The sequence below is a fragment of the Cyanistes caeruleus genome, chromosome 2, assembly GCF_971803275.1.
Source record: "Cyanistes caeruleus chromosome 2, bCyaCae1.hap1.1, whole genome shotgun sequence".
Taxonomy (NCBI): domain Eukaryota; kingdom Metazoa; phylum Chordata; class Aves; order Passeriformes; family Paridae; genus Cyanistes; species Cyanistes caeruleus.
The window spans coordinates 81,936,891-82,191,986 of record NC_141702.1 but is presented as its reverse complement, the minus strand read 5'-3'; the positions used below and the strand labels follow the sequence as shown (position 1 = coordinate 82,191,986).

The following is a 255,096-nucleotide window of genomic DNA, read 5'->3' as shown; positions in this document are numbered from 1 at the left end:
CAAAATACTCTTGCAGAACTATTGCACTGTCCTGGGAATCCATTGGGCTGACACTGATCACAAGTTATAGTGCTATCCATCACCTGCTTTTTTGTGTGGTGGGGACAAACATGCAGTTGGTTCTGACGCAGCAAAAAATGGATAAGGGTTATTCCTCCCCGATCTGTTGAATATGAAATCTGATTTTCCTTCAAATCATCTCAAAAGTTCAGACTGTCTCTGACTTTATAAACATTGAAGCTTTGAATCATTTTCCTGCCTGTAAGTCATCACTGCTAAGGATAGTAAAAGATAGTAAGGAAGAGAGGAAAGTACAGGGTTTTTCTCAATAAGAAAGGAAAGATACATGGCTGCTTGTCAGAAGAGGAGGAGACTGTGGATGAAAAACAGCTGAACAAACTTCAAGAACTGAAAAGTGAAGCCTTGAGCTATGCTGAGAATAAAAAGTAAGGAACTGGAGCCAACTGACGGTTTAACAGCAACAGAATGGATCAGGAGTGTCCCTACCTGATATAGTACAGACACTTTCCTCTGTCTTGGAGATTGTGCTAAATATGGAAAAAAGCTGGAAATACCTTGACTGCATACTGTTCAAAGGAAAGGGGTGTGGGTCTCTTGGCTTGTCCAGGACCAATGCCATTTTCTCCATTAGTGGGACCTGAGCTAGCTGTGTGCAGTCATGTGGATACACAGAGAGGAAGGGGTGAAAGTGCAGTGTGTGCCATGAGCTGGACTCCTCCACATGTCCTCCTACCTGCAGTAGGATTCTTGGTAACAACTCAGCAAGAAATTGGGCTAGTAGGTCAGGATGGGAACAGCTGTGCTGAGATACAGAGAAAATCTGCAGGATGACTGTCACAAGCCTCTGGAGATTCTCTTTGCCATAATCCTGGGCAGGCAACCCAAAAAAAGTGGTTATCCTGCCTTTCTCAGGAAAAGACAAGCACAAGAAGCCAAAGAGCTTTGTCATTTTGCGACATGAAATTTTCTATGTCTTTAAGGTTTGTTTCATGCTTTTCATCACTTCCCTAGTAGCATTTATCATACTGGCTGCTCTTGGCATAGGGGGCAGGTAGAGTTTACTGGGATAAAAAATACCAATGTGCTGATTACATTATGCTGCCCAGACATCAGTGGAGTTGCTGTGATACTTCTAACTGACAGCTGAACACACATGTCTGTCTTGGTTGTTTTCCAGGTACCCAGACGGGTGAGATGCAGCACTGTGACTTTGCACACACCATGCTGCCATGCAGTCAGTCAGACTACTGACAGCCTGAGCAGGAAAGTGCTGTTGAGAAATCCTGGGAAAGACAAAGCAGCACAGGGAGAAATTGTTATGTCAGTGTAGTTCTGACTGTAGTTAGGCTTCAGGAGGATTTAATGCATTGGTATATGTGTTTTCCACATTGGTATGGGTGTTATCCAGTCCATCATTTTAGTGTCTTGGCACTAGGATTTAATATATTCACAAATAATTCACAGGTTTTCAGACATCCTACAAGGATGGGCAGTGCATGAACAGTTGTTTTGGTGATTCCCTGGAAGCAACTTGCTGACAACTGTCCCTGGTCTTTATGGGTACAATTTTTAGGACTGACAGTCATCTCTAGAAGCTGCAGTTGCCACAGCAAAATGTAGAAGAACATGACTTAATATCATGCAGGGATCTGAATGATTTAGGCTTTTCAGAGCCTTGACCAACACTATACATCACAAAGTGGAATGAATCAGCAGCTGCCAGTAATCACAGTCTTGGTGTAACAAGGTTTAATCAGCCTGTCCTTGGAAGAGAACTCAATGAGTCTGAAGCTTTCAGGTGGCCCCAGGTAGAATCTGTCTAAAGTGTTTAAGCAAAAAACAATGAAGACTGGTGTGATGCCTGATGCATGTGGCAAGCTGATGATGCGATGGGTGTTTCTGGCCTAGCACCTGAGAGCCCAGAGCAAAAGCAAGGAAGTAGGGGAGCTCTGGCATCAGAACTATTGGTGGGGCAGATTTCATTAATTAAAGATAGGGTTTCCAGAAAATGTTCTTCTTGTAGTAAGCTTGGCTTTTATCCAGGCAGAGCTTGTTCCTGTTGAAGACATCTGCATGTCTCTCTGCCTGATAGTAAAAGACCACTGGCCTTTTCTCAGTGTCACTTTCTATAGAGATTGCCATTTTCAACAGTTTTCTTTCTTTCCTCAGAAAATACCTCCCAGTATGAAATTTCTACTTAGTTTAAGGCACCTGCTTAGGTCTTTTAACCTTTAAAAATGTGCAGGAGCCAGAGACCAGCTCAGGTGGGGTGTGTAGCTTCAGATAATTGTGCCCTCCAAGTATCAAACATCCAGAGGAGTGTTTGCATCCCCACCTTTGGGGCACTGACTCTTGCCAGAAAAGCTTAGCTGTCTCCTCACCATGCCTTTTGCCTTTGTGTGGATTCACTCTTCCACTTGCTGCTGAATTACTTTGGTTTAAAAACACAGCTGCATTGTGCTGACATTTGTATCTGGTTTCTGTTCCCAGCAATAGAGATGAGCCAGGTAAATTATATCAAAAAAGGGGAGGAAAAGAGGTTCTTTGCACAGCATCTTCTGCAGTCGGTTCCTCCACATGCATTGTGTGGCCCTCACCCAGGCAGCCTTGCAGCTGCACTAACAAAGGAGGGCTTTCCTCATTTTTACTGCAAGACTGAAAAATATGTTCTGTCTAATTCAGGAGAAAATGTTAGCCCTCAGAAATTTCCAGCTTTTCTTTCCTGCCTCATCTCATCTCTGGACAGATATTGAGGAAATCTGAGATGACCCAGGGGAGAGAGAGCAGCAGAGACCTCTGCCTAAACTGTTTGAATAGATAATTCCCTTTCCAAATGCTGGCACCTGGGAATCCTTTAATGACTTAGATGGTGCTTTGGGTAGACTGAATATCTCCTTTCAGAAACAGAGGCTTATTATTATTTATTTATCTGCCTTAAATCCTGCAAGTAGTTAGAAAGTAACCCTTTCTTATGTTACATTCCTACCACTGTGCTGAGTATCATGAGGCTGAAGTATGTCCTCATTTACTCTGATTCAACTACAAGTGTAAATCTATATTAGGGCAGATACTTTACATCAAATTTTCAAAGGGCAGAATTTTTCTCTATTCATTTAGTAATCTTAAACACACATTTTCCATTCATAAGGGAATTATATGTGAAAAAATCCAAATATTAAATGGATGTGTGCCTCCAACATAGCTATTATTGATAAGCTAAGCAATAATTTGTAACCGAGAGGATAGGTTGTCACTGAAAAAAGTAATAGATCACCCTGTAAAAAATATTTTGTCCTCTGCATTGGGAAATTGTTTTTACAACTGAACCTTTATTGATATTTCCTTATCGACAGAGCTCTGGTAGGAGTAATTTTTCCTTCTTGTCTACATAGAGGCTTCTACTTTGTCTAAAGAGAGAATGCAATGTTTGGTTTCATGTGTATGTATGAAGACTCTTCATAATTACCTAATCCAGAATACTAATCCCTTAAAATTTGTTTCTTACCTCTCTCCTTCTTGTCTTGATTTGTTTGCCATTGTCTGCATCACTCCCAAATAAAATCATAAAATCATCACTCCCTATAAAATCCTAATCTGTATGCCTGAGCTACATGCTTTTCAGACTTCCTTCCCGCCTTTCTTGGTTTCATCTATTTTCCAGTTCTTTGATCTTTAAACAATTCATACTAAAAACAAAAAGTGAACAAGTAAATGCTGCAGCTTTTGAGGTTTTCCTTTACCTGAGCCGCTTACAACTGTAAGGTTGGAGGGTCACTCTGGGTTTGTTCAGCACCTTGCAGGATGAATCCTGCTCCCAGTCTGGCCTAAGTGCCAGCTTGTTTTCCTGCAGTGTTACACTTGCCTTTGCTTCTACCAGCCTCCACCTCAGAATTTCCTGCAGCAGAGTGACCTTGTCCAGCAAGGTCTGGAGGCCATTGCAGATCTGAGCCACAGAAGTTTCCTTATGACAATAAGAGAAACCACATGCCCAAGTTCCCCCGTGTGTTTGTCAATGTAGCAGCACAGCAGTATGCCTATGAAAGATGTTGTGGGTCTCTCACAGCCAGTTATTTGGGTTTCATGGCCAGTCACAGGGCAATTTCCTGCTTAAAACAACTTGTGAGGCATAGAGGTGCATCTGAAATGTGAGGCCCGGAGCTATTTTCCAGCTTGGAGGCCCAGATGTGCGCTGCAGTCACATGCTGCTTGTTTGTCAGGATGCGGCCTGCGTGTGTAATTGTCTGCCCTCTCTTCTCTCACCTCCCTACCATGCTTCTGGCTTTCCATTGGAAAGAAAATGGATTGAGGGCAGGAGGGTGGGTGGCATGGTGGACTCCTGGTTTAGACTGCCTCAAAATTTCATACTGTTCACTCAAACGAATAGCAACACATTGCAAAGCTTGACCTGGTACAGTAGAATCACTGTGGGATGGGTTGTTGCCAACTTCTGAGCTCCTAAGACATGCAGACTGGGTCTGTGGTAGTGCTTTGGAACCAAATTTCCTTTCCCAGACAGCCACCACAAGGTGTCATCAAGCATTCTTTGTTTTACAGCTACCATTACCAGCAGGGATGACCTAAAGTATAATTGTTTTGGGAGAGGGCTGCTAGGGTCAATACTGACCAATGTGCCTAGTTCTAGGACTTCAGTGGGTCTCTGTGTGCAAATGCTTCACTGATTTTAAGATACAAAACCACCTAAAGTTTCCTTTTCATTTGACCACAGCTTTATTTTTGCCCCTGTAAATCCAGAATCACATCCTTTTAGCTTGAGTTAATTTGTCTTAGAAATTATGGACCACAGCACTATGAACTTGGCTGAGGGAAGGTAAATCCTACAGCCATTTTCTAAACATCATCTACTTGATGTAAAGAGAAATAGGAACTTGGGTATGCTGTTAGATGTATGCATTGCTGAGTGGTTGGAAGAATAGTGCTGTGAAAAAAAACACATAGGAATAGGTTAAAATACAGGTTTAACAACAGCCAGAGGCTCTTGGTTGAAGCCTAGGTCCAGCAGAAGTCAATGTCAAAGCTTTCATTGATTTTGCTGGATCAGGATCTCATCTGGAGAGTGCAAATGCAGAGTCAATGGAACTGCAGGTTCAGAAACAGCAGTAAAGCAGCTGTGGTCCATGTTTCATATGGAGAAACATAATTAAAAACCTACAGTAGGAACCTGATGAGAAAGTTGAAAGTGGTTTTGAGGTGTCTACCTGTTCTGAAGAGAATCTGTAAGATAACATCATGGGAGATTATTAAAGCATGGCCTGGGCTCTGGCCACTGGTATTCCTCTCTCCCAAAGAAAACTCACAGCTGTCTCACATTACTAACTAAAGCAGACTCCTAAGGGGAGAGATTCCTCACAAATTACTTGTAAGAGCACAACAGCATGGTTCAAACTCCCAGAAGACTTCTGGTTACAATTATATAACAATACTGAAGTCCATTGAACTGATTGCTTAAGCCAGAAGTAACCTCGGCTGATGATGAGCTCCCTTGTATGTTGTAGAAATCCTACGTGGTAAATATTCACAGGTTTTGCACCCACCAAAGCAGCTCCCTGCTCCCTCAATAGCAGGAACATCAGTCATTCCTACCCTAAAGGAAATGGTCTGGGAGAAGGCAGAATGAAAGAAATTTCTTTTTTTTTTTAGTTTAAAGAACACCTCCTTGAGTACTCTGAACAACTCATGAATAGCAAGTAACATTATTATTTCTCTTCCCCCCCACTGTTTTTAAGCAGAAAATTTAATGCTAATACAACCTGAAGGTAGCAAGGGAAGCTTTTGTTTGTTTAGTAAGTGTTTTTTAAAGATCCTTTTAAAATAATACTTTATAAAGATATTTTCTTTGCAAGGTTATGACTGGAAAAGACCTGGAATGGATACAAAATTATCTCTCTCCCTCAGGTACTGTGTTCAGAAACAAATGTGAATTGTGTTCTATGGGCAATCTGTTGACGTTTTTTATTGTTACAGTTGTTGGATCAAAAAAATAGCAGAGGTAGTGGAGCAGGCAAACAACAAATGGGAATTTCACTGAACTGATTTTGTACAGAAAAAGCTTGGTACACAGTGCCCTCTTTGTTCCACAGAGAAGAGTGCATCCCTCTAAACCTTGTTGCAAGAAGTAATTCTAGCTAAGAAGTTTGTTGAAGGGATGCCAGCCATTCAACTTGGCCTCCTCCTTAATCTTTGTGTATTTGGAAATGCTGTGCAAGTCAGGGCTCCTCCAGGCTAAAGTAGAGACTGCAACAAATATCTGAGCTTAGACATTTGTGTCCCTGCAGGGAGACCTATCAGACATGGATACACAAGCCTTTGCCAGCAGAAGAATGGTTTTGATTCTCTGTAGCAGCACCAAAGTTGTGTTTGCTTCAAATGCTCTTTCTGTTTGAAAGGGTCTTGGAGTTTGGAGCATTTGAGGGACCCAAATGCAAGGATCTAGTGAGATCCTTACTTGTTACATTCTCTGTACCTCTACTAGAGTTCAGCCAGGCTTGTCAGAGATTGGAAATGTCTCTCCTAATTTTCATAGCAACAAGAGGATGGGTCTTTTTGGAGAGCCTTCCTCACTGAAAGAAACACAAAATGCAGACATATTGGGACCTAAGACTTTTCACACTCCAGGAAAGCATGAAGTTTCTGAGTTAGAAACAAATCTGAAAGTAGCCTGTTGCCCAGTGGTGTGGAAATGCATGTGGTGGACAGACTGCACTCCGAATCTATGGATGCGACAGCTGCTGTGCCTGGCGCACACACAGGTGCTACTGAGGCCTCAGCTGCTCACAGTTCCAGGAATTGGAGGAAGAAGAAGCCAGAAGGAGAAAAGAAAACACAGATTGAATAATCAGGAAAAGAAGATAAACTGTGCTGAGTGGCAGCTGGTCTTTAGAAAACAGGCTGTGTAAATACCCTGAAGGCCTTGTGCATCATCCCTGGGAAGCTAGTCCCCAGAGGGGGACTCAGCTGGATCACCATACCACTCCACACTGGAGGTATGTTTACTTCTGCACAGTCTTCAGTGTTTCCTGTGAGAACATTCCCCTGCTCATAATCAGTATCTGCTGACCTTTCAACAAGCAGTGTTTCCCTTCTGTGTCTATACACATCTTTCTGTGCCAGAAAAAGCCTCCAAATAAATTGTTTACTGCTCATCTTCTTCCAAAGGCAAAGGTGCAGTCCAGTCCCACTTTTTACAGTGTTGAGTGGAGAGACCAGTGACCAAGTAACAGGATTGTGCATTTTGTCTTCAATGCATAGGTGACATACAGCATAGTTTCTATACCTGTGCATAATGGAAAAAGTTTGTAGGAAAAACTTGACTGGAATAATTTTCCACATTATATATACTGACAGCTGTACTGTTACTTTTGCAGTGGTAGGGATGGGTGGCTTTTAGAAGAGGAATGTAGCTTGCCAGCAGTGTTTCAGTGCCAGCTGTTAATGTTGCCTCTGGCTATAATTGTGCAAACCATCCTTCAATGAATATTCGACAAAAGGTATCACCAGTTTGTGCTTCTGTTAACCCATTTTCTATTATCCCATTTTGTGTCTGCGATATCCCTTTTTTTTTTCTGTTCATCCTTTGCTGTGTTTCTCTCTTCTTTCTCTGGCCTTCCCATGGTTCTCCAGAAATGTGCTTTGTAATGTTCATTCCCTGCAATTCATTTGTGCTGGTGGATTTGCCAGGCCTGGAGGCATACAGAAGTTTTGGCATGGGCTATGATGTGACCTTCAGTGATCTTGGCAAAAGAACTGACCCCAGCCTGGAGCTGTGGGTTTCCTTATAGGGCTCTGCAGAGGCCCCACAGAGCAGGGGTGACCAAAGGAGAGGGACAGCTGAAATGATTTTCTATCAAACAGTTTCTTTGTCTGAGCTGAGGTTTGGACCAGAAGACCAGTGTTGCCGAAGCAGCACTAAAGTGCCCTCTGGCCCTGCTTGGCACTTGGGCTGTAGCTATTGTAGCAGTGAGACATTCATCCTGCAGCATCCAAACCCTTGGTCTTGCACTGTCCCTAGGTTTCCACACACCTCTTCCATGCTTTAGGTACTTGGCATCACCCAACAACTGGTTCATCTAAGGAGCTATCTGGCAGAAAACTTTCTTTGACTGATTTATTCTAGGTAATTAATAAATGAGAAACTGTGCCTAGTGCAGTCCACACCTATGGATGCTAAATATGAGCAGAAGCAGGGAGCACAGTGCCTGTAGAAAAGCAGGCCACATCATTTTCTCAGTCTTGCCTGAGAAAGTGGGCTGGGAAATCATAATGAGGAATTAAAACAATCCTCAGAGATAGAAGACAGCCTTGCAGGTGTTTGTCAGTTTCTTGTTTTCTTGCAAGAGGAGGTCAAGGGGTGGTGTACACCACTGATGAATGATGGTGATGTGTTAGTTTACTGACCAGTCAGAGTTTTACCTTTCTGTACTTTGGCGTGTTGGTCTATAAAAGAAGATCTGAGGTAATAAACCTTAAGCTCTCCTGTTAACTCACAGGAGAGTCCATGTCGTACTGCCTCGCCATTCCCAATAGAGCGACACACACCAATGGCCTGTCAAGCATTTGGCAATTCTGTAGACATGCTGTGCTTGATGCCTCACATGACAACATCCCTGTTCTAAAAAATCGTCATCTTTATTTAGAAGAGATGTGTTCCATGGCAGAGATCTGCCCTCTCCCCAGAGCACACATGTTACCTGGAGTGTTTATTTTCATGCAGAGGAAAGGAGCTGGGGATTAGCTGTTGTCTTTACTCTGCAGGCAAGCAGCAAGCAGTAGGAACAAACCAGGGAGTGAAAAAATAATGTAAAGAATTAACTGGCACATTCATAAAAGCTGAAAGGAATTAAACACGTGGTGACTCCTGGAATCTACTTCTGAACTTACTGTTCCACTCCTTAGTCCTCTATCTAAGATCCATACAGCGTCAGTTAAGGATCTGCGTCATCCTTTTGTTTATTGGCTGTTCATGGTGCCCACAGACTCTAAATGAGAACAGATAATTATTTGCATTTACTGCAGCACTAAGGAACTTGTGCTGTGTTTCAGAATCTAATTGTTCTAGAAATACAAACAAACAGAAAACACAGAAGCACAGAGAAAAAAAGAAAAATTGCTTTCAGTGTAAGAAGATTTAAGAAAAAGAGCTGGAGAGAAGAAAGCATTATCACTTCCTTTTCATGTATGGGAAGTAGAGCATTAAGAGATCAAATAACTTGCTCAAAGTCATGGAGAAGGTGGGCCAGGAAATGAACCCAATCCATCACTAGCCATTGCTTGCAATCCCATATCTTCTTTAAATAAGGACTCTGCTCTACCTGTGCAGGGAATGTGGTCATATAGCACTAGGCCATAGTCTGAATGGGAGTATAAAACTCCCAGTTTAGAATGTAGGTTAAATTGTAGTTTTTATAAAGGGTAAGAACTAATGCTGCTAATGACTGGCTGTTCAGTTCCATAAATCCCTGAGAAGGACTCAGATCATACTCACTTGCACCTGTGACTTGCCTAAATCTGACAACATACAGACTGTGCAGTCATCTAAATACTAATGGCAGTATTTTAGGACAGAAAAGGAGGGGAACTAAAGACTTGGAGCAAAAATCTGTTTTGAGCTACCTATTTTTTAATGAAGACTCTCTTGAATATCCTTCTGAAGAAAGCCTGTCTGGAAGTTGCTGAGGGATGGAAAAGTTTGTTTTTCCAGAAGCTGAAGTGGTTGCAGCCACTTGTTGTATTGCAGGTGGGCAGTGGGCATGCAGCTGGTGGCTCCTGTGAGTCCATCAATTTGCCACTGTCATCACAGCTGCTGGAGATCCATTCCTTTATCCTGCCCTCTGTAAACAGCAGCTCATAACCACAAAGCATCAGGCGTCTCTGGTCCAGCATCAGCTCAGGGAGTCAGAGAGCTGCTTGCTGAAAGCTGCTCTCTGTTTGCTTGCAGACATGTCAATATTTACTGAGTGAGGCTCCACTTTTGCCCAGCTGGAGCATAACAGCTTTGCCACTCTTGCACTCAGTGGCCCTGTCTTCCAGCATTAACATCAGGAGGTGATGAGTGACTAGGCTGGCCTGATAAATGGGAAGAGATCTGCAAACAGAGAACAGCAAACACTTCCTTGGGGGCTCAGGACACCTGCTGAGAAAGATGTTCTTTTTTTCAAGGATCAGGTAGCTTCTGATGCTGTATCAGGAGAGACCCAGGTGTTGGAGGTGTTGGGTGCTGGGGAAGGCCAAGCTGTTTGCAGGGGTACACGGTGAGCTGTTATGGTGCTCACAAGGGGAAGGCGCAGTGCCACCTCAGATACGTAACTGTGTCACTGGGCTTTCAGCAGAGCCCTGTGAGTGCCATACTGGGGAGGAAATGGCAGTCCAAGAGGTGCACCAGCAAGGCTGACCCCCTCTCCTGTTTCTGATGGGAATAGGGAAGGCAGGATGCAGGACACACTTGTGGGGAAGATGCTGTTGAACTGGAAGGTGCTTAGTTCTCCTGCACAGTTACAGCTGCAGTTCCTCAGTTATCAGATGTGTTTGAGTGAGCCATTATATGCAAATAAAAATCAAGAGGCCAGTTTCTGACATTTGGTGTTCAAGCTTAATTCTCTGGGATTTCACAGCTATTTGTAGATGCTTTAGTGGTAGACTCATTACAGCTAATGGTTTGAATTTGGCCAGAGTTTACCAGCATGGTCTGCTCTGCATTAGGTGGACAATAGTTCCCAGTGGTGGGGACTGGCAGAAGGGAGGGATTAGTAAACAGTAGAAAAGGCTTAGAGACACTGAGGGAGAATATTCTGAAAAGGATAAGCTGTTCAGTTTGGGATTCTTCTAGGTTAGGGGTTTTTTTTTATTTTCCTTCTTCTCCATCAGGACCATAGGGAAACAAATTTAAATGACTGGAAACTGGGCCTTTTTTGTGCAGTATAAGTGACAGGATGGCACAAAAAGTTCTCCAGATTTGGCTGAGACACCTTCAAAAATCCCTCAGAGATGTCAGTTGGTGGCAACATCTCCCTGAGGATTTAGGAAACGAGAGGGTCAGCAAGGAGGATATGAGGACAGGGAGTCCAGACATTATATAGAATCATAGAATCATTTATGTTGGAAAAGACCTCTAAGATCATTGAGACCAACTATTAACCCAGCACTGAATGGAAACAGAAGAGTGCAGAACAAGGGAGGCAGCGATAGATCACGTATTGAAAGAAAAGCTATAAACAATGAAAGGAAGATAGGAAAAAATGGTACAAAAATGGGGAATAATATCGTTTCTGCACTAAGTGAGAAATAGGCAGCTGAACTGTGTATACAGCCAAGCAGTGTCAGTAGCATTTTCTCGCTTTTCTAATGCCAGGCTTTGCATCATGGCTGGTTTAACATGGTGTGGGACTAATGACCCAGAGCTTCAGATTTCCCTTCCTGTTATGGATTTGACATTTCACCTCAGTGGGACCCAGTGTCCCACAGTGATCATGGGGGATCATTTAAATGAATTTTCACAAAAAGGATATGAAACAAGCTGCCACACCAGAAAAGGGTACCAGCAGGTCCACACTCAGTACTATCATTCAAGGAGCAGCACAATGGTGCAAGGATCCTAGCCCTGCTACCTTAATCTAGCAGAGCCTGGGGCAGGCAGGAGCTGCACTGGGCTGCCTCCCAGGAGCAGGATGGACAAGAGCAGCCAACGTCTCTTCCCCTTTAATCTCTTGTTCCTTTATGTTTTGGTGTAGTGCTTTTGTGTGTAATAAGTTGCATGCTCTGGCACATCCCCAGCCACTGTCCTGGATGGTGGTTCCTCAGGCAGGCAGTGCTGCTGGAACTCCAAGGCTGGGATTTGTTAGGAGGTGGTGCAGGCTGCAGACTCCAACATGTTTCTGATGGCCTATCTCCTCCTGCCCTGCTGGACTTGGCAGGACCAGACCCCATTGGGAAGAAGATGAACCATGAAAGTTGGTTCCCCTTCATTGTCCCTGCTTTCAGTTGTTTTGGTTCAAGGGGTGCAAGTCAGGACAGTGTCTAGGGTTTCCTTTCATCCATACCCTGTTACGCAGTGTCTGCAAGGAGAGCATCTGCACCTGCAAGGTCCACTTGCCTGGAGCCACCGATGCTTTTCGTCTCATGCAGTTGCCACTGAATACACTCAGTTGCTTTAGAAGAAATTGAAAGGGAAACCTATTAACAGTCATCCACAAAGGCCTTATGCTTTCTCAGCTTCCACCATTGCTTCAGAAAGTTTACTAGGACCATGGTAAGGGAATTTAAGACAGTTCCTTGATGAGAAAAGTGGTCACAGATATTCTGTGGCATATTTCTCCATTTAACCCCCTGCTGAAGGAACTCTCAAAGTGGCATCCAGGGGAGCAGCCTGAAGGGTGACAGCTCCTTCTGAAACAAAGTTTAGACTTCAGGAGGGGAGGCTCCTTTTCTCTTCAAGCAGTGTATGAAATTCCAGATAATTTCCTTCTGCCTTGGTGTTTGATGGTGTGTGTGCAACTCCTCCAGGTTGGGAAGCACATAAGGATAATATTAATACGTAAGGATAATATTAATTGCCTTCCACTTCTGCGCCTATTGAAATATGAGGGCTGGGATCCTTACAAATGCTTGTCATCCAGGAAATCACCAGCAAGAGGAACATACACAGCACTGAACTTAGCTGAAGTAGTGAGGCACCAGCTTCTGCATGACTGCATGCTGCAGTCAGGAGTAGTAGTGATGGAAGTATCACACATGGAAGAGCAGTTCAGATGGTAAATGGATGTCAGAAATACACAGTGGGACAAATATTGGAGGGTAGTGAACCTAGAGCAGCTCCAAAGGATTGTGAAATGACCCTTCTCTATGTCCAGCTCTAAGACAAAGCTGGCTGGATCTATGGTCCCAAAACTCAGAGGAAAGGAGGCTGAATAAAGCATGAGGCCCTAAGCAGAGGGAGCTGCTGGCTTCCAAATTTTCCAAACCAACGTCACTCAGGCCAGCATGTCTGCTTGGGTAGAAGTGTTCTTCTCTTGAAGTCAGAAAGGGAAAGGGAGCAAGAGAAGACCTGGAAAGCCGAGCTGCTTGCCCTGCTGTGCTGGTTTTGGCAGGAATGGAGTTAATTTTCTTCATTTGTACGGGGCTGGTTTGGATTTGTGATGGAAATGGTATTGATAACACTGGGATGCTTTCTCTATAGCTGAGGGCTTGCACAGCATCAAGGTCCTTCCTGCTCTCAACCCCCTGCCACCAGCAAGGGGGCTGGGGGTGCACACAAGTTGGACAGGGACACAGCCAGGACAGCTGACCCCAGCTGACCAAAGGGACATTCCACAACATACATCTTTGTGCTCAGTATATAAAGCTGGGGGAGGAAGGAGGAAATGGGGACATTTGGAACTGCTGTGTTTTACATTCCCAATGCATCGTTACCCATGATGGATCCCTGCTTTCCTGGGCATGGCTGAGCATCTGCCTGCCTATGGGAAACAGTGAATGAATTCCTTGTTTTTCTTTGCTTGTGGGTGTGGCTTTTTCTTTCCCTATTAAACTGTCTTTATCTCAGCCCACAAGGTTTCTCACCTACTGAAGCTGAACCATGACACCTGCTCACATGTCCAAGAGGTGACATGCCAGTGGTAGCTGTGACCTGTTGGTGATGCACCAGTGGATATTTGGGCACCCTTTCCTTTCCTCATCTCTATGCTGGGGAGAGGATGCTGGACTTCCTCACACCTCCTCCCTTGGGGTCTTCGCAGCAGGGCAGGTTGTGATGGCTGGGGAGCACATACGGCTGTGGAAACTATTGCTGTTCCACGGGACGCTGTTCAAGGACTCAACCCTTTGGTTTTTCTTTCATGCTCGTGACAGCGTCATTTTCCAGAAGCTAGTGAAAACAGGATATGATGACATCAAATGAACATCTCTGATTGCTTCTCCCAGGAAAACAGCCTATGGGCAAGGACCCTACAAAGCCAGGAAGGAACTGCCAGGAAAAACAAAACAATCTCTTAGCAGTGACTTCCCCTCCAGCTAGGGAAACCTCTGCCATGTCTTCCATAACAGAATAGCTTTTATCTCCCTCTTCATGTCACTGCACAGTTCAGGTATTTGAATACCAGACACGCTTTGTATGTTGGTTTGCAAGAGTAGAATTTAAGGGTAGGAGAAATAAGCACAGAGTAATGAGCACTTTAATACTGGTTGTTTCTTTCTGCTTCTCATCGTCCACTGAGAGATAGCCAGTTTGGGAACCTGCAGAGGATGCTGATAAAGAACAGATAGGGCTTTAATTTACCAGAAAGGCCATGGGTTAGTACTCTCTATTAAAGGGAAAATCCCCTTGCCTTTTTTTTTTCCTAACAATTACTTGTAACTTTGCAGGTTAGGGACATGTCATATGGGCTTATTTGCTGAGCTGTAGCTCTTGTGCCATGGAGGCATGAAAGCCTTTTGGGCTTGCCCACACCAGCTATCCAAAGGACATAAAGAGAAATTGTCCTCTTTCCTGGGAATCAGTGGCTCTCAGAACAAGTGAACCCTCAGTTGCTTTTCTTTTGCTTAAACAGAGATACAGGCTTGAATCAGTATTAGAGTGAAAACAAAAGCTGTATGTTCTTTGATTATTAATCTTTAACAGAAACCTGTAAACAGTGGACTGTGGGGATAATGCTGTACTGGAGATGGTGCATTAGTGCCTCCAGGATCTGAGATACAGGCTGATGTATTTGAGTGTTGACTTCTCAGTCTCAGGGAAAAAATATTGCTGCAGACTGTAGGAAAGGTGTCTGGTTAGCTGCATTTGTAAATAATCTCTCTGAGAGGAGACAAAAGATCTCTTTTTTTCTTTTTTTTTCTTTTAAGACCATCATTTTTTCTTTCTGTCATCATTAATACATTTCAGGCCCATAATAGTACTGTTAGAAGAATTAGGATTTCCTTTCTTATATTTAAGATCTAAGAAGGGAAGGAAACATTGCTGTCTTTTATTGCTTTCTGTTTGGAGGAAATTTAGTTGCTTAAGCTTGTTTTGCTTCCCAGATTTTCAGGCTCTGTCACACACAGGACATGCGTACCCCAGTATCAGTGTTTAATTGCAGCATAGCAACTGCGTATAAACTCTAACAGGGATGAAGTAACAGCAAGACAGAAATCCATGGAGGCCTGTCAAGTTCAGTCAGGGGCCTGAGCAAGCTTGTTAGACCACACTGCTGCAGCTTGACTGCTGTTGATATACTCACTGCTTGGAGCTAGATGAGTCTGCCAGCGCACCATTCCCTTCTCCAGCTGCATTTTAAAAAGGAACATCTTGGGAATCTCTCTGCAAAGTCCTGGTATAATGTGCCATTCTTCACATTGGACAGGTTTTCCAGGCTCTCCAGCAGCCTCAGATCACCCTGAAGTTTTTATATCTCTACATTTTTTAAGATAATGAATCACAAATCCATGAAGGGAACTCAGCTCCCCTCCTCACCAGAAAAAATAATTCTCCAGAATCAGAGCAAATGGTGACCTGTCCCACGGACTGCCTCCAACCAAGGGCTCAAACACCAAGGGTACAGGAAAATGGCAAAGTAGCCCTTGCTTGAAATCAGTGTTGCTCTAGAACCAACCCCCTGAAATATGTCACAGACTGGCTTTACCCACTGGTCACCTCCTGACAGTCAAGTATACTATGAGCTGCTTTTCTTGACCAAGAATTTCTATTCCTGGCCCATACTATGCTTACTGTAACAGAGCCTTGATCTTTCATTAAAGAAGCAGAATATGAATACCTCCTGATCACAGCCCAATATCATACGTGAAGGAAAAATGCAACAGAAAAAACCACATATATTTTCATTGCATTGTTTCAACATGCAATTTGCTCAGTTCTCTCTTTATTGTGCTGAATAATTTCCTATCACTCCTCAAATACTTGCAGGCCAGGATTCCACTCCTAATCAAACTAGGCTTAGGCAAACTAGATTTTGTTTCTGCAATGTTTTTCTGCATAGTATCTCCAGCCTCCTAATCATCTTTGTTGCTGTTCTTTGATCTGCTTTTCATTTGTCATGATTTTTCTGGTAAATGGGATTCCTCGAAACGAGGCAATATTCCAACAAATGCAATATTCCAGACATAGGGGCCCTGCATGTCCCATTGTGTGTGTGATGTTGCCCTCAGGTGGTTACTCCAGAGAGAAGATGCAGCCTAAAAAAAAGCCTTTGATATTTCAGGGGAGATATGTAACAGCACAGGATCTGTGGAAAGGAAAACTCCCTGCTCTCAAGTGATGCCTTTGCAGCAGAAACCAGGACTACACTGGCTTTTTCTGACTGTTGATTCTCAGATCCAGTTCTCTGCATTTAAAGTGTATTTCCTAATGTGAATGTTGCTGTGCTTAGAGAGCAGCAGGAAGAAGCTCAGCTTTGGTGAGCTTCTACACAAAGCTGAAAGGGAATCCTAAGAGGCACAAGGATTGAGAGACTTTCACCATCAACAGCTTTATTAGTACTAATTTTATCACTACAGCTACTTGTCTTGGTCACACTTTCCAGTAATTCTTTTTGTTTCAAAACTGTCATCATCATAAAGTCAGATTTCCTTTTTGATTACACAACACCAGGTGTTGTGTAATTCCTAGATTATAATTCACATGAAATCATGGAAGGTACCAGGAGGTGACAAGAGACTTTGCTGAAGGTCTAATTAGAAATTAATCATACCATCTCTTCCCTGACTCAGCTCTTCACAAAGCTAAATCATAATTCTCACTCATTCTCTTCTATCACAGCCTCCACTGTCTCATTGATTATGATGCTATTTTCTTCCTAGCCTTTTCTATTCTTCTTGCCCCTCCGTTAGGGAAGTGATCACGCCTATCACTGATATCAACATAGAGATACAAAGCTGATTTGTTTAGAGATTCTTATGGTAGTATATACATTCCTGACCCATTTAATAGACAACAATCTATTCTGGTTTTATTGTGCTCTGCACTGAGCTTCCTCTCTCCACACTACACTGCTGTCCACAGAGGTGCCCAGAGCTTTTCCCGCACATCACCTCTAGCCCCAATTTTTTTCATTTAAATATTAGGTAACTGAATTACATTTTGCCAGTTTCCCTTAACTTATACTGGTAGAGATGTTCCATCTCCCATCACTTTGTCCCACTTACCTAACTTTTGGTTCATTCCTACTGAATGCAAGTGCCAAAACTCTCACTTGATTTAAAAGGAGTGGCCACCTCACTGAACACTTCATCCTCTGGATATGGCACAAAAGTAAGCTCTAATCTCCCTAATGGCACTGAAAATTTTGCCACTGACACCAAAGGAATTGGATCATTCTTGGCTACTGTGTCTCAGCCCTGATCATGGGAGTTGCCTTGCAAATCCCATCAATCCCTAAGTGCTAAGAAATAGATGCTGTCTTCTATATTTTCTTTCACAACCTCACTTCAGTTCCTTGCTTCCCACACAACCAATGCTTGTACAATTGCTTGGTGTGTCTATAGGTGTGTCCTCCTAGTAATGTCTTGGTCTGTTTGCCAATTTCAACAACTTCAGCAAGCAGAGATTTCAGAAATAGTTCTGAAAGGTGTTTCTACATGTTTCATGAAAACTGATGGTTTTGGGAGGTGCAGGGGGAATTTTATAATCACACCTAGAAAGAACAAAGTCTTAGAACAACTCAGAAAGTTTTTGTGTTTGTACTTGCAAAATACAGTCTTTGTGTTTGCAAATAGTAGCTGCATTTTGCAAATACATGTAGAAAATGAGGCTTCATTAGTTTTGCTGCTCGTGGAACTGATTATTAATCTTTGGCAAGGATTCATCCTGCAAGCTGCTGTTGCCAAGTTTTCTTAAGAGCCACTTGCAAAGGGCTTTATCCTTGTACATTTTTGGAAGGGCCAGTAAGTTATGTATGCTGGGATTTTACTTAACTAAGTCTTTGCAAGAATGCTGAAAAGATGAAGGGGGAAAAATATACTTACAGGTTTGTTGATAGAGTCTTGTTTACCATATTCAGACAGATATGTTAAAAAACAATTCCTGCCTATTTTACCAGCTGTATTTGTGAGTCCTCTTATAGGGCTCAGGGGCCATAGTGCTATTTTCTTTAGGTGATGTGTCTGCAGTGCTGTTATTACATTATACTCAAACATGCCTGCTTTCCAGACTAGCTGTTTTTAATGAAAAAGGAAAATCATATCCTTATGTTAGAAGTTCAGCTGATTCAGTCTTCATTTTCTTAATGCCTCTGGACCAGAAAAGCTTCTTCAGATTACTGTTGTTATACAATGTAGGCATAACAACTAATAATGGACAGCAGGGCTACCATAGAGAGAATAAATAATTACTCAGAAAGGAGACCATAAAAGCATTTCCAGATAGGTAGTGCACCTCACAAAAGGGGGGGAAATAATGCACAGAATCAGAGCAGGAAAGTCTTCAAAATTTCCATTGAAATGAACAGATCATGAGACCAACTTCTCAAAACACACATTTTCTCTTGTGCATTTCCTCAGGCCGGCAAAGGGAGCTCACGCTCCAGCAGCCCCTTGGCTGCCTCCCAAATGAATTGTGGGAGCCCTGTGGGTGCCTAATGCTCAGCTGATATCTCTGCAAAACCACACTTAAGTCTGGGCTTCTCATTTCCCTCTGAAGCCCTTCGTTATAAGGGCTAGTTTTGGGGTGCTGCCTATGCGGAGCTGTGGCATATCAGCAGGACAGAGAACCTGCCTCTCTCCTCCAATGCACCTATCCCTTGCATCCCACAAATCCCACTGATGCTCACCAAAAGCCACACCAGGAGTTTGCTAAGATCAGGATGGAGAAAAGGAACTTGGGATTTGGCCTGTGATAATAGTTAGTATTAAAGAATCCTCAGCTGCAGTAAATCCCATTGAGAAGTATCATTCTCTGCCACTTCTTTTTGCCTCAGCCAAATATGATAATTGCTTTTTTAGATTTTATTTTGTAAATTAGATAAATCATTGAGTATAGACCCCCTACACATACTGATTTATCAGCAACCTTTTGTTGAAGACACGGCCTTTGTTTCTGCCACCAATACCTCTGTCACTGCAATAATGAACAAAACACCCAGGATAACATCTTTTCATAAGACACTTATATCTATACTATTGCACAGATCTTGGGACTAGTCCTTCCTTCAAATGCATTTGACCAGTTGCATTATGTGTTTTTAATGATTTTTGCTTTCTTTGCAAGATGGTAATTTTACACAGCTTGGAGCAATGGTTGCAGGAGATACATAGTGCCCTACCAAGAAGGTAAGACAATAAAAATAGGAAAATTGACCAGGGTTTAGATTTGTTTCTCTACTGATTGGATGGAGTTTCCTTCTATATAAGCAATTTCTTGTGTCCAGGCTGCTGTGAACCTGGATTAGCTGGTGCACAAGCCCACAAGCCTCCGCCACACTTCCCAAAATGCCAGCAATGTGTACAGATCCAAGTGGGCTCTGCCTCATGTTACGCTCCAAGATTAGCACTCCTTGTGCAGAACAGCAGGACCCATGTCCCAGAGCACACAAAGGACCTGTACACCCGCCTTTCAGTGCTTGGCTGGGTGCACAAGCTGGCACCATCACGTTTTGCACACCCAGGCTCTGAGCCTGAGCTCCTGGTGCCTGCTGCCTGCTTCTCATCACCAATATTCCTGAGATTATCTCTGGGGTATCACTGACCTAAATACACTGGCTTGAACTTGAAAGTTGCCTTTGTTTTTAATGATGCCACGTCTCTAAATCCAGCACACGTAACAAACTGCCTGTTTCCCAACAGCTGTTGTGTAACTCAGCTCCCCACCCCCAGAGATGTTGCCTGCCATTCATTTAATGGGCTCGGTTTCACTGGGAAGTGCCTGGGGGAACCTCTTAGCTCCCTAATTAGCAACAGAAGGGGCCAGTCCTGGAGGTAGCAGTGAAACATTGTGACGTCTCGTGACAATAAGGGAGGCAGAGAAGGGGCCGTTTCCAGCTGGGAAAACATTAACCTTTATTCAGCTTGCAGTGCAGAACAGAGGACTGAAGAGAAACTGTTGGAGGGAAGATACTGGTAGAAATTATGAGGCATTCTAGGCAAGAAAAGAGCGGGGGAGGGGAGGAAATGAGAGATATTATCCAAGTTGTCCATTGCTCCTGCAGCCTGGCTTTTATATAAAACACCGTGGAGAAACAGAGGCCTCATGAGCTGGCTGCTGGTGGAGACAGGAGCTAGGCATTGCTGCGATCTGCTCTTAGATGTTTGAGCTGGCTCTTGTTAATAAGATTCAGGAATTAACAGCTTGAAAATGCTTAGGAGCTCAGTGTTTCCTCTGAGGATGTGATCACTGAGACTAAGGACAGAGCTTGCCATTCAGCACTGGAGTAGACTTTGGTGCAAAACAAGTCTCCCACCAGCCAGCTGAATGTCCTGTGACCTTACAAGGAAGGGAAGCGCCGTCCATTGACGGTATGGTGATGTGCTTGGGGCTATTCCTTAATCCTCAGGACACAGCAACATGTGGTAAGCTCTCTAGTTTTTCCCATGAAATTCCATGTCTGGGCAGAGCTTTTTTCATACTCAATTGAGAAGAGTTCTGGGAGTATGGACAGTCCCAGCTTGGATCCATTGGACCTTGGGGGCCATTTCCCTTTGGAAGTTATGCAAGGAAATACATTATTCAGTATCTCTGGACAGTGGGAACAAATATCCAGTGAAGCAAAGGAAAGCCTTGTCAGCCTTAGGGACCTTCCTTAAAAGCAAAAAAGAAGGTGAAATTTGCAGACAAAGTGAAATTGTGAGGCAAGCGGGGTTGCAGAAGCCTGGAGGAGCAGAAGGGAGATCTTAAACTTTCAGACATCACCTTGCCCTGCAACGTCACTGGCCAGCAGCTCACTGGCAGTGACCACTCCCCAGGTGAGCTTGTCCCTGCTATTTATAAAGATCCCTTGTTACTGAGCACCATCTGCTCTCTGGTTATGTTCTTAAGACAGTGAATCTGATTTTATGCATAAAAAGAAGAAAATTATGCAGCAAAGCATTCAAGCTGTAAGATGAAGAGCAGCACATTACAGCTGCGGCTATAACAGTGAGGGCATTGCAATGACTTCAGAGGTCAAAAATAATTTCAGAGTTGCAACAGCATCTCAGGTTATAAAAAAGCTGTGCTCAAAGCTTTCTTGGTCCACTCTAACCCGTGTTTTTGAGCTCATTTCATAATCAGAAATCATCAGCTTTTCTTCTTGTGTCTCAGGTTTGGGTATTAATAGTATTTATGGAACTTGGATTAAGTTTATATGCAATTGGAAATGAGAAAGAAGATAAGTAAAAAAGAAAGGTGCCTAAAAAAAAAAAAGAAGTGGAATTATGCATACTAGGAGCTCCTCCCTCCCACTATTGGGCACCCAGCATTTTGCAGAACTCCTGCTTGGCCTTTGAGTGCTTTTTCCAACAGCAGTGAATGGTCCTGGGAGAGCTGGCAGGTTATGTTGTGTTTGGCTCCACCTGCTCATATCCAGCTGCTAAACCAGCTGAAAAAATACTTTATGCAGTTCCATGTGCACATTTTTTGTCATTGCTGCAGAGGTGATCCTGCAGATCAGTGACAAGAGCAAGACAAAAACATAGGAAACAAGCCCTCTATTAGTATGTGATTTATACAATGGAAACATATGAAATCCTCTAGTAAAGTTATACCAGTGGGAAAGAGACCACAGGATGGTAACAACTGAAAGTTTAGATGGAGATGCAATGAGATACAGTATATAAAATATATAAAATATATATAATATATATAAAATATTATTCTCTCTCCTGATTATTTTGTTCTTTTTGTCACTGTTAGGGTCTTTCTTTCCATGCCAGAAGAGCAGCTATGCCATCAAAATCACAGCAATGTGACAGAGGCAGAAAACTTTCCAATAGTTCTCCAAGGAGGCTTTTTAAAAACACATTTGCTGAGACATATTTCACTAAGGGATCCTGCTCCAGTACAGGAAGATGCTCTGAGATATTTGTGAGGATCCTTTCCTTTGGGATTCCCCTTTCCACTTATGACACATGCATCAAATCCAGTGGAAGGCAGCCTTGCTGTCTCCAGCAAGTAGTTTCTGCCTGGATTTGTGCATTTTGCCCACTAGAAGTTGTGAGAGAGGGAAAAAAAATACTGCTTTCCACCAGACAATCTGCTGCAGCATCCCAGAGCAGGACTCTCTCTGTGAGTCTTTGATCTTTGTCCACCAGAGCTCACAGAAAACTCCTGTACATTCCTTGCATGTATGTAGATCCTGACATCTCATCTATTTTAGATTTATCAGTACCAGTTTGTTGCCTTTTAGGCCTAGGGCATTAATGTCACTAGTGTGATCCCTTAAATCTGAAGTAAAAGGTCTTCTGATTCTCAAAACCTTTTAGAGAGCAGCAACCTGTATCTTTTCTCTGCAGTATGAACTAGCTCTTTTGGCTCTTTTCACACATTCCTTGTATAGATAATTTCATTCTAAGATGTTCAAGCCAGACCCTCTTCCCCCAGCCTTTATGCAGTGCTGAATAAGAATTAGAATTTTGCTATGGTCTCCTGGAAACATCACAGCCTGTTGTACCTAAACTTGGCCCCTTACAGCTACCTTCCACATGGGCTGTAATTCTTTCCTCTAATTGCTAATAATTCTCCAGTCTTCTAATTATAGCCCCTTTGCAGTAAGGGATACCACCTTTCAAGGAGCCTTAAGAGAGATGACTTTTGTTTGGGAAACATAATGTTAAAGGTAAGTAATCCAAGGAGTAGACAGGATCAAAAATAGCTACGGGTGTAGAAATAAGTTGAACTTCAGATGATGGATTTGCAAGCTTTTCTTCCTAATGTCTCTTTTTGATGGCACGGTGGCTGCATATGAACTCAGAGCTCATCACAGAGCTCAATGGTGATGGGACTCCACTTCAAGCATTGCATACTGATAGGAATCGTGTCCTTTGTGGTAAAAGGTGGATATTCCTGGCGTCAAGCACAACAAAGACATTGCAACAATTTCATTCTCCTGGCTACAGTTTAACCCAGAATTTTGGGGACAGGATAATCAGCACGGTATTTTAAATCTTAAAAAAATATTTCACAATCTTAAACTAATTGTTTTTTCCAATATTTTTTATGCCAGCATTTTCAGCCTTATCGTGTCATTAAAAATGAATAATATCTTCAGTTCTAACTCTTTGTCATGCACAACAACCAGTAGACCAAGCTTATTTACCAGTAGTAGAAGAAACAAAGAGTTTCAATTCCAGAATTTTATGGATGGTAAATAGCAGCAAGCCACACTCATGATAAGTGTATTGTACATATTAATGTACAGCAGTGGCCTTGGTTGTGTCATTTCGTCAGTCCTTGAGTTTAAGAGACAGCACTTGTGTCATGGATCTCAAGCCCCTTAAACAAGTGTAAAATAAATTACTATATTCACATAATAAAAATATAATTAAAATAATGATAAATATCATTAAGTTATTGTTATTTATACACTCAAAAAAACCCTCCAAAACACTGTAAGAAATCCTTATTTCTCCTTCCACCTTAAAAGTCATTGACTGCAAAGCAGACTTAGGAAACAAGCAGCACTGATTTCCCTGTTACTTAGTGTTCATGGATAGAAATCTTTTCCATCTGAAGCAGCGTCACAATTTAATTTTTATGACTGGGGCTCACCATTGCCATATCTTTCTCCATAGATGGGGACAGCCAAATGTCCTAAGAGAACTCACCAGAATTACTAAAATTCATGTTTCAAGTTTCCTTGGTTTTGATACAAATGTATCATGCACATGCAATGGGTCCTTCTAGCCCAGTGGCTGCCTCCACCAGTGACCAAAAGGGGAGGTTCAAGAATAATTTGAGAACAGGCCATGGCCATGGTGGCAATTTCCTGGATATCCCCAGTCTCCAGCAGTGGAAAGCACAGGGCCCTCCCAAGCCAGCAAGGATTTCTTGGTGGATTTCCCGCTGGCACCAGGCCCTGCTGTGTAAGACCCCCTGCTTCCCTGGCAGTTTCCAGCCGTCAGTGGTAACCCACGGGGAAACGTAGGGCCAGAACCCCTCCTCAGGTCCACAGTTTGGGATCAAATCCCAGCCTCCCCAGCTGTTGTGGCCTCAGGGAATGGAAGAAAGCAGTGAGGTTTAGTTGCCATTGGAGCCAGAGCACAGGTGTCAGGCTGGAAACGCAGCCCTTGACTGCAGAAGCAATTGGTCAGGAGTGAGGACAAAACCAAGCCTTGTGGCAGAGGTGAGAAATGAAGCCTACACCGTGGGTATACCTGTGCTGGCCCCATGAGGCAAGGCAAAGGAATCTGGTAGGATTAAAGAATCATCCAGGTGGGTTCTAAACATCTCCAGAGAGGGAGATCCCCATGACCTCCCTTGGTTCAGTGCCCTGCCACCCCTCATAGTCTCTGTTGTGGAGTTGCCTCCATGGGGGTGCCTGGCCAGCTCTCTAGGGAGGCCCCTCTGAACCTGGCTGTCTATGTTGTAGCCATGGACTCCTGACCAGGGTCTGACAGCTGAGGAGGAATGGTTGTAATTCTGAAGAGCAGCACCTGCACCACCACACCATAACCATACACTGCTCCAAGTTTTACAGCTAAAAAGGACTGTAATGGTTTGCCCTTGGCTGGATGTCAGGTGTTCAAATTACGTACAAGTGTGTGGGCATTTAGGAGGGAGAAATGTATTGTGGGGCAAAATTATCTGTACATAATTCCTTCTCAAAGAAAAAGTAGCTTGTCCCTTCACTGTACCAGAACTTCTGTTACCTCTCAGCTGCTGCTTGTTCCTTTAAGTAGATACCTAATACTCTTCCTGTAGCATTGCCCCTTCTTACATCCTGAAACACTGGATTTTGACTTTTGGTGCTACTCAAAGCTCAGTCCAATTGGTCACATATCAGAAAGGGAGACATGTCAGGGAATTGTATGAAGATTTTTGAAAACCATACTGTTACAACCCTTGTAAGCTTGCTGCAACTCTCCTCACCTGCAGCACATGGTACCTGTCCCCTTGTAATCACTCATGACCTTATGACTTAGCAAAAAACTTGCTTTAAGGAGAAAGGAGAGGAAAGAAATATCACAGTTTTCTCTACTGAATTACAGTGACTGTCCTGGTAGGGAGGCTGCAAATTAGAAGGTTGTGTTTCTTACCTGCTTACAGCCTGGAAAGGGAAGAGAAGGCTTTATTATCTCTGCCATTTTAATATATTACAGCCTCTCTCTGTCTTTTACACATTGATTTGGGAACTTGCTAATCAGTTAGGAAATAGTTCAGTGACACAGCATGTCACAGACACTGAAGATGAAAAACATACCCAAACAACCTCAGTGAAAGAGCTTGCACAAGAAGAGCCAGCTCTATCTCAAAGCAGTAAACATTTTTTCTTAGTTTTTTTTTTTTTCAAGTTTAATTGCTGTTTCTCTGGGTTTCTGAGACTTTCTGTTTCTTAAGATACTGAGAAAATTTCTGGGTCAGAAGACCAGTCCTATATTTATCATATCACAATGCTAGATGTAGTAAAACCCCTTAAAACTGGAAGTTAAAAAAGAAAACAACCCTATTCATCAGATAAAGCAAAGGAAAATGTTGATTTACAATCTACTTCTACAGAAGGCCTCACTCCTACATGTACAATTATTCAAATAACTTGTTGACAATTTATATAATTATTTCTAATTATTCCTGATTAGAGTCCTTGAATTATGTGATTACATCTTGATGTATGCATCATAAATGCAGAAGGTACAGCCTAGATGATAAGGAAATACAATTTTATTTTTCAATTGATTTATTTTTACTACACAAAAGGACTCAGAAAGTTTAATTTTCCTAAACAGAGGCTCACTGAACTCATCTTTGCTACATTTCTTTTTGTAAGTTGAGTAGTAGAACCTCTTCAGTTATGGAAGCAAAATTCACTGTGCTTTTTAATATTTAGGAAGACTAAAAAACACAGTAGAGTTGTGTGATTAACATACAAGTAATGTGAGCATTTTCTTTCTACAAAATCAAGTCTGTAGTCCTAAGGTAAATGGGCTGTTCCTAGGAGAATATAACCATTAGAAAAGCAGCAGTTAATTCAAAGTTAATTTGTTAATTTCTCTCATAATTCAAATTTAAAATTCATGTTTCTTTCTACTGTAAATTCAACTATGTTCTTATGATTGTTTAGCATTTTACAATTACACTGGTGCTTAGAAGGTTTTAATATGTATCAGATAAGCATCTGAACTTGAGGCATTAATTCAGCTGGGCATACAACTGTGAGAGAGTGGAGGAGATTGCTGGCTCAAAACATCTTAGGTGAGTGGGTGTGAGGGGAAAGGGCAGGTGGGGCCTTGCTCTGGTGGCTGCCAATCCCTGGCACACTGCAGACAATGTTCCACACCTGCCTCTGGAGCCCCAGTCCAGCCCCAGAGTGGCCAGATGACAGCAAGTTCCACCTGGGGGAATGGCCCAGGAAAGCCAAAGGGCACTTAAACTGAGCCATGAGGTAAGCATATGTCTTGGCCCTACCTCCTCTTGGAAGTTCTATGAGCTGAACATTGTTGGAACTAGGAGTGGTAGCTATATTCATTCTTTTCTATATATTTTCTGTCTTTTTCTTCTTCTAATTCCTTCTTCTTGGAGTTTTCAGTAACTTAAAATCAGGTAGGCTTGTAGTTTGCTAAGTTGAATGGACTAAGTTAATACTTTGGGAAATATTTTATGTTGATTGAACGCTGCTCCAAACCGTTTGCTGAAATTCTCTGATTTTCTAAAGTTGCCAGTAAAGATTTTTGCCGTTTTGACCTCTCGAGAAGATCTTGTCAATATTTCTCCCCTGCATCTAACTCAGAGTCCATAAAAAACTGTAAGCCCTTTTAAGAGCCTCATTGTGCAAGCTTTCTGGGGCCTCACAGCAACCTAGCCAGGTACTAAGCAAAGCAGATGCAGAAGAAATTCTGCCTAGTGAGCCAGAATTAACTTGATCTCATTGCTTCTATGCATCTTCCACAGTTGATCAGATTGATTACAGTGAAATATCTTCCTTTTTAAATTATTCTGCCTATTCCCATCCTTAGCTGATGTCTTCTTCTCATTGATTTTACAGGCAGTAGGGAGCTCGATCCTTCATGGTCACTAGCTGTGTAACAAAGATTATATATAATTATATTATATATATTATATATTATATATATATTATATATTATATAATTCCCTCAGAATTATATCTCACAGTGGCAAACCCTTGTATCTTTGTATGGTCCTGAAAAACTGCTGGGTCACAGGAGTTATCACTAGGTTTTCATAACTGTAAGTCCAGCTTCTTGTGCTTGGGCACAACAGTTCAGCGTGACTCAGTAGCAGGCAAGAACGTGGACTGAGCTAAGGACTGCTGATGTAACCTCTGTAGCTTGAATCACAGCAGTGTTTTGCTCCATCTGCATGGTATGATTTCTAATCTTAGGAACAAAACCAGCCATTAAGAAGTCCTGAAGACAAAGAAGAGCTGGATCAGCAGGGAATTGGTAAAATGGAGGGAAGAGCAGATGAGGATGAACAGAGAGTAGCAGTGCTAGAAGTTACAACAGTTCTGAGGGGCTGCTCTACCTGCACCCTCAGCTCTCATTATTTAACAGCTCTGGAAAACCCCACTGCTTTAATTTGACATTCTGGATTATTTCTCTCTGAAATACAGACAACTGCATTCACATGTCTGTGCTTAAACCTTTTATGTCTCAATGGCATCTGACTTCAAAGTCATTTCAGCACTGAGTTTACTCTTGCTTAGCGACTGGCTCTTAGAAAAGACACTACAGAGTATCTAGAGAGACAACAGTTATTATCAGCCTGTTGTATACAACAGTGCTGACATCAAGATTATTCTGGCCTCAAAGGGTGCAAGGAGGTGAGGGATTTTGAAACAGAGCTGAAAGAATGAAGGTGAAAGTCACATAAAGCTTTCCTATCTCTCTCTGGCTTTGCTCCTCTGTATTTACATCCAGCTGAAATGTTGCAACTTGATGCTAGGCTTGGCAAAACAATAAGAGCAAGAAGAAGCTAGCGATATGCCCAATCAAAGAGACTTCCCCTCTGAACTTGTAGAGCAGAGGGGAAGGCAACTGGCACCAGGGTAATGTTTCCTTGTAACATAATGCCATCTTCTGGGCCTTGCTCTGTAAGAGAAGGCAGTGGAAATTAACTTGGGATACAAGTCCAACAGAGCTAGAAAACACATGCTGCCTCACAGCCATGTCAGCACAGACTAAATGAGATTACATTTGCAGTTAGCTACTATATATGGTTTAATAGATTCAGGTTTCAGAGATTTTTCATTCCTTACTGCCTCACACATTGCCATGGAGTTTGACAGTGTATATACATTCTGTGCTACATTCAGACTGGCTATTACTGCTGTAAGCTTTTCCCTCTGGGGTGAAAACCAAAGATGTGGTATCATTAAAGAGCAATTGAGAATTTCTGGGTTCACTGCTGTGTCACTTGTAAGTCCAGGGCACATGAAACAGTGCATTTGTCACTCTTGTGTCATTTCTGCTGTGGATAGACAGTGATAGGATAGACTTGTCCATGAAATTGATGTTCTGACTAGCAAGTGGGATTTTCTTCTCACCTCAATTCCCGAAGGTACAGTCCTGGAGGCATGTTTGTTTGTCATATGCATTTGCTGGATGAGTGGAGATCACTTATATGATTAGAAGTGCAAGATGCTAGTGCCAGATTTGTCTGAGCTCAAATCTTATCCTAACACACAACTGCCATGTAACATGAGGACGGATGAGGAACTGGGAACTTTTCCAAGCTGTTCATGTGAGAGGTTTCTTCATATATATTTTGTTTGATGACAACACACTTGGAAGAAATTCCCCTGAGTACAGATGTTGTATTTTTCTACTTTCTCTTTTTTTTACTGAGGAGACATGGTTTTAGGCAACCTGTTTCCTCGGCTGCCCGCATCTGTTAGGGAGGAATAGCTTAGGCATTACTGCACAGCTACAAACTTCTAAAAGTATGTACTCTTTCTCCTCAGAGGTCTGATCTAGAAAGGATTCTCAGATCCTCAGGGCCATGTGAACTCAGCTTCCTATGGAACAGCTCTTCTGCTGCTCCTGTTAACTGCTGGGAGGGTAATGCTGCATCTTCCCTCACACTGTAATTCATGCCCCTGATGTTCAGAGCATAAGCAGCAGAGATCTGGCTCTCATTCTTGCCCTTGTCTGCAAGGATTTAAATCACAGCTTCTGCCTCTCAGCTGTAGCAGGACTTCTGAGCTGATAAATGATAAATCAGCTTTCTGTTCATTATTTGCCAAGAAGGTAAGAGAGGCAATCCCCAGTAGTACACAGAGTTGACTTGCAATGAAAGCATTAAGGTGCAGTGTTTGCCCACCTTCAGCAGAAGCTTCCCGTGGCCATGGGACATGTAAGCGATTATAACTTGCATGCCATACATGCTTTAAGGGCTCTCCCTCCAGAGGTTCCAGCCATGGTGATTATATTGGATCTGAAATGGCACACAACATGCTTCCTTGGTATTACTGTGCCTGGCTGGAAATTCTCAATGTCAGCTTTTGAGGATTTTAATATTGTGCATTTCTACCTTCTTAGTAACAGACGTACCTGATACCGGTCACTAAGAGATATTTTACAAAAAAAAACAAGCTTTGATTGTAGTTCAGGTCTGATATGCAAATTGCTCAGATACAGGGTAGGTAGCTTTCCTTACCTGCAGTATATATGACTTTTGGCATTTATTTCCTGCAGTTAACTGTTAAACAGCAGCTGTCCCACTGTATGAATGCTAAAAAAAGTACAACAGCTCAGTATTTCTCTGTCCTGACAGGCCCATTTTAGAAGCCCTCACTTAGCAGCTTCTATGATTCATGGCAAATGGAACTAATTTCCGTGACTATTAAGGGTCATTTGCAGAGAGTTACACATAAGACAGCACAGGTTTGCAGTGAACACTCTCTGAGAGCTAATTTTTCTGCTGGCTATGGTCTGTGTCACAGCAGCACTGTGACCATCTGTGGGTCTTCCTGCATCTGTGTGAACAGAAGCACTGTATAAAACCAGAAAAGGTTAAGTGAAAAGATTTACTGACAAGGGAAATCTCTTAAATCTCGTGAACAGCTTTCTTCCTTTTAACGTGTTAACTCCAACCCAAAATCACATGATGGTAGGAGCCTTTGTTTTGCGTCTTGCAGGACATGTGTACATTCCAGATAGAAAAGCCATTTCAGATGCTTGAGGAGGATGAAATATAAGGCTGCTCAGTCAGTTTGAGTAATTTTGTTCTAAAATTTAAAAATGGCATGATCTGAAGTTTTTTTCTGAAAATACCCTAACACTTAGCTGTTTTCAAGGCAGGACAAAACATATACATGAAAGAAAAACTTTCAGGGCTTCTGGGCTTCCCTCCCTGGATAGCAAAGAGGGCATCTAGCTTTGTGCATAGGGTAGAGCTGTCACTGAGACCCTTATCCTCTAACTGTCCCCAGAGAGCTGCAGTGAATGCACAGAAAGGTTGCACCTACTTAATAGCAATGTGTGAGGATCTCTCATTTTTGCAGCCTTGTTCTTTGGTTTGAGGCATGCTCTGTGCAGGCTGAACTTCACCTAGAGGCAAGGCACTCTGTGCATTTAAATGATAAGCAAAACAAGTAAACACAGAAATAAGAAGGTGATTAGCATCATTAAAGGGATTTGCAAACTCGGTTTGAACTTTCTGCAATTACTTAATGAAACAAATTCACTACAGTTTCTGTTAAATCTTTTAGATTGTCTCAATCAGGACTGAGGGGTGTGAATAAGCAGAGATTAGTTGGGTCACTGTTGTGGTAAAAAAACCGGGTAGTGAGTGCTGACATGGCACATGTGAATTAAAGGGACTTCTAATCCTACAAAGGAGAAGAATGCCCTAGATAACCTATTGAATTGCCTTCCAGACTTAGTTTGATGTTATCCCCCGTGGCTTCAGGTCTGCACAGGCCACAGGTTTTTAAGGTCAAATGACATATGGTGTCAGCTTGGCCAGCAAAGGATTTTTTCCCTTCAGTATTTTTCCTGTGCTTTGTTCATGTTTGTTAAATTCCTCCAGAGCCTCCTGCTTGTTGTAACAGAACTCACCAGTGCCAGCTTTTCATTACATTCTTTTCAATAGACTAGTTTGTTGCCCAGAGCAATAGCCTGAGCAAGTCTGGAGACTGAAAAGACCTAAAATTAAAACCCTGCAGAGAAACTGTCTTTGTTCCTTCTCAGAGAAATGAAATATGAATATATCTTTGCCAGAAACTAAGGAACCTATCCCACAAAGAAATGACAGTGCTCTGTCCCTCTCCAAGAGGACCCAAGAGGACAGGATGCAGCTTCAGACTGTGAGAACCAGGAATGAAAAGCAAAGTGCCTGTGTCTTGCTCTCTGTTCTCTCACTGGCACTGAAGGGAGCGCAGGAGCTGTGTGACATCAAGCAGAAAGCACTGCTGCTGTTTGGAGATCAGCTTTACTTAGGTTTCTCCTTTCTTTACGTTTCAGATACCAAGCTTTCCCACAGCATGGATTTCTTTGTTACAATGATGTGTACCCAGGCCAGTGGACTGCACAAGCTGCTCTTCTGCACAGCAAATAACTGTGCTGTGAGAATCATTCATTTTCTGCCACGAAGGCCATTTTTCAGCAGCTTGGCAGAAGGAAAGGGCCTGCAGAAGAGTGGGATCAGCCTATTTTTTCATTTGGCTTTAGAACTATTTCTCAGAATACCTGCAATTTTTGAAAGAAAACTCACCTGCTCCCCTTTCAGCACCCACACATGGTGGGATGCCACCACGGGCTGTGACTTCTTGTGCATGGCCCCTCTTCTAAAGATGTATTTGGGTTTTAAATGCGTTTGAAGACAAATGAAATGGTAACACCCTTTCAGGGAGACACACAAAGGCTCAGGAGAATGATGCCACATGAACTGATTCCCAGACTTTTTTCATTTGTAGGCACATTCTGCCTGGTACCCTTATGTGGCAACTGTGATCAGAAAACATCTTGAGTCAGACCACACCTTTATTTCTTTATTGCTACTTTTCTTTGTCTCAGGACAGTTTTAAGAAGTTGAGGAACAGCAGAGTTCGTTTTGATGCTGGTCCTAGCCCTTAAGGCAGGCCTGTGGAGGCAGCTGGGATGTGAGCTGAAAAGTACTGTACAGCTCTGACAAATAGATGTTTTTCTTTGCTTAAGCTTGGACCTTGTGTAAAGCAAAGCAATATTAAAACATGTGGTGGCAGCTTAGTTGTGACATAATCCTTCTTAAATTGGCAGGTTCCTTTTTGTCAAACTCCCCATAGTTTTCCATTGTTGTTTTTTAAGGGAGGGGAAGCATCGGAGCAGGATAATGTGTGTTTGGAAACTAAAAGTGTCTTAGCAGATCTTGTAGGATTTGAATTGAAGCTCTGGTGAGAAGTGAGGTAGTTCTCTGCCCCAGAGCCAAGAAAAAGACCTGTTAAGAACTTCATGGTACATTAGGTCATTTATACTTCATAGATTTATTAGCTATGCACTTTTTCTGTTCATCACCCATGATGCTGTAGGTACAAAGCAATTCTGTAATTATCTGTAGGTTTGCTTATCTGGGAACACCAGCAAATTTGAGGAAAAGCTTTGCTACCTATGCATAACTCTAGAACACCTAGCAGAAAATTGATACCCTCTACTATGGCAAGTTGAGGAGAGATTGAAATGACATTAAACACTTTATCTAGTTCCAGGGCAAAGAAAAGTGCGTAAGAATATCTTTGTGCCATCTGGGAGCACTGAATACTTTAGAGAGCTGCTTGTATCAGCCATGACATCTTGGGAATTCTTTACACGCACTGCTGCTACAACAAAAGTTTATTTTTCTGATGATACCATTTTATAATTCCCCTTTCACAGGGTACAAGCATTTCTTTTTGTTATTTGAAAGAAGAAACAGTTTCTTGAAGTATTCTTGAGAGAGACTAAATAAGCAGTAAAAGCCTGCTCTCTGTTTCCCTCTGTCTAATTACAGTCAACTTTAATGACTGGTAGACTGAGATGTAGTAATTTTTTGTCTGGGATCTGATCTCATGCTTTTTATGGCCTACTGTAGTCCCGAACTGGCCCAGATAAATAAATTAAAGGATGTGCTGTGAATTTATTCAGACTTTTGTCACTGAGTACTCTTTGGATTGCAGACCAACATACAAATTCCTGATATGAACTGTTGCTCCTTTGAGCTGTGACAGAATTGATCTTTGGTAATCTCTCAAGTGTTACTCTTAAGAGCAAAGAATTTCTAATCCAGCAGGATGATATACAGTCTCACTGGGGCTTGCAGTTACTGTGCACATTGTTTAGATCATTGGGCAACGGGGACTTGAGTTTGATCAACAGGTGCTCGAAAGATCTTTGGCTTGACCTCAGAGCTGGGCTAAAATGTTAAAACAGTTTCTTTTGTTATAAATTTCTATCTATGACATCAGACAGGCCTAATTATGGCCACATTGCCACATTGCCTGTAAAATCAGGAAGCCTGTATGCAGTCTGGAGGAAAAATATCACTAATAATATAATAATTATAATAATAATCACTAATAATAATAAAGAGAGGAATATTATGTGGAATACATAAATTATTTCAAATTGTTACCAGACATCTTCGCTGCAGGAGGATGAGATTCTGCCTCTGGAAGAGGCCATTACTGACTGCATTTTCTGGCCTCTGCCTCTAAGGAAATGTGTCTGATGGGGCTCTGAGCATTTAACACCACAAACTGGTCTAATGGCTACTGGCCAGGCTGCAAACAGATCCCCTGGATCCCTTTGGCATCACCTGGGGACTCCTAAGCACCTATCCAAAACTGAACTGTGATACGTGACTCTGTCAAGTGAAACCTTTCTGGTCCTTGCAGAGATTTTCCTTTGTTGCTTGTAACCTTGTATGGGTCCTGTGGGAATGCTAACTTATGTCAGTCAGGATGAATCTGTACACTTCCTTCTTCGAGTCCTGGTTATGTTACAGAATCTGCTTTATTCTAAAGGAGACTTTTGTCTACGATAGGTGCAGAGTATCAGGTGAGCAGAAGACAAAGAGGGATCACTTGGGTAGTAGCTTAAATTAATGCTTCTCACTTCCAGGTTGGAGTTCCTGATTCTCTCATTAATTTCTTTGCCGTTAATATAATTCACGTTCTATTCCTGTATACATTCCAGAATCCATAATGATAGTAAACCCCTCTCCTACTTTACTAACCTAATGAAATGCAAAACAAGCTAACAAAACTTGGTGGAACTGCAAATAAGCCATTTCATATGATATATGAATAAAACTTGTGACAACTGAATTTTCTGTTTTGTCCTTATAGAAATGGCAATGGGACAAGTTCCAGTTTGTTTGAACTTCTGTCATTTATTATTAATGTGATGTGTCTGGCCACAGTGCGCCAAAGGCAGCAATGTGAATTCCTGGCAACGCAGATTTTAATTACTAAAGATCATAATTTTGTTCCTTGTTCTTTTATTTTTAGATTATTCTAATGTATTTTTTACCTAAGGTTCACAGGAAAAACAGGTAATTTGAAAACATTTTCCGGTAAATCATATTATTTAGCAGCTGTTCTGAACTTTTCATTTGCCTACTTAAAGGTACATAAGCCAAAATCTTCAAAGTGTTCCATCCTTATCAAAATTTTAAGTCTCTATCTTTTGTTGTATTGCACATAAGGTTACACTCAGAGTAGTTTTCTATTGTTGCCTATTTCTTACTTGTCTCATTCTACAGAATATAGTTAAAGAGCTTTCAGACTTGGAGACAGCTTAGGACTCCAAGCGTGTTGGGACTGAAACCTCATGGCAGAGTGAATGCGTAGAAGTGTTTTTCAACTTTTTCTCAGATTTTGTTTTATTTTTCCAGTTTCCTGTTTGTTATCCTTCCATCCCATTTGCACCAATGGTGAAGTGTAGAATTCAGCTTATTTTCTTGGATTACTCATTCATTAGAGTGTAATATGTTTCTTGCCCTGCAAGCTCCAGGATCTTTGCTTGTGTGAGTAACTTTTTTCAAGTCACCAGAAAGAAGGGTGCATGTCAAGTAGTTCCCTCTATCATACATATACCATAACCATTGTGGAGGCATTAATTCTGACAAGGCATTGTAACAGCAAAATATGTGAGGCCTTGAGATAAATTTCACCCTTCAGTGTGAAAACTGACTTTGAAGTACAGTTAATTTAATAAAATTTAATGTACACTTAGGTCCGAGTATAGATCAGTGATGAGGTACAGACTTTGACTCTTCTGCGCCATTTTCTTGCAAGCACTGATGTACCGACCTAAAGAGGTCAGGCTGCAGCACTCTATCTATTTTGAGTGTCCCATGATATGGGTGAATCCACTGTATTGAGTTAGAACAACTTTTTTCTTCAGGTCAGGTGATTGAAAACATGGTATTTTTGAAAGATTCTGCTGAGAGTTTGATACTTGAAGCTGGGGAGCAAGCTTTCCAGGATGGTAGTCACAGCTTGGGATGCTATTTTCATTGCTTATATGCTGGGTTTTTCTTCATTAAGCTGATGCCACAGCCTTACCCGTCTCTGTTTTCTCTGCTTGTAGATCAGATTTTTTTTTTTATTATTTATTTTTTTTTTTTTTTTTTAATTTTTTTTAATTGAAGGGGCTCAGGAGAGTATTCTTGGACTGAAAATCACTGGATGTAGACTTCCCTGCTTTGGTTGTCTGTAAAGTATTTGCTGCAGTTCTGATATAACCACAGTCCATTTTGAAAGGGCCATCCCTGAGGTTTTCAGTATTTGCAACTCTCTAAATTCTGTATCAATATGAACAGAAATAAATACACTGATCCTTTGGTTCTTCCTGAGATTATCCCATTGATGTAAATGGCACCTTTCATTAGAAACAGGTTTGTATGACCAGGTCCTTAACTTTTAATCTTGACCCTGCAGATACTCTTGAACTGTACTGTTATAATAGTTGTGCATGAGTTGAGATGCTTTAAACATTAATAAGCCTTTAAAACAGAGCTCACTGAGCTGGTTCTGCTATAGAAGACATGACCTTTCTGGGAGCTTGGAGATGTGTTGGCATGCTGAAGATAGTCTTTTGGAGTACTATGTTACACCAGCAGTAAAATCTACCTAAGGGCTTACTGCCATATTGGTTTATTAGTGGCTATATCCATAAAAAGAACACAGGGTAGGGATTGGAACATGACTCTTTGGTAACAAGCCATGATTTGTGCTATTATCTTTGTGTTATCTAGCATCATGAATGAGTTTTAAACTGCAGGCTGCAGAAGGCTGTGCAAAGCTTGAAGAAAGACATCCCTTTTCTGTCTCAAAATAGGACTTGGTTCAGAGGAAAAAAACAGAGACATGGGAGCCTGAAAAGTGGATCATTGCTGCTCAGTGATTGCTCTGCCCTCTGATTTCAGATTTCCCGTGCATCATTTTGATGGCACTGTTGCACCGTTGGTTGTGGGGCTGCAGGAATGAAGTGATTTGGAAGATATCTTGCAGTGAGCCAAACACCTGTTCTGAAAATTTTTCTTCTGTCCATAATACAGTTCCAAAACCTGGGTTACATGTAGCAGAATTCCTTAGGTGGGCTGGAGTTTTGTGCTGGGACAATAAGTTTAAGCTGTTCAGGAGCTATTTAAGCAGGGACAGTCTGTCTCAGGCCACTCTTAGTGTGTTATGCACTTCAGCTACTTTAAAGAGCATGCTTGTGCTGGTTGTGGCTGGGGTAGGGTTCATTTTCTTCCCAGGAACTATGTTTTGGATTTCTGCTGAACACAGGGCTGATAACACAGAGATGTTTTTGTTATTTTTGAGCAAGGCCTGCATAGACCTGAGGCCTTTTCTGCTCTCTGTACTGCCATGGCTGACAAGGAATTTGGGTGTGCATGGGATGTTGGGATGAGACACAGCTGGGACTGCTGACCCTAACTGACCAAAGGGATATTCCATATGTCATTCTCCTCAGGATATGAACTGGGGGGAAGGAGGAGGAAAGCAGGGGGATGTTTGCAGTAAATGTATTTGTCTTCCCAAAGACAAATACAGGGCACCTGTGATGGGGCCCTGTTCTCCTGGGGATGACTGAACACCTGCCTACCCATGGGAAGTGGTGGATTAATTCCTTGTATGGCTTTGCCTGTTTGCATAGTTTTTGCTTCCCCTATTAAACTCAATCTCAATCCACGAATTCTCCAACTTTTACCCTTCCAATTCTCTTCCTGGCCCCTCTGGTGAGGGGTGAGTGAGCGGCTGTGTGGGACCTGGCCCCTGGCTGAGGTTAAACCATGGCAGTGTTTTTAAGAAATCTGTACGTGAAAGAAAATGGTTTTTTTACTTTTTGTTTTGTTACTTGGCGCTAAAGGGGTTAGCAAAGTCCAAGAGCACAGCACAGCTGATTTGCTGTTGCTCTTACTGGGATACAGGTACTGTCACTTGCTGGGTTCTTTCAGTGCAGCTTTGCTTGAACACATGTGGCACTCTGTGAGAAATGAGTATTGGTACTCAAAAATTAGTCGGGGGTAACGGAGGGCTCCTTTTTTTAGGAAACTGTAAAATTCTTGGAGATGTCAACATTTTTGGGATCAGTGCCTTACTTTAACTGATGAAATGTATGTTCTGCCTTGGAGGTGGATATCAAGTCTGAGAAGGATGTATCCTATGAAAAACATTATAGCACTGTAAGGAAGCATCATCTGCTTTACTTGAAAGGTGGCCTTTCTAGTGCACGCGATCCCAAATGGAGAGGCGTGGAGTCCTAGAGGCCTCTTATCAAAATGCCTCAAACCTGGAGGGCCAGAGGCAGAAGGAGAGAGAGATGTTCCTCTAGAATAAAGTAAGAAAAGGCCTCCGTCCTGTGGGCCTTTTGCAGCCACAGGTGGTGTCTTTTTTGCTTGGTGCCGCTGCACCACTTTTCCCTGTCCCTATTGGACGTCAGCCCTCAGATCCACCCTTTTTGCCCCTCAGTTAACCCTGCGCCCTCAGCCCAAACCTTGGGTCTTGTTCCTGCACCTCTTTGAAGCTATGTTCAATAAACCAGTTGTTGAATTGTCAAACAAAAACCCATCCCTTTGTCTTAAATTGTCAGCATTTTCTACAGTATGCTCCGGGCTCAGAGAACGTGGCTCACTTTCTGGGATCTCCTTGCGGCACACGCTGTAACAAAGTGATGCCCTGAACAGGACCTTCTTGGAGAGAGGACAGATCCCTGAGAGCGACTCCAATGATGAATCGGCTGACCCATCGTTGCTGGATGTAAGACACATTCGGGTAAGCAGGACCTGAGTTTTATCGGGTGCCACAGGGAGAGCTGGCACCCTCCCAGGCGGCAGGAGGACTGGCTCTGCTGATGACGCCCACAAAACTGTTGCAGGACCTGCACCCAGATCCACCAGAGAGCCACCCAGGATCCAGGCTCCTTTTGTTTAAATCTTGTGGGTGGGCAACTCCTTTTCATCAAGGGTAGCCATGGGGAATGTGTTGTCCAAGGCTGAAAGGGAGGTATATGTGCGAGTTAGAGAAGTTCTGATCTTAGGGGGGAAACCGTTTAAGGGGAGTTTAAAATGTTTTGTTCATTGGCTGTTTAAGGAGTTTCCTAATGTTTCTAGTGACCCAGTTTATCAAATGGCATTTTGGGACTCTGTTGGGGAGAGGCTTTATTTTTTGCAAATGGAGGGGTATGTTAAGGGTTGCAAAGTTTTATCCCATTTTTTATTTGATTTATGGGGCTGTTTCTGTTTTCATAGTTCAGGTTTGCTTTCCCAGTTTGCACAGTTCTGCCTCCCCCCGCCCCTCCCAGCTCCTACTCCCACTACCCCTGAGAAGGGGATGGGAGATGGAACCTGCTTAGTATACAGGTGAGCTACCTGCCGTCTGTCATCTCCCCTCCCTCTCTGTCCCCTACACTGGTTGGTAGTGACCATGCCGCCCTGGATTGTATCCCAGCCCATGTTTGGTCTTCCCTCGGTCCCGTTCCCCCACCCGATTCAGTGCAGGGTGGCGCCCATTCCGTGAGGGGAGCCGCCATTTTGACTCGCTCCCGCTGCCCCGGCCCCACCACACGCCCGCCCGAAGCCCCAGCGAGCGGGCGTCTCTCCCCTTTTCCCTCTGTCCCTCCAAGGTTGAGGCATTTTGCTAACAGGCCTCCACAGAGAGGGGACCCACCCATCTCACCATGATCATCTCATTCCACAGGAGCACAAATCCTTTTTTGATCAAAGGCAGTGAATAGGATAAAATCCTTTCCTTCCCTGTGCATCAGTCCAGTGGCAGTGGCCTGCACTGTAGCTGTGACTCCGCAGCTGATTTCTTTCCAGCTACTGGGACTGAAATTTTTTTTGGTCTTCTTATGGAATGCATCTGAACGCTTTCAAGCTTATTTCCAGAGTAAATGCATATTTGGTTAGGAAATTTAACATGAAAATAGATGTCAGCAGCTGAATTTAAATTTTTGTATATTTTGCAGACTAATTGTAGTGATACAGTACACAGTAAACAATAATAGTTAATAATTTTCTGTAAACAGGACTAATATTTTGTTTTCTGCTTCGTATTATTTTTTTGAAGTTGCATACGTGAAAAGAATATTGTGTTCCTAAATGCATATTTTTCTTAAATGTATACTTAATTTTTTGTGAAAATGGACAATAAAATAATAATTGTTTTGCAAAAGGCATGCAAAATGTGAAAGTGCTCTGATATTGTCAAAAAAAATGGGGACATAAATAGTTTGGGAATTAAAGTAAAGCTTCTTTTCATGGGAATTGAGTCCTTCTCCTTGTTCTGCCCTCCTCACTCCTGCTGTACCTGAAATCTGTTCAGGTGTTGTATTTGAAATACTGCGGGTCACAGGGCAGCAGCTACTGCTTACCCCACTGGGATCTCTGCAGTCAAAAGCTGCCTTCCTGGTGCAGCATAAAACAGCTCTTACACAAGCACATGCTGCTGAGGCCACTGCTTATCTTGGGAAATTCAGCTTCCTCCCATCCCCTGTCAGTCTTCACCTTTTTGAGTATTATCTGCTGCTGAGTGTTCTCATTTACAAACTACTTGGAACATGAGTCTCCATAGAGCAAATTATTTAGAATTAGACCTGGTAGCAGCTTTTTAGATGCAAATCAGAGGGGAATTTATGTTCATTTGGTTAGGACTCCTATAGTCTTAACGAAATGTGACAGGAGTCCTGGCAACAGAAAAGCACAATGACTCTGTCAGTCTCCAGAGAAATGAGAAATCCAAGGTAGTGCCTGCTTTCCCAGATTCCAGCTAGAATTTTCATGCAAATCTACTAGGAAAGAGCATCACGTTGCAGAAGTCCCAGTGATCTGGCACCAGTGCCAGTGCCGCTCAGGCTCTGCAGAGCCCTAGATGGAGGCACCAGGTGGTCTGTCAGTGTTGCCTGGTGTGATTTTGGGGTATGTACAGAGGACTAGGTTAGCCAGGGTACTGGAGCTGGACAGGAAGGGCTAGTATCTGAGATTTCATGTTCATAGAAATAAACAGACCAGAGAGAATAAGAAAAACATTATGTACTGAAACAGGATTCTTTATTTCAGTGCAGTACAAAGAAATGAGAGTTACTTTGCTTTGAATAAAGTACCGAAACTAAAAAATGGAGCAGATAAAATACCTTTGTGTAGTACTAGGAATCCTTGGATATTAAAGCAGTGAAAAATGATCTCTATGATTCTGCAGCATTAAAATCAATATCTACATATCTTTAAATTAATACATTACCACCTTGATTTATGTTATATCATTGGTAACTTAGTTTCCAGAAGTATATTACCACTGACAATGCTGTCTTAGCCATCAGTCTTTCAGCCAGTGATTTCCTTACACTTCAAATGCATTGGTGGAGAAGCAACACCCTGTACCAAGCCGGCTTTCCAAAACATCAGCAAAATCAGTCTCTTCATTTTTCTTCCAAACAAATTAATTTGATCAATTTTTTTAATTGCATTGAACTTTGGTTATGAATAGTAATACTGTGAACAGTGGGCCCAGTTCATAATCAAATAACATAAACTCATTGTATTAAGGTCATAAGAATTGTTTAAAGAAATAAAAAAGATTGCTACATTGTCATCCTGCAGCACCAAACCCAATGGCTGCTCAGGATTGGGCTTTTTCAATTACAGCTTGCATCAGGACAGGTCATCTGTTTTCCTAGTAAATGCAGATTTACATTTTTAAAGATACCAAAGCATACCAACACAGTGGTTTGCAGCAGAGTCAATGGCCCCATTTACAGATTGAGGGACAGTGTTGTTTTTTTTTTTATAAAGAAACATTAAGTGCACAGGTATTGCTTGAACCAAGCCCATTGTCTAAAGGAAGCACATTTCTTGCCAAAATAAGTCTTTACGTATGAAAATGTTTTTATAATGCATTTGAATAGCTGCTGTGCAAGTTATTAAAATCATGTGTCTTGCAGCTTACACTTTGTACCAACACAGAGAAATGAATAAACATGCAGTAAAATGTAGCATTGTTTAGAAAATAATGTGTAAAAAAACATTCAGTATCTTATATTAAAGCATTTACACTGCATAGGCATTCATATAAGGATATAGTATAATAAAACTTATCAAATATACAAGCATGCAGCAGTTGCCTTATATTCACAGTTCTAGAAATGACCACACATCGATTTCCTCAAATATAAACTGGATTATCCAAAATAGATTTTGCAGCCACTCTCTGTTGCAGTGGCGAACTATGTTCTCATGTGCATTGCAGATACTGACCTATATAACAGGCCTAAGCTATGCTGCTGTATTGTACACATCTGTGATAAATACTGTGTTTTGGAATAGGAAGGATAATGAGAAGTGATCCGTACTTCTCATAGCCAAACTTGGAGACTACACAGTGCTTGAATTGAACAAAATATATACACATATTAATTGTATTCTCCTTAGAGAGTAATACTGTAACCTTGCCACATATCTAGCTACTGCATAAGCTGGCCATGCAGTTTTCAAAATAAGTTTAGACAGATTTTTCTATTTGATATTTATTCCATCAGAAGAGGTATAGTAGGAGACATATAGTACATACCCTTTTTGCTCTGCAAACTCTACACAGGATTCCTGATACTTTTAGATTGTGTTGGGAAATACAATGCAGTGCCAAAACCATACTCAGAGATTTAAAATGTGTTTGCAGATAGATCTTCTTTCTTCATTTGCTCTTTTGAAGGTGGTGGTGTTTTATATATGATGGTGAGCTTGGACCATCTTAACTATCACATGACGACAAGTACCCAGGTTAGACCCCCTCTGTGGCCAAATGCCACCCGGAGGATAAAGCTGAGGTCATGTGGCTTGAAGCTGTCTGTGGTTTTGACTCGCTTGTTATTGCCTAGCTTGGCAGGTTAACCAGGAGTGTGACTTCAGGCCAACAGCAAACAGAATACCTGGAGTCAAGGCTTGTGTTAGTTGTGCAAGGTTTGCAAAATTGAGCTCTAGACCCTGATACAGGTTTTGGGTGTGCCAAGGTGAAATGTGATTGAGGAGTATGTATTTAGACCCTTTCCCTGTCCAGGTATTTTTCCAGTAGTGCCTGCATTCTGCTTTTGCCCTGATTTCTCCTGTCTTCATACATAGTAATTTGTGTGTCTTTAAACATTGTGTGCATGCACTTTCTTCTTCTGAGCACTTCAGGTAAAGCTAGTGGAAGTAACCTTGTAGGATGTTACAGCACCAACAATGCAAGTTGCAGGGATTCATCCTTGTATACAAGGCAGCAGCAGGGGATTCAGAAACAGCATTCAGGAAACAGCTTGAAAGGGAAAAAGGCAGATGAGGCAGAGATGTTGGAAACATTTGCTAATTTGCAAAGTGGAGTATGGAAAGGGAAGAAAAGTGGGGCAGTGATTGCTGTTCTCTCTATGAAAAAAAAAAAAAAGTATAACCCTCTCTGGAATGTTTTATTCAGAGAGAAACACTGCCCTTAGATTTTTAAAAAGTGAGCTTTTGCACACATGCAGTGTAGGAATGATAAGGTGAGTAGATGGCTTTGGTGTGTCCTATCAGAAATGGTGACACTGATGTCCCTCTGTGCTGCAGCCAGGAGTCTTTGTGACTTTTGTCACTTTTGTCACTTTTGTCACTTTTGTCACTTTTGTCACTTTGTTTTTGAGACTTTGGTCACTCATTATTCTGAGTCTCTTTGTGTGCATATTTGCATTTTCTAGTAAAGGATATGTGTCCCTTTCCAGAAAGCTGTACTATTTCCTGTCAGCCTTATTTAGGAGTAGGACAGCAGTGGAACAAGTAATTGTGCTAGAGATGTTCCAAGCACTTCTGACAGATACTCCTTTTTCCTTTGAGGACGTGTCTCTGTGTTTATGTGTGTGAGGAGCCTGAAGTCTGTATTTGGAATCTGATACAAGGACATTTGGAATCTGAGCTGGATGGAGACATTTGAATGCTTTTATTGTATCAACTAGCACTTAGAGAACGGGCTTGCAGCTTTTTTTGGTTGTCTTACTTGCTGCCACAGATATTGCTTTTCTGCCTTTCTCCAGACATTTTTTTTCTCCCAGACAGTTCAGTAAGATCTCTGTGGTGACATCTGAAGACACAACTGCTGTGAGAAGTGACTGGTTTTCAATGATTATTTGGCAGCAAGATCTGTAGAAATATACACAAAATCCCATTTTTTAGCCTTCATTTTAAGCTGTATACATTGAGAAATGGACATAAGACTTTTAATGTTGAAATCAATACAGTTCTCTGATTCTTCTCAGTATGTATCTCTGCATACTAAAAGCAGCAGTTCAGATGTGGGGACTGTCCATTAAAGTAAGAGTTTTGGTTTATAAATTCCACTCTCATTAATCTGAGGTGCTGCATTAGCTTCTCATTTATATTCCCAAGTCTCATTTGTTGGCAAAAATGAGAATGCCTTGTAGTTTTGATCCTGATTTTTTATGTATTTTAATATTTGTACTAGGTTCTTTGGATTCCTCACTGGAGCTACCCTTTGTTTTTCCTCTTCACAGGGAAAATTCTTACAGTCTAGTTTAGAAATGTCTTTGAAGAATCTGGATATTGTTAAAAGCAGATGTCACAACTGTCTTGAGCATAGTGAGAAGGAGGAGAAGGAGCTCTCCTGAGAAGTCTGACAGTTTGCCACAAAGAAATTGGTACAAAAGCTGTGAGCCCCAAGTTCCCACAGAGATGCACCATCTTGTGAGAATTAATAGAAGTCAGATGCATAAGATCTTTGCTTCCTTTAGAAACCTTATCAGCTCTAGTTCTAGTAGCAACCTGGCCTTTTCCCTCAAAAGAGGAAGCAATGTTACTTGCTTCTTTCAGCTCTCTTACACAGCAAAGAAATCAGTTCAATTCATAAAGATGAGAGACATTTGACTTCTCACCTTTTCACACTGAAGTTAGCCACACATTTCAGTCATTGCAAATCTGGCTGAGTGGTAAAGAGTGGTTTATTCTAGAACAAAGGAAGTTCACTAGAAGAGGTATTTATATAATCAGAAGAACCTCTACCTCATTTAAGGCTTTTCCAAGTATTCACCCCACCCCTACCCTCAATCTCTTTTTCCAGATTTTGCATGTGTGTCTTTCCAGGTGAAGAATTACATGAGGCACCTGGAATTACGTGCTTGGCCTTCTTTATTATACTTTCAGTATCTCATTAGATGAGGGATCTCTCAGAGGGCAAGAACATGTTGAACAGCCAGCAGTTTTCAGAAACAGCAGGTGACTAAAAATACTTCATTTTCTTTGCTACTCAGGCAATGACTAATGTAAGCCTGGACTGGGTTGCTGAAGAAGTAGGAGACAATAAGAGGACAAGTTAGATGAGAGGAAGCCCTCTGACCTTTAGAAAGAAACAGCTATCATTTCCAGAAGCATCTTGCTTTTTGTCAAGTTTCAAGTAAAACACTGAATAGAGGTACAGTGTCACTTGAAGAAATACAAATAAGTAATACTTGCAGAGTAATTTAAGAGATTATTGTGAAGTAATTGAACATTGAATGAATCCAGTAGAAAATATTTGTTAGCAGGTCAGTCAATAAAATGTTGGTCTACAAACTTCTCATTTTACATTTCATATGCTGTTTTGCTTAGACACTATTTATAACAGTGCATGCCTTTAATCTTTAACAGAAAGATTTGTTCCCCATTAAAACCCTCATTAAGTCCCTCAAAGTTACATTTGAAAATAATTGTAGCTTCTAAGTGACTTATAAACTTTATACAGTTAGCTCTTCTGGAAGGATTCCTCTTCCTCATTTGGGTGTGTCAAGTTGGATTGCCTACTATTTGTGCTTCATTTTTACCAGTTTACCAGTAGTTCAGAATGGTATCTGTCTGATGACTGTATTTGTACATTGAGAGAACAAGCAAATCACATGCAAATGATGTGTGTGATGCAAAATTTGTATCAAAAAATATATGCTGTCAATTCTTGCTTATATTACACTAGAAACTTCTAATGTCCAAGGAGGAGTCCCATTTCAAATACTACTTTACTGCTTGGTACCTGCTAAACAGAAATCAATGGGCTTTTAGTCATGTTGATTTCTTTCTGTTAAGCATAGGTTCATAGTTGTTACAGATTCCTTCCTCATTCTGAAAAAAAAAGGGAGTTCACTTGCATAAAGATGAACACGGAGGATGCATAAGAGACACAGCATTTTGCAGAGAAAGGAGGAAAATAAAAATGCAGTCCAGAGCTTTTATGTCAGCATCCAGTCCATTAACTCAAGCTGATCCAAGTTAGCTTGCCTCTGGCTCTTTTTGCCCCCTCCTCCCTACCCTTAATACATTTTATGATGTTACAAGAGGGATGGATTTTACTGTATGAGATTCAGTGTCCACCATGTGTTCACACAACACTATTGCGAAACATGTAATTCACATTATTCATGTTTGTGGCCATGCAGCATAAAATAACACAAAATAATCCTCTGGAATGCTGCAGTTGCTAGCCATTTTATTATATTTTATGTTCTGTAGCCTGAATTGGCCATCAACCTTCTTTCTGTTCTTAAAGGGAGAATGAGCATGATTATTTTACAGCATTAAAAAGTTATTGAGTCTTCCTGTAAAATCACAGCGTAGAATTTGTTGTGAACGAAATAGAGCTGACTACATTACTGTAGCAGAATAATTTGCAGCCAGAATTTAATTATGGTCTTAAAATCTATTTTTAACAGTGTTTTCAGAAATAGGCTGCAGTAGCTTGATTTTTGTCCTACATGTTTTTGAACTGTAGGAAAAACCTGACATTAGCATGTTAATGCAGCTGTATCATATGGATACGGAATATAAATGTGTTTTCATGAAAACCCAGTTTAAGTTACTGTGTTGAACCACTCAGTACATCTGGATTCTTCATTTGGATTCTTTGTAAATTCCTGATTGCAAGGTTGTTCAAACAATTCTCACAGACTTTTTTTGGAAGTCTGTGCAAGGTTAATCTAAACAGGAGGTACAATAGAGAGCTCCACTTTATTATATAGGACTGGAGTTTATCCATTGACTTCAGCACCCTTCAGAGCGTAAAGCATATGAGTTCTTTTCTTGTCTAAACTATTTTGAATGAGGTCTCTTTTACATGCTAGTTTGGCAAGCTTCTAAGGCATTTGTGCAAAGTGATGATCCAAGAGCAACCTGATTCAATACTGAGAAATTCATAAATAACATCCAGCAGTAATTAAAGTGAAAAACAGCTAAGAAAAGCAATCTCCTACAGCATCAGTTGAGCTGCTATACTTTGCAGTGTTAGAAGTGGAGCATGTTCACTGGTTCCTTCAACTTGGGAGGCATCATTGTGAATTTTAAGCACACCAAGGATTCATTCTGGTTTCTTTACATAGATTGCATTGGAATAATGATGACTGAAAAACCATGAATATATAATAGCTGTAGATAGAGAAAGAGTGGAAGAAACACACAGCACCAGAAATTACCATCTGGAAACATACTAAACATTTAGTCAATATATTTGTACTAAAATGAAGAGTTAATTTCGAAGACCAGAAAGGTTTTAAGATAACTTAGTGCACTCTACAAGGCCATTCTCAGGAGTCAAGTGTATAATTATCTGAGACCAAGATATTTAGAACTTCAGACTGAAGAACTGGAATAGCCAGGTGATGTCTTTACCATCTTGATGAGAGTGCAATACACTCTTTCCAGTAAGTACACACTAAAGTTACAAAAAACCCTATAAATTTTCTGGATTTTTTCTTAGTTAGGCTTAACTGGCAGGTAACAGAATTTATTTGTTCAGTTTTTTACGTGTGCAAATCTCAACAAAGTAGTAGAATTTAGGTTGCTGGTAATCTAGCAAATAAAAATTTGGAGGCTTTTCTACTTGTTTCTCATGCTCTCTTCTGAACCACCAGCACAGCCTTGATTTACTAGGAGGAACACCTGGCCCTGTATTGGGAAAAATCTATCTGTTCCTGTTAGGGTACAGCTATAGCTAGCGTGCTGTAGAATATAATCCATGCCTTTCTGGTCTTCAAAGAAGAGGTGAGAATAGTTGTGGATACTAGTTCATGCTTCAGGCAGAAAAAGTAGCTGGCCCAAAACAACTTGAGACTTAATATGCAAGATCAGGAAAGTAGCCACTGTGTGATATTTGGACTTCAACCTCTGCTTACAGGAATTTCTGTGATTATGGTTTTGATTGCAGCCAGATGTTAGGGGAATTCAGATTTTATACCTTGGCAGGACAGAATAATTCAACTGTGTTGTAGATTATTTGATAATGAAGGCAAGAGTAAATTGTGAAATTTAGATCTTGAACTATGATTGGATAAAAATGCTCTAATTTAGATGTGCTTGTGGTTTGGCCCAACATATCTCAGTCAGTTTTTGTCTTTTTGTGACTCTAGTTTTAGGTACTAAACTGTAAACATCACAATGTCTTCTTAGGAAGTTTGCTCTATGCCTCACTATTAGATACAGGATCTTTAGCAGGATTTCATGTGAGGAACAGTTAAACAAAATCTTGTATGAATAAGGCACTAGTAAATGTTTGCAGCAAACAACAATTACAATCTATATTCTTTAAGAATAAAACTGTTCAGTTTAGGAAATTGCCTTTAATATGACAGAGTTACCAATGCCAGTAAGAAGGGCTAAGAGAAAGTGCATCTTTTGGGTTATGCCTGTGAGGTCTGTGAGAAACCCCTGAATGCAAATCGCTGTTAAATTAGGAAATAGCCTGTGCAGTGGTGATACCCAGGAGATTGGAAGCAGGAGGAAACTAGTTTAGATTCTGATCCCTGCTAAACTAGTGTGAAATCACTGTAATCGATTTGCTTCCAATTTATTACAGTGGTAGAAGGATCTGAAGCCAAAACTGAGGCTGTTTTAGCAAATCTAGTTAAACAGTAACAGCACTGGCCCAGGCCAAATAATTGGCAATAATCCCCTTAGACAGTTTCAAAAAATAATCTGGTATTTTAAATTTCCTATTTGCTGAAGTCCAAGGATGCACTTTGTCTCTTGGCTAATGTAATAGATCAAGACCTTATGTACTACTTTGGAGCTGATGCCATTCTAAACAGTTATTACAGTATTGATCCATACTTTATACCAAATGAAATTTGAGTCTGCCATTCCATTTATAGGTTGGCTGGACAGTATTGCACATTGCAAGTTGTTCAAAACCACCCAAATTCTTCCATTCATAAAACCAAAATATACTGCCACTTTTGAAAATACTTCTATGTATCTGTTCTTTGAGGGGGGGTCATTAAAAACCAAGAATCTGTTTATCTAGCCAATAAGGAAATATTTGCAAACTAACATATCTTGTTACTATTAATGATCTGCATTTTCCTAGGATTTGTCCAGTAAAACTGTTTTACCATTCATCTGTTATACTGAATCAGTCAACTGTCAGTCCCATTTCATCAATAAATCTTGCTTTGTAAACAGCTTAGCTTTATCGTCTGACAAATTTGTGTCCTACTCAGATATCCTCCATTATTTATACAAGATGTCATTTAAAAAACTTAACATGTTTGCAGTATCCATAATGCAAGCAGGGGAAAAAACCCCTACATTGATTGATTACTGTATATTATTGCCATTAGGTGCTACAGTTAACAACTCCAGACAGGGTTTTGGGGATTTTTTTTTGTTTGCATGAATTATTTTGTATTTTATATAAGGACATGGTATTATCTCAAACTTTAAGATTACCCATGGGGTGATCCTTGGGGACCTCAGAAACTGTACAACTATCTCAACCAGCTTTCAAAAATGTGGTGGCTTTTTGTTTGTTCATTTTGTGGGTTTTTGGCTCACAAAACTGAAGTTATTTGTGGTATAACTCAGCTGAAATTTTCACCAGAAATTAATCTGGACTAATACTTATTCTTAGAAAAACCAAAATCTCCACAGCAAGTAAGTTAAGTACTGATAATCTTTCTCCCATATATACTATACATACTCTAAATTAAATACAGAAGGAAGAAAATCCAGAAATTTCTCCTCACAAAGATCTTTCCTCATAGCAACTCAGGAAACCTTTTTCTTTTTAAATACGTGTTTCTTATCAGTATGTCAGATTATATGCTTTTCTATGTGTATGTGTGAGACTAATACATAGCATGTGTTTATCTGAATATCAGAAAATGTTATTGACTATTGGAGCTGTGCAAAACAGTTTCTGTAAAAGTTGGCAATCTTGAAAGTTTTTTTTGATTTATCATTATTTTTAGTAAGATGATGTAAATCTTTGCAATTGCAAAATAAACAAAGATTCTTTGTCAAAAGTGTGCCTTTGGGGGGGTCATATTTAGTCTTGTGGGGTACCTAGCTGTTAATTTATTAAAATTTCCTAAGCTGTGCTCACTGTAAAATAAATTTGAATTTATTTACCTTATAAGATATGTTTTGAAAGTCAAGGTGGGTTTATAATTTCTTTTTAAGATTAAACTAATCATTGGAATGTGGTTGGGTTTCTTTCTCTTTTTGCCCTCTGCTTTTGAAGTGCGCCTTCAGAAGATGAAAAGCCATCACTGTTGAAAAGGTTCTGTGAATATTTAACAAAACGCAGAATGCAGTTCGCTTTCATGGCTGTGTTTCTTCAATGGAAGCAGAGGCAAAATAGTGAAACATTTTTATTATGAAACTTATTTTTATTATGAAACTATGTTATTACATCTCTAACTGGAGAAAAATCTGTTGCCAAACATTTATGTGTATTTCTTCACAGAGCAAATTCACAATTTTATGGAACACTTGCTTCTTGGTGCAACTTAGTTGTGATTGTAGAGGCACACTTTTGACACCAACTAAAACTGTGGTTGAAAGGCATCACTTTTCTGTCCATGCAGGTGTATTTACCTATATGGATGACATTTTAACAAAAAAATGTCACTTAACAATTTTTATTTTTTTTAGAATGAAAGTTAGGAAAACAAATTCTTCAGGTGTAAAAATCAACAAAATTACTGTATTATCGCTTAACAGCAATTATTGCAAGATTTTGCATAACCCTTGGCCTTTCTAAAAAGCAGTATTTGATTTTGATATGTGCATTGGTTTAATAATGAGTCATCACATATCTGCTGACTCACATGTGATAAATATTTAACTTGGGGAAGAAATTTTCTTGGGATTACAAAAACATAAAAAAAATCTGTCCTAGGTTTTAGCTATTAACCCGGAGATTTTCACTGTTAGATGAAATGCATGTAATTGGAAATAACTATTCTGTTGAAAGGAATCCACAGTGCTTTTATAAAAAATCTCAGAGGCTTTAGGGAATACGACGAATTTGATGAGGCCAACCCCTCAAAAATTCTCATACTGTTAGGAGATGAATGAATTACCAGTTCTGTAACTCCAATGTATTTTAAGGCTAGTTAGAAGACATGGAATAGTGATACTCAAAGTAAATGCTCAAAACCAGGAAGTATTTTTATGACAGGATAGTTATTTAAAGGGAATTATTTATATGGGTGAAATTTTGCTCATTCCTTTACATTTTCTAGTACAGTAAACCTACCATCTATTTGTATGTCAATAATAACTGATCTTAGAATGCCATTTCATAGCTTGAATCTTCATTTTGCCTCAAGGTTTGTTCTAACCAGGTTGGCAATCGGGGAAAGTCCTAAAACAGAAACATTGACACATGCTGATAAATTCAAATGTGGAACATTAAAATTCACATGGAAGTGGAAATGACATTCAGTGTTAGAAGTAATAAGTTTGAAAGTCTTAAATAATTCATATAGAGAATATAGGTTAGACAGATTTAATATAAGTGTGCTTTTTCCTAAAAACATCCCCCCCAAACCAAACTTTTTTTTTCTTTTTTTCTTTAAGTCTTTTGTCTGTAAATATGAAAGAAGGCTACACCCCAACATGATTCTTCATTGCCATACTAAACGGTAAAATAAGTCTTTCTAATTCACATTGCTCATGGCAGTCTTATTTGAAGTTCCTTTATTGAGTTTGTGGTTAAAGCAGTTTGGGATTTTTGTTGGTTGTAAACTTTTGGCATAATGTGAATACCAGTCCCTTTCAAAAACAGCCTTGAGTTGCTTAATGATGCTTGTGCTGTTCCCCGCGTCTGCTTGGTTGATAACAAGGCCAGCTCCAGCATTCTGCGTAAAAGCATTTCCTACCCAATCAAAATTACCTGCAAGCAAAGGCAGGAATAAACAGTGAGTTTCTAACATTAAAAAAACCAAAAACAAATAGAAAACTGATCTCCCTAAAGGCAATCCAGAATGAAACACTACCATTTTCCCCAGTGCCAAGATGGAAATAATTTTTTTTTCTAATACCAGCAGAAAAAAAAAAAAAAAAAAAGCTCTAATACATACCATTCATAGTGAAGATTGTTTCTGGAAGTTTTAACAGTGCTAAGCCTTCAGAAGTGAAAACAGATTCTTCTGTTTATTCAAAACTAACTTGCTCTTCTTTTTACATCTATTACGTTATTACTCCATTTACTTTCTTCACTGGCCTTTTCAGTGCTAAGAATGACTTTTTTTTTTTCCTGTATGAACAATTCAAAGTTCCAAAGCAGTAGATCTTTTACAACTTACCTGTTGACAGACACTATTTGTGGAAAGAAAAATAGATTTTACTGGTTTATGCCAGTTATTACACTCTTTGTTGAAATCTAAGGTAACAAATAAGCACTTTGAATCCTGGGGATTGGAGGGCAAAAAGGATAATTGAACTAATGGAAATCAGGGATATCAAGTGCTTTGGTTACTTTTTTAAAATTTCACTAAAACTCTAAATATTTTAAATTCTACACTTAAAATACATGCAGTATTTTTTACAAACTTCAGCAGGAAGTATTAAGAATTCTGAAGTTGTCAAGGGTGGTAAATTGAAACCTCATCACAAGGGACTATTTTTCCTGTGCTTTCAAGTAAAAGATGTATCTGGTCCTTAGCATCCATTTTTATTACTATAACAGATCATTGATAATTTCTTTCTTTTATTTATACATAGCTAAGGATGCAAGGACAATGGGAAAGAAAAAACCCAACTTGGTTAAGAATCTAGCTGTGTAGATGAGTTCCAAGGGACTGAGATTTGATCCAGCTATGTGAAATAATTTAAAATGGAGTAGAAAAAACAATCTGAGAGAGGGGCAGGTGGGTATCATAAAACCTTCTGGAAATGAGGGGAGGTATGAGCTGCAGTATTGGATGTAAAAAATAAGAATTGGATAGATTATGAGGGGTGTGTTTTGAGCACATCAAGGTGGGCTTTTCAGAGAAGATTTCAGTTGTGTCTCTACAACTTGGGATGTCCCACTGTTGATGTGTGTGGGCTTTGTTTTGGATTGCAGCCTTTGCCCTCCCTCACTGCCTCTGCTGTCACGGGTGGTAAGCCCTCAGCACTGCATCAGTAAGATCCCTAAACCATCCAGCTGCAGCACATCAGATGGCTTTTTAAAATGTCAGGAGTTGCTTTTGAACTCGGTAGTGGTTTTCTGATCCTGTAAGCTTATGCACAACTCAGATTTTTCAAGAGATAGTTTTCAGCCTGCATTCAGTGGGCATTTGATTGGTAATGAACTTTTGTGAGGTGCAACACAGCAATTTTACTTAAATACACCTTTAATCCAAAATACCGGTTAGATACGTACCTAATGTTAGGAGGGTGTCGGAAATGTCTGGAATGGAATAAGTAAATGGAATAAGGCTTTGGATGATGAGGATGAACAGCATCTGTACAGTATTTGCCAGGACTGACCATAGCTTTAGTAATAACATGGGGAAAGGAGAACACTCCATCTTTATTGGATTGCAGAACAAGAGAACATGATGATAATAATTATACCTGCTTCATAAATTGTGTCATATTTGTGTTTTTAGTCTGTTTTAAGATACTGAAAGTAGAATTTTGGTCTTGAGAAACTGATTCAGAGGGGACGAAAAGGTTTTAAATGAGAAGAGTCTCTAAGTTCAAGCATCATCCTGGTTCCCAAGGAGATGAACTGTTGTCTTCACTTAAAAGAAAGTATCATCTGTAGATTGCTCATCTACAAAAGGTTGTTATTTCAGGCTTTTGGATACAAACTAGAATTTCTTGAGATGTGGTTACTTACCAATATACGCAGCTCCGTCGGTCACCATGTATTTGTTACGATTCAGTTTGGGAAGTGAAGTGTTCTTCTGTTCTTTAAGAAAGCAGGCACTCTCTTCCTCAAGGTCAAAGAATTTCTGCCATAAAATAGAAGGAAGCACAGGTTAATGAGAATTGCTCTATAAGACAGAAAAAATACAGTCTGTTCCCCAATCTTTATTGAAAATGAGTTAGTGCTACAGAACAGCTTGAGTTTTTATTGCCAAGCATTAACTTTAATAAAATTTTGCACATTATATTTCTAATTAAATTCTCATAGCTTGTGATACTCCTGCCTTGGCATTCTGAACTATACAAAGTATATGGCTAATGCATGCTAAAAGCAATACACTGCCAGGTAGTAAAGACTATAAAATGTAAAAAAAAACCAAACCAAAACATCTTTCTGCTCTCCATGGTAGCAGCCAGGAACTTTAACTCATTTCTTCATTTTTCAAGGGACATTGGGGTTTGAAGTCTGCTTCAGGATGGGGATTGGCAGACACAGCAACAGTTGAATTAATACCTCTGCAATCACACATTACATAGTTTCCAACAGGAAACTTGACATTTCAGAAACTTAGAAGCTTCTCAGGATTAAATTTAGTATGAAGAGATCAAATCATCCAGGCAACAAAAGGAAAATGTTTTACCCTGGAGCGTGAAGTATGAGCAATATTTATTTGTTTATTTATTTATTTATAACTTTAGAGCGATATGCACTCCTTTTCTGATCAGTACCAGACAAAAATGAGCAAGAATACACCTGCACAACTCAAAAATAGATTCATGTGGAGGCAAAAGAATAACTTGGCTGTATATAAATGTCTGTTCCATGCCACTCCTTTGTGTTTACCAGTTGTCTACAGACAATTTTGTTCTAGGTCATGACTTCTGTTGGCCCTTTGAAAGCACACACCCTTCTCTGTTCAACACTGCACCCAACAGAGCTGAACACTTCCTGCTGCTCCTTTTAGAGTCAGATCAGACATCTGTGCACACAGGATGCATTTACAGGGTCAAGTACACAAAACTTAGAGAATATGGGAATTAAGGTCCCAAGAAGCACAATGGTGAGCTCTTCACCTTGAGTCTGCTCTTCCTGATTGAAGCTTTAATTTCATGACCACATGTGCATAGGACAGAGCTCCCTGCTTCAGCAGCAGTTTGATGTGCAGGTTACTCCTTGCCCTTTGGCTGTGCACTTATAGCACTTAGTTAGTCCTCAAACAAAGCTTTCTAGGTGAAAGTTCTTCCAGTGATCATTTTCTTCAGAATATTTTTATTGAGTTTGCATTCTCAAAACAGTTTCAGTTGAATCCAGTAATTATTAATGCTTATGTGAAGGGGACTCTGAGATGCTGAAAATGCCAGGTGTAACAGGGTTGCAGTGCCCTGACTCTATAATTACAGTTAGGCAATACCAAAACTTGCATTAGCCTGGTCAGAGACCAGGAGAAATGAGGAGATTTTTCATCTAACACAGTAATTACATCTGCATCTCCTTCTCCAGGATGACCACTGGCAAACCAGTATACCCTGCAGCTGCAGCAAGCCATTGGCACTCACTGGAAACTTTCAAGCCAAACTGGTCTTTCCATAGGGATAAGAAAAAAAAGGAAAACAATCAAGAAAAGGCATATCACAAGGATCAAGAGCTAAATTAAAAATAAGAAGTTACTGAGTATGCTTTGTAGGATATATTATCCCCAAAAGAACAGAATAGGGGGATAGGAAGTCATGTGCAGGTGTGTGTGCCATTTTGGTCAGAACCGTACAGAGGTATTGCAGCAGCCTAGCAATTTGAAGTGTAATTTCAATCAGAACTTGTAACAGGTTTCTCTTAAAATTTCAGTGGTTTTGTATATAAACACACACAGTACATGTCTGCAAGACAGTATTTTTTGTACTGAGGTTAGTTTATGTTTTCTCATAGCCAAAGCATAACCAAGAGAGAAAAGGAGTGTTTTCAATAGTTCAAAAGGTAATTTAGTTTATACTTGTTAACCTATTCTTTCTCCTCCATACAAACACATAGTTTTGTTTTACTTTGATCCTGGCTATAACAGGGGAATACAAAAGAAATGCAGCTTTAAAAAGCAGTTGTTCATCTGACATGCTTTCTGAATTAAAAGAGTATTGAGATGGAGCCTATAGCACAGTTTTCAGCCAAAATCAAATTGATACCAGCAAACTCTGACCCCTGGACTATTACTCATACAAAGGTTTATTTAAGGCAGTGGCTCACTCAGACTGGGAAACTTGATGCACAGCACAGAGGTAACTGACTCAGTGCTGTACCTTTACAGCTCTCTACAGCTGACTTTTTGATTGGAAGTTGTTTTTGTATTTTCTAACAGCAGAGACTCTAGCTGGACTATTTATCTAGAATAGATGTCTAGAAGTATATTTTTTTTCTTTCATCATTTAGTTCTTGACAAGATAAATCCTGTACAAAATATTTTACCTGCTGTAGATAGATGGCAATGGATATAACTATTAGGTACCACATACAAAAAAAAATTTGAGTACATAAATAGAATTTTAATGATAAATATGGAACAAGCTAGAAGCTACTTAAAATTGAAGTGGCTTAAACAGAGTCAGCTACATATGGGGTTTTTTGACTTAAAACCACACTTTATGCTGCTTTTTTACTGAGGAAACTTAGAATAACAATATACATTATGACAAAAAAACCTATTTCTAGATATGCATAATATCACTTATTTTGTGTATAAGAAATAGTACTTCCTTTTTAGAATTGCAGTGAATTTTCAAAAAGCCAGAAAAATACACAGGACTATCAATTTAGGAAATCAAAATAATTCAGCAGATTATTTAGAACCCCAAGATCCAAGGTGGCTGATTTCCAGTGTGCCTCAATTTCATAAAAGTGAACTGTACTGCACTAGAAATAGCATTTAACATACATTCTGTTCTGTAATACATTTGTATGGTATTTCTCACTTTCCTGTACTGCATGTCTAATGTGACACCAGGGTTGGTGTTTCTGGTCTTCACAATTTTGAGTTTGTAGTCTGAATTTAATGTAAAATCTTTAGTATTTTTTCTTGTACTCTGCAGTTGACTGAAGCAAAGGTAGATGCTCACACAGCTCAACAGCAAGATTACGTGAATGCAGACAAAAATCATATTTTTGTGCTGTCAGATTCACTCATCTCACAGTATAAATACAACCAGTTGCTACAGTTCACTCTGTTAGCTTTGCTGTGAAAGATCACATGTGATGTTTTGCACAGGCTATCCATCACACCAATTGACTTTTGGCACCAATACTTTCTGTCTTAATTTTGAATTCTGTTACTACTAGGAGTAAGTTATGTTCAATATTTTACATTTCCCAGTATTTAATTAAAGACTTTGATAATAACAGAAAAAAAAAAATTCAGTTGTTATGTTTTCTTCATTCCTTTTTTTAGGGGGGGTGCAATATCTTATATTTTAAAACAATATGGATATACTTACAACTTTCAAACTACAGCTTGGAACTTCCGTGCAAATCGCTTTCAGAGATGAAACAAAGTTAAAAGTAAGGGGATCTGTGTCTCTTGAGAAACTTATGAGAAGTCGTACTTTAATACTTCGTAAAACTAATGCTTCTCTTATCTTCCCATCTAAATATGGCCAGTACCTATGGAGAAAGAAGAAAATACTTGCAGAGAACATTGAAAACTTTAAAAAATTTGGGAGAGCCGCTCCCGTGCCTGAGAGCCGCCGCCAGAGGGCGCTGCTGGCCAGCCCAGACGCAGGATTTTCCCAGGTGTCACAGGTCAGGGAACCGGAACACCGGATCTCCCCGACTGACATCCCTTGTTTAACCCCTATGCATTGGGACCGTGCAGGCTGGGGACTGGAACGCCTTCTGTAATTTCCTCCTTGGCAAACAGAGCTGCTGTGCAGGGTGCCTGCATCTTTCAGGAGCAGCAGATGAGATGGGTCACTTAAGGAGGATGTTATGTTTTTTCCTGATGGGAATTGCAGAAATTCTGCCAGGAATCGGATGGTGGCTTCCATGATGCTATTCTCACAACTGGCAATTAGCTTTGACATTTGGTGGGAGCAGGGCAGGGCAGGGAGAATTAAACAAAGAAAAATGTATGTTTCCTACATTCCAGCAGCATCAAAACATCTGGGCTAATGAAATCTGAGCTCTATCATGCCAGAAAATAATTTACAAGCACGAACTGGGAGCTGGCAGGGAAAAGAAGCTGGGGCAGTGCCTCAAACACAAAGCCATGATGAAGGAAAAACGTTGAAGAATTCACAGGGTGGCTTCCCTGGATCTCCCTAATCCAGTAGATTTCTGAATTCTTCCACCACGAGAATAAAGTAAGGAGTATAGGAGATAACATAAACTGCAACACTGTAGTGCTTCTACATATTAAGATGTTCTCCAACATAAAGGAGAATAGGAGGGACACATACGAAACTGAGGTTCTTACAGTACTGTCCATGATTCTTTCCCTGTGACGGACACTGTACATAATGAGTTTACTGGAAAAACTCTCTCACAGCCTTAAAACAGTTTATGCTTGGTATCAGTCATATTGTAATTATTTTTTAAAAAATTTGAACAGAACAGCTCTAAATAGAAAAGCGTACAAAACCACATGCTTGGTTTGGCTTAACTGTGATCAAATGAAATGCATAGATGAAATAGCAGGCTTTCCTAGATTCTAAATTCATTGTGAGCATTATCAAGAGTAGGAGGGACCAGTGGATACTTGCCTCCTGAGCTGGATGGTTTTGATACACTCTGGCCCCAGTGCTGGGCCCATGAGTGCTTTTCAATGGTCCATAAAAACTGGCTGTTTGAAAATTATGTTGTTTTGTTTGGTTTCAGCACCTCTCAGTTAACCAAACTGCGATATCATTCAAATGTAATCTATTCTGAATCGGGAATTTTCATTTATATGTGTATGCCAGTAAGATAATGAGATTTCCCACACTGTATACAAGTCACAACACATGATTTCTCTCTTAACACACACACACGCACACTGTCATGCTGACTATCTGCACAATACTCATAATATGCCAGTAGTTGTGGTCTCAGAATAGTGTTAGAAATAAGATTCATGTATAAGCAGACTGTTACATTCCTGGGTCCCAGGCATGTGCAGACTAGACAACTTCTGATACCCTTTAACAAGAAGATCGAAAGCTTAGGACCCAGAACTGGAAATGTCCTCTTAGGTCCCAATTCTGCTCCCATTTAAGTCAATGGCAGGACTCTCACTGATTTCAATAAGAGCAGAATTGGGCCCCAAGAAACTGGTGCACAGTAGTAGCTAATCTCCTGTGGGTTCATTTTCTTCAGCAGACCCTACTGGCATTATGGTAACCAGCTGGGCCTGGACTTGGACACTCACCGTTTAGCATTGGTGTCGATAACAATGGGCAAGTAGTCCATGACAGCAATGTACACAAACTGTTTGGCATCATCAATAACACTGTAGATAGCTTCAATATCCAGGACTCTGTCCTTGGGGCAGAAGAGTTTAGGTGAGTTCTGTGAAAGGAAAAGTGCAAATACAGCATTAAAAATAATTGGTTTATTTTCTCTCTCCCTCAGTCTTCTTGAGATGCTAAGTAGCATCCATTATTTTTAGCAGAGATTATTACCTAATACCTTCAGCCATCCTGCTAGAATACTCAAAGCTACAAAGGTGTGCTACTTGCTTATTTAGCCCTCAAAAGCTTCACCATTTAGATGTAACTGTGGGTAAAATGCAGAAGACACAGACTTCAAAACATCTGCTGTCATCAAAGAAGCTGTAATTGAAGTTACATTTCAGAGGATTTTGTTCCAAAGAACTCCAGGACTGGTTTCTATTAGATGGAGTGTTCATATGCTCTTGCCACATGAGCCTGATCCTTCACTTGTGAGCAGGAATTAAATGTTTTATGTCAGTTGCAGTGAGACGCTGCAGTTTTGCAAGAAACTTATCTTTAAAATAAAGCTTCAGGTAACAAATTACCAGTACAGAGCTGGTAACTGGCAAGGCCAGACTGCAGCTTTTCTGCCTTCTATCTGAGGATGTCAAAGGCAAGTGGAAATTGCTCGTCTGTGGCAGATGTGCCCAGGACTTTCTACTTGGCTGCACAAGCAGGGGGAGAAAAGTGAACCCCATTTTCAAGTTGCTTGCAGGCAGCAACTTCATTCCTGGGACAGAGGTTATGGAAGGCACTTTAACCCAGCTGCAACAGGTGTTTTCCTGCCACTGTATCATCTCCATTACTTGCTTGGGTTGCAGATGACATCCAGATGGGTATCTTTCCTTTCGGGACAGATCCCAGGGGTTTTATTATTCGTCCTTAATTTCCTTGATTTCAGACTGTCACTGTGATTTCTTATCACTGACTGGTGTTCTTAAGGATTTACTACAACTAAGTACAGAAAATACTACAAAATTAACCATAGTAAGATTTCAAGACTCCAACACCAGATCCATTCCTGAACACTAAAAAATCAGAACCTCTGACACTTTATCAGCCAGTCTGGAAGATGCGTTTGTTGCTAAGCAACACTAAGCCATGATTCCCAAGTATAACAAAAAAATTCAATGATTGTGTATTATGCTTGTTTTATATAGCACAAACACTGAAATATGTTTTCAAGGAAAGAATTTCAACTCAAGAGAAAAGTGTAAAGTGATTTAAATATAGTTAAATAATTAAATATACTTTATTTCAATTATCTGAAACTTTTTGGAGGTAATTGCACCAAGATGTTATTCTTAACACTTGTATTATTTTCTTGAACTTTTAGGTTCTAGAACAGCTGAAGAAAGAAATTCTTATGCACTTGTCTTTTTCGGATGCATTTGGTATCAATATCAGAAAATGAAAGACTTCTTGAAGATAATTAGAAGAAAAAATCTCAGTAAAAACTCTCACTGTAGCACTGTGCTTTGGCATTCCATTTCTTACTCTGTGGCACAGCTGATCCCTGCCCCACAGCCATGAACTGTTTTAAGACTTGACTCCGTGTTGTGCAGCACTTGCTGTTCTGATCAAGTACCTACTTGCTCCTCCTCTTCACCTACCAGGAACAGGCCTTTATTCTGGCTGGGAACAGCACCTTTCCATGCCACTGCTCAGGGGTATGCCATCCTGAATCCACAGGGAGGCAGCAGTCTGTCTCTGCCCCAGACAGGACTGCCACAGGAGCAAGGGAGCTGCCTGGCTCCTGGGAACTTCTTTCTGATCACTAACTCAGGAAAACACAGCAACATTAACACTCAGTCCACCAAGTCAGTCCCAAGCATCTCCAGGACTTGAGAGGGTCATGCTGGCAAACACTGACACTTTTCTAGTGGGTGAGAAATTTATTGAAGAGCCTGTTTTAAGTAAGGAAGAACGAGCCCAAGTGGCTATGGATACAAATTCAGGTAGCTCTTCGAGTTGGACCTCAGTGATCTGAGCTTCTGAGTACCACTGAGTCCTTCCTTTTGTTTTCTGAAGTGAAATACCAAGAGAAAAGGCTTCCTTGCCCACAGGAAAGGAAAAAATCACAGAGAGGAAGGGAACACTCTGCCAACTGAAAAATAAAATGTAGAGTCTCTCTCCATCTGCCTTTGTCTAGGATCCCAGATTCCTTAACTGGGCCTTAATCAGCTTTCCATTTTGTATTCCTGTCCAGGATCGACTTTCAGCAGGATTTCTCCATTTCTTACAGATTTCTTAGAAAGGAGTAGGATTTCATTTCACAGTGCATTAGCAAAAGTCTGTCTCTTATTTAAGCGAGTCCTTAAGATTCTCCAGAATCAATGGAAGTGTCCATTTTTTAAACCCACTGTTAATTCTGGCTGCCTTAGGCACTCCCACATTTTCACTCCAAAATAGTTCTGTCTGTCCACTGATTGTAGGAGTATGAAAAATCTTGGACAGCAGAACATTTCCTGGCACCCAGCACGTGAAAGAGAACCCTGCCCTGTATAACCACTCACCTGCACTGTCTGATGCCAGTGGCTGTACAACTTTATAGTGTGTTACGTGTGTTGTATTGTTTTAGACATTACAATGACTATAAAGCAATGGGGGTTTTGCCCTTGTTTTATAGAGAATGGAAAATTACTCTCAGCAATTTTATTTATATTCCTGATTTTGAAGGGGTGGTTTACACTCATGTAATTACTCCCAGAATGAATGACACTCCACATCTTCCATCATCTCTATCTCACTGGGTACTTTTTTCCTGTTTTGCTACATCACTGATGAGATGGAGGACTCCATTTCTTTCCATTAAAAAAACATGCACAGACAGTGCTTCCATGGTCAGTGATTGAATTTTAGAAGTTTTAAAATGTCATTTAAAAATAAAGCTGAAGTAGATGATCTTGTACAGAAGTATGAATGCTTTGCAATAGGGTGAATCCTTAGAAATATTACATTGTTAAAAATGCAAGCTCTGATACCAACCTTATTCTGTATCATTTTCTATGTCTGATTAATGGTTCATTTACTCCCAAGTCATTCGTGTTCTACCTATTAGTGCAAATAAAAGAATTTAATTTGAAGGGTCTCTGTATCATTTTCTTAACATGAGTGGTAAAGTGTTGAATGTTACAGAGAAGGGGGAATTGAATAATGCCCAAATGAAATCCTGCAGCACCTTGAGTGTGATGAAGTCCCAGCAAACTGCATTTTATAGAAACCAGAATTAAAAAAAATAAATTGTGATATTTCAAATTTCCAGATCTTCCAAAGATCTTGTGGGTTAAGTAAATTTCTTCCCTTCCCCCCCCCCCCCCCCCCCTCCCCCGAGGATGGAACTTATTTTGTAACTTACCGACACAAAAGCTTCAGATTTTGTCTCATTCAGCTGCAGTGTCAGTTTATTTTGAGTATCATACACTCCATAGAGTCTCTTAGACCAACTCGGAGGTATTTTATTCTTGTACCTTAATGAGCTATACAGGGCAAATATCCTTTGCAAATCCAGGACCAGGCAGCTACAGTTGTATACAATGACACCAAGCTCCTTCATCTGTGAAATTAAAAGTTGGATCATTAGTGATTTTTTTGCTGATGGATCTGTGGAGGTATGCAGCAAGAACACAACAACCTCACCTTAGGTACCCCAGTTTTCTGGGTGTCAGTTTCTTCTCATGTTAAAAGGAAGATAACGATACCTTTCTCTCACAGAAAGTACTCTGTAAGCATCAACATTCTCACATATGAATTATGAGGAAAAATAGTCCAAGTAAATACAGACAGCAGAGTACAATTAAATTCTTTAGCCTTCACATGAGTGGGCACAGTCCCACTTTTCATTTAGGTAAAGGCACATCTCCCGATCATCATAAATCTTGTTTTGCAGTTTTCATTAACTGTACACCCCTAGTACCTAGGGGTTTCATATACCCAGAATTTCATGCTGAATGTATTGTCTGGCTTTTGTAATCATAGCATAACCACATGCTCACTCTCTTCCCTTCCTTTGCTTTAGAACAGCTCAAGAAAGGGCCGGTGTGGGTCTGGATGCTATTGACCTCTCATTACGTGTATTTAACAATAGTTCAGCCATCTTCTAAAATAAAGCAAGAAGAAAATCTGCATGTATCTGTTGGAAAACCATATGTCAGATAAATATTTAAAGGATTCATGCTGGTTTTCTGCAGGCAAACTCTCTCAATACCATGCCTGCAAAGTCTGCCTAGCATGATGAAGAAAATAAGGGTAATATGAACTCTCCAGCATGCTTACCCTTTCACTCCAAAATATTCCCACTGGTATTATTCCCTCAGATGAGATCTCCACAGTCACACAGACTAGTTTCTGGTAAAAGCGAATCTTTCTGTAAAGCCTGTGAGAACTCTAAACCCACATTGATATCTCAGAGCTTGTTCCAGTGCAATTCTCTCTGACTGCAGATGAGAACCACTCTGCAGGAGTGGGCAGAGGGAAAGTGAAGGATAGAATTGAACCTTGACTCCTTCTGTGGTAGGTGAGCAGAAACAACAAACACCAATACTCCAGTGAGAAGGAAATTTGATAGGTGACACATTCTTCAAGTCCCCATCCTGGAAATACCACATATCTAAGAATACACAACACTGAGCTATCTTGTTCCTAAATATTTGCCAAATAGTTGCAACCACAGGAACAAGACCTAATATTATTACTACCTAAATCAGAATATTTCTGAAAGCTTCTTTAATCTGTTAGCCTGCACAACCTGAAATTTGCGGAGAGCTGGAAAAAACAGACATACTGCACTGCAGCCTTTCATTTCTGGATAAGCCAGTAAATTAATTTTGATGCTAAATATAAATATGACCAACATCCTAGCTTAATAATCTAGTTGGAATATCATCTTTAATTTTTCCCCTGGGTTCTGGTATCTTTGAGGATGCTCTTGTATTCAGCTCTAGGCTGTCCCCGTAGTCTGGGCTCTATTTGTCTCCAAATATTTTTAACTATACATTATCACTGTTTTCACCGTGTGCTGCCAATACAGCTCTCTTAATTGCCAAGCATGCCAGTGCAGAGGACTTGCAAATAGTACTCTGCTACATCTATCTGCATAATGTGGTTTAATCAGCTTTTCATGGCTGTTAGTTGATTCTGACATAATTATGTGGTTACAGTTTTCCTTTCATTTATCAGTCCCATTATTACTATTCACTTTATCCCTTCTATTAAAAGTAAAGATGAAAGGGTCCTCACTGCACACCAGAAGCTGCCAGGATTGCATCTGCATTGAGCGAGTGTCCTCACAACAGGAGTGCCTACAGTGTGTCCCCTCCCTGTGAATTAAGAGATTGCCTTTAGGCCTACGCAGTTTCTCATGCAGAGATAGGGAGGAAGCCTGGGGCACTAATGGCTTTTGTTAAATGCCACTCTTTCAGAGATCACCACCTAGCTGGAAAGCCAAACGAAGCATTAGGCACTCCAGCCTCTCCCCATGACCAGGAGCACAGAGTGGGGAACGCAGGGACCTGGCTGTGCGCGGAGCCGGCTCCTGCAGGTGCTGCCCGGCTGAGGCCCGCAGGGAACCGTGAAGGACGGGCTGCAATGAAGCCATCCACAGATGTGTCTACAGCGCAGTAATGAACCCTGCCTTCCCAAGGTGTTTCGTCTTGCAGTTGGCTTCTCAGAGCACTGATCAAAGCCTTTCCTGCTTCTGAAGATGTTGTAAGAGCTTTCCCCCATGGGGATTCCCTAATACACGATAGAGCAGGGGTCCTCCTTTCCCTCGCTGGGAAAACACAGAAATCCTCTGCTGCCTGTTTTCATTAAGCTTTTATAAATTTAAGTTCAATTTTGACTCAACCTGAACTGTAGATTCAAAGCTATAGCAAGAGGGCAGACAGTGACTCTATGATGCTTGTTGTGCAAACTCAATTATCTAAGAAACCTGTTTAAATGTCAGCCTGTCACTTTGTCATCCTCTCAGCTTAGGCGTGATACATCCCCTTGAAATGCATATACCTATGTAGTAAAACCCCACCTGTCTCCTTTCTTGTATAACAGCCCCAATAAGTTTGGAGACAAAAAAAAAACTGTTTCAGAAGCACCTTCTACACTGAGCCTGGTTTTACTGCCATACTCTGAGGAGAAACTGCTCTTCTTCCTATTAATCATTAAGCCTATAATCCTTCATAGGAGGCATAAGGGGCAGCAAAGATGTGGTAGTGACAGATTTAGTATGAAGTGGTGTGACATCTAGATAAGGGAAAAGACTTTCTCTTCCGTTTGAGAGCTGCTGTCATTAGAGACTTTTTTTTTTTTTTTTTTTTTTGAGTAGTCTCAGAGGAGAAGCAGAAAAAAAACATCTACATTGTAAGAATCAAAATCTGAGTGTTGCTCTCTGGCTTGTCATCATGGAAACCTTCAGCTAAGCATCATTTGAGGTATCTGTTAAGGTAAAACCCTTCAGGGCAGGAGCTCTTAAGGCAAAGGAAGCATTTCTTCATCCTGCGTTTTAAAGAGCAATTAATGCAGTAATGAAAATGTCAGTGAAAAATTTAAGTGAAGAAGATCTCAAAAAAATCAAAACCTTAATGAAACTAAGGAAGATGAATGTGAAATGAAAATATAGAGTCATAAATTTGATTACCTCAAAATGGAACAAAAGTTTTTGGATGGTAATGTGGCACAGTTGCTTGTGAGTGACATTTCCAGGGCATGTGCCAGGGTCTGGGGAAAGGAACGGTTATCTGCATAGAGAATTTTATGTCCTGTCTTAAGGAGGTTTCTGCTCCTCTTTGTTAAGAACTACCATGCATGCTCTAACCAAAGAATGAAAAATATGGGAGCCGATTTTCCTTGTTTTTCCCCATGCCATTTACATTTGTGTAGAGCAACCATTAAAGACTACCAAATTACCATTTGACTTTCTTGACAATAAGGGGTTTTTTTAAAGCACCAGAAAAGTGAATAATTATACTTGGCTTAAGAAATGTAGCTTCCTCCCACTTACAATGATACTCTAACTGCAGGACTCATTTAGCTATGAAAAATAATAAATACGGCCTAGATATATAGTAATTTTTATGACAAGAGGAGGAACTTCTTGATAAATTGGATGAAAAGCAGCATTTCACAAACAGGAATTTTTGCTTTTTCTTCTTCCATGTACATTCATAGGCATCCTACGCAAAAGGAAGAAAAAACATGGGAAACGAACCTTAACAATCCAGGCTGTGAACACAGAGCACTTGTTACACTGAGAAGTTTTTCAGGTATGTTTGGGTCACAGGCCAGAAGGGGTGTATGATGCGTCCTTACCCTGCACTGTGCAGACGAGACAGCTCATTTTATGTTTACCTTGAGCTACACTCTGAGAGACAACCCTACTGTGTAGGCAAGCTACTATTTGACCTACATAGGAGTCACACAATCTGGTTCACAGCTTGCAGTATCTGAGTTGTGGCAAATGTAGCAGGAAGCTTTAGAAAACCCCTTGTTTAAAGCAAAAGTTTTTAGTAGTTGTTCACACCTGAACATGAACCTGTAAACAACAGGCAGCTCTCCTCAGGCATGAACTGCCACTTGCCCAGAAAGTCTGGCCAGTGGCAGATGCCAGCAATCCACTGCCTGTGCTATAGAAACTCTGGATTAACTACAGGTAGCCTATTGCACACAAAATTTACTGAAGTAGACTTTTGATATATGGGGTAGTGTATGCATCTGTTATTTTGCCTGTGCTTGAAAAATATTTAACTGTGCATTTGAGCCTCTGATTTTTTTAATGATGACTTTCTAAATGAATGACTGAGCAAATATAGAATCACAACAGGCGCTGTGAGTAATGGATAACAAAAAGCATTCCATACTGATAAATAAGTTACTAAAGCCTAAGATTTAAGTAGCTTCTAAAGAAAAGTAATATATAATGTATTCGTTATCAGCTTAAGACAAATCACAGATATTTACAGTGGTACACTAATCTTTCCATAAAGTATGCTCTAATTATCCAGTTACCTGGCACTCCAAACATACTTTCTTTTTCAGTATCAGGCTTGCTTACCTGATCCCTACTGCTGACCTCCCTTACATTTTCATGTGGCATCCTTTAATAGTGAATGAGTATTTCCCAATACCACCACTAAAGGGCTGCCTCTGTGCAGCTATTCTTTACCTCTCTTTACCAAAACCTGCTGAGCAGATATGCATGCCCATCCCATGCCAGGCACAGGTGACAGCCGAGGCAGCAATGGAGGCAGCAATGGAGGAGGAGAAGGGCATTCAGATGGGAGTGACCATCAATAGCAAGAGAGTCAGAGATTTGAGAAAGGTGGAAGTGTTTCTTTGTGCAGAGTTGCTCACTGTGACTGTTGTAGCACACTTTGCTGGAAGAGGCTGACAGGAGTAGTGCTAATCACAAATGTACTCAGTGTAATGACCCCATTCAAGCAGCCCTCGTTTTGATGTAAACCAAACGTGCAACCTGATGCTGAACAGGCTGAGAAGGCTGTAGCCTGGCCCCTCTCTCACAAAACCTCTGCAGGTATTACAGCTCACCACAACAGCAAAAGGACGTGCCTCAGCTAACACTTCACTAGAAACTGCAACTTACCCTTACATTCCTGAGACAAAAATCCTTCTTCTATGCTTTGCTAGTAATATAGTACAGAGACTGCACACTTTGTTATGTTAAAATCAAAAGTAGATCAGTGAAATCCAAATCCAGCACAGTCCTGCTTCTACTCCAAGTTCCATTTTTTCTCTTCCTGTTTGCTTTTACCTGTTGCTGGGAAAATGGGAACTACATTGATATTGGGAAATACTGAACAGAAAACATTAATACAAATGGGAAAGCACTGTTTTCTCAGGAAGTTAATATAACTCTGTCTAGCTTAAACTATCGGAAAGTGAATAAATCTAAATTAACAGCATCTTTCAATGTCAGAAATCATCTAGGGCACAATAAATGTTCTTACTTGAATTCACTGCCATTTTGACAACCACAAATTGCTTTTGACTATTACTTACAGAATTCAAACAGATTAATTTTTGAGATTGTTTCATTGTTTAATTGTGCAACTTTGCTGTTTTCTATAGACACTTTTATTGACTCAGTGGTATTTTTAAAATCCTACATTCAGCTTTCAACCATTCTCAAATTAATCACTTTCTGAGTCTTGCATTTGGATCTCTCTTGTGCCTGGCCCATGTCCTACAGTTTTGTAGGTTTTACATTTCTGTCATCTAAGGCTAAAGGTTAATTTTCTATCATGTTGGTTTTAAGTAATTTGAAAATAATTGCCAGGTAGAATTTCTAATGAACTAGGAAAAAAGCCCTTCCATTTGACAAAAGAATGAAATTTCAACCTGAGCCAGGAACTCAGTCTCATCACTGAAAATGGAAAACTGTCACTCAAGCCACTGTGCTGGAAATAAATCTTATCATGTGACCAAGAAAAGGTGATGCATTTGATGGAGAGTGCACCCAGCATTGACACTATCACTATAAAACCATGACATGTTTTCACCAAAGGAAAGGAAGTGATATAACTGGACTGACTGTACCACTGAAGCTGATAAATTTGAATTGTCAGCCACCAGCAGTCCACTGGTCTTTAATTCTCACGTTTAGAAAGTACATTTGATAGATTTGGAGCTGTAGTTCATGCAGAATTTAAGTCCCAAGAAGTTACAACTTCATATGTTATTTTTACTAATACAACTTAATGATAAAACCTAATCATAAAAAGATGCCATGACAAGCCAGAGATCTTTGAGAAGCTGCTAATTTTTGTATTCCCTTATTTTTTTCAGTGATCCACAGGCAAAGAAAACAAAACTGCACAGTGATGCTCTACTAATTTCCACTTCACTTCAGCCACATCATTGTTTTTCAATGCACCCTGATCTTAAGAAAATCATGCTGAGAAAAAAAGTCTTAGCATTTCATTTCTGCTGAAAAGTTCTGCTGCTGACATGAAAGCAAGTTAGACATCCAGGCAGAAGGGGGGCTTCTTTTAAAATGCTGTGGTTTAAAAAGAATTTTGTGATGAAGAGGTAGCAATGCATCTTCAAAGCAGAAAACCAGAAATCCCCTGTGTCCTCATCACATTAGAAAGACGCCCCATCATGATTTTTCTTATTCAGCCATCTGTTCTACTGATACAAAAAACTCAGCAAAAATAAATTTGTTTGTAGAAAAAATTCAGTCGTATTTTTGTTTAAACCGTGGACCACTCTGTGATGATGTTTACATAGATCCTACCACAGAATTGTGAGTGCAAGTTTGGGTTTTTTACTGCTGTTGTTCAAGCTCACTAACAAACCAAGCCTGACACATGGCTAATTGTCAGAGCAAGCCAGAAGGCATAACTGAATTAGTTAAAAATTTGTTGCCATATATTCTATCAGCATAATTAATATCACTTGGCATAATCACAGCCTAATTTATAATTTTCAAATGAATTTTCAGTTTATAGTTTCATTACCCCCTCAAAGCAAGCACAAGTGTCTTCTTCAGGGGAAATGGAAGCTTACAACTACAAGAAAACATTTTTCCAGGATCATGTTTGATTTATTTCTTGTTTTACTGCAGGAAATCTAATTAATATGAATTCTAATTTGATTCTGTCTATCTTTTGAATAGTTTTGTTCTTTTTGTCAAAGAAAAGTGCAAACTGGGAAAAAAAGGATCAGATTGTGTTGGCCACCCATCTTACTGCTGGCAAGCTGCACCACATTTCAGTCTTGGTGTCATTCACATGACATTAAAAAATTCGCTTCTCCAGCAGAACCATAAGAAAATTAACAAGTGAAGTAAAGACCCTGCTAGCTTCTGAAAAGGACTGGACTCTCCTTCACCATGTATATGCGTATACCTCCCTGAAGCCTCTTTCCATCTTCCATGCACCACAGCCTGTCCTGTCAGCCCTTACCTTGCAGTCTCTTCACGCAGCTAGAAATCACAGCACGAGCCCTTAGCATTTGTTCTCATCCTATGCAATGCTGCAAAGGGCAGCCTTCATACATCTTCTGCTGTGCAACAGAGAGAGGAGAGTGCAAAGGGCTTATCTCAGAGTAAGGGCAATATTTATGTCTAAACAGTTTCTTTGGGGCTTTCAGATCCATGGCCTTCAGGGAAGTGGAACAGCATGTAGTTGACTAATTGGATGCATTATTTATAACATTACTGACACACACAGTGAGTTTTCCTTTTGCAAACTGAATAGAAATTGGTAGTAGGCATGCTGGGGACACAAACTGGGACAACGACATTGCATATGAATTATTGCTATAACTGTTAAGTTTTGCCAGACAACCTGATCAGAATTAGAAACATGTTTTCTTGGTGTAAGCAGAGGGCCAAAGTCGTTAATTAATTTTTGACTGAGCCTTGATTAAATTCAGTGTACAGGACCTTGAGGTAAGCTAGAAATCCAAGCAGTTTAGATATGTAAGGTAATTTAGCCAAATTTAGCCAAACAGACATCCCCAGAACAATGGCTACTCAATATGAAAATTTATTTTAGAAATCCATTGTGTTCTCTTGTCCTTTTCTCCTGAGTAACGATCTTAGATATTTGTGAGGTTTCTGGCTGCTTCAACATGGAAGCAATGCCTCATGTAAAGATACGATCTTGGTATAGGGCCCTAGGAAGAAAACTTTTCTTTTTCTTTTATACATTTAAATGTAATTAAATTAATACATCATATTTCTGTGTCTTGACTCTTAACAGTAAAATTTGGAACACAGAACCACAGACTGTGTAAGGCTGGAAGGATCCACTGGAGGTCATCTAGTCTAGCCTCCCTACTACCAGGGTCATCCTAGATGACCCTGCATTATAATGTCATAGATGACATTGCACAGGATGGCACCCAGACAGTTCTTGAGTATCTCCAGTGATGGAGACTCCATAACCTCTCCAGACAATCTGCTGCACTGCACAGACACCCACACAGTAAAGTTCTCCCTCATATTCAGGTGGAACTTCCTGTGCATTAGAGCCATTGCCTCTTGTCCTATTGCTTGCCACCATACAGAACCTGGCTCCATCCTCAACATCCTCCCTTGAGATACTTACAGACGTTGATAAAATCCCCTTTTAACCATCTCTTCTTCAGGCTAAACAGGGTGAGTTTCCTCAGCTATTTCTTGTGAGGTGCTCTAGCATGACATTTGAAAGAAATGCCTAGTAAGTCATCACACTGATTAGAAAAAGTTGCTTGTCCAGTATCACTATTTCTATGATTTCTACAGTTCTCTGGAGACACACTTAACAATTCTGTTTGCAGGCGCTGCCTGCCCAATACACCTCCCTCATGCATTAACAGTTTTAATTAACAGTTTCCCACTGAGCAGCTCCAGTGAAATGTCAATGACTTCACTGTTTTGATGGCTGCTGTTTACTTAGAAAAGTTAAGAGAGGTGACTGCATGGTGACTTCTAAACCTTGATGCTTATGATGGCAGTATCAAAATCTGAAAAGGTTAGTGATGACATGAATGCTGCACATTCATATGGAAGGAATGCTTTGTCAGAATCTATTTTGTTCTGCTTAATGACTTATGGGTATAGAAAGATGAGATTTTATTCTGAACTGCAGAATCATTTCTCTTTTATAAAATGACTGAAATAATTGTCCTTCCTTACCCTGACTCATGGAGATTTATGCCATGGTATTTCAGCCTGATTTACTGTGTGCCTTCTTCACAGGACAATACCAAATCCAGTTTTCCATGAAAGGATTCAAACTTTCATGCAGGAGGTGACTGGGCTCCATCTGGGAACCTTTTGGAGTTGAGGCATTTTTGAATGACGATGTTTTTCTAGTGAGGAACTGTCATCTGTGCAATATCAAAGTTTGTGTGCATGGGTGGAATCACATATTTGGAATACACTTTCATGATTATTATAATGTTGTGATTTTAATTGTTTAGTTGAACAAGATTGATCTGATGGGGTATGCTAATAACTAAATCCCTCTGAGAGGAATCTGCCTCCATTTGTTAACATCGCTGACCAAGATTAGTTGCCAGCAAATTCTTGTGGAAGATGACAGAATAGACTGTGGTGCATAAGCTCCCCCATCAGAGATTGAGCTGGGATTTAATGAACAAATTTTCTTTCAGCATAACATAAATCAGATTTTCGGGAAAGTGATGGATTTACTGGGTTTTTTTAATATCCATTTAAGTTTACTGGTAATTTCAGACCACCCATGGGTAGATTGCTGCAAACAGACTTTACAGACATGTGCCTAGAAACAATTTTCATCTCTGTGACCACTTTTTCTATTTTTTTTTTTTTTAAAGGCAAGACAACTTCCAGGTGAGCTATTTGTGATGCAGTTTCTGGGAGATCCTCCCAAATAGTTTTTATAAATTTCAACAGCTTAACTTTTAGGCTACTGAGTCTGATCCCTAGGCCATGGACTTGTGCAAGCACACCTCACCAGTGCTGTCTATTCACCTCAGTATTTGCTTTGATATAGCAGAAGAGGTCTTAAAAGCTGTCTCCTTTTTTTGCACACACTTTTATGGATGATTTTCTGTGTGCAGTAATGTACAGTTTGTGTTCTGGCAGTGAATTCCTGCATGCCTCCGGTTCCCTAAACACTTTCAGAACCCATCCAAAATTCTCAAATCTGACAATGCTAGTAAATTGATATTACCTGTCAAGTATCTGAGGGACCAGTAAAAAACCAGAACCAATCACACTCTCTTTGCAATATCTATGACTCTGAATTAAGACAGAGTGATGGTATGGCAAGTATTAAAAAGCAAGCAGATGATTATGAGGTTAGTTTTACTGGAGAAAAAACCTTCTATTTTCCTTTGGGTTTTGGAGATACAACTACCTGAATATGCCATGCTGCTATGGAAAGAAGTCAGTTTATCCATTCAAAATGGATATTGCCTAATTTTGCTCTGCAGGCTTATTATTTATTGATTTACAATCTATTCTTGATTACTCCAACAGCAGGTAAACCTGTCCACAGGACTTCCACAGCAAATAAAAAAAAAATGATGGCAAGAAAATAGTATCATAGAGTGGTTTGGATTGAAAATGTCCATAAAGATCATCTAGTTCCAAACCCCCTGCTATAGGCACGGATGCCATCCACTAGACCATCCAACCTGTCCTTGAATGTTTTCCAGGGATGGAGCATCTACAGTTTCTCTGGGTCAACCCATTCCAGTGCCTCACTATCCTGACAATATCCAATCTAAACCTATTCACATTAGGCCTGGCATTCAGAAATATTCAGGTATCCAGCTACCTGAATATGCCATGCTGCTTTAGAAAGAAGTCTGTTTATCTGTTCGAACCAAATATTCCACAATTTTGCTCTGCAGGTTTATGACTTACTTATTTACAATTTATTATTAATTATTCCAACAGTAGATAAACCTGTTTCACAGAACAACTGAAAAAATCAACAAAAAATCAAAAAGAAAAGATCTGTCATTTCAGAGGTCAGAAACAGAGTGATAAGCATATTCCTACTGTCAACAGAAATAAAATAAAAATGTGCAGCAAGCTGTTGATATATTTTGCCCTCTCCTACACTGCAGACGTAACAATGCAGATGATGCATTCATTGGTGCATGTGGGAATGGAACGCAACAATGGGAGAAATATGACAAACAGGAATACCTTCTGAGTTTCTCAGAGCAGGGAATCAGCACTGCACCTAGAGAAACTAGCCAAGCTGAGAGGACTTTCTGGCTCCAACTGCAAGGTGAATCTATAGATCTCATGCTGTTTTCAGCTGGTAAATCACAAAACCAGAAGCCCACAGGAGTAAGGAGGAATCAAGGGCACACACAAGTGGAGCAGCCACATTACCAACATTCCTGTTCAGCTTTAACCAGCCTTCTGTGAGCAATGCACAGCAATGGGAAGCAAGAGAAAAACAGCCTTTTTGCTTCACTGATATTTATTTGTAAATAGTGGATGCATAGGTAAAAAATTTCAAGCAGAGTAGACATAACAGGCAACATTGACTGTCCTGATTTACTGGATGTAACAGAGGAAAAGCAGTCTGTCTCAGTTAAAGAATCAAACAAAATATTGTATTTCCAAAAATGCAAACTTTACACCCTTTACACTTTTATACAAACTTCACACTTTACACTTTTGATGCATGTTGTGAGATATGAACATTTACAAGCGCAATACAGCCCAGTGACACAGCCCCCTAACTTTTTTGGGAAAAAGAAAAGGGAAAGAAAATAGAAAAGCTGTAATTTTGGAGATACGTATCAGCCACTAAAGTGCTCTAGATTTGGTCAAAGATAAAAACCCCAGCCAAAAGCTCTTTGTGAAAATAATAAAAGTATTTTCAACTTGTCCTTTGAAGGACAACCTGTATTAGCATCATAGCAAAGTTCTGACAACAAAACTAGATTTCTGTGCAGCAGGAAATAGATAAAAGTAATAAACAGTCTTAGTAATAAATTACTAAAAAAGGTAATTGTCAATACAGCTCTGTATTATCTCCTTATACTTGCTTTCTTCACATATTGCCTCATTCACCTATGCTTGAAGATCTGGGTTGCACTTTTCTGTTATCTTTAAAATATTGGCTAGCTTGGGAAATGATCCCATAGACATTAAAAAACCCATTAAGGTTTTTTTTTTGAGGATGGATCACATGGATAACAGCGTATCAAAACTTTTTTGGAGATACTCTCTGTCTTAGGTAAGAGAGATTTATTAACACAGAAATATGAATTTAGATAGAATGCACCAGTATTATGTCACCTGTACTTTCAGTCTAGTATTTAGCCGAGTTTGATTGAACCTCAGTGGACAACAAAGTTGAAAGAGCCTTGTTTCATGTTATAGGACATTTGAGACAGTGTTCAGTTTACTAATAGCAATATGATACTGAATACCACTGGGATAGTAAGAAAATTAAGCAAATTATAAGAAGAAGATGGGAAAAACTGACGAAGTGCACATTAGGGACAAATGTCTAATTCACACTAGCACAACATTGTATCAAATGGAAACTCTCAATATAACTTTTGCTTGATTGAAAGGATGGAATTCTACTGTCAGACAAAATATCTTATCTTAAAAGGACCAGATGCACCATTACATAACTTCAAGAGACTCAGATAAAAGTTCAGAGAAACGACTGACTGATTATAGTCTGCTTTTGCTCTGTAAGTTCTGTAAAGATCATCAACAGAAAATACAAATGTGCAGATCTTGGTCTCAGTGATCAGTTTTGGGAGGAGGCTCTGCTATAGTAAGATTTTGGGGAAGCTGGAAACAAATAACATCATCATGTTGTATTTTGAGATATATTGAAATCCAGTATTTATTACATATTGGTTTTATTGAAGGACAATTTTTTTCCCCACAGATAAATAGGAAATACAATGTTCGATGATATAATTTGAGGAAATTATCATTCCCCTTTCCCTGGGACAGCTACCTAAAAGAAAGTTTGCATTTGCTCCTGGCAGCATTCCAGAGATTCTTCAATTTTGGGAAACTTTTTATCAGAATCTATATCCCCAGAAATGAAGACCAAGAGAAGGGACAGTTCTGAGGTGAGTTTTTAGTCCCTCATAAGTGTGGCCTTTGAGCTATATAATACTCCTTATCAGCATCATCAATATAATTGGAATGTGAGTTTTGAGTTAAGACCTATGTGGATTGCTTCCAATTGATTTTACCCACCACAACCAAAGAAAGGGTTGCTCCTCTAATATTCCCAGAAACATAAATTGCCCCAAACCTGTCCCTTCAGATGCAGTTCTTAATATCTGAAATACCATCCTTTACCAACTTTTGTCATTTCAGAGTAGGATGGGAAAGAGTTTGGGCCTTATCAGTCTTTTTGTCACAAAAGATTAGAGGAGAAGATGGTACAGATTAATTCAGCCTGCTGCTTTTGTCTCTTTTTTAATATGTTTCAGGAAGAACAGCCTGAACAACTCAACTGAGACCCCCATTATTTCTCAAACCAGTTCTGTCCTGTCTGGTGATAACAGGCAAGACAAGCAGACATATTCCAAGCACTCTTGGAGACATCCTGCAGCAAGCCTACCTATAGCTTAGTTCAAAAAACAGACTCGTACTAACGAATCAAATATTAACTCATCAGTTTTTACTTAAAATGGACACACACAACAAGTCTTATCTTTTGACTAACTGAAATTTTGGGGGTTTCCTCCCTCCATTTTTCCTCCTGTCTTTTTGTTTGTTTCTTTGTTTTCCTAATGAGTACAGGCTTCCCGATTTCACAAATTTCAGAATCTAATATACTTTTACTGTAAGTATGCACTTGATTATTCATATTTATCGTAAAAGACAAAGCTTACTTTATCTACTGTATCTACAGATGCTTGATAGATCTTTTTTTTTAATAACTTTCATAGCTCTTCATCTCTGTTAATTTGACTGTTGATTCAACTGAATTATTAACAGAATAAATGAACTGGGCAACTTATTCCTGATCCTTCAAATGTAACCGAAAAAATCATAATTGCTACAACTTTCATGTGCTGTAGGACTCAATACTTATGAGACAAGTATGTTTTAAATACTAATAATCATAAGGAAAAAATAGTTCACTGAGATTTTCTCATTCACACGCTGTCATATCTCACCTTCTACAGTACTTTAGCCCTCTTGGGTATTTATTTAACATCTTAGGTGTATCAAATAAAAACTTAACTCCTCAGATTAAACAGGTATTTCTTTCCAACCTGACAAAAACTGTTGGGACAGTTTATCTAATTTTCCAGTTACCTTAAATTATGCAGATAAAATTAACAGTTTGCAATTTATAACAACAAGAGGGTAAGATGAGGATGGAGAGGAAACTGACTGACAAGGAAATCCTGATAGATTTTTAAGATGAAGAGAAATCAAATGCCTTTCTGAAGTCTTACTTTACCTTGGTGAAACAGATCACAAAAAGAATCCAACAGAGACATGAAATTAATGCAAAAATGAGAAAAAGATCACATGATTATTTTTTTGGCCTTATAGAAGTATGTTTCCCAGTCTGGTTGGTTTTTTTATCCTTAAAAAAACCCATGATTTTGACAGACTGGTTGTTTTCTGTACTTAAAAAAATTAAATCTTGCAGCCATTCAGCTTAAATTTATCTAAATTTAAAATGATCAGAAGAATGAACACTCCAGAAAATACATGGGACTTCAGAGACATCTTTGAAAGAAAAGTCCTCTGCTAGTAGTTTTTACACAGCTAAGAGAAAAAAAATCATGCTTAGGAACTTTGCCTCAACATCAACCTTGCCAAAATTTAAGCAGGAGTTTTTGAGATAATGCTTTTAAGATGTGCCAGGCAAGAGAGAGCAAATGACTACCTGAGGTGGATCTAGATATTGGAATTTGTTTAAGAACCAACAAGATGGGAGCTTTTACAACTACTTGATTTTATTTCACACTTTCCATCCATTCCATCCATAGCCCCAGTTCCTGCAGGGAAGGGGCTGCTGTCCCCAGATGCTGAGCAGGAAATCAAGTCCTTCCCTGCTGTATGGCTGCTCACCTGTCTCAGGCATCACCTGCCAGTAGTTTTGGTACATCCCCTGGCTTCCATCTTACCCACAGCTCTCTAATCTCCAGGATCTCTCCCATTTTAAGGACTTCTCCAGTCAGGAGCTTTACCTTTTTCCCCTTTTTTGGGTCCCCCTCCTTTGTTTCAAGACCTCCTGAAGCCCCAGACAAGTCACTTCCCTTCAGTCCAGATGTTCACAGTCAGACTCTACAACTCCAGGGAGCAAACAGCAAGTTTACACTTGAGACCCTGAAGATTTGAAGTTGATCACTAACCTTCACACATACACTCAACTACTGGGTACTGTTAGTATTCATGACTTAAGCTATTTTTTTTGCCAAGAAGACTAGCTAATATTAGCCTGATTTCACTTCCAGTGAAGACAATTGGATTAATTTTACTTGTTTCAGGAATTTTCAGTAATAGTATTTTCCAAGAGCTGATTATTTGTTGCACATAAATGCATTTTTCTGAAGTGGTTCAACTAATTCATTACAGTTGTTTGCCCACTGGATTCAATTATTCATGTGGGAATAAAACTTTTCCAAAAATGTTGCTAGTATAAAAAGCTCCAGTAATGTTCATATATATTACAAACCTCATGCTCTGTAACAGAATTAAGGAGATAAATGCATTTTCAAGCTTTTCTGGAACTATTGGAGGGAGTCATGGAACAAAAGAAATATATGATATATTTTGTTAGCTTATGGATTATAACAATTATATAACCAATATAACAGTTACATAACCAATTTATTTAAAAAAGTAATAACATGCTACTGGGTCAAGGAACTAAAAACTAGAATACAGTACCATGGTCATCCTGGTTGCTATTAATTCAAGTCACAGGAAAAAATTAATCAGTATAGGTATACAATTTTAGGCATGTCTGAGTGACTCATTTTTTAGTTGCTTATCAGTATATATAAATTTACCAGCAAGAAACAAGATGATTTCACTGGTAAAATCTTGCAGAGCTTACTGTATGTAAGAAAGTGGCAAAACTCTGCTTGTTCATAATCCTCAGTTTTCAATGGGTTATGTAATTGGGTAATATTTGGATATATTGACAACAATAGAAAAAGATGCACAAAATCTAGACCTGTATAAAGAAAAATTCAAAATATTCCACTATGAACAATAAAACATCCTATTTTCGTAAAATCCTGTTTCAGGAGCTCTAAGCAATACTTTAACATTTCCCTGTGGGGTTTGATTTCAGACTGAATCAGACAGCTGGCATAGATGATTTCAGCCAGAATTACTACAGTTTTGACAAACTTTCAATTTAACTGAAACACAGTTTTACTTGAAAAGTAGTAATGTGCTCTTAGCCTTGCTCATAATTTCAAATCTGAGACTCTGGCAAGTATTAAAACTCTGCCAGCAGAGGCACATGATATGTATAACTTTAAAGACTATTCTTAAGTAATATCTGCAGCATATGAAAATTTCTCCTTGATGCAGAAAATTTGCTTTTAAGAAATTACTCATATTGCTTCTTGTCAGTGCTGGCAAGTCAAGAGAATGGCAACAAAACTAAATAAGCTTCATATGTGATTGATTTCCAGTATCCCGCTTATAAACATAAAGAATTCTCCACAAATATTGGAAACCCAAAGCACTTAACTCTTGATGATGTTTTCCAAGGAGCTGTTAAATTTAAATGATTGTTTCAGCTTTAGATTTAGCCTCCTAAGAGACAAATTATGCTAAACAGACTTGGTTGTTTTATTTTTAGTATCAGGCAAAGGGACAAAAGAGGAGAGGGAAAGGGAGAGGGAGAAGGAGAGGGAGCTGATCCCTCAATTGAAGATATACTGGGACTCTGGTAATAAGAATCTGTGGGAGATGTATTTCCCCAGCGAGGGCTCAGCTCACCGTGGGTTTTAAGATTAGGCCCCACACATGTGCAAGTCATTTTGCTTGAGGAAAGGACTCAGAATAAAATGACAGAGTTTTGTGCTTATTTTGCGTCTTATATGAAAAGGAAAGTTCAAGACAGATTATTATTTTAGGTCAGCATATCAGATCTCTTTGAAAGTTGTTCTGATTTATTAACCTGCATCTCTGGGGAAAGGGAACCGAATACTCATATCCAACGTCAACAGAAGCCAAGCATCTAATTTCCTTTGGCTCTTCTGAAGCCCCAGCATACATTTCTCAATCAACTGAAAGCAGGTTCTCTTTTACCGTAATGCAGAGAAATTTCTTTTTGCATTGTACAAATACTCTCCAGCATTTCATCTTATAACTACATATAAAAGTATACTGTTAAATGACAGTAAGATTAAAACAAGTCCAAATGCATGCACAGAAGAGTGATAAAATTGACATTGACATTGACATTGACATTCACTTTTGAAACACTGGCCTACAAGTAACTGGCATCAAAGTTTAACACAGGTACGTTACAAGATTTAAGATGTACTTCAGCATGAGAAGGTCAAACCTATATGGAATTGTATCATCTGTGATGAAGATCATAAATACAAAAGCTATATATAAATAATATAATAATCTGTGTGGTAAATGTGCTTCTTTTCCCCATATTTATTATTTTCAGTGGTACTCAGAACTCCAAATAGAAGAGGCTTCAAAGATAAACTATTTAAAAGCTAAATAGATCCTATGAAAAACTGTGTTGTTGTGACAGAAGACTTTAGCTCATGAGGCACAGATAATGTAAAAACATTTTCTGAACTGTCCAAAAGACCGAACTGTATGTTCTTACATTGATTGAAAATACAATATCCTCTTTTCCAAGACTTTCTCTAACAATATTGTTTTATCAACACTGTTCCAGATTCCTTTGTAAACATAACCTTTTAAGTAAATTAATATCATAGGAAGAGCAAAAATGTGTTTATTCACTTTCTTTACTAAACTGGCTAATTTGTTTTTAGTCAGACTTCCCAGTCTCTTAGCTGAAAAAAAACCTTAGGAAGTACAGCACAACCAAGACACACTTTCTTCTTTACAAAATCATTAGAACCTATGTTCAAAATTATTCCTGTGTTTCTGAGATTCTGCTCATATTTAGAAAGTAAGCTTTTTATAGCAACTAATATCTACCTAGGACTGCTGCTTTTCCCTCTCTGCTGTGCATTTCAGTTACTGAGATCTCAAGGTACAGGTTTCACTTCCTAAGTGTGGCTGAGAGCAGCCTCACACAATCTGTGGTATATAGCAGAAATGAACATGACAGCCACTAATGATCCTGAATGTGCTGCAGAAATAAAAAACGGCACACATACCTACAAAAAGGCAAATAAGCTGTGTTACTGACAAATTCTTCAAAATAGTCACAGACTACACAGAGTTCTTCGTACTAGTTGTTGCTACAACTCCCATGTTTATCAGAAATAAAAATGTGGAATTCTCTCTAATACATGCAGCCTTCAAAAGCATTATGCTATTTAACATTCTGTACCCATTAATCTGACCCTCCCCAAAGGTAGTGAGTATTCCACTACAATACCCACTATCCATCTGGAAGTCTTACCTAATCTGGGGTTTGCTTTTCTAAATGGCAGATCAGAGGGACTAGGTTTTACCCATGATATTACTATGGAGTTTTCATAATAGTTTGTTTACCAATTGGTTTGCTCACTTTTTTTTTTTTTTTTTTATTTTTTTAATGAGAAAAATGGAACATACAATGACCATCACAGAAATCAGTAAAAACAATCAAATATTTAAAACTTAAGCATAACCATGGAAGATTCCTGTTATAATGAAAAGAAACAAAATTTATAGTAGTACATTCTTGGCAACACAGAGGAGTCATCAAAACTATGGCACTACAGTTTTTGATGCTAGCACTTTTGCCAGTAAATTATCAGAAAATAGAGCTATCCAAGTGTCCTCAAAACGTTAGTTTTTTTACTCATTGTACACTCAAAAGGTATAGGATTAGTTTTTCTATTAAATTACCTGTCCCAGTGATCTCCAGTCTAGACTGGCACTTCCAATGTATACATGCTGTTTGTCAACAATCCAGAATGATGACTGAAGCCGACCTTCATTATATGCTGACATGTTCATATACAACACTTCAGCACCTAGAGATTTAAGGATAAAATAATAAGTGGCATTACTTAATATAATTTACATTATTAAAAGCAGAAATGTTCACATTTCATGGCCTCAATTTCCAAAATTAATGAGTGGTATAATGAAACATATCATTAAGGTTCAAAAGCAATGATAAACATTGTTAGTGTCCCAATATTTTAATTAAAATATATTCCAGTTATATGAAGAAGTACTTACTTAATGCATGTCCCAGGTACAGAGAGCATTCCCATACATTATAATGTTTACCTAATTTCCTTCCATTTAAGAATCAAATAATTGATTTTTTTTTTCCAGCACTGTATATTCCTAAAAATAGTTCATCTCTAAATTTCTATTCTGTAGCACTAACCAGCTACATATTGCAATAATGACCTTTAAAATATGAATGCAATTAAAATCCCTGCCTAAAAAGCAGACTGCTCTGCTCCTTCTGCCCTGTGCAATGGTTTGAGCAGGTAGTTGCAGTGGCTGTGGCACAGAACAGATCCTGATAAGAGAAACATGGGTGGAGAATTAAGGAAGTAAGCAAGGCTTAAACAAATTATGTTGAAACTGCTCTTAATCGTACTAATCTGTGATATTCAACCAACCACTCTGAATGTCACAGTTTTATTAATGACGATAGGCCACTGAAATCAAAGGAGCGCCTTATTGGCTCCATTGCATCACTAGGAATGTCTGAATTGATTCCATCTGTATGTTTGCAGAACTGAATCCAGAATATACTTAATATTAGGTAAGTTTAGGGAATTTCTCACACCACTACTGCTCTTTCAGTGCTCCAGTGTTTGCAAAATTAGGTGCCTAATCTGAATTAATCATTGTTGAAGGCATTTTACAGTAACCCACCCATCTTCACGTTTCAGTCATGACTAACCAGGGGAGAGAACTGACAGTAAACAGCAGCCTGGGGGACAGTGATTGTACCAGCCATTTCCTACTAAACATTCATGGGACCTCCAGTACCATGAATTCCAGTAATGGTTGATTATGACTCACAATTTTAAAAGAATTCCAGGATACACAGAGAACTAAAATGTATTTCTTTTTATCAAATTTCTTATTTTTGATCTCCTAATAAACATTTGACTTGCAATTTTAGGCAACAGTTACCAGTGCTAAATATTTCTTTATTATTATGGAAATAGTAACTTTCCTTGAAAAAAATATTCTAAATGTTCAGATATCAAGAAAAGAAGAACAATCAGGTAAGGTGCCACTTACCAAGATGCACCAAACATGCAAAATAACATTTTGAGCACATCACAGAGTTTGGTTCATTAGTCAACTGCATTGGTGCAACCCAGCTACCTTTCCAATTTTTTGTACGTTTCACTCACCCACACTCACGCATGCTTAGAAACAAAGATTTTTCCCACTTCCTTGAAACGTATTGCTGCTACTTTCAACTCATGCATTAATGAGTAGAACTGTGCTAATTATTGAGAAAATGAGTGTGAAATGGAAAAGAAATCAGAAAACACTATAGCAGCTGTTAAATGGTTTAAATTGTTTCCTGGTGAATAAACAAAACAAAAGCAACTGCTCTTAGCTAAGGACAAACATTCTGTAAGGCACCAAACTTCTAGCTAGTGACCTGAAAACTATGTTTAAAATCCAGTTTAACAAAGAAGTTTGATGCTTGATGATGTTTTCTTTCCATGCACCCAATTTGCAGCATTAAATAGCAGTATGAATTTAACACCCACAACACACCTACACTAAACAGGTTATAAATGAACTGTTAAGATTTTTGCATAGTAAAGATAAAAAATTAGGAAGCAACAATGAGCTTCCTTCTCAAAAGGGAGAGCCTAAAATAAACACAATTTAAAAACATTTTTGATGCATCTAATGACAAACAAAAATGCTGACTGCCAAAGCTATAACAGGAGACTATACAACCAGTAATAATAACTTTAAAAATAGCAAACTTCATCAGTAACTTGACACAAAATTCAAAAGTTGTAAAACACCTGAATTTGTTGGTGTGGGTTGTTCAGATATGGGCAAAAGCAGTGGGTTGGGACTATTACTCTAAAATACAATCTAGGTTTCAATTATCAAAATAGTGAATATAGCAGTGCAGAAGATACTGCTATCACATATACCAGTAAAATCAAAGCCTGGAACCAAATTCCTTTTCCTTTTGGAAACATCCAACTGGTAAGTGAACAAGTGAGGAAACACTACCTCCCAGTTAATAAAAAAAAAAAAAAAACAAAGAAAAACCAAAAAAGTCATTTGTTGCAAGCAGCAGCTGTTGTGCAACCTATTAATGAGCCCTTACCTTTTGATGAAAGGAAACATGTATCAATATTGATAATTGCCTCTGTTCCACAAGCCCTTGAGATGCTTTGTTAAAATAGGTTTATCAAGCCTTCAACACGATCCACCATCCCTAGCATGGTTCAGGTCTCATGAGGAAATTAAATTGGACTGATCAATATGTGAAGCCATAACAGAACTCTCTGTCATGCTGCAGTCTCAATTACACGAAGTTGTGAGTCTACTGAGTTTCTCCAAAAGAGAATATTTGTAGGCTTGATTGCTAATAAACATGCCAAATAAATCTAACTATTTTGTTTCACTGGAGATTAAAATCCAGGATGAGAACTAAAGAGAAAACCAGTGCTGTCACTTAAAACTCAAGTGGATTTGTCTGTCCCTTAAAATTGTGCACTTTAAGGGCTGGGACAGATTACACATTTTCTGCAGAAAAAAAAAACACAAAAAAAGGGACTCTGTAGGGATCAAAGAATGTTGTAAGTAACAGACATTTATCTGAGTACTTTTTCTTCTTTTTCACACTGATTCAGTCTGGGATGCATAGAGGGGACCCTACCATTGAGAGCCTGGACCCTCTGTACATGATGTGAACTCAGCCCCTGGGAAGTACCAGACTGCAACTTAGCCTCTAGCTTTGTCTCATAACGGAGGAAGAAAACAGAAGGTATCAGTAGTATTACAAGAAAGACTGACTCTTCATCCATTAAAAAAAAATCCAGTTCCCAAAGTAATCCCAAAGAAGAGGGATGGGCCAAGCAAATGTCATTTACAGTTTCTAGCCTTGCAACATCCTGTTTGGTCCAGCTGTCAGCTCTCAGACACTTTGCTAACAATGTCTGAAAGCTACAGGGCAAGCTTGACTTCAAGAGTAGGAACTTGAACAGAATTGGGATTATTCAGCCTGGAGAGAACACTTCATGGTGACCTAATTGCGGCTTTCCAGCGCATGAAGGGAGCTTACAAGGACAGAGATGGTTTTTCCCAAGGGTATGTTGGAAAGAAGGAAGCATGAAGGGGAATGTATTCTAACTGAAAGAATAAATTTAAATTAGATATTAGGAGGAAACTCTACTGTGAGGGTGGTGAGGCACTGGAACAGGTTGCCCAGGGAAGTTTTGGATGTGCTGTCCCTGGAAGTGTTCAAGGCCAGGTTGGTTGGGGCTCTAAGCAAGCTGGTTTACTGAAAGCTGTGATCTTTAAGGTCCCTTCCTACCCAAGCCATTTTATGTTTCTATGAACCAAAAACTAGGACATTTTTTAAATATTTGAGGCAAAGCATTAAACTCTAAGTAGGGACCTTTGATCAAGAGCTCATCACATACACGCTGTCATGAAAACCTGTGTCAGACACATTCCAGTGTTGTGGCAGCTGTGTTGTGGCTGTGGATTTTAGTGCTGCTCAAGCAAGGTCACCAGACAGTTACACAAACTGGGAGATTGTTCCTCCTGGGAGACTGTAGGGGGTTAGAACTCACAGGGCTGCCACTTGGCTTCTATACATCAAGTTTACAAACATCAAGTTTGTGCAACAGTCTGGAGAAGGAGCACCTTCTTTGGAGGTCTTCACTTTCTTGAGGCTTTGGGTCCAACACCTGTGAGCTTCTTAGGATATTGTCCTACTGTACTGAGGCAACATCATTATGCCAAATTCTCTCACTGGTGGATGCAGTGATTAATTCTGGTAATGAAGACTCAGAAAGAGCAACTATTTAGGCTGCTATTATCACAGCTGCCTTGAAAGCAAACATGCAAATTCTGCTTGCCACAGTTTTCAGCAGTACCAGTTACAGGCTAAACTCCCTCTGGAGTTAGCAAACATAACGCCCAAGAAACAGAAGCTGCATTTGCTTGTACCATGCCTAAATTTGCCTTCTGTCTTCACAACTTTCTTACTTTTACTACAGTGCTTTTAAAACCAGAGAGAAAGAAAAATAAGGGGAAGAACTTTAGGAGTAAAAGGAGAACCACAGATATCTGGGAAATCTGTATAGATACAAATGTCTCTTTCCCTATATTTTGCAATATATACTTTCATTTCATTTATTTGCTTCCAATAATAACCTTTAGCACAAAGTACATCCATGAATAAACATAATTTTTATTCTGAGACAAAAATTCAGAGTTTTCAATACAAGCAGTCACAAGTGGTGGAGTAGCTGTCTCTTTTGGAATAGACACAAGAGACCCAGGTGGAGGATCACCTCCCCATGAGTTTTCAGGGTTTTTTGTCAACTGATTGCAAAAAGTATGGTCTTCTTCCAGAAGCCCCATTAGTGTGACCTGCCACCACTCAGAAAAGGACAAGTACAAAAGCAGAGGAATGCACAACTTGAAAATAAAGTTATTTTTACTAAGTCTCTGAATGATTAAAAGACAAACTAGACTATTTCCTATTCCTGTGCTCCTTATGGCATATTGGATTTGAAATTAAATTTGAAAGTCTGCCTGGCCCAGAAAGAGAAATGATTCAGATTTATTTTAAAGAGAGAACACTCAAGGACTTTTAGGGAAATCTCTGATGGTAATACCCTAACTTTGAATCAGCTCTTTTGTTTACATTGCCCTCTGCTTTTCTCTCTTTCTCATGCATATCCCCCTGTCCTTTTTAAAAACTAGAGGGACTGAATCCTGTCACTCTGGGATTATGTGCTGTTCATCAGTCTAAAGCCACAGTAACTTAAAAAAGAAGCAGCCTAGAATCTAAACCTTGCTGCCTTTTCTTTAGCAGCTCTATATTCAACTGTCACACATGAAAAAATAAAATCATAATTACTCAAAGAAATTACATTCTAGCACAAGTCCAAGTAATCTCCAGAAAGCTTTCACAATAATATTTACATTTATGCCATCCTGGACCATCTTAGACTCAAGACCTGTATGAGAAACACTCCCTATGTACAATCAAACATAAGCTCTGTGCACATGCAGCTTCTCAAAAGTGCCTTTAGGATAACTGGGCTGCTTCTGATGTACATATTTTTCACAAAAATTTACTGTAATGCTTACTATCTTGTTTTACAGCATCTGAGGTCACTAACAAAGATAATTTTGAGGAAATCAATAGCCAGGAGAGGAATCTGTGATCAAAGCTCCATGAGCCCCTCTGGTCTCTCTCTGGAAAGACAGAGGTGCCTGCAGCACCCACTGGAATTGCAATGGATGGGCTCACATGCTTGGGGCTGTGGCATGCACGGGTGGTTCAGGGACAATGTGCAGTCACTTTGCTCCCGAGTGTTGCTGCTGTTCATCTCCACTGGCATGCTCCCAGCCAGCTCTCGTGTCCCTGTGTGGCTGGACCTTGGAAGAAAGGCTGCTATAAGAGAACTCTCCTAAGCAGGCAGGCTGCAGTCAAGGATCTCCCCGTGGAGTTGAGGATTTGAGAAGAGAGGTCTCCATCACTGCCATCTGACTTCCCAGCCCCCCCTCCAGGCCCCACGCCAGCCTATTGCCTGGCTTCCTGCCCTCCCTAGCTGACTGCAACATGCTGTTGGGCTCTGCCCTGGATGATCAGGGGAGCAAATATCCTCTACACTCACCAATGTTTTTTCTCTTTGTTTTTTATTCAGTCAGTGGGTTAAACTAATTTCTGTGAGGTGGTACAGCCCCAGAAACTGCACTATCCACACAGCTGTGGAGGCCAAGAGCTGAGAATGTGGATGGGAAAGAGCAGGAAGAAAAAGGAATAGCGACGAATGAGCATTACAAAACCCAGTTCTCTGACTGAACCCAAAGAAATTACAGAATTACAACTGGCATGTTTAAAAAAAGGGAAAAAAACCCCAACCCCCTAAAACAACACAAATTACTGCCCAAAATAGTATGAACACATCTCGTCTTCAGCAACCCTTCTCCGTCCCTCCACCGCCTCCTCAGCTGTGCCAAAATAGCTTTTTCAGGGAATGAGTTGGAATGGAAAATGGATGCAGGTTAAGCATAAATACAAACAAGAAAGTTGTTTCAAATGTAGAACAATTCACTAATCCAGCTCACTGCATGGCAATAAACAACTTTTTCTAACACAGCTGAAGGCACAGCATAAGTGTGGGAATGAGTGGCTGGGTGCAACAAGATGCAGGAACTTGCACGTGGTGCCATTTAAAGGTACTCCCACATAGTTTCAGCCTCTGCTCCTCTCAAAATTAGGCCTCAGTAATTCCAGGTGGCAAGTTCCAGAATTTGTTTGCCTTTTATCTTGCATAATCATTTGTCTTGTGCAAAGTAGATAGGAAGGCAATGCTGGCATTTGTTTGGGTTTGCACTCCCCACATGCTTACACAGGGGTCCAGAGTGACACAGACCTACCAGGGAACCTCATGTGTGCAGAGTCTGCTCTCTGGATGCAGGATAGCAGATTTTAGAGAACAAAGAAAAGGTCAGAATTAATTTCTTGCAGTTTCTGATTTAACTTCATTGACATCTTGGGAGCTAGTTAGTTCCCAAAGTAACATTTATCTAAATATGCCCTTATACTGGCTTTGAAGATGTCAAATGTTGGCCTCTGTTGCTAGCCCAAGTAATAAAAACACTAATTTCTCAGCTAAGTATCCAGCTGTAGCTAGAGTTCAGCATGGGAGTGTTACAGCTGTCCCTCGTGTGAATGCATTTTGTAGTGCCTGCTGTGGCCTTTCGATTTACTCAGCAAAAAAAATCCCAGAAATATAACCGAAGTTTTTCCCATCCCATCTCATGAGAGAGACAAAAGAGAGGCCTGACAGTATTTCTTTGTAATACCTTCCCACCCAACTACACTTAACTTCAGATTCACCAGCAAATAGCCAGTGATCCATCACAAATATGAGAGCACAGAGATAGAGATTCCCCTTTTTACCTGCAGACACAGCAGGAGAACACCTGACCTTCCCTGTGAATGGAATCATACAATGGCTTGGGCTGGAAGACAGTTCAAAGGTCATCTAGTCCCAGCCCCCTGCCATGGGCAGGGACACCTTCCACCAGATGGAAGACCAGGTTGCTCAAAAGCTCCATCTAAACTGGTATTGAACAGATCCCATGACAGAGCAACAACTTCTTTGGACAGCCTGTTCCAATGCCTCGCCACCCTCACAGTTGATAAATCATGCATGGATGTGTTTAATTAACTTATACACAGAATTTTAGACTGCATCGAAGGAATAAGCTCATATAACTCCATTTGTCTGGTCTTTGCAATGATGGAAATCCAGGGCATCAGCATGTCCTTGAGAGGCATATGCTGCCACCCAGTAGAAAATGCAACCAGCCAACAGTATAGCTCACTACATAAAACAAGACAGGAAAGGACATGCTCAACTCCACAGTTTCCAAGCTAGATGTCGCCTCTGAAGCCAGTGATTTCTGTACTGTATTTGCTAAAGAATCTCTTACTGTTTGGGACAAAGTTTAGGGCCCAATTTTAGTCTGTCTTTTAAAAAATTAAATTGAGTCTGTGCACAAGTATTTAGTGTAATTTAAAAAGCTTCAAACAGCTTTTCCTTTCCTTCTAGTAATTTTATCGAAAGTAGCAAACATTTCTGCCTCTTTTAAGAAGTGTGGCTGCCTGATGTAGCAAACCTGAGAACAATTCCAATTTTTTACTCCTTGACTCTGATATCAGTATTTTAAAATCAATTTTTCTTTCTTTCTGAGCTACTTGAAATATTTCATATCAAGTCACAGAAAATTTTGAATAAAATTTTGAATAATGAGACATTGATGATCAGTTCAATTCTTTCCTCTTTGCAGAACTCAGCATTCCTTTAAATAGCATTTTCTTAGTACAAATCTGTTCTGAGAGTCTGATGATTCAGTAGAGTCTGTAAGAGAACTCATATGCAACAAAGTTTGCTAGAATATTAAAAAAAATTTGCACATTTTTTTTGCCCTTCATTATTGGAGAGTAGACTGCTCATTTACTAGACAAAGCTATAAAAGTGATTGCTTTGGAGATTGGGGAAAGTAATTTTCCTAGTTGATTCAGGCGACAAAGCATATTACCGCTTAAAGGAAGACTATAATCAATCAGTAAAAGCATTATTAAAGCTGGATTGTGGCTTTTTTTCTTTGCCTAAGTATAATTGTGTACATTTTTTACTATAAAAGAAAGCTATTTTAAATATAATACAGAGATTATTAAACTTGCACATGGCTTACCCCACTTCCTTTTGAAGACTACTTGGATTAGCATTATGAACCACTATATTTATTTATATACTTCTTGGATGAAACATCAAAGAATTCAGTGACATTTTTTCATCCTAACACATGAGAAATTAAGATCACAACCTTTTATGAATGAACAAGGCTGAATCTCTACCAAGAAAAATACAGTGACTATTTATCCCTATCTCTCTTTTTAACTTAGCAACATGATTTCATTCTGATATTTATATATTCTAAAATCATCAGTATTGGCAACAGTAACTTCTAAATATGCTGACTAGCAGTAACAACACTTGTGCATCATTCTCAAATTGTGCTCCTCAGACATCTGGAGCTCTGCTTTGGGTTCTGTTAGTTTTCTTCTCCTGAAGGAGAAAGAAATCTCAGTTCTGGAAGGTGTGATATTGCAGGACAGGCAAAGAGGTGAGGACAGACCTTGGGTGGCTACTGCTTTTACGTTTTACAATACCTTTATAACAGAATCTATTGTTTTTTTCCTGAGCCATCATGAGATGATTCTCTGAGCAGCCCTAAAGCCAAGAGCACCAGCTGACCTAGCTGTGGCCTTAAAGAAAAGCAGAGGCAAGCCAGAAGTAATCTGGGTCTACCAGTGGCACAGACATTTTTCTCTACTTCTCCCTTGTCTCTAAGCAATTTTCCCCACCTCTTTCCATTGATTCTATGTTGTTCCCTTGCCGAGTCAGCCTTTGACCATTCTACATTTTTTTCAGGTAATTCCTGTCCCAATGGCAATTATTTTTCTCTCCATTTGTCACAAGTTCACCAATAAAATGCTTCATCTTTTGACAACATTCTGTTCTAATCTTTTCCTAAATTAATAACTCAGTTTTCAGTTTTTGACCTTCAGTTTTATCTGATTCATTCCTCCCTCCTAATTAATTTTCCCCACTACTTTTCCCCAACATCATTCATCCTCCCTCTCCTTTGCTCTCTTCCACTTCATACTCAGTTCATAATTTCACTCTTGCCCTTGCTTACTCTTTGTTTCATTTATCATATATATTCATACAGTTATTCATTCAGTCCCTCTTGCTCCAGTTACTTGAGGAACATATTTTATTTTGTAACTACATATGCAGTATGGTATATTCTTCAAGCCTTTACAAATAAATCTGTATGTGGAAAGGAACAAATACATTTTCTTTAGAGTTCTAAGGTTAACCACAGCTTTGGGATACCCAGATTTGACTTAATTTTAATTTATTTACATGTGCTAGAACTTCTACAGGTATTAACTCATGATATACAGCCCCAAAATAAACATAGCCTTCTGATGGTTGTTTCAATTTAGGACTCTGGGAATTTCTTCTTGCTTTCTTAGTCCAAACAAAAACTGAAGCTGAGCTTTTTATTGCCATGAATTTAAGGTTCTTGAAAGAAGACACTTCTACAGCCTCTTCTTTTATCAAAGTAAGTATGTACAATGAACATTGCAGCTCTGCAGCAGCAGACTGAAGAATCTCACACTTGATTTACTATTCTTCTAACTAGTGTGTCAGATGCATTTCTGAGGGCTTCATTATTCTGGTTTGGTCATCCAGATACTTCATTAATTTAAATAGAGGTATTTTAAAGAGAAAAATGGGCATGACCCGATGTCAAAATCAGAAAAATCCAGACACTGGACTGAGAAAAAGCAAAAGGTGTGTGTGGGAAAAATGCTTTAATTTGAGGAAATACCTAGGGGATATAAATCAATAGTTTGTCAGTTAGCAGATTTTTAACATGGCTTGACTTTCACAGCCTACTTGAAATGTAGAAAGCAAAACAAAAGGAAGCCACAACTCCACAGATTCTATCTTGTCATCTGGATGAAGAACATGCACAATATACAGTCAATGAAATCACAGAGGATTTTAGCACCACAGAGGGACTAGACCACAAATATTGTTTCATTTCTTCAGTGTAAGTATGAGTACCTGCCTGTGAAGGACAGGAATATAGGTATATTACTTCCCTGTGACATTTTGAACTGGTGGATAACCAGGTCTGCAGGACTTGTTTGCTACTCCAAATCACACAGGACAAACAGAATTAGCTTGAGGACAATAAGAGACAGAGATGGACAAGTTCAGAGCCATTTGGGTTCACAGCAGAGTACAGGATAAGGGCTGCAGAACTGGACTGCCTGCAGTTGACTACTGGGATCTCTATGAAAGCAAGACCAGAAGGCAGCACAGGCACTTCAAGTCCCAATATCAAACCATGGACTTGGTTACAATCCCTTATGGCTGAGAACAGCCACTCTGTGGTCCTTTGCTTAGGAACTGTTATTTTTGAAGAGCTTCTCATTGCAATCATCACAATGTTCTTTCAAAGTGATTTTTAAGCTTAGTAGTTATTATGTAGTCCTATAACTGCTGTCACTTTTGTCCATCACTTTAATGCTAACAAGACTACTGAGATTAAAAGCTTCAAGAGTGGGGATCTGTTTTGCTTTGAGTCATTGAAATGACTCAATTTCTGTACTACATAATTACTAATACTTACACACTGCAGAAAGTTAGTATTTTGTCCAAAGGATGGAAAAAAGGCTGAAATCACTCTGTTCTCAAGAATAAACATTATAGCAGTTAGCTGTAATGTTAGTAGAAGCAATTACTCTGTAAGGACATGCACAGAGATGGAAAAGATTGAGAGTAACACAGAGATATCACTCTGAGAACTTCGCTTCCAGTTGAATAACTTTAGAAGTATCTTAATGTAATTTGTTTTCCAACAATTAGGCTGTGTAAAAAATCATAACACACCAAAGTGCTGTAGAAGTCAAAGGTTAATTTGGAAAATGCTACAGAAGATTACCAGAAAGATAAGTATTAGCATCATAGTGGTAAATCCTTGTTACAAAGATCACACTTGGTAATTAATATTGTATAAACCAGCAAGATTTGGTCACATGAGTTTACTTTATGCTACAGTTGTGCTGTACCCAATAACCCAAGCTGAGTCCGTTCCAAAGTGTTCATCAAATGAGAACCAAATGGTGTTGGTCAGAGTTACAGTTTGGTTTGGGCATTTATTAATGCTTCTTATATAACTTTGAGCACACAGTCTTTAATCAGGTTTGAAGCAGAAATGTTATACTGATTGAGCAAAGCAGTGAAGGAGCTAAAAGAACATTATACAACTGTGTCATGTGACTTCAGGTGATGGTCTTCTCAGAGCTGCCCAGGTTTGAAGTTATACTTCAGTCTAGATGAAGTACAAAACTCGAACAAGGTGAGAGACAAAACACTCAGCCCTGCTGAGAAGGCTGGAGCCTGCTTGCAAAACAGTAGCAATCAAAAATACACCAAATCATACTAGCAACACTGCTATGACTGACCAAGGTACAGTTCTACTGTTTTAAGAAAACAGTCAGGCTTCCAGTGAATATTAAGTATGTGAAAATCATGTGAATGGACAAACCAAAATTGACCAAAATTAAACTGTTTTCTTTGGACCCCTTTTAGGACCATTAGGATCATGTATTTGCAGGGTGAGATAACATTAGTGCTTTTGCATACAAGAGAAAGCACGGGATGCCAAAATTTCTGCAAAGGGAGCACAGTCTAATGAATGATTTCTAAGCTCAGATGGCCCTGGCAGCTCTTACCAGCTCTTTCAGTAGCTGTAGGTAGAAACTTGCATGCTATCTATATGTTTTAAAAATGTCACGACTAATTTCTGCTAATGCCATCCGTTACTGGTTTGTCTGTACTAAGAGTGTCACCAACTCAAAGCAGCTAGTGCCATACAGGAAGAATCATTTCAGCATGTAAACCACCAAGCAAGATTTGAAGATAATCCCTGAGGCACAAGCTGCTATGTTGGACCTGACTAGGTCCTACCTGACACTTTGACAAACCTGACAAAGAGCACTTTTTAAACACAAAAGTGTCCACCTGCTGCTAAATCCATGAATACAGATATACTTGAGTGCAGTATTTGCAAACTGAAATTATGTATCAAAATACTGACCAATATACCATGAAAGACCTTTTCAATTACAAATTTTAAAGCAGAAGAATTATGATATTGTTGCTACTAACCACCTAACATCTTAAATATGTCTCATAGTACATCTGTCCTTGATTAATGAAGAAAAGTAATTAAATGAATGTATTAATATTTACCTATGCATCTTTCAAACAGTGGCTACAGATACTGGAAAGCACAACCAGTATTTTATAGTGCAAAAGTACACATTACCAATGAGAGGACATTGTCTTTGGGCATTCACCCATTTCTCTCAGCAAAGGTACTCATTTCTGAGTCTGCAGACACAGAAGCTGTTGAGCTTAGAATCAGAATTTATTGCTTACACATCTGGCTCTAAAAGACACAGAATTCTTGGCTTAAGTGAACCTTTTTCCTCTTCCTCTTTGCAAAACAAGACAGGGCAACCCAAGGCCCTGGCTGCCTTCAGAATTTAAATTATTGTGAAGGTTGTTCTGGGGTTTTTTCTCCCTCTATTGCCCATGGATGTGACAGCCTCATACTGCTAATTCTCCCCTGCTAGAGAATTCCATAAGTCAGGCTATGCCTAAATCTTTTTAAAGTTAGCACACTTCAGGCTCACAAGAGAAAATAAGCTATTCACACTGTGAACGATTATGATGCCTAAAATGAGGATATTTGTGTATTGAAGGGAAATTCCATTCCCTGATTAGGCATCTAGCTTCCTGCAGAACCTATAATGAAAACTGAATTATTGCCACTTTATTGTATTTCTTGAGCTAAGAGACATCCAAACTAGGCAGCAGGCAATGCTGATGGAAAGAATGTTGTTTACTTCAGTTCCTCATCTGGAATTGCGCAGAAGGATGGATTGTCCAATGAAGTTTTCAAATTCTATCCTACAATCAGAACCTTAAAACAATTCTGTTACTATTAAAAGGGTAAGATATTTCTTTCAAAATATGAGGCAATAGAAGGAGCAGAAGCAGAGTAGGGCCTGGAAGCCAGGTTTCTTCCATCCCATATGAATATGTGACTACTACAGCCATCTTGAAAAATTCTTGTTTGAAATGCAAACACAGATGAAAAGATTTTCTGCAAACTCTTAGAACTTGATAAGGAAGGAGCAAGAGAGCACCATTACAAAATATCTTCTGCTTTTCCTAAACCTTTGTGATTGCAAGCTCAGTTTTAAGAAGTTTAAGATGTTCAATACTAGCTTAAATTATTTGCTTTCTGTCAAAAAAGAAAGGTAAGCTATCTGGAAAGGCAGAAAACTGTAAGATAAAAACTGGCAGTTTAGAAACTTTCAGACACAGCAAGATTTTCAACGTCATCTTCAGCAACTCAGACAGATGTTCTGTGTTGAAGACATTTGGTTATTGACACACATGTAACAAAAATACTCCCCACATGCTCTTGTCAGTCATGTTTCATAAGGTGTCTTACTTTACATTGCAGGATCCAGCTCCCCTAATGAAACAAATAAGAAACATTGCATATAAATTCTCATGGGATTTAGGCATAAAACCAGTGCTGAACATTCCCTTGCGATCAAGATGTTTGTGGATGTATGCACACCATGTAACATAAACTGAGGTAAGACAGTTTAGGTGCCTAAAAAGAAAGATTTTTCTCCAAAAACAAACATAGTTTCTGCATGTTAGTGTTGCCTAAATGTTAGGTATGAATGCTTGAATCTCTGATGCAAAACTAGTACTTGCTTCTTTCCTTTAAGATGGGTTACAGCTAGCTTTGGAAGCTCAGCTTGGTAATTCTCACTACATAGAACTCTGTCAAAGTTACTATGCATTCTAAGAGGCAAAGAACTTAGTGAGATCTTCCATCTTGGAATTGCTTAAAGTTTTTCAGAAAATATCAGGAAACATTCTCCAGCAGCAACTAATAAAAGCTATATCAAAGCATGCAATCTACTCTTTTGTGGTACCCAAGTTGTCTAAGTTAATAATAAAAACTGAACAAGGCCTGATTCATAATAAGTCAAAATATAAAAATAAATTTTAAAATCAGATGCCAAACATGGAATTTTCATTAGCCACTTTTTGTACACTCTCATATTTTCCAGTGCGACTTATAGTTTTAGAAAAATGTCAATATTTATGATTTAAAAGGAATGGAAGAGATTTCTCGCCCCCTGTTCACATGTACCTTTATTTAACTCTATGAAACTCAGATCCAAATTATATGCTTCCTTCATGAAGACTCACTCCTCAAAAACCCCTTATTTCTTCATGAAAAATCATAGGGAAAAAATTGTCTATTTTTGGTACTGCTGCAGGAATGTCCCCCATCTTAACATCCTTCCCTCACACACATTCATGGAAAATCCAGCCTAGGAAATGCATGAAGAAAGCAATTGAGCTACAGATCCATTAAATGTCTCATGTAAAACCATCCACTGAACATCAGCTGTCAAGAGCACTCTTTACACTCCAATGGAACACGCATCAGATAATATTATTCTTATGGTAAATTGTGCAAAAACTGGCCATCTGGACAGGCAGAAATCTCTTCAAGACCTACCTTTGGGATTACAACTTCCCATTGTATAAACGGGGTGTTTTAGTCTTTGCAGAGTATTTATATTGATTCCCAACATTATCTCCACATGAAGAGGAATTACAAACTTAATTAGAATTGGAAAATCCCAGTCAGAAGATCATCTGACCCAGTTTTTTGTGAAATAAGGGAGCCTATATAGGATTATCCAGCACACTGTCCAGTCACATCTTGGAAACCTCCAGTAATGGATACTCTACCATGTCCCTGAAGACGGTTGTTCCAGTGAATGATGGTTCTTACTGAAAAAAATCCTTCTTATCTTGAAATCAATGTCCTTAAGCACATAAGTTTATGTTCTCCTTCCAAATCATTACAGAACTATTAAACCCAGCTTTGAAATCAATCTAGACCTTTCCCATGCACCAGAGCTATGAGGCCATTCCTCACAGAGGCTTGTCTACTTTATTCTTAAAATTGTCAGTGATAGCTCTTGTCTAATCTCTTTAAAGACCACTGCCCCCATATTTTGAACATTTATAATCTGAAACCAATTATTCTGGCTTAATATAAATCTATGTTATCATGGTTTACCCTAGCAACGGCTGTCAAAAAACTTCAGTTGCCCAAACCCCAAATAGTTTTAGGTCCAAAGAAACTTATCAGGAAATGTTCCCTCTTAGTCTTATAGCTTTCTTTCCCAGAAAAAATGTCAGTTTCTCCAAAATGGTCAATTTCACATTCCTAGGGCTTGTAGGATACAAAGGCTCTAGTTCAAAAAAAGTGCCAAACTCACAGCTTATTTCATAAGAAGAAACTGCTTTGATATTCCCAGATGATCTCCATCTTTTCTATGACATAAAAAATGTCTTTTGATTCTTCTATGGTATTTAAAATTTATCTTCCCTTCATCCACAAGAAGACAGGGAAAGAGAACATGATTGTGGCCAACAGTAAAAACTCATGCCCCACAAGCATCCCAGCTCTAAAACTATGCAGCATCTTAAGTGTCAACAGAAGCAGAATATGGAGTTAAACACATTTCATCATTTATATAAACCATATTTATTATTGCTGTCCATTGTGCTACACTTATGTTAAGACTGTACAGGAAAGTACAGGAAAGCCTCAAACTTCTAAAAGCCCCTTGACATAACATAAACTTGAGCTTTCTGGTGCCATGGCAGATTGAGCCTCTTGCAACCAGGTTCCAGTGGTCCTTCCACCCTTGTCCACCACAGCTCCATCTTTCCTTTCTCTGTGTTGCCCCCACAACATCACACATCTCATGTTGTGAGATCACATGCTGAGCAATGCAGAAATCTAACACAAATGACAATTAAGCTAGCCCAAAAAAATAAAAAGCAGTCTGTAGCCAAATCAGCCCCCTGAATTGTCTCACCACATAATCACTGGTGCAAGGAAGAAGGCAGGGACAACATATGCTGGGGAGAGCAAAGAGGGAGCTGGGATTGTGCAGCTGCCCAGATATAACTTCATTTAACTAGTCATGGAATGGTATATTTTAGTATTTGTAATCTAAAGGGCACAACTCAATGCATACAAAATTTCTAGAGCTTTACTATCTACTCATTTATTTGTCACCCTACAACAATATAACTTTTTAGTTTCTCTGTTTTGGTTGCATCTGATTAGGAAAGACTGTAATCCTGGGCAAATATGCACAAACTGCTCAGTGAATAACAGCTGCACATGTGATCTGGTGATTGGAATCTCCCTTACCACAATGACTTCCTATTATTCTCTGGTTTCCTTGCTAATACACAAAAGTGACTTAAAGGTTATTTTTTCCTTAAATCACACTGTAACATGGGCAGGCTCTTATTTTCTTATCTGCCTCAGCCACCATTGACAAAAGACAAAATATTCCTTGCAAATATATGAAAAATGTTTAATGAAAAAGATGTACTGGGAAAAAAAAAGAAACAGAAAAGGAAGGAAGCCATGCAGGTTGAAGAAAGAAAATCCATTGGTATGTCTTAAAAACCATGAACACTATCAGCTAAAATAAGATAGCAATTAGTAAGGGATTTAGATTCTCTGCACGTGAGAAATAATACAACAACCTGCTAATTGGAGACAGTGCTATTCAAATTTTACTGATGAACAAAGACATACATAATTATGTGCAAGGAGGGGGAGGGTTATAAGAAATGTTTCAGTCTAGTAGACTGAGCCACAGCTGAGGAAAGGCTAAAATAATAACCATGAAAACAAGCATTAATAAGCTACTGTCACAGTACAAAGAGGATAAAGAACATGTTTGTTTACACAATGAGCCAAATTTTGTCTGAAGACAGACCTACCTTTCACAAGAGAGTCATAAACAGATATGCATAGTATGGATAGACATATGTCCTATAAAAATATCATCATAGTTTATAGACTGTTTAGAAATAATTTGGACAATGTGAGCTGGGAGAGCTTACATGTGGTTTTTTTTTTTTTAATTACTAATACACTTTTTAAAATTTTAATTGCGACTATAGAAAACAAATGCTTGGATCTGGCTTCTGGTGCCTGTGTTGCCATTAATAATCAGCAGTTATCCCCAAGAGACAGAAACAGCAAGAAACCTCACGTAACAGGGATGTTGTAAAAAGAAATTCATTAATACTGTATATGCAGAGCACTCAGATACCACAGCGAGAAACAGCACAGAAAAGTCTATGAGGAAATTAATCATTCTGCATTCAGTGGAGGATCTGGCAGATGTGCGATGAAGAAAGCCTAGAGACATACATTAAATATGAAGATAAATAAAGATTCTAGCCCTTACCAGTAGAAATAATATCCCCTGAATGAACATCAACTGCCTTAAGCATTAAATGTTTGATGTATTCTCATTCAATATAAAGGAAAACCCTCTGATTAATATGGTAAGATTACAACAAGTACCAGCCAGGCATTCTGTGCAAAATACAGAATCTGATAATGTAATTAAAGTCTATTGTAAATATAGGATATCTATCTATCTATAGATATAAATATAGGATATATACACTATGGATTAGTATTTCCTTATTTTGAATACTTAGTTTTGCAACTAAAAAAGACTCAGTCCAGCAACTATTGGCAAATGTACATTATCTCAGCAGTGAGAGAATCCTGTCACCGCAGCTGACACAGTGTGGTATCTGTTAACACAATAATTTCATCCATATTTCACACTGCAGCCACTGGACTCCCATAAACAAGCTCCCCTGCTTTACAGCTACTTCAACTAAGTCAGGATAGCATAGACAGGGCAAAAAAAAGTTACTGGAGTGATGACAAACCTGCAGGTTCAGAGCTAGCTCAGATATCTGCACTAGCATTGCAACTGTGAATCACTAATTTTATTTTACTCCATATCAGTTCAGTTCTGCTCTCCCGTCCGCATAAGTTATGTGTTCTGTTTTGTTTTGTTTTTTTAATCTTACCCCACCAGCCCACATTTAAAGTCAGATTTCAACCTTCTCTATTAATTGGTAGGGACAGCTGCTGCAGAGGAAGGACGTGTGGAGAGGACTCTAGGTAGGATGCACTGTTGTGTCTGAAAAGATATATAAAAACTGCTTTCTGCAGTTCTTCAGAAATGGGGAGAAGAGGCAAGGGGACTCAATGCAAGCCTGTCTAGAAAAAGGAAAGATGTGCTGGAATAATCTGGCAAAAATAATCTCAACACCAGTGTTGAGATGCAGCAGTGCAGGAGCCTACCATGGTTCTTTGTACAAAAAAGCCAAAACACTGCATGAAAACATATGGATGACCAAGTACTGGTCTTCAAGCAATCCCACGTGTTTAAACTGATTCCACTTTATCGAGGCTACTTAAAGCAGACAGGGCATGCTACCTGAAGATTCCCTTAAGGTCCCTGAGCAGTATATTAACAAGTACATCTGTGGCCAACAGCCAGATTATCCTTTGTCCTGGCCCCAGAACCAGTCTGCACCACATGAGGGCACAACACCGGGATTCTGATCACCCAGTCTGCTGAAAAGAAAGGCGAGACTCATCTACCCTCTTCATGCAACAGAAATTCTCTCTCATATTCAGTAGAACAGACTGGAGACAGTCTGATTCATGCATACAATCTGCCTTGCAAGGAGCCAAATCTATGCCCACCCAGCAAGATGAAGGCTGACTCAGAAAGGCATGGAATTCCCAGAGTCCCACTGTCTGTGTGCTTTCTGTCCATACTACTGCCCATGGCTCGGGTGCCAAGCACGTTTGCTGCTCAGAATCAATCAGAGTAGTTTATCAGGTGAGGGACCCAAGAGTAGTGCTTGGACTCTGCTGCCGCGTTCAGACCGACACCACAGGTGGGGACTTGGGTCTGCTCAGACAAATTTTCCATCCTGAGATGCTTCACAACTTGGCTGAGCTACTGATTTGCTTACTGCTTTCTTCACCAAGAGAGGAATGTATCTGTTACAAAGAGTGCATGGCATATTTTAAAGATAAATCTGACCGGTTGCAGGAAAAAAAAATTAGTTGTCTTCATGGATATAAGTCCAAGTGATAATGCACAGCTTCCTTCCAATGATCAGTTCTGACTGATTTCTGAGGATGCAGGTGGCCAGCTGCTCACAAGCAAAAAAATCAATAATTTTAGTTGATAGCTTTTCCAGGATACCAGAGCAAAGATTAATTAATTAAGGTATCTGTTTGTTTTTTTTTTTTTTAAGCTAGCCTCCCAGTTAGCTTCTATTTGACACAAAAAGGATATACCAAAAACTTCTCATTCAAGGTCTACTCATTTCAACATAAAATTAAGACAACTAAATCTGACTGAATTTAAGACTAATTTATTTGTTTTCAGGAATGCAAAACCAAAGAAAGATTTATTTAGCTTCCATGGAAATAAAAACCAAACAACAAACCTAAAGGATTGAAAGAATTGCAACAGAGCTGGCAATCACCTTGCCATAACCAAGACATTCTAATAAAAATATCAGTGTAGAAATTAGCCGACCAAAATACAGAATGAGAAAAAAATAATCATAGTGAGAAAATCTAGATATATTGATATAGTAATATTGAAGTTTGAGAAAGGCCAATAGTACACAATAATACATACAATTCCAGGGTTCAAAGATTATAACAAAACTCACAAGAATTACTAGCAACATTCCCCAATCCTTTGCAGCTCAGAGCACAAATATATCAATCATTTTATTTAAACACTGTAAGATTTCCTGCCTCAGAAATCTAAAAAAGGCATAAGGGAAACTGAAGAGAGTAAAATTGTAAAAGCCTGTGTTCTGGGGTTTTTTAAGCTTGCAGGTTAAATTAATTCCTACATAAATAGAAAGAAGTGTTAAACATTTCTCTCCCTCTAGCTAAAAAATTCTCCTAATCTTTTTTTGAAAGAGGATAATTTTTGGTACTGGGTATTTTTAATAAATGATACTTAAAATACCTGTTGCCAGTACATTGATATGAATATACAGGCCTACCTGTCCTATTATCTGACTCATAGGAATTTGGGGTATTAGAATCACAGGGAAAAGATACAACTTTTTTAAATATAATTTCACTGACATTGATGTTAAAATACCTATTTCTTTTTGAGCACATCAGAAAAACACTCCACATATATATATATGACTATTTGATATATTCTTATTGGTTATCAAAGGATCAATAACTCTTTTGGTTATGTAGCAGAAATCATCAAATCCTTGGAATAGGTAGTGTCATGAAATGATGCGGATCTATAGTTATTAATTTTTTAATTAAATTTAAGTTTATTAAATTTAAATAACATGTCAATCTTGATTAAAAGCCAGTCTCCCTCAGGGATAAGGACTTCCATTAGTAATATTCTTCTATTTGTGCAGTGAGTAGATTACAAGGAATTTAAACAAATAGAGATTGATTTTTGTGGGAAGAGGGTGCCCTTTATTCTTTACCATGAGCAGTCATGCTATGTTAGGGTGCTACGACACATAGCAACTCCTTTGCCTAACCAAATTTTTTAGTTTCCTTTGTGATCCATACATGTATCATTGTCAAAAATGATTACCATCAAAACACATACGTTCCTTTTGATCTTTGAAAAGTGTATCTTACACTTAAAATCATGCTTTTATCAGATATAGATAACTAAGAGGAGAAATGTGAATGAGATTTCAAGAACTCCTAAGAGAGACTAATTTCTTTCAGCAATTCTTAAATTCTCTTTACTATTTTTCCACATGTCTTGGGTTGCAATGTAACCAAATGTAACCAAAACTATGTATTCTATCTGTTAAAACCTGGTGGGACAATTTTCTTTATCTCTTTCATGACCCATCCCTCATAACCGTGTTAATGGGCCATCGAGTCTCACTGCATGACTGATAAAATTACATCATCCCACTGGGAGATGCTCCACACAGCGGGAGGAGCCAAGCATCTAAACCTGTGTATCTTTGGAGACTGGGAACACCACAGCAGCCTTTCTCTGCTGAATTCCCAAAAGAGAGAGACTGGACCCATCTACACCACCAGACATTCAGAGGAGAGCTACACCCTTCTATGGGATCATTACTTCAACAGAACCACATCTGTCACCTCAGGACTGCAGCCACCATTTAATTGGGCTGCTACCAACACCCCGACCAACAGGGTGTCAGGTTGTACCCTGACTCTGGCAGTGGGTTGGTTTTTGTTGGTTTTCTTTTTTGTACTACTACATTTTTATTTTAATTTTCCTAATAAAGTACTGTTATTCCTATTCCCATATCTTTGCCTGAGAGCCCCTTGATTTCAAGATTATAATAATTTGGAGAGGGGTGGGGTGGTTTACATTCTCCCATTTCAAGGGTGGTTTCTGCCTTCCTTAGCAGACACCTGTCTTTTCAAACCAAGACAATGTGGTTTTACATAAAACAAGTTCATTCATGTAGTGCCAATGTGTAATTCCTCTTTATATAGGGATTTTTGAGCCTCAGAATAATGATTAGGAAACAAGAGACCAAAGAAATACACACAGCACAGAAAACCTTGTCAGCTGGTTAAATCTGACCACTATAAATGGTATATTTTCCAGTGCTTCAGAATCATCAGTACCATACACATTGTTCTATTAATTTACTTTGCCATTGTTCAAAAGAGGAAAAGTATCTTGTCCCGCGGTATTAGCCCAGACTCTCAGTTTATGTTGCCTTCTATTAAAATGGCTACAGGGAATTTAAACACCTATCTAATGTACTGCTTTCTATAGGTTTGGTAACTGCAAACATCAGCTACAGTAACAGCTTCAGATTTCTGACATCTATGAATCTGAGAAAGCTGAAGGATTATAGTTATAGTGTAATGCCAGTAGTGTGCATTTTATGTACCATTTGAGTGTGCATTTTAAATAATAGCAACCTCACACAGTAGTAATGGCATAACAACACAAAGACCTTGGTCTTACCCTTTGTTTTCAAGTCGTTTAATACCTTTGATTCCACAGGCAGTTTATCGCTCACTAGTTTTATCTCAATATTTCGGGACGCCAGTTCAAGCAATTTTTCAAAAAGACGCTGACCCTGGGAAGAACGTTAAAGGAAAGCAGAAGCTTTTAGATACAGAATTGATCAACATTGTGCATATCAACAAATTTAAAAAGCATGTTAAAATAAAAACACTATAAACAACATCCAAGTAACTATGTTCCTAGATATTATTAAACCTACCCTAAAGGTTTGCAACTCAAACTCATTTTCTTGGAGAAATACTGTTCCAAAGGCCAATAAGGTATCTTGCTTTTCCCAGACTGTGCAGTACTGACAAGGTGACAGGTGTCAGGCAGAAAATGAAGCGTCCAGGGGTTTTATGCTGCAGAAGCACATTTTGACATTAACTTTCTTCTAAATAATCAGTCTGTTGACTTAGTATTAAAAGCTCCAGGAAAACAGTTTATTACATTTTTTTTCTGTATTGAGTGATATTTTTGCAAGTGGTTCTAACCATAGTACAACTCATTCCCAAGTAGTTGCATGCTCATCTTTAGATGAATTATACCAAGAAGGAAAACAATAATCTATAGGTATTTTATGTGCCTTTACTTTTTAACCTGCTGTAAAATGTTACTATTTAAACCCTATTTCTAACACAGAATACAAAAAGGAAATTCATACTGAGCTGGATACATGTCAAAACAGAAATGAAGATATTTGTTTCATATGAAAAAAATTTAAATCATTATGTTTTTCCATATCCAAGAAACAAACAAGAATTAAAACTTCTGATTGCATTGTAAATGTTTAAATTTTAGGTTAAATATTTTAAATTAAATAAAAAAGTTTAGTAACATCCAGCTAGACCATGTAAAGAATAAACTCTCAAGTGTATCGCTCCTGTGTTGTTACTACAATTACAGCCAGAGTTCACTTCCTTGCTGCTATTCTAACTTAGTACGGCAGACACCACTTTCAATTAACAGCCCAATACAGAAAGACTTTGGATTTATGCACTTGACAAAATGCCTACCCTACCTACACAGTTCACTTTAGATTCAATGCAATGTTTGCCTCAGGATAAACTTAAAACAAAAAAAGCAACAGGTTTGCATCAACTTTCAAATGAATAGGTAGAAGACAAAGCTCTTCACAGAACCATGTTACATAATTCTCTGTAGAAACCAAGAATTTTAAAAGGATCTTTTCATTAAAAAAAACAAATGACCAAACCAAGAACACTTTGGGATAATATAATATGATGCGGCATGGACCAACAAAATCTCAGACAAAAGTCCTCCCCACACACTGAAAACCCATCAGCAGCAGACAATGGAAAGCCTAGAAATTTGTCCAGTAATTTCCCAGTCAGACTGAAAGCTTGAGCCTTGCTGGGCTTTAAACATTACACAGTCGCAGAAAGTAGTGCTTCCCCTGGCTAAAGTACAGACCTATTTTTTAATATTCACTTGTTTTGAATATATGTGGCAAAAAAAATATACCCATCCCCCTAAAATACAGCTTTCTCAAAATTACCAATCAGCCAGAGGCTGCAATGCAAACAGGACTACAGTTTGTTTCACTTTTGTAAAGTATGACTGCTTACTCACTCAAATCCATAGTATAGCTCCCTGATCATCCCAGGGCTCACAAGAACTTAGCAGTGAACACAACGCTTCCATAGTGAAAGCATTAAAGAACAGCTAACAGAACAGGAAAACAAAAACACTCTTTGCATGAAGTTCCAAATGCTTCTTATACTCAGATTCAGCACTTCCCAAGGTGACTAGGTGGTTCCATATATAAGAAATGCTTTCCATGATTTTAACTCACACACCCAAGAGCCCCGAGCTGCTGTGTAAGTGAAGGAGTGGCTTTCCCTCACATATCTCATCAAGCTAAAAAAAAATAAATATCCGTAATTCTTACACCAGAGATTGTGTTGGGTATTTTTAAGAAGAAGAGCAAATGTTACAGAGAATGTAAGAATTAATGAGATAGGAGTGTGGAGGAGATGGATGATGGATAGTTTTCCAGCATGATTCTGTGGGAGCAGAGGTGCACTGACCAGTGTGCCTGGGTGCCCTGCTCCCTCCAAGAGGGTTTCTCATGCAAGTGCTAGTCTGGCACTGCTAGACTCTAACCAAATCTGGAAACAGACATCACTGCCGGGCTGTCTGCTAAATTCCCAATCCTTGCTTTGCCCCATCCCCCCAGCTATCCCAAAGCAACAGGCTCCTGGGTAAGCCAGCCTTTGGACATGCTTCATATGGGTCTCCTGACTGGGAAACACCAGCACTTTTGGTTTTCATGAGCTACATCTTTGCAAAAGTGAGTTGAGAAAATCAAGGATTAAAAGGTTTGCATTATGCATATTAACTAATATATGTATAAGCAGAAACAGCTACTCAGGTTTGCTGTGTTGATTCCATTTACTAGGTAGACAGATAAACACCATTTTTGTTTAGGTTATCTGTAAAAACTGATTCTGTCTAGAAGCACAGCAGAAAGTTCTAGCATACAAAAATAAACATAGAAAATGCATTCATAAATTGGATTGAAAATTATTATCATTATCAATACAAATTACTACATTAACTCCTCTGATAAGGAAATTATTAGAAAGTTAATGTCTAAAAGTGATAAAATTAATTGCTTCAGGGGGTGGTTCCTAATCGTATTTCCCTATGGTAGTTATTTTCAGATATTATTGCCACTTCTACCTGCAGGAGACTTTATTTACATGATTTATAAAAGCTTTGACAAACAAGTCTAGACTTTCTGTATTAACTGTAGTTTGGACAAAAAAGAACCTGGCAGCACCTCCTGAGTTTTCCTTGATATTAGAATGCCCTGATGTAAGCAACATAGCTGCCTCCTATAAGCCATGCTGCCTGTTGAACAGCCCATCCTATGTGTTAATAGATTGCTTGGAGTGCAGCCCTGCATTCCAATGAAACCATCTCCTCTGAAAATGCATCTGTTTTCCCATTGGGGATACCAAAAGCTATCCATTTATGGTATTTTTTTCCCCCAATTACATGTATAATTTGAGGTAAAACCTCAAATTGATTCAATATTTAAAGCATCTCTAAGTAGTGATGGTTTAAACTAGGAGTACGCTCACCACAAATATTTGCATTTATATAGGTACATAAAAACCACCACCCACGACAAAATTAGAAAGAATTCCCTTTGTCTCATCTGTTAGTGCATCATCCCCCAGCAGGCATTCATACCCTCACCAGGACTTAAGCTCGACAAACCAAACCATGAAAAATTCACAACTTGCTTTTAAAAGCAAGTATATACTCTAGTAAATAGGGTTATTAGAAATTCTTCCCACACTGCTGAAGAACCTAGACTTCTTCCCCATTAATATTAATTTGAAACCCAGTTTCTACACTTTCTGACATATTTACTTGCAATTTTACTGGTTTGTTCCATGAAAGGAAAAAATGATAGGACAGAAGGTCTGAAATGTTTTGTTACTGCTGTCAGAGCATTTGAAATGTTTCTGTTGAATACAAACCCTTATGCTGTCATTCAGACCACATTCCCTTTGTGAGACAATACCAGGCTGCTGCACGACTACGTGACAGTGATCAGAAGCATATCTATATACCCAACTTGTGAGGACTGAGAAATAGAAGCAGACAAGTGCTATGAAACTGTGGCTACCTTATAGCAATATCTGCATTTTAAAAAACAATACCACCAGAAATCTGCTTATCCCAATTAAATATTCTTTTACTCCTTTTACTGTTTGAAAAAAACCTTATCAAAAATGACAAAACAGAATACAAAAAGTATTTATCACATGAAAAAATTTACTTCTGCATAGTAGCTTTAAACTATCATAAATCTCAAATATCAGTCCCAACTGTACCTGCCACAGAATACTGGTGAATTAAAAAAAAAAACCCCGAAGATGTCATTACCAAAAGGTCTTGAAATTTCCCCCAAAGAAATTTATTGGCAGAGTCTAGACAGGTTGATTGTAACCTGGCTGATTTCCCTTGTCTGCTCTTGTCTCTATCAGCACAGGTTCCTCATTAGGAATAAAATGGGGAGATACAAACATGAAAATGCTGTTATTTACTGAAGGACTCTCAAATTGCATTATTGTACTCTTCAGTAACATTGATTCCTACAGTTTAGAAAATGCTTATCTTTTTAATCCCACAGAAAAAAACTGGTTATTTAATAGACTTTTCTTCTGGTTTTTTTAGATATAATTCCACTATTTTTTCTCAAGTTTTCCCATAATCAAGCCTCTGGGTATATTGCTAAAACATCACTAAAAGCCATAGCATGCTGGCAGAAACCAATAGAGAAAATAAATCAAGAAATCCTCACTTTTACTGCTGCTATCTAATACAGAACAAAAAAACTTAAATTATTTCCTCAATTCTTCTAACCAAACAGTTAATGCAAATGAAGGGAATATGCTTTCATTTTAAAAACACTCCTTTAATTGAATTTATTTTCTATGCCTCAGTCAGTACCAAGGAAACATCACCACCTGAGGAGGAGAGATGACTACATCACGATGAGCTTATAGATCTCTATGGCTGATCCTATCCAATTTCCACTGAGAGCTGCTAGATTTAGAGATATCATCTTTTTATTTATTTGCATTTTAAAATAATTTTCAAGGAAGGGAACTTAAGCTCTTGCACTAACATTTGTTCTACCAAACAAATCCCTTAAGCTCCTTGGGCAATGAATGTGTGAGTGACTCATGACTTCTCATAAGAAGTCATAATGTAATGTATCGTAAGAGATACATTACAAAGCTGGACAGCTGCCTTACATGAGACAAAGCATCATATGGATGGGGGACTTCCCCCACCAATCCATCTGGGAGATGCACAGTAGGTTGGTGAATAAAAACAGAAGTATCATTTTTTACGTGATACTTGTAAAAATCAAATGCAAATCTACCTTTGATCACCTTATGTTTATCTAAATATCTCTCCAGGGACAACTATGTCATACACATAGCAATACCAATAAGCCATGATAGCACTGATTCTGATTTGTGAAAAAGAAACTTTGTGAGGGACCTGCTGGAAATCTAAAAGGACATTCTAAATTAAAGTTTCAAAACAAAAGATGACCCAGAGGAAATGAACTGTGAAAATTATAAACTGGCATGATCTTGTATTCACCTCTCTCTTTTCACTGCAAATTAATCAAAATCCATACTTAAAAGCAAGTTTCCATTTTCCTCTAATATCTTTAAACATCAGATTGCCACAGGAAGAGTCACATACTCACATTCTACAAAAACCTCATTGCTTCTACATGACAACTACCCTGCTATCTTGAAAACACACCAATGCAATACAAACTCACCAAAATACATGGATTTTTTCTGAAAGAGAAGAGCAGTGTAGAGAGAACTCACTATTTTGCCAAGCAAATATTAGTTTAATTGACTGCTTTATCTGTTGAAGCACAGAAAAACCATCTCATCGTGTGAGAATGATCTGTCTTTAGAGAATCCAATTTCGGAAAACTCATCATCTCAGATGACTGAGTGTGGCTGTTGTGACCTGGACAGCTCAGTTGGCAATGAATGTTTATTTAGATTTATAACAACAAAATACAGACAAGCATGAGTCAAGGACAGTAGGTAACATACCCACAAACAAAAATAAAGAAAAATACAGCAGGAAGATCTGCAATTTTATATATTCAAATGTATACATATCTATGTATGTTCAATATATATTTGGACAAGATAGACAATATGTATTCATACAGATGACATGTATATTTGGCATATATACGTATGTGTGTATAGAAAGCTGCAGAATTTCCTGCTACATTCTTTTTCGACATGTATATTGTTCATATGTGCATGTACATGTATGCATGCATGTCTGTATGTGACTACACAGATGTAGGGAGAGAATGTAGTAACTAATAGTAGTAACTAATTGAGAAAAAGAAATCTAGCCAACTCTGCTTTTCTCCTTTAAAAACCCATGTCTGCTCAAGTGCTCTTCTGGAGAACCTTGCTCTCCAATGCGACTTGAATATTCATAAAATGGAAATTGCTAATTATAGATCAGGATGTAAGTCCAAATGGAAAATGGTTATGTCCTTAGTTTCTAAAAAACAAGAATCATTCAAGGAACAACTAAGCTGATTCACTAAGTACTGTATTACTTGTGAATTTTGCATCTCAGCCCCTTACCTTTCATAATGTTTCTGCTATATTGGTCAAATTTCCCTAAACTCAAATTGTAAAGACTTGAGGACATTGGATTTATTCGTCAAACAATTACTAGATTATAGTTATTGAAGCTCCTCTGAAATTGCACTTTCACTTCACCGAGCTGAGAAAGCAGATGTAACAATACAAGTTCTCCCTTCCCTTTAACAGCATGAGCTTTGTGTACATTCTCTGAGGCAGGAATTTGCTAAGAAACACTGCCTCTTGGCAATTTTTTAGTAATCAGATTGGCCAATAACAATACTGTGTTTTAGCATGAATGGACAAGGTTGACAGAAAGATCTATCAGCTGTTCAGCCCACACTGCTGTACAAATGAGAATATGATTGGAATATTAATTTCCATTAAACAGAAAAGCTACTAATTTTTGTACAACTACTAGCAGGCAAAAAAAACATAGCTAGACTAGAATATTATGAAAAATGTTTCATTTTTTCATCTTTAGCTGTGCATTTGAGGACAAAAGACCAAATCCACTTCTTAGATGCCTCTTCTTCCTTTCCCTGCTGAATAGTATCTTACAGTTTTTACTTTGCAATGTGAATGTGGAAATGGATTTGATGCTTAACTACAGGAATCCCAAATTCAATTTTACTATTTTTTGTCCTCTGTTTGGGATTTGTTAGGCTCTGTCAGCTTTGAAGCAAATGACATGCGGAATTTTTTTTCAGACAAAATATTTTTGAAAGATTCATGCAATATGAATTCATGCACATCCTAGAAACATCCAAGGCACTATCTCCATGAATTCATCTGCTTGAATGACACTACATGGGTTTGAAGCTGCTTAGGCAATAAATTTAAATAAAGCTTAGCTGCATAATTACATTGTGAAAAATGTCAGTATTTTGATATTCCATAAATTTATTCACCAACCATATTCCAATATTTAGAAGCATTCTAAAATGAAGGGTTTGCATTACATTTTCTATTCATCTGCACACCTTATATTTTTCAGTATTTTAAATGGACATGTAGGAAACTTATTCTGAAGAAAAATTAATGCAGCCTCAACTAAGCTACAGTCTATTTCAAAAGAAGCAGAATATAGTTGGTTAGAGTACCAAGATTTGCCTATCATCTACTGAAAGACATTTTTTACTGCACAGCATCAACACAGCTAGAAAGGAAAGTCAAGAGTTTATGCCATGGTATAATGGAGCTGATTCCTTACAGTTACCTGGCTGTCATTTTAGCCCCATTTCATGTCAGCTGAGTGGCTCCTTTCAGCAAACAATCTGTCTAGTGGAAAAGAGGAGATACTCTCAGCTTATCTCTTCTCTGATGTGTTAGTTTCACAAGTGATGCTAAATGGAAATTTTTCCTGACCATATTTATAAGAAGATTGCTCTCAAGAATGAAGTGTTTGTTGGCACAGCATCACTGTAATGCATGTCTGCCTTATTCACTATGATTTATGATTTTTCATGCTGCTCTTAATTGCAGAAATCTTGAACACCACTCCCTCCAAGGATTAATTTTGAAAAGCTATGAATCATCTGATACAATATTGTTATTTGTAAGTGTAATTCTATCCATCTATTTGGCTGGAGAATTAATCCACACACTTGCCTTTTTATTTCCTCAGTAGCACCAAATAGAAAATAATTGCATAGATTTATAAATATTCCCAAATAGGTGGACGTGCTAATATATAAACAATTTGACATGTTTCTTAAGGTTACACAATGACTTTCTTTCCTAAGGTGGAAGTGCTATATGTTGAATGTTACGTAGTCCAAGCACACCACTGCTCTCAGAAACTTTTGTATTGGCAGGAAAATCCCCATTTTTTAGACTCCTCAGATAAATAGTTCTGCTACAGGGAAGGGTTTTAGTTCTGTAAAACAGTTTGACAATAAGAACAGACTGTTAAGGTCCCACTCTTTCGTTAGACTAGAACATACCTGGCATGCTGATGGATGACTGTGATTGAGGTCCCACTGGGAAGATACTATGTCAACAGACTTTTCAGCCATATTAAGCAAATTCATCCAGCCTTGGAAAAGAGACAAATGGGATGGTGCACTGTCTGAATAGTTGATCCCTTCAGGAATATTTTCCACAAGAGCAACCCTGAGAATAGATAAGGAAAAAATAACCACTTAACAAAAGCACTTTATTGTAAGGTTCCAAATTGTAAAGAACTTCAGGTTTTGGGCCTGGGGTTCAACATCTGCTCCCAGAGGCTCTCAGCAGTTTGCCACCCTGCAACTCTCTCTGAGGCATCTGACTGTCATGCTTCACACTTCCCAGAACAATGAAGTGCAGAAGTGACCTACTACTAATGCAGCAAAGTCAATTAAGCTTTCAAAGCTCTGCAAAATTAGCTTACACAGGGAAAAGGTTAATTCTTACAACACAAGTAAACAGGAATCAGTCCTTAAGGTGAGGATGGGAAGAATGAAACAAGCTCCTCTTGTTTTACCACTCCTCTCTGAATATATTCTCTTCTCTCTAAGGAATGTGGCAAGATGTACACTCCCTGGAATCCTCCTAGGTCTGCTTTTACACCTGGTATTTTATTACATTGCCATCTCTACATATGAATTCTCCTTTTCCAATTGCTCTAAGCTACCCAATTTTTCTGCTTTCGTTTACCTGTGTGAGGTTCTAACTGGGACACAGTGGTTAAAAAAAGAATTATGACCTTTTAGTTTCTTGCTCTTTTTGGAAAGCTCTTTGATCTTACTGTCTAGAGTATTCAAAACATTTTCAAATTAGGGTACATAAATTCATATGGATACAATCGCATCCAGGAAGCCGAACAAGCATGGTAGTAAACTGTCAGCTTAAAACATGCTTCTTTGCTTCAGGGAAATGTGCTTCATTCAGCACACCACATCACTGCTAGATTTCCTTAAATTGCAGCAGGTAAAGCTTCCTTCTACACTCAGTAGAGGAATTTGAAAATTAAATAAAGTCAAACAAGTCCTTCAATTCTGCCTTTAGGTAAATAGCATAAATGTTCATATAAATGACCCCAACACCTGCCACTTCTACTGTGAATGATACAAACCAGATGTAGGAAAGCTGTAATAGGAACACAGCGAAGTCTTCTACTATATACATTAAGCATTTGTACACTGTTTTTGTACCTGTCAATAGTGTTAATTATCAACTCCAGTAATATGAATGTAATTTGTCAGCTTTAAGTAAATTATTATTACAAAATTATTGGGTAAAAGAGAATTGAACATGTTTTGACTCTTAGAAAAACAGATTAGTGCAGAATCTTCTATTAATTCAGTTCATCCTACACAGTTCACATGCAAACTTTTACAGCTATTTCAGAATATCAAGCATGTTTGTCAAGTGAACCCATTAAAAGACTGAAGATTGTTGCTCTTAAACAATGCTAAGAAAACACAGCAAGAATTGTGATAAACCCATGGCCATTATCATGCTTTCAATCTCTGGCCTGGCAAAAAATCCCACAACCCAAACCAGAACAGGCACAGCTCCTCCTGTATGTTCTCTTATTCCCCCAAATCTGTCAAACAACATACGTCTCACTAAGCTGCAATTACCAGTGACAGCCTCCACAACTTACTTTGAACACACTATTCTATTTATTAACATTAAACTTATCTACATTGCAGTAATGGAGTTGGAAATCAAAAAATAAGCTGTATAATGTTAAAAACACAACTAGATTCTTTAAATTACTTTAAAGTATATTTTATTCTAAAACATTCCTCCTACCTTGTTCACAAACTTTCTGAAATAACTAGTGCGCTAAAAATTGAGTGTCCTTTTAAAAAATATTTAAAAATAAACTATTTTACTCTAACACTCAGGGGTTTAGGCTTACTTTTGCCAATAATATTGTTACAAAACTTCATAAAACTAGATCCCTTGAAAACCTGGCTTGTTCTTTTTCAGTAGTTAGCATTACTAATCATATTGCAGCTCTTAGCATGCCCATGTTACCAGAATACTTCTATGGAGAGTTGGAGGAAGGCCACCTTCAAAGAGCAAGAAACTGACACTGAGAAAATAAAGTGATCTCTACAAGGACATGAAACCCCCTCCCTCCTAATCCAGTTGCAAAGATCATAAATTAATGGATCTTTTTCTGAAATCCTCCATCGCCAACTCAATCATGTCTAGATACAGGAGTCATTCTGAGTATGCTTTAAAGACATTCTTAATATCAAATAATTATTCAAAAATAAAATAATGTCAAATGTAGTTCTGATTTAGCTAGAACTTGAAAGTGCATATCACTCTCTTAAACCAGTAGCAACCAAAAATTTTCCAATGTTAGAATATTGCCTGACATACACAGTGTTTTCCAGTGGAGCCCATGCAAATGAATTACACAGGAGTCCACAAACTAACTGATAGGACTGAATCTGTCACAGACACTTCTAGTTGTTTTTAGTAGTGCTTCCTATAGGCTGTACTGAACTTGTGTCTCACTGGGAAGCATTAGCTTAACTTCCACTTTTCCTGTCTCTTTCTCTGGCAAGTTGAGAGCTGCCAAAAACCTAACCCTTCCACAGAAGGGCTAAGATGATCTGGAGGTCATGTAGCTCAACCCTCTTTGTCAAAGGAGGGTCAATGCCAGCAGGTTGATCAGGACACTATCCAGTCAAGTTTTTTGCATATCTCCAAATTTCTAAATCCAAAACTCATCATATTTGAGATGATGGACCTGCCCAGCCAAACACATACATGTTTATTTCTGATTCCACATTATTTAGGTGTACATTAAACTTTTAATGCAGGAGGAGTTGTGGGTCATTTGTGTTCACATACATATTCTTACAGATACCATCAAGATACACACAAAAGTTGGGCTCTTCCTCATTTGTCATGGGTTAAAATCTTTTACTTTTTCAAAGAAAGTAGCAAGGAAAATTTACTGGGCAATAAGGAATTCAGGTGCTCCTAAAGGGGCCCTTGTCAAGGACAAGGTGAATCTTAGCAAGGATGTTTGTCCTGACCATTGGAATGAACTTGCCCTTCACTGGGAGAACATCTCCCAGCTTCTAAATCTGAGTAGCATTCACGAGGCTATGGCACCAGCACTAAATAACACATGACACACTGCACAGCTCCTGCCATTATTTAATTTGGGTTTGGTTGTCCAGTAGAAGCCAAATGCATTCAAGCCAACAAAATTGTTATTCAGAACAGACACTACTTGGTAATATTTTTCCTACTCTTTTGTTTTACCAAATAGCAAGTACAGGGAAGTGGTCACAGCACCAAGCCTGAGAAGTCTGAGAAACATTTGGACAGTGTTCTCAGGTGCATCATGCGATTCTTGGGATATCCTGTGTAGGGCCAGGAGCTGGAGTCAATGATCCTGACGTGGCCCTTCCAACTCATCATATTGTATGACTCTGTTCTTTAGGAAAAATAAAATGAAAAAAGAAAGGGGAAAAAAAAAGACATTTCATCTAGCTATGACACAAGTTAAAACTTGTTTTCAGAGTGTAGATTTCTCTTTAATAATAAATTAATTCTGCCATAAACTTCCAATGTTAAAACCTAACACCAAGCTCAGAAGTAATACAGAAAGCCAAGCACCAAGTTTTTATACTAAGTGATTTTGCCTTTATAATATTCCCTTTTTGTCTGGAACAATAGCAAAGTTCTAGTGCTTAGTCAAGATGAGTTTTGTTAAAACTTCTGTGCAAAAAATTGAGTTTGAAAGCCCCAATTCTTTCAATAAAAGCTAAATTTAGCTTTCATTTTTGTTCCAAAATGACCCACAAAGAGGTTCTTCAAACACAGTATTACAAAAACTTCCAGGAGAGAAGGTCATTCAGACCTTGAGGGAAGTTAGACATGGTGACATAATTTATTCTGCAAAACTGGCATATTAACAATGCAAAACACAAATGTACCATGGTGATGAAAACCGATTTTTCCTATCCTCAAAATCATTACCAGATAACTTTATACCTGTTGAATGGAAATGTCATTCCCCTCTCTGATTTTCTGGTGCTCTGCTACATCTGATAATGCCAACATAGGCTTGTCTCTTCAGTTTTACACTGAAACTGTAAAAAACTACCTCACACAGCCTGAGAAAGTACAATTTCTGTGAAAGTTAGACAGAGAGACAAGGGTCAGAGTGAGATTGAAGCTCCTCTTAGCTAACAGAAATGGGGCAATAGAACAGTATTTAATGCCTACCACAGAATAGACCATGACCTCAATAATAAGACTTTTTTGAGCTCAACTATGACTTGCATTTAGCAATTCCAAGTGAATTCTGTACCCAGTTAAGCATTCTTCTTCATCTTTGGCAGTTCTTTAGTCAGAAAGCAAGAAGGTTTGTTTCTGATCTCACACCAATTTGTTCCTCAGAAGGAAATAGAAGCTCTTAATTTAGCACATGGATTAATTAGAGTAGAGAGGGCTAGGACAGTAGATAGGCAGATGCTATATGTCTGTCTCTTGAAAAAAATTGGGGCTATTGGCAGAAATTTATAGCTCTGTTGGAAAATTTATCTCTAACAATTCTACTAGCATAAAAGGAAATTTTTTTTGATGTTTCACAACACATTAAAACAATAAACTCTGGAACATTGTTCACTCCAGTTTGTCTCAATCCACAGTCATCCACTAAAGAAAAACCAGGTCATATGCACTTGAGCATCTCTGTATCATCTGAATTTACTCACCATTAAAGAGAATAAACCTAGCAAGAAAACACTACAATGATTGAGACATAATAAATAAACAAAAGACTAACAAAGTCTTTGACATAAGGTTGCTCTATTTCAGACAAGGGAGATAAAAAAAGAGAAAATAATCCAGAAAGGTGCATGAGTCCTGCCCTTGTGTCCTTTTTAAAGATACCCTCTTGTGACCCCTTTTTCTTTCTTTCTTAACCCAGAAGCCCTGGAATCACCATCCCCTAGCCTGAAGGACTACATAGAAAATTTCCTAAAATATTAGAGAATGTATAGCACAACCATATTTGGTTATTCAACTTAAAGACAGTGATAATGATTTGGCAGATCAAGTGCAGTAACTCTGCTTTGAGATCAGAACTGGAGCATAAAGGTATCCAGTGTATTTGGATAATTGCATGGCATATCCAGTAAAGAAAAATAAAATTGCATTGCATGTAGCATTTACTTTGTAATTAATTACAACTAATTTTTCCAGTATGAGAAGTTGCAAAATGTGCTATTACATACTTATGCTGTGAATTGCAATTTTAAATAAAATACGTTTGACCCATTATAGGGAATTCAAGACAGAACACCAGAGTTAAAAGTGAAATGCAAAGCAGCTAAGATTGAATTTACAAAGGACGTGAGCTCAAGCTCAGTACTCAGAAGAACCTAGACTATCAGCATCAGAGAACATATCACAAGTTCTTTAACAGTCCTCTAACGCTGACAGTCTCAACTGGTGAGACGCGTGTGTTTCTTTGTGTGTGTTTGTATGTGTGCAAGTGCCTGAGTACATGCACACTATGAAAGTTCTTTGATGGCATTTACCTGTTTGTTTTTTGAATTTTAGTCATGAAGACCTTGATATCCAGAGATAAAATCTTGGAATGATGAATACTTGGCTCGAGATTATTCTTTGAATTATCTGTGTTGAATGCAGATAAATTCAGGTTTACGTTATTAAATATATTTTTCTGCAGACATGCAAGGTACAGAGTTTCATCTGAACATTTCTAAGTATGTGATAGAGCAGACTAGAGTGATGTTGAAAATGAAAGGTCGTGTTGCCTTAAGCCAAAGAGGACACAACAGTCCTGGGTTTGTGCTGTCCATCACAGGAGTCAGTCAGTGACTCCTCACTCACACTGCTCAGGTGGGCCAGCAAGGCACCAGAGCACCCTGATATAAGAAAGGGTCCCAGCACTCTACATCACAAATGCAAGAGACACAGATGCTTTGCTCAATAACGTGCAGCTAGAGCCAGCTAAGAGCTATCCTGCACCCACTGCAAACATTTTGACAGCTCTCCTAAACAGAGGCCAAAATTCTATGAATACCATCTGTGACTGGACTCAGAAGACACAGGCCTTTTCAGCCAAGTGAGTGGCTTGATCTTTTTAAACAAGCAGCTGCAGAAGGTGGCTGTGGCACGAGAGTGGGAATAAAAAGCCCAAGTATTCATTGAAGGCCAGCCTTAAGCATACCAGTTAAATCCTGTAACTGGAACTTACACCTTTCCCCTCCTATGGCTGCCTCATCCTTGCACTTAGTTTCTTTTCATTTTTTCTTATTGGTCCACAGAAATAATTGAAGTATTATAACTAAATTTCAAAATATATTTTAACTCCTCACCACTTAGGCCTTTTATCTTTTCTTGTAATCAACTTGAAGATCACTTTGTTATTGCCCACATAATTGTTTTTGTGCCCACTCATCACGATATCTAGAAAATAAATACAACATGTGGACACGCACAGCACATCCATTAATCTTGGCAGATTTTATTTCCCACATTCTCGGTTGGTACAATATAGGAAATAAGATTTTCTGTCAGCACTTATGTCAGTGGAACAACACTGGTTTTTACCAGTTAAAGATTAGACTCAATTCTCTAAGTCTATAGAACAAGTAACTAGAAGCACTCTGGAATACCTCTTCTCTTTGGATTGTCCCATGGATTCTTATGTATGAAAAGGATGATACCCTCCCTCTGACACCATCATCTTCAGAAGAATGTACCAATAATTAAAGTCCTACTGTGATGAATAACACAGTATCTGTGTTGTAACATACCATAAGCACAAAAGTTTCAAAAGAAGGGTACACTATACAAAGTCATCCAAGGTTTAAACCTGGGAATTATTTCTAATTAAACACATTTTAGGTGATAAAATGAAGTTTTCACAGTTGCATTTCAGACGCAGCTTTCAGTTCCCAAAGGCAAAACTGCATGCAAAAGAGGGTAAGAATTGACCAGATATTTCACATTGTCACTTCACGCTACTGGGGACAGTATTTCCCTGGTGTCAAAGGAAATCTGAACCTTAGTCAGAAATTCAGTCTAGCCTGCCAAGATAGTTTTAATACTGGAGCCAAGATAGCAGTCATATGAAGTATCAAATGAAAAAGGAGCACAAGAAAGAATGAATAGCACACATTAAAGACCATCATTTATTTTACTGACATGACTGATATTTGCCTCAGTTCAAAAAACCTTTTGGATAAATTACAATAAGCACAGAAACTTAAGCAACCTTAGAACTTTTCCTATGGTTTGTGCAGACTTAGGATTTCTTGTGAATTATGCAGAACAGTCCACTCAAAACTGATCTTTTTCCTACACTTTCACATATCCAGGTGCATACCAAAATAATCCTTACCAACAGCCCTTTGCTCTCTAAATGTTGAAACAAGGATGTTGAAATGATTGTTGTTTCCATTGTATAAAACTATCTAGCATCATTAGGACTCAATAAAAATCCCTCACAGAAAAAAAAAAATTACAATCTAAATAAAAGGGTCAGAAAAAATATAACATAAAATAAAATATAAAGACCCTTTTGGAATACTGTGTGGTTTTGCTTCAGGTTTCTAGCTCTGTTATGCTATGCCTGAACCATAGCATTAGCATTCCTGTTTGGAAATACCTAAATAAATTAGATTTTAAAAAATTATTTCAAAAGCAAATTAACTTGTCTGATCCTTAAAGTCTACACATACAAGCAAAATAAATCTGAGAACTAGTAATCACTAGTAAGTATCAACAGCTGAGATTCTGAAATCTCTAACTGTTAGAATTATCACCATAAGAATGCAAAGAACCAAAGAAATCTTTAGTTTACTGAATTGACTTCTAACTTACTGAGAAGATAGGATGTAGAATTTAGCCTTCTAGACTTCAGTCTGGCATTTCTCACCAATTAAGTAAAATAAGATTTTTCACAGGTCCTGAACATAGAAATCTCAGAACAATTTATCCTCTTTTTACTACCTTCTGTAACCATTTATATACATACAGATCAAACAGATAAAGACCTAGTATGCCAGAACATAGAAACACTTTATGGAATAATTATGAATACTGCATTGTTTATGACTTAGATAGAATTTTTTTGACACCAGCTGAGGAAAATTACATTATGAAGCTGAGCAGCCAAGCCATTAAAGCAGAAACAAGCATAGCTACATTTAATAAAGACAAGTGTAAAAATACAATAAAGCTAAAACCTATATAATAGAGGTCTTATATTGCTCTTAATGTCAATTCTGTATATAAATTCACAAAGAATAAAAGAGTTCAATACCTAAAATTAGCAGACTAACCACAGACTTAGTTAAGGCTGGTTTGATAGGACAATCACTGCACTATTCCAACGCTATGCTTCATTGTCCCAGCTTTCCCATCTTCATCTGTGAGAATCAGTGCCTTATTCCACGAGGCAAGAGGCCTTATTCCACTTGTGACAACTATAGTGACAACTAGCGCCGCAATAGTGACAACTACATCTGAATTTCCAAGACACAGACTGTGGAGTTCCATTTTAGGAAACATTCAGGTGTCATATCTAATTATTTAACTGCAGGTGAAATCTTGCAGGAACTGATGAACACTTGATCATTACTATCTAAATCCAGCCTGTGCTGACAGTTCTTGAAGCCCCACTGTGCTGTGTAATCAGTAATCAAAGCTGAAACATACCACAACTTTCATAGTTTACCTAACAGTTCAGCACAAAGATAAGTACGTTTACTAAACAGCATAGTGCAAAAATTGAATGTTTGATAAGGCCACAAGAAACGTCAAAAACACATTATTTGAACCAAAATGGCAAAGCCATCATCTCACTTTCCCCGTGTTCTGATGGAAGTTCACCTTTCAAAATTCATAATCAAGAGAAAAGGCATCATACACCATACATACATTGTATATACATGCATATCATACATCATACATTTCTGTGCATTCTGTACACAGATTGCATTCTGTGCAATCTGTGTACAGATTTGTGCAATTCTTTGGTTGCTGTCAGAGCTTTGATTTGCACCCTTTTAAAATGGAATAATGCCTATATTTTAATCAGAAACAAAATTCTTAAGGTTCAAGTAAATCTTAGGTTCAAGTAGATCTTGTTCCACAATCTCTCGTTTAAATTACTCCAACTTTTTTTTTAAAATGAAACACCAAGGCATTTCTATGTCAAAGAAAGCAACAGTCTCTCTAGCCCTAATCATTACTCATTTCAGAGCACTCTGTAGCTGAATTTCACATACAAGAAGGTACAAGACAGAGGTCAAATGCTGCAGTGTTCAGCTCCTGGCTCTCTTTATGCACAACAGATAGAAGCCTCGGGGATATGTGTGAAATCTATTTAATGGACACAGACTAAGAACAGAAACTGCCATCTGTTCCTTGTATATATTTGGGCTTTCTGTAAGACACTTCCATTAGGGTATTGTTAGGCTATGATGAATCATGATTAGAAGTTCTAAAATTTGTCTGTGATACGCCCCTGTCCTCATCATGTCTAAAGGTGCTACAAAACTCTTCAGCACCTTATCACGTGCCAGAATAACTTCCTTTCAGACTGTGATTTCACAATAGTTTTTAAAAACAACAGAGGAAAAACAGCTTGCATTGATCTTATTAAAAAAATTCATTGCCAACGAAGGATGTCATATCAACATTTACATATGACTGAAATTTATTCAGGGTCACAATAGCACTTCAGGAGTTAATATCTGCTCTGTCAAACATCAAGTAGCTTAACCAGCTTCTCTATGACTGCTTCATTCTTTAGCGCCCATATTTCTCATCAATTTCCTTAATTTTGTCCCCAGATATTTATTCATTCCAGCTCCTTGTGGAACACTTCGTGTGAGGGAATAAAGACAATTTCTCCCCTGGTTATCCTTCATTGTGATGATGTTTTATACAATGAAATTTACACTTCGTTGGTAAGTGTTCAAAATGCATCCCTTTGAATGAACTGTTCATTCTCGTGAGATTTTCTTTCTTCTTGCTCTTGAGGAAAGAAATCTTGGGAGGAAGCCAGAATGGAGTCAGCAGAGTCCTTTTGTGGGGATCACTGGGTTTTCTAAAGACAACAGGCCTACTATTGTATTTTTTTCCTGGCATTCTCTGCATCAAAAAAGCTTGCTCTAACCACGTGCCATCTTTCTTTTTTTTTTTCTCCCACCATCTTTTGCTCTAGATCTGCCCTGTTTTGAATTCTATCACTCTCATGGTTCCTTTTCCCCTTGCCTTCATCTTCTATGTATTAAAACCTAGATGACCTCTGTTTTGCTCCATCTAGTTAGTCTTCCTCACAATAAATTTCTTCTTAATTATTTAATTGGCAGAAAAAATAATACTGTTACTAAATCTCCAGGACAGATCTGTGCATTCTGTTCTGTTTCTCCACCATATCTGATTTGTCCAAGTAGACTGAAAGCTCTTATTAGTTACTCAAGTAACAACTTGAGTAACAACTTCTTGTTACTCAAGTGGTAGTGACAAAGGATTAATTTTTTGGCAAATTCCTAGGAATTACTACATTAGAAAGAAGCAGCATAGGCTTTTGAAGAACTCTACTTAAACATCATCCAGGAACATACTTTTAAGTACTGCTACCTAAATTGTCATTCAATTCTTAACATAAGATGCCTAACGCAAGTTTAATTTGGTTTACTGTTTTGAGTGACAGTTTTTTACACATGGATTTTTCTTTCTTTTGTTTTGTTTTCTTAAGGGGGTTCACAGATAGCTTGGCAGCTTCTTAATTACAAGAAGCACAGCAGTAACAGCTAAGACTTATAATTACTATTTCTAATGATAACTCTTTGGAAGTTTCCTGCAACTTTCCTTTAACTGCAGCAAATACAAAACCAGATATCTCACTTTAAAAATGGAACCTGCGGGACCTTAAGTAAGTATTCCAAACTCAAATGGAGAAGGTTTCCTGGGTGATTGGGTCTCTCTCCTTGCTACTTCAGGCAATGTTTCATATGCTTTTATTAAATTATCACAGAATCACAGAATATTCTGAGCTGTTAGGGACCTACAAAGTCCCTAAGGACTTATGGTCTACAAGGACCTATGGTCTACAACTCTTTAAGTGAACAGCCTCTACAGAGATTGAATCTATGATCCTGGCATCCAGATGAGGAAAAGATAATGGCACAAGCAAGAGATTTTAAATCCACTTGTCATACTGGAATATTTTTATCTTGCTGCTTTCGTAGGCAGAAACCTGCCTCATTTGATATCCTTTTACCTGCTATAGCTTTTATCCTCAATAACTGAGATCCCACCCTGCAATTTCTCTCTCCTGTGCTATTTTCATGGATGACAATAATTTCCCTTTTTAGTTTTCACACTATACAGCCAAGTGTCTTTAGTATCTTCCTTATCAAAGCAACTTTTCGCTTACAGAACCTTCACCTACTAAGCATGAGTTCAACCTTCTTGATTACTGATGGTCAGTTACACAAAATATTGCAGATTAAAATTTATCAATGACTTTCAAAATGGCATTAAATACTTAGCACTTTTCTTGCCTGATATAAATAGTATTGCATCTATCTCTAAGAAATTCTGTCTACTTTTATTATAGTTAAACTAAAGGATTATTTCCCTTAAATAACATAAAGATGGAAAATCTAGTAAAATTTCAGCTGGACTACTGCCTTCGGAATGACAAAAAATAAACTATTAACCAAAATGGTACTTACATCCTCATGAGAAATCAAAAGATGTATTTTCAAATTCAAAAATTTGAAGAAAGTGTTTTTCCATTCTCAGTATGAGGAAAGGGCATTTTTTGATCATTCAGTTATTTTCTGTCTACAGTCAGCTGCCATTCCATGCTATTGTCATTTCCTGTTTCTGCATGACTGCTATAATTTGTGAAGTTCAAAGAATAAAATAAAGTAAAAAGATACTAAGACTAAAGAAGTAAACCAACTAAAAGCCAGATGATGCTGAGATGTGTAACAGGCATAAGAAAAAAAAATCTTCCTACAACCCTGTTTTAAGACTGTAAGCAACATGTTCCAATAAAACAGCTGACACTTGAAGCAGCTTTTACTCCAAGTTGCTTCTGAAAATGTTTTATTATTTTCAACTAACTCAGAATAGCCTCAGAAGTTAAAAAGTGATAAACTACAAAATATGAAACAGGAGAAATGTTAAGCAGGGACAACAAAAAGAAGGTAAATACAGAAAATCTGCAAAGAACAATTTTGAGATGTCAACCTAATCCATGCAGTAAGAAATTGCACGATGGGATCTGCAGAAAAACAAATTAAGAAATTGTGCTGAAATGATCCAGGATTAATCCTTAGCAAGAGATTAACGACTGCCAGAATCACCTCTGTCATACTGAGTCATAGGGAAGGGAAACACTCCTCCAAGAATGCACATAAAAATCTCACATGACTATAAGGAAGAGCACCAGTGCAGAAGAGAGTAATAAGCTCCAACTGGAAATCCAGCAAACAAAAGAGCAGACAGTATTATTAAATAATTCAGGTTAGGTGATACCCCTGGAGGTCATCCAGTCCAACCTCCTGCTCAAAGCAGGTCTTCTTACAGCATGTTGCTCATCATTTTGTCTGGTAAAGTTTTTGGTATCTCCAAGGATGGAGATTACACAATCCTCCCTGGGTGCCTGTTTGGATATTTAACACTCTCACAAATGGAGAAAAATTTAGATTTAAGAAGAAAATTCTATGATAAAGACTAATGTATAGCGACTACCAGCAACCCAAGAAATCAAGTACGGCTTTTCATTCAATATCAACCTATGAAAAGTCAAAGAGACTATGTCAAAAATAAAGTAAGATGCCTTGCTCTAATCCCCATGTTGCTCTAGTTCTTCATTTGCAGCATCCACTATTGCTTTTCATCTGCAAATTAACGCTTTTGTGCTTTGCAGTATTAAGTGACTTTTCTGTAACTCCAGACCATAAGATCGGAAGACTAGACCATAAGATCATCTCTTGCCTTCTATGATATTATCCTGAACTCCCAAATTCTTCCAAACAGTCACAATATTTCTCATCCTAATCTTTGAGCACAAAATGCACTCATTAGAATATGAAATGGTATTGATAGTGAGCTATACAATGCAGAGTGACACAGAGTCCCCAGGCAGGGCAAAGGAGAGCCACTTTATTGCAAAAAACAGGCCTTTTAAAGCAGTTAGGCTTTTATCAGTCACATAGTTTTAAATCACAACAAACATAATCCAACCAACTACTGTACACCATAATGTGAACATGTAATGGTTATACAACTTGTTTTTCTACCTCTAATTCAGTGGCGTCACTTTCCCATAGCTCTCTTCTACTTAGCTGAAGTAGCAGGCCTGAGACATGATTTTACAAGGGTAACAAGGGCTTTATTTTATAAGGCTTTACTAATATACAACAGCAAGAATCACTGATTCTCAAAAAATACTGCTGTACATTCCCTCTTCATGGTGTTACAGTACCACTGCTGCCCTCTCTTGCGGTAATTTCTCACACACTAAAATATTTACTCAGATTGATGCAGAGTACATCTACTGCCTTACCTTGCTAAAGTAGTCAATTACCTTATCACTGGAAATACATCAGTCTGGTAGAACCTACCTCATATAAAGAAAATTTTTTTATCCTTCTGTCCAACATCTGCAATTAAGTATTGTATAGCACTGAAGTAAAATTTACAGGCTGTTTGGTTTGGTTTTTTTTAGGAGAAGATACATTAACTTACAAACAGTACCTGGGGAAACATAAAATTTCAAGTAACCTATTCCAAAGAGACCAGACTTTCATCACAACAGATGACAGCATTTTTCTTGACTTAATCATAAATTATAATGAGCAAATAATAATCAGTGAATTAAAGCAATACATACAGAATGTAGAAAAATATCTTGCAATAGTGAATGAGATGTATGAAGATGATTAATTAAATTATTACAGAACAAAACCACCTGTAAGACAAGAAAGGTAGATATATAAAACCAAAAATAAAGCTTATTTCAAAGGAACTTCATTAGGAACACTAAGTAGTAAAGCAGAAATATTCCCTAACATACTCTAGTTCAGCATTTGTGTTTACAAATTAATTTGGACATTCATAACTAGAATTCTCTACATAAAAATAGGTTCAAGGCAATAATATCCTATTATTTTACCTTATACAAAGTGATTAGATATGAGGCCATCTCACCTTGATTCAAAAAGAGGAAAAACCTCCATATTTATGCTCAATGCGGGGCTGATCCTTTTCCTATTAAAAACCCTCAGTATTATTTAATTTTGCCATTTCTGGTATTTCGTGGACCTAAGGTTTCTCAGTTAACACAACTAAAGGCAAGTTCATCAGGACTGCCTGCACTACCCATATAGACTAAACTACTACTCATTCTTTTCTTATTCTGTCTCTAATACTCCTCATAAGATGTGTGCTGTAGAATCTTATAAAAAACAATTTATCCAGGCTCACTCAAAGAATAAAGATTGACAAGTCTACATTGCAGAAATTTTACTTTCCCACTGCAAGACAGAAACATCTGATGAAAACTCAACATTTTGAGATAGGCATTGCCTTGCTCCATGCCAGTCTTCTCAGGAGCTACATTCACTCGAGCATAATTCCTCTGGTGGATACTTCAGAAGTATAATGGAAGATTATCACATCCAACATTCTCACAAGTTCAAGACTAAGTTCTGTCAGGTATAGATACTGTCATTCCTGGTTTTGTGCAATATCTAACATATGGACAAGAATACATTGCATACCATATTAGGACTATGTCAAAATAGAAAGATAGATGAAAGAACAGATAAAAACAACAGATTACAATTGGAATTGTTTTAGAAATTTATTGTTCCTAGGCCTTACTGGTAAAAACACCTGGAGCCTCAACAAATAACTTACAATTCAGAGTAGATGCCTACCACCTTATCACACAAACTTTGGAAGCTAATTCCCCAGTCTACTACTATGAAGATGTTTTAAAAAGAGGATATTGCTCTGAAGACTTCACATCTCTGTTCCCAAGCCCAGAGAAAACTCAGGGATGAGAAGGAGCAGGGGAGTTTGTTTCTGTGAGCTGATACTTCAGTTGTAACTGATTATAAATGTTTTAATAATATCTATCCTGAAGGAAGAATTTTGATGACTCTCTTTAATCAAACTATGCATATCATTGAAGATGCTATGGCAGGAAAAACATTTGAAAGCATGTCTCTGTCCCTCGTTCCTGGGGACTACCAATAAATAACACAAATTACTGATAACCTGCACAGCCTGCACCTTCAAAACAAAGCCCTCCTTACTGATGCTCCAAAGATAAAAATGGAGACAAAACCACAGAGAACAAGAGACTCCAAAAAGCTTTATAGTAATGGTGATGGGAGAAAGAAAAACAGTAACAAAATATCAGCTCTTTGCCTCTCCTATTTGTCCATTGGCAAACAAAACCTTCGCACAAAGGTGATAGGTTTCCTTCAGCACTCCCAGGTGCAAGCCAACTGTTTATGGAAACTGTTCATAGATCCCTCATGTGTCCCTCGCCTGAGGAGGCAGATGGTGGATCATGATGAACCAAAACAAATTAAAATCCAGACTCCCTAAAGTGAATAAAAAAATGCCTAACTCTTCATTTGGAACAGAACTTAGCTCCAACTTTCTCATTTTAAGTAACCACCAGGAAATATACATAAAGAATGCTGTAGTAGTTCACTTTTAAAATCCATTAACTGTTTGATCTCATTAATAATCAAGTGTAGTTAATTCTGGCCCAGTAATTTTATGTGTCTCATGATTTTATGCATACAAAAAAAAATAAATAATTAGTGTGCAGAAGGATTACAAATGTTCAGTTTGCAAGGAATTAAAGTTGCAAGTGAATACTTTTAACAGTCTAGTTTAAATGGTTATTGATAATCAAAAGCATTGTAGAAAAAAAGCCATTTGAGGCTGTGTAATATCTGCTGCAAGGGACAGGATCCACTTAAGAGAAGCCTTGTTAGTGGGCCCACACACACACCACATTAAGTTTAATAAATCACACACTTTCTCTTTATACAACTGCTCACTCTACAGATCCTGTGAACTCTGCATTATTTCCTACCCACAGTTTCCACAGACAGCAGAAAACACACCACAACACACACACATGCTACACCCCTGATATGGTGATTAACAGACCTGTCCAAAAGGGAAGATGCAAAGAAAAGCTTACAGCTCAGCTCTTCCCCTTTCCATCTACTGCTCACTCTCTAAAGACAGGCACACACAAACTCATCTGGTAAGGTCATGAGCTCAGTGCTGTGAGCTCTGCTTGGTTTTGTCTGAGGATATCTCCCAGATCAGTAATTACCCAGAGGAATATTTTAATTGTGAAACCAAATTTTGCTGAAGGACAAGACAGAGAATTCTGCTAAAAGGGCAGCAGTGTTAGAAATGCAGAGTACAAGAAACCTTGCCTGGTTGGGGTACATTTTTCATTAGAGCAATTTTTTTAATAGATTAAAAAAACCAAAACAAACAAAAACCATGGATTATGCTCTGCACTTCAGCTCCTAATTTCTGCAAAATTTGCATTTCAGTACACAAGGTGTGGTTTGCAATGTGGAACCAACTCCAGCCAGCTCCAAGCTTGACCCTGGCCAAGGCAATGGTGGTAACACCTCCAGGATAACACAGTTAAGAAGGGGGCCAAAAACTATTGTGCAGGAGCAATTGCAGCTGGACAAAGGAGTGAGAATATGTGAGACAAACAGCCCTGCAGGCACCAATGTCAGTAAAGACAAAATGGGAGGAGGTGCTCAAGGCGCTACAGGTGAGATTCTTCTGCAGCCCATGGTGTTGCAGCTGTCCCCCTGCAGCCCATGAAGGTCCACAAGGGAGCAAAGATCCACCTGCAGCCCATGGAGGACCTTACGGAAAAGCTGGTGGATGTGCCTGAGGGAAGCTGTTACCCTGTGGAGCAGGCTCCAGGCAGGACCCGTCAACCCATGGAAAGATGAGCTCCATGCTTGAGTAGGTTTGCTGGCAGGACCTGTGACCCCATGGGGACCCACACTGGAGCAGGGGAAGAGTGTGAGAAGTCTACTCCTTGAAGAAGAATGAATGCCAGAGATAATGTGGGATGAGCTGGCCACAGCCCATTCCCTTTCTCCTGCACCACTGGCAAGAAGGAGTGAAGATGAGCCTGAGAAGAATGGAGGGACGGGGGAAAGTTGTTCTTAAAATTTGGGTTTATTTCTCATTATCCTACTCTAATTTGATTGGTGATAAATTAAAGGCATTCCCCCAAGTAGGGTCAGTTCTGCCCGTGACACTAACCCTTGAGTAATTTCTCCCCGTCCTTATCTTGAGCCATAAGTGTTATATTCTCCCTCCCCAATCCAGCTGAGGAGGCAAGTGATAAAGTAGCCTCGGTGGGCATCTGGAATCCAGCCAAGGCCAACCCACCACAGCATATTGTCTGGTCTTACTAATTCTGGTATTATTAAATGGTGAAAAACTTCTTGGCCACAAGAAAAAAACTTCAAAAACCAACACTGAAAGAATATATTCTAATTTAGCTGAAACAGTTGTTCAGGACAGGACTTACTCTGGTACCTGAGGAAATTTATAACAATATTCCACTGACTTGTTTTAAAGTATCATGACCAAGTCTTACATAATTAAGGTTGTCCATATTCTGAGTACTGCAGAGATGAAAAATAAATAATTTACAATACTCCTTTGTCTGGACAGTTTCCATTCTATTTGCCCTCTCCCATTAGCTGTATTCTGACTCAATTCATCACAATTTTTATGATGAATGCTTGTCAATATTTTATTTACCTTACAAAGCAATCATAAAAGAATTACTTCAATATAAAGTTACATCTCTTTGCCTTTTGTCCCCAAGTATTCTGCAACATAACTTCCTTTCCCAATTTTCCTTAATCCTTTGGGTCTTGGTTGACAGACTCTCAAAGACACATTAAGTCACCAATTCAGTTTCAGAAGTTTATGCTGGCACATCCTCACTGTTTTATTTGATTATCCAGGTTTTGAAACTTCATTCTGGAAATTTATCCTGGGCAAAAAATGCACTTGGATAATAACAAAATCATTACCATAACTTAGAGAACACAGATACAAACAATTTAAATTATTCTTATATTATATTTTCTCTATGTTCTTATTTTATATACTCTCTATATTATTTTTCTTCTATCTGGCTTCAAAGAATAACTTAAATAATAAAATCACTGTTTTATTTCCCACTAGCTCAAATACAATCAGAAAAATACAATTTTTACCACAAGCCTTTTTATAACTGAAAGGGGTTTTTTGACACCTTAGAAACATACACAGTAAAATATCTATCAGTCTATAAATTCACGTCTGGAAAATAACTAAATCTTCAGGAAACCACTTTGATCCCTGTAAGAGCAAAGTTAAAGTAAAAATGAAACTCAAAAAAAGGTCACCACATAGTATGTCATAGTATTCAATGAGATAAATGAAAACTACAAAATGATAAATTCCAATGGAGGTTACCAAAATAAAAAGCAGGGCAAGCAGGACAGGTCTGAATCAAACACTGTCAACAGCCTTCCACCCCTGCAAAAACACCCCACAGACAGAATGCATAAGAAGCTAGAGGTGCACTCCCAATTGCCATGGTACATTCAAACTTTCAAGTTTAGGACAGACCTTTTAGGTTCTGATACTTGGAAATGAATTTGGCTTTATTCCTGTTACTCTCCACTCTGTAGCATCAGTGAAAGCAGAGAAATATGAAATGCAGATTCAAGATAGTAGCACTGTGAACAGCATGACACAGTGGGGCACAATTTGTCAGAGAAATGCTTAAAAAATACAGTACTCTTTCAGTGGCAAATAGACTCCAGTAAAAAAAAGAAATAGAGATGGTCTTCACTAGCATAAAAGTGCTGTGTCTTTTAGACACAACTGCCTGAGCACAGCTTGGCACAGACACCAAACGTCCCTAAACTTGCTCAGATTCCAATAAATAAACCCTAATGACACCCCAAAAAGGAAGAACACACTTGTGTTGTGTCAAACATAAAAGTAGAAAAAAGTACTACACAACCTGAGAATAAGCAGTGAAAAGTAGTGAAAAGAGAGTTTAAAAATAATTTTGCTATGTAGCTAGTTCATTACTAGTTTGCCACTATTAAAAGAAATCTCAATAATTTTAGTCTTTGGTGCAAAGAAAATGTAGCATGTTTAGCAAGATTTTCTGTAGGCCTCATGCATGAAGCTAAAGAAGGATTTTCTATATTTTAATCAAATTCATTCCAAATATTGTAGGAATTATTTGATTTTAAAAAGAATCTGACATTTAATCAAAAAGAAATTAAGTAACAGAACTCAGGTGTAGTGTTCATGAAAAATTAAAAGTGAATTAAAGAAGTTATAAAGTGTTTTGGTTTCTAAAATTTAATTTTTTTTACATTTTAATGTATTTTTCCCCTGCTCCCAATATGGAATAGTAGTTTTCAGTATCAATTAAAGTTCACAATATTCTTTTACATTTATGAGTTCTATATATCTTCTACAGTTCTTCCTTATCTCCTTCATTATTGCTGAATTTTAATTCCGTATTTAATCACTGCATTGCCATTGCAATTTCAGGACCCTTGGTGGAAGAAGTAATATGTTAGTTAATTAAAATAACATCATATCTTGCATAATATAGAGGGAAGTTTTCAGTTTTCAGCCCTAGAGTGCCTGAACTGGAATACACGAGAATAACATTGCTAAGTGTAAATCCATCTTTGTTAAAATATGGGAACATGAAAAATTTGTTCATTATTATATTCTGTCATTTCAGCTACTAAAACCAAAAAGCAATAGCCACATAACTTATAATTACACTGTTGTTATGAAGTGTATCAGTGAGCCATAACAGAATTATCTCATGGAAAAGAAATTACTTCAGCTTCAAAGCATATGAAAGCCAAAAATATGCATTGTTGTCTTCTCCTCAGCACATGAACAGATTGTCCCATGAGGGTGGGACTGTATGAAAATCAAACATGTTCTGTCATTGCAAGCTTGCTACTACAAGTTAAATAACTAAAACACAACAAGAAACCAAAATGAGGATTAGAACAATAGTTGTTTCCTATAAAAAAACACAAACACACACAAAAGCCTCCATCAACAATAAAAAAAACTAGGAAGCTTTGCTGACATAATAATCTATGCTCAACATCTCCCCGCCATGTACCACGCCTGAAAATAACAAACTCTGTACAAATTAAAATTGACCTTCTCTCAGTTTAATAGTTTAATTCTGACCTGGTGAAACATCAAGACGGTATTGAGCTGCACTTGGTTGACTGACTGACTGACCTAGAGTTTCCCAGTGCCTTCGCTCCCAAGTATTCCATGAGGATATAATTTTAAAAAAAGTGTTGTAGGTAGAAGACATCAATTTTTCTATCAAAAACTATCAAGGCCCCAAATCCAGAAACCACATACACAAAGCATCTTGTACAAACGCCAAAAACTGAATAATTGAATTATTAACTACCTGGAATTTGGACTTCATTGTAGCACAAAAAGCAACAAAATCATGAATGAAGACACATGAATAAAAGAAAATTACTGCAATTTTTAAGCAAGATAGTGCTAAGTATTAACAGAAGCTTTTTTGCTGCTAGTTAGTAGTCATACACAAAATAATGGCATCTGTAATGAAAATCATTTTTCCCACTGTTGTCTTCAAACGCAGAGTAAAGTTTCAGCAGCTTGAAAACGCTTTCTATTTTGTTATTTCAGATTGGTTCTTTTTCACTGCAAATGAGATATGTTTTTTAAAAACGCACTGCATGGTTAATAGGAAAATCTGGGTTATTGTTGTACTACTTTAGTGCCATGCCAAAATACAGACTTCCAAGTAGTGCAGAATTTACTGCAAGTGCTTTGAATATTAAATAAGTCCTAAATTAAACTGAATTTTACTTTTAATGATAAAAATGCTGCTATTAAAAATCTTCATTTCACTCTCATATTAATTTTTAAAAAGCAACAAAAAAAGAAGCAGCTAATTATTTAAAATAAGGTAAATTTGGGGGTGTAGGGGGGAAGAAATAAATTTAAGAGATTAACTCTTCAAACAATGAAAACACTTGGTAATATAGGTGTCTTACATTAACCTGGAAGTAGTTTGTGATGTAGACTCTCTCTTCAAATGAGATCAAGAAGAAACTCTTTACTCCAGTACAGACTTGCAGCAGTATTTTCAACTTTTAACTCAGTAATTAATGCATTCAAACATGGTAATTCCAGATTCAGATAATTAGCAATACTCCAGCAGAGAGACACAGTACCAAGAAATAAGCACCCAGAGGGTGGAGATGGAGACAAGGTGCCCCAACGCACTGTTGGTGCAAGCGGTGGTCACAGCACATTTTTCTACAGCCGTGCTCCCTTCCTACCCACAGGATCTGAAGGAGGGGACTTGTGAGAAGTACTTTAGGAAAGAGGTGATCACTGTTTCTCAAAGAAGCAAAATACCTGGCAGTAAAATTTAAAGGCTCAAGAGGGACACAAACAACCATGTCTGCCTCATTAGCAATGTGATAGAGAATTCAGTTACTCCGTTTCTGTTCTTGTTGATTACTATCCTAACTACTTTCATTTAATACCAGTATGGGTCCAACATCACACCCAGCCAGAGTAAGGTGAGCAGTGCTTTGCTTTTGGAATAGTTAACTTGAGCTGCTAACACCACAGAAAAGAGCCTTCCTGGATTTTTAACTAATTATAATAGTAAAAAAATCCCTGCTGGGAATGTGTTCCTCAGTAAATAAGCAAAGACCTTTTCTTTATCTTTTTCTGATACAGAGATGGGTAATATTTATTTAGCTACATTTCATGCTATCAAGTGTTCTGTACAATTTCAAGGCTGACCACCGTGCATGCAGTGTGATGACCTTCTAGGATTAGCTTCCTAAAACATTGTCACCAAACTTTAGAACAATTTTTACAACACATTTCATTAAAAAAAAGACATGGATAGTCTTTAGTAGCTTTGCCACTGGTTTTCACCTTGAACAAAGCCTAACTTTGAGTATCTCCTGAGGACTGAGGAACAATTACCAAAGGTTAGTTGTTTCTCCACAGTAACTCCAGCTATTTTGTATTCCTAACTTGTCACTTATGTGTAGGAAGAATATCCCACATTAGAGTCGTTATTAATAAAAGGCCAATCAGCATTCTTGCTTTGCTAGATGGCAAGGCACATAGGAAGTCCATTAACCTTGACTGTGTCAAACAAATGTCCCTCTTCACTGTCAACAAATTGACTCTTCATTGTCACATTATTAGCAACAGTATGAGTTCAAAGAATTTAATTACCTGAAACCTGGAAGAGGGGAAAAAAAGGTACATACCATCATCATGATGGATTGCTGGATCTGGAGAGCAAAGGAGAGGAAAAGAGAAGATGCAACAACAACAAAGATTGTTATGAAGACTATTTACTTCCCATATGAAATAAATTTGTTCCAAATAAAAGGCAGCATTTAGAAAATGGATTTTTACTCTTTGATTTTTGTTACTTTAAACACTACTATTTTGTTAGTTTAAACACTGCACCTATGTGCCTCCCAAGGAAATTAAAAGCACACCTTTTGTTGTTTGTAGGTAAGTCTTTTAATTTGATTAAATGCTTTTATTATCTTTATTAGATTTGTAAAATAAACTTATCTTGGTTATAACTAAAAACTGTAAAGTCAGAATTTTTGAGTTAAGTCTTTAGACATGGCAGTTCCAGTTTATTTCCAGATGAAAGATATTGTAGAAACAACTAAAACCTAAGTTTTCTGTAAAGAATGTACAACTAACTCATTCTTAGAATTGCTACAGACATGTTATTTATCTAATAGCATACTAGGTCAATATAAATAGGGAAAACTTAAGAGAATTTTTTATTGTAACACACAAATACTCCACAAATACTATCAGGGTGACAATGAAGATAATGCATACAACTTTAATGCCACAGCACAGCTAATTAAACTTCAGTCAAGCCCACTGATAACTCCTCTGTCTTGCAATATGGTTTCTCAGATAAGCTTAAGGATAAACAGTTTGGTACAGCAACATATTATCCAGCTGATAGGTCTTTGATTACCAAAGGATAACAAAAAAAGGAAGCATGTCTGTGGTTGCTAAGATCAAAAAAAGCTAACCTACTCTTGTAATTAGTGCACACATTCAGGGTATGTCTGTGCCAACACCACTGAGCTTCTCAAACGCTGTTAAACACCCCACATTAAACATTTTTCAGTTAATTCCTCTGTGGGAGGGTAAAGTTGTTTCTGACTTCTTTATATTTTGCTCCTATCAATGGGACTTCCACACTGCAACCAGCTCTGTGTGACCCAGATTTTTCTGAGTAACTTGTGAGAATATTGTATGACCCTTTCCTGGCTACTCAGATTAAAATTAGACAATACTGAAGTATATGTATTAATTCCTTATTTGTGTACTGTTGAGATCACTACTGAAACTTTACTACAAAGAGCTCCTGTTTCTTGATATTGCTGAATCAAGAATGCTCATGAAACACTCAGAATGCACCTCAGTAGTATTATAAGAAAGTACACAGAAAATACATTATTTTGTCTTATTATTTACACTTGTGTAAGCATTCTGAAGGTGGTTGTGACAATCTTCAGAGAAAGTAATTTACTGAATAGCAAAATAGCCCTTTCCAAATCCTACCTGTCCTATGCATCATCTGATGTAAAGCTGAGAACTAAAGCAACATAAATACATCAACACGAATACAGCACATCAATGCAGATGACTGCATTTCAGAGAAAATTTATGATGCACATTATGCCTGAACAGCTCGTACAGGGCAAAGGATGGCTAGCAGAGGTGGAAATTATTGTATTGTTTCAATAGAAAGTACATTACCACAGTGGGAAAAAGCAGAAATATCATAAACTCCTCCCTTTTTTAAAACCATGGCGAAGGGAAGAAAATAACATCCTTCAAAACAGTCTTGATAGTCAACTGTCACACAGCTGTTATTTCAGATGAAAGAAATATAATTTTTAAATTTTCTGATCATGTCACTGCCTTTTCTAAAATCTGCACAAAGCACTCACCACCACATTGTTTTGCAACAGAAGACATAATTATTTTAGTTAAAGCATCTTGCTTTTAAAGAAAAAAACAATCTCCTTGACTCAGTAATCTACTGACTGAGTCATGGCCACCACTCTGTGCATTTGACTTGGCCACTGTTCTACAGAGCATCAATAGGTACAAGTTGCTAAAATATCTGCTGAAACACAGCAGACCCTTCTATTCTAAACTCTTCTATAGAGCTTCTAAGTACCGCATGTAGGCAAGTGACCTCAGTGCCATTTTTGCGCCTAGGAAGCAGTCCTTCCTTTGTGCACCAAACAGAGCAGAACACCACCTCTTAGCCCATTACTTTCTGTTTAAAAATATTTTTTAAAAAATAAAAAAATAAAAATAAAAGACAGAAGCAAACCCTTTGCACCAAAGTCCTCAGGTGACTGAAGAACCAAAATACTAGTGGACATAGTAATGGTAAAAGCTTCTCTCCAATTGCTTAAAACTTAGCATTCCATCTGTATCAACTACCCTAAATCTTTATGCAGCAGTGAAACATTTTGAAAAGCATTTCTTGGCATCTTGCCCCTCAGCACAAGAAAATTTGCATTTTTACAGCATTTCTGCCTGTCAGCACTACAACATTTTAATGGGTTTTGCAGCTGTGGGGAGAATTGAGAGCTGGTCAGCGGATTCTTACAGCAGACTGCTGAGAGGCAAGCGCCTGAGGGTGCCGAGGCAGGAGAAACCAGCTGACCTGACCAGTCTTCACACTCCACAGATAATTCAAACAACACCTTTCACTTCCAATGAGTGTACCAAAACAAAGGCCCTTCTTGATCTTTGGGCTCTGTGTTAAAATCCTTAGGTTTTTTTCTTGATCTTAACAAAATAAGCTGCCTTCTATAAGAACTCATCAAAGAACAAAAGCATAGCCAATTGCAACTTCAACTCCCATAAGTTGCACCTAGTATATGGGATTTAAGTCACAGATCACAGTAACTACTGCAAGAGCAAAATCAGAGAACCACAGGGTCCCAAGTTTCTTCTGGGGATGGGGACAGCAGTGTGGCCAACTTAAAGGTGCTTCTTCAAAGGACATTACTTAAATGTACAAATGAGCGGCAGAGTGAGAGGTGGCAGCAATGCCGGGAACTAATCAGCACATGGAATCTCTCTGGAAGAGCTCCACGCTGAGGTGGCTGGCAGAAGAGTGTTGCAGTACCAGGAGCTGCCATTCCACAGGGGAGTCATCTAGCATCTGGAGGGCCAGTTTCAAAGCATGAATTAAGTTCAGGAATCCAAGACTAAGCAAGGGGTTAAACACATTTCCCTCTGCTTAAAGCAGAATAGCACATCTTCTCCACAGTGCCTCTAAGTTAAACACTAATCCTACATATTTCACCCCAAAAGACATCCCTTGGCCAACCCAAGAAGAGTCAGTTTTGTTTCAGTACACCTTATTAAAGCCTACTAATTGCTATCACAAAATATAATCCTTCTCAGGTAAAAGAGATTATATATTTTGATTTCAAGTCTAATAAAACTGGCATCACATAAGCATATTCACTGGATTAACTATCTTATGATACACTCTTCTAATAATTACACCAAAACTAATTAGCTAAATTCCTGTCTTAACATAATACTTAAAACTGTGAATTCGTTTGATATTTTCAGCACTGTGGCCAACACAGATTTATTCTCCAGACACTCTCAGTCTCCAAATATAGACTCGAGATAGCTCATCTAGGCAGGGAACACGCATGTGTGTGGGAGGGAGTCTGAAAACGCTCCAAGGAATGGAGTTCATGCCACTTTCTAAACCACTGGTGCATAGGGAAAGACCACAAAGAAGCCTGTAATGAAAAGCTCAAGGGAAGGGCAAGCACACTGTCAGAATCTCACAAAGCCAAGCCAAATGACAGGGTAAAGAAGGAGAGAAGGAAAACAAGTTACATATGTCTGTCAAGGGGAAGGAAAATAAATTTTAAAAAGCATAGAAAAGTAAGAAACCAATGAGAAAACATCTTTATCACACAATAAGATTTAATCAGTGTGTAAGCCATGAAAAATGAAGTAAACACAAACAGTAAGATGAACTACTTCAAGTCAGAGTTTGTAGATAAAGTATTAACAATTCAACACACCACCATTCATTATTCAAAACATCCACACTCACATGAAAGTTCTTGCAATCTAGCTCGCTTCTCAGGTTTGATGTTAATTAGAAGAATGGTATTCCCTGCATAAAGGCTTGCCAGTATCCTGCCTATGCGACAGCCAGAGTGCCTCTGTCGTTTTCATAACATCAAGGTGCTACATCACTCAGTGCTTAAAAGAAACCTAAAACCTCACTCTTGTAAAAAGCAGATCTGTAGCTCAGATTATCACATCGTAGACAGCTAGGTGCTACATTGAAGGGTAAACTACAAAAACATGAGGATCCTGAGGATCTGAGGTAAATTGAAAAAAGATAAGGTACATTTTGCAAAACTCCTACTAAAAAAAAAAGAAACAGTGACCCAATTCTGTTGAATTTAGAATAAGAAATCTGTCATGTCTGTTTATTATCTAGAATGCCATATATACCATTAACCAAGAAGCACTACATCATTTAGTTTTCTCTGTTCACTACCATACTGTAATTGAAGATCTCCAGGATATGCTTATCAAAAACCCCACACAATTGCGTTGTCTAAATCTTTCAAAAATTCATAGTTAATCTTTAGACATGAAAGGACAAGGACATCATCAGAAAAGAAACTTTTTTTAACCCCCGGTTTTAGTTACTAAATGCACTGTTTTACCCCTCCCAGTAAGGAGAGAGCTCTGAGAAAGGACCAGCCAATTTTTTTATTTAATTGCTTTTTGCCCATTAGATTTCTGATCCCTTACCAGGAATATGGAAAGGCTGGCCTAGCTTTTATTTCTGTGCTTCTAAATATCCTCATTGCAGTTTGATGCCACAGTTGTAACATATCCTCAATTGATACGCAAAAAACCCCTCATACTACTGAGTTTGTTCATTTATACATTCTTAATTCTGAGCTGATGTTTTCAATGTTTTCATTATCTATAAATGTTATTAGAAATAGTCTTCCAAACACAGTAATGTACAGCAGTTTGCCACTATGAAGTGCCTGTTTCTTGACAGTGACTCCAGGCAATGCACCTAAATGGCAGCTGGGGAAGCTCTGCCCCCAGCCAGTGGCATGCAACTTCCTTCCTAACAAAGATAAGTACAGCAATGCTAAGCCATTCTTGCCCCTGTCATGCCTAAGGAAACCCAGCTGCACACTTCAGGGGGCACCCTGCATGTCCATCAGTCAGGAACCAGGAGCTGAGACTTGCCAGCACAACAATAAGTGCTCACTTGGTACCTGTTTAATCAATGAAAAAAATTTCAACCTCTTTCCTTTGTCTGTACTGTGTTTAAGTCTTGAGTAAATACCATTACCATGACTTTCAAATTATGTAAAACTCAACAGCTGAAGTATTTAGTCAGTCCTGTACAAAGCCATGTAGCAGCCACACAAGCCCCTCATCAGCTGTTACGCCTATTTAGCTCTTTTGAGCAGCAATCCATTCATCATTCACCCATCTGTAAAATACACTAAAATATCCTAACATAACAACTTTAAAAAGCCTCTCAGAAGAACAACAAATATTGTATAAATAGCCCCTGTCATATACATTAATTAGTTAACCAGATGTTTTTATTTTATTTCTACATTCAGTTTGTGACTATGTTCATATTAAACCTTTTTATAAGGCTTGAATATGGCAAATTATTACAGGCAAAACTAGGCCTTTTTATATTTTTTTTAGATAACAAAATTTATGTTGCCTTTTAATTTCCTTCCATACAACCCCTGATCTTCTCATATGGACACTTTGTAACTGCAAAGAGCAACATTAATTTGGACTGAATAATCACATATCAATACACAAGAAGTGGGAATCTGATTGCTACTATTTCTCTTTTGGCCCTTGCATCTTTCTAAAAGGCTCTGATTATCTTGGTATGACTTGGAATGGATAAATATGTTAGCTTATGGTCGTAGAAACCAATCAAGAATCAAAATATTATTTTTCCTCATAAATAAGCATGATTTTATGGTGTTAACAATAATTAAATGAGATTTTTCTAAGTAAAAGCTCTCTTACCCAGAATAGAAATTAAATTATATTCTATGATGTTGGCATTTACACAATCCAACAATACTCTAAATTTAATTAATGCCCTTCCTGCCCAGCAAGAACAAACAAAAATGCTTTGCAAAAAAACGAAGGAAAATTGAAGGTAAAAACTTTAGTCAGCAACTATTTGAAATCAGCACTGCAAATTCAGCAGATATGGTCAAGGTAGAAACAGTAATAAAAATCCACAGATTAAAAGAATAAATTACTTAAAGTATCCATTCCCAAAGCACACTGCCAGCACTCAAATTACTGAGGCAAGAGTCTATGGAAACGCTCCAGGATACCTTAGGGGTACTAAGATTGGTTTAACTACTGTCAGATGGTTTCACATGGTATCTATTTGTATTTCTCTTTTGTTGTTTGTTTAATTTTGGTTTTGGTTGGGGAGTTTGTTTTTTTTTTGTCTTTTTTTTTTTTTTTAATAGTAATTAAGTTAGGTCCATCAAGAATTGCATCTGATTAATATCACATATTTAAAACTTGTTTCATGCAAGTTAAAACCAGGGGGGAAAAAAGGAAAAGTGATGGGTACATTTCTAGCCAAGCTGAATAAAGTCAGGAACCACTTCCCCTAACAGACATGAGCTATCTGGATTGATAAAGCAGTGTTTTAAGAACATCAAAGAAACAAAGAAACAAAGAAACAAAGAAACAATACCTTTTTAGGTCTCAGTAGAAAGCATTAACTGACTTACTGGTATTTACTCTATAGAATACATTTTAATAGCAAAATTCTGACTCTCAAACAAGGCTTGAAAACATAAAACCCCCATCAAATATCAGAAGTACATTTTTCCATGGAAATTCTACCAAGTGTACATGGCCAGAGCAGTACCTCTGACACAGAATCAGTTGGCTGCCCATTTTAGGTATTTGCATAACTCTTCTCAAGAGCAAGAGCAGAGTTTTCTCCTCTCTAGTCAGTCCTGAAGTTTTTTCACATGCAAACAGATGTGTCACTAGGGAAGACAATAGTTTGTCTGTTTTCATACAGAGGTTGCATTTCTAGTGCTCTCTCTAGTGCTCTCCCACATCATTCCCCAAAGCTGCTGTAGTGATGGACTAGCTCCAGTTTTGGCAGCCTGTCTTGGCCCAAAATTGGAAGGTGAATGGGGATATCCTTGAGGTAGCTCACATGCATTTATGAAACACACCATATGGGGCAGCTCTTGCAGTCTGTCACTGTCCCACTGGTGCAGGCTGCATCTTTGAGGAAACACTTCCACTAGACCAGCACTTCAGCCTCCATTGGCCCAAATACATCATCTCAGGTATCCACTAAGGCATTTATTAAACCCTGCTCTCCACCAGCACCTGCAATGAACTGTAAATCATGCACTGCCAAGCAGATACAAGTGACCCAAAACTGGTTGAAAACAGGACTAGAGTTTCTGACAGTGTTTGAACAAAATCCAAATCATGGCTACCTGCCTGATGCTGGTGACACATTCATTCTTGCCTTAAAGTGTCATGATTAGTAATGAAGCTTATGCAGATTCACAGTTTGCTAAATGACTGGTAGAAGTGCGTTTTTCTCCAATTCTCAGCCAGGAGAAGAGTTCTAAAAATTATTCTTATTCAAGCCCAATAGCTGACTTGAGGAGCTATTTAATAAATGACAACAAAGAAAATTTAAAAAAAAAAATGCTGCATTTCCCCAACAGGTTCTTTAAAGAAATATTTTGATAAAGCAGTGAAAATCAATTAACTCTATACCTGCCAAACTGACAAAAGATATCAGGTATCATTTGTGGTCATACATATGAGGGTAATATATTTATTCCAAGAGATCCAATCAGATCTAGAGTAAAAAGACAAAGTCAATGCCTCCAATGTGCCATTAAATATCCATCAAAACTTTAGTCTGAGGTAAGATGAATCTTCCCCGTCATATCAGAAGACATGCAAATCACTGATGGGTCTCAGAAGAGCCATTTTAACACTTAGTATGTGAAGCAATCAGTTTTAAACCTACCAAACTGTGATGCTGTCGGTCATAAAAACTCTCTTTGAGCTGTATAATAATTTTGAAATAATCTTATTTGGAAAAGACTGGTCATTAAATAGAGGATAAATGACAGATCTGTGTCTGGCACATGCCAAAGCTGGTTTTGCGGATTTTTTTATTTTATTTTATTTTTTTCCAGTCTGGCTGACAGGAAGCAAATTAATTATGGGGAAAAAAATCCTAAAACATGAAGTGAAAAAATACTAATGATAATGAAACATTTCTCCATTGCATTTTTTACCCATGGTTAAGACAACTGGATGTGGGTAAGCTGAATAAAGGAAGCAACTCGTACTTTCTGGATGAACACAGGTCATTGACATCTTGCCCAACATGCAAGAGTAATTTGTATCTGAAGCGTTACTCACAATGATGCTCTGACTAACTAGAGACACGGACATATGGACGTCATATCAGAAACCATTGAGAGATGACTCTGGCTTCACCTAAATTTCACCCACTTATTCAGAGGATAATAAACCAGGAAGAAAATCTTCAGAATAACAAAGAAAAACCCCAAACATTTCACCAAAATCTGTCTTCCTGTACATGTAAAGAGCATCTGGAAAAACCAGTCCTAAAAAAGTGCAACCACCAGCTCTCCCTGCAGCATCTCAGCAGGACATTAACGCCAAGAGCCGAGGCAACCTCAGGGCCACCACAGCTGCACATGGCTGAACTGGAGAGTCAGCTCAGGCCCACCAGCTCTGCACAACGTTTTGGGCTTCAGGAGGCATCACATCTGCTGCTTCTTAAGCACAGCACCGCCCTGGAGCTCCGAAAGGCAGGCTCAGCAGGTCACAGAAACCATCCAGCATGAGAGACTTGCACTCCTGAGGAGTATCAAATCATGTTAGCCTAGAGGACACTCACAGCGCCGTCCTAGGATTAGACACAGAACCCAATGCATCTAATGTAACCTGACAGGATAATAAGTATCTTTTTCATACATATACTCTGAGGGTGGAGAAGAAATTAAATATAAATGGTGTCATTGGAACAGGTGCTTTTTAGGATTTGATGCAAAGTCAGCTCTGGCTGAACAAACAAGTCACCCTGAAATGGAGCATGAATTCAAACAGATTCTGCTACAATTTTAGTACAACTTTTAGCTACTTTTAATGCCTTTCCCAAGGAAGAAAAATTTATCAGGGAGTTTTATTAAACTGGATGGCTATTCTCACCAGGCAGAACAAAAACCTCTCTGAAATGTCATAAATTGGTTTTCAAGATCATGAGAATGACCACTAATTAAGAGATTTAATAACTCTGTTTAGTATAGCCTTACAATCTGGTATAGAAAATGTCCTCAGAAATCTTTTAAGTTTTGCTCGGATGAAATAATTTCAGCCTTCTGGAGATATTAAGGTTGAAAAGAGAAAAGAACAAATTAAGTTGGGAAGGGAGAAAGTGTGAAAAAAATAAAAAGAGAAAAAAAAAAGATTTAATCACAGAGAAGCTCCTCCAAACTAGATAGGAGATAGGATACTCTAATACATGAATTGCTCCTTTATCCTACCTGCATTACCTAGGAACCTTGAAGTAATTTGAATTTGATTTTTATTAGGTTGGAACATTTTCTCTGATATCAATTAATAAATTCTAAAGGGGAAATAAACATAAACTTAAAAAGGTAACTTCCAAGAACACAAAATATGTTAATCTCTGTCTTACATCCTAAACCACATGTATCATGGCAGGAAAAGCTGCCTTAAGGAGACTCTAAAGCCCTCTATCCTAAAGTCCACAGAAAATAATCAGACTTAACGGAACAAAGAGTAGGAAAAAGAATAGGTTTGTGTGTTTGAATAAAACGAGTGGAAGCCCAGACCTATTTGACACAATGCAATTAACAATGAACTATCTACTGGGAGTAATGAAGACAGAACAAGATCTAAACAGTTCACGAGTTTTTTTCACTCATTTTTTAATTTGTGAAGACACTCTCTATAGCTGAAATTAAATGGTAAACAAAATGAGAATTATCCTTTGTTTTTTGTGTTTTGTGCCAAAACACAGGAAAAGAACTGTCCCCTTTACAGGTACTGTACTGTTAATACTTTATCTTTTCCATTGAAATGAATTTTGAAAAATAAAAGGTAGGATAGGCAGAATTTCTTTTTGTGCAAGTTGAACTAGTGAGTTGTTGGGGTCAATAGGAATCCAGGCAGAAGGCTGTGGGAAAAACCATCTTATTTATGGAGAGTATTAGCTACATTGCCTCCTGTACATGTTTTACGTAAATGTTACCAGAAAGTTCACTGTTTCCCCTATTAATATTGGTCCATGTTTGGTGCAATGTTTTACATCTTCCTAATCACCTTTTCCTATTGAACCCTTACCCTTAGCCTCCACCCCAACCTTAGTTTATATAAGTAATCTGTATCCCCTTGACCCTCGCCCTTTTGGTGCACCTTCTACTCTGTCGATATTATATGTTTGTAATTTTCGCTATTAAAGCTCTTTTTTTTTTTCAGGTCATCAAATTGAGCCCGTCCTTCAATTATCTCACCACATTGTCCCCAGCTGGTCTGGTCTCGAAATCATGGGTCCTCCACTGCTACAGTGACTCCCCTCCATGGCTTCAGATGTTAAATGGATTTGCAGGAGGTACAACAGGTCTTTGTAGTGGCCAGCCAAGAAACTTCAATTGAAAGTACATTCCCTCTTTACATGGAAAAATAAAAATGACTACAAATAGAGATCATCTGAAAAATTTGGAGATTTTATAGCTCATTCTCTCTATCACCCAAAACCAAGAGGAAAACACTCACCCTAGAGTTGTTAAGGCTGGAAAAGATCTTAAAATCAGTAAGCCCAACCATTAACCCAGCACCACCTTATTCACCACTAAACAACATCCCTGAGCCCCAAATCTGTATCTGTTTTAGATACCTCCTGGGTATCACCACTTTCCCAAGCAACTTGTTTCAATGCTTCATAACCCTTTCAGTAAATAAATAGTTTTTAATATCCCACCTGAACCTCCCTTGGCACAACCTGAAGCCATTTCCTCTGCCACTTGCCACATTTGAGAAGAGACTGAATCTCTGTCCTGGCTATAGCCTGTTTCAGGTGGCTGAAGAGAGCAATAAGGTCAGCCCTGAGCTTCCTGTTCTCCAAACTAGGCAACCCTAGCTCACTCAGCCATTCCTCACAAGACTTGTGCTCCAGACCCTTCACCAACTCCATTGCCCTTCTCTGGACACCCTCCAACACCTCAATGTCCTTGAACTGAGAAACACAGAACTGAGCACTGGATTGAAGGTGAGGCCTCACCAGTGCCGAGCACAGGAGAACAATCATTGCCCCGGTCCTGCTGGCCACACTATTAGAGATATAGGCCAGGATGCCATTGGCTTTCTTGGCCCCCTGGGCAGACATTGGCTCAGGTTTAGTCACTGTCAGCCAGCACTCCCAGGTCCTTCTCTGCTGGGCAGCTTTCCAGCCGCTCTGCCCCAGCCTGTAGTGCTGCAAGGGGTTGCTGTGACTCAAGGGCAAGGCCCATCACTTTGTGAACTTCATACCTTTGGCCTTGGCCCATTGATCCAGCCTCTCCAGATTGCTCTGCAGAGCCTTCCTATCCTCCAGAAATCAACACTTCTGCTCAAATTGGTGCTGTCTGCAAACTGACTGAGGGTAGACTTGATCCTCTAGTCCATCATGTTGACAGAAAGCATTTTTATGCCAAGTGGAATAGTTGTTTTGTAAACAGAAATCTTCAGTTGCTCTTTAACAGGCTTGTTTTCAAAATATGAGCATCTTTTTCTGTTTAGACATTTAACTATTATGCTTGTCATAGTTTGTTTATTAAATAGAAACCAGTCAATATAAACCTTGCTATGTTCAGAACCCACGCAGCACAGAGAAAATCTCCTCCACAATAAGCCAGGGGCAAAGCACTTCCAAGGTAAATGAATGTAAGCATGTGCTGCAGTATGCTTATTTAATAGTGCTGCAAAACCCTACTTAGTGAAATAGCAGAGTAGTCGAAAGAAAAGATTCATAAAGCAGCAGAAAAAAATCAATTGCGTGTCCCCTTTCACAACCAGAGAATAATCTAATGAAATTGAAAGCAGTGCATGCAACACACAGTAATTGTTCAATATAATTATTGTATACAACTAGATTTAACCTCTGAAATTCAGCATTGCAGGGTACTGTTAAATTCTAAAGCTTTGCACATCAACAAGAAGATTGAGCCTCTCCAGGATACCAACCATTATCCAAACAGTACCTGAAGAAATCACAAACACTGCTCAGGTCTCATCACCTACCTATTATAGGACAGCATTGGTCAAAGCCTCCCTACAGTCAAGAAGTGAACTAAATAGGCTTTTCCACTCCTGTCATTAACAAAAGCAAATTCTTCCAACATAAATTCAAACATAAAAGAACATAAAAGTGCCTTCATTATATATGACTCTAAGGAGAAGAGAAATGATCAAAACAGCATCACTGGAACAGAATGCAAGACAGAATCTGCCTTGAAAACACAAACAGAAACCAGGAAAATTCTTCCAATTATCATCAGAGAAAGGCAATATTTAAAAAAAACCCCAAAAAACCAAAAAAACCCATTACAACAGTTTTAGTTTTAGCTCGGTAAGCATGGAAAGTAGCTACCATTACTTCCCTTTTTTTCCACCTTGTTCTGTAGTTCAAGGGATAGGGCCAAACCCACAGCCAGAGGTAGGACCTATGCCAGCTGCTGCCACTGCTTCAACAGATATTGGAAAAGCCAGTGAGACAAGGATAGCTAAGAGCATGTGTAAACTCTGTAGGATCCCTAGCATGGCTATCAGCACCAACAAGCAGGAGAAGAATCTCAAGTTGAGCCTTGAACAGCTCAAGTTACCATTAATAAATCAAAACAGCCTTGGTTGAAATAGTTTGGATAGCAGAGACAATCTCTTAATAGATGCAATTTCTTCTGTTTCCAAAATTGCCATGTTTAGTGTTTATCAGTCAATTCCAACAAAGTCTTAACTGACATTACATCAGAGGCTAGCCAAGATTTATTCACAATAGATCAGCCATTAAAATGTACTATTTTCAAATTACAATAATCTAATTTTATAGATTCACCATCTAATGGACCCACAGCAAGACAGGCAAAATTCCCAGACTGCTAAGTATATCCTCTTTACCAGTCTCATCCATCCGGGCTGCCTAACAACATTACTGTGGACATCTCAAGAGAATTATTTCCATCACATACTGAGCACAAACTGCAAAGCCTCAACTTTTCACAGTCACTGCTACTTTTTTTTATTCCTTTAATTTCAATCAGTTGACATTCTTTTTAATAGGATGGGTAGCATCAATCCCTGCAGCAATCAGAGGAGATATGCAAAAAAGCCTGATTTCCCACTCCCAGACTTATTTTTATTACAAAGCCCTCAAGAGAAATAAATACATCAATAAAGAGTAAGGTCATTTTGGGAATATGCAGTAAGTATTCCCCATGTAATAAGAGTTTAAGGATTGGTTTATAGAAGAGGAACCACATGTTGAATTACAACAAGCAGATAGAAAAGCTGCATTTATGTTCCTGAATAATCCAATCACAAAAAGAAAGAGAAATGTAAGTGGAAAACATCACTTGGAAAAGTTCTAGATTCTAAAAAGTCTTCCTCTTATGTTCTCTTTCTCTCTTGTAAAAATTTTATTTTTTCACACAAGCTCCAAAACTTTCTAGCCAGAGAACTTTTCTAGACTACAGTTCTATGTCAGGAGAATTTTTCTTTAAAACAAAAACAAAAAAATGAATTTTTCCAAAAAAAACCCAGCCATTAACAAACCATCAGCAAAGTTCTTCTCAAATCAACAGCATCCCTTCCCACCAACATTCTTCACAAACTTCATCAGTTAAAACCAAAAAAAGAATTATAGGCTCATACATAGAAACTTATATTTGACAAACACTTCATTTAAAAAAAAAAAAAAAGAGATCATCTACTACCATTCTGTCTTGCACAACCTGCAAATGTAAGCACCTCTTCCTGAATGTCAGGGAAAGTAATCACACAGCAGAAATTTAAGAATTCGGTAACTCTTGTCTTACTTATTAAAAGTGCTTAGCCAAAGCACTAAATATATGCCATTGGCAGCAATTGATTTGTGACACTTCAGTTAACTCTGTGATGCATTTAACACATAAAGGACCCCAGTTTCATCATGTAGAGAAGGACTTAGAAGGCAGCAGCTGCCAGCACTTGGATACTGTTATTAGAAATGGTTTAGACAGTCCATATGCACAGCATTTATGTGCCTTCTAGTTCAGGCATTAGTAGCTAGATCATGCATTTGAATCACTGTGTGAAAGGCAACTTAAAATTGAGCTGGGGTCTGGGTTCACTTTCATCCATATAAACACAGAGCAGTTTAACTGACTCTTAAGTTTAAAGTCAAGGTGCTGAATTTAGTCTCAGGCTCCTCTAAGACAATCCAGGAGGGGACAAAACTGACACATGTGAACCAACAAAACACTGAGCAAAGGTAAGTAGTCTTTGGAAAGGCAGATTGCTGTAACCCATACACAGAGACAGAAGAAATCAATTTCTCACATGGAAAAAAATAATATCCCTGTTTTTCTTAGTACTGTGTATCTATTCAACTCTGATTTTTTTTTCCCTTTGAAGAATAAAAAGTAAAGAACATGAAGTCCCTCCCTCGCTAGGCCTACACAGCTACCCAGAACAAAATGGGAACCATTAGTTGATACAACTAAGATACATGGTGCAGTAATTTCTGAGTGTGCTGAAGTTGTGTGCATACTGAAGCCAATGAACAAAAAGACCTTCCCCTCATCTGACCTAGTTCTGTCAAAGATTCACACATGGAGACAGTGGGTGTAGAGGTAACACATACAGTATCTTCAAAAATTTTGGAAGACAACATCTCACAGTGAAAGACACTTAAGACCTTGATGGAGAAAGGAAAGCTGGCTGAACTCTAGAAAATTCAGAGAAGATACCAGAAGGCTGCCCAGACCTGTAAGTATACAATGAAATGAATAAAAGCAAATCTAGAAACAATTCTGGAAAAAGTGCCAGAAGGACAGTTGGTTTCAGTATAAAGCTACCTGATGCTGCAAGTATATTCCACTTGAAAAGAGATACAAATTTTAAGAATCCTCTCCGTTTTGGTTTTGGTTTTTTTTCTTAAGCACCATGCAAAAAATATTATAAAAGCCCATTACAACTGAAAAAACATCATAAATTTTTCCAGATTCTGAATTAGTGCTGTCTGCAGTGTGACAGGTGCAGCATAAAAAGGCACTGTCCCAAAAGAGTTTTCCCACTAAATGTACAAAGAATAGCAGAAATAAGGATCAAAGGCTCAAAGAAACATTAATCTTTCATTAAATTATTCTAAAATGCAAATGTCAATTACCTCCTACCCAGACACTGGTAGCTTGGTAGGTTCTGCACAAACAGGGGAACAGGCTTTGCAGAAAGGCTGTGGAGTCCATCCTTGGAGCTACACAGAGCATGGCCGTGCACATGCCTGAGCAACCTGCTGTAGCTGGCTCTGTTATGAATGGGGTCATGGACTGGAGGATGCCCAGAGGCCCCTCCTACTCCAGCAATTCCATGATCAGATTAGAATAGATTTCTGAGAAGTTATTTAACAATGACTTTTTTTTTTTTTTTTTTTATAAAGTGGATCAGAGAGGGTGCTCTGTAAAAAGTTTAAGTCTTTTTTGGGGAAAAAACCCAAACAGAATACAACTGGGAATGAAGTCTACAAATTATTTTTAGATCAGCTTGGTGGAAGAAGAGGACCTGGGACAATATGACAAATAGGACAATATGATGAGCATTGCTCATCATCAATGAACAGATTCATGGAAGAAAATGACAATGAGGAGTAGCAAAATGAGATTCATAGTCTGGAAATGAAAGGCCCAAAAAACTAATCACCTACTTAAAACTAACAGAACCAAAAGTTAAAAAATATACACGATGGCAGGTGTCTGTAGCAAAGCTTAATTCAACACTGTCAACACCCATCTTTCTGATCATACCACTAATTTCCTTCACAGTTCATAGGTAAGCCACTGTGTCTATAAGAGGAATGCATCAAACGTGAAATAGAAAAGCTCCCCCTACACAGAATGGACAGCAATTTTAGGTCAAAAGGCATCAGTGACCTTTCTGAAGAAACAAAGAAGTACTCTTAATGAGAGAAAGACATGAAAGAATTAGGAACTATGTGAACTCAATGCTCAGTTACTGAAACTTAATGGGCTTTGTTTCAGGCTTACAAAATAACTGATCTAACACAAGGGTCTTGCTCAAAATTAACTTCAAAAAGTGTGCTTTACTTTGTTAAACTAACCTCTGAAGCCAAAAATTCAAAATGAGAAACAGTTTCTTCCTCTGTTAGCTGCTCTTCCCAATAAAACCACAGGACCATGGCAATTACTTCATGCCCTTATATAACACACATATGTTCCTTTCCACCCCAAAAGAGAAGTTTTGTTTGTTACCTCTTACCGACAGTTATTTTGACAGTTCTTTTCTGAGAGTCCATCCTCATCTTCTCCCATAATATCCACTGCCGAAAATATCAGTGCAACCAGAATTGCAAAGCAGCACACCAGAGCAAAGATCACAATGCATCTTTGCTGGGACTGAAAGAGATTAAGATTAAAAATATTTTAATGGCATGAGAACATGTAGTCAACAACTTGAGACTCTAAAACTTTTATATAAGATCTAAATTTCTTTGAAGATCTTACTCCATACTGTCAACATGAAACACACCTCAGGATGAAAACCATCACAAAATTTCATGTATGACCTTGAGATGTATTTTAAACCTCTCAGACACTGTTTAATAATTCATGTCACAAATAATATCTGTAATTTAAACTTCTTTCTGTTTGTACCACAAGGAAAGCATTATGCATTAAAATAACAACTCCTACATTAACTATATATTTTCTGATTGTGTCTCACAGGTGAAGTACACAGTTGGGATGGCACTTAAAAGTTTTGTTGTGTTTGGTGGAAATAAAATACGTCTTTGCAAGAAACCTGAAGAACAAACTTTTTTCCTATTGCTAGTACCTGCCATCATCACTGTGACTGTCACAACCACTCAGACACTTAGGGAAGTCCTTGCCTGACAATATTTATAATATAATGAAAACGAATTCACAGACAATAGATAGGACTCAAGGAAACAATGGCAGACTGTTGCTCAGTATGACAGGTAATGCCCTCCACATCTCAGATTAAATATTAAAACATGGCATAGCACTACCTTATGAAATCTTGCAGTAATAAATCATATGTACCTGGTAGTGCCCTAGATAAATGTGAAACCTCTGGAAGACAGTCTCTTGATGTTCAATTTACATAGCTGCATAAACATGAAATATATTCTATTCTGAAACCAAATATTCAAACAAATATACGGCATTTTTCTACTGAAGTAAATTTAAGCAAGACCACACCCATATATGAAAATATCAACATCTAACTTTTGTTGCAATAGTTACTTTCTTAATTTTCATTATTGCTGTGTAATTAAAATGTCACATGGAAAAAAAGGCCTCATAAAGGAACGGGAAAGTGGGAAAGCATGAAAAATGTAAGGAAAAGGAAACAACATCACACTTGCAGCTGATAACCGATTTCATGGTATTTCCATTGCTTCTGCGTCACACTATTGGGAATGCAAGAAGCACAACATGGACTCTCTTATGAGTTGAACAGGAGAGTGAGGTTTGCTTCTTCAGATCTTCTTTTATAGACCGATACGCTGAAGTCCAGAAATGTAAAACTCTGACTGGTCAGTAAACTAACACATCACCATCATTGGTCAGTGGTGTACACCACCCCTCGACCTTCTCTTGCAAGAAAACAAGAAACTGACAAAACAAGAAGGCTGTCATCTATCTCTGAGGATTGTTTTAATTTCCTCATTATGATTTCCCAGGCCACTTTCTCAGGCAAGACTCAGAAAGTAATGCAGCCTGCTTTTCTACAGGCACTGTGCTCCCTGCTTTTGCTCATATTTAGCATCCATACTTCTGATATTTTGTTTGAGAAGCAGTAAGTTTCAGAGTAATGAGAACATTCTTCCATACACCTTAAGAAAAGGTCTAACTTTTTTTTGAATGAAAAAGCTTCCAATATTTCCCAGCTAGTGCACTCCTCAGGAGAACCATGCTCATGTTTCATTTCAGAATAAGTAAGATATAAAGATTTTATTTCAGTCTCTGAAAACACAAAACACAGCAAACAACATCTTCAGACAAACAGGAAAAACTCATTTGAAATTTAGTGATAAAAGTATCCTTTAACAGCAACACTGAATGTGTGGTTTGGGTTATATGCATATTTTAAATATAATGCATATTAGACACTTTTATACATTTCAAATACATGTTTAAATCTGTATTTCCAATATATTAACTAAAATCCTACAAGAATGCAGCATAAGAAAAGATTCTTCAGCCATACAAAAAGCCAACTTATGAAATAAATAAAATTTGGAAAGTTTTTTTTCCCTGCTGCTAGGTAGAATTATGGCAACATTTGAAAAGAGCTGCAAATTACTGCACCTGGGTGTCCAGAACTAAGGCCACAGAAGTGGAACTTAGGAGAAAATTGTTAAACATTGTCTCATTGCCTCATACTACTGGCAAGAAAAACTAAGAAGTTCCAAAGAAAAGTAGATAATCAGGTCTGGAGTACTGCTCTATGCCATTTCTTCTTCAGGACACTTCAGACTGCTGTTAAGACGACCACTATCCCTATATAAACTATGCAGTTTTTTGCAGTACCACAAGTGTATTCACAGAAACTCTTTGAAGCAGGTTCCTCCACGTACTGAACTTGTCACTACGGCAGCAAGACAGCAAAGCAATTCCCATAAACAGCAAACTAAAAAGAGCCTGTGCTCATTTTCTAGTTCCTACGAGCAGCAGATGTGACCCAGCAGGGCTCGCAACAATAGGGCTTTTTTTCCTCCCAAATCAGGTTAACTGCCGCCATTCTACACACTGGGACTAGTTTTGAGTTACTCTGGATACATCTGTAGCACAAGCATCCCAGCTGCCACACCGCCTGAGACTTCATGCTATTGCTCCAGGGAATAACTCCCATCCTTTTGCTACACTGTCATGAAAGCTGCACAACAACTACAGAGACTAGTGGGATCACTGGACCAGCAGGGACCACATCAGCCTTTGATGCTTCGAGACTAAAAGGTGGCCACAGTGTTTTAAGTCATAATACGCCTCTAGAAACCTCTCAACCTGCTTAAAGTTTGAAGGTTATATAAGCCTTAAAGCTTGAAATCCATATAAAATTTACAGTGTACCAACAATAATACGGTATCACAAGGAGGAGGGGCTGTGGGGGAAAAAAGGCAGCTGCAACAGAAGCTTAATGTTAAATACCAGGAAATCTTATGGTAGCAATTTCTATGTGCTCATGTTAAAGCAATATAGAAAGGGGAGGTCAAAATAATTCTGAATGGATCCTCCTAATATAGTATTAATTTCCATTACACATAATTTTGAGGAATATTCAATGTTTCTTGATTTCTGTGTTGTAGCTGAAAATTGTATGTAGTTTAAATCCCTGTTCTTTCATGTATACAGCTTGTCAAGAAGTTCTGCAGTTTGTAAGTACTGCTCACTGTAAGCAGCACAAACTTAGTACCATTAGTAAGATTACTCCTATTCTACCAGCACTAAAATAAAGACAGAACCACAGAAACCCATTTTACTGCTCTTATTTCACAGATCTTTTATATTATGCAATTGTCTCTGACGACTATAATGGATTCATTACCTCACTTTTTCTTAAGTACCAGCTTAACAGTATGGTGACCAATAGCACAGGGAACCTTTCAAATCAACATTCAAACCCCGCCTTGTGACTACAGTAGTTTTTCTTTGAATTAGGGATAGCCCAAAATAGTAAATAAAATAAAGCAAAAAATTCCAAGTTTGTGATTCTCCTAATTCTACATTTTCAGTCAGAGGTCTGAAGGGTCAAGTAAAGACCAGTAAAAAAATTTTAAGAAAGTAAGGAGGATTTAAAAGTTTCACAGTTCATGTTGAACTTACTACTGATGTGGGTTTTTCACTGCTTTTAAATCTATATATTACATTATAAATTAGTATTTGGAAATAGTTTACATTAAAATTCATATTTATACTAGAATGGAAAGAATAAAAACCAGCTACTTGCATCAAACAAGTCTTCTGAGCCTATCTTTTCACAACAGTAATAAGCCTTTATTTTTATGCACTTTGCCATAATGCTGACAACTTTCAAATAACCTTTTCTTAATTGAAACAGATTAGAACAGACCACATCCCTGTTCTAACATACCATCCATGCAGGCCTCTCTGTGTGTCTATGTGCAAGTAATAACAGGCTTCATGAAAGAATCCAAAATCAAAGAGCTCACACCACTGACAGGCTAGAAGGGACCCGCTAGGCTGCTCTTCAGACCCCTGCATCAGTGGGCTTGGGCAGACTGTTTGTTTGATGCTGTCTTGTTGCACATCCCCTTGGCAACTGGGATCCCTCCAAGCTTATCAGACCTATCCTTCTGTTTCCTCCAGTACATGCCTCAGCATTCAGGCTTTCAGTCTTCAATCCTTAATTACAGAATACAGGGTTGTGAAGGATCTCTAAAACTTATGCAGTCCATCTGTCCATATATACAGTTAATTTGTACTAATATTAATTCTAATAGATATTTTTTTAACCTGTCCTCAAAAATCTAAAATTGAAAGAGATCCTGTAGTCTTTTCAGGCAACCCCATCCCATAACTAAGAACCTGACTGATGCTTAAGTCTCTTATGCTGCAACAATTCTTTTTTTCCTTCTTGCACTCATGGAAAACTGTGAACAGAGCATTTCATTCTCTCTTTTACATATTTAAAGGCTTCTCTAGATGCTAAGAGGCCCGGGGCCAGACCACCTACTAGCTTGACTGTACTGATGTGCAAGCCCAGAAATTCTGTTGCACAAGAGAAAGATTTGTTCAGGGCTTAAGGAAGATTGGGAAAGAAACTCCTGCAGGAACAAGGACTATCAAAAATACTGTGAGTAAAATGTATTTCTTTCACCTGGCTCAACTATCTTAAACATCACTTAAGTTAAAATAAATCCACCAAAACACTGCATTACTAAAACAAAGCATGGGGATTTTTTCATGCTGTTATACCTCTAGGGAGAGAGTGAGAAGAAAAGCCAAAAGCTGCACAATGGGTATTCAGTAGTATTAAGATTGAAGTTTAATCTGGAAAGGACCTGGTTGTTTATTATTAAGAAAAGGGATAGCCTATGTCAATTAAGCTTATCAGAGCCTGTGATACCTATGCAGAATTGAGAATGACAGCAAGAAAAAGGCCTCCATCTTTACTGCACTCACATTGCTCAAAAGCTGTTAAGAACACTTCATTGGCTCCTAAAGCTTTCAGTTCCTTCACAAACAACAGGCAGCTCTGTGAGACTGAGATTTTAATCAGGAATTTATTCTTCCTCCAATGCAGTACAAGAATCTCCTCTCACCAAACAGGAGCCATGAAACTGCAATGCTGCATCTACTGATAAAACTGACTGCATAACTACCAAAATACGTCATGGCTTTGAACTTGTGCTTTATTTTTTTATACCTATTTAAAGACTGAAGAAGGCAATACTTATACATCACACTAATACAGAATTTATATATGCTTGTCAGAACTGCTGAGGCTCAAAGAGGCAGGCTTTCACATCTTCGGTCTTTTCATTGGTCTGCTCTTTTCTGCAACACAGATGAACACAAATGTGACAACAAAAACACTTGTCTGCAACACCTTTCAATAGCCCTTAAAGAGCTGTTCATGAGTCAGGTTTATGGCGTGCCTATAATATACCTGCCAAATATAGCAAGGAACTGGACTTCAAGAACTAGCAATCATTCCTGGATTACCCTTGGTCATGTGTGTTTATTAGAGAAAAACATTACTATAAATACTATTTCCCCTCAATCTGGAATCCACATACTAATTATCTTCATTGCTTTGAATCTCCCAACTAGTATGATTAATGCCAATCAACACTAAAAAATCCTCTTAAAATAATATGAAGAAACAGATTGCTAAGGTAAGTTAAGTATTTTAAAATTGGCTGGGCCTATTTAGCTTCATCCTTGGATATTTAAGGTAGTGGCTGAAACTAACAGAGAACTTTTAGGACTCACCTCTAAAAACTCACAAGTCTGAGTGAAGTATCAGAATACTGGAAAAAGCAGAAGTGATACCCACATTCCAGAAAAAATAGTGATCAGACAATAGAAGTTGGGAAACAATAAGCTAGTTATTTTAGCTTCTGTCTCTAGAAAATCTGTAGGTATCTAGAAGGTAAGAAGCTTTGTCATGCAAAAGTCACATTGATCAATTCTGATTTCTATTTTCCCTAGCCACAAGCCCTATTATCCTGCTGGAGAAGCTGAAAGTAATGTATGAACTCACCTTCAATAAAAATTTTCTTACAAGCCACAGCAACTATGTCCAGATTATCACAGGAGAGGTGTAAAGCTGGCTGAAAAATCAAGCTCATTGTAAAAATGGGAGGATATTTTAGAATGGATTCTGCATTTAGAATGAATTCAGAGGATTCTGCTTTGTAACTGTTGATTAATTGTGGAGTAGAAATGAGAAGTGCTTATTAAGTTTTCAGTCAAAACCAAAGCAGTAAGAATTGAAAACTAGATTAAAATTTTAAGATGCTCTTGACTCTACAGAAATATCAACAAAACAAAGTTAAATCTCAATAAAGGAAGAAAAAAGAGCTACAAGCAGGTAGGAACAACCAGTTGCACATATACAGGAACTGAGAATGCATTAGGAAAAAGAATAACCAAAATTATTAACAGGTTGGAACAGATGTTTTAGGAAGACACACCAAAAAAGGGTAGGAGTCCATAGTTTGTAGAGAAGAAGAAAAATGACCAAGGGGTACAATATCTACACATGAACATCAGGTATAGTGAAGACAGAATTATTCACCAAATACTACAATTCCAGAAATAGTGGATGTTTATTGAAACTTCGGGAGTTAAGTTTCAGAAAGATTAAGTATTTTTTTATGAAGCTGATATAAAGCATCTGGAATTTGTTGCCATGGAAGGCCATGAAAGCAAACAGCGGCAGGAGGTTTAAAAAGAGATTAGACAAAGCTTTCAAAAATACATCCTCATCAGATGCTAGAGAAAACAGGCTGGGATATGCCTTCTACTAGAGATGATGGGATACATGCCATTGCCCACTGGTAGGCACACAGAACAGGACTAGACATGCCATGAGTCCGAGATACAGAATGTATTTCCTACATTTTTAAATAGTTCCATTTTTCTGCAGAAGGAATCAAGAGTTATAGCAGAGAACAACCTGATCATGTCACATCATGCCACATTGTATTGACTTAGATTTCTACATCCTGCTATAATGCCTGAACTGCATGCAAGGCAAAAATAATCCTTTGCCTCTACTTCAAGTTGGCATGTTTTGTTTACCTTTCAAGACTGAATGCAGACCGTTGAAAGCAAAATCAATCCTATAGTTACCCACTGAAACAATCATCAACTAATTCTTCAAACAGCACATCCTTTAATGTGTTTTCCAAGCAAACAAGACACACTGTCCAGCAATCTCCCTGTCTGCCCAGTTTCTTCTGAATCTGTATTTGATATATATAAAACTATTAATATAAGATAATTACCTCAGAAATTTTAGAAGAACCATAAGCAGGAAGACTTGGCTGAGAAAGACACAAGTAAGTGCCTCTACCAAGGGAAAGACAGTCCAAAGGTTTGCCTTCCACCACACCCAGGGCTCAGCAGCAAGCAGCCTCATGGAACAGGGGTGGGAGGAATCCCTGCCTTGAGGGGACCGTGGGCCCTGAGCACATACCCAGCAAAGCAGCTGCCTTGGCTTCGCTGCTCTCTGAACCAGCCTTTGATCCAACAGGTCAGGCACATAACACACGGACAGGCACACAGCTATAAATAGAAAACCAATAAACTACTCTGGGAGAAATCCAAGCCTTTAGAGGTTACTTATCTGGACCTCCTCCACACAGGGGTTCTATACTGCAGAAAGATATTAACATTCAGAACATGAGGTTTGTAAAAAAAGGTTTCTAGCACATAACCAACCTCTGATGCAATTTGTTGACCAAACTTGGCATAGGAGGAGTGAAAAGCCTGAATACATTTAAGTGTTCATGTGCCATTTTCCCAGAACTGGGCCCTGACTTCTCATCATGATATATTGGCCCAGTCTTCAGCATAATGTAAGGCAGTATTATAATTTGGCAACATCAAAAAAAGGCCATTGTCTACCCAAAAAATAACACTCTACTCAAATCTAATGTCTCCTGCAAAGAGAAAAATAAAGAAAAATGGTATTGAACAATCTGAACCTGGCATGAACAGCCAATTCAGAAGACTATTATTACTTCATTAGCATGATAAAACAGTGCAAGTAAGATTTTTATATTCTAATACTATATTCCAATGTTTCTTTGTTCATCTTTAAACTTGGACCCTCTAAGTAAGGATTCCTACCACAGCTAGCATTACAGCCATTATTTCACCAGGGCAAAACCAAACAAAAAAAAACACCAAAAAATTGTGTTATGCATACAGTACTTAATTTTATATATTATATCTTATGTGCAGATAAGAGACCTTCTATGTACAACTTTATTTCATAAATATAATTAAAAATGGAACTCTTCAGAAATCAGGTGGAACCTGGCAACTAATAAGTGAGCAAACAAACATTTGGTCTATTATTTCCCTTTGAGAGCTGGATCCCATCAGGCAGTATTTTGAGAAGGAATGAAATTAATAACTACATGAAGATGCAAACCATTAATATATTGCATTTAAAATAAATTATAATCATCAGAGGACAGCTGGCTGGGGGGTATATAGCAGATGATAAAAAGACTGGCCTAGAGTCTAGAAATCTGTTTCTTGCAGAAAATGCCCTTTCAAATTTTACACCCTTTATGTATCTTTCTGCAGTCTACAGCATGCAAACCAAGCAGTTAGAAAGCCCTGCTCTGGATTTCAGGCCTACTTCTCTCAACACCTAATTTAATTTTGATGTTGACAGTCTTAACTCCTAATGAAAAACTACACTGAAATATCAGCATCTCTAAAAATCATAATCTTCCATGGACACAAATCAAGGCATTGCAGTAACTTGCCGTATTTCATCTGTCTCTAGCCAACAATTCTTTCATTTTCAAAATCAACTGGTGAAAAAATACAGTCTGTGGTAATACCCTCTTTTCTATATTTTGCTTCATTCATCAAAATCACATTTTTTTACTAACCCTGACTCAATAGTTTCTTAAATCTCTTCTGGAATGAATTGTTTACTGTATATGATCAAATTTTAATTTAAAGATTAATTATATTTCTACTAAAGTTAAATTGAACGTTTTGCAGTTAAAAAGAAGGGGAAAATTGTATTTTTTCTTTGTTGCTGGTTAAACATGCTCAAAACTTTTTCTCTTAGATATTTCAGACTAGTTTTAGACATCTCACCAGGAAAGGGAGGACATCCTACATTTGAAGTACTCAAAGCCATGCTTTTATTTCAGGTTTCATTTTAATCTGGTCGCTTTTGAATACAAAAGTGAGCTGGAACACAGAAGTGTCCATTGGCTTCAATGACTCCAGAGTGATTTCACCCCGATTCCTCTGGATCAGTCTAACATATGTTTTTCTGGCAGCATAATTCTGTACCAAACTAGGCAGGACTGCAATAACTAAGACAGCTTTAGCTTTTCACATAAGGCTCCTAAAGGAGCAATATAAAACAGCTATAAATGTTCTAAATTTTAACAATAGCCCTACCATGCTATTAAGGCATGTTCCAGCCTCAAGACAATCTGTTTAGATGGTAACATCCAGATATTCTATATATTTTAACACACTGAATACAGGACAGGAAGCATTTGGGAACAGAGGACAGGATAGGCTGTGCTTGGGCAAACTATGGTATTTATCATTGCAATATCAAAGAGCTTCAGACTCCCTGACAAAGGAGATCAGCAAAATGTTGGGCAGCTATTTTCTGAGCACAATACATAAATCTTTATGTGCTAAGGACCTTTAAAAAAAAAAAAAATACCATAAAACTAACAGTGGAAGGATGCCTACAACAGACCACTCCATATCACTGAGACATCCAAAAATAATCAAAATGTCTCTTGTATGTCTTACCCACACGTGTGCCATGTTTCCTGAAATCAGCAAGCATTTGTAGATTTTTAGATAGAATCTGTAGATTCTTTGTAGGTAGATTTGTAAATTCTTGTTCCAGAACAGTTACTAATTTTTGTGTGTGTGTGCCTGTGTATATATTCTTTTTCTTAAATATGCATATTTATACACACAAACAGACATGCAATAATGACCATTAACATCCAACATAAATCTGTCTCTAAACCACAAAGACAAATTAGCAGTAGGCAGTGAGAAGTAGTAGCATGAAGGCAGACCAGACTTTATACAGATGAATACACTGATTTACACTAATTTACATTACAATTACATTACATTACAATACTCTAATTTACAAATGGCAATGCCTCTGTTGTGTTTAAAATTAACTATAATTTATTTTGTATGGTTAGTAACTGTAGAAAAAAATTCTAGTAATAGACTCAGTTGAGTAATGTAAGACTTGCTGACAGCACACCTTCAATTACAAGTCACTTTCTTTCAATAAACTGTTTTATATAATAGTGTTGCTAATAAAGCTTTAAGAGAAACTGAGTGAAATTTTAAAGTAATGAAGAAATTTCATTCACAGTGTTTGCATATGTCATTTTTGACACATTAAGTGATCATATGTAGAGTCTGCTCAAGCTTCATGCACACAGCTTTTGTTTTGCTAAGATACTTTCAAAATGAGACAAGATCAAAAAAGAAGACTAAAAATAAAAAGTTGTGGCTACTGACACACAGACTCCATCAGGGAGCCTGTTAGACACAAATCAGAGCTCAAGTGCAGTTCTGGAGAATTACAAATTCATCACTCTACCTGGAGTGTATGTCTTCTTATCCAAGTTAACAAGGCAAAATATATTACGTTAAAGCTTTTCAATGAGAGTTAGCATTTAATCCTGCAACTGGAACAGGCAAAGAATGCATCTACCATCAATTACAGCATTATCACATTAAGTTCCTATAAAGGAATAATCCTACAGTCAAAGGCAGGTGGTGCACCTGAAACTGGATGTACTAACAAATTTTGTTACATAAATCACAAATTGCTAGTTTTCTTTATAAAGTGTAAACAGCAAATTGAGACTATTTCAAATCATTTTTTTTAAAGTTTGCTTTCACGCATTCTGACAAGATACACTTAAAGAGAAAGTTCTATTAACTCCGTTATAAATTAATACAAGTTCAGGAAAAGAAATTATCTCATACGGGAAGCATTTAACTTTAGCTCATTCTGAATTTTTAACTACACTGCAAGTACATGTTGAACTAATAGGTTTGCCATCTGGCCAAGAAGTTAATTCCATTGTCATAGAGAGCACAACCAATGTGACGTTCACAATAGGAATTATATTCTACTGTAAAGAGAGATAAAGGAAAACAGAGGCTTATTATCAGCAGCTAATCAGAGATATAAAGGTAAACTAGTTAATTATAGTGATTAAGTGTATCCGATCTATTCTTTCTTTCCTGTGAAAGACTCAAGAGGTAATTTAGGTACCATGGTTTTTATCCTACAGAATTCTGTATTTGAATTAAATGACAGTGTTCATACTATATTTTAAGTAACTCCACTGGATTGAAAATTCCTTTACTGGCTGAGTAGTATGTAATATTATGAGTAAAGATGGGACTGCCATATTGACTTCAGCTTCCCTGAATCACAAGAAATGAACAAATATTTGAGTGTTTACAAATACAATAAATTATAAACACACACAAATATATGCCAAGCAAGTAAACAAAACAGTGCACCAAGAGAAATAAAGATGAGAAACAAACACCAGCAGGCATTTATGACCTCCATCTTCTACTTCCCTCTTCCATAATCTCTTTCTGTGTGAGATCTGTTCCAGTGTACCCAGAGCTCCTCACTGTTGTAGAAATATTTTTTCTACTCCTAGTGAAGTTGACACACACCATTATGGGTGGAGGAGATAAAGGCAAGAGAATCAAATTAACTGGGCAAAGTAAATTGTTCCTGGATGTTTTCTTTTTTTCACTATTTCAATTATATCCATCTTTTCCCTTTCCTTGCTTTACCAAACAGCAAAAGATAATTCATCACTGTCATTGACACACTCCAGCTAACAAGCCCCCACTCTATTCTGCCATCTTACATGTTTCTGTGTTCATATGGTGCAGACAAAAGCTGCACAACATGGACAACATGGACACCAGACTTCAAAACCAGCAGAAGATAATGGATATCTTGAGGGGAGAACAAAAAAGATCAGCACCAGCAGGATCTAGTTTTGAAGGGCCAATTAGATTATTTTTCTAGAGAAAACTGCCACAGGTTCTTGCAGAAGCAGGGTGAAAACTACTGTACATTGATTGACTTTTCACCTCTCACTGGAATTACCAGATACCTCTTCTACCAGCAGGAATGCTCCCTGCTGTTTGCCCTTCCTGTGCTGCTTCATCTCCATATCCATAAGGTCAGACTCCTTGTGGTATGTTGAGATATCAAGATGTTCTGATTAATGGCATTTTATCATGTTCTATTTCACAGCCTTGTTTTTCTCATTTGCTACCTCCGTGGAAAAAGCTTTGTCCTACTCTTTTCCTTGTTTAATATATTACTGTAGTATTCTACTGAATTGGGCTCATTGTTCTACTATCTAGTTAAAATATTTATTTTTATTTTATTTCATTAGTCTCTTTATAGGATACATAAAATAATTTTAAAAAACAATAATAATCTCTACAACTATATATATATATATATATATGGACAATCTATCAACGTCATAACTGACTGGGCAGACATAAAAAAATGTTAACTTGGCTTGCTGTATTTTCTGTTTGTCCTTCAATGCTTTTTTGCATCCAAGTAATCGAAAGAACAGATAAAACAGAGCCCAGTTATGTAAAACATTTCACATTATTAGGTGGTAGAGAATCTCTTTCCCTCAACCTACCTACAAATATGACATCTGACTTGAAAATGTCTGGAAGAACTCCTCCTTTATATTACATAATGCTTAAGTCAACCTATGAATTTAGAAGTTATTCAGAAGGAAAACTATGAATGCACATGAATATACATATTTACATGTGCAGTCATGACCACAAAGTCTCAAGTCAGTTCAACAGGAAAACAATCTTAGAGCTTAAATATTATATCCAACATATATAACTAGTTAAATATAAATTAATTTAAATATCTACCCAGGGACATGGCTGTTTCCATGAAAACCATAAAACTATCTGGCCTAGCTAAATGTGTGTCTAGTTTTATTATTGTTTTAAAGTAGGCAATCACTACTGATTTTTTAAATGATTGCCAACTTGGAATTTTAACCATTCTGTAAGATAAAACATGGAATGAAGGTACAGTGAAAGTCTGTCTTCTTCTTTTCAGTTCTGTAGAAGAAAATCCCCAAAAAAGTAAAAATAGTGAGAAAGATGAACACAAAACAGTCACACTGCAATTTGACATGGTGGTGGCACAAATTCCTCAGGGAAGTTTCAATGTTCCCGAAAGCAGAGGAGGTGTATTGCACCTCACCAACAGAGATTTTGATGGATCAGACAGAGCTCCAGGAAAGAGTGACTGCATGCCAAAGGGTGCCACTAACCATTATCACCTTTCATCCTACCCTGAAGTCAAATATTTTTCTGGTGCTAGTGGTTTTTTTTCCATCCCTTTGTTTTTTGACAACAAACTTCTTTGGGAATACTTTCTTAAGAGGAAAAGAAACTAAATTATTTAGAACAAAAGCCTCTTACAGCAGGCTATCAACTGATGAAAAGTGTTATAAGCACAGGTTTGTCTTACAGTACCTTACAAACCCCTTTCTAAACTGAAAAATAAAGTATAGCTTAAGTTTTCAATATCGTATCAGGCCATAATACAACAAAGCATCCAGGGAAAGGTAAAGAGATTTATCTGTGAAATTTCAGTCTCAGGGTGACAGTTTCATTCCCAATCTAGAAGTAATAGCAACAATTTACTAGAAGCTCTCACATAAAAAAAGCAGCCATTCTGTTAAGTTCTATAAAATTTGCACAGACATGTGCATTTATTTTGCCACACTGTCAGTGATGTTCATAAAACAATGTTCAAAGAGGTCTCAAAATATGGAAGTTTCCTCACTTCTCAGAAAGTAGCAAAATGCTAATTTCCAGCATTTTGGAAGTAATTGGAGATATTCAGATCTTACACTCTCATATCAATTTGCATTTTAAGTTATCTCCTGAAAGCAGTAACTGTGTAACACATGCACACTGTACTTATAAAAACAGGCTTAGTCCTAATAATTTCTGCATGTGTTGCTTAAGGCTTAAATATATTCCATATGAATAAAAACTAATGTAGTGTTTACTGTGTATTCTGCTAAAATAACCTATAAAATTCAAGTAAAATTTGGTCCATATTTGTTTTCTGAATGTGTAATATTTTAACAAGTATAATTTTAAGCAATGTACACAGATACTCTATTTCTCAAAAATAGCAAACTCAGTATAAACTGATAACATTTCCAGATTACTCTGTATCACCATGTGTCCCTGTACATACTTTTTGGGACAACGGTGATTCCCAAAATTCCTCACATGAAAAATTCCCTCCATATAGGAAATGTAACTAATTGCCACAGGCTTGCTTTTCTTAGTTTCCCAGCTATTTATTAAAAAAGTTAATAAATCCCCAGTGGTATAGACATACTTGGTATGTGCTTCTTCCACAGCACATTCAAAGTAAACTATTCTTACTTTTTTCTGAGATAATATACAGTATTTGAACAAGACAAAGAAAAAAATTTTTTTTCATAAAGCTGCAGAAGCTTTATGAAAGGCCAAGGATGTGCTCATACTATCAGCTGATTGATACTCCATGTTCATGTCTATGTAGAGATTGCTTTTTAATTACAGGAGTTTATTCCCATATTGATCTATGAAGAGATTTCCACAAAAGCAGTTACACAGAAAGCCTTGCCCCATAAACTAAAAAAAGTTTCATTTTGTTGACCGATGTGCACTGAATGAACTCCTGGTAGCCCTGCAAATCAACAGATATCTTTGATGGCATTTGTAAGAGATACGTACGTGTACGCATATATGTCTTACAGACATTTCTGGGCAAATGCCATTGTATATCAAAAGCATGTAATAGTTCCCAAACTTTCTCAGCCACAGAAACCTTGCCAGACATCAAGAGCTACAATGGATAGCCATGTGGGAAAAGGGAACAGTTAGAATGACCGACTGGAAGACGGCGCGCTTCCATCTTCGAGGAGATAGGGCCCCTTCCTCCCCACCCCCCGTTTATGTTTGTGGTTATGCCCATTATGCTTATAGTTATGATGCCAGCTGCAGGTGGCAATGACGTAAGCAGGCGGAAATGACGCGGCGAGCTGGAAAATATAAAAAGCCAAATAACTCCCTAATAAACACCATTTGCCATCCACCACATTGGTGTCTGTGAGCTGTGGCCCGAGCAGGCTTGAGGTAGTCGCCGTGTCGTTCCCGAACCAGGTCGCCTAGCCGGTTTAATGGCTACATAGCCACAAATATTTTTTTACCAAAAAATTGCAATTGCATTGAAAGTTGACTAAACAGTAATATTTAATACAGTTCAGGGGGTCAGCTACAGATCACTTATCATAATTTTTGCAAGTCATCAGCGCTGTCCAGATGACATCCTTACAAATTTCACAGAGAGAGCTTAATGATCTGGGGTCAAAACTCCCTTTTCTCGTAGTGGAGAGATATGGGGAAGATGCACAGACCTCGCCACAACCTAACTCTCCAAACATACAGCAAAGATGCTTGGAATATGTATTCTAAATATACAGCAAAGGACTAAATTTTGTAACAGCTTTGAGCTAAAGACGTGCATGTGCATGCATTACAAACATAAATGTCCACAAATGCACCAAAATACTCTGTCACTAAAAATGGCACTTACTTTGCAGTAAGCTCACCACACTTGCTACATTCAGTAAGGAGGCACTGGGGAGAGGATTGCTTTGAAAGGCTAGCTTTACCCACCAAAATAGCCACTGTGCTTCCTAGTACATCCCCAAGGCAGATTTAAGTCACAGTATGAACCATAATCTATGACATTTCTCAGGTTCCCCATTTTTATATTGAAGGCAAACTTCCCATCTGCTCCTGCTTTTCTTTGTTACCCATCTTTCTTTTGTATTGAATTTGCTATTAGCTTTAAAAAGGCCTCTGTGTATAATACCAATTCTGCCACTGTCTTTAAAAGGAACAAGGCTTAGCTCAACCCATAGAAATAATACAGCTGGATTTATATTGCAAAAGCCAAAAATACAGTTTGAATAAGAAATGTGATAAATTTCCATCAAAATATGAAATTGTAGCCTTTCTTCTTCAGGGGGCATGAAAATGCAGATTACAATCACATAAACATCACTCATTCAAAACAACCTTTTCAGGGGTAATATGCAATTTAAACAATATTACATTGTTTAAATTCTTTCCCTTTTCTTCTGTCTGTTTTATCTGTCTATGAAAACTCTGGTTTTCCCTATGGCCCTAAAGGCAAAAATAGACACACATCCAAGCTAAAACTCATCCATGTCACTGAGCTCAAATTCAGATTTTGCTGAGGACATAAAACTGTGGCTATGATCTACCACATTCATTTTGCCACATTCATATCATACAGGCAGGTAGCACATTCATAGCTCAAGCACTTCTGCTAACATGGTTCTCTGCTAGACAAACCTCTTGATCCCATTTTGAGATTATACTAAAATATAAAGAAACACTATTAGATATAGTGTAAAGTAATCAGCTTGGGTATACTTTAACACAAAAGCCTTTGTCAAAATTTCATTGATGCTTCAAAGCATCTGGCATTTCATGGAATATTATTAGATACTACCCTATTACATATTACCCTACAGTATATTACCATAGGAGTAGACTGCAGTTTCATTTTCCTGTGCTGCTAACTTTTAACATACATATAACTTTCTCTATAATCTTTAGGGACTTTTCCACAACATGCAAAAGTTCTAGATTTTGTTTTATCTTGTGACAATTTTGCTCTTCTTGGGGAAACACCAAATGGCAAAACAACTCCCTTTGTCTGCTAGGATTGCAAGGCTCAATTTCTTCCTGAACACTAGCTTTGCACTCAGCTGCTGAGCTCTTTGCTGAACAACCTGAACAATAAGTGTTACAGTAACTTCTTTTTCTGTTACAACTGTGTTCTGCTGTCATATTGGTACTCCTATAATAACCTTACAAAGTTCATGGACTTCTTTCAAAACTCGTGCTAATATAAACATGAACAGAATTCAGCCCTTGTTCTTAGTTCCTTCAAGGCTGAAACTTCTATAAAGTTATTTAGCAGAGATGAAAACATTTAAATACATGTCATTCTGATCTATCTGCTTTTTGCATGACTTTCTTACATTAAAAAAAACAATGGATATACTCAAAACTAACTAAGCTTGCTATTTCAACTACATATTAATAATAAACTGAGGTAGTTTGCAAAAAGTTATTATAAAGCTTAGCAGTTCTGCTTGAGAAGCATATAAACTATTTTATTAAATATGAGGGGAAAACATAATTAGTTCCCATCAAAGCCACAATAATTCAAGCTAAAGCAAATTACCTAGAAATTTATAAATTCAATAAATATGCTCATGCTTATCCAGAGACCCCTCCAAGGACATTGCATCTATTTGCTATATCTGCAGAAACTAATGTGTTCCCTTTGTGATGTTTTGTAGCTGTGCGAATTGCTTTGTAGATGGCAAGATTGGCGATTTATCTCTTTGCTAGGTAAGAATGGGCTCAGAGACTGTAAATGATCACTTGACGAAAAGCATCTCAAGTTTTTTGGCTTGATGCAAGAATTTTCCAGTACTCTGTTCTCTATTAGACTCTGAAGAATCACAAGCTGAAAGAAAGCACCCATGTAATCTTCTTGTCTGAAATGAAGATCTACACATTTGAGAGAGAAAAGAAACTGAAGTTCAAAAAAAACTTAAAAAAGAAAAAACAAAAACCAGTTTGATAAAAATTACAGTCATCTTCTTATTTTACCTTAGTTGAGCACAGAACTGAACACATCACATGGTCCAATAGTTTAAAAATGTAACTAATGGTTTGGATGAAACCCTTTCTCAAAAGCAAGCCCTGTCTCCTCTCCAGCCTCTATGCTAAGCTGCCATAAAGCTCACAGAGCTACTTCAAGGAGGATACCTAATGTGTAGACAAACTAAGCCACTCTGCTGTGGTGAGACAGGGGCAGAGAATAGCCCTTCCCCATCATTATTCGAAGAGCTGGAACATCTATAGGGCAACACCAAAAAGCCATCAAAGTGAATTAATGTTCACTAGGATGATGGCATTCCAAAGGAAGTTTAGGATAATGAAGTCAATTAAAGCCATCTTTTTGAACAGTAATCTTGGCCAATTGTACAAGGTGATTAAAACTGAGATGGGAGGTAGTGGGCTGTGCTGCTAGGAAAAACAGCTGAAAAATCTTTATTTTTTATTTCTCCAAGGTACACACACAGCCAGAATAATCAAGAATGTGGTTCCCTTACATAATATTACAGGTTCCAAACCATCTTTTTCAGCCTCACTGACAGAAAAATGCTCTGTGGATTAGAATGAGGCAAGTCTATGGGATGAGGAGAAAAGAAAAGGAAGACAAAAGTTTGAGCTCACTAACTGCAGTGATAAGACAAGCAATTTAAAGAACTACTTTTAGAAAAGTGAAAAGATGAATACTACAAAAATAGTACTGGTATCTGTTGCTGAATTTCCCCAAAAATTATATTGATTTGCAGGCAAATCTAGCAAAAGACCTAAAGCACATGCTTGTATTCCCAAGGATGCCCAGGATAAGGGCTTCAGCACTACCACAGTAACTACTCTAACTGTGCTCACTCTCCATAGCCTTGATGTTGGACCACAGAGCATAATGAAAAAAAAATAAATTCTGTCATGGTGCATCTGATATTCAAAGAATTCTTCCATAAAGAATCTATGCTCAATTTTTTTATCTATTTTCCCTTTTTTACCTGTATCTAGTATACATGTATAAATACACCTTTAAAAGGCATACCTTTCTTAAGTGTCTGGCATAGCCAAGGAATAAATTTCAATCTTTTCATATAACAATCACAGTATATTTTTGCCATTTCTTTTGCAATATTATTATCTTTTTGCTACCATTCACTGATTCTCCCTCAATTTCAGTAAGTTCCCTGTCTCATCTCTGAAAAGGTATCTTTGCACAGGAGAATAAAGATGCACTGAGGCTTTGTAGCATGCCTCAACACCTTCACTCAAATAGCCAGGAGGGCTTCAGTATGTTCTACAAAAATCTTTTGACTGCTGTCAGAAGTGTCAGAAAACAACATCCAAGTCCCCTGAGAATACAGGATGGTGCCAAAACAAGAGGAGTAGCAGGAGAAATTTCCATCTACCATTTTAGACTGTCATTTTCAATAAACACCTGGAAACTTTCAATAGTTTCAGCATGTCCCAGTCCATGACAGGCTCTTACTGTGACTACTTATTCCATCTAGAACAATATATAAAAACCTACGAGATGACGCCTAATTCCAAAATACCTGTCCAATATCAAAACACTCCATGCTACTTACACTGCAGAAAAATGCACATGACACTTCTGATTTTATTTACCTCAATATTATTTTTAAACTATAACCATCTATGAGCAAAATGACAGATTTAGCATGTAAACTTATGGAAACATCAACTTAAGTGTCTGGAGGTTAAAAGAGGGAAGCTGAATCTACTAGAAAGAAAGCATAACACCAACGAAAATTTCTTCAAATTGTGAATTTTTATACACTGGTGGACCCAAAATCTGAAACTCTCAAATTTCTGGTTCACTCATTACAAAAATCACAGAACAACTGGAAGAGGTATAGAAAAAAGTAAAAAAGGACAATCAAAGCATAGAATGTTTCTATATAAATAAAGTTTATATTTACCAAACAAATTGGTAATCTTCAGCTGGGAAAAAGACACGACTAACAGAGGAACGTGACAGAATTGTAAATTCATAAACAGCATGGAAAAGATGACAATGAAACTGTTATTGTCCGTCTCTTCAAATAAAAACATTAGAGGGTATTAAATTAATTATGTTGGCAAGCTTGAATGAACAAATAAAAAAAGGTACTCAAGGCATTGTTAAGCTGTAGAAAAACAGATTTGAAAGCGGGTATCTGTGGTGGCTTCACATTGATTGACATTTAGAGAAGAACTAAACACCCACGGAAGTGATTTCTTTGAAAGAAGCTGCTGGGAACTTCCTCTGTGCCTGGGACAGGCCAATAGCTGGCTAGTTCTGAGAGCTGACATTTTGCACCATATAGAAATTAGATCCGCCCCTGTGAGATGTACATTTTAAAAACCACAAACCTGTAAAGTCCTTCTCTTTGTTTCTGGCCTCAGAAGGTAGCAGAGCTGTGGTGGGGCCAGCCCTGCTCCCCACACGGCCTGTGCGGCCTAAGGGAGGCTGGGCCGAACCCCAGCGGCTCCCAGGCAGAAGACAGGAGGCCGGGGACCCTGGCCCCAGGCTGGGCTGGGCCATGGCTGCTGACATCTGGCCGACACCAAACCCCTCCCCCAGCACCCACCAGCTCCGAGCCAAGCCCCCCCTCCCAAGCGGCTGCCGGACAGAGGGAGGTGCCCGGCGCAGCCTGAAATCCAGCACCGTGACTGCTGTGGCCACTGGGCGAGATTTGACCATTTCACTATACAGATGAGACCCGCATACCTCGATCCTCTCTCCAGTGAGAGAAGAGGAGTGACAACACATGGAAAAACAACATGAGAACACCAAGGTCAATAAAGAAGGAGTCAAGCCTCAGACTGAAGGAGAATGAGGAGATGCCTAATGGGGCTGAAATATTCTTTTGATAGGGCCATGGAGATGGATGATGATATACTGAAATATCCCCTTTAATTCATGAGAGAGTATGGGGAAATGAAGTATTCAAACTGTAGATCTGAGCAGAGGCATCCATTGATGAAGCCAAGCAGATGCTGGAGTAGCTGTGATCCCATGAGAAGCTTGAACAGAGAGAGAGAGAGAGATGAGAGTTGATGAAGACTCTTTGCCCCCAGGGAGAGAAGAAAACCCCTGTTCCCAGAGATGATCACAGAGACAGACGGAGAGAACCTTTGCCTTTGAACAACTCATCTTTAAAATAATACCCCATGAGTTCATGGCCCATGGACACACCTCTAGGAGAGCTATGAAAATGGGAAGAATTTCCTGATACAGAACTTTTTCCCAGGCAGCTGCTATTCATGGAAATGAAAAGCCACAAAAGAACTGTTTCTTGTGGAGAAGTCTCCGTGGCATGACAAGAGAAAACTCTCCCTACAAGAACAGATGAAAGACTATTGTATAGGTGGTACTGCTTTAACATCCCAAATTATGTCTCTACGTAGTCAATTAGGAAAAGAAAAAGTTGGGCAGGGGTAGGAAAGGTGGTCTGGAAGTTTTATTCTGATGCTTCGTGTAGTCCTGTTAATAAAATTTCTTTACACCTTTTAAGTTTTAAGCCTGCTTTGCCCTTCTTCTAATCCTTATATCACAGCAAGAAATAAGTAAGGGCCCTAGCAATTTTAGCCGGCACTAAAACCCACCGCAGTATCTTTGGGTTTTCTTCATGGAGAAAAGCCCTGGGAGTTAGTAAAGACAAAATATGTCAACTCCAGGAACTGCAAATTACTGCAGTAAGAGGTTACTGCATTACACAGAGGCTTGTCATGGGTGACAGTGAGGTCTCAGCTGCTCTTGCTTCGGGGACCCAGAGTTCTTATTGCTGAGTGATGACATGTAAGCTGCCCTAATGTTTTAAGTGAAGAATGACCATATAATCTGATTCTGTAGCCATTTTCCTTAAACACATCAATGAAGTCACACTCGTTCTATGCCTTAAGACTGCATTAAATGGCAAAAAATGTTTAGTTGAACTCTCGTATTTACTGCAATTTCAGAGTGTTTATTAGGAATCTGTGTTAAGTCTTTTGTGAGCCTGAAGTCTCACTGTCCAGGAGGCTTTCATAGAAGTATCTTCTCCTAACCTCCAGCATATCTATTCTGAGGAAAATTTTCAAGATTACTTTCTTCCTGCACATTGTACAGTGGACATTAACTTTCACTTGTCATCTTTATCCAGTCAACATTACAAAGGAGATGTATTACTCGCATAAAAAATTAAAACTCTGGGCTGATTGTAAATTTTATTCATGACATAGGAAGAGAAGGAAGACAGAGAGACTCCTTTACATAAATCTTTCAAAATTAAAGACCGTTTGTATTTAATTTATGGCAAGTGTTATATGGGTTCATTAAAGTTTATGACCTCAATAAAAATAACAGCAATTGCCATATAGTAACAGCACCAACATGAATTCAGCGAACTGGCTCAAATATTAAAAAATAAAGCTAGAATTAACACTGTCTGATGCAATTCAAATAACATCTATCGAAGTAGTGCTATCAATGTAAATCCAGGTACTAATGTATTACTCCTGGTCTTCAGAGGAGGCCACTTTTTCTTTATTATTGTACAAGACCTTGGAGCTTCCCAGTGCCACACACTGCCATGTGTTCTGTGTTTCAGATTCCAGATAGCAAATACATTAGATTCATGAAGACAGCAGACTGATTTTCTCCTTGCTTTCTACTATAAGAATTATGTTAATTGAAAAATAGGAATGCTTGTCCACCATAAGAACAGCTCTTATGTCTATGGATTTATGTGATTTCGTATATAAACCTTCCATACAGACACAAACAGCAATGCAAATAAGTCTCAGTAACTGCATGCATAAAGGTACTGTGTACTTTGGCTATATGGCCTGCTCTTCTTTACCAAAGTAACAACAGAAGATAAATTAATTTTGTCAGTACCCCACAGCCTCCTGAAAAGTCTCTATTATCTCTATTTTGCCTATAATACACATTTTACAAATTCAGTTTTTGCTCATTTTGAATAGATTCTGATTACAACAAAAGGAAGATATACTCATCCCTATTGGGGGAAAAAAAGTTGAAAGGAAAGGTTTCAAGCTCTTTAAGTTGGTATAATTATGAAAGTCTTGTAAATGTCTCAGCAAATAGGACAAAACATACATTCAATGTCAGTGCGCAAAGCAAGTTTCACTGAATTTAATAGAACTGGCACAAAATTCACTATGTCAATATCATTAAAGTGAATGAAAAAGATCTGCTAGTCCCACTGGAAACTTGACAAGGCTGTAATTGATCCAAGTTTCTACTAAACAGAATTAGCAACTAATAAACCACCTAGGGAAGAAAATAGTCATCACCATCTTACAGCTCCATAAAATGAGTCTGCTGGTGGTTAACCAACACAGAGGAGAAATAAATACAGGCAGTCCATTGCAGCTGGGCAATTTCTGGGTATTTCTTAAGCCAATCTCAAGCCAAAGTAAAGAAGATACTCTAGACTCTACTGCATTTTTTCAGCACTCTCATTCTCTACATCTAGTCTCTATTCATTATTCAGGTATGAGGGTTATTTACAGTATGTAAACCATTCATCAGTAAAAATATATCATCTACATCAATTCTGTGAATAATTCAGAGTTTACCTGGCCACAATTTTAGAATCTGAGAACCAGCTATGTAAAAAATGAAGCTATTTAAATGGGAAAAAAAATAAGTTTAAATTTAAAAATCCTTTGCACACACACACACAAAAGTGTTTATTAGATTTGAAAAATGGAAATTTTTAGTGTTATGAAGCAGGATCTCAATTCTAATTTATAAATACATTCTAACATGTCCACAACAGAACCACATTCTTTATACCTTCAAATGCAAAACCATTCTGTAGTTCTTTTCTGGAGTACTGGTTTCTAAAACTTAATAACTGTACATAGGCATCAAGACAGCAAAGCATAGTGCTCTTTATCTTCTAAAATATTGATTTTTCAGGTAGGAACTGTATAATCTAATCCAGGTGATGAGTGAGATTTCCATTTTTTCCTATGCACTGTCCATACTTCATTTAGAGGAGAGCAGCATGTGCAACACTAATGCTGATAACATAGTTACATAAATGCACCATGAATTTCTTAGAGTAACATTGAAAGCAGCACTGAATCTTCGATTCAGATGCTGAAAAGGTTCATTAGTTGTAAGCACCAGTAATTTAAGCATCTTTAGTTTACAGTCTGCAGAAAGAAAACCAGTAGAATTTCCATCTGTTTCTCAGAGTGTAAGCACAATCTGACACAAAAAGCTATGAGAAATTATTCTGTAAGTCAAAATAGCATTTAGGGAACAAGTACCCCCAGTGACTTTCATGACCAGAGAGTAAATTCCAGTGTTCTCTTTGTGCTTTCACAGTCTTAACATACTGTCATTTTCATTTATGCTTAGCAATACTCTCACCTTTACAAGCCAAATCACTGATTCCTTGCCAAATCAAAGCCTGCAAACAGCAGACAATGTCTTCCACCCCAGAAGTCCAAACCTCACAGTTTTCAAGCAAGCACCTCCAGGAACTGGTCCATTACAAGCAATGGCATTGGCAGGAGGAAAAGGATGGAGTTTTATGGCCTGGGGTATGGCAGTAACATGAGCCCAGAGTGGATCATTTCAGCTGATTTTTGTAGAGGTGGTCTTGAGAAATTCCTGGATAACCTCTTGTATAACTACAGAGAACAACAGTGATTATGAAGTACTGTAGCTATTTAAGCCGGATGATTTATTTTGGATGATGTAAATGGTCCTTCTGTATTTCCATTTTCAGTCATAGTAGAGCAAAGATTTCCGAAACTAAAAGATGTCATGGATATGTTTCATTCTTACTGCCTTGCTATTTTTGAAACATTTGAAATATTTGTGAATTCGCATTGATCACTAAAGAACAGCGGTATGATTCTGTCAGTGATCTTCCATAATTTTCAAGCTACTAGCTAAATAAACCAGGAGGCCTATAAACCACTTGGAAATCAAATACACAATCCTGTGTTGAAAAGACTGACTTCTCTTGGCTGATTTTTCTAGGAGAACTAGGTGATTTGTAGCTATCACGATTTATCTAATACATGTACCTCAAAAAAAAGTCATCACCAAGACGAACTGAAGTAAGGAACTGTATGTGCTAAGATCAGCATTCTAAAAGGGAAACAAGAAGATGCAGTCTTAATATTTTAGAGTAAATTCCCATATTTCCCACTTCCATGCAAATATAATTCAAGGACTTTTTGTTGAAGGTTCAGCAGAACTCAGAACTATTTAAAAATCCCTTTGTCTTGGTACTGATCAAGGAAAACTCTCTTCATGAGATCATCTGTCATCAGCGCTAACCGCAACACAGCAGGATTGAATTTGTGATCTTGACGATAGCTTACAGACTGCTTATGGGTTTTCCAAAGCTTGAGCTCATCCATTTTTTCGCTGCCTGTTTTCTGTACTAGAAGGAAAATACAGGCCATTTTTCCTGATGACACTTGCACATTTTGGTGGCAAAGACCTGATTGTACAAGGACCCTATTTCCTCCTTCCTGTCTCCACTCCCCCAAGGAAAGTTGTATCACACTGACAAAACAGCATGTGGAAGTTTGGACTGCCACTGTCTAGGGAGCACATATTCCGTGGGCAGGCAGACTATTCCATTTGCCAGAGCTGTCAAGCCAGCCCTTTCTACAAACATTAGCTTAAGACAAAAGAAAAGAAAAATTATAACAAAATGTTTTAAAAGCTACATGCAGAGGGCTGAAGCAAAGGCATAGTAATTAAGTGGTTTCCTGGGTAACGATGGGGCAAACTGATCAAATCTGCCTACTTAACATTAGATTCTTAAAATCTACATTTAGACATTTAATATTTAATTAATATTTAATAAATTAATAATTTAATGTAACTATTTAATATTTGCACAACTTCCAGGTGTTCTGAGTTGCGTCTCTTTTGATTAACTGCACCTCTAGCAAAGTAAGCAAGTCAGTCCAGTTTTGGAAATATACGTCAGTATGATTCTTCCTCTTCTCCAGTTGTGACTTTGGTAAAATGTGCAAAAGGGGCTTGATTTGCCAACATGTCAGCACCCACAAACTGTCAGACTGAAGACAAAGTGACCTTTCAAAAATCTGAACAATGTAAGACTCTCAATTTAAGCACTAAGACTAGAGGTCTGCCTACGTAAACACAGGTATGAATCCAGTCCACTGTAAGAAAGTACGTGACATGAAAAGACAGCTTAAAGTCCAATTGTCTGATTTAGAGGTGAAATTTGTGGCACAAATCCAAAACTGAAGCTTGGAAAATTTCCTTTACCATCCCCCTCATTAGGTATCTGCATTTCTTGGAAGGGGCAACAGGGAAATAACACAGGTGAAATGGTTAATGCTATACATAAATCCACTGAAATATTCCCCTCTCCATGAGGGACTTCCTGCCTTGCAAGCCTCCTATGAGTGCTCTACATGCTTTATCAGTCCTTTTGCCTTCTGCCAGTAAGTATTAGGAAGCATGAGATCTCTGTAATGAACTGTGCAGCGAAGATTTGAAGAATTACTTAGAAATTTTATTTACATGAAAATGAAATGCACACCCTAGCAGATGGGAGATTGTGAAAGACGGTTTGGACTATCTAAATCATTTTTATTTCAGGAATAGATAAGCTCTTGTGCAGTTTTCTAAACCAAGGAATCAGACATCTGGAGATCTCATTGTTGTAGCTTAAAACCTTATTTTTATACTAGTTTTTCGCATCTTTCTGTATGTGGGAGGCTGTGTGCATGGGAAAGAAAATGGTATTAGCTGGCTAATCAGTAACTTTGCATTACAAACAAAACCAATTACATATGGTTTTCTCCGGTTTGTACAATGCCAGCCAGATTCTGGTGTAACTTAACGAAACAATTGGTCTCCTGCTAGGTATGCATTTGTGCAAGTGTTTACAATGTTACAATAGAAGTAATGTGTGCATGTAGTCCAGTAACTAAGATTCAGAAAAAAACCTGGGTAAAAAGGGAAATGAGGTGTTCATTCCCTTTATTTCTCTATGAAAGAAAATACACATGCTAAAACTGAAAAAAAAAAAAAAAAAAAAAAAGTGACAGGTGGCAAAGGAGCATTTGGATTCTGTTCCAACTTTTTAAAGAATATCTTTAAAGAATTGAGGCATGGGAATTCTCATCTTTCAAAATAATTTGAAATGTTCAGAATGTTATTCTCTGTGGTGTTTCCTGGAAGTTTGGGGTTTTTTTCACTAATTTAAGCAAGAACAAACAACACTGAATTTTAATTAACTATCAGGTACATCAGTTTCTATTCCAAACCTCCTCCAGGAAACAACTATTTTAGAATTTAACATAGAAGGGTGTTTATAACAAAAAATAATATGCTTCTCACTGCAGCCTAGTGAATGCCAGGCCCTAAAGATAGTAAAAATGCCTTAAGATAAACATGGTTTTCTGCTACATCTATTTCCTTAGACTACACTGTCCATTGAGAAATTGTGCTTTTGATTTTTTTGATTTTTAATCTATTAAAAAAATAGATTTTCATTTACATAACATAGTCTGAGATCAGAGACTCAGGAGAAAATATACATGTCACTACTGAAAATTGAAGAGATTCTGCAAGTTTGCCATATTCAGCTGTGGATCTTACTTTGACCATTAAAACCAACAGGACTGACTTTTTTTAAGATGAGATGGTTACATAGGTTTAAGATTTGAAAGCTCTTAATACCTGAAAAAAAATCAGCTTCATGTATTTGGTCAGGATTCCCCCTTGAAATTAATGGTGACTCAATGTAACATCTTTCAATGAACCTTCCCCAAAGGTTAACTGCTCTGCCAATTACTTTTCACCATATACTTCTCACAGCACTTCTTACATCAGGCCTAGAACCAAAATGTTCTGCAGCAAACTCTTAGTGAAGCAGAAGATGCTCCAGACATAGACTCAGGCAGTGTCAGCCTTGGCCCCTGATATCCTGCCAGAGCTCCTAGCTGAGGGTCAATGCATCACAGAGCAGCCTCAGGAAACTCCAGCTCCTCATGTCAAAGGTTTCTCTGGGCAACACTAAGAGCACAGCCCACAACATGTATTTTTGACCAAGAATTTCTGGGTGTATCTAAGCTGTCCATTCTTATAAACAAATGTTACCACACACAGCTTTAAGCCTAGCTTTGTTTGGTGACAGCTAAAACAAAATCCACTGAAGCCTTTTTCTTCCCACAGAAAATGAAGAAGTAGTGGGGAGGAGGAGGGGAACTGGAACACCTTATTTTTTTGTCTGCTTTGGATGTAGTTAATCCCAGAAAATTCTCAACACACCATACACAGCAATAAGCACTTGTGAGATTTAGCCAACTGACTATTTTCAATTCTTATGTCTGAGTCACTGCTGAATTACTTTCTAAGTAGGATAGTATTTAGCAGCAGGTGAATTAATATCATCACCTCTTCTGGATACCTTTAAACAAACATGGGTATGATCCACAGCAGTGGCAACTATGCACATAATTAAAACTATATCAAACACACAAAAAACCTATGACTTTGGAAAATTTCCTTTGTTCTCATACTTCTGCAAGAGCAAATAATGTTTAAGCTGTGAAACAAATGTTTACAACAGTTGCCTGTATTAGTGCTGTATTAAAATTCCAGTGCTGTATTAATATGTCCAACAAAAAATATGTCAACAAAAATTTTGATCAAAAATTCTTTTGCTTTCTTTGATTGTTAGGAGAAAAAATGCTGTGTTACAGATGGGAAACTAACTGCTTAGAAAACCTTTATACCACTGGTAAATTAATATTATGTACTATCATTCCAAAAAAGTAATTTTTTCCCTATAATTATCTACTGCTACAATGTACTTTCTCAAGCAGCATCTTGCAGGTATCTTTTACATGCATGAATTTAATTATATTGTTCATGAAAAATCCTCCTACTCTCTCATCACTGACTGGAAGCATATATTTTATGTGCTTCCCTACCCCCACTGACACAGATCAATGTGAATATTTCACTGGAGCATTAAAATGATCCACAGCAAATGCACGACTTCCATGAACCTGCACTAGAAAATCTATGAGGCTGAAACAAATGATAAAACTATTACAGTCACTTTACATGAATCAGAATTAAAAGTATTTTAGTCTTTTTTCACCCTTCAGATTCTTCCACAAATATTTTTACATTATTTTTACTGAGACTCTAATCAACAGTGAAGCCAACTCCATTAGAAAATTTGTGAAAGAGGTACAGCATTTTATGACTTGTGATATCCTGACAACCCAAAATCTGCTACAAAAATAAATGTTTCCCTAAGTCATATAAAATTCTAAAATATAGTATAATAAACTTTCTATACAACAGTTTATAAATCACATGTTCTATGTTATGATGCACTGCATCAAAATGGTTTTATTCAGTTAAATTCCTTCCATTTGCCATGACTTCAAGGAATTCTGAAACTGATGCAGTAGAAAGATTCCTGTTTATGCTGGTACACTCCTAAACCTGTTTATTTTTTTCCAAGCAAGTCACTCTAAATGAATGTGTCTTATTAGGCTGTGGAACTGCTCCCTATCAGAAGTATAATACTTAAACACATATTTGATGAAAGTTACAAATATTAAATATGTGGAGGTGTTCATTTTTTATTTGTTCTATACCACACAACAAATGCTGTTATTGCAAACACCAAAAGGAATGAACTTCTGCCACCCTAGAGCATGTGTCCTCAATCCATACAAAACTATACCCAAAGCAACAGTTTCCTAGTATTTTTTGGTTTAACACACTTAAATCCAAAATTATGACTGCCTCCTTTCTTGGACCCTAGCAATATGGCAATTACCTGTCAATCCCAAACCCATCAACTCCACCAGCATCTCTAAGACAGAAAACTCTTCTGGGACTCAGTCTTTCAAGCTCTTCTTCAACTTCCTAGAGAACCAAACTAAGCAGTTGGCTTTGGATGATGAATATATGAATGACCTTGACAACAAAAGGCATACACAAGGCACAGCTGGAGACGAGGGAACTCCACTTGCTGACTACAGGACCACACCAGCACTGATGGGCAAAGGAAATGCAGTCCATGAGCAGCTTCAGTCTGCAAAGAGGTTAACAGCCAGCTACAAGTACCATTTCATGACAATCTCTGCAGCAAACAAATGCTAGCAGAAACTTTTATATATTCTGCCTAAAACACCCTAACGTGTTGAATTCATCCTTCACACAGAACTCACTTTTTAATGCTTTGCATGTACAAGGAAACCAATTTTCTGCCTACCTGTGCCATAGCACAGGTATTATTAGATGCAAGTGCTGATTTAGTGATCAATCCTCTGTAATAGCGGAATGAGGAGTAGGGGGAAAAAATGGGTTTTTTAACATGCCCAATACTTTTGACAATCCTCCAAAGAGAAGAAAACTAACTTTAGTGCATACAACAAGTTTAGTCAGAAGAGAATCTAAAAATTTATTTGACTTAGAAGACCTTTTCTTAAGTTATCAAGCACTCTCTAAAATTAGTCCCTTCTATTTCTTCAAATAAAAGAAAAAAATACATGAGGAACATTTATTTTTCTGACATAAATATTGTAGGCCACCTTGAGTCATTGGGAGATCATTCTTATGTGAATGATTTAGAAGTCTGCAGTAGCTCTTTAGTTACTCAAGGCCACATAGCCCAGACAGCATGTTTGTCCCAAATCAAGTATATATTTTTCCAAAACATAATCTCTAGAATTAGTGCTGGTAAAATCTCTACCACATTAGACTTGAGATTTTTTTTTCTTACTGAAAAGGAAGGACCACAACAGAAACTGCTAAAAGTAGGAAACAGGGAAAGAAGCTAAATCACAGGTGTAGTCTTATATCACCCCTTTTATTGCCATTTCTTCCAAATTACTTTGTAGTCTCAATCATCACGGAACCAAATAAATACCCAACATATGGCTAAGACAGAGATCTCCTTGTTACTGGACATGTGCATGTCCAGTCACAGGAAGAACATGTCAGCAGCCTCTAGAGCCTCTAGTCTGGTAGCCTGACACACATGCACCACCTCCTATCCTGTGACAGGGAGAATTATCACATAAAAATCCTGTCATGAAAGCCACATCACATAAGGACAAGAAGGCTGCAACACAAGGTATCAAAGTCTCTGAGCTACTCAAAAGGTTAGCACTATGAAGCTAAAGCTATGACTGTTAAGAAGGCACCCCCCCCCCCCCCCCAAAAAATACAGTTATGGAGTCAGAAGTATTGACAGTTTCACCACTGGATTTTTCTACCATCTTTTACTGAAGATGGTAGAACACCAGTGATTACCAACCTTCTGTTGTGGATTCCAAAAATCTTTATGAATCCAAAACCTCTAGTCAGATACCCAAGATGTATATTAGTGAGAAGAGTGAAGTGGAGCCCCAACACAGGGCCAGCGGAGTAGACAGCTCTTGCCTCCAAGCTGAAAGTTCATTATCAAAAGATGTAAAAGGGCGGACTACAGGCTGCGCACCCTCAGGTGATATGGCAACATTGGAAAACATTTAAATTAAATATTCGTAACAACAGATTTACAGTAGACTAAAAACTCAAGCGCAAGGTCTAGAGAATTCCTTTAGGAATTCATCACCACTTATCACCACTCTGCATAGTGAAGCAAACCTGGAAATCTACCCAAACTGCATCATGTCTCCCACCACTACATGTTACCCATCCTCAGCTCTGGTCAGAGCACACTCCTTATACAAGCGCTGGAAACATATCCTTCAGGGCACAACTCCATAACTTGCTCTTCCTGCATCTGCACAGTATCAAGTGGGTATAAAGTTGTCAGTACCCTTTTATCTTCTCTAGACTTCTTTTTCGTAGAAGGTCCATGGTAAGTCTCAACCTTAGTTGTTTTTAGTATTCTTAGTATAGTACAAGAACAATTATGTGAGGCAAAATACCATGTTGCTGTGAGGGTCCTAAGATATATGGGAAACACAATTTTATCCTGGTATTTCAAAACACTGCAATGCCATGATGCAAACATTAAGCAGACGCAGAAAAATATGTATTATCCAGCCACCTTCTCACAAAAGCTGTACTCCTCTAGAAGCTGCTCCCATCAATTATTTCACCTAGAGACCAGACTGACCTTTTTCCCTGCCTTCATTTTCATCAACTTCATTTCTGATGGCATGACAGGACCAAAGCCAAAAGGACAGACTAATGCTAAAAGTATCCGTTTTTAATAGCTTCTTCATATATCCCATGGATGAAGGAATAAAACCCTGTCTTGAACACAGATGCAGCAGGCATGCCAATACATTATGTAAAACACAGCAAATAATTTATAACTTCCTGAGAGCAACTCATTTTAAGTTACACTACCAGTGTAATGGCACAGCTTAAAAGATGGATTTCAGTGTGCAAAACCTGATCTGCATAGTAGGTTGATTGTAGAATCAAAAGGAAAACGGCTTAAAATAAAATCCTCCATCACCTAAAAAACTATTCTTCTTGCATAAACCTTGCCTGCTGACATATTTTATTCACTGAAAGTTTTCAGGCTCCATAAGCATGCATGCTGAGATTTTAAAATACAAACTTATTTCATTACAAGTGATGCTAATACATATATATATATATATATATGGAGATATTTTATTGTTACATTTCAATCAAAGTTCAATGTGGTTTATTTTCATCCTTCACTAACAATATTTATGGAGCATGCAAGAGCGTATTTCTCTCTAGAATAGTGCCAGACTTACTGGTGTGGTAAACAGCCTGACATGCAGTTTTTTCACCTGAACCAAACTGTGCCAAAAGTTATTTGGGACATGTAATTTAATACCAAACACGTGCACAAAGTTATATTGCAGCAGATTCCTTCTGACTACTGTCAGCGTGAGTACTTCTGAATGAATAAACTTTTATTTCTCACCAGAAAACTGTCAAAATAACAAAATAAAAATGTACTAAAAGAGCAAAACCTGAGAATGCTATTAAGTCTTGAATCAAGTTCATAGCAGATGCAAAGCTATATTTCCTTTCCTTAAACAAGTTCTAGATTAAAGTCCACAGCTTACATATTTATAATATGCCTCTTTAAATTAGGATTACATTTGCAGGCAGATTATCAGACTTCAATTTAATCAGTGAAACAAAAAAATGTTTAGCTTAAATTCATCTGGATGAATTTAACACATTGAATTTTACATTCAATTGTTGAATAAACTTTTTTAAACTCTGCACCAGGAAGACACTGCAAATGAACTTTGCCATACCAAACATATCCCTTGCACTAATAGTTCTTTTTATAACTTAGCACTGTAATAGTCATGTCTAAAACTTTTCAGTTTTTTTGGTAAATCAAGTACATTATTTATAATTTTACTTTTGTTCCTTAGACTTAATAGAAAAAACACTCTGAATAATTAAACCTGATATCTAATGCATTTGACAGCTTGCAATTTGGCTTCTTTAAGACCATTTACTATTTACATTCTACAAGAAATCATATCATCTAAAACTTTTAAATGAGAGGCTGCTCCTTCTGGACTAGTAATGTAATTTATTACATTGCTAACTACTATTAAGGGTACACCTTTGGGATATAGGTATGGTCTATGTTTTTTTTGGTTGGTTTTTTGGGGTTTTTTTTCCCTTCAGGAACTTATGCAAGGCCCTTGTCCAGGTCATCCAAATTGAAAGAAATAGATCCCTTGTGAGCCCACCACTTTAGCTACTGAACTAAAGTGAGATACAATGTAAGTTTAACTTGGGTAAAACCTTATCAACAGCAAGTATGTGGCAGTAGATGGATGTTATTTTTCCGGAAGGAAATGTTGTTATTAACTTTTCTTTAAATGTTACAGAAGCAAAATCTGCATTTGACTTACCTAGGAACTAAAGAATCGCTAAAGTGGAAATACACGTAACATGATTTGTTATTAATTATATTCTGTGATAACAATAGGCAAATGCCTATCGATCTCCTATCTCCAGCATTTTCCTGTAAGAAAATTTGGATGCAGGATAATAGTAACTATGAGCACAGTCTTCTCTGACAAGAAACAACAATACATTCAAGTCTCTTCAGTACAACAGTAGTGTTTAATGGTTACTCAACATAGGGGATTTCTGTCAAAAAATAGCAATAATGATATTAATAATAATAACAACAACCACCACACATAGATTCATACTAAACATCTTTCCAAGAACCTTACAGCCTGGTTGCCATTCAATTATTGATTTTGCAGTCTATTCTGCATACAGAGGAGGAAAACCATAAATTTTTAACACATCAAAGTGTAATGTCTAACATGAAATATATAGGCTATGGTAACACGACTGACTTAATGACTTTAATTTCAATAAAACCACTTTTAAAAGGTAAAGATCAGAAAGAATTTAGTGATAGTTTTAGGGGTTTTTAATTTTTGTACTGCTGAGAAGGAACAAAAACACAACAAAGATAAAAACTACAAATCAAACATTTCACATTTGCCATACACTTTTCAAATTCTCAAAGTTCTGTTAAAAATCTCCTATTCCATTTGAATCACAAAGGGAATAATTCCCTACACATCAAGCTGGACTGTCAAGTAAATGTATTTCAGTGCTCTTCAGCCTTATTTAGTAATTTGTTTTCCTTTCACTCTGATGTACTGTAATGTCCTAATCAATAAATTCCTGGACTTAGTATGCACTTAAAATTAATGGCCGAGTTCCCATACAGGAGATTTGGCTTGATGTTTATTTCAATCAACACCCACCCCCCACCCCTACCCCCAAAAAACCCAAACAAAACAGTCTTTACAATAAGTCTTGGAAGTAAACACTCCAAAGATATGTTTTGTCCCCCCATTTCTTTAATACATAGAAAATGCTAATATGCATATTTTTATTCTAATCTCAGTCATTTCTTAAACCATTAATAGCATCGGTATTCATTTACACTATATTCAGATCCCACATTTATTCGCTTTATATTCTTATTCTATTGTATTAATACTTAGATCAGAATATTTAAATTGGTACAAATAATAAAATTATTCTAAAAACTTTTTCCTGGTTATTTTTCCAACCAAATAAATGCACTAGAGAAACAATGCAATTAACAGCTCTTCATGGATTTAAAACCCAGAAAAATAAAAACTTCAAAGCTCCCTAAAAGTCAAAGGCACATACTGAGCAGATCTTTCTAAAAAACAAAATCCCAAAACCCCTACAAAAGAAACCATATAAACATACAGCCTGCATGAGTGATTTGCATAGGTTTATTAATTTATTAGGCTATTTTATAGGTTTATTATTGGCATTTTTATGTATAAAGTCTGTGTCAAAGATTATTAATCCAAAATAATTTTAAAAGCCCATACTGCTGGCATACAGCTGTCCTTCTGGAATAAACCAAGTGGACCGACTTATAATTTACATGAAATAGTCATCAGCAATCTTTCCCAGTTTTCAAAGATTTTATATAAGCTGCACTACATGTTCAGTGCCAGATATATTTGTCACCAACTTGCACTGCTATTCTCCTGCAGAAAAAACATAATTCCTCTGTACCTTACATACTGGTTTTTTGTTTTAAATACTGACCTCTACTAATTTCATCATCTTTTAAGCAATTTTTACAGAGTAATAACCTAGATCTGGTGAAAAAGTAAAGAGCTTCTTACCATCCTGATCCAATATTCTCCCCGTCTCTGGAGTTCAGCAGCAAGGAGCTGTTGCTGTTGCACTGCTTACTAGAGACACTGGAGGCTTTGGAAGCAGAGAATGTTTTATGTGGTTAAAATGTATCACCACTGATTATATATCAGTCCCTCAATTCCTAGCCTTGATGCTCTGGAAATCAGCCAATCCAAGTGATAAAGAGGTTTGCAACAAGAATTTGCAGAATTTCCACAGTGAATGCTTCATTGAAATGCTTTGCTTCTTGATACTTGTTTTTTTATATCCACTAAATGTTAAAATAAATCCTGGCTCCCTTTTCCCTCCTCCTCTTTTTTTTTTTTTTTTTTTTTTTTTTTTCCCAAAATGAGATTCATATATTGTTCAAAAGGGACTTTGGCACTTGCTATAGCTAGGCACAGTGCAGAAAGGCATCATGCCAGATTATGCACACATCTCAGCCAAGATACCTGAATTTTGACTTGCAACACACCCTGTTATTCCAAACATGGATCTGCCTAAGCCAAAGCTCCTAACTGCCAAAATACACAGTGTTTTTGTGAGGCAGCCAAATGCCCCTTCAGATTAGCTAAGAGCATCTTTTATTTGCAATGTGGTTGCTCTTTGTTGGCTTTTCTTTTTTCTTTTTTTTTTCTTTTTTTTTTTTAACACTTTTTTCCCTAGGGAAGACAAGGTGACAAGTTCCAAAGGGATGACATGATCAGCTGGCACTTCTACTACTGCCACTCCTCTCAAGAAATTTCACACAGCAAATTTCACAGCAAATTTCCCTGCAATGTTATAACTATGACTAATTACTTAGTTAACATTATGACCATCTTAATGTTCTCAATGGTAGCTCAGGATGCTTCTGTGTTTGGTGCGATAAAACAAAACAAAACAAAACAAGCCAAAACAAAACCAAAGCAAACAAACAAAAAACTCCCACAAAAACCCAAAAACTAACAAAGTCCTGACTCCATGGACCTTGCAATCCAGTAACACAGTAAGAGGTGACAAAGAGGGAGGCAAAAGGAACCAAGTCATATTCCAATTTCCAAGCTTTTTGGGCCTCACAGTAAAGGGGTTTTAAAGAAAGGATTACCAAGAGGCTATGCAGACTACCTTGGAGATGCTCTCAAGAAGAAAGTATAATAGAAAGCATATTAAATCTCGAGAAGAAAGCACATTATTGTACTAAGAGAGCATAAGACCAAGCCTGACATTTTAATGAATAACGGAAAAGGACGGAGTGATGCTTCTGTAGTAACTGAGGTCTAGAAAAGTGAAGACCATATTCTGTACACGGAGGGAAAATGAATTCAGAAGAGATGGCTGTAGGTTTCTTCTATTCTGTTTGCAAAAGGAAACAATAATGACTTTCACTAAATCCGAATGGGTATGAAAGTGCACGACTGACCTGAAGAATGTAAGGAAAAGGATGCTGGACTAATTGGCAAGCTTGTTTAACAGGTGAAGAAGAGCTGGATTGAAGATTAGAATGTTTGCTGAAACATCAATGAACTGACTTTAAGAAATTATGTAAAAAATAAGATTTAATCATCAGTAACACTGACAGTGTCGTTTCTGAATTTAGAGAAAGAACAAAGTAATAGATGACGTGTTATGACCACCATGGCAAGATTAGGTTGTTCCTAGAGTGACAAGGAAGCAGCAGGAGGGGAGTCTGCAGGAGACCTGTTTTAGCCATGTTGAGCTGTTGACATCTAGCTCAATGGCCACAAGAATCTCTCTTTATTCCAGACCCTTCTTCTTCAGCCAGAGCTAAAAAAACTCATTTGCAAGGCATAATAGCAAAGACAAGTTTGACTTGTATTTACAGATGAGCGTGTCTGATGTAAATAAAAGGTCCACAGTTCCATCCCTAAGAAAAATAGCAAAATGAAGTGGAAAGAGGAAAGTGGAAAGGCCGATTAATAAGATAGAAGGGTAAAAAAATAAGCAAACCAGGTTCTTCTATGAAACCAAGAGAGACAAAATTTCAGGAAGAAAAATGGACAGCAGTACACAAGATAACTTTCAGGACAAAGAAAATCAGTAGACAGCCCTAGTTTGATTGTTTGATCAGAAAGGTGTCTACAGATACTTTGTCTTGAGCAACATCAGCAGCATGGAAGGAGCAGAAGATGCACTGACTGGTCAGTGCCCAGTGCCACACCAGAACCCTGGCAGTGTCCATAAACAACTCATGCACTTGTATTAGTCACACTGCTAATGGGATTCCCATCAGAGAGGTCCCACATGTAACATCACTGAGACCCAAGAGAGAATTCTGTGAAACAATTCAATTGCAATCAGTCAGGCTACCAAGGTCTTGATCTTTTTAGAAGTAAAACTTTTCCATCACAAAGTTTTCAGTCATCTTACTAGTCCACACAAACATTTCCTGTAATTCTTGAAATTTATGAAACCCTTTTGATACCTCACAAAGGTATCTGCTGGGATAATGATCAGATGCCAAATATGAAGACATGAAGCCAAATTGTGCTCCTGCATGTTTCTACACCAAATGTGTATAAGACAGGATAATATGGCCCTATGCATACATACAAACAGTTTCCAACTCTGCCTTTCAGTCCATAAAGCCAGAATACTTCCATTTTTTTTACTGAAAAGTAATTCAATTACTTAATGCTACAAATTTCAGAATTAATTCTGTCACAGTCTTCTCACATTTAAAATATGCACCTCCCAAATTCAAGCACAAATATCGCCTCCTAAATTCAATTAAAAGACATTTCTATACAGAGCAAATGCTATCATGCACCTATACAGGCAGAAAAAAAAAAAAATAAGTTGACTAACTTACTTCAGCATTAGCCCACGTGCTTCAAAACAAAGCCACCTTTTCCATTTACTTTGAATTCCTTCTAACACAGAAAAAGAAGTGCCCACCAAGGGAAAGAATTATGCACTTATGTAACTGAAAAAATTTAATGTGAACTCCAGCTTCTAGATCTATAAGCCTTAAAGATGAATTTTTTTTCATCTCTTCAATTCTTCAAGGATCCACAAGCAATGGGAGCTTAAATTTTCCAGACAGGTCCAGAATTTCTCCTTTTTATGAGGAAACCAATTTCCTCCCAAATTTGAGTTAAAACCTAAAATTTGATCCTTGCTAACTGGTTACAACCCTATTGCCAGACTTTACCCCTCTGGGCATATTAACTGCCACCATAAGCTCCATGCTGCAGAGGCTACTTCAAAAATAAAAATAAAGCTGTCAAAGGCATCTGATAACATTCTTTAGGCCCCTGTAGAAATATAGTTATCAGGCCACATAATTTAAATATTTAATTAGACAATATATAGATGCCCTTGAATGCTCTAAATGATCAAGGAATGCATAACAAAACTGAAAAAAAATAAGTTGGATTAAAAGTAATCTATCTTTTGTGATGAAAATAGGTTAGATATGGCAATACAAATTATTTCACAAGTGTTTTTTGCAACACGTAATCATTCAGACAAGAACCCTCAATCTGCAACAACTGGGTTGTACTGACTGGTACCAGACATAAAGCAACTGATCAAAGAACTGATTTTTTTCCCTGAAAGAATTTATTTTATTTTGGCTTTTGACTGGGGAGAAGAGTTTAAAAAAAATCAATTTTTCATTAAGTGAAAAATCTTTAAAAATCTAAATGCAGAATTGTTGAATCATTTTGGATTTTCTTTAGATGTCACAAAGCCTTAGGGACACATAATTATGGCTCTCTTGGGACACTCTGTCTATCAAAAATTGTCCCTAGACTTATGAAGCACGGTGTCTCCCCACAAGTTGTAAAAAATAATGAAAGTATCTATGAAATATTTGTTGCAAATAGATAAAAATAAACCACAGCTTGATAAGCAGTAAGACAAAAACATGTAATATTATTTGGCATCACAGAATTAAGACAAACAAGATTATATATGTCTGCAGGAATTCTAAAAGTCAGTAAACCAAAATAGATACAAAACCTGAAAGACACCTAGACAAAACATGACATTTATCAATAAAATACTTAGATTTTTTCTTTTTTTTTTGCTGTGAAGAGGTATGTCAAAAGTGCACTCTGAATGTAAATTGATAAAATGCTGTAATTCTATGGGCTAAAGAAGTCAACTGAACACAAGAATTCTCCATTCCTTCAAAAATCTAACTAGAACAGGAACTCCAAAACCAAATGACACAACTATAAATACCAGTATCAGCTCTTCATTGTTCATCAGTTTCATTAGCAACATGGACAAGCAACAGGATTTGCAGGAAAAAGATAAGTCATAGGAAAGAAAGAGAAAGCAGAAAGATGAAATAAGAGAGCAGGCAAAGGTGAGGTAGGTGCAGAGCGGGGCAGAACTTCACAGTGTCTCAATCTGGTCCATCTTCAGGACTTGCTGGATCTATAAATAAATACCTAACACAAAAAACAACCAACAACATCAAAAATCAAAGACTGATATCCCCAGCTAGTCTATTACTCTTCCACAAACAGCACTATTTCACCTTGCAAGAAGCTTTACCAAAATCTCAGATATAAGCTACATCCTGAAATCACTCACTCACAATTCAAATATTAATATCAATTAAATTTTCCAGTGGTAAAATCCTATTTTTCAAGATGGCTTATAGAAGCACAGCCTCAAATACTTCAAATAATGTTCTGAAGCAGAAAGAAGATTAGGACATTCTACTGGTTTTGCAGGAAAGAAAACTTTTATACAAAATTCTGCTTGTAGAGATCTGGACCTCACACAGCAGGAATGTAATTTCAAATCAGCAGAAACACATTCAGATCTTATGAAATTGGTACAGCATCTAGAGAACAGAAGAGGCTCCTTACCAATTAAAACTCTGCTCAAGCAGTAACCAAAGATTGAAACAAGGCCCTGGATGTTTAACATTACCCAGCCCTAACTTGATGTGCCAGCTCACAGATCGTAACTGGAGCAGGTGGCAGCTATTTAAATGGGCCGTTTCAATACAGAGGGTGATGGGTTGTCATTGCCATCAAGCACAAACACTGCTTACATGTTTGAAAGAAATCTTTTACCTTTATTTTTGAGGAGCTGAAAGTGTGAGTTAAAGGTAAGAACAGTTGCAAAAGGAAGTCCATTTTTGCAAAGCAAAACAAAACAGAGAGAAATAGAAAGCCTCCTTATCTATCAGATGCAGCTGAAAAAATATATAAGTGCTGCCACCCAGAGTCCAGCTGCCTGGAACAAGTCTTTCTTTTTTTACAGTGATTCGGTGGCCAAGAAAATCTCCAAGGGCTCAGAAACAATAACTGCATTCTCTGTTTCTGCCACTGTTCTGAGGGGATCACACTAGACCACCCAGCTCAAGTTACACACAGATTCGGGTCTGTGTATTGCCTAAACAGCACAAACAGGTATCAGCTTCAAAACAGAGCTAAATTAATCTCTCTCTCTCTCTCTCTCATATGTACATGAATCCCTGCTCTCAAAACCTCATAAAGGAAAACAGAGTTAACAGACCCTCTCTCTCTGCACAAGTCCTGAGAATGCTCTAGAGACTAGAGCCTACCACTCCTCCACCTGGAGCAGCCAGAGCCATTTCAGCACTCCAGGGAGATGGCTGGGGGAGACGGGGCACAGAGCAAGATGCAAAGCTGCTTTGAGTGGGTGGGCAGCTTCCACTTTCTGCCATCTGTGTCAACAGAGGCAATGCCACTGCTTCTTTGCAGGCTGCAGCCAAAATACTCAGAGCAGCACAGCATTTCTTGATCTAACCACTGAAATTAGCACACACTGTAATCATATTCTAAAGCCAAAAGCAGAAGTTGAAGGAGTCCCATTTAGAAAAGTTTAGTGTATTTTGAACACTAATCAGAGATTACTATTTTGCAAGTTTGCAGCAATTACTCCATCACAAAGTAGCTCAAGAGACATTTCTACAAAAAAACCACAAGTACAAAGAGCATGATTATTTTAGGCAAAAGGAAACAAAATTTTGCTTTTTTTCATCATTAGCGAAGACAGGACACAGCCTTTAAATACTGAGAGTACAATCAGAGTAACTCGGCAAACAACTCGCGGTCACTGACAAACGCGGCTGCAAGGACAGCATTTCCCTCACGAGCTTGCAAAGCCGAAGGAGCGCTGCCGGAATTCCAGGTGGGAAGCACAGGAGCGGACGCCACCGGGGGGCGGTGCAGCACCGCGGGCGCGCTGCCGGCGGCGGGCGGGGCGAGCGCGGAGCCGCAGCGGCACCTGCGGCACACGCCTCAATCAACTCCATCGGTCTGAGCAAGAATGGTCCCAACATGTGCTGGCGAGTGCTTAATAAGGCAGCGTTTTTATGGAAAGAGCCTACGTAATGCAGACACTAAAAATAGACAATTAGCATTTGGCCTCCTATGTAACAACATTAGCTGTGTTGATGTAATTACCTTTTGTTTCCATGCGAAATTACACTTAATATGATTTTACTGGATCATAAAAGACATTTCATTCTGCTGCAATACTCTGCCTAATGCCAGTCTCCAACTTTGGTAGAAGAGGAACGAAATGGCAGAAAGAGAAAAGGTGCTACCACTAAGGTGAAAACAGTCAAATACAGAAGCGGAAAAAATGGAGCAGCCCCCAAGATTTTCAGGGCTTTGTGTGACCTCGGGGTTACTATAGATAATGGTGACCTACATCTGTTTGACTTCCTTGTCCATGACATCTCTCCAAAACCTGAGAAAAAGAAAGTCCAAAGAAAGCAAATGCGTGACACACATGCTAGAGATGGATGGCTCTGGAAAACTCCAGATGAAATAGAAGGCACAGCAGAGTACTATTGCAAGGTCATATGGACAAGAAAATGCTCAGAAAGGCACTGGATGTCTAAGGCTCATATTCCTGCGTGACACAGTGCCTTTCAGACATGGTGGCAACATCCCAAGCAACAGGGCCAGGATAGCGACAAACAATTCCAGTGTAAAAAGTTCAATGACAGATACAACCTACTTTAAAAAGCAACATGTGAGTCTGCACAAGTGGTTCTCAGGGAAAGGACTAATCTTAAGAAAGAAATGAAAAGCATTTGAAAAGCACTTGTTCAGGTACCAGACACTATGAAGTAGGTGATGCTGATTTAAACCCAATTCCAAATGAAGAGTCATGAGCAAGAAATCAAGCAGGCTACTACAGATTTGTGAAAACTTGAGAAGCATAAGTGTACATAATATGCATCTCCCACACAGGCTGAGCAAAAAATGAACCTGCACAGTGCTGAAACACATATGTAAGCTCAATATCCCCCTTACCTGATAGCATTTTGTGAAAAGACACAACAGTGGTCAGAAAAAAAAAAGTGGTCAGACAGCTGAACAGAAACAATCTCTGTAAATGACAGATCAGTTGAAAAACTGATCATAGCAGTGGATGACAATCTGGCCCGCTTGTGCAAAGAATACAAGAAAGAAGAATAGGGAAGAGCTGATTTTAGTGGCAAGGTCTTTGAAAATATTCTAAAAACTCTGCACAAGCTTCTGAACTAAATTCTTTAACCAAAATATTATCCATGTTGCAAAAAGGAGAAAACTGATTTAAGGGATGGACTGCTGGCTTAAAAGACAGAGGAACAGTGCAGTTATGGTTTTAGCCTAAACTAATTAAGGTCAAATACAGTGAGATCAACAGACCAAATCTTTCACTCATTTGACTAAGCTTAAATGACTAAGCTGTCCATTTCACATAGCATCACAAGATGGATTATTCCATGTCTCGAGCAGTAAGGGGCTCCAACCCATGAAAAAGTTAAGTCACAAGTCTTACAAGTCTCTGTAAATCTATGTTTTTAAAACAAAAGAAGTTGCTGAGAAAGAATAGGTCATCCCACTCTGGAGACTGATGCACAGAGCTGCCAGTCCAGTGGCCAAGAGCTTCAAAGTACAGACACACACAGAGTGACAATCTGCTTTTACACAGATACTCTTGACCTAACATGCGCACAAAACAGGTGCCTAGGGAGCAACACTGCTCCAACCACAGGTCTGCAAATGCTTTATGCTTACATAAACTATTGGTGGGGGGGATGACCCTGGTCAGTAACACCACTCCCTCACTTCCCCTCTCTCAGTGGCACAGAGGAGACAAAAGTAAGAACAAAGCAAGGAAACTTGTGGATCAAACAAAGACATCTTAACAGGTGAAGGAAAGAGGGGACACACCATACCCCAAAGCAGCAAGTGACTCAAAGTCACTCGCTACCTCCCACCAGTGTGGATACCCTTCAAACAACAGCCACCATGGAAAACATTCACACACCCCCACACTCTCCTTCTTCTACCCCCAAGTAGTACCTCCTTCTTTATACTGCCAAGTGAGCAGTTGTAGCTGAATCCCATCCCAACCTCTTCCCCACCTACTTTCCAACTGAATTTGAGAGGAGATAGAAAAACAAAGACCTTTGTGCTGTGCAAGCACTCTTCAGCAACAGCCAATTAGTGCATTATCAACTGTTTCAGCCATGTATCCAAAACACAGTGCCATACAGTACTGTGAAAAAAATTAACTACATCCCAGCTGGATACAGTGTAACTATTTTGCAAGAAAGTAGACTGTCAGGACAGGCAACTAGAAAATGAGAGTAATCTGGATAATATGGACAGCTTCATGTTAGATAGGTCTTAAAAAAAAGAGAGAATGTTGCAACCTGCCTGCAACCACCATAGGTGGAGTCAGTGCTAACTCAAAAGACTCTATGGAGAAATAAATTATTATATCAGATATAACTTCATACATGAACATTCTCAGCCTTGCTCTTTGTTGCCAAAGCACTGCGTATTTCTCAAATGAAATTTTTCTAATGGTTCTCTGGAATCAGCTGGTAGGATGACACAAGAGCTACAGTTAGGAAATAAAAGTGAGAAAGAAAAGTGATCAACAAGGTAGCAAAAAGCCAAAATCAAGGTTCCTTGACTTCTCTAGACACATATCTTCCAGATGAAAAGTGATCACTGCTTGTAAGGCCGTGTTTTTCAGGCTAGCAGGAAGCAACTGGACAGTGGAATAGTGGTTGAGTAGCAAAGTAAAAAATATTTTGCAGTGAAGCATGAGACAAAACAAGAATATACTGTGCCTGGTGCATACAGTCATTATACTGTACTGGCAGAGGAAGAAAGAAATAATATGCATTTATAGCAATTTTAATTAATACCCACATTTTAGCAGTGCAGCTGAAATTTAATGTCTGGTGATGAGTAACTTAATGAACTTATTACTGGTCAAGCTGAACCAAAGCCACAGCTTAAGTTCATTAATAGCTTAATCATCTAATGATTTTAAAGCACCCATTAAGGCCTAGGTACTCTTCCTGGACAAATTCTTGATGCCATAGCGCATATACAGTCTCGGTATTTTCAGTTATGTTTCACTAGTTGCTATGCTCCAATTGTTTACACAACCAAAAAATACGGCACTGGTGAGGTCAAGAGTGACCTTGCCAGGAAAACAAAAATAAGCTTTGAAAAACTAAGAAATTAGTTAGAAATTTGAAAAATTGAATTGAATAATTGAAAAATAAGCTTTGAAAAACTAAGAAATTAGACTGAGAAATACACAGAGAGAATGCTGCACATTGCAGAATGATGTCTTCATCTCTCCCTTTCTTCTTTTGGCAAATGTCTCTTCAGAAGACAAAATCAATACTCACACACATATACATTAAAGAAGCCTTGATGCTATTTGCTTGCCTTCAAAACACTAATAACATGCTTTCTCAGGTGACACACAAAACTCTGCCCAACTAATCTCTCTGAAATTTTACAACTAAAAAAACCCAACTAATCTCTGAAATTTTACAATCAAATCACAGCACTACTGTTTTCCACTATTAACTTACACATGTAGTGCATTCCTGAATAGGCTGTTAGAATTACTGGTAAGAATTACTGTATTTCAAAGGCAGGGAAAGGAAAATCATATCTGAACATAAATGAAGAATTATTTTCAAAATATTACATCGCAAATACACAGCAGCCACATTGAATGCTTCTTTTTTCCAGATGAAAAGTTTTTGACTGGAGCGGGGAAAAATAATTTTCCATTATGTGTAAAATAAGTACCACAAAGACTTCATAAACCAGAAAAATTATTAGAAATTAAAAAAAGATACACTTGGTTGCTGCACACATTGCTTTACAGCAGAGAGAAGACTGTCTCCAAAGGCATCTTCTTGAATAAAGAACTTCAAAGATCCAATGCTCAGACTTAATTTTTAAATCAATTAAAATCCTCTGTATGATATATATCATACTTCCTATCTTGGCAAGTCTTTTTCAGGCAGGAAAGAGGGAAATGTAATAATTTTCATTATTTACAAGAATTACATGTAATGTTTCTGTAGCCAACAAAATAATGTATATATAAATTTCCTTAAGATAGTATGAGCCTTTGAATCTGCTATAAATAATTTGACCATTAACGGGAGAAAAAGCCACAGCATGTCCACATAGTTTACAGGAACTATTAAAAACCACAAGTCAGACTAGTCTGAGCTACAAATTTCTTTCCAGAGATCTAAATATTTGAATTTTTTCTTTCCTACATCTTTACAATTAAACTAACTACATTTGGATTATATTCTGATCTCTTATAATCTGAAGGGAATTGTTGACACCAGTTTTACATTGTCTCCTCTCAAAACAAGGTAGTTCATTAGTTCATGAAAATCAGTCTCTCAGAAAATGAAGTTATAGCTGGACACACTTTCATTGGAAATCTCTTCTGTCCACTTTTCAGTAGGCTGCTTTCAAAACTTTATTGAGCCCTCTGAACACAGGAGAATCTCCAGCTAACTCAGTCCTGATTTAAGAAAAATACTGAATATATTTCTGTGGAAAACACCAAAACCATATCCTCCCCAACCCAAGGACTGGAGCTTCAATCCCATGAACTGAAATTGTAAAATGTTATGCAAATGCAAGCCCTACTTTGTTTTCCTGAAGAGTTTATTTTTAGCTAACTGATGGGTGTACTTTAATTAGAATTTTACATTGCTTCTGTACTATTTGTGATTGTAGACATAACTCTGTGCAAGTGCCAGGGCCAGATGAAAACTGAAGGCAGTGTGCTCCTTCTTACAGACACATGCAATAAAGAAAGACAAGCCCAAAAGTAAAATATAGTGGCTAGGATATTAATCTAAGAGTTAGAGAGCTAATTCAAATCCATAACCAACAAACTGAGACAAATTGCCATTTTCTGCCTTTATTTCACCTCCACAGCCTTCATGACAAGGCCTCTCACTGCATTTGCACAGCATACTGCATAAAAGACCCTAACCTCGGTACAGAATGCTAATCCACATCATACGATATGCTATTAAAAATATAAAAGTGACCTCCAACTTTCTCCACATATTTTTACATGATTTAATTTCTGTGAGATTAGGACACATATATTCATAAATTAAGATTGTGTCATACAGTGAGCATGGAACCTGTCCAACTTTGTTGCTATGACCTGTGAAGCCAGCCCAAATCTCTGAATGTATTCAAAAGATAACCCCAGAGCCAAGTCTCTCCATCTTCACTGCTACTGGAACTGCAAAATTGATGAAAGATGCCTATATATGTTCAAATTTGTAGAGTTAAATGCAGGTTTACCACTCAGTTTGAACCAAAACAACTTTTGCAGTTGGATAAAAAAACAGAAAACAATATTGCCTGAACAGGCAGATGCTTCAATGATAACCTCTGTCGCTATAGGACACAGAATGATTCACACGGACACGGTTCAGTGTATGATAGGAAAAAGAGATCTTTTTATTTTTCCAATTCCAGTATTTATAGATTCTCGACAATAACCAAAGATTAGATAGTTAGGTTACCACCTAACTCTCAATCACACTGGTCGTGCAAAACATCCATCAAAAGACGTGTCTTAGAAAGAATGTATATACATCTATGTTTATAGTTATTTTCCTGGGAAAGTGGCTAGAAACTATGAAAACAAGATCAGAAGGTTTAATTTTCAGGGCAAAAAACCTTCACATTTTTCCAACCATGAATACATACTAAGTATTATATAGAGTGGCTATTACAGTCTCCCAAGCCAAGGGCCTTTTCTTAATGTGAAGATAAAGTAAATCATCCAAAATTGTTCAGATTCTTCTTCTATCCAAAATAAAGGCATGGTTTTCATACTTTTCTGCCTTTATCTGTAATATTATTCTTCGGACATGTACCACAACATGGACAAATCTATAGCAATGTATAAGACTGTCAAACTCTGTTCCTGCACAGATTTCTTTAACAGGAAATTGTAGCCTTAAAAAACAGGGAAGAATAAGGAAGCCTGTAACCCGAAGTAGTCTGATGGCATTATCAAATGAGAAAAGAATGGTTGTTTTAACTGGCATATGTGCCTGCACAGAAGTGTAAAACAAATCACTGCTGTTCAATGAAAAAATCCCAACAACGAAAATGAAAACTCACCCTTTCTGTAATAGAAGTTTGATAAGAATGAACATCAAATAGGTGTTGTCTGATGTGCTTTGTAAGCCAAGACAGTCAATCATTCTTTGAATTACTGTATTCATGCATTTTTACCTAGTCTCTTTACGTAGATGAAAACTACAATTGCTGATTGATAACAATACATCTTACCAAGCTGCTTTTTCAAATTCCATCTTACTAAAAAAAACCAAATTACTCAGATTTTCTGGAAAATTGAATTCATAGTATTACCTCTGAAGAACAGGAGTGCAGGCACCACAAAGGTTCTTTGAATAATGCCCAATTTATACTGTTCCTCACCTACTGCACCATTACCACCTACCCTGCAGTATTCCAAACCTATAGGAACTGGAAACACTCCAGATGGCAAACAGTACAGAATGTAAACAGGTTATAAATCACCTGAAGAGCTCAAGGTATGTGTTAGGCAGGCAAGACAGGTAATCTTGTTATCTTTCTTAATTTTATTTTTCAAAATCACAAACTAGTACCTGCTTGCTTTAGCATACAGACTCACAGAAGTGTAAAAGTACTTAAAACTATATGCCAAACTTGCACCATTTTTTTTTTTTAATGAAATAAAGATAAAATTAATTTTCTGAAGAAAAGGTAATTATGTCAGGTCTCTGGTTTACAGTCTTATGTGACAGATGGTTTTCTGTTATTACTAAAGTGTTTCCTTTAATAGAGGGGGGAAGGTATACTTTAAGAACAGGGTAACTCATCCATGTTCAAATAGAAAAAAAACAAAATAAACAAACAAAAGCAAAAAATACACCACTCCCAAAGCCCCAACCCCTTAATTGTAATAAAACACGCTTATAAAGGAGTCTTATTTCAAACTACGAAAAACTAAAGACCAAGTCAGTATCTGTGCTGAATATAATCTTAAAAATGAAACACAGCCTAAAGCCCTCAAGACAAGGGCTCCACAGTAATCAGCACTACATAAGCCATCAACAGTTCTTCCCACAGAGTTTAAAATTGAGAATTTTTAAGGCCTTGATCTCAAGTTCACTGGAATTAGCAGAGTTTTCAATGGCTTTGGATTATGTCCTAAAGAAATAAGCAAGCACAAGCAGACCGGAATATAAGACAAGGTAACAGAAAAACACATTAACAGCAAGAATGAGTTTACTTTATTTCCTGAGAAACAATTTGCACACCTGCTTCTTTTCAAAATCCTAATACAATTATACTGCAGGCTGCATTTGCGTGCAATAGGCAGCAGTTTCTTTGAACTGAAGATCTTTAGTTTATTTCAAGATAAAACAGTAAAACCAAACATAAAAAGTAATAATAAATGTATTATAACCCACAGGGACTTGGTAATTTTGTAAGCAAAGAACAAAATATCACCATTTTTATATGAACTGTAATGAAAAAGATTAGATACATTAGACATAACTCTGGCAAAAATGCAAGAATATTAAGTTCTAAATATTTTTTTAGAAGAAACCACTATTTGAGGTTTTCAACCTGACGATTAAGTCTTTACACTGATGATAAAATATAATTTTCATCTATTATTCAGTATTACACTTAGTTATAGCTAATGCGTTCCAGAGGCATAAGCATGGACTATGTGACTCCTTCCTTTCAGTCTTGTTTTTTATGATTTACTTAAAAGAGGGATATATTTAATGGGCATGCTTCCAGCAATCCAATTATAAAATATACATGATTGTAGAAGTTGACAGAAAGTATATACATTATCTTACTATGCCATTTTTCTTCTTTCCCACTTCCTAGTAAAGCAACCTTTATATTCTCAAAAAATTCACCTATTATACATATTTTTGTTATCTTTTGACTGCAACTGCCTGATAGTTAATAGGTTTCTGTGCCACACTGTTTGCATATGTAGCTTACAATTTAATGAAAAAAACCTATTTTATAAAAGTACAGAGAAATGTAACTGAATATTTTCATAACTATCTCTCAAAGACCACCTTTGAGAGATAGTTATTAAACCACCTATTGACCACTGTTGGTTGGTTTAAATTTCTCCAATGACTTGAGAAAAATTAAATGACATGGTAATCTGTTTCTATTTTACAGATCAGTTCAAGAATAAACATGGTTTGGTACTTGATCTTTCACAGTCTCCTGCAATTCCCTCATAGGGAATCTGATGAAATATGGGCTAGATGAGCAGACAGTGAGGATTAAAAACTGGCTGAAGGGTCAGGTCCAGAGAGTGGTGCTGGATAATGGGGCAGAACATGCCCTCACCAAGTCTGCAGATGATACAGAACTGGGAGGAGTGGCTGATATGCCTGAGGGCTGTGTTGCCATCTAGAGGGACACTGACAGCCTGGAGGAACCTCAAGAAGTTCAACGAAAGAAGTGCAAATTCCTGCGCCTGAAGAGGGACAACACCAGCATTTTATGTGTCTATACGTGCTGGGGGCAGTCAGCTGAAACAGCAGCTTTGCAGAAGAGGCTCTGAGGATATCAACAGACACCAATATGCCCTTGTGGCAAACAGGACCAGCAGTATTCTGGGCTACATCAGAAGGAGCACTGCTGGAAGGTCAAGAGAGGGGATCTTTCCTCCTCAGCCCTGGTGAGGCCACAGCTGCAGTGCTGTGTCCAGTCCTGGGCTCCCCAGTACAACAGAAATATGGAGCTACTGGAGAGAGTCAAGCTAAGGGCCATGAAGAAGACAGTTACTGGAATTCATCGGTATGTAAAAATGTCTGAAGAGAAGCAGATGTAAAGACAATGGAGACTTATCAGAGGTGTCCAGTGACATCTTGCATTCTTTATCCAGGTATCTGAGGATAAGCTCTCCTAGTTGTATGAAGCTATGGCCACACAGAGTTTGCAAATACTAAAAAATGCTATAAAAGTTATTGGAGCATGTGTGTCCTGTGTGCCTGTTCTAATAAGTGCACTCCTCAAAGGAGACAGATAAGAAGCACTTTATGTGGGAAATGAAGTGACTGATAAGTAATATTATGAATTTGTATTAGCAATGCAAGTTTAATCAAAAAAGTCTAATAACACATGCCTCAAAGTTTCACTCTTCCTGAAAGGAAACAATAACTAAATCAGTATGCTAGAAGACAAGAAATCTGAACTTGCATAACATCATATTAAAGCCCTCTGAAGCAGCTGTTATTAAGAATTGTTAATATTAATATTGCCTTTCAAAACTGGGACCTAGACTGTTCTTCACCCTGAAGCCAAACAAAAGCCCTTGTTCAGATAAATAAGCCTAAGAAGGAGCCCAAGCAAAATGCTAAAATGTACTACAATAGCATTTAAGTTTCCACCTGTCAGAATACTTAATACATGCTTCAGTTTGCTCTTAGCCCTAAGTTCTGCAAGGCAGTGAGGACACATCCTGTAAATTCAAAAACTCCCAAGCACATCAGAGTCCTACCTCAAAAGTCCGTAGGCAGGTCTACAGAAATAACCTAGTCCTGTCATTTTGGGAAATATTTTCCCTTTTATGCTTTGGATTAGGGTAAGTCAAATTACCCTTTATGAAAGCTAACTGCTTAATGGCTAATGTTGATACTGACATGGAACAAACCAGTAACTGAAGTGATCACTCCTCAAATATCATTGTGTATTGCAACAGCCCACTACAGCCATCCATCCAGGTTCCTACTCTGAAAGAAATAGAGCCCTAAAAAGCATTCTTTGTATGAGGCCAAGTTCTAAAGATGCCACATGGCTTTGCATTTCAACCAACCTGAGTACACCAACCATCAAAAGGGAGGTTTATGATCAGATCCTGCTCCTTGCTTTTCATCAAATTTTCTCACTCTTCAGCAACATGAATGCTAGACCAGTTCACCTATCTGAAATAAAGTAAGCAATTCCATTTGGGAAGAAAACTAATTAAACTTTCTATAAAAATCAGCAAGTTGATCAGCTTAGCCTCTGGTCATAAGATCGCCAGAAGCAATACAAAGGAATGTGGCTAACCCCATTTCACTGTCAACCCGCAGAGAAGAGAGACAGACTTAGAATTGCATCTAAAATTTCCAGTGTACCATCTATTCTTGTGAGCTGGTGACTATTCACATGATTTACAATTTGTCTACGTGTGTAATTTATCATTTTTAAAATGGGGATACATCCCCAGAACCCTTATAGAAAGCTGACTAATGCTATTAGTCCATTATACATACAGAGAAACAAGTTGCAGTAAGAGTATGGTATCTTGCCCAAGATCACAAGAAAAACACAAAACCTGTTTCCACTCTGTTTTCAATATGAATAGTCCTGAGATACTGTCCTGAGATTTTATTCCCAGTCTATGTCCAAAACATTTCTTTATGCTAGGTCAACTTTAAGAGAATGAATCTAGAAACTGAATATAAAAGCATAATAAAGTGAAGATTAACACTTTCATTTCCATTGCTCTTTCAAAGACTAGCCATTTTCCTGGAAAATTCAGGGAAGCTAAGCAAAGCTAACTTTGTGACAGAAGAAACTTCTGGCATATGAGAACACTTGGTCAATGAGCCAATGACTCCACATGTCTCAGGAAAACACTAGTGTCCATGATACCAATTACATTGAAAAAAGAAAATCAATCTCTGCATCAACATCAGTGTATGTTCTTAGAGCCCACTGTTCCAAGGAGTCAACCACAAAAGCTGCTTCTTTTGCTGTTCTTGTCTTGTTGCAATATTTGGCCAGCTTGTCTGTGGAGACTGATGATGGAGCTTCATTTCAGACAGAGCTTTCAGGGGAAATCAGCATGTCTGCCACTGTGAGTATACCAAAAGAACAGACAAAACCAAACAGCAAGAAGAAAAAATAAAACCTACACAACTCTATTTCTAATTGCTTGCACAAAAGTACTAACCTAATACAGAATCCAGAACTAAAAGCTACTGCATGGAAAAACAACAGATTTTGGCCCTCATCTTGTAGGGCAGGTCTTTTCCTCTGATTTGGCTATCCAGGTCAAAAGCTTTCAAAGGCTGAGTTAAATAATCATGTTTTCCACTCCAGAACCCTCTTTTAGAAGCTCTTTCAGAGCTTCCATCTTTCTGTGTACTCCTACAAGCGAGTTCTCTGTTCCTTTTAGCTATCTTCCAGCTATGGTTTCCTTCAGTTTCTTCAAGATTCATTGTTCCTCTCCCTCTCTGCTTGCCCCACCTCCACCCTAAAGGCTTCTCTGGGCCTCATGGCTCAGCTGCTTTCAAAAATCACTCATCTCTCCCTCCACAGCAGAGCAGCCAGGACAATATAACAAGAGAACATTTCTTCTGCTGACAAACTGCTTTTTCTTTTTTCTAAAGGAAGAAAGCAACACAATGAATGATAAATGTGCAATAAATACAACTAAACAAAGCTATTACAGTATCATGCTCAACAGTTAAAAGTACACACATATATAGAAATTAATTAGGTAGAGCTAGAACAAGCTACTGTAAAACCAATGTAGTTGGTCACAGAAGAAGTTGGTCTACAGAATGTGTAGTTCACACTACAGAGAGGCCACTACCAGCAGTTTTGTTGTTTTCAGACTACATTGCAATCATCATATGTAAAATTAGACACACAATTATTATCTAGAATGGTGTTTTGGGAAGGTGTTTCCTTCATGGTGGTAACAGTCAAACACTCATCAGTAACTGGATCCTCATCAAGCTGTTCTACTCAAGTCAGGAGTTCCACACTATGAGCCTGAATAAATTAGCCAGATATGTTATCAAAAATTAATAATGCCCAGAAATAAACTGAGAACATCTGATGCCACACAGAATCATTAAGTAAATAAACAAAGCAACAAGTATTCCCAAAGGTTCTTATAAAGTATTTTTAATCTTGTAAATACTTAAGAAAGACACACTTAAAAAAAACAAAATGCAAATAGCTGCTAGGGAGACTTTTAGCAAAAAAGAAATCATGGAAAGCATTGGCTCAAATAAAACAACCAGATTAGTCCAAACAGGAAGGGATCTTACAGCCTTTCAAAATACCACACCCCTTGTCCCCCCCTTATTTAAGCAATGTATTAAAAAAAAAAAACAAAAAAAAAAAAACACAAAAATTTAACATAGAGTGGTAACCTGAGAGCTAAAACAAATAATAATTTCAAGTATTTAATGTGTGTCTTAGGTACTGTGGCCTGTAAATCAGAAGGTATTACTATACAGTGGTACTTCTACAATAAACAGGCATTTCTACATCTACCACAAATTTCTCACTTGATCAGAGAAAATCCTATTTAATACATGCATAAACTAACTTGAAAAGATGCATTCTCTGTTTTCTACTGAAAAGTAGAAATAAATGTGCAGTCACTTGAAAAACAGATTCCATAAGAAACAGTTTTTTCATTCCTTTCAAGGAACAACAGTACCTCGTATTTCTCCGCACAGAAAAAAATTCGGAGCCCTTATTTAATTAAAAGGAAAGAAATTCTGAAAGAACATGCTGTTGGTTGACATGAGAGTCACACTAGTGGCGAAAAGTTTTATTGCTCTTCATGTAATCACTGCCTTTTATATCACCAGATCTATAGAACACACTTGCAAGGCTTTCGGCCAATTCACCCTCGCACAACTCAAAAACTTCCATCTTCCTTGCAACTTCACGGTTTTCAAGAAGTGTGTATTTGGGATTTATGAGTTTAAATCACTTAAGAATGTCAGAAAGTGTTGCCCTGCCAGAACAAAAATCATGTATAAACCTTGTAAGAGAAGTGCACTCTTGCAAATCCTACATATATTTTGCTCACCATATTTTCCCTGGGTGTTTCACACAAGGTGCATTGCAGAACATGGCATGCATTACCAAAACAAGGCTGTAGATTTGTTAGAGGAGTTTGAGAGGACAGAGTAAAAGGGTGGGGACAACGGAATAAAGGAAAGTAATTTAAATATAAGCATCATGAAAGAATTGATGAAATTATATAAATAGGAAAAAAATTAAAAACCAAGGGCCTTGGGTAGGTAAACCCAAACTTGGAGAAGTAAAAAAGGGAAACAGTTGCTCAGTACAGTGTCTTGTAAAAAAATGGATATGAGCAAGTTATTTAAAGCCAAACAGAGAATGCCTGGAACAGCCCTAGCACATACACATTAAAAGAACAAAGTGCACAAACTGAAAAAAAAAATATTTAAAAAAAACCCTGAAATTTCATTTCAATTTTCAATTTGCAAACCTTAGTTCAGCAGACTAAGGTTTCAGCTGTCATATAGTTGGAGAAACAAACTGATTTAGGCTGATGTGCATTAAGACCATATACACAGAGCCAGAGAATACAGCATGGCACATTCCAGCTTTCTGCAGCAGGAGTTTGACGCAGCTAAGTCATGACAAAAAGGCTCAGAGAGAACAATATTGCAGAAAATGGGATAAAGTAACACAGAAGGGGTAAGCTGCCTGCCACAAGCCCAATGGGGAATTGAAAAAAAAGTCTGCAGGGACAGCAGCTCACATTGGCAAAGGAAATTGCATTGTTCAAAAGGGTAACGTTTTCCAAAACACTTAAGGGTTTTGTTTCATACTAGACCCAAAGGAATTGTTATTCAAACAATGAATCGTTTACACTGTAAAAGCCTGAAAACAGCATTTGGTGTATTGATGTATTTTGATGCTCACAACATTCCAAATAACCACCAATCAGTCTTCAGCATCATAGATTTGGTTTACATTCTACAAACAAGTCACTCATAAATAGTTGAAAATTGCAAATAACTTCAAAATTGTTTGGCTTTCATTCATCAGTGATCTCTTTGTCTGCTTGTTTTAAGTAATTAATTTTCAAGTCATATTTTCTTAGAACCATCCCATCCACTGCACTAACCAGGGGAGTTATGTAGCCATTATTGATAGAACAGGAATTACTCAAAAGATGCATCTTCTCATGGATCTAAAAAGCTGCACAGTTCCAACAGAGAAGCAGAACTGAAAATAATTCATCCCATATTGTTTTAAACAGCACTTAAGCACAGGACTGCATGCATGACTCCGATCAACTCTTTACCTAGTCAACAGCAAGTCAGATGTCAACAACATGCTGGTTTTCTGTGAAAAGACACACAGAGAATTTGTACAGTTTGGCAAACACTTCAAACTATGACTGAAGCCACTTCTAAATGATGTAAAGAATATCACTATCCTACCTGAATTTAGCATTCTAGATTCTGTTGAAAACTCAGGGAAACTACTTTTCCATACGGCATCCAAGATCAGAAAAGTAAGTAGAAAGCTGCCTTCAGTATTAGAGCTTATAGGACTAAAGATACAGCTGCAAGCCTAAGACAATTCTTAAATAGGCAGGAAGAAGTTATGGAATGTACTGATTCAGGGGAAGAAGGAAAACAGTGTGTTCTCTGCCAACCCATTGGCTTGAAACTTTTGAAACACTTTATTCCATAAGGTAACAGCAAATCAGCAGCATGGGGTGACAAACGCACATCAACTTCTGCTTCAGAAGACAGAAATCCCCACCCACTGTACTTTAAAGGCTGTTAGAGCTCTTCCAGCCCTAGAGCAAACTGACAGAGCTCTAACTTTCCCCATTTCACTCATCTTCCCAACCTTTTCTATGCTATCTATTTTATCACCACTCAGGAACAGACTAAACAGGCCAACTTCTGTTAGCAGCTGCCAGAAAGCCACAAGAATTTCTCTAAGACCCTTAATCACTTGTGTTTCTTTTTAATGTCCCAGGAACACAAGCCTTTCTAGATGCTCATGGGTCCTCTCCAACAAAGAGCTATGGGGAAATAGCAGAACCTGCCCTGAGTCCCCATCTTCATTGCAGCCATCAGTCATTCCAATGGACCTACTTCTAATTGCTCATCTAATTAATTTTTCACAAGAGGTAACAAGGCATTTTGGTGTTTTTGTTATTTGTCTATTTTTCCCCCAATTATTACCATCGAAGCAGGTGCACATTTCCACTTAAATTAGCACAAAACATGAAAACAGATTATACCTGCTATCATGAATCTGAAATTATATTCCAGTTTAGATTTGACTTGCTTTTTAGAATGATCAGCACTGTTAATCACTTATACTTTCCAAAGACACACAGAAGTATTCTAAAGGGGAACAAAGAAATAATTCCACAGGTAGCTTTGTTTTGCTGAATTTTCTTAAGATATCCATTCATTACTCTCGGCACATACTCGCAGTTTCAAATGCACCCTGCACCCATCTGACTTCCTTGCATATTCTCCCTCCTGAAACACCTTAAGATGGGCATAAAATGGTATACAACTGGATCTATATAATTTTTTTATATTGACATAGATATTAGTTTCTTACATCCCCTTTGTTATATTAGGATGCCTTCTGTTCTTTCAACAGTCCTCTGGTAACTGCAAAGCGTTTTCAAATAATTTATACAGCAATCAGCCTGATGATCCAGAGACTTAAAGCTCAAGAAAAGGTGAGCATTCTACAACAGATTTTTCCTCCAACTGCTTCGCATGAGATACTAAACTTGGTTTTTAGCTCCAAATCCACAACAGCCAAGCTGATGTACAGTCTTTACAATCTTCTCTCAAGGAGTTCATATACAACTTGAATCCACAGTAATGAAGTCAATGGATCACAGTTTTGGAATAAGAGCAAACAAAAGTGCACAAGACGCATTTAGGAAAGTGTCACCTTAAACATCATTCTCAGAAGCAAACAGCCTTAGCTGAGGTAATTCCTTAAGTTTGTTCAGCCCATAAAGCATATTCCCTTGTCAAAAAAAATCCCCTACCTTGAAAAGATCAGTGATGAAACTTAATGGACAGCGGCAGAATTTCCATAACATGAAAAGCAGAGTAAGGTATGTTTACTGTGGCTGGAAGTGGTGAAGACCTTATTAACTTCTATACATTTGTGTGTTTCAAAACAAATATGAGTGTGCTCATTACAGCAGGCTTTTTACAGCATATACTGGCTTTTAGAATACTAAGGCACTAGTTAATGTGCCTTTACTGCAGTAACAACAGGATCAAGAATTTTAAGCTGGTCACTATCACATCACTGCTCCATATTTGGTTCTGTTCCAAACAGTTAAAAATCCCTTGGGGACATCTAGCGTATTTAATGTATCAAAATTCCAGGAATTATCTAAATCACTATTTGTTTTATTAGCAGCAATTCTCAAATACATGAGCTTTTTTATTCCATTAAACATTTAATTACAGCTGTAAATAGAGATACATGAATACCAACAAAAATAAAAATAGAATGACTGGTATTTATGAGCTGCAACAACTTTATCAGTTACAAAACAAGCTGCTGATTATGTTGACATCATGCAGCCAAAAATGAAACTTACTAAGTTCTCTCAAAATCTTGGTTTTAAGATGAGAAATTAATAAAATTTTATACTTTTTATATTTTATATAAAATATAAAAAGTATTTATAGAGGATTTTATAGATTGTGCAAAAGTGGGGGGAAATGGGGAAATTTTTATTCATCTTCAGAGAGAAAGCCAAAGTAATATTAATAAAAATATCACTCTTGATATTTCTTTGTCCAGGGCTAGAGGCTATCACCATCACAGCTACACAGTCAAATTCACAGTGCATTGATCAAAACAAAAGAAGACAAATCCCTATAAAAATACTCAAACCCTATGTTATATTTGCAAAGCCTTTATAAAACTTAAAGAATTCTGAGTGGCAAATCCTATTAAGAAAAAAAAAATAGACTAAGTTTTGATGGATAAGCACTCAAACCCTAGGAAAAAGTTTCCAATCTAATAAAATTATTTTCTGATTAAATAAATTCACTTTAATAGGCACCAATGTATCATTAATTTCCTCTCTTCCCCCCTCCTGATTTTCTGAGGTTCTCTGTACACATTTCTTTAGATGAGTGGCCCCTCTGCCCGCTCAGGCACAGTAGATAGCCAAGAAGCCCAGCATTTGTCACTTGAGGGGGACAGTGCCTTCCCTTGAAACACAAATGACCACGGAAACTGTGAGTGCCTCATTTCTCAATGAACAGATCAACTTTATCCCCACCAGGCAAGGGAGGGGAGCACCTATGTACATACCCAGCTCATCACTGCCACGTGGGCATGCAGGTCTCAAGCAGCACACGCCCTGGATTTGGCTGTTCAGGGAATATGGATGCCAGCACACACTTACTGCTTAACAGAGATACATCCTTAAGTAATTTTCTTTTGTTCCCAGAAAATGTGAAGAGCAAGTTGAAAACAACTTGATTATCCACTCAGACTACACAATCTCACAGACATAGAGGAGTGTCACTGCATGGGAAAATGAATGTTACACTATTTCATTCTACCAGCTGTCATCTAGGAGTGCAATAATTTTAAAAATTGCATACAAATTTCATTTTAAGAAACCACCTTTCAGACTCTGAAATACAACAGAGGAGCTATTTGGTGTATATGGATATATGGACCCTGTAAGACATTAGCAGGGTACCTATTTTTTTTTCCTCTCAGTAATGAAACTATACAAAGGCATGGAAATCAGACCTGAAATAATGTTACAAAAAAAGCAAAGCAAGAGGTGGGCTGTTAGAAACCCATCTCTTGTGCCTCGAGAAAATATTCCATCAGAGGAGACAGATCTAGGGAATTCACTACCAGCACAGGACTTTATTTTTCAGGAACAATAAAGAGTATATGCTTTCCCATTGTGAATAGCAATAAAGCAGGGTTTATTAATCATTGGCATGAGCTGGACAGTTGTTTCCATCCTTTTGATAGTCTGGTAAAGTTATTTTACCTTCAGTATTTTATCTGGTTATGGAACGAAAGAAGGCCTAAGCTAAACACACAACCAGTCATAGCAGCTAGTTTCTTTGGACATCGTCTACAGACAGTGAACTTACAGCATTTGTGAGGAGATATTAATGAAGCATAATTTTCCTAGTGTTGTAAGTGCTCCTACTACCCTTAAGTGTGTCACAGTCAATGGTCAGCTACAAGACCGAATCATTGAAAACTGCAGAGTATTTGGTTGTGTAAGAGACAAGAAGATTAAGTTGCAAGTTTCTGCAGCTCCTTTTTCAAAATCCTTGAACGAGGATGGTAAATGCTGTTGAAATAAAGGATGACAGTAGCAAAAAACTCATTTGAATTTTCCTTAATGCTGGTAGCACTAGGAAAAGCAAAGCAGTGGAAAGCACGTTTCCTATACCTACACTGAAATTAACATCTGGAAGAAATGTAGACTAAGATATATGGGTTTTTTTCAGAAACCAAAAAGCTTCATTTCTAAGAAGTCTTGCACAGGCTGAATTAAATTACAAAATAATTTATACATGCATATAAAAATTAAATTTAAGAGCAACTTTGAAACTTTAAGTTATTTTGTATTCCTGTGCAACAACAAAGTCAGACACTATAAATTAAGCTTGTTACAGTGAATATGCTTCTCAAATATTTTAAATTCAGCTTTAGAGATTTGGACTTTGAAAGTGACTGATGTTCAGATCAGCAGAACTGATGTGTTAGATTAATGCAATGTTGAATGATTTTCTCATGCACCAGAGAAAGAAGAGCTGCTCCTAGGATTAGTGCGTTTTGTTTACATGGCTAGGTTTTGGGGGGTGAAAGGCCACTGCAGAGGTGGCCTCTGTGAGACCAGTGGCTGCCCCATGCTGGACACTGCCAGCTTCATCTGGCATCTCAAACCTTCTCTTTGCCAAAGCTGGGCCCATCAATAAGACTGGTTGGTGCCTCTGTTGATAACACATATAAGGAAAAAGCTGCTGCCCAGGAGCTATGAGAGAGGAACAAGAAAAATGTGAGAGAAACAGCCCTGCAGACACCAAGGTCAGTGAAGAAGAACAGTGAGGAGGCGTTCCAGGTGCTGGAGCAGAGATTCCACTGCTGCCCACAAAGACAGTATGTTGTTTCCCCACAGCCCATGGAGGACCACACCAGAGCAGGTACAGCAGGTATCCACACTGCAGCCCTTACCAGAGCAGGCGGATGTGCTCTGAAGGAAGCTGTAGCCTGTGGGGTGCCCACAAAGGAGCAGGAAGTGCAGCCCATGGGAGGCCTATGCTGGAGCAGTCCATTCCTGGAGTACAAGCCATGGAGAGGACCCATGCTGGTACAGTTTTTGAAGAGCTACAGCTTGTGTGGAGGACCCACATTGGAACAGCTTGACAGGGACTATATCCCATGGCAGGGATCCCATACCATAGCAGGCAACTGTGAAGAAGGAGTCACAAAATGTTATGAACTGACTGCAGCCCCCATTTCCCAATACCCCGTGCCACTCGGGAGATTGAGGGTAAGGAGGTTGAAGATTCAGGAACAAAGGACTGAAGTTGAGCCTGGAAAAATGGGGGGAGGGGGATAAGGTGATTCTAGTCTTGTCCTTGTTTCTCACTATCCTATATTTAATTGGAAAGAGATAAATTTTCCCCAAGTTGAGTCTGTTTTGCTTGTGACAGTAATTGGTGATCTCCCCATCTTCACCTCAAGCTAAAAGATATTTTATCTCATGTTCTCCCCGTCTCTTGTTGAGAAGGGGGAGAGAGAGAGTGACTTGCTGGGCAGCTGGCAGAAAACCAAGGTTAACCCACTACAACTAAGAAGAGAAAAACAGTCAGGTATCATATTTTCACTGCTTTGCAATACAAAATTACTTCTGTGTGTGGTAACTACACTAATAAATTTCTCAGGATTTAAAATTCCCCATATCGCTTTCAAAATAAAACATTTTATGTTTTTTTTCTCTAAAGTGTTATTCAGTGTTTTCCCAACACTGCTCAATTATTTTGGTCCCCCTTTTCCACTTTTCTGAACATTTATTTTCTCTAGTTATGTTTTTCTACAAAACATTACTGGATAAAGACCTGCAAGGAAATCAGCATTTTGACATAAGAATTTCCCTTCACACAGAGTCTGTCAGTAGTGAAGCAAACTGCATGGTGCTACTTCAGCAAGAATCACAACTCATCCTAAGCACCAGTGCTCCAGGCAGACAATCTACCTACCAGTCTCCTGTTGAAAAAAAAAAAAAAAAAAAAAAAAGCAAAAAATCCCTCTAACTTAATTGAGTTTGTTCTCTTGATTTTAATGACAAAACCTAAATACAGATATCAATCTCCAGGACCAGACAGACATTTGGAATCTGCAACCACACCATCAAAAAGATTCAAATATTGGAAACTGACTTTCTAGAACCCTCTGAATCATCCCCATCTGTGTACCTTCCTACATGGCACACACCATTTTTCTTGGTATCTGATTTTATTCCAGATGACAAATTATTTATGCCTGCCTAGTGCAAAAGACTCTGACAACTGTGCATCAAGCACAGCATTCCAGTGCTTGGCAAGGGAGGGGATTGTCCTGCTCTGCTGTGGCCTGACCTCAAGTCTTGTGTGTAGTTCTGGGTGCCACAGAAAGATATAAAGCTTTTAAAGTGAGTCCAAAGGGGGGTAACAAAGATGGTGAAAGGACTGTAGGGGAAGCCATAAAAGAAGTGGCTGAGGTCACTTGGCTTGTTCAGCCTGGAGAAGACTGAGGGGAGACCCCATAGACATCTACAACTTCCTCATGAGAGGAAGTGGAGGAGCAAGCTCTTTTCTCTGGTGAGCACTGACAGGACCTGAGGGAATGGCCTGAAGTTGTATCAGGGGAGGTCTAGGTCAGATATTAGAAAAATGTCCTCCAACCAGAGGGTGGTTGGGCACTGGAACAGGCTACTCAGGAAAGCCTGACAGAGTTCAGTAAGTATTTGGACAATGTTCTCAGGTACTTGATCAGGTGATCTTTGGGATGTCCTGTGCAGGGTCAGGACTTGTAGATAATTCCCATGAGTCATTCTCATTTTACTCCAAAGAAGATCTGTGTTTGCATTGATTTCAAGAGTGGGGCTGTTTTGGGAATATGGGAATGTTTTTTTAATTCTGATTTATATCCTTGCATTGTTTTTCTTTAAACTCAAGCCACTGCCTCTATCCAGCAACTTATTTGGCTTGACTGGGTTCTACTCCTATCACATGCTTTACATCAAGCTATGTTCACCTTCTTTGTTTAGGTGTTGCAGGTTATAGCTATGCACATGGTGTCTTCTGCATCCTTCTGAAGATTACAAATCTGTCTTCTGACTTTTAACATTAGTGTTCATTTTAACACTAGTTTAACATTAGTGTTCATTTTACTGCAAGAGCAGAAATGCACTTGGAAACTGCCCAACAAAGCTTTTGTTAACAATTTCCAGTATCAAAAAAAAAAAAAAAGAGAAGACAAAAGCTGCCTAACAGACTTACTAGTTTTTGAATAATAAAAATGAACTGGCAAAATTTGATTTGGAATTTCAGCTTTTATAAAGGTATTATGACAGGTGAATTAAAGCTATATTTTATTTAGGATTTTCTCATGCAGCTCTGATAAATTTTCCAGCCATGCTTGTCAGGCACCATTGTAAACTGTCTTAAGCCTAGCAGCTGCATATTAGATACCTGCCTCTGCTGCCAAGTGACACTGCTATCCCTGTACCTCATGGCCACTTTTCTCCCTGGGTAGCAATGCTGCCAGAGGCAGAGCAGTGTGCTGAGCAACAACATCAACTGATCAAATAACAGCAACAGCGCTTAGAATCTGAAAACCCCAATATTGCCCTTGCTGCTGATCAGAACTTCAGTAAAAAAAAATATAAAAGTGCAATAATTGTCAATAATTTCTCCTAATTATGATTCTTCAAAAATAACAGACTGAGAATTGCCAGGAAATAACACTGTCCTGGTGTCAGGTTTCCCCAAAAGTTAGTTTTGAACCAGTTTCTTAAAAGAGAATTTTTAAAATCTTTTAACATAATTATTTCATTTGGACATTATTAAAGAAAGGCTACCACTACATCCTTGAGAAAGAATAGCTGTATTTGTCAAAAACAAATATATTCTTGAAGCATATCTCTTGTAGCTCAGAAAGAAATCTGTTCAGTTTTGAAGCTTCTATTATTTAGAATTAAGTTATCTAGAATTCTTTGCTGAGGTACCAGGAAAGCAACTATTCAATATCTGTCATTACTGTGGTAATTCTGAGACATGATGGAGAGCTGCTGCAAATTAAACCAGACCAAATAACTCCTATCAGCTAAAGCCTATCAGGTTAGCTACTCTTTCCCAATCCCTACCTCCTACTGTTTCTCTTAATGAATTCACATTTCATTAAAAAAAGACAACACCAAACAAAGAGAAACAAACAAACAAAAAAACACTATGCAAAGAAGAATTTAGAAATATTTCGCACACGTGTTTTCTCTCCAACACTTCCAATACTAGGCAAACATTTCACAAAGAGGCACAAGGAACTAGTTGAAGAAAATAAATAGAATCTGAATAATTTCAGCTCTGCAGGGATTTCACACAAAGGTTTGCAACATCGCTGTGGTCACATCTACAGTGCTGGAGTTCCTCACATCTCTTGTAAATTCCTCCATTAACAGTGTGGCTCTTTAGCACACTGAGTACAGTATGCATGTACGCTGAGGCCTCACTTCAGCAAAACTCCTCACTGGGCCTTCAAACATGTTACAGCAAATTCATTTATTTTTAAATACAGCATCTGAGTTCACAAAGCAACAGGGGTGGGTTGTGTTCAAATCTTTTATAGTACAAACTGTGCTGCTGCTTGGAAAAAGAAAACCATACAAAAACACCTAGTCAATGAGCCACACCATATTAAGATCCATTTGAAGAACAATAATTAGCAAGACACCAGCAGGATGTTCCAGCTTTTTACTTCATCTATGGTCAGTCACTAATTAAATATTGATCAATTTTAAAGAAACTCAATCGTATTTGTGCATCTGAACTTGTTCTGTGCTTTCAGAAGAGATAAAGCAGTTGAATTTTCAACCTCTTTACCACAGTCCTCAAATTGACATCTGTGTAAGAAAAAGCCTAAAACAAACACAAACAAACCAAAAATCACAACACCAAAACCCACAACTTTGTTACAATTTTGAAATCTAGAAACAAACTGTTTCTGTATTTGAGAATCTTTTTAGGTAAACAATTTGATACAAATTGGCTTCAGAAGATGTTTGTGAACCCATCAAACTATATGTGGTTTAGCAAGTATTGCACATGATTAAGTTAGACTATTCACTTCAACAAAAGTCAATATAAAATATCTACTGTGGCCTACAGGGTCTTACTGTAAGTAATGAACAAAATATGTTGGCCCAATTTCACCCCGGTTACAAATGAAATCAATTTAAGAAATCATTGCAATGAAGCAAAAACCAACCCCCTCCACAATGCTGAAAGAGTACATATGAAACTTCAAAATCTCTTCATGTGTATCTTGACTTGACTCAATATAAACCCCTCGTCTGCCTAACCTTCCATTGTGCAGCATCATGTCTGTGATGATACACTTTTAAATTCAATGCCTCCATGAATGCTCACTCCTTGTATTTTGATTTTCCTTTTAGTTATCAAGGAACATGATTATCTCAGAGGGAGCTATAATGAAATGTTATGCAAACTTCGTGAGGTGGATGGAGGATATGAATATCTTCATTATGCAATACTGGCCATAAGCTATCATATGTCAGTGACTACCCCATTCAAAATTATGCATCTCAAAGTAATTGGTTTGTCTTTTGGAGTGGAAGAGTGGAGTGTAGGAAATAACTTCTTTAGCAAGAGAATACACAAAACCCTCAAAGATTTAACTGAAAACAAAAAAATAACAACCTTGCTCTAAAACTGTATAAGCAGAATAGAATTTATAAATAAATAGACATTTTATTTATATTCCTCCAATAGCCTGTCTGTTACAACACTCATGAGTAATGCAGTTGCTTTAAACCATAAAACAAAGTATTTTCACATATCTACTATTAGCATATCAGTGCACTGCAGGGTAGCCACAATAAATGTAAATTAAATATATACTTTTTGGCAAGCAGGGGATATCAATGCTCCAATTTTTTTCTCTTTGCATTGTTCAAATAGGCTGTGGGAGTAAAACGAACCAAATAAAATGAGAGGGAAACCCCCAGAAGAATATGCATTACAGATTACAGAGAAAGCTTTTCCCACAAATGCTGCAGGGATATCAAAGACTACTATTGTGACAAAATACTGTCAATAAAAATAATAATAATCCCCAACAACAACAAAAAATCCAGCAACAAATCACACACAAAATAAAGGTTTTGCACTTTCAATCTTCAAACAAGTTAATGTCTATTTTCTACTTGCTAACATTGTGGTAAGATTTAATATACAGGTATCTGACCATTCAGCTACCAGTTATTAAACTGCTGACAGATTAATTCCTGCACAACTAATAATTATTCATTTGATCACACATATCAACATGTAGCAAAATTTGTTACAAAAGTCACAGCTCACATTTCTGTGCTTTCGATGTTCTAGCTGTACTGAGATAAGGCACTGACCTTTATTCTTGACTGACAATGGGAGAATACTCCACTTACAAGCTTACTACTGTGAAGCCTTGTTGTCAGTGTGAAGAATCACAAAATTGTGCTAAAAGGCAGACAGAATTCAATACCTTCCTCAACATCTGAAATGTGATCTTTCCAACAGATCATCAGTTCTTGTCATTTCCCCAAAAGTATAAACGACTCATGTTTAAGATTTCACTAAGAGGGATAAAATACTCTGCAGGTTAGGGGGAAAGGAGTGTTACAGTCCATGAACTAGTTGGTAAAAGACCTTCTTTCAGGTTTCATCTTGAAAGGACTCTACTATGCCATCTAGGATTTTCATGTAATAAAGGCAATTTATCCTTCTAATCAGACCATTTCTATTCAAAGAGACTTCAGGTGGCTGTACCATAAGAAATATTTTCCTGTGCCTCTTGAAATCAATGTGACTGTGATTGCAAATTACTCACTAATGTAAAGAATAGCAGACTTTTGCATTATGCAAGCCCATCCAGATTCTTTTGCATCCCTGTAAATGCAGCTACTTTCCTGTCTTGATTGTACTGTACACTAACAATGGGTTTCACCTAATAAGCTATTCAGGAAACTTACACAGCATGCAGGTCATCTCAACCCATTTCCTTGCTGTTACAAGTAACATGAAAAATGCTTTCAAACATCATCTGAGACAGGAACACTTTGAAACACCTTAAATTCTCATAAAATATTCACTAGAGCTATCAACAGTATCAGTCCTATTGTGGCCTCACAGTTAAGTCATGTACTACTGCTGCAGCAAGTAAAGTCTTGAAGGAAATCTCTACTCCACATAGGTAGAGTATGTTCAAAGTCCTATGCATGGAGAAGAAAAAGATGGGGGAGGGGAAAATGAAAATCACATCTAAAATTTAGAAAAAAAGCCAAACAACAAAACCAACAAAAAACCAACCACCAGCTATTTTCTTTTAGCTATTCTAGAACTACATTATAATCACCGTGAGATAAATGCTCTAACCTCCATCTGCACCATCCCAATCTTTCTCCTCCCACATCAGTGCTGAATTTGCTGGAGTAGAAGAAGGAATCAGCCAGGAAGGTTAAAAAATATTTCCAGTTAGGAGACTCGCATGTAGTTTGAAACAGTACTGACATCCCATTCATCTCAGACCTGACCACTATGGGACCTCTAAATAGCTCCTTTCTCTGTCATTTGGGAAATACCAACCACTGGAGAAACACTTTTCTCCTGGAGTCCCAGATGGCAGGCAGCCTAACAGAGCACCTAGAGAGAGGTCTTTAAAAAAAAAAAAAAAAAAAAAAAAAAAAATTAAACAAAAAATGTGGGGGGGATAAAGAAGCTGGCTTACGTGCTCCAGTTTGTCTTTCCTCCTCAGCCAGACACTGGCACTGTAGTCCTGCTGCTTGACAGTGCTGTAGAAGTTCGCACCTACTCTGGTGAGGCTTGGGGAAGGCTCCCTGGGTCTGCTCTTCAGCCTCATCTGCTCGAAGCCCTCATGGGGGGATGAGGAGAGCCAGTCATGCCTGACTTCCATCTTGACATGACAAGGCAAAGTCCAAGGGGAAAAAAAATCAAAAGAAATCAAGAAATTAAGAGGCACTAAACGAAGATGGTCCAAAAGGGAACAGGATGGGGGAAGAAAAAAGAAAGGAAATTAAAAAAACCCTTAAAACCAGAAAATGGTAAGAGAAGGGGGAGACAAGCAGAAATAAGGTAGGAGTGGAGGTAGAAAGAAAGGCTGCAGGTAGGAGAAAGCAGCGGGCTGGGAGAGATGAAGGGGCACTCGGGAAAGAAGACGCTCCAAGATGCCGCTGCTTGTTGCCCCGGCCGCCAGCAAGCTGCAGTCCAGGACCGACGCAGCGGGAAGCGGCTGCCTGCGGCTCTGCCCGGGACGGAGGCGAGGGGCGGCGCGGCCCGGGCAGCCGAGGCCGGGCGGGGCTGCCGCCTCCAGCCCGCCTGCAGGTTGGCGCAGTGGAGGGGCCGCCGCCCGCCCGGGGATGAGCGCGGCTCCTCCCCCGCCTCCCCTCCCCGCAGCCACCTTCGGGGAAGCGGCCAGCTGCGCGGGAGAGCCCTCCCCTTTCGACAGGAGCCACCGCCGACGCCCTCCTGGGGCCGCCCGTGCCCCTGGGGAAGTTGTCTCGTCTGCTCTCCCCCCGTCCCGGCGGCACCGACCCGGCCGCAGCTCGCCGAGGGCCGGGCGGCCGCTTGCCACTCCCTCTCCTGGAAGCCTTTGTCCGATCTCCCCACGGCGGAGGCTCCCGGAGCCCTCGCCCGCTGGCCTGCCCAGCCCATCCCAGGGCAGGCTGTGCTCCTCACCCCGCCCGACAGGGGATGCGGGGCTGCGGCCGCCGCGGGCACCGCGCCGGCCTCTCCCGCGGCACCTCGCCGTCACCGCGTCCCCTCCCTCCCTGGGCAGGGGCTCCCGGGGCTCTCGGGCGTAACCAGACCGAGCTGCCGACCCTTTCGCCGGGACAGCCAGGAGCGCACCTCGCCGGACCAGGAGGCGAAAGCCCGGGCTCGGGTCCGGTCCAGGTCCCAGTGCCGCCTGGAAGCCCCCGCCGCCGCAGCGGTTCCGCCAGCACCAGACCTCAGAAACCAAATCGCTCCTGTGGTCCCGAGGGACAGGCTCGCTGGGATGCCCACATTCGTAGATCCCTGGCATCTAGGATTTCTCTCATAAAATAAAAAGATCTTCTAGGGTGGTTTGTACAGTCCACTGCCATCTCTTTTAGAAGTTGATGTGTGTTGCTATATAGCTCAAACATTTCAACAGAAAAAAAGGACTTTCCTTTTTCACACTATGAAAAGCCACCTCGCTAATTGCCCACACACTCTGTAAAGCTATATTAGGCATAGAGAAGAAAACTTTCTCACACAAGAAATATTCATCAAGAAATATTTACTGGAGCTCAGAACAACATTTCATTTTCCTGGTCAATATTTGCCATCAAGCGTTTGCAATTTGTATTTCAGCTTTTTGGAAATAGGTGCCTCAATGAGTGTACGATTGATATATCAGCATCTGCAGATTTTTTTTCCCCTGCTACAAAACTACAGTGATGTAGCTATTCTGATAAAGGGATGCTGAAGTAGAGGTTGAACTAGACTTGAATCCAGTTAACTGAAAATAGCCTTTGAATGGTAAAGAAGTTCATCCAGACAGATTTCTGAGAAAATTATAGAACAGCCCTCAGCTAATCACTTGATCTATAGTGAACTCCACTTCCATCTGATCAAAAGGGAAATTTAAAATATCCCTATGATTTGACTTAAGGCGTATTACAGCAAAATATCAGCCAGAAACCAGACATAATTAATTTTTTCCTGTCAAAATAGTAAAAATAAAGGCAAAACCCACATTGTAAAACATAATTAATGATTATTAGTAATAGATAATACTCGTATCTTTGTGAAATACCGGAAAAACTGAACACTAGCAGAGGTTTGGTAGGAACATAAATTACAGCGTCTTCTTCTAAAACCTGAAAGACAATTTCAAAATCCTTATCTAAATATTACAACAAAAAAAAAAAAAAAAGAGTGTAACAAAATACTAACAACCAGAACCATCAATATTATATGCAATATTATATACTTTTAACTCACCGGTATAAAGGATTTGCAGTTTTCTTTCTAATAACTTTCTAGTCTCTTCAGTTAGGAAGTTTAGGTATTTCCAGGATTGTCAATACAACCTCAAAACACCTGAATCAAGAATGAGACCTATGTGATCCTGCTGTATGCAGGACACACTAGAAGGCACTGAGATTTAATGTATGGCACATCCCAGCTGAATCAGTTTTAAGCTCACACAGAATAACTTGATTAGAACTGAACTTTAGCTGCAGATGCCCATTTAGGAAATTTAGGAATGCTACATGCTCAGAGATGCACCTGCTCCCAAAGGACTGGAATAAATGCAAGCATTCAGTCAGAAGAAAGGAAAGGAAAACAAAAGAGCCTCTGTGTTTCTTCAAATATATCATTTCCCAACAGGTATATATATATGTGTATGTATGTATGTATAGTATTCTTAGAAAAACTGCATGTGGTGTAAATCAGGAGAGCCTGCTTTATGCTGGTTTTGCATAAGAATTTTCATATTGTTTCTATAGCAGTATATGAAGCACTTCAACCTTTTCTTTATCCTTCTAATCTTTCTTTTGATGCTTGCAAATATTCATAAAGAAAAGTTGTTAGTGTCACTCTGCAGTTGCCACCTGCTTTGCTTCCCATCCCTTAATACTATAACAGAATCAATATGCCACTGTACTTCAGTACAAGACATTGTCTCATTCCCCCATATGTACTGCGTTAAGATTTTTTTTTAATGTATATTAGCTATTTCATAGGGTTCATTTATCTTACCTTCCCTAGCTACACTACCAGCAGACCTTCTCAACTGCCAGAGGAACTTCTTTCTGCCTATCCAGGACAGACAGAAAATGGAGTCCTAAAGTTGCTTTTAGTCTCCATGCTATAAAGAGAGTTTGCTCCGCTTTCCAAACACCCTCTTTGACATGTAGGTGTGCTGCATTCCACTACTACTACTGCCAACATTATTATTATCCCAGTCCTACTCTCACTAGGAGTGAGAGAGAAAAGGCAAAAAAGAAGCCTGGATCAAGTCTGTTAAAATTATGTGAACAAGCTATGCTTGCAAAGCCTTTGTTGCTTGCTGGCTCCCAAGCAGAAAAGATATCTAGTGAGAAAAGGTAATCTAATGACTATAATTTTTTTGTGTTTTCATAAAAATTTTACTCAGGCAAATACACTAAGAATGCAATGTCAGTCCCTAGAGAATACATGGTTATTAATCTAATTTGAAGAGTAAAGAGCTGTTTGCCAGATTTTGTGTTCCAGTTTATTTCCAGGTTAGATCTATGCAAAAACCCCTCAGTTTTGTTCGAACAACCACAAGCATAACAACCAATTTAATTCAAAGATAATTCAACTCATTAGAATTCAATCAGTTCTGTAGTAGATCAGCAATTCCAATTGGCTATATAAGCTGGATTAAACTACTGTCTTTCTCTTCCATGCAATTTTCAGAATTACCCAAACACCTGCTCCTGTCAAGGCCCCTTGCTTCCATACCCAGATGACTACAGCAGCAAGGATAACTGAAATTACAAACATCACACTTACATAATTAGCAATAGATGCAAGTCATGCATATCAAAATATAATTTTACCTTACCATGGTTCAGGCTACAATTTTCTTCAATCCGCTGCCCTTCTTATCAAGAATCAGAGGAACTCCTTTAAAGCATTCTACAAAAATTTCCATTTTCTATATCAACAGGATCAGTGCTGTAGGGGGCAGAGTTAACTCAGGCCAATGCAAAGAAAATCAGGATATAAGTGGAAACATGTAGGTAGGGCTACAACAGATATACTTTTTTAAAAAGACAGCTTCTATTTCTTCCAAAAATCTTATCCAGATAAGTTTTAAAGGACCTCCTCCCTGTGCTACAGCTTTCTGAACACATTTTTTAAATGAAAGGGTTCTAGTAATTCAACATATCCACAAGAATCTTATACCTTTTATCACCAAATGTCATATACCTAAAACTATAAAAACTCTAGCAAAACTTTATTTTGGCTGCATACCAATACTTGCATGCCTGCACCTGTAATAAATTCAAAGCCTCCTTACAAAGTACTGATTTCTAATGCAGAGCTGGGCTGCACACAAGCACTGGCCCACTTTTGAGAATGTACCACACCTGACCAAAACAGCAGGCAGCAATTGCCTTGCAGGCTTCAGCTGCTGTCCAGTCAGAGAGCTGTGACTGACACCAGCTCCAGCAGCAGTGCTGGGCCTGGCAGCCAGGTGGAAAGGGAACTGTCACCTGCTTACCCAGCTCAGCTGAACTTCTTTTCTCCTCTAGGAATTGATAAAAACACTCAAATGGGGAGATCTTTTTAAGCTCCCTTTTTAACACTAGCCTGTTCCAGATAAAATTAACCATCTTTCAAACAAATTTTAGTATTACCAAAACACCAGCTCCTTCCTAGCCCCCCCAAATTCTATCAGCCTACAAAGAAAAAAAACCCATTGCAGCAGGCTGTTTCCTCTATGCTGATATGCTGGCCATGTCTCCAAGCCTATGTGCTCCTACCTCCTTGAAGCGCCTATCATTGAAACATGGGCTTGCTATAAGGAAGGACCAGAGAGGAAAACAAAAAGAATGAAAGAGGAGATTTCCACACACACACCCCCACCCCCCCCTTAGTGCAGTGTGCTACAGTGCCAAGTACAAGGTCAGAATAGTAAAACTCACTAGATGTGCAGTGGGAAAAAAGTAAGAAAAAAGCTAGACTGCTGCATGGAGATTTATAAATAATTTCTGCATTGTTGCTTTGTCAAATCCCATGCAGCACAAAATGAAATCTTTATACATTTATCTTCAGTTTTTGAACAAGAATGAAAGTATGAAATGGGAGGGTCAAACCTCAAGTTAAAGGGAAGTTTTGGAGTCAGAGGTGCTTCAGATTTCAGGTTATGAACATATTAGACAACTACCTCAAAAATAACATGGAAACATCATCTAATACTGATTAATGTTCCCACTTTAGCCCTCCCTTTCTGAATTCAACAATTAATCAAACTCTTCTGTGATTCTTGCCTGAAATAACCTCAATCTCTTCCTTTTTTGTGTGATCTTTTATTCAAAATAAATAAAACCCAGCAACAAACAAACAAACCACAACCACAAACAAACACATAACAAACATTAACACATGGAACAACCACCTGTTAGTCTTGAGACAACTCTTGTCTCTCAGATTTAGTTGAAATAAGCCATGTCCCAGAACATATTAGTCTGGGATTGACAGACAAATAGTATAATTACATAAACTTTGTTTCCTTTAGAAAACAAATAAAAAATACCTGAGACATCAACTAATCCATCTTCCATTTGAAATAATATGTTATTCTGTAATTGTCATCAAAACATTCACTTCACCTAGAAGTCCAGGCCCAGAATGTTTCTCCTGTGGACTCCCTTCCATCTTCATGTAACCTAAGAGGGTGCTAAACTGGTCCCTTGGGTCTGTTGTGTGCTGCATGGATACCACCATGAACGGGGATGCTCTCATTTTCACTGGGGATTGTGAAATATATATATAATAATGTATGATATCTTCCATCTCAAATCAAATTCTGCCTTCGCTTTTTCTGCTCTCCTTCATCCCTTCCCCCACACCCATCCATACATTGACAAAGAACATTTTCAGTTCTGGGCCTCAATAATCCTGTGCAGACAAATTTCATCCTGCACCTTAAAATAATATTCATTAGTGGCACATACTAATTGGGCCAAATTCTGTACTCTATTCCACCTCTATGTCCCACTGGAGTCATTAAACAAAAATAATTGTATCATGAACCTGTAACCAGGGGGTAAAATTTGGCTTACATTTTTAAAAAATAAATATGCAGCAAGTAATAGGTGTCCATTTACCCTGAGAATGAGACCCTTTACATTTGTGTAAAGGGTCCTGGCTTTTTTTTTCTGTTTACTGGGCAGGTTCACATCTATCTCAGCTTGGGTTCTTCATGCAGAATTTATCTGGTTGGTGCAGCTAAGAGCAATAAGCAGACTGCTGACAAGATCTGAGCTCTTGAGGTGTCTTGCTCTGAAGTAAGTTGTTAAAACTGTTCCAGAGAAGTGGAAGTCAGCAGACAAAAAACACTGTAAGGGACAATGTTTTTAACAGTTGTTCAGGGATAGAGGAATGTTGTTTCCCTTTTTTTAACACATACATAAATTCTGGTTGATAACAAGGGATATATTCTCTACATCTGCACAATTTGAGGTGTAGGGAGAGACAGGAGAGAAAATTGAACAACCTTTCATGAATCATAGAATCATTAAGGTTGGAAAAGATCTGTTAAGGTAATTGAATCAAACCTTTAACACTTTGTTCACCGATTAGCTATATCCCCAAGTGTCACATCCACACACCTTTTGAATACTTCCAGTTATGGTGATTCTGCCACTTCCCTGAGCAGCCTGTTCCAATGCCTGAATGCTACTATATAAACAAACAAACAAACAAATGTAAAGAAAATGTAAAGATACAAAATGTAAAGAAAATAAATTCAGTTGGGGGTGGGGAAAGTAAAACAAAGAGAAGGAAACATTAGTGAATATTCTTTTGTGGACAGATTGGTAGGCCAGTGTAAGGAACAGGCTCTAAGATTAGCACTCCAAAACCTCCCATAAGCATGTACTCACACAGCTTAATACGGTGCAAAGAAAGAAGTGTATCTCAAAAAGAACAAAATAGCACAAAGATTTTTTTCTTCTTTTTTTTTTTAATAGCAGATTACCTCTGTAGTGTATGTTTGTACTTACCAAAATTTTCAGCACAAAAAGTATTAAAACAGGAATTATCCAAAGCAATCTTATATATAAGACATGTTCTATCTACAAAATATTTTTCCACCATACAAAAGAGCATACTTGCAAATAATCCAAACTTTTTAAACACAGAAAATTATTTTTAATTAAAATTAAAATTCTGTGTTACTATAACTTAATATATTACATTTTTTATTAATTATTTTATTTTTATTAATCAATATATTCTGCTTAATTTTTGAAGATACTACTCTTAACTTAAGAAAATTACCTAAATTATAACTGCCTTTTGGAAATTAGCTCAGAACTTTCTAAATAATGTCAAACTACAAGCTACAGTATCATAAGCTTTCACACAACATATTTTCTAACCGCAATAAAATTTAGAAGAAAAAGTGATTAATCTGTATTTGTGCCATCCTGTCTACCATAGATACAGTTGATTTAAACATTTTTCACTGAAGTGTTTACAAGCATTTGGATGGTGGCTTCCAGTGAAATACAGTTGAAAGGGTCATTATTTGCTGAAGTATTTTTCACTATGAGAAAGCAAAAAGTTATGTCACAAAGGACATTTTTTTCCCCACAAGAGTTATATTGTGTTGCATCAGACATCAGACCTCTCTGTGTGACATGAGAGATGTTCATTGGTGTGACAGCACCTAAGACCCATGAGGCAATATGGCACGTATTCTTTAAATACAAGCATATCTTTGCACCATGGCCCAACTGATCTAACAGCATTTGGAGTAGTTGTGTTTGAATCAGATCAGCTACATTCAGAAGAGCAGAGTGGGAGGACAATGTTCTCACATTGAAGAAGGAGAAGAAGATCAGACTTTGAAGAGGGACAGAGGGTAGCAGCCTGGATTTAGAGTGGCTTGAGTTACAGAGAATCATGTCCTTTCAAATAAGTGTATTTTATATAAAGGTTGACTGACCCAGATTACATACAAGATTAACATTTCAGGACAAGTTTTCCAAAAGTTAGTATTAATCAGTGCCTAGCATACATTATGGCTCAAGTACAATATAAAAAATATTGCAGACACTGTCTCATTCGCATTTGCTGTGACAGAGATCTTGGGATTCTTTGTGCAAGGTTTTGCATAGATATAAGTGATACTTGCCTCTTGAGCTTCCTATCTGAATGAACAAGACATAGATCAGAGACAGAAAGGAAGCAGTTATTCCATTTTAGCAGATAAAACTTGAGATACAAAGAAGACTTGCCAAAAGTTATTAAGTAGCCTGTAAAAGACCTAAAGATTGAGATAAGTACTCCTGGAATTCATTCCACTCTTTAGCCAGAAAATGCACCATGGTTTTGTGTTAATGACTACACACTACACAGGAAATTTCAACCCAGTAATTACTGCAGTAAAGGATTTCACTATGTTTCTCTACTAGGGCTTTACCAGCAGTAAAGTACTGGCAAGGGTGGTTAAAATAGTCTAGATGTGCTGTGAAATATGTGTAGCTTCAACTGAACTTAGGAAATTCATTATGTGATGTAGACAGCTGCATTACAAACTACAGATTACTTTACAACCCTGACGCTATTTCACAAAGTAACAGAGTGAAGGAGAATAAGGTACTGAAAACCAAAAATACAATATATGTCAGCTGTTATTTGAAGGAGGTGGAAATGAACAGCTGCTAACAGGAAAAAATGCACTTGTAATAAGATGGTGATAAAAAGCAAGCAATGCGTACTAGTTTGTGAATTGTAACAATACAGGGCAAAAATAAAAATTTTCAGGAAAGTGCATCTACCTTGACAGCAAAAATGAAGCAGATTCCTAGCACAAAAAGATTTACGGCTAGAGAGCTAGAGGGGTTTTCTACCAAAATAAATTAATTCAAAGGAGGAAAGAAATGCAAATATTAAAGTTATTTCAAGTTATTGCAAGTCAGGGTTAGGTTTTTCATTGGTGTAGATCCCCTCATCTGTCTCAGTTTTGTTTCTGAATTATATTAGGGGACATGAGTCAAGGCTGCCAATATTCTGTCTCTGATAAACTGTTTTTCACCCCAAGAAGCAGTAGTTGGTTTGAAGATTGAAACATGTATGTGTATAGTGTCTCATGTTTCAGAAAAATGGGGAAGAATGAATGATGTAGTCTTTTTCTCTGCCCTAAAACTATTTTTCTTCCTCATACGTATATTTCTGCTACATTTGACATATTCAAAATGGAGACATGCAGGCCAGAAAAGCTGTTGGTTCATACTTAATTTTACCCTTTTGAATATGCACTGATTGTGCAGTTGTATTAATGTGACCGAAGTGGCACTGCCTGAATCATTAATGACTATGATTCAGAAAGGACTGAATGTGTCTGAGATCCTTGGGATATAGGATAGTCTTACTTTTTATGAACTTCTGGGATCAGAAGAACATAAATAGAGACATTATGTTTGCCTTTAGAGCAACAGCTTCAAAGAAACAGCCTCAGCTCATCCTCACTTAGCTGTATCCTTACTTGGTGGTTATACTGGAAAACAAAAGCTGAATGAGGGAGCATGGATATTATCTCTGCAAGCAAGGCTTCCTCCATTGTATCATATGGTTAGGCCCTTGTATGCAGAGCCAGGCAGAATTGCTATAGCTCCAACCTATCACAGCCACATGTAAGACATGTGAGACATGCTCCTGCTGAATTTTGTTGACTTCTGATACAAAATGTGTTTCATTCTAATAAAATCCACAGGAAATGTATTCTAAAGGAAGAGTTATTTTTCCACTCTCCATGGCTTGAACCAAATCTTCTTGAAACAAAATATTAAAACTCCTGTAAAGTCAGAAAACTGGCAAAGGAGGAACCGCAGTCATCACAGGTTGTGTACTCTACTCTAGAAAGGAAAAAGATCCAAATTTCTTTAGGGGACTGAAAATTAAAAATAATTAGAACTTTTTTCAAAGTGGAGTTTTGATCATCCGCAAAGCCTAGAAATTACTGTAAATGTTCAAGCTATTGAATGTTGAAGTATGTATTACCCTTTACTGAAAGTTGTTGTGGTGCATATGATCCCTTTTTATACTGCACAAGCAGGATTCATATAATCCCGAGATGCGTCACTGAGAGTTTTTTTATGCAGAAAACATTTGCAATTGTGATAGTCCTGAGAAAGAGGTAAAAAAGATTGATGCAGTGTAAGGTATCTTAGTATTTAGTAGGTATACTGGGTTATTGCTGTTTGTTTTCCAGTCAATTTGCAGCACTCTACTTCTCTTTTATAAAGTATTTAATTACCCTTATGTAATGAAAGAAGCTGAAAAACCTGAAGCAGTTACATAAATGCTTAAACCCATCAACCAAATTTATCAGGTGTTCTAGAATTTACAAATTCAAATTCTTGAAACGTTATAAGAAATCAAAGTAAGGCCACTTTAGGGATTTTTTTTTAAGAGCTTTAATATGCTCCATGCTTTGGAAGAGAAGTGGAATTTACAAGGGGTTGATTTTGTACCAGGAACATGCTTCCTCCTTTCTTGTAAAAATCCATTCACAACTGACCATGTTGTACTTCAAATTCTGACAGTTTTATCATTATGTACTTCTTAGAGCTCACATGAAATTCTAAGAAACTATAAAGGTAAAGAATACCTGAATTTCACATACCAAGCAGAGTTTTCACAGGCTTCTTCTATTTGTATTTCTTCTGCAGGGTTGGGAACCAGAAGTCGAAAATATTCTCTCTTCTGTAAACCTCTGTCTTAACAGCAAGGTATAAAAGCCAGAACAGTTCATTCAAAAGGAAAAGGAGGTTTAGAAATGGAATATTATCTCTGATAATGGAAACTGCAAAGCGGGAGTCAATTAGGACTGGCTTTCTAGGAATTAAGGCAGTCATGGGGTTTTCACCAGGAGACAAGAGTTTGCTTTTAGAGAAGACTCAGGCTTGTCTTTCTGCAATACTATTTTGAGGCTATCCCATAAATGCTACATCCCCACAATCAAATTATTCGTCAAACATAAGTTCCTTCTGTTGGTTCATGGCTACTTCTTCAAGAGCTTTCCCTGTAACTCTACATTTAGGAAAATGTGGTACTGCCTGGCTAGCACCGTACCAACATCAATAAACTAATCTCAGTATTATATAGAAACATAGAATATCTTGAGTTGGAAGGGACCCATGAGGCTCACCAAATCCAATTCCCCACTCCTTGCAGGACTACCTAAAAGTAAATAGTATGGCTAAGTGTCATCCAACTGCACCTTGAACTTTGGCAGGCTTGGTGTTGTTACTACTTCCCTGGGAAGCCGGGTGATTCACTCTCACAGGGTGGGTGAGACATTTTCTTAATGTCTAATCTGAATTTACCCTGATGACCCTTCATTCCATTTCTTTGTGTCCTAATGCTGGTCACCAGACAGAGGAGATCAACACTTCCTCCTTTGTTGCCTGCCTTGAGGATGTGTCTTATCTAAAGTGAGCATGAAGTCCTTATCCAGCCTGTCAATGACAGTGGAGCTCCAGTCTAAGCATGGCAAACAAAGAGGATGGACTAACGTGAAGAGGATTGAGCAACATTACGGAACCTAGTAGCTGGATTCTGAGCAAAATAGACTTAAGAGTGAACAGAGAGGCTGGGGAAAACAGTTTAGCATTTAGCTGTGTGCCTGCAATGTAACAATCTCCCTAAGTGCATTGTCTTTATTCAAACTGTAATTAAACTTTTTCAGTCTGCTGTAAGGGATTTGCAATTCAGGATGAGAATATCATTACATACATTTGATTTTGAAATATCCTTCAATGCTCTTCTGTCGTGGTGGGGTTCTGGGACCTCTTTCCTGGTTCAGCTGGGTTGAGTGTGGTAGAATAAATCAGGACAGGTATGATGGAGTGTCCAAAGATAGATTTTAATGTTCACAGTGACTGCATGGTCTGAGGGGCTGCTTCCCACCCGGGAATGTGGCAAACTTCACAATGTGTAGGGGTATCTCAGAACAGGTATCCAATCACAACTGCAGGACAGGGACTTTGCCCTTATAAGTCTAAGGTAGGATGACTCCATCAGCATCCCACCAGCATCCCGCATCCCAGGGTCTCAGGTTTATTCCTCCATGCCAGGAACCTGGTCCAAGGTATAATCTATCCCAGATAATTCGGTTCCCACACTCTTCTAATACACTTTAGTGGTATCATCTCAAAAGAAAGAACTAAATTGAAAGTTTTATATTTACTTTTCTCTACTAGTAATGTAAACGAAACCTTAATATTTATGAATATGTTAAGGGAATCCCTTTTGAACAATTCTTTACAGAATATTTTTTCAAAAATTAAATTATTAATAATAATGAATATGTCTTCCAAGTCTAAAAAAGCAGTAAACCTATATAAATTTTCTTGTAATAAAAGCTGTAAAGCATTTCAGAATGGAGACAAGAAAAGCATGATAAAAACATTAAAATTATCCTTTGAACCCTAAACACTAACCACCTGACATACTACTTACGAGCAAAGAGCCAGTCACTGTGAGCTGATATTCCTCCAGTGTTCTTCACAAACATATCTTTTAAATAACTGAAATAAGTGTCTGGGAAAGACATCTGATGTAGCTCATCTGAAAGAGCAGTGGGATGTGCCTCCAGACATTTTCACAAACAAAAGAAGAAATACTGGTGTGGGTAGGGCTTGGTAGAGATGATGCTTATATTCAGGGTAAAATAACCCAGGTACCAGTTAAAAAGTGAGGAAAATCTGGAGCATCCACCATTACCTTCAGGCCAGATTAGGCAGAAACACTAAAACCTAATGCATAACTACTCAACCAGAATTGCAGAACGCAGGCTTCTTGCCTGTTGAACAGCTGCTCTACCAAGCCCTCTTATTTAGAGCTATCATTCACTATGCACTTTTGAAACTTAAATATTAAACTTTAAAAATTAATTTAAAAAAAAAGTAAAGGCTTGTCCTTAGTCCCCAGGTACACTACAGGGTCCACTGTATCTCATACAAGCATATCCTATAGTTGTGTTCTGTCATGTCGGTTACTCAGCCTAAGGAGGTTATCATCAAATAGCTGGTTGACCCATGGTAATTTGGAAGACCATTACTGGCATTCAAAATATTCAGTTAAAAAAGAAAAACCTAGCAAAGAATCCAGGGCATAATATTTTCTGCAAACAAGTGAGAATTTTGCATGGTACATATTTGGCAGAGTGGAGTAGCCTAGATTCATAGAAGAAACCCTGAAAATGCTACCCAGTTGCACCTCAAGGTTTTAGACAAACAGAAAGCAGATACAAAAGATTAATTTTGCCAACAATTTTAGCATTTGGGGATATATCCTGTTTCATCCTCTTTAAATTATTGAATTTGTCAATAATGTTATACAAGGGTTTTTTTCCTGAAGTCCTTACAGACTTCAGTTGCTTGTTTTAGTGCTAGACCACTGATAGCAGCTCCTGAGGTGATTTGTGGTTTCCCAGACCACCTGTTTTAGGAGTGAGGAACAATGCTGTTACTTTTGTAATTCATGGATTGGCTTATCATTAGGGCTTGGAAATCAGCTGCAATATTTGTGGCTGCAGTACATAACTATAGCTTCTGCAGTTTTGTATAGTGGGATAAGAACAGCTAATAGCTTGTTACAGAGCTTGCCTTACGAGCTGAAACATATGCCAGTCTCCTGCTTGGCATTACTGGACATTTGGTATCAGAGAGGAAAAACAACACACGGAAAAACAAACAGAAAGAGCATGAAAATAGAAAAGAAACCAGGCAGAAAAGCTTGGAAGTTAGGATATTGATAACAAACTGCTGTCTGGAACAGCAATAAGTTCATTATTTTCCGTGTTTCCATATTGTACAGTTCATTCTGTACAACAGGGAAGGCAAGGCAAGGGAAGGAGAAAGAGAGGAAAGAAGGGAAGGCAAGAAAGCAGGAATTTGCTGGACTCTTCTGTATTTCTAGACATATGCAAAGAACAGAGTGGATTAATCAATAGCCCAGAAGATAGGAGCAGTCAGTGTGCTATATGCCTGTCTCTCATGTATAGCAAAATAGGCCTATATTCTGTAGGTCTGTCTACCTATTCCCAGTGAGAAACACTGATATGGATGGGCTCACAACTATGCATGGACTAAGAATTCTCCTTGAACTCCTGGCATGACTCCTGTACTTTGGAGCAACATTCTACCTTGTGTCCACTTGGCCTCCCACAGAGGAGAAGGACAAAGAAAAAAAGGGGAAAAAAAAGGAAAAGAAAAAAGATAGAAAGAAAAGCAGCAGCAGCACATTTTTTAGGCCGCAGGGCTTTTCTTCCTGCAAAAGGAAAGCAAATGGCCTTTTATCTCCACTGCTGCCTGTGGCACTTTTCCTCTCTGTGAATCCCATTAATTTTAACACACTGGTCTTACAGGATGCATCCAAGTTACTGTCTCATTTTTGGTGCCTTTTGGTGACCTGAAGACTCATAAGAGGAAGTAGGACATAGCTTCACAGGAAAAAAGAAGGCAAAAGCTCAAAGTAAGTGAGAATTTTCTATAGAAATAATAGATTGTTGACAATATTGCAAATTAAAGCAACACCATCCCCTTCCTCTCTTCATTCATTTTCATTCAGTTTACAATCACAAAGGAGAAAGGTTTTTCTGCAGAAGTCGAGCTCCTGTTCACTTCTTAAATAGTCAGAGCTTGTAACGCTCTAAGTGATCATTGCTGTACTAAAGTAAATTAAATCTCTATTAACAAATTTAAAATGTAATTTGTAAGCAAAATGGAATAAAGTGGAGATGTGTCCTTGAAGTTTTCTTCAGTGAATTTGTGTTAGAAATCTTCTTCTTTTCATGCTTAAGAAATTCCACAAAAATGACAATGTAGGTGCTTTATAACTAGTATTGATGATCAATGACTAATATTCACACTACACTGTATTTCAAGAAATGGCCATGTAGTTTTAAAATGCAAAAAATTCCATGTTAGTTGGAATAACTAAGTTCTAAGCAAGCACTTTTTCTGGGTCAACTCTTGGTTCATGATATAAAAATGAAAATTACATTTTCAGCAAGTCAAAGCAGTTGAGATTTCAACTCCAAATTTTCTTAACCTTATTTCACTGAGATTGCACAGGACTATAAATTATGCTGGGTGGAAAAAAAATGGGAGAAAATCATGCAATCTTACTTTGCATCAAACACCAGACTTTTTCTTTTTTTTTTTTTTCATTTTTGATTAACAGTATTCTCTCCCAGTTCACAAGGTAAAGACTTCCTATACAGAATGGAGCATTATTCTATTTTTATGGAGATCGGTACAAACAAGTATTTACTATCTGTTTGTATTGTCTTCAAGGTCTTTGAAGATACGATTTTTGAATGTCAAATATTTTTGTATCATCAAAAAGTATCATATGCAATAAAAAAGAAATATTCGTTGCTTAAACTGAAGGTAGTTTAACATTTTATGAATTATTTTGCATTCTGCTAACCACATCTCATAATTTTCTGAAAGAATATGCCTTATTTTCTTTTAACCACTGGGCAGCATCCTGATTTAATCCATACAATTCTAAAGACAGATACAAAAACATAAAATCTGTCTCCCCCAAGATTAATCAACAGGGAATATACAAAGTTAACTCTCCCTTTTTTTTTTCTTCCTGATATTTTCCAAAGAATAGTGGTTTCCAGGGAACTATCAAAACTGCAATTGTTCCATCACCTCTTATGATGGGCAAATTATAAATCTAACTCAAAATGATATTTCTAAGTCCACAAAAAAACCAAAACATTTCTCCCACGTAACACAAGTTGTGCTGAAGAAGTGATAGAACCAGGGATTGCTGACATGTCCATAGCCTCCACATTATCATTGTCCCATGTGTTTCTGGTCATGAGTCACTGAAAAGTTTATGTTCCTTATGTTCCCCCCTCCATCACCATCACAGCATGCATTTCGTAATGGTAGTTACTATTGCATGGGCAGCAGTTTTAGTTCCCCAGTCAAAAAAACCAAACAACCCAACCCATAACTGAAGTGATTGTGAAAAAGTAAATTGCAAAGGTGATTCTAGTTTTTCCAGTTCTATATGGGACTAGGTAAAGCTCAATTTCCAGCTAGATGAAACAATATTAATAAGCTACATTCAAGTGCAACACTGAGTATTACCAGCCTCATAAACATGGTGGAATTAAAAGGACAAGGAATGTCTTACTGAAATTTCTTTCATGCATAGTACACCATATCTCAATAGATTTTATGCGTTTTTCCTGACGGATGAAAAAAATGGTAGCAAAATATTCACTGAAGAGGTATACTAGTTAATTTAGGATGCTGACAGCACTGAGATTCTTTAGCAATTTATTTACTGGTTTGCACATTACCACCAGTTTGTAATAAACATAATTTCATTGCTGACTTGTGAGACTTAAGAGAAATTAACAACATAAAAGGAGAAGAAAATTGAATTCTTATGACACGATATAATTACTTGCACATATTATTAATGCTCCACTTTAGTAAACTGATTCTTTATAAATTCTTGTATATTAGAAATTATGCTCAGAGTATTTTTCATGTACCTCTGGAGCTAGATACTAGACATTTTATCCTTTCTCATGAATGATTATTATGATACTTTATAAAAACTTGCTCAAAAAGCATATTGGTTTCTCCAAGTCCATAGAAATGCTACATTAGAAAGGTAATTAGAATTAGAAAGATAATTCTACTGTATTTTTGCTAAGTTCTCCCTGGCTGGTTTTGCATACCTGAGACCACAGTATCTACATAAATTGCTGAAAAGCAACCATTACAGATGCTTCAAAAAACTCAGTTTTATTGCCTATGGGTTTCTGTGACACTCAGAAACACCACAAGTACTGATGCTCATTCTTAGATTCACAGAGAAAAAAGGGAACTCTATCATTTTTTTCCACTTGGACAGGTCTTATAAAAAATGCTGAACTGAGCCATTTAACTATGCATTTTGTGATAGCCTGCTTTCTTAAAGTCCTTTGCCTGCTAGACAAAATAAACATATAAATATCTTTCACAGTAAAATTAACCCATTGTTTCCCTTGACCAAGAGGAAAGAGCATGTTTCAAAAGATGCAAAATCAGATTTTCTGAAAATGAAACCAACAACAGTGAGGTGAAGAGTTTTTGTCAGTGAAAACCTTTTTCTCGCTTATTTTCTGGTTGTTATGTATTCAAATGCTTCTACATTTTTGCTACAGGAAAGCAAATTTGTTTACAACTGAATAAAAATTACAGGGCATTGTTTTTTTTTTCTGACATTGCTGTTCTGATTGTTATTGTTGAGCACATGAATGCAAAACAAATAAACAAACCACCCCCAGAATGTAGCATTCTGCAGCTGCAGGATAATGTCCAGGGAGGCTACAGTTACCAGTGACTGGCATGGGACTCAACGAGACGGGCTTCCTTGCTTGGTTAATCTCAAGAAACCATTTATTCAACACAGGGACAAACTCAGCTTAAATGCAAAGACAGAGAGCACTGAACAGAGGCAGGGTGGTGGGTTTTGTGGGATAGAACCAGGGTGGAGTTTAAGGTCTGTGACCTTAAATTCTTTATGTTCTTATAGGAACATAGCAAGGGAGAAACCACAAGGGCACAAACCAATCAGAATACCGTGGGCTGCCACCCCACGAGGGTCCAGGGTGGGGAAACTCTTCCCAGGATCTCAGGACCTATCTCGAGGCACAGGGATGGAATTTACCCTTCCCAGGCTTTAAAGCCACGCCTCTCACTTTAACAATGCTTATCTGAAACTTAATCATTTTCTCCCTGGGCGGAGGCACCTCACACCAGAATATCAATGCAACATGCCAGTTTCCTCACTACTTCTGTCCTGTATGGTCAATTACAGCAGTGCTCCTGTTCCGAGGCTCATCCTTGTTTATAAAACATCTCAGTACATATTATAATGTTATCTTCAATTTTCCAAAGACTTATGGTATTTCCATCACTAGTGAAGCCTTAGGGCATTATAACAAGCTAGAAACAAGGCTGTTAAGAACTGTAGTTGTACAAGACAGTACTAAATGAATGCCCTAAATTGCACTCTTTACTAAGAACAGCCCAACTTTTCCAGCTGCTGGCTGCAAAACCAGACAACACAACGGAAGACACAGGCCACTGCAATGAGAAAAACACTGCCTTTTATCATGAAAAGCAAGCAAGCTGTGGAATACAAAAGCATCAGCAACAGAATGACACCTATGTTTCAGCAATAGTGTGAAATACATTTTTAAAAGCATTTCAAAATTTTATGCAGAGAGGTAGAGTATAGAATTGTTATCTGATAGTGCTGGGTTTTCTCCTTGGTTTTTCTCCAATGAGTGGCAGCCACAACATTGGCAGTCTTGCTCATCACATTGGTTAGGACAGAAGGGTCTTTCAGCACCTCAAACCTGCATTTAAACTATAGAAATTAATGAACACCAAGGTTCGGGTTATGGATGCTAAATCTGAACCAGAGTGCCTGTAGTTATTACAGGCCACATAGCTCTCAGGCCTGACTGAGAGCTAGCGTGAGAAATTCATGGGAGGATTTCAAAACAATCCTCAGGGACACAAAACAGCCTTGCAGGTGCTGTTTGTCTGTCCCTTGTTTTCCTTGCAAGAGAAAGTCAGAGGGTGGTGACCCCCACTGACCAATGATAGTGATGTAGCACTTTGTTAACCAATAAGAGTTTCCTTTCTGTACTTTCCACGTATCTGTCTATAAGACAGGCCTAAAGCAATAAACTAAGGAATTCTCGTGTTGTGACTCCCTTGAGAGTCCAGTGTCGTTCTTTCTAGCCGTTCTCAATCGGAACGACATCGGGTCCTTCAATTTACCTCCCCTTGCTTCTATTTAATCTATGTTTAGTAATTTAGTAGTCTTTCCGAAGTCTACAGAGATACAAGTTCCTTATCATACTGGATAAAGTCATTGTGGGAAATGGAAAAATAGGAACTTCCACAGATACTGAAGGGTTTTATTTGCAGCCTTGGAAAGAGCTTGAGTTAATGTAATAATAAAGGTACACAGAGATTAAGAAGAAAAATTATAAACTTATGTTCCTATAGTTGTAAGTAAGAAACTATATTGAGTAAGACAGTGAAGGGTTTTAAGCTGTAATAGTATAATTTATAGAATAGGCTAATGATTTAGAAGTTATAATAGAATGTATGAGTGTACATGACCTAGCTGTCTATTGGATGAATGTGGCAAAACTTAGCAAAGGAAATTGGTTATAAAGTAGAAACAAACTCTGTTTCAACTATCTATTGGACCAAAATGTTATATACTGCTGTGCAAAGAAGAAACTCATTACGACCTTTGAGCTATGGCTGACTTGTTGCTTCTCTCCAAATCTCACACCTTTGAGACTGATATCTTATCTGACTTATTTGGGCAATAAATCATCTTAATAGCATGGTGGTACCATCCCTCATTATTTACAGCCTGATCTTAAAAACGAGATTCACTTAATAAATTATAAAAAGAATTTAATATAAGCAAAAGACAATTAGGAGACAAAATAAATAAAGCAAAGGGTTAAAACGGCCGGGTGCCCTGGTGGGTTGCCAGGAACACCCCTGGTATTTCGGGAACACTCTTTTTATCCCCCCTGCTGTGAAGGTTTAATGCATATTCAAAGCGTCCCCTCCCTGGTTCCGCCTTCTTAAATCATGCTTTTGTACAATTTTTATTTTCTGCTGGTCAGCATTTATTTTTGCTGCTCATCATTATTCTTGCTGATGAGCATTATTTTGGAGTTTGGTTTCCTTTCTTTTGCACATGGTCACTTGTTGATAAGAGTCCGGGCCCCTCATCCTTCCCCTGAGGGCAGCTGGTCTTCATATCTTCCGCTGATAACAGTTTGGGTTCTGTTGTTCTCCTGATAACAACTTGGGCCCCACTGTCCTTGCCCTCTGGGGTTTCCTTGCCTTGTACCTAGGAAATTCTTTTAAACTTAAGACTTGTTAGCAAGAAAAAAAAGTACATACATAGCTAAAAAGTATTTAATATATAATATTCATCTGCGAAAGCCAATATCACAATAAAAATTTATAACACTGACAAGTCATAACAGAGTAAATTCAGAAGAAAATTCCAAGCTTCTGTTAATACCAGTGCCAGCAGCCACCTCAATCTAGTAATGCCACACAGAGCAAAAAGATAGATAATAGAATTTGACTGGGGATTACATGGGAAGTTTCTTGCTGATTCTATGGACAATGCTAATTTGTTAAATTCTGTAATGGGCTGGATTTTGCATTTATGCAAGACAATCTCTACATCTTCTCTCTACACAAAGCAAATAAGGAGCTTAGTAATTCTCAGGTCTATTAATTGCTTATTCTGTACTGCAGATACCATCAGTGCATAGGTGCAGAAACCATTCAAGATTATTCTCTGCCTCTCTACAATCTATTTTGTCAAATAAGGTCAGGAAAACGAACAGGCTTCATAGCTGAGAGGCATTTGGGCACTTGGAAAAAGCTGTGCAAGTTTCCTGGGTAGTTCTTTGTCCTTGTGTAGCCAAACAAATTTTTACCACATTTGTTAAAATACAGACTTTGGGATTGCCACTATAATTAGTTAAATAAATAAAAACACTTCTTTCAAAATTCACTGTGGGGGGTTAGGTGTTCTTTTTTTTGTTTGTTTTTTGGGGTTTTTTTTTTTGTTCTGGCCTGCCCATGAAATTTTTACTCATTAGTTTCGGGGACAACCTAACTGTGGGTACTTACTGGGTGCTTGACAAAAGGCAAAGAGTGGGTGGGCCCAGGGGGGGAAAGGGGGCAGGAAAAAGGAGGGTGGGGACAGTTTGGTGGGCTTTTCTTCAGTTTCGGAGAAAGACATTTTTAGGCATGGAGCTGTTGCGGTGGAGAGAAGGGAATTTCGCCATCACCCAGACGGAGCTGCTGCTTCTTCTCCTTCTTCCCTCTTTGTTGGTGGCCTCGCACCCCCTATCCTTCCGGGACGTGTGGCAGTGCCAGGCACCGCCGCGGAGCTGCTGATACACCTCATCCACCGGCCCAGGATCTCAGCTCATTCCTGCTGTTCCAGCCGACTGTTCCTCAGAGCCCTGCAGGAGCACTGGGACTGCCCGCCCGAGGGGGTTTGTGAAAACAAAGCCTCTCCTCCATCCCGTCTCGGCCAAGAAGGCTGTCCCGGGGTCCCCATTTCTGTTTTCTTGTTAATGCTGTAGTTATTGTTGTTTGTTTGCCTGGTTATACTGGTAAAGAACTGTTATTCCTATCCCCACATCTCTGCCTGAGAGCCCCTTGATTTCAAAATTATAATAACTCGGAGGGAGGGGGTCTACATTCTTTCATTCCAAGGGAGGCTCCTGCCCTCCCTAGCAGACACCTGTCTTCTAGAACCGAGACATTCACTTAGGAAACATATAAAACAACACAAATAACAAAAATAGTTGTTGTTGCTACTCTGAACTGCTTTATGATCCTAGGGTCAGGAGAAATATCTTGAAAGAATTTATATTAATCATAACAACCAATGTGAGTTCCTACAGATTGATGCTATTTAAAGTTAATACTAAAATTACTCTCAGAAATAAAGGCAAAAACACGTTACATCAGTTTTTACCTATAGTATTGTTGTGAATTCATGTTGTAAATATTGGCTTTTCACAATTATTCTGATAAATATATTATATGCTTTCACTATATTCTTTTCTCTCTTAGCAAGTTATAGGCTTAGATAGGAATTCTGAACGGTAAAGATATGTTTCATCTGGACAAGGCAAGATAACTCCAACAGGCAAGACAATGGGAGGATCAAGCTGTGGAAAACAGGCTGTTATCAGCAGCAGGAAATGGAGAGCAAACTGTTACCAAAAAGCTGGTACCAGGACGTTGGCAAGGGGGAAAGATATGAAGCCCATCTGCTTTCTGAGGAAGGATGAGGGGCCCAGACTCTTATCAACAAGTGACCATCTGCAGCAGAAAGGAAACCAAAAACTCCAAAATAATGCTGACCAGCTAGAATAATGATGACCAGCAAAAAAATATGCTGACCAGCAGAAAATAAAACTGTAAAAAGCATGATCCAAGAAGGCAGAACCAGGGAGGGGACATGCTTGAATATGCATTAACCTCTCACAGCAAGGATGGGATAAAAAGGGTATTCCCGAGATACCAGGGGTGCTCTTGGCAGCACGCCAAGGCACCTGGCTGTATCTCTTTGCTTTACTTTATGTCTCTTACTGCCTTTATTAAACATTTTTAAAATTTTACAGGAGTGAACTTCGTTTTTCACAGTATAATGCCAGTACTTTGACATGGATGCAGAAATAAATGCATCATTATTTAAGCTGCACTGACTATGCTCCTATCATAAATAAAACTCTTACAGAGTACTTTTACTATATTTTTCCTTGCCTAGAACTGATTAAATATTCTCCATCATGATTAAAAATGTATGTAATAGATTTTGATTGTTTACCCAATATATTCTAAGCATGCAGAAGAATGAGTAGAACTATTCTGACTAAACAGAATCTGGTCCACTATGACAAAAAGATATATTTTATCAATGTATTTCCCTCTCTTTTATATGGGGAACAATCTGAATTTGCTTTGTATATCCTTCTGAAACGACCACCAGTGGTACTGTACAGAAGGAGATACTGGACTTACAAAACCTTTGCTCCTTAATGGTCTATTGGCATTAATTGCATTTACAGTCTGTTTCACTTCTTATCAGTAGCAAGTCCCTTCCTAGCAATAACTTCTGAATATGTGTTAAACTGGGATGTGATAACACAAATGGAATGTCAACTGGAGCAAACCCAAATATTACAGTTTATTTCAAAGACCAAAGTTGTCAGGGACAGAGAAGGCATTTTAATCTGAGAAGTCACCTCAGCAGTAGTATCTAATCCTCAAAAGAGATCTATTCAATATTGCAGCTGCAAATTTGAGCATGGCCAGAAGGCCAAAAAGAAGAAAAGAAGTATATTTCTGCAGCTCTTTCCAAAAAAAGTAATTAAAAGTGCGTGTTCTCTTCTTCTCATTGCTCTTAGAAAGTACAAGGAAAATCAAAATGTAAAAGGGTGCTGCAGTGAGTGTAGAAGCAGACATAAATTTGAAAGCAGTTTCGAAAAACAGACAGCAAGTAGAAAGCTGAAAATTAAGATTCTCTTATCACTACATTAGGACATGCTCAAAATATATCATGCATATTGGCTTATTGTTTTTTGACTACGTTCAGGTACAGAATCAGAGTAATATCTGATATATTGTATCATGAGACCACTTCCCCACTGGAGGTCTTGAGGCTTTCTTGTTTTCCAGGTTGTTGTCTAAAATTTCTTTTATTTCCATCCAGTAGCAGTCCTGTTGCATTTTACTTTTACACAAGTTATCAAGAGAAAACTAGAAAGAGGCTATAAAAGATAACATATGTATGAACTTGCTCTTATTACACACTGGAAGGCAGTTCTGAAAAATCACATACCGGTGTACCATTTTCATTGATAATTCTTTCCTTGAATTTATCTTTTAGTTAAAAAAAAAAAAGTGTGAAACTTGTATGTGTGTATATGGGTATGTAAATGGAATATAAGATCTTGTTAATGAGAAAGAAGAGAAAGACATACAACAATAGTGGAATTTAGGTGAGGCAGTTTAGTTCTATATTCATGGGTTTTTTCCCCAAGAATTTAGGAGTTGGACAAACATTCATAAGCAAACTATCAGTTTGTTATTACAGTAAATAGAAATTTGCTATCATATGGCCTGTAGCAAATGAATGTAGAATGTAGAAATGTGCATGTGGTGACGCCTTTTTGAATAGCAGAACATAATTTCTATCCTTTTGAGTTTTGTTTTGATTTTGTGTGGTTGGAGTTTTTTTAACAGACTTGCACCAAATACTTTAAAATACTGAAATAAAATTTCATCTCCCACGCATTGAGTATGTGAGCAGAAATGGACAATTTTTTGATATTACTTTCATATGGAGTTTAGATGTAAAAAATGATTAGCCATTTGTAGTGTGTACTTTGGGATCTGATTTTGAACAGTTGTACACCCACATGAGAATTTGTCATTATTTCATGTTAGTCATACTCCATTAAATAATATTTTCATGGCAGAGAATGTCCCACGAGAAGAACAATTAAATGGCAATGGGATAAATGATTTTCCATGGACTCAAATAACTGAACAAATACCTAGAGGAAACAGAAAACTGGATTTGCCAAAAGAGTGACTTAAAAACACTGTTGTTGCTGTTTCCAGATGAAGAGAAGGAAGAGGGGTCAGTTTGGACTGAGATCAAGAGTCAAAAGAGGGATGCTTAGGATCAAATAACCTGTTAGATGCAAATAAATTTCAGTGTCCTTTTGCTCTCCTCAACTACTTTCTCACCTAGAACATATCAAGATCATGATGTCAAGAAAAGGATTAAGGGATTTTACAGATAATCAGAATTTGAATCAACAAGTGAAAGAAGTTAGCAGAGTTCAAACTGGAAAAATTATGCCATATTCATTAGTGAGACAGTGAGGGTGGATATCATGGAAGATGATGAATTTTTCATCACCTTCAGTTAGGATTAATGTCCTTCTAAAAGATTCACTCAAATCAGGATTTTGCAAGTCAGATGTAGCAATGACTTTCAAGAATTCAATATTAATATTATCTAAGAGGTCAAACAGACATTTTAAATATTTCTCTGACTTTGAATTCTATGAATATTATTAATATATTTAGCAGAAAAATCTAACACATGTAACACGATATATATCAATGAGTAAAACATTAAATCAACTTCTGCCATAAATAAAACCATTTTTTTTTTTTTTATACTTGTGCCTAAAAAGAAAACAAAATAAATTTAATAATTATATTGGATAATTGTAATTAATGTTGTAAAATAGATATATGCTAAAATCTCTATACAAGTAATAATTGCAGTAAACATAGTTTAGTGGTTATAAAAAAAGTGTCTGTCTGATAAGCTTGTTGAATCACCTGTTTTAGAATATATGTAGAGAACAGCAGAGGTAATTGTAAATGGTAATTGTAAATTAATTTATCAAATTATATCAGTTCAAGCTATCTTCTCACTTGAAAATGCTGAGGGACATGTGAATTCTTCAGATGATGCAAATCACAAAAGCTACCTGCTGAGGTGTAAGGATCCTTAAAAAACACTTTGGATCAAGCTTCAGGAAAAAGCAGCACATATATTACATTCTCCATCTGCAGGATGTGATCAAAATGGGTCTCTCAAAAAAAAAAGCTTCAACCTCTAAGTGCTTTCACTGTGGTCACAGCTGGAAGCTGGGCTGTGGTTTCATAGGCCAAGCTTTTACACTTTTTGCTGATAACTATTAGAAGTATGTGGAGTGCTGACAGATTCTTTTCAGGCACTGACCTAGATTTAGCCTGATTCAGTTCAAAGGCCTTTTCATAGGAGAAATGCCCCTCCATTTATTCTGTCTAATTTATGCAACTTTTGTACTCTAGAAGACTCTACAGCTTGTAGTATGCAAAGACAATTTCAAGCATCAAGGAAGTACACTAAATATGAGCATAACCCTGTTTTATCTTCTCTTTGTCTGATGGCAATGAAGATTATTCTGTAGCATTGTAAAATCATTATATGTGAACTGTTCCCAAAAGAGAGGCATCTATCAAAACTTCAATCTCATTATGGATTGGAGAGCTTTTATCTCCAAGTTCAAGTTCAGGAGTATGACTTTGACCTTCTCAGAGCACCTTTAAATTCACAGAAATTGGTGTCTTTGTTGTGGGCACCTACTCATGGATATAAGCAGAGCAGCTTACAGAAATTTTCTACTGTATTCATCATAGGCTTAGATTTCACTTTTCCACTCCTTAGAAAATTCTTTTTCACATAAAGAGAAGCTGGGCATTTACCACTTCTCTCATCTAAATAATTTTCTTTTTAAAGTTCACCTATCCTAAAATATCCATATTACATTCCAATGAGTACCTTTCTACCTAAATCTTTCCAACCTTACAAAAAAAATCAAAAAATCCCAAACCTGTGTTTTTCTTACTAAAATAGCTGTGCTTACCTTCAGCTGACCTCAAAGACAGGAAGATGACACTGGTTACTGCCATTCAGTACATTCTGCTCTTTTCAAAGTTTTTAATACCTGTAATAAAACCTATATTTTATTATGTTAATGTTTTAACCCTCCAGAGTTCCCGTTCCTTGTATTCTGCTTGTCACACTACCAATTTGCATATTTTCTTTAAATCTTTTTTAATCCTGTCCTTTCTAGATATAAGTAATGTAAACAGCATCTACATCTTCAACCAATTTAAGATTAATGCAATACATTCTGACTTCTCAGATTATCACCAATGGCAAAAATAAACCATGAAAAATTAGGGCAGAGTAATTATTGATGTTTAATTTGTAAATATGCAACTGAAATGCTAAATCTAGTTGTCTTTGGTTTTCTTTTGTGGTCAATAGTGAGTAAGAAGACACTTAAATGTACCTAAAGGTGGCTTCTCCTTCAATTTTCTTACTGAAAGCTGACTATGTAGGGAGCCTAAAAATTATATTTGACTGACCAAATGCAGATATGAAGAGCTGTTCTGGTCACTTGAGGCTTCTTTTCAAGGTCAGTGGGAAAAATAGGGAGTAAATCTTCTTTAAACTGCATGTCTCTAATAGGTCTAATGAATCACTTTCTGCTTCTCCTGTTGACCTTAAAAAGGAGACTCAAATTACTTTCTTAAGTGCATATGCCTTCAGCTTATGTTGTAAATGCCAGAAGTTGGTGAGATCAATTCCACACAAACCTCCTAATTTAGATTATTAAATTTAGGTAGCAACTTCGTGCATAGCTCCAGGCTATCCAGTAATTAAACTTTCTTTTCAAGTACTGAAAAGCGTACTATTTTGTTACCTCCCAGCTCATGTTTAGTTTTCAGGCATCAAAAAGAATTTAGCAGATACATTCGACCCCCAAACTTTCCCCCCCTTCTCCTTCCAGGCCTGTAGTTCCCATCCCATATCCACTTCAGACAGACATCCAGATTAATGTAGTAAGTCTTTAAATTGAAATGTAATGTGGGCAAAGCCAGCTCCTCTTGTGAGGCCCCTATGACCCCAACTCTCAGCAGGATCATTTGTTCCTTCTGAACAGTTGGCTCTGGGATACTGGACAAATTTTTGGATGCAACAGGAAAATTCTAGTTCATAAAAGGTGTGTAACTATTGCAATTATACATTGCTTTGCCTGGAAACAAGGGAGATCCTTGGAGACATTCGGCTGAAATGGCTGCCAGAGAGTTTTCACAGTAATTTATGAAACTGGATGATCGATCCCCCAGACACTGGTGTTGTTGAACAAAATAGGACCAGAAGCAGAGAGGTTTCTGACCTGGACATTAGGAGAGAATGTGTCATCCTTTCCTCATAGAGCTCTGTCTCAGCTCAGAATCTCTAAATTTTGTGTTGAATCTCCTTCCAGTTCATAGCTGGGACATCAGCAAACTGAACAAAATGAAATCAAAGTTTGAATAAATGCAAACTACATATTTTTCTTATACACTTGTAATAATATACTTCTAACTTTTTAGCAGAATTTTTACAAATAAGAGGCCACTGTTTATCAATACAACTTAAAGTGGCTCCTGTTTGGCAATAATTGTTATCAAACTCTTCAATGATTTTTATTTTTTTTTATTTTTTAAACTATTTAGAATGCTCTACAAATCATGAGAATATTTTATTGTTAATAGAACTGCCTCTTCAAAAACAAGACTGTACTTAAAATATACACATACGATGGTGGGAAATTCTAAAACAGTTTGTGAATGCAGTGATAAATTGCAGCTGTTGCTTTGGGCCACATCTTTTAAAGAGATAGTAGGGTTGCTTCTGCAGGAATATAAGCAGCTCAGGAAAAGCCTTTTTCACAACATAGAAAGATACCATGTACCTTAAGCAGCTGAAAGACTTGAGGACTTAATTTGGGGAAGGACAGCAGAGATGTACTATAGAAATACAGGGAATTATCAGTGACTATGGACTATCCAGTAGAAACATGGAGGAAAATGGTTAAAGAGAGAGCAGATAATACGCTGGGATGGTGGATTAACAGGCAGAGTCTGCACTGGGGCTAGAGGATTTGTATGTATATTTGTGTACATATATGACTATTTTTTCTTAAGTTTTCTACAGAATATAATTTTCTTTTACTAGTCTTGTCAACAGTTTTTAGAACCATTCAACAACATGAATATACCCTACTGTGTGTGAAAAATAAGTAGTACCTATATTCAGTCATATTTATCACACAAGTTAAATATCACATCACATCACCAGTCTCCATTTTAATTACTAGCCGTACTGAAAGATGCTGGCCTGATTTACAGGCAGTACAGCAAATGTAAGATTACAGAGACTTGATAATGAGCTGTAAGCACCTATGAAAATGAGGCCAACTTTATACTTGGGTATTGCACAACCCAGGGCTAATGAAGCAGCCACAGTGCTGAACATCTCCTGTATAAAACATTCATAATGAAAAGTACATACTGCAGTGTGGAGGCTGGTACTTTGAGAGTCTGTTGGTTTTCTTAGCCACCTACTTTTCCTTGAGCTTTGCAATATCAATGAGCACAGAAGGTTGCAAAAGACAATGACTTTGACTTTTGCTGACTGTAAGCATGAAACTGTTTTATTTTATACAGTCTTTATCAATGTATTTTAATACCAAAATATTGGCACAATTTGCTAAAACAAAAATCACCACAATAGGAAATATTCTAAATACAGAAAAAATAAACCTAAATTTTAAACAAAATGTCTGACAAGAAAGCTAGTTCTTTCTAGGTTTTAAGGTTTTTATTTTGATTTTTAATGCTGAAAAAATTTTCATCTATCTTTTACAAATTTCATAACTTCATGTGTCATAATGAAGTCCGTTCTGCTTACTTCTGAAGCCAGGATGTGGCATATATTGTGAACCTTGCTAACCTTCTGTTTCATCCTGCTTAAGTTCCTGAAGGGATTGCACAGCTTCAGCACAACTTTCTCTTCGCATTTTCAAAACTAACATCTTAGAAGAGGTACTGAAAAAAAACTTTGACCAACTTTCAGCCCTACTGTAAAATGCCTGAATTCTGAAATTTGTGAAGCTTAGGCTATACTCTGGCTAAATTTGTCCCACTGTTCCTGTAGAAACAAAGGTGTTTGTAGCAAACCTGTTAGATGCTATTCAGAGCCTATAGTTCTGGTTTAGTGTTTGAAAGTCTTATTGCCCATGAAATGCTTGTTGAGTTATATTGAAGAATTACAATTTTAGAGTAAAAATTCCCAAATATTCTGTACATGTATTCTGTATATAATCTGTATATATAAATATAGCATTATATATAAGTATAGTGTGTGTGTGTATGTATATATATATATATGTATAATATATAGTAAATATAGTATTTGAGGGACAAGAATATTTTTTGCAAAATCTAATGCATTGCTGCTTTCAAGTTCCTTGAGAAGTGTAGCAAGGGATTGAAAAACATGGTTGCAGTCCATGCACGCCCAGGAGAACTTAGTGCTTAGAAATGATTAGAGGCTATTCTTGTGATGTAATGACCTCCCTGAAACTGGCCAGGAATGTATTAACAACTGCACCTCCTCCTCACTAAATTCAAACCATTACAAAGCACTGATAGATTAAAGTGTTAGAAAGTAATTAAACCATAATTGCACAATGAAAAATAAATATTAGAATGGTGAAGAAAAGAATAAACTTACCAGAATATTAATGTTTTGGTTTTTGAATACAATACAGCAATGTAATCCACTGGACTACAGCATCTTTTCTGGCAGCAATGGGAATTTACAGAAGAATTAACAGTTTTGTTGTTCAATACTGCCAATTAAAATATGAGATGTACATTTTTTAAAAAAAGTCTAAAACCACAGAGGCTTGTAGTTTGGATAAAACTAATCTCTATCACTCATATCGACATCTTTACATGATGCAGCATTTTACGTAAATCAGGCTGTATTTATATCCTCAAAAAAGCCAAAAATTAGACAGGACTTCGAGACTAATTAATTGTAACAAAGAACCTGATACTGTAAAGACTTGAGCACAATTCACAGAAGCCTGAGAAGAGGCATTTTATCTGCATCCAGCTTCTAAAATATAGAAGCATGGTATCATCTAAATTGTGATTCCTTTGCAGCATCTGAGCTGCCTGCACTAGTGGGAGGTGTCCCTGCCCATGTCAGGGGGTTTGCAAATAGATGATATTTAAGGTCCCTTCCAAAAAAAGTCATTCTGTAATTGTATGATTCTATGATCTGTAGAAAAATATGCCTAGAATCTCTCTGTTTTAAAAAATTATCAAGACTTTTGTTTCTTTCCTGATGAAAGCTTGGTATTCTGATTAAAGTGCTGGTAGAATCCAACATTTGCCCTTCACCAAAAATGACCCAATTGCATTAGGTATTTTTAAACTGAAGATTACCTGAATAGAAAAGATCAGGCTGAAATGTTTTAATTGCATTAATTACTTTAAGTAATTCATTAAAATGTCAAAACACTGAGAAATTATGCTCTCCATAGTTCATGTATATATGATCTTGTTTGCTTTAATGTTTATTTTTTATCACTCATAATAATTTTACTCAGAAAAGTTGCTTCTCTGTCTATGTAAGGAGAACAATGAAAAATTTGTTGTTTCAGGCCATGTCAAATGTGAAAAACTTGTGCAAAGATCTGAAAGCATATTTTTAAATTTTTTTAAATTTAACTTTTAATTTTTTATGGAAATAAAAATCTCTTAAATAAATCTCTGAGAAAACATGGACTATGTGATAATGTAATCTCTCACTCTCCTTTATATTTTCCAGTATTCATAGAGAATGGGTTTTAATTGATTGTTCGGTGCTCCAATAATTATCTCAGACAGAACTAGAGTTTGCTTGTGTTTTAGTTGAAGCTTTAAAGGACAAAAGGAAAAAAAATTATCTTGATTTCCTTGTCTTACAAAAAAAGTAAGACATAAAAATATGCTAAGTAAATTGAAAGCCAGTAGAAGGTTTTGAAGTGCAGTGCAAACTTGGATACAAAAGCCAGCAGACACTGAAGGATTGTAAGCATTTGACATTTCCAATCAAAATATGACATGATTATACAATACATAAATATATTTCTGAGAAATATTTTTCAAAAATCATCATTAGCCTAGTAGATGAAAGCATCAGAATATTCAATGACTGGAAGGTAAAACTGGATAACATTAAGCACAAAATTAATTCTTTTCAATAGGCAAAATAAGTAATGGTTGGAGCTTCTTTAGAATTCATGGTTTAGGGTTCACATTCAAGATATATTATGTAGAAATTTATATGTTAAATGTGGAGCCATTGAAATGCAGAAGAGAAAGGAAAAACAATTGTGAAGACATGCAAAGTGAAGCTAAATCAGAAGTCTGAGAGAAAAAGTTCAAAATATTTACCCCATGAGTTTTCCACAGAACTTAGAAAATATGGTTAGGACTTAAGGAATTTCTTCACTGTCTTCAAAGGAGATTACAATTCTGTATATGGGAGATAATGGGAAGGACCAAGAAAAAGCTAAAGAAGAAAGCAGAAAAATGCCAAGCTCACAGCTGTGGTATTTCATTGCAAATCAATGATTAATTCCTAATGATACAACTTGAAGATGCAAAGATGTGATTGAGACTTTCAGTTTCCTAAACTTGCACACTTGCATTCAGCAAAAATAAAGGATAATTATTTATTGAGCATATTTTCAGAAAAACCAACATCAATTTTAGATACTTTGCACCAAGAATTTAACTTGTGTTGCTCAGTCTTTAAAGATTCCTGTCAAAGCATAATATTATTGTCCAGAAACAAGCCCACAGCTAACCAAAACCATATCTACAGAAGTCAAATCCTACCAGCTAAAAAAAATTAATCTGAGAAGTCTTTGATTTTCCCTTGTTTTATGAGCCCTAGTACAACAATCTTGATTTTAAGAAATTAAGGCTTTATTATATCCTTTCCATAGTAGTAAGCTGTATTTCCACAGTTATGTATATAAACATAAATACTAATATATGAGCACATATAAACCATTCATATTTAATGAATTGTAAGACTGAACACATTACTTTTGTGTTTTAAGGTTTTTGCTTTCATTTTTACTAAAAGTGTAAATCCTAAAATTATTTTCATGTGAAAATTCTTGGCATAACTTGAAAGAGCGATAAACTGTTTCATATCAGCATTTCCAATTTTTTTAAAATCAGAAGTCTGCAAATGAAAGTAGTGAAATTCCTACCTCTCACTTTTCTAACTCTCCTCCAAAGTCAGACTAAAGACTGACCCATCTTTACGTGTGAGTCATACTTTAAGCAGTTCTCTGACTCCCCAGTGGATCTTTCCATGCTTTTAGAGACGATGGGCAATGCAAGACAGGGATTTATTTCACCACAGAATGATGAGGAACAAAATGACTGCAGAAATTTATGAACTTATGTGAAGAGAGATAGCACTGTTGGGAACAGTGCCACCAGATATGTGATAAAATGCATAGTCTGGATAGGTTTGGGTTTTTTAAAATTAAATACTGCACAAACATGAACATATATAATGTAAATTCTTGCATTCGTAATATATAGTAATAAATAGATGTGAAATAAGTAAAAAGCTCAGCACACCTAAATTTACTTTAATAATTCATCCACGTTAATGAAATCCTAAAAATTTCACATCATCAGTTAACTACAGAGGGAGAAGAATTTTTATTGCAAAAAAGGTAACCAATGAAGAAACTTCTCGTAGAACTAGAGTGTCAGATGATGCTATGCATGTAACTTTTATCTCTAAAAGCAGAAAAGACTCTTACTTTGCAATTACAGAAGGATGGAACAAGAAGTATCTAGATTTATCTAGTATCTAGAGTATCTAGTCAAAAATAGGTGATTTTTTTGCAATATATGATCTTTAATTCATACAGGTAGTACCTATTTGATGATGAAAAAACACAGTAACTAGTGTAAATAATGTTAGAATAAAATTTCATTCAATTTATAGCTAAGTCAATACATCAATATTACTAGTGTGATTCTAGACAATTATAAGCAAGTCTAAGCCTCTCAGATCACACGGATCTGTTATCTGTTAAAAATACTTTTATTACACAGGAAAAGATTGTGTTATAGAGCTTTGCTCTGTAAAGCAAAATGATCCTTTGGTTGGATTCCAAACTGTCTGCTGGAAAACTGGAAAGCTACTGCCAGGGGATCTGGACTATTTAGTTACATATACGTGAGATAAAGAAAAGAAAAAAAGTAAGGATTATGAGTTAAATAGAAAGAATTTACCACCTATGAATGGACAGTGCCTAATATGAATTTAATTCTCAGAGCTGAGTACTAAGGGAGATAAAAGGAAATAAATGAACAGCTTAAAAGCCAATGACAACAAAACACTAAGTTTTAACTTGGAGATTAATCAGGCTACCTTAAACATGTGGAAGATTCACTGATCTTGTGCATTCATGTTACTGCTGTCTCTAATACATGGAAAAATTATTTTGATTATGATGATTTTGACCTCTCTGTGAGAACAGTCTTGCGCATTAAATAACTTATCATTCAGTAGTACTGTTACTAGTACCCTGAATGTACTGATAACCATCAGCAGTTCAGGGCTTAGAAAAGTCAATCTGAGCATTGAAAGGACAGCATTGCAGTTTTGCTCAGAAAAAAAGACTGAGCAAAGCTTGCAAAAGGATTACTTACTTCCAACAAACATTAACTAACTTCTCATTTCAATCATCTAGAATGGGCCTTTTGATATTAGAAAGCTCTTAGAGGATAATGAAGATTAATAAAAGTTACAGCACACTGTTATAGTTTCCTGCCAATTCAATGAAGTCCTGTCAGAATTCTTCTGGGATAATATTGATCACATACAAAGAATTTTTTGACCTGCCAAAGCAAGCTGTAAAACTTTTTTCAGAAGAAATCTGAAAATCACTAATGCTATTGAAATTACATCTATTATAAAAATTTGACTTACCAATAAAATTGAATTACATTTAACATTATAATTTAAAAATAATAGTAATTCATAATAATGAATTACATATTTTAACATTATTTACACTAGTTACTGTGGTTTTTCATTATCAAATAGTAGCCAATATCTTTGGTAAAAACTGTAACCTCAGATAAATGAAGATGAGAAATAAGAGTGACCAAATAAAACATGTACTCAGAAAGAAGAATTTTCCTTTCCTATGTGCTATTTTACAGAATAGCAGGCATTGAAGATTTCAGGTGGAGTGCAGTAACATGGATACTTACTCCTCAAAGCAAAAATAAATTAAAATTGCAAAATTATATTACAGTTTCATAAAAGGTTTCACAACAGCTCCGGAAAGTTGCCTCTTAATGTTCACACTAGTTATTACTCAGCAGCACGCAAAATTGTGCTTTGGTATTTAAAAAGGAAATGAGTAAGTAAAATCCCTTGTATTAAACAGCTTACCAAAAGGTAGTGGTGCAACTGTGATTACAAAAACAGTGCAATTGTTTCTTCTGGCCATAAAAAATGTATTGAAGTCTATATAATTTCACAATGATTGATTGGGGTGCCCTCTGTATAATATATAATATTATATAAATATGTAAATACAGAAAGATTATCCTCTCTGAAAGAGAATATACCAAAAGAAGCATTTTGAATTTAACAGGTATTGTCATCTATGTGTAGAACTCTAAGTATTTTGACATGTGCAAAATGAAATGGTAAAGAGAGTTAAATAAATTCTTAAGCAATAGAAAAGTTAAATAAAACTGTGAATGACTGTGACTTCAGTCATAAATTGTAAATAATATTTTAGCTACCTTCCAATAATTCCTTCTGGCATATATGGCACCTTTATTCATGAGTTGTATTCTCAGGTTCTAAGTATGTGGAAGAATTTATTTGTGCACAAAATTAAATCTGGAAAGTTGATTTTAAAGGCCAGCAACAAACACATTCAAAGTAATTTAAAAATTAAAGTTAACTTCCAAGCAGTGTTTTTTAAATCATAAAGAGAATAAGATGTTGCTTTAGAATGTCTCATAACTAAGGTAGGCATTAATTTGGTTGACATTAACATGAAGACACTTTTGTATATTCTGTTTCATAAAACAATGAAAGCCAAAAGAAACTCCAACAGACCCAAGGCATTCACAGTTGTGTAAAACTGATTTGAAAAGAGAATATAGACCATTTCCTCTGGCATCTTACCAGATACAATTTTTATCCTAGCACTGCATGGATTATGGGATGGATCTGCATGGATCTAGGCAGTGGCTCAATATATGTTACAGATTCAGAGATCCTCCCCTCTGCTTACAATATGTATTCACAAGTTGCAGTAGAAAAAAATAACAGCAGTGTAAGAACAGGAATAACTGCTGCCATTGGCAAAGTTTTCTATGGCGTATCAGACAGCTGCTCATTAAGAATTTTTTTGCTTCTTTGGTGGCTTAGCACTTAGGAAAAAAAAGTGGAAAACATCCACGGAAGTGACTCCTCTGAGAGAGGCTACACTGAGTTTCTTCTCTGCTTGAGACAAGGCCAATATCTGGCCATTTCTGAGTATTGACAGCATTTTTCACCACTGAAAAGTGAGATCACCTTTGTGAATACCACCTTTTACACCTAAGCCCGGAGCTTCTGACTCTCTTTGTTTCTGGCCTTGAGAGGTTTCGAGCTCTGGTGCGGCTGGCCCGCTCCCCCGCCCGGCCTGTGTGGCCTGTGGGGAGAAGAGGCCGGGCCGAACTCCAGCAGCTCCGGGGCGGGAGACAGAGACTGAGGGGCTTTCCCCAGCGCCAGGCTGGGCTGGGCTCTGCTGTGGCCCCTGGGCTGGGGCGGGACACGGCTGCCGACATCTCTCCCCACAAAGGCCTGGAGGCACAGACGCCTCCAGGCAGAAAAGCAGTTGGAAAACTATCCACTGCCTTCCAGCGCTGCCAAACTGAACTCTGACACCCTGAATACCTGGCCGGGGCTTGGGCCAGATTTTAACCCTCTCACTACCCAGATGAAACCTGCAGATTTAATCCACTCTCCAGAGAGAGGAAAGCGAGAGCAATCAACATATAGAGACAACATGAACCATCAAAGTCAATGAGAGAGAAGAGTCAAGCCTCAGATGGAAGGAGAATGAGGAGATGCTTTAATAAACTGAAATATTCTTTTAGTAGAGCCATGGAAATAGACAATAATGTAATGAAAAATTCCAATAATTCATGGAAGAGTGCTGGGGGGAATGAACTGTTAAAACTGTAAATCTGAGAAAAAGTATCCATTGAT

General features: G+C 38.0%; 1 protein-coding gene and 2 long non-coding RNA genes across 18 annotated transcripts; 2 read left to right on the top strand and 1 right to left on the bottom strand.

Moving 5' to 3' along the window:
* The first annotated feature begins 38,163 nt into the window (after positions 1 to 38,163).
* On the top strand, positions 38,164 to 39,838 carry LOC147654961 (uncharacterized). Its single transcript, XR_015283571.1, has 2 exons — positions 38,164 to 38,345; positions 38,822 to 39,838. It is a non-coding gene; the product is annotated as an uncharacterized LOC147654961 (long non-coding RNA).
* A 10,625-nt stretch (positions 39,839 to 50,463) lies between these two features.
* On the bottom strand, positions 50,464 to 254,779 carry PLD5 (phospholipase D family member 5). 16 transcript variants are annotated; one of them, XM_086878249.1, is made up of 15 exons: positions 254,434 to 254,712; positions 250,230 to 250,347; positions 248,515 to 248,632; positions 246,131 to 246,243; positions 244,808 to 244,888; positions 186,563 to 186,647; positions 151,100 to 151,243; positions 112,244 to 112,412; positions 104,065 to 104,179; positions 81,606 to 81,733; positions 62,496 to 62,693; positions 59,074 to 59,213; positions 57,167 to 57,332; positions 53,661 to 53,775; positions 50,464 to 51,725 (listed from the first exon to the last, which is right to left on the bottom strand). In XM_086878249.1, the coding sequence occupies exons 7-15, from the start codon at positions 151,147 to 151,149 to the stop codon at positions 51,490 to 51,492; spliced, it is 1,317 nt and encodes a 438-aa protein (XP_086734375.1). In that variant the 5' UTR covers positions 151,150 to 151,243; positions 186,563 to 186,647; positions 244,808 to 244,888; positions 246,131 to 246,243; positions 248,515 to 248,632; positions 250,230 to 250,347; positions 254,434 to 254,712; the 3' UTR covers positions 50,464 to 51,489. The 16 variants fall into 16 exon arrangements, with proteins under 16 accessions (XP_086734375.1, XP_023780210.1, XP_023780211.1 ...); XM_023924442.2 differs by having other exon boundaries at positions 151,107 to 151,243; XM_023924443.2 differs by lacking the exon at positions 250,230 to 250,347 and having other exon boundaries at positions 151,107 to 151,243; positions 254,434 to 254,779.
* LOC147654960 (uncharacterized) lies at positions 221,236 to 224,448 on the top strand. The gene is made up of 2 exons (XR_015283570.1): positions 221,236 to 221,385; positions 221,767 to 224,448. It is a non-coding gene; the product is annotated as an uncharacterized LOC147654960 (long non-coding RNA).
* Positions 254,780 to 255,096: the final 317 nt, after the last annotated feature.

Bases quoted from the DNA above. Each gene is read 5' to 3' on its own strand.
- PLD5 (XM_086878244.1), bottom strand. From the start codon at position 218,923: ATGGAAGTCAGGCATGACTGGCTCTCCTCATCCCCCCATGAGGGCTTC. The intron at 112,413-151,106 runs GTAAGAGGTAAC...ATCTATTCTCAG, and splicing joins AACTGTCAAAATAACTGTCG to GGTTGCTCTTGTGGAAAATA. The intron at 59,214-62,495 runs GTAAGTTACAAA...TTCCTTTCACAG, and splicing joins AATCTGAAGCTTTTGTGTCG to AACTCACCTAAACTCTTCTG.